Genomic DNA, 288,358 nt, shown 5'->3' with positions numbered 1-288,358 from the left:
GAGATTTTACAATATCATTCCCCTGGAGTGGAGAGGGAATGGAGATTTTACAGTATCCTTCCCCTGGAGTGGAGAGGGAATGGAGATTTTACAGTATCCTTCCCTTGGAGTGGGGAGGGAATGGAGATTTTACAGTATCCTTCCCCTGGAGTGGGGAGGGAATGGAGATTTTACAGCATCCTTCCCCTGGAGTGGGGTGGGAATGGAGATTTTACAGTATCCTTCCCAAGCCACACCCACCAAGCCATGCCCACAAGTCAAGCCACGCCCACCAAGCCATGCTCACAGAAACAGTGGTAAAATATTTTGAATCACACCACTGATACATACATATATACACACACAACACAGTTAATCCATTCAATCTCACCAGCTTCATTGCCACAGAAAGGTCTAATTCCATGTTAATAATAGCTAATTTTGAACTGAAATCGATTGGGAGATAATGTATTTAATATCTATAATATTCATTCCTGTTGTAAGACCTTCCTCCCGTAGCAATTTCATCATTTCTCTTCCTTACTTTCTTGTGAAATAGCACCTCATTTTGCTAAGAGTTCGACGCTAGCAGAATCAGCTGCAGCTTACCTATCTAGCAAAACAGCCCAAAGATATTTTTTGGAAGAAATAGAAATTACAACAGGTGAAGAAGAGGAACACAACGTATTGCAGGTATATTTCAAACAGTTGTTAATGTCCTGATTTAACAGTGACTTTATGTTTTTTGTAACAGTATGTCAATGGGAATTAGGCATGCTGCTGATTTTTTTTTTTTATTGAAGCCAGTTACTGAATGAGGAATATTATCTCATATTAGTGTCAGTAATTTATTTTAGTTCATTTGGTAACCACAGTAATCCTCAACTTACAAATACTGTAGTTGCTTATTGGTTATTCAGAGTTGTTCACTGTTGCAACAGACTCAAAAAAAGTTATTTACATCCTGTCTTCAAACCCATCCCCAGAGTGACACAATTGTATTCCGGACATTCGGCAATTGGTTTGCATTTATGATTGATTGCAGCATCTCTCAGTCACATGATCATATTTTGCAATTTATTTTACCATTTTCTGGCAAAAACTAGCAAACAACACCCATTGGTTAAGCTAGACTCAGATTTATGATTATGCAATGTGCTTACTGAATTGCTTGATGACTATTTTAAGAACTGTTGTAAAATTGAGTCTAGTAACATGGTGATTCAACTTACAAACGTGATGTCTTATCCGGGGCTCAGTTGTAAGTTGAGGTCTACCAATAGTTAATATGCAACGTATCTGTCATCTGTCCCAAAGGTGCTTTTTCAAGAAGCAACTGGACTTTCTGGTTTTTCTTTGAAGATGTTTCTCTTCTCATCTAAGAAGCTTCTTCAGCTTTGACTGGATAGTGGGGAATGAAAAGATGTATGTTCCTTGCAGACAGGTAGCTGGTCATTTGCATTCTCCACCATCCAGTCAGAGTTGAAGAAGTTTCTTGGATGAGAAGTGAAACGTCTTCAAAGAAAAACCAGAAAGTCCAGTTACCTCTTTAAAAAGCATCTTTGGGACAATCATGATCTTGATGACTGAGAATCTGTAGACGTATCTGTTATCCATTCTTTTTCTTAAACATAGCTTCTTCAAAAGTTATTTAATTGTAACGATCAATTGTCACACTCCTCTGAATTCCAGAACAGTTTCTCAGGAGTTACCACAAAGAAAATGAAAATGCAGCCATGAGCACTAAAAAGCATGAAAACCACTCCATCTCATGTAGGGTCCTAAATTACACAAGACCAATTATATCTTCACATGTTTCTCTCTTGTACATGTGCTGTTGTTTCAGAAAAATGAGGTGGAAATAAAAGCAATTACTTCAATGTTGGGCAAGATAATGTTCAGATAATGTAACAGTATTTTCATTATCCATGTACATCCCTTTGTAGTTGTCTAAATCATAAAACTAATCCAGTTGTCTACAAGTGCAGCAGTTAGAACTGCCCAGGTTGGAAACTTTTGTCAAAGAGCAAATATTATGTTGACCAGTTGTCTGAAACAGCAGGAAAGGGGCTGCCCCCTCAATCTTTTGACAGTAGAAAGACAGTCACTGATTTTTACTAGACAGATTCTGGTTACATGCAAAAGCCCTTAGCTGAATCTGCATATGAGCTTCGATCTGGATATAATTTATCATTCAGCTAGGGATCTGTATAGTGAAATTTGCTTTTTCACACACTGGATTAGGATAATTAGTCATGCTTGCTAAGTAAACACATTCTTAGAAAAGAAATCCTTTTTGAAAAGATGAAAATTACTTTGCAGTAGGATTTTTCTAGTATTGTCATAAGAAAAGGGAGATAAGAATTTTGCAAGTTCGCTAATAATCATTTTCCTCTAAGAAGAGATTATTTATTTCAATTTTTGATAAGAAATTCTGTTTTCCCTTCTTTGTCTAAGTAATTAATGTACAGTATTCAGTTAAGATCATTTAGTTGTCATTTTTATTCTTGTAATTGATAACAACTATAGAAATAGCTTAGAAGCCATTTGACCATTGTTATGAAACATTTTCTGTCATAGAAATAATGATAATGATGATCATTTCTTCTGTCTTAGATCAACTGCAGGCTTTTTTTATTTAATAAAGCCCTGTTATGCTGGACTGAAAGGGGGAGTGGTTGTTTGAGACTCAATGATACCTCCAGCAATCAGCATGAAATGCTTCAGTCAAGACTGGGTAAAAATTAATTTTGCAGTTCTGTATATAAATGTAAGGTCTATCGCTTCTCAGCCTTTTGGCTAAAATCAAGTGTAATGTAAGGTCTTCTTGATTCCTAGGAATCATAGGGACACAACTATATAATTCTTTCTTTAGGATTTGCTTTGATGTCTCAGTCTAGCTTATACTTTGGTATTCCCTGGTGGTCTCTCATGTACAGATAAACTCATTTATTAAAAGGATATGCACATACAATCCACTTGCAATCCATTTGCAAAAACGTATCACCAAAAGATTAAATATTTTAATCTTTATTTAAACATTTTAGCAGGGCTTTCACATGAAAAAGATTTGACAATTAATCACACGAGTTTTAATTACTCCATTTGTATAGGATTAAAACCATAGTTCTGAAGAAGAGTACAAAGACTAAAAAGTCAAGATTGTCCACATCAAACAGTAGCCTTTTGGAAGTCCTAAGCTGAGGATTAGAGAACCCTTCCTAGAGAGGTTTTTAACAAGAAATTGGACAACCATTTGTCGAAAATGGTATATAGGGTTTCCTGCTTAAGCAGAGGGTTGGACTAGAAGACTTCCAAAGTCCCTTCCAATTCTGTTATTCTGTTCTGTTGTTCTATTATTATTAGTTTTTCATCTCTTAATCCTTCTCCCCATAGTTAAACCCATTTGGCTTGGATCTGGATTGTTATATTTTGCAGGTTTATTCTATAATTAAAATGGTTTGCCAAGTTTGTAGAGCATCACTGGCCAAATCAAGAAAAAGGAGGGGAAATGAGCCAATCAATAGGTTCATTTGCCCTCCTTTCAACTTGACAAATAACTGTAAAGCACTTAGACTTAGAGAGTGTTGTAAAGCATTATGAAGCAGCACATAAGTGCAATTGCTATTGCTATGCTGCTGTGACTGGTCAATGCAGTTATGTACATATACTCTGTACATAAGAAAGAGTAGTTTCTGCAACTACTTTGGAGGCTGCTAAATCCAGATTCATACAAAAAATCCTATTTTTCTCTCTTTGGAAAAAACGGAAGCCCTTCAATGTCATGAGAATAAGTAATGGAAATTCCCAAAATTGCTAGGAAAATCTGGTGTATTTCAATTTCCTTGCCTACTTTTTAAAAATTGTTTCTTGTGCTTGCAGTCATGCGAAATCAAGGAAGCATGAGGCTTATTCTTAACACCAGGTTGTGGAGTCAGATGGTGATAGAAAGAGCAAACCGGAAGAGTGTGTGCATCACAGCAACAGATCTAGAGGATGGATCCGTCAAAGTTTTCCTAATACAAGTAAGAATAAGAATCGTGTGATTCCTAGACTCTGGGATAAAACCTGAATGTGTTGGAAAATACCCAGTTCAAAAAGATCTGAGATATTCATTGGATAGGTGATGGTGATGATAATGCTACATTGTGTGATCCTAGAAAAGGATAAGAAATTTAAGTTTTCCATTTTAATTGATTTACACTTTGATTTTCAAGGAATTTTTTTAAAAAACTATTAATTGAACCAGAAGATATTTCCTGGTATTTATCAATATTCTGTAGCATTCCTTTGCACACTATTCCAAGAAGTTTCAGTTTCAGTTTCAGTTCAGTTTATTAAATTTATATGCTGCCCTTTTCCCCCGAAGGGGACTCAGGGCGGCTCACAACTCGAACCGGGGAGGGGGATACAGACAAAAGATTTAAAAACAACAACATAACAATATATAATTTAAAACTCACAACAGTCATACCATTCGAGACGGGGGCAACAACTCTTTAGCCCCAGGCCTGTCGGAACAACCAGGTTTTGAAGGCTTTGCGGAAGGCCTGGAGGGTGGTGAGGGTGCGAATCTCCATGGGGAGTTCGTTCCAGAGGGTCAGAGCAGCCACAGAGAAGGCTCTCCTCCGGGTAGTCGCCAGTCGACACTGGCCGGCGGATGGGATTTGGAGGAGGCCTAATCTGTGGGATCTAATCGGTCTAGTGGAGGTAATTGGCAGCAGGCGGTCTCTCAAGTACCCAGGTCCAATACCATGAAGGTTCCTAACCTTCCTTTTTGGGGGGGGCAGTGAAGTACTTGCAAGGAGTTACTAATGCCTTCACTTAAGAAGCACTAGGACACATAAATAAGAATACATATAAAACTTCAATGACATTTTTATTTTGTTTTTTATTTTTTATTTTTCTACAAACATATTGTTGTGTTAACAGTGTGGACTGAAATATCTTATATTGTAGTACAAATATAACAATATTCTTCATATTTAATACCGTTGATAATCTTATAAAACATTAGTAATAATACACATATTTTGTTGAATTATAATCTTTCATTCTTTGATTGTTCGATATTTCAGTATATTATTTTATGCCAATCTCCATATTCTAAATATCACTCCTTTTACTACAAATAAAATATTAATAATCACATTTGTTGCGTTTAACAGACTTATATAGTTCTGATAACAATACACAGATTTATATTAAATTATAATCTTCCAGTGTTTATCCCCTTTCTAATTTTTAATTGTGCCACTATTATATTTTTTTTAAAAAAATCACCTTTCTAATCACATTTTAACACAAATAAAATATTCATCATACCTATATTTGACAAGTTATATATACGTGTTTTTATTAAAGTCTAATCTTCCATTATTATTTTGTTCAACATTCCTATATTTTTATGCCAATCAAATTCTACATATTCGTACATACCCAGTGATATTTTTAGATGTTTTACTTGTTGCTCAATTTCTATATCATAAAACCGGTTTGTGGAAAACCTGAATAGTGGTAATTAGTATACAAAATACATAAATAAATAACAGACCCTTTTCTTTAAAATAATTGGTTGGGCTAAGAACTGGTTAACATACCTAAGGATGTTCTACTGTGTTGCTCTAAGTCAGTTTTTCTCAAAAAGTATTCCCTCCAAGGGCCTGCAAAATCAAATTTGTTTGCCAGCCTCTGTTGAAAAGGAGCACAATATTAGAATCCCATCAAACAGTTGTGAGGAAGAGTAGTAGCAGGAAATGCATCAATTTTAATTTTTAATAGTCATCCATACAAACTAAAGGTCTTTTGGGGGAGGTCTCCTCTATAATTTTTAAAGTGGGAAGGAATCTTGAGAGAAAAAGGTTTTAAGAAACACTGCTCTAAGTCATCCCGAAAAAGCTGGTTTTTGAGTACAGGTGTTAAAAATAAAGTAAAATGGAGCAAATAGCATAAAATAGATACTTTGTTTGACAGGTCAAAGTCAAGGACAGCTGATGGACATGTGTATGTCTCAATTTTATGGCATATTTCTCTGTGAAAATTATGGTATTGAACATACATTTCCCTTTGAACTTGTAAAGCATTACACATTTTCTGCTTAAAAATCTCTGAATCACTGTCACTTTCTCTTCTTGTTAGATGGTTCTTAACTTTTTTTTTATTTTCTTGTTGCTTGTTCTGACAGTGGTGGGATTCAAATAATTTAACGACCGGTTCTTTGTCCTAATGACCAGTTAGGTAGGCATGGCTCGGTGGTCATGTGACTGGGTGGGTGTGGCCAACTCAATGTCATTCACATCAATGGGCGCTTCGCATCAACTGTTACAATGTAATAAGGGTTAACTGGAGGCAGTGCAATAAAGCAGGGCAATAAAGATTAGGCTAGAAACAACACCAGAATGTTTCCTTCCTGCCTTCCTTTACAGGGATCAGCCCTGTAAAGTGGAAAAAAAACAAAAGGAGATTTCTTCCAACAACCGGTTCTCCAAATGGCTTAGAAAGTTAACAACCGGTTCTCCCGAATAGGTGCGAACTGGCTGAATCCCACCACTGCTTGTTCACCTTTTCATTGCTGCTCTGGAATACAACACCTCATGGATCCATGCTTTCTGTCTATCTATCACATAGGCCAGCACAAAGGACATTGAATCCCTCTATGCAGCTATCCATCACCGTCTTGTTGCTCAAAGAAACTTTACAAAGCAGGAATGTGGTGTAAATCAAGTGGAATACAAGCTAGATGTTCAGCCAATATCTTGTGACAGCGATGATGAAGAGAATGAAAAAAAAAATTCCAGGGAGCAACAATAGATCAGGTAAAAAAAAAAAAAAAGCTTTCATGACGTTGACATAAACTCTGGTTCATGCAAATTATAATTCAATATTTACTTTCCCATAATAGAGCGGGCCAAGTTCAATGCAGGAAGAATTGGGGAAAATATTTCTGCTGCTGCAAAGTTTGCAAATCTGGTTGGATAATATAACGTTTAAGGAGGAGAAAGTGCATGTTTCAAAGGTTAAAAACTCACACATCTAAAACATGAGGCAGAGTAAAATTGGAAAAGGGATTGTTTTGTGATTGTCTGCATATATACATACCTATAGAGAGACAGATAAACATACACACACACATACATACAGGTTTACCACAAGAAAAAGACAGGTGGGAAGGGAATTAATGTTCCAGATTTAGTAACTGGACAGAATAGGAACTTCTTAACATTGAGCAAACCAGTTGGACAGGTTTGCTCTGGTATCTCCAAGCTGATAGGCAAACACTTGTGTTATTTTGATATGAACATTCAGCACGGTAATTTGCAAATAATCTCACTATAGTTTTGAGAGAGGTTCTTCTGACTCTTTCTCCACCTCCAGAAACAGTTAAGGGTTTACCCTTCCAAACTCCAGGGTTTTCCACAGGGGTCAGCACTTCATCTCTCGTACCTTCTGCAGCACTTGTCCACAACTATATGAGCATTCTCGCTGCTCCCCCACTACCCTGTAATCTGTTCCCTCCAGCTAGATCATAGGGAATGTAAGGGAGCAAAGCAATAGTAGCTAGCTAGGTCGTTGCAACCATTTTGGAGTCTTATGCATAAGAAGAAAAACGGGAAAGTACTCTTCCTCCAACCAGTTGCTGAGCAAGGCAAGGGGATGGCAACCACGTTGTGTAAGAAAGTGGGTAACTAGGGCAACTTTACGACCTGTGGACTCCAACTCCCAGAATTCTTGAGTCAGCCATGCTAGGACAGTTAGGAACATAGTGGGAACATACCAACATAAAGGGATGTGGTGGCTCAGTGACTAAGACTCTGAGCTTGTCGATCAGAAAGGTCGGCAATTCGGCGGTTCGAATCCCTAGTGCCGTGTAACGGAGTGAGCTCCCATTTCTTGTCCCAGCTTCTGCCAACCTAGCAGTTCGAAAATGCAAGTACAAAAATAGGGACCACCTTTGGTGGGAAGGTAACAGCGTTCTGTGCACCCTCGGTGTTTAGTCATGCCAGCCACATGACCACGGAGACATCTTTGGATAGTGCTGGCTCTTCAGCTTTGAAACAGAGATGAACACTGCCCCCTACAGTTGGGAACAACTTACCAACATAGAACATTGTGTAATAGGGCTAGAAGAGACCTTAGGAGTTTCTTAGGAGGAACTCTAAAGAAACAGAAGATAGGATGAAGGGGAAGTTTCCTTTCAGAGAAAAGAACTTTAAACTTTTTTCACAATATTTTTCTGGAGCCATAGCTCACACAAGAATTCCACTTTTGAAAACCTAGGCTAGCCCCTCAGTATTGCTTAGACATGAGCATGTACCCATGCAAATGAAAAAGTCTCATTAAGCCTTAAAGTATCTGTTGGTGTTCTCCTATCTCTAGAAATTGGATTCATGAGGACCTATGATAGTCACTTGCTTTAATACCTGGCTTTTGGCCCCCACTATGCACAGCTGCTGTACCTGTAAACAGATATAAATATTACAAAATGGCATAGCATCTCCAAGGATCCCTTTGTAAAAGAAACCTGACTTGGATATGTGCTAAATCCTGGAATTTCTTGTCATTCAATAATTAAGTTGTGTATAACAACATTACTTTAAATTTTTTAAATGCTTTTGGCAAAATAATTTAGATTACATTACCAGTAATATTTAGATTATTAATCCCTGTTAAATCAGGACTTTTATGAGAGATTCCATAACTTCAGTATCTGCTTTTTGCTTTCATGCACCATACTCCAAAATTTGCTTTTTTTAAAATCTGGTTAATAACTTTTTAATTATCCTGAATTAAAGGTCATTTCTATTAGAATCCATTATGCACTTGTGGTTATATCGATCTGTTCTAGGCATTGAGTATTGCCTGCTATAAATAGTTTCTTATGGATAGCAAAATTGCTGAGATATAAGCAATTGGCTGCTCACTTGATACTATTCAACAAAAATGGAGGAGAAAAGATTATGATAGGAAATTGCATGGCTGCAAAAGACAGAGGGAAGCCCAGACTATTGTACCAAGTCATCCATCATGTAGACAGAAATGAAAACAAAACATAAGAAGGGTGAATATTATTTTATTTTTATTATTTTATTATGTAGGCTGCTGAGGGTTTGCAGAAATGTTCGGGCGATCTCTAGCTAGGAGTTCGGGCGATCTCTAGCTAGGATTCCGCCCAGTTTCGCAAACCCCCTAATGCCACCCCTGGCTGGCCCCTCCTACCCCACCACGCCCCTCCCAGGAGTCTCCACGTGGCCTGTTTATCATGCCAGATAAGTGCATGGCCTGCGCGGAGGCTCGGGGAGGGGGGAAAACAGGCCTACTGGAAGTCCAGAAATGGGCCTGTTTCCAGCCTCCAGAAGGCCTCCAGAGCCCGAGGAAACAGTTTTCACCCTCCTGGAGACTTGAGGGAAGCCTCCTGAGCCTGGGGAGGGCAAAAAATGGGCCTACCGGAAGTTCCCAAAGTCCAGAAACGGACCTGTTTCCGGCCTCCGGAGGGCCACTCCGAGCCCAGGGGAAGCAATTTTCTCCCTCCCAGAGGCTCAAAGAAAGCCTCCAGAGCCTGGGGAGGGTGAAAAACACCCCCCCCCGCCGCCATGGTGCAGGAGGCTGGGTAGGCCACACCCACCATGGCCACACCCACCCAGCAACAGGGCAATGAACCCATTGCTGCAATTTTTGAAGCCCAGCCCTGGATATATTATTGAATCATTGTAGTTGGTGGAATTGGGCTGTGGCTTCCTGTTATCGTCAATAAATCCTTTCTAGTTATAGTTCCTTAACTTCTTATGAACCTTCCCAAATGGGGTGAAGCCTAACATTCAGAACACTTATAAGGGGAATTTATACTGTGGTTTCAATTAAACTTTGCTCCAAAATCCAGCTCTCTGTGGTGTAATATCTTATTACAAGTGCTTACAGCGAAGGTGTCTTATAGACAATGTGACCATCAATCAACCTGCCACACTAAATCTATTGTGCAATTTCATGGCTTAAATCATGATTGTGCAATGTCTTTTTTAAGTGTATAAAGAATAGGGAAACACAGAGGAAATACTTAGGTTGTGGTGCTTGAAGGAAATACTTGAAAAAACTCATATGTTAAAATATTTCCCTGTAATATTGACCCCAGTTTTTCTAGCAGAATGAGCAATTCCAGAGAGTAATGCAATTAAACCTCCTCCTTCTTTGCCACAAGATACATTAGTACTGTGTCTTCCCTGATCTGATACTCTGGGTTTAGTGGACCCAAACAGAAAGCTTAAACAATTAGAAGAGCATCAAAAGAGCACTGCCAAAGGATATGCATAGAATAATAGTATTATTAGTAGCATTAATTAATAATAACAATTACATGAGCTGCAGTGGTGCAGTGGTTAGAGTACCGTACTGCTGGCTATTTCAGCTGCCTGCTGGCTTCCTGCAATTTGGCAGTTCAAATCTCATCAGGCTCAAGGTTATCTCAGCCTTCCATCCTTCCAAGGTGAATAAAATGAAGACCCAGATTTTGGGGGCAATAGGCTGACTCTGTAAACCACTTAGAGAGGACTGTAAAGCACTGTAAAGCGGTATATAAGTCTAAGTGCTATTGGTATTGGCATTGATGAAATCACCAGCAGTCAATTGAAAATGGTAGCTTTACTTGGAAAGAGCTGACATCCTCTAACAATACGTTTAATGCCATCAAACAACAGCCTATCCCAAGTCCTTGGAAAGAACTTGATAAGTGTTTAAGAAACCCAAATCCCATCTAAACACCTGGCAGACTATGTGACTAATAACCACAACAAGAGTAAAATCAATATAACTATGATCCAGATGGGAAGATGATGATGATCTATCATTTCCTAATTCTCTGACTCTCAAATGGACATGTAGAACGATGTCATTTGATTGTCACTCTCCCTTCAGTTTCCTCAAATTTCCTGCCCTCTCTGTGTCCTTCTCTGAAACTGTTCCAGACGTTTGAATCTTTAAGGTATGTTGCAGTGGTGAAATTTAATTTTTTTACTACCGGTTCTATGGGTGTGGCTTGGTGGGCATGGCAGGGGAAGGATACTGCAAAATCTCTATTCCCACCCCACTCTGGGGCCAGCCAGAGGTGGCATTTGCCGGTTTTCTGAACTACTCAAAATTTCCATTACTAGTTCTCCAGAACCTGTCAGAACCTGCTGGATTTCACCCCTGGTATGTTGGCACCCAGAACTTGAGGTAGGATTTGACCAAAGCAGAATAGAATGTATCAAGTACTGCATTATGGTGATATAATCTAACTACATTTGCCTTGTTTGCAGCTACAATGCTGCTGACAAAATTCACCTTATAATCAACTACAATTCCAGGATATTTTTTTTAACAAGTACTGTTGCCAATCCACATACCCCTCCTTCTACATGTGCATTTGATTTCTGTCTGTCAAATTTCTTTCTATTGTTCACGACCCATTTTGCAAACCTACCACAAATTTTCAATTTCATTTCTGTCTTCTGGAGTATTAGCTATCCCACCAATTTTATGACATCTGCACGTTTGATATCCATTCTCATCCTCATCCAAATAATGACTACAAATCTTACCTCATTTGTATTTAATTTGCACCTTCGTTTTACAACTGTTATAAAAGCTGAAGTCACTGCAAATGTCCTCCCATATAAGTGTGCATTGTGTTACAACCTTCACTATCTTGGCATGTTGTAATTTTTTCCTCCCTTTGTGCCGAGTGTAATGCAACTGAACTTTGTGTCCGTTTGTTTTAGTTTGTGAAATGCTGCACAAATGAGATAAAAGGAATTGTGTTCCAATGCTAAAGTTTAACTTCCTTTTCATTCTCTGTGCATGCACTTCTGATTCATTTGGGCCTGATCGGGTTGGAGACAATCTTCTAGAATGTTCTTTGGCATCAGTCTCATTGAAAGATCTGGGAGCTGCTCAAGAACAGGAATTAAAAAGCTTTCATTTAATAAAGACCTTTGTCCTCTCTTTTTGAATTTTCTAACAGCATTCTAGAAATATATATAGATGTATGTATGTATGTATGTATGTATGTATGTATGTATGTATGTATGTATGTATGTATGTATGTATTTATTTAGAGTCACAACCCCTGGTATGCCCAAATATGGGAGGAAGTTTACTGCTTCCATTCTCTGTCTATCGGCTTGTCACAAGAGACCATCCAGACAGAAACCCAATATTTTTACTGTTGCCTTTGTTACATTTGTGTTGTATTTGTGCTGATAAATAAATAAAGGGAGACTAGTATAGATCTATTTCAAGCTATTTAGCTCTCATCAGCTAGCCATACCCACAGGTATGGCTTCAGTCACAGGTTCTAATCAGCACAGGTTCTAATCCCAGTAAGGGTATGGCTAGCTGAAATCATAATCCTTTCATATTGGGGAGGAGAACATCTTGCAAATAACCAATTGTTTTAAACAATATTTATTAAACTACTAAATAAATGAGAGTTTATTTATTAAACTGTCTTATTCATTGTAATGGTCTTAGGCTTCAGTCCTAATAGACTGGAATAGGCACCCACTCATTCATTTGAAAAGAAGTCCAATCATGCTGGTGGAAAGCTGGTTGGCTGGCTGGAATGTGTCCCACTTGTATATATCTAAATATAAATTTCTGCTCCTTCTCTCCCCCCCTCCCGAAAAATAGTGTGTTGAGATATTCTGAACCAATATTCTTGAATTTAAATCTGAGAGGTTTTACGAAATCAAATAGAACAAGGTGGCTACTTTTTGGAGTTGGCATTACACTTAGCAGCATTGAAAAAGAAGGCCATTCTGAGATTATTTGGGGCAGAAACTAGGGTTCTGGTCTACGTTGTTTAACTATCTAATTTCAAGCATTTAAGTCCACATGCAGTTCCACCTGCTATTAGTGTCATTTTCAAAGGAAAACAAGAGGCAATTTGCAGATTTTGGAACACTTCTAAATATTTATGTCCAGGGGTGGGCTTCAAAAAATGCAGCAACGGGTTTGCATCCCCGTTGTTGGGTGGGCATGGTTATGGTGGGCATGGCCTAGTTGACCTCCTATACCATGGGGGGGCAATGTTCACTCTCCCCAGCCTCCAGAGACTTCATTGGAGCCTCTGGTAGGGCAAAAACTGCTTCCCCTAGGCTCCGGAGGTCCTCCAGAGGCTGGAAACAGGCCCGTTTCCGGACTTCCGGAAGCTCCAATAGGCCTGTTTTCCAAGCCTTCCCAAGCCTCCGTGCAGGCTCTGCAGGTACCCCGCATCATGAATGGGCCGCGTGGAGACTCATAGGAGGGGTGAGGTGGGAGGGGCCAGCCAGGGGTGGAATTTGCGGGTTTGCCGAACGGGGCAGAATCCTAGCTAGAAGATCGCCCAAACCGGTGCGAACCCCCAGAGCCCACCCCTGTTTATGTCCTATGGACTTATTTTTAGGAGTAAGTTGTATTCACCGTGACATAATTTATTTCAACCTAAACATGAAGATAATTGTTCAGGCACTGTTGTGTCAGTAAGCACGGAGAATTGGGCTTTAGATTTTCAAACTGTAGAGACATATTGATCTTTCCCAGATTCATGCCCTTCAGAAACATTGGACTAAAGCCTGCATTATTCCCAGACGATTGTAGAAAAATATCAGAGCTATAATGCAACTATGATTCTGTGGGGATATCCGATTGGGGAATTTACTCTTTTCTTTAATCAATGTCTACTTCAATCAGTGTTCATACCGAACCATTCCTCTGAAACTTCTGTGTGACTTTGCAAAGGAACATTATAAAAAGGCTCAAATCTGTTTATCGAGTTGAATGCAATATCCAATCTGTGCGCTGATTTGCAAGTTAAACAATCCACTGACAAGCAAAAGGCCCTTGACCTAGATTTGGGAAAAAGAGATAAGGGTTACTAGGCAATGATTGCTAAGCTTACAGCCCTTGGGAATCTTCCACGCTGTGGTGCAACTTCTTTTCAGTTGATGGGCTTCATAAGTATGTGTGCATGGGTATTCATGCACACATAAGCACCCACATTTGCAATTGGTGATCAAGATAAAAAAATGGAATAGTAGAAAATCTGTGGATTACTTGAAGGCTATTGGCTAAACTCTTCTTTCATTTGTCTCCAGGATATTGCTGATATTATGTTAGCCCCATCTCTTATGAAGGAGCCTTGGCAGAACCGCTGATAGCTTCTGCTTCATTTTATTTATTTTGACTTGGTTCACTTCATTCCAGGGGTGAAATCTAGCAGGTTCTGACAGGTACTGTAGAACTGGTAGTGGAAATTTTGGGTAGTTCGGAGAACTGGTAGCGGAAATTTTGAATAGTTCGGAGAACTGACAAATGCCACCTCTGTCTGGCCCCAGAGTGGGGTGGGAATGGAGATTTTGCAGTATCCTTCCCCTGCCATGTCCACCCAGCCACCAGGCCCACCAAGCCATGACCACAGAACCGGAAGTAAAAACAATTGAATTTCACCAATGCTTCATTCTATTTATTTCACAGAACATAAAATAACAGGGTTGTAAGTAACTTGCATTAAAAAGCAAAGGTTTCATTGAAACAAAGTAAACTATGCTTGACTATATGGAGATGTCCATCTTGACAGCAATGTGGAAAATAGTTCATATGTTTTTCTTTCATTGCTAGAAGTTCCCACAGAAAAATCAGACAGGCATTTAGTTGCAAAACACTTTTCCTAAAAATGTATAAACAATCATCCTTCACTTCATTTAATGCTAGTGGTATTCAGAAGTCACACTTTCCTCAAGATAAATATTCAATTGTGCCATGAACTTGAAAAGGATTGTGGTTGTTTCTCTGTAATTATTATTTATAGCATTATGAGAACAAGCATAGTTTCACCCTTGGCTGGCATGGTCTCTCCTCTTGCGACTCAAAATTAGAAAGCTCTATTTCCCTGTTGGATTAAACACATTTTTAGTATGTGGTCTGAAGCTTAAACTGAGATCTTACCTATTGTTAGTACAAAACGATTCCAAAAAATGTAGCATGGTGTTGCCTTGTTTCATAGTTATAATTAACTATTATTTGCCTAGGTTGGTACCTTTAACCAGGACATGATGAATTGATTAAAGCATTCTTAGGTGGATTTTGATAATATACTGCACGGAAAACAAATTACAAATGCGATGCCTTTAGATCATGGGTGTCAAACTCGTGGTGTCACATTGCCGTCACATGACGTTTCACATTTTCCCCCTTCATGGAGTGGGCATGGTCTGGGGTGGGCATGGCCTGCCTGTGACACATCCGGCCTGCGGGCTGCCAGTTTGACACCCTTGCTTTAGATAAATAGCATTAGACAGATGATAGGAAGGTAGGCAGATAGGCAGATAGACAGACAGACAGAATGACAGACAGACAGATAGATACAGTAGCAGGGTTTCAAATTTTTTTAGAACCTCTTCTATAGGTGTGGCCTGCTTTGTGAGAGTGGCTTGACAGCCATGTGACCAAGTGGGAGTGGCTTGGAAGTCATGTGACTGGGTGGGCGTGGCCAACTTGTAAAATGTGGTGAAACTCACTTAACAACACTCTTGCTTAGCAACCAAAATGTTGGCTCAGAAACTCTAGCATTTGAAGTACGCAAGTCTTAAAGCTGTCAAGTTGTAAGACCCTTGCCCCCCTAACTCTTTAGAAAAAACCCCAGGGGTGTTCAAACTTGACAGCTTTAAGACTTGTGGACTTCAACTTCCAGAATTCCTCCTTTCACTCTTCATCTTGTGTAGATGGGCGGGGGGGAGGGAGCTGGAACTGGTTCTAAACAGCACTGTAGATTTGTGGAACCTCTTCTATAGAAGAGGTTAGAACTGGCAGGAACCCACCCCTGTACAGTAGATAGATTAGATAGATAGATAGATAGATAGATAGATAGATAGATAGATAGATAGATAGATAGATAGATAGATAGATAGATAGATAGATATTGATTCCCATCAATAAAGAACAGAAATGGAATCTCCCAAACTTTTCACAGCTGACCCAGAGATACATTTGACCTCCTTTTGCAATGCTTCTGGGTGCCTCAGGAATTATTTCATTTCATTTTTATTTTTTTAATCACCAGAATTGAAGCAGAGGTTCTATTTCTCATGTGCCAGGTTTAAGTGGCTAGCCACCAAGTAAGATACCTCTGGAAGATGGATGGTGCAGCACAGCGGTGGGTTTCTGCCGGCATTACTGCTGGTTTGGCATGCAAAAAATTTTCAGTTCAAGTCCTATCTTAGCCATGAAAGCCATCTAAGTGGCTTTGAGCCAATTACTGTCCTCAGTCCAACTCACCTGATAAGGTTGTTGTTGTGGGGAAAATAGATAGGTGTACTGAATATGTTTGCCAAATTGAGTTATTTGTAAAACTAATGAAAGTGGAATACAAATAAATAAATGTTGATGTGCTTAACACAATTAAGTAACACTTTACAAACACTCTTCCAGAGCATTCTCCATGGATTCGCAGAAAACCTGTGGTCTGTTCCTGACAACTCACTACATCCCATTAAAGGAACATTAGGGACAACACACCATGTTGGAATGAAGACACTGGAATGAAGTCACCACACAGGATATATGATAAAGGAACAAAGCAGAGAATATGGAAAGGAAGCACTTTAAAGGTTCCAGACATCAGTACCTGTACGGTAACAGGAATCCAACATTGGCCTCAGTTCTTTTCGAATTATTCAGAAGTAGTAGTTTTCACATTTGGGGATGAACAGCTTTAAGGACGCTTTTAAAGAAAACAATAATTCTGATCCATGATGGTATTCATCCTTAACTAATGATTGCTCCATCTACTTAGAGCAGTAATTATTTACAAAGCATGTGTATATGTATGTGTGTGTACAAAAGAAGAGACAGACATTGCAATCTCCGGAACTTAAAATATATTATCCACTTGGCTTTTGTCAGCCTTTGTAACATTGTCAGAGTGAAAAAAAACTACAATTGAAGAGATATTTGCCTTTATACATCCTTGAGCAATTTGGCCATCCACCCTCCTCCCACCTGTTATTAGCTCTGTCGTTTTTTTACTTCAGACATGTTAATCGATGGAGGCTTAGCTCCTGTTGCTTCCTTCCCTATTGAGCACAGCTTGAGCTACTCGATAGAGGAGGAAGGAGCTAAGCCTCCATCGATTAACATGTCTGATGTAAAAACGACACCCAGAACTCATATTTTTAGGTTAGTTCGCAATGTGTGTGTTCAGTATAAAATGTTAATCTATTTTAGGTCTAGATTAGGTCTAAATCTTTGAAGATTTGAATTAATCTTCAAAGCTTAATATTGTAAGCTGATATTTGCATCTCCCCAGTTCTATACAATATATGGCAGTCTTGAACATAAACAACAATTTTCCAGGCAGATAGGTAATTCAAGCTTTCCCAGACCTGCTGTTCACATGCGAGTTTGATTCATAAATGCAAACAATTCCCCCCCCCTCCAAAAAAGCAGATTTTTATGTCATCCCAGGAAAATTACACCAAGGGTCATCACTTCATTGCTATTCTTTCCGCTAGAACTTTGCACTGATCTGGGATTAGCACATTTCTTTCAATCGTCACCGCATTGTCTGGCTGCAAAGTTGGCATTTCTTCTGGAATGATGGTTAGACAGTTTCTCATTGGCAGTGGCTGATTTTTTATGTCTGGGAGATTAGTTGGCTGGAGGGAATGCTGGATAGTTGGGGAAGAGCTCTCAGGAAGGAAAAGCATGAGACAGTTTCAAGGGGATTTGGGGACTAAAGCCAGCAGCTGCATAGAAGTAGGGATATACGCAAAGACTGGATTGGTGGGGGTTTTATATATATATATATTTTTTGGTACCTTCAAATCATTGTCGACACCTGACAACTGTCTGGATTAATCCCTGTAGTTTTCTTGGCAAGAATTCAGAACTGGTTTGTCTCCTTCTAAAAGTCTATGGAGATTCTTAGTCATCCAGATCATGGTTGTCCCAAGGGTGCTTTTTCAAGAGGCAACTGGACTTTCTGTTTTTTCTTTGAAGACATTTTGCTTCTCATACAAGATGCTTCTTCAGTTCTGACTGGATGGTGGGGAATGTAAGGATTTATATTCCTTGCAAACAGCTGGTCATTTGCATTCCTCACCATCCAGTCAGAGCTGAAGAAGCTTCTTGGCTGAGAAGCGAAACGTCTTCAAAGAAAAAACAGAAAGTCCATTTGCCATTCGAAAAAACACCTTTGGGTCTCCTGAATTTGAAAATGACTGGCCCAAGGTCATCCACCTGACTTCGTGCCTAAGGCAGAAGTAGAACTCATAGTCCAGTAGGCCTCAGAAAATTATACTTGATCATTATATATGGGCCACAGTTCCTAGGTTTGTTTGAAAACCATGGTTAAAAGATCATGGCACCATGTTATCACAAAGCTCATAAAAGAGTGAGGCAGAATTTATGTTTGCAGATGCTCTGCTGATTCAGAATGCCCTGTTTATTTTTGGAATGGGTGTCTGTTTTGTGTCTTTCAAGATTAAGCCAAATAATTCATTTTCTTTGTAATCACATCTTTAACTTCCTTGTTATCCAATAGTCTGTCTGCCTCCTTTTCTGATAATATTTTTAAAGAATGGAGTTCTTCATCTTAATTATTATGGTACTGTAATGATCCTCGAATGTTAGTACATTTTCCCTCTTTTAGTTTGCCAAGTTCCAGGCTTTTAATCCTTTCATTTGGACAATCATCCATTAATTTAGGATTGTGCCTCCAGTAGATGCTAGGTTTACTGTATATTGAAGATTAATTTATCTTGTATGCCTTAAAAGATGTGACAAAAATGTTTCTGAGATCTTGCTAACAATTTTGTGACATATCTTACTGCCAAAGATGATAGTTTTATTATTAACTAGTAAACGCTAGTACGTTTGCTAAGGGTGTATCTCTCAAAACAGTACAATTAGCAGTCCAAAGAGTATTCCCAAAGTTAACAATGAATTCATCATCTATGGTTGGAAAAGAAATCATTGTAAAGGAGAAAAACATGCTGTTATTTCCCATATAAATAAGTATGATTGAATATTATTGGTTTCTGTGGGCTGTATGATATAATTCTTTGAATATTTATTTGGAACTAAATCCTACTATATTCAGCAGTTCTTAGCCAACTAAGTGGATATAGGATTAAGCCTAATAATATTCTATTAAGCCTATTAATATAGAGCTTCAAATCTATCCTACATCATTTTTTTCCTTTTCTTTCATAGACCGTTTCTACACCTCTTTTATCACTCTTAGTCCCAGAAGGGGGCAATGGCAATACTTCCGTATTACTTACAAGAAAAATAGATCTTCTCCTGCTGAGCTTGTCTTGAGGCTTTACCTTGAGAAAAATCCTATTAAAATTGTGTCTTTTCTTGAAAGGAACATGCTTATGCTATTTAGCTTCCAGCTTTGGTTCTTTTGTCCAAGATGTAATGTCTGAATACTAGATATGTCTTACCTCTCCTTCCTCTTCCTGCTAAGAAATATACGTGCTAGGCCAGGGGTGTCAAGCTCAAGGCCGGGGGGCCAGATCTGGCCTGCGGGGTGCTCAGATCAGGCCAGCAAGACCGCCCTGGAAACAGCAAAGGACTGGCCCCCTGTGCCTCTCCCAGAAGAAACAGAGCTCGGGAGGGCTGTGGGCAGCCCTTCTGAGCTCTGTTTTTGCTGGCAGAGGGTTGCAGGAGGCCGTCGCAGCCGAAACGGAGCTTGGGAGCCCATTTTCACTGGCAGAGCACTCGGACCACCACAGGTGCCCCCAACATGAGTGATGTTGAGCTAACCACACCCACCCTGCCCCCCCCAATGTCAAACACAACCCCGATGTGCCCCTCAATGAAATTGAGTTTGACATCCCTGTGCTAGGCAAATGAGGACTATAGTGAATTCTATGAGGCCAATATTTCTCCAGATCTAAAGAATGCTGCCACAAAATTGTACAAACCTGCTCAAAGATCCATCCATAATGGCATCCTAATGACACCCTAATGACATAATGACACAGAATTTGGCTCCTGGTGAATGCATCCATGCAGCTTTCTTAGCAATGTTATGGGAGTGATTTGCTATTGACCCCTTCTGGGATATTTTTTTTCCAATTTCCCAGTCTAGCCAACAGCCCAAGAATCTTCTGTTGGTACCCCATCCAAATATGAACCAGGGCTGATCTGGCAGAAAGGGCTGCCATCTGCTTTAGTTAAATTAGCCCAGAAAATTCATAAATTTGCATTGCCAAGAGCAGCATTTTGGATTCATTCAGAAGAGATACTTCAGGATACCTAGGACAACTTCTCAGTGAAGTAGCTTCTTCATCGTATCTGAAGGTCCCTCCTGTTAAGGTAACAAGAAGTTATAGCAGATTACAGAAAAGAAGGGCTTAAAAAGTGGGATCTCATAACTAGATATAATTCCACCCAAACTATTGAAGCTCTGTTACTCAGTGGCCTCTGTGGGATTTTGATGCTTTTCACTGGAATGTTAAAAGGCAGCATTATAGCATCATGCTATAATGCATGCATGCCCAACGTCACAGTGCAGGCAGAAAAAGGACAGAGCTTGTATCACAATTTCATAATGATGCTTTGGTCAGTCTGACTCACTTGGACCCCATGACACTGTTGTTCCCATTTACATTTAAAGATATTATATATGTAAATCAGGGGTGGGCTTCAAAAGTTTTAGCAAGGGGCTCTCTGCTCGGTTATTGGGGGGCATAGCCATGGTGGGCATGGCTTAGTTGGCCTCCTGCACCATAGGGGAGTTGCCCTCCCTGTGCTCTGGAGGCTTTCCTAGAGCCTCCAGGAGGGCAAAAATGACCTCCCTAGAAACAGACCCATTTCCAGCCTTCCCAAACTTCCGGTAGGCACATTTTTCGCCCTCTCCAAGCCTCCACGTGTGCCCTGCACCTACCTGCATCCAAAACAGGCCACGTGGGGACTCCTGGGAGGGGTTGGATGGGCGGGACCAGCTAGGAGTAGGATTTGGGAGTAGGATTTGAACTGCACAGGATCTTAGCTAGAGGTTCCCCCGAACGCCTGCAAATCCCCAGCAGCTGATGTAAATTAATGAAATATTTGACAGGCAACTCTGTGACAGTGATCATGATGTTTGGCAACAATGAAATAACCTAAGTTTCTGAAAGGACTCAACTCTGTTGATAATCTCCAACTAATAAAGAATAGCACCATCAGATTGTAAAAATGAATTCAAAGCCTATCGATGGAATTTGTCAGATTTTGCAACTATGCCCTTTCTACCAAGAGAATGGAGGTATTTTCTACTTCTAAGATAAAAACTTTTCTGTTTTTTTAAATATAAAATAGGTGCATTGAGTTGGAGCCACCTTCTTTACCAACTCACCCAACATAAAAGAAAGTTTAAAAAGGGCTCCTTCCAGGGAAGTCACTGTTATACCTCTTGCTATTCTTGGAAACTTTGAACAAGTTTTTGTCTTGTTTTTTTTTTTTTAAGTTCCTGGATAAAAAAGACCTATGTACTATATCTTAAATCAACTTTTTCCAACCTACCCTCTTCTAAATCCATTTTTTCAAACTTGGTACATGTGTGGAATTTAACTCCCAGAATTTTTCCAAAAGCTTGAAAAGAGTGCTCTAATTTTGCTAGTTACAAATACACCCATAATAATCAAGTAAGTTCCAGATCAAAGTTTGAACACATTACCAAATGAGTAAGTTATTAAATACTGCTTATCTGTTTGTAAATTGCAACAGTCAATTATTTAGCAACTGGTCCGACTGAGAATGAGTCCCACAGATTCTTTTTCTTTGATCTATTGCTCCACTCTAATCTAGTCCAATTCAAGGTCTTTTAGCCAAGCGAAATGTCTTAAAATAAATTTTCTAAAAACCTAGTGAAGTTACAAATTTCAGCTGTTTCGGTTATAATGATGCACTGTCACAGGTATAAGTCTCATTATATATGCTAACTATAATTCCTAATAAGGTGATGAGTCCTCTTTTTTTTTTAACATTCACATAATAGCATTTATTCCCATGGGAGGAAATGTATTGATTACATACACAATCAATATCCTGTGTAATCTTACTTTGAATCACAGATTGCAGGATCCAAAATATTACAGATAATGGTCCATATGATGATCCTGTATTGTTTTTAAAATGAAAGCATTTTTGTCTAAATTTGGCTCACAATTCCAAGAGAGAAAAATTTAAAAATCCCACATTTTGCACTTTAAGATGAGTAGTGTTGTTATTAAAAGGTTGGACCTGGGGGACCCGGATCTAAATTATGGTATTTACTCAGTAACATTGGGCCAATAAATCTAAGTCATGTCATCCCATCCTGCAGTGTTACTGTGGAAATAAAATTAAGAGAGATCCTTTGCAAGTCCCTTGAGTTCTCTGAGAAAAAGCAGGATATATAATGATGATGTAAATATTTAACACAAAATATGCACAGTAATCTAAATTGGCCTTAATAGATTTCAAAATATTTTCAGATACATATTAAAATTATTAAAAAATAATTATAGCTATTGAAGGATGTACAAATAAGCTATTTATGTTGCCTGTAAATACAGATATTTTATTATTCCTATTTTATTAAATGGGGAAAACACTATGAAGAGGGCATATTAACTTTGCTAGGATCAATGACATTTATCTTTTACATTCTTGTGTTTTGTATAGTATTAATATTATTACTGCAATATCATATAAATTCAAAAAAGTGTATTTTTCTCATATAACTGCTTACATATGTATTTCATATATAGGGCTTTAGATATTATTGTGTACTAAATAGAGAAAGAAATAAAATTTCATGTGTTTTTTGGCTTTTAATCAGTGAATTATCTGCCTTTTCTTCCTCAATGCATATTTACAAATTTATTTAATCAAATGAATCTAAAATGAAGCTGGACTTTACACCAATAAATATCTTTTAACTTTAACCTATGCACATTTTATGAGTTAACATCAACCTATGTATGTTTCCTTTCCTCTGCATAATTGTATTTAATCTTCATGTATGACAGTATTTCAATAATGCCTCAAAATCTGTAAGATGTAAACATGTGTACATATGTAAAAACTAGAAAATATTTATTTTATATCATAAACTTTACATTAAATAGGTTCTCACATGAGGCCCTGGTTCAGTTATTACGCATTAATTAGGAGCAACTCAATATTTACTTGCCAGCAATTTTATATTTTAGTTTTTTGAAGTTCAGTAATGGACACTTTGAATTTGCTTTAATGAGTACAAAGGGTTGCCAATCAGAACCATCTCTTAAACAGCCTCCTGGGACCATTGAGTTAATGTTTAGTGCATAGCACTTATTTTCTATAAAATTTCTGGATAAACATGCACCAACAATCTTTCTGCAGTAAGTAGAAAGCATATACATGTAAAGAAAATATTGCTCATAAGTAAGAGAGTTTGGCTTATTTGTATTATATTGTAATACAGGTTATCGGATTGTCCAGTTAGCATACCTTTGCCATGGCCCTGTAGGAGGAGAGTGAACTGTGGTAGCCAAAAATCAAAAAAGATTTGTTGCCAAAAATTTTCAAAGCAATTCAGTCTTCAAGAAAATTATATTGCAGATTCCAAAGGGACCATTTTGGGGAAATAGAAAAGCAGCATGGTTGAAAGATTGTCGAATCATCAAAGGGATTTTGGGCTATCTCAAAAAACACAATGGATTTTTAACCCATTTCAGGTACTTGCAGCCCATCTCATTTGTAATCAACATAACCAATAAGTCTTCCCCTCCTTTTCTCCTCCCACTAATTGAAATCCTAGATCATTCTATGCATCCTAGATTGCTCTGTGAGTCTGTTGATGCACAAACCCTTATGCCTTTTAAGAAAATTTGCTAGGCTGAAAAGGAAAATCAGTCTCTGAAAAGAGGAAAGGGGTGATTTTAGTGATGAGTGGATAGGGTGGCAATTCAGTGGGAAAACAAATGCACTGCACATACTAATACTAGTTAACTGCATTTCTTACTCCAAGTACACCAGCAGAAAATTCTCTAAAATCCTAAAGGGCCACTGGTCAATCAGCATAAACTAAGATTGCTGGATTAGATGCACCCATGGCCAGGTTCAATATAATCCAGTTTCCTTAATTTCTACAGAATTGAAAATTGGCATGTGTGTCCTGTGTGACTTGGGAATTTAAAAGATCAGGATTTATATGCTTAAAACAATACTAATAAAAATATAGCAAATCTAAAAAACATGCCTGAGGTTTTTTTTATGGCTTCTTGAAGAGCCAAATGTTTTTGGCTTCCAGTATCTTCCAGGACAGGTTCCAATTCAATGCCTCTATGGGAATCATTTAAAAAGCCTTCCCACACAGAGCTAATTTGTGATCAAAAAAGAACTTCTTGTGCTTGAATGGAACCTCCCACAAGGAGCTTCTTGGCTCCATATAGGAGTGCAAATATTAAATGAGGGTTGAAAATGTATTTTAATTGACTCCCGCCAAAAGCAAACAAGTCTTTCATCTTAGAGATGGTGTAGCAGTTTTTTGGATAAGTTTGCAATCAACTATCTTGGGAAGAATATATTGAGTCTATTCATTTCATTAGTGCACAAAAATCGAACTGCAAATAAAACTAGGAAAGTCAGGGCAACATACACAGACTCAAAAGTTCGGACTTGAGGAATTTTATTTATTTATTTATTTATTTGTCAATTTTTTACAAGACAAAAGGTATAAGAATAAATATGAGTATGAATGAAATGGGTACGAATAAAAGGGGGCAGCAGGAAATCACACTCCACGCAGCCCCCTCCCAAAACCGTTGGGAGTGCAGTTTCCCCACGATTAAACGTCTGAAGGTACGGAAAGCCGAACGGCGCGTTAAAAGAGCGCTGAGACACTCCCGCTGACGCACAAGCCCAGGAGGTAAAAGCGTCGCTCTTTTTGGGAAAGCCGCCGCCTTTAGCCTCACGGCGTTCTCCTTCCGAAACTAGTTAGAGACAGCTCTTTCCTTCCCGATTGGTCAAAACGCCCGCACAGGCGCAGAAGGCAAAGTGATGTTCCCGACAGGCTGCGGACGAGTAGGGTACGGGACGTTCGAATGGGAGGAGGAAGGGAAGGGAAAGGAAGAGTCGGTGAGGTAGGGGGAGGGACTTGAAGCCGCGCGTGCGCGGAGCGTGCATTGCTGTTTCCCCGCGTCTCCTTCCCCGCCCCGCCCCCTCGCGGGTTCGGGGCGCTCTTAGTCGAGCGCGCACGCAGCCACCTGCGTGCGCGGGTGTCAAGTGGCACGCACGAGCGAAGGGTGTGTGCGTGTAGGGACTCCGCCTCGGGAGCACGAGCTGCGCCGTTGAGGCGCAAAAAAACCCCCACCAAACCAACCTGAGGGAAGGTCGCCGCTCCGTTCTTCTTTTCGCCTTCCCTGCTTATAAGGCAGCCTTCGGCAGCGGCGGTGGCTCCCGGAGGACTCTCCCGACCCCGGGCTATGACCTGCCTCCCAAGCTACCTGAGTGGCGGCAATCCCGGTGCCACCCTCCGCGCCTTGCTCAAATCTTTACGGCGGCAACCGCCGCCAAGGAGGCACCTGGCCGTCCCGCGCGTCCGTTTGGCTGAGCCCGCGGCTTCTTCCTTCGCCGCCGCCACAGCTGGACTCCCCCTGCGTTGCCCCTCGCTGGCGGGAGAAGGGTCGCCGCCGTCGTTTTCTTCTTCGTCGCCGCCCTCCTTTCCCCTTCCTTCTCCTTCCCCTTCGCGGCGGTGCCTCGGCTCCGGCGGCCGCTCGAGCTTGTCCTCCAAGGCCGGCGGCGCCTTTCGCCCATCCCGGGTAGTGGTGGTGGCCAAGACGACCCGTTACGAGTTCGAGCAGCAGCGGTACCGCTATGCGGGGCTCTCCGAGGAGGATCTCAAGCAACTGGTGAGCGGCGGCGGCGCCTCGGGTGGGCTAGTCCCCCGCGGGGAAAGGAGGCGCAGGAGCCTAGAGGCGGTGTGGGTGTGGGGCAGGTGGGAGTGTTGGGCAGGTGGGGGGGCATTTTTGGTGGTGCTCACCCCCCTTCCAGGTGTCCCAGGTTGCGGGACCGAGGGAGAAGTCCTCCAGCATACCTGGCCAGCCTCAGGTGAGGAAGGCTGCCTTAGGGACATTTAAAGGCTTCACAGACCTGGTCCTCACACCATTTGAAAACTTAACGAGAAACTTAGTGGACAATCTGTGGTTGGTCTGTGCCTCTCTTTTTTTATGGCCGGGGTCTTGGAGCAGGGGGAAAAGGGGCTTTATAATGTGTGGATATGTAGGCGGTGCAGCTATTTTAATAAAGATTTGATTTGAATTTGGAAGTTTTTATTCAGGTTGGCTTGAGTTCCAGGGGGAAGAAAACTGGAGGAAGAGTTCAAACAAAGTATCGTTGTTTAACATCCTAGACTCCAGAGCAGTGGTTCCCAACCTTTTTTCGGCCATGCCCCATCTAAGCTTCTTTAAAATCCTGATACCCTACCCCCAACATATAATTCTGACTTTATTCAAAAAGTGAACTCTACTCATGCAGAGGAAGCCTAAAAGACCATTAACTTAGTTTAAACAAGGTTCAAATTCCCCGCATTAAAAATCAAATTGCCCCCCTGTGGGGTGTGGGCCCCACATTGGGAACCACTGCTCTAGAGCCAGATTCTGTTATTGTGGAATAAACAGTCCCTGGTCATGGGTGGTTGTTGAAGAAATTTACAAAAGTTACACCAAAACAAATCTCAACATTGGTATAAGATTTGTTCTCTTTGAGGTAGTACATCCAGATCTTGCTTTTCCATAGGCCTTGATATACACATAAGTATGATTAGAAAGCATAGAGATAAAACCAATAAATCTGTTTCATATCATACTGCCTGGTGATTGAATATGGAGGCTGATCCAGTAGATCTTGGGCTACAAGAAAGAAAATTGGGCTACATATGTTCTTCTCGCATACTCACTTTCTTTACTTTCTGTTTTAATCAATATATTTAATCAATATATTGTAGCCAGTATTTAAATCAAATGACTTTACAATGTAATTACTTAATTCAGGGAAGAGACAACTATAATTTATCTGCTCTCAGTTACACAGAGCAGCAACAGTTGACAAAGAAGAACCAGTCCTCTTTTTACTGTAAGGTTTGGTTGCTAAACTTTTTTTATTGTCCAAGAAATATCAATTAGAAATAGCACCTACCCACTTTCAAGCAGCTTGTTGGTCTTGCTATAAATGTTACAGTACTGTCTTCTGATGTTCTGGAATGCCAGGTTTCAGAATTCAGTTATAATGATTGATTGATTGATTGATACAGTAATTCTGAGATTACTGTATGATGGGTCATTTAGGGAAGACTGTTGAAGCACATGGGTTTGGCTCATCCTTCTATTCAGAGTTGTACAGTATGCTGTAACTATTTCAGCAATATTTAGAACAATTTCAAAGGAACAAATTAAAGTTCTATCTAGTTGGTCATTATGTTCCTGTTAACAGAACAAGTAAATAGCATTTACTTATTCCAGAGCGACTGGCCTTTAGAAGCATACAAGCCTTGATATTAGAAATAGCTTTTATGACTGATACTAATTAGCATACTTGTTCTCCATTAAGTTGATGAATTCCACTCAACCATCAATGTATCTTCTAAGGAATTATATTCTTTCATAGTATTAGAATTATGTAAACGAACAGCTAAAGATAAGCAGTTGAGTGATAACATGGAGCATTACATTCTTCAGATATTCAATTTTTAATCATGTTTTTGGCTGTTCAGTCTTCAATAATCTAGAAGCTAAGTGTGTTTGATTTCAACTTCTATCACTTCCAGGCAGTACTCCAGACTGGAGAATCTTGGCTTGATACTTCAGTTATCTATTTTAGTTGTTAATTCTTCATTCTTAAGCATACTGAAATTACGGTACCTTTTTTTAAATGCTTATGTGAAATGCAATGTTAACCATTCTGATTATGCTTTACAGTATGCATATATTTAAAATTAAAGTAAATAAATAAATATCAATGAAATAAAATGAGAGCCAGTTTGATCTAGAGGTTAAGGCACCAGACTAGAAACCAGGAGACGGAGTTCTTGTTCTATCTTAAGCTTGAACACTGGCTGGGTGACCTTGAGCCAGTCACTCTCTCAGCCCACAATGACTGGCTCAGGTGACAATTCCTGGCTTGTTGGCCAATCCTTGATCAACCAATAGATCATCATTTGTTTGATCCAGAAAAAGCAGATCCTGTACTTGGGGGTGGAGATCTAAGAAGAAAAATATGAATGAGATAAAATAAGAACTTAACAGCAATTCAATATCAGTTCTTTTGGGTCTCCCAGATCTGTCCTGGGCATCCTGTAATATTTTGAAGTGGACTAGATGATTGCAGACAGAAATAATATATTCCACCAAAAACATTTGTTTTGCTCCTGGGTAAACTTTTTTTTTTAGTTCCGTTCCCATTCAATCCAGCTTACTTTTTCTTGGCAGCAATTTTTTTTGGAGCCATGTGGATGTATTGTTTACAGTTGCTAGACTACTGTCCGTCCCCCCCAAACTTCAAAACAGTTTCTCCAGAATAAGTAGCTTACTGTAGAGCAGTACTTTCACACAATCATCAGTGATTTGTTGTTGGGGAATAGAGTAGAGCCAGATTTTGTCCATGGAACATAGTACTGTTAAGCTCTTACTTATCATTCAAGTCTTGCTCTGTTTTTCATATGGCAGCAGTGGTGGTTCCTTAAAGTGGTATCACTGTGCTGATTCTGATATTATATGCAGAGGGTGCTTTGATTGTGGAAGCAACACTTCCTGATCACTTGTATTTATTCTATTAATTAGCAAAACATTTCAGTCTTTTCCCAAGGATTTAGAAATGTTGGTACTCATTTGAAACACTTTTGTCTATTCAGTAGTGATAAAATAGTTACTAAATAACTTCTTTAAACACTGTTATAGTTTTTGCTTCTTTCTATTGTATTTATCCTAAACGAAAATGACCCTGAATTTGAAAGAAAAGGGAGATTAGACAGAAAAATATTAGAAACACAGGCAGAAATTATTTACAAAACTCACATTTCCCCACTTTGTCAGTCAGTTTAATCAACTCGTCTGTCTTTGTGTGTTTGTGTGTGGGCGCGCATCTGCATACACACACAAGTTATTGACAAGTAAATAAACTTAACAGCTAGTAAAATAAAACAAGATAACTTGTGTTTTTTAGTTGCTCCAGTTTTGTTGAAATGTTCATTTTGAGTGTCTAAATTAAGAAATTGGAACTAGATAAAGTTGGTAATTTACCATAGATGAAGAATTGTTTCTGACACTCATAGAAATAATTTCCCTCTCTTTCTTGCAGTTCTTTAGGCACCCTTAATATTTCTTCAGGACAGTAGGCTAATAGTAAATTTTAATTTAGAATAATTAATATTTAAGGGATTTTTGTAACCCTTCCAGTCATTACACTTCAGTATCACTAAGAAAATAAATTGTAGACTAGAATATAAAGACTGAAACATATATATTATCTTTTTCAGTCTTTTTTTCCTGGAATGTAATTTTGGTAGGACATTCTTAACCTGATGAGATTGGCTTTGTTGACTTTTTCAGAGTCTCTGGAAAAGACTCTGATAGTGAGTATTTACGACATATTCTGATAGCATTATCCAAAGGTCAGACATTTGGACACATTAGCTTTAGTTAAAGAAACATTTTCAGTGAACTAAGTTGGTTTCATTGTATGACTGGATTGAAACATTGTGTTTTGATATATGTAGTTAATAGGTGTTAATGGGATGGAAAGAAAAGTAAAGAGTAAAAGTATAAAAAGAAAAAAAATGAAATAAAAAGAAAAGAAACATAAAGAAATTAGTTCCACTCTTCATCACAAGTATAAACAAAATTGATAGCTCTTCACTGTAAAATTGAACATATCTCTTCTTTCTATAACCATTCCTTACTTATAAGCAAATCCATAAAAACATCAACTTTTCAGTAGATTATTTTTTTGGAAGGATGTCACACATCAGCCTCTAGAATCAGAACAGGTAAAATGCCTCATATTAAACTATGTTGTCATTAAATAGAGCAGAGTGGAACATTTCAGTTAGCTTGGATAAGGAGTTCATGTGCAATGTGACTTATGTACATATGAGTTTATTGTGAAACTAAGATATAACAGCAGTTGTGCCATTCTAATTATGACCTGGTGTGAAGGTCTTTTACTTTAGACTTCTGATATACATATTTTGAAAGGTTTTGAAAGTCTTGATTTTTTTTTTAAAATAGCATGGTATTTCAAAATTCCTGGAGGTAAATAACACACACAGCATTCACAATGTAATATGTGGGTTACATTCATTGAGAAGTGATCTGAGCAGGGATTACTATAGAAATATTATGTATCTTTTTTGTTATTTCTGACCAACTGTAGTCAGGTATATTGAGTAATTTTGTAAAGAGTTGATGTTTTAATTCCTTTTTTGGTGCATTATTGTATTAACTTGACTGCTTAATTAAAATGAAATATAGCATTGTTCCTCTAGCTTTTTGCTGGCCATATACTCACTTCGTTGTGAATTTATAATGTACACAAGTTGTATATTAAGAATCTACCATAGTTTTTCTCTATACATGCAGCATTGACTATATTCAGACAATACTCTTTCAGTTTAGTCAGTCAAATACTTGTAGTTCTGTGTATCTTTCAAAATATGTCCAATCAGCTAAATAGTCTGACAATGAATACAGAATAAGCCAAAATTTTGAGCGCTGTAGAGAATTGTAATGAATTGGTTGTTGAAAATAGTGCCTACTAAAATATGGCTGATTCTGTTTTCCCACTTGTTCTATATTTTCATTGATTTACTAGGTTTATTTTAAATTCTATTTTCTGTTTGGTTACCGTGATTGAAATAACTCAAATGTGTGATTACACAACAGCTTTGGAGCTCTTCCAATTTGTTGACAGCCATATTCATGTAATTGGGTCACATGTGATTTTGTGTATTACTTACTAGATAGTAGGAAATGCAAAAGTTATTGCAACTATTCCTTTGTAATGATAAAACTATGAAGTGGTTTTATGCGAGGTAGACATAATCCACTACTCCTCTCTACAGGATGGGAAGTCTATAAGAATGATATGTCCAGGAGATTAATAGACTGTTCTCAGAGACTTATTTCATACTAGTATTAAAACCCTGGTCATTAGGAATATAGAGATGATCCAAGTAACTGACATCATTGTTCTAGGTTGTATTTTTCAATGTAATGCTTATTTAAGTAGTGTCATATTAACTGAAACTGAGGAAAAATGGAAGTCAGAAAATAAAATTCAGACAGATGAAAAACATCATCTTTAACTGGGAAACTGTAGATGATAGCTTCCTAATAAGCAGAATATAAAGCTCACTTGAAATCATGGCTTCATGTCCTATTTTGCTTTAAAGTTATTAACCATTGTTTCTTGGTTTGAGATAGGTTAAGATGAGAAACTTATGTGGGAGTCAGATGTGAGGCAGTTATTTGTAGATGGCATAGTGATCAGTTCATTAAGATAATATTTGATTAACACAGTTAATGCTTATATATAAAGTCTGTAGGCTTATAGCTTAAAATGGTAATGTGTTGCAAATTCTTACGCTATTTTTTAAATTTTAAAATATTTTTAACTGATATACTTGTTTCAATTGGTGGAAAAATAATTTTTAAATTTCTAATTCTTTGCATTCTATCTTTTTAAATGCCTGCGTTATTTCAATTTGTTTTTCCAATTTTCTCTTTCACAGCTTGCATTAAAAGGATCTAATTATAGTGGTCTATTAGAGCGGCATCGGATTCATACCAAAAATGTGGAACATATTGTAAATAGTCTAAGGTAAGGGTACATATCAAGAATTTTGATTTTAATTGAAATAATGTCAGTGAGCAGAGGCTCTGAACATTTAAACGTTATTCTTATATTCCCTGTTTTTAAAATATTACATAATGACTCTGATCCAATAGTATAGTCCTCTAGAGTAGAGGAGTCCTCTACTTACAACTATAATTGAGCTGGGATTACAGTCATAAGTCATGCCAATTGTTAAGCAGGTCACCCCATGGCCACTCTCGATTTTACAACTTTTTTGCAGTAATTGTTAAGCAAATCCATTGTTCACAAGGAGTGTTTTTTTGCCAGAAACCAGAAGTAAACACTGATTTTCAGCAAAAAAAAGCTCATATATTGTGGTCACAAGAACATGGGATATTGCAAACAGCCATAAATACGGGCTGGTTCCTGAGCACCTAAAATGTGATCACCTGTGATCACATTAAAGCTATAATGTGGGAGTTGGGAAGGTTACCTTCAAGTCAGTCTTGATTCCTAATGGCTGCTTGCACAAGTTCCTGCAGCTTTCTTGGCAAGCGGTTTGCCATGGCCTTTTTTCTAGGCTTTAGAAACTGGCCCAAAGTCATGTAGCTGGCTTTGCATATAAATTAGGACTCATGGTGTCTTGGTTTCTAGGCTGGAACCTTAGCCACTACACCAAACTGACTCTCTTAATCAGCAACACTTAATTTGAACTGCCAACATGACTGTGGGATACTGCAAACAGCCATAAATGCAGGCTGATTGTTGAGCACCCAAAATACAATCCCATAGCTGCAGGGATGTGTGTGTGGCCATTAGAACTCCAAACTCGGATTATAAGCAATGCTGGGGAGGTCAGTCGTAACTTCAAACAGTCGCTAAACAACTTGTCCTAAATCAAGGACTACTTTTATATGAACACTGAAGCAAATTGGATTTAGCTTCAAAAGATACTTCTGAGTGGATGGGAATACAAATGTAACAGATGCAATATCTTAAAGCAGAAATGTCTTTGCTGAGATCCTGCATGCTTTGAAACACTTCTGCAGATAAAATCTGAAGTCCTAATAGATAATTTTGCTCTTTGTTTCTTGTTATGTATAGCAATATATATGTTTTTATTGTTGTTATTTGATCCCTTTGAGTCAGTGTTGACTCCTGGTGCTTTCTTGGCAAGTTTTTTCTGAAGTGGGTTGCTATTGCCTCTTCCTAGGGATGAGAGCTAAAGCAAGGCTAGAATTCATGGCATCCTTATTTCCAGCCTGGTGCCTTAACCACTATACCAAACTGGTTCCTAAATTTTTCTGATTCCAATTGGATTCACCTTAATAAAGCATCAACAAAATTCTGATACTGTTGTTTAATCCTTGCAGACGCATAGATTACATGGATTTAACATGTGAGAGAGTTGAATGCAATAAGTGGATATTTTCACGCAACCGATAATTCGGCCTGATGTAAATTATTGATCTGTTTCATAAGTAGTTCATTCCGTGTTTTCCCCAAAATAAGACAGGGTCTTATTTTCTTTTTAGACACAAAATATGGCTTGGGCCTTATTATGAGGCGAGGGTTTATTGTTTGGGGTTGCTGGGCAGCTGCTCTCTTGCGTGCAGGCTCCCAAAGAGCCGGGCACAGCCTCATGAGCAAATCGCTGTGTTGCACTGTCGCAGCAGCACAACACAGCAGCCTTGAAGCAACCACACTCATAAGCAGCCACCTGACAAACCCCCTTTCCAACCAGGCAGAGCACCATTCACTAACCTAGGGGTATCACCAAGTCGCGTGAGCGCCTGTTCGCCACCGCCCGGTATTGTGGGCCAGCTGCCGGGAGAGCGTACAACCATAGAGCGTACGCCCAGAGTGGCCACTGCCAGAAGACTCAGTTTGGAAGCTGCAGAAAAAGCCATGCGGTGGAAGCGGAAGTCTCCTGGCTCTGTGGAGAGAGCTGGGCCAGGGCATTGTGAGGCTGGGAGGCGCGTAAGCAACAGCGGAACAGCTGCTCTTGCAACCCCCCTCTCCAGACATGCAGAGTGCCATTCAGTGCCATTTTTGAAGGTGCCAAGCCGTGGGAGCCAGGCAGCAGCGAACAGGCGCTCACATGGCTTGGCGATACTCCTAGGTCAGTGAATGGTGCTCTGCCTGGCTGGAAAGGGGGTTTGTTGGGTAACTGCTCATGAGTGTGGTCGCTTCATGGCTGCTGTGTCAGCGACAGCGCAACACAGCCATTCGCCCATGAGGCTCTGCCCGGCTGTTTGGGAGCCCACTCACAAGAGAGCAGCCGCTCAGCAACCCCCCTGTTCAGCTGGGCACAGAGCCACTCACCAACCTAGCAGTATCCCAAAGGCGCTAAGCAATGCGATCACCTTTGCCTCTTCCCCTCCGTCACCCCCCCCCCCCCGTTCCTGCAGCTTGGCACCTTCGGGATACCGCTAGGTTGGTGAGCAGCGCTCTGCCTGGCCGGAGATGGGGGTTTGTCCGGGGGAGGGCTTATCTTTTTGCCCATCAAAAAATGTGGCATGGCCTTATTATCAGGACATGTCATAATTTTGGGGAAATACGGTATGAATTTTGTCAGTCTATAGGCTTTACTTTTCACTTTGTTTTTTTCCTAGGAGGCATTGACTGACCTCACTTTTTACGTTTCTTAACTATGAAAACCAGAACAATCACTTGCTTTTCAATATCTCTCTGTAGAAATGAGAAGATTGAGGTTCGGCTTGTGAAACGGAGAGACTATGGTGAAGAGACTGTCCGGTGGGCAGATGCTGTTATAGCAGCAGGAGGTATTAACTTGTGAGTGGGGAAATGTATTTTGAGTCATTGAAAACTTGAATAAATACTTTTGCAGCAATATTAAAGTCAAAATTGCCAATCTACAAGTAAGTCTAAGCTAAAATGTTGGTGAATTGCCAGGCCCTGATGAGACTGTAAGATCCAATCAAGTCCAATCCTTTATTTTCTTACAACTAATTGACAGAATATTGCCAAACTAAAGCTATTACTTTCTTACCTACTGATATATCCTGAGAAATTATAGTGTGTGATTAAACTGAACCTCTTGCTCTTCCCTCTGGGATAAGTTTTCCCATCTTCCCATCTTCTCTTAGCCCTCCCAGCTTGCACCAGTCACTTGCACACTCTCTTTGACATGTGCCTCCCATATACCCTCGTACACATTTCTCAATCCATGCCACACCTTCATGTACTCTCCCGGACATTATCATGCTTCTCACATATATTTTCTGACTCATACCATACTTTCCCTGACCCTTGTTGCACCACTTGCACACCTGGCTTGCATTGTTTCAGTTTTGTGTATTCTTATGTACCCTCTCCAATCTAGCAGCAACCTGCCTGCCATCCTGGGACTTGCAACTTCCCATTGACTCTTCCACTTACTTTGGTTGTGGGAAGTCCGCAGGAAGTTACTTTGCTTAATGACTGGAGGATTCAGTTAATTATGGCAATTGGACTGCAGGGATTGCTGCTGCTAAGTGATGCAGCTGTGCTTTACAGCCATAATGCTTAGCGATGGAAAATGGTACAGTTGCCAGGGTGCTGGTTGTCACTTTTAAGATTATGTGTAATTCAGAACCAGGTTATCTGAGTGTCCACTTTTATCTGCCCTTGTGAACAAGTCAAATAAGGTAAACTTCCTTTTAAGTCCCATCTATACAAATATGCCATCTGATGAGGTTTTGAAAGTAGACATTTTCAGTTACCTCTCCAATATTCCAAAACTCCTTCTCAACAGATATTTGACTTAATCTTTGTCTTTTGGGTTACAGAAAATATCTAGTTATTCCATTAAGTATAGGAAGAGAGGTTATAATTCCTATACAATTTGCTAGATAATGTATTTGTACTTTATTGTATAATGGTGTATTTCAGTGACGTGCGGTGAAGCTTATGGCTGGTGAGGCAAAAAGAAAGAAAGCAGCTTCCCCCCCCCCCTGCAGCAGCTATGTCTGAAATAGAGGCGCCCTGCGCCCTGTAGCTATGTCCAACCCAGCTGCGGGGCGCCTCTATGTCAAACAGAAGCGGTGGGGTGATTTCTTTCGGCTTTTACCCGCCCCGCAGGGCAAACACTTCCACCTTGCAGGCGCTGGAGCCGCAGGCCACCAGGAGTACGTCCCGCCCGCAGCAGAGGAGCACCGATTCCTGCCCAGGCTGGAGCGAGAGCCGCGGAGGCAAAAGGTGAAGAGGGGTGGGGGTGGGGGTGGGGGTGTTCCAAGAGCCCCCCTCCCCTTTTTGAACTCCGCAAGCCAGGCCCGCAGCGGCAAGAGGCTCAGCTCCGCTTCTATCGCCCCCCCTGCTCCAGAGAAGCCGGCCGTGGGCGAGTCTCCGCAGCCCCAGTTCCATCTCCAAGCAGCCCCGGGAGGAAATGGGCCAGTCCCGCTTCCCCAGACTTTCCGGGAGCAGAGGACCCGCATTCCGCTCCCCCTTCCAAGCACCAAGTGGCCAGCCTAGGCTCCCGTTGCTTTCTCCCAGAGCTCTGGAGGGCCCGCCGAGGAGGAGCCCAGACGAGGCTGGAGCGAGAGCCGCAGAGGCGAACGGCTGGCCACTTGGGGCTTGGAAGGGGGAGCAGAATGCGGTCCTCCGCTCCCGGAAAGTCCGGGGAGAGAAGCGGGGCTGGCCCGTTTCTTCCTGGGGCTGCTTGGAGACGGAACAGATGCTGTGGAGACTCGCCCGAGACCGGCTTCTCTGGAGCAGAGGGGAGGGCGATAGAAGTGGAGCTGAGCCTCTTGCCGCTGCGGGCCTGGCTTGCGGAGTGCCAAAAGGGGAGGGGGCCTCTTGGAACACCCCCACCCCTCTTTGCCTTTCGCCTCCGCGGCTCTCGCTCCAGCCTCGTCCGGGCGCCTCATTTGAAGAAGTCAGCTTCTTTTTACCACTTTAAATATTCTTCAGGGAACTATTTCTGTTTCAACTGGTGAACCAAATAATACATACATGTTGCAGTGAATTTTGGGAAGTGTTCAAGAATAACTATAATTTTCTATAGGAAACTGACCATTTCAAAATGATGTCCCATATTTCTACACTTATATACTCGGTCAAACATCAAATGTCACTTTATAGCTGCATATTATAGTGGATGGATGATTGGAATTTTGAATTCCTGCCCCCTCCCTTGGACCCACCTTTTCCAGCTGTGTCAGAGGATCATTTCAACTCTCCTCTTGTCCGCCCGCCATGATGAAAATGTAAAAAATTAAATAAAAAAGCAACTTAGGCACAATTTGCTGCTCCCAGATCAGGAGGCAGAGAACTACGGGCCTCCTTTGCATAAGGAATTTTTTGCCTTTTAACCCTTGCTTAACTCTGAGCAAGGGTTAAAAGGCGAAAAATTCCTTATGCAAAGGAGGCCCATAGTTCTCTGGCCTCCCCCTGCAGTTAGCACTAAGCAGAGTCATTCTGGCAGCAACTACCTTAGCCTTTTTCCTTTTAATGTAATTTTCTTTTTTTCCTCTCATGACACTGGTGAGGCCTCGCCTCCCCTGACTGCACATCCCTGGTGTATTTGGATTGTTTTATGGGTGAATTTATTATTTGGCGAGAATACCTTAACCCAATAGCCACTGATACAAAAAATTACTATATTAAAGAAAATCATAATGGATGATTGTTCTTACTATAATTTCTTACTGTCTTTGATTGTTATACTATGTTATACTATGATTTTAACAACAATTAGTATACAACCTAATACATCAAATAAAAATATGGCAAAAGGACTATTGAATTCTCCATTTTGGAGTAGCCACAGGTTTGATGACGTTCCCTCATAATTATTGACTCGAGTTGCCTGTTCAAATGTACCTTTGCAAAATAATACCTCTGACTTTCAAACCTTGTAGGTTGTCAGAAAAATACTATGCTGTGGAATTTTGCTGAGACATTGCTGAGACTTGATGTATGTATCTCTGATACGACCATGAGATGCATAATTCCCCATCATGGGGAATCTCAATCATCCAACGCAATATTTTATTACATGAAAAATAATTATCAGTTTAACTGAGTCTGAATCCTGACTCAAGAATTATCCTCTTCAGGAGAGCATGTACCTGTACTCTTTCAGCTGACTGCCTTCAAAGATGCATTAACAGCCCCCAGATGCATTGAGGCACATAACAATACATATAGTCCCTTTTCCCCCTTAAGATGTTTGTCCAATACTTCATTTTGGAATGTTAAAAAATTCTTATATAAACATGCTCTGATACCCTATCTTTTTCCTAGGTGATGGAACAATGCTTCTGGCGGCCAGTAAGGTGCTGGATCGATTAAAACCAGTTATTGGAATAAATACAGATCCAGACAGGTGAGCCTAAGATTTGCTGGCATCTTATGATGAGTTTGGGTAGCCAAATAAATAATTGCCACATTATAGAAATTTGAACCCCATAGATACTTCTGATGTATTATCTTATATTCAACCTTTTCCCCACATTTTGTTTTACCTTTTATTTGTGTGAAAATGTCCTCAGAAGCATAAATGGTCAAAGCTTAATTCAGTAGCAGTATTATGCTAATCAGAAAAAAAACAGAATGGTTCTGCAAGTGTACAAAGTATTACTATAAGTTCATAAATGTAATTTTTAAAATTTTGATGTTAAATATTTATTTATTTGTATCGCACCTTTATTATTGTTACAAATAATTCAAGGTGGTGAACAAAATCAATACTCCTTGTTCCTATTTTCCCCACCACAACAATCCTGTAAAGGCAAGTTGGACTAAAAGATAGTGATTGACCCAAGGTCACTTAACTGGCTTTCATGGCTAAGGCAGGACTTGAACTCATAGTCTCCCACTTTCTAGTTTGGTGCCTTAGATACTAGACCACTAACCCTAACCTAACCTAATCCTGATGCCTTAACAGTTAGACCAAACTGGGTCTATCTATATGCCTAAATAAATCAAATGTTCTAAATTGAGTTCTACAAATTTCAGTATCAGTGTATTTATTTACTTACTAACTTTGCATCCTGCTTTTCTCATTTTTCCCCACAATTAGTCTGTAAGATAGGTTGAGGTGAGAGATAATAACAAGCCCCAAAATTGTTAATGAACTCCATGGTTAGGTATGAGCTAGAATATTGGTTTTCCTGATCCAAATCCAACACTAACTCTAATACTACACTAGTATTCATCAGCATCAAAATAATTTTCATCTGATAACTAATACAATTTCCACTAGAAGTGCATTCATTAGCATTTTAGCTCATGAATTATATACCCTGAGTCCATTATAATGTAAACACTGCATTGCTATTCTAAGTGTAAATTAGTGTTACTTGATAATAGCATTTGATTATCTTGAAGTAGTGGTACTTTCCACTTGGTTGTACACCTAATGTTATCCAATGTACTACCGTTCATTGATTATATATTAAAATGACATTTCATTTTAAGCATATTGCTACATTAGAATAAAAAGTCTTCGCTTTTAAATATTTATCATGTACTATGATCTCCTCCCTTTCTTTGTCTCTAAAGCTATAGTTTGTGGGATTGGGAGGGTGGCCTTCAAATCAGTTTTGATTCCTTTCTCAACAAATGGTTTTCCATGATCTTCTTTCTAGGGCTGAGAGAAAGAGACTGACCCAACATTGCATAGCTTACTTTATGTGTAAAGCAGGACTCATGCTCTCCCAGTTTTTAGCCTGGAGACTTAGCCACTGCACCAAACTGGCTCTCTTAATCAGCAACACCTAATATGAAAATAGTAACATTAACCTATTTTAAACACCTATGTATTTTTAATACCATGAGTTGATGGAAAGTAGGGAACCTGCAAAATAGCCTCTTATGTTAATGTGCATAAAACAATATGAGAATTTTGCAAGCAAAACTGAGTATTAGTCGCTTACAATATTCTGTCCAAAATGTGTCAACATTTACTAGTATTGTTACTATGAGCAGGGAATGCAGCATATGCCATAGATATAATTAAGATGATAGTTCAGTCTCAGTTTCTCTATATTATTAAAAATATTACATGACAGCCATGATAGATCAAAGCCATGATGGATAGTGGAGATCAATATCTTTGGACCGGTATGGTGATAACCATGACATATGCAGGAGAAGCAAATGACAGGAATCATATTTTTTTTTCTTTTTGGTCTGCTTGTAAAAAGTTCATTTAGTTGACTTTGGCTGCAATAAAAATGAACCTAAACGTGTTTTGCATGTCTATGAAACTAAAAGAAAAGGGGGTGATGTAATAGATCTAAGTGAAGATCATCTGGTTTTGTGGAATTGACAGATAACATGCAGAGGAACATGATGTAAGTGGTCTGTGCATAAGTTATTTCATTTGTAAACATGATAAAGACATCAGTTCACATGTAAAATTGTTAGCTGTTTTTCTGATAAAAATTAAAAGGATTGGTGAAGGATGCTTGGGTGATGAGGTGCTTTGATTCACTTTGGTAGTGTCAAGTGAATCTTGGGGGGAAATGGACATGGAGGAAGAGGAAAAGAAGTAAAAGAAATGAGAGGGGAAAAACCACTACTGCAGGAGGAGAAAATCCTATATGAATAAGTATTAGAAGATAAATTAATCTTCTAATTAAGATTAATTTAAAGATTACTTAAGATTAATTAATTTAAAGATATACATGTATTTCCCTGTATTGCGGATATTATAAAAATGTGGCTTTTTGTAAGGAATGAATATTTGTCAAGTACGCAAAACTGCTTCTGTATAAGAGCATGTTGCTACTGCCTTTGTTATATGGAACGGGGTTGAGTAGAGCAGGGATGTCAAACTCACGTCACGGCAGCGTCACATGACGTATCGGGACATTTTCCCCTTTGCTAAACCAGGTAAGAACATGGCCAGCATGTGATACATCCGGCCCATGGGCCGGGAGTTTGACAGCCCTGGTCTAGAGAAATATCAAAATAAGTTGAATGCAATCATAAAGGAATACTTAGGAAGTGGGGTAGAACAGCATAGGGAAGTGGCCTCGCAATTGCAGGAAAATAAGATGCTGACTCCAAAACAACATGTCACATTCTGTTGGTGCCTGAATTCAAACATGAATTGCTTTGCACCCTTGCATTCTATGTATTTCTTTTTTGTCACTCACTTTTGTATTCAGTGTGCATCTGTTCATTCTGGACTCTGCAGCATCATTAGTACTGCGAGGTAGAACTTTATGAAAAGAAATAGTGAATTAAATGGTATTGCTGTATTTTGCTGTTTCTTTTCCCTAGAAATGACTCATGCCTTTAATTTCTATCGCTTGCTATTTTTTATTACTATTCTGTGCTTGCTAACACTGCATACCTCAGTAGTGTGATGGGTATGTTGGTTTATTTTTGAGAGTTGTTGCTTTTGTCCACTGCTTACATTTAAATATTTAAATTTAAGTCAACAAGAATTATGAAATACAAGATGTTAGTGTATTGACGTTTCTGTGAGAAATAGTTGATAAATTGCTCAGTCCCTCATATTTGCCAATTAAAATGCATGAAAATTCAGTTAGAGTAATATAATCCATTATTATATGACACAATCCTCTTTTAGAATGGGTGAGAGAAAATAAATCTTTGCTTGAAAAATGTACTAAGTTTTCTAATACAATGTATTATTTTTCCATTGTTATTTTATATACAGATCTGAGGGCCATTTGTGTTTACCTGTACGATATACACACTCATTTCCAGATGCTTTGCAGAAATTTTATAGCGGTGAATTCAGGTAATATAAACTTAAATCTCTAGATAACTTTGTCTTTAAAAATATTGTTAGGTTTTAGACAAATATTATCTAAGTGTCACTGACATGTATTAGGGATAAAACCTAATGATTATTTTTTTCCCATCCTATGTTAATATAGAAGTATAGGAATCACTGAATGCGAAACAATGATTAATTTGCCCTTATGTACACATTTTGAAGTCAGTTTTAAATGTACTCAAAATATTGTCAAGAAATGGGCAGGAACTATGATGATGACTAATATAACTTGGGAGAAATCAGTGTAATCCAACAGTGTAATTATTTAATGATGAAACTCACTATTTTTAAAATAGAAAGTGGTAACAGTACTGGCGTTAAAAAAGAAGGCTACTGAGAAATAACAGGGTGCTAATCTGTCTGAGGAAGCTATGACAGAGTTGCAGAAATGCTGAATAAAATGGACAAAGAACTAATGGGCACACATACCTCTTCTTACAACAGCCAGAAGAAGCTGAATGTATTCAGTGGATACAACATGCCAAAAGTCTGTCAGAGCAATAAAAATGGTGGGAGGAATGGCCTTGGCTGGAATCTCCAGTAGGAACAATTCATGTAATTATGTTAAGACAGGTTTTAATTATGAATAAACTTGAAAATAATGGTGAATCATTTCTTCCCTTCCCTATTTCACATGGTAGTACCCATCATATTTTCCCACATGTAGTGCAAATCATGTAGGTTCTGAAATAGGGAATTGGTTAGAAAACACTTTTTTTTTCATTGAGTTCCTTATTTTGAAAAGTATGATGAGAGAAGGCTCTATAAATATTAGAAGAAAATAAAAAAATCAGAATAACATTTTTTAAAAAGATATGTATGTTTGTTTAGGCTCATCATATATTGTAGCTCAACCAGAAATTTAATTCTGTTAACATAATAATAATTTCCCAATCATTGTGTGCAATAATTATCAAATCTATCAGTTATTCTTCAGTAGCTGGTATACTGTCATTGTCCTTAACATTTGTTAGAGAGGCTAACTGATATTTTTTTAAAAATAATTGACGTAAGTAAGGGAATGCATGGAATTGGTTATTTTATATTTTGATAACATACCTACAGATTATCTTCTAAATATTGTATATGTATGTGACAATAGATCTGGCAAAAATAATGAATTCAGTATAATTTGAGTGTAATAGGAATATGATCATTAACTATATTTTGAGGCGTGTTAAAGCACTAATTGCATTTTTCTTTTCCTTAAATATATGGTATAATATTTAGATTGTTTGGTTTCACACTAAATCAACTTGTACTGTTTTGAAAATTCATCTCCTCCAACATCAGAAAATAAGAAAAAGAACAATTTGTCTTTGGGATGCTTAAAGTTAAATTGCCCTAGAACTTTCAGAAATTATTTAATAATTTAGACTGTGATAAGAATATGAATTTCATTCCCATCAACTAAATATCTTTGTAAGTTAAATAATGTTTATATGAAATAGTTGTTAATTTTCTGAATGCTGTATGTGTCAGTTGTAGTGGTGATTTATGGAAAAAATTGTCATCCGTTTCAGTTGCTTTACTTTTTGTGTTATCCTTCATCTTTAAAGATGGCAATGGAGGCAACGAATCCGGTTGTACCTTGAAGGAACTGGTATTAACCCAGTCCCTGTAGATTTACATGAACAGCAACTGAGTCAAGAACAGCATAGTAGGGCCCATGTTAATGGAAGATTTCAGGATCAAAGTGAGTACTGTTTTTCTCCAAAAATGTATTCAACTCTGATTGATGATTAATAGTGCCCAATCTTAAACCCCTCAGTTCTTAATTTGCCATCTCAACAGAGTAGGAAAACATGCTCAGAATAGAAATCAAATGCTTCTATTAAGTGCAGAGCTCCTATAAATAGATGCAGCCAGGTTTGTATAAAATGAACGTTTTCATACCAAGTCTGAAAATAAGGATCGTCTTAATTTTAGTTCAGAGACATTTTCATGTTTGAGTGTGTTTTTAGAGACATCTGCTTGGCCTATATTTCACCCATGTAATTTGCCCGTGATTGCAGGATCTCAGATTTCTGAACCACACCTCTTGCCTGTAAGATCATTAAATGAAGTCTTTATTGGAGAGTCTCTCTCATCCAGGTATGCTAAACATCTACTTGCAAGCATTACTGTTTGGCATAGCCTGTAAACATAATACTTTTATTTATATTAAAAATTTCCAAACTACTGATTCATAATATCTTCAATCAATCTTTATATTCTTTTGCTTTCTTACTGATTAATCTATGGAATTGCATTCATACTTGATTACTGAATCCAAATGATAATATTTTGCTTCTGAAGCCTGTGAGAAAGCAGTTAAGTGCTATATTTTTTAAGAAGTCTTACGTGTTCATTTTATTGTGAGTTCTTGAAAGAAAAATCATTAGCTGATCTTTAATGCATCTTAATTTGCACCTTGCATGTTATGTGTTGGTATTGAATTTTTGATTCCACTGACTGGGCTATATTAGCTGTGTAAAAATTGCCTTTTCCGGCATTGTCTAATGAACTTCATATTGAAATAAAAATAAGTTAGAATAATCTTGTTTTAAGGATTTTCAGAAACACTTTTTTTCTTACTGTAGTGGATTTTAGTACTATGCAAAACATTCAAAAGCTACACTTTTCAAACTTCACTAGAATTAGTGAAGCATATCTCAATTAAGTTCCAATTAACTACATGTTTTGGAAAGCTTGCATGGCTGTTTTGAAAGTACATAGGATTTTGTGTAAGATTCCTAGAAGTGTATTGTATACACATGGAGCAGCTGCACAAGCATTAGTGTAGGATGTAAGAAAAAGATGTTGTGAAAATGATTTAATTATAATAATGGAACAGAATCATGAATGAAGTGCTTGGTAGAATAGTAGATCAGAAGGTATGTCAGATCATGAATCAGAGAATCGGAACATATATAATAGTAGGAAACATGAAACCATAAACTAAATAGTTATAGTTGATAAAGCTGAGTATATTTAAGAAAATGGTTTTGACAAGTTCAGTTTGTTCTGTAGATGCATTGTTCTGCTAGCAATATGATCTGAAAGAGGACATGTTTTGTACAGATTGGAGGGACAAGGGGATTTCTCTCACTTGCGGCTTCAATTAAAATTTCATTTTGAATTTTAATGACAGGGACAATTATGTAGAAGGGAAACTAGTATGTATTTCTGTTGTGTTCAATACTAGTAGATTTCCTGCTAATTGCAAACAAAATTACTAGAAAATTCTAAAAGGCTTTCAAAATGGCTTGCTCTTGTACTAACAACATGCTGGAGTTTTGAAAACTGATCTAAAAAATCCTATCCATCAAAAATATATCTTGATTCTTTAAAATCTGCTTTTTAAAACTGCTGCATACAAATTCAGTAGTAAAATTTTCAGCCATGTTTGAAATTAGCCTTTTTAGACTGGTACATGCCTGATGTCGGGCTGTGTTCTGTCTTATTCAGGGTGAACTATAAGTCCTGCAAACCCAGTTTTAAATTCTCCCTTCATAGGGCTTCTTATTATGAAATATCAGTTGATGATGGTCCATGGGAGAAACAAAAAAGCTCAGGTCTCAATATATGCACTGGAACTGGATCAAAAGCTTGGTAAGTTTGGTGTGCTTCTGTCATATCACTTATCTGTGGAAATCTTCCAAAAGTAATAATATATAGTACATTTATTTTGATACAATATCCAATACTGCTGTTAAAAGAAGTAAGTTGTAGAGGGTTTATATTTACTGAGTTATTTTAAGCCTTGCCTATTTTATATGTTACTCTGTGTATGTATTTGAAAAAAAACACCATATTTGGGGGAAAAGCTCTGTTGAACTTATTTTAATGTTTGGGACTTTTAATCTTTGGATTATTTTAGTCTTTAAGTACATAATGATTTTTATTATAAATTTTCATGTACTAAGAACATATTTAATACTTGTAAAATATATACATTACTATCCTTATGGAATATTATGATTTTAGAACTCAAGTGAATGTTTTCTAGAACACATTCTGTAAGCACTCAAAAATAGACATAATTTCTCTTTAACCTGCTGGATTATTTGACAGAAATTTTACTACTCCCCTAATTTTTCTAGATAAAGAGTTAAGCATGTTTAATATTATCCCAAGAAATGCTTACAATTTGCTGAAAACAAACTGAAAGTAAATTCCTTTTGGTTTGATAATTTCCAGGATTTCCCAGTGTTTAGGTAGCCTTAAAATTAAAAAAAACTTTGTTGTATGGTTGAACAATGTTGTGGGTTCTGGGAATTTCTGTTTTATTCAAACTGCTGTTAAACCTTTGTTAGCCAACATTTTTATTATTCTTTTTTCTTCAGCTTCCAAGTCAAACATTTGTTTTTAGAAATAATAGTAATGAATATTAATTAATTAAAATAATGAAAATTCTAGAGACAGGGAGAAAGGCTTCCAAGCTACAGTTGATCTAGTTATTATTTTTTTAAATTCTCTTTTAGGTCTTTTAATATCAACAAAATAGCAAATCAGGCTGTGGAAGAAATTCTTAAGATTGGTGAGTTCCTAATGACATGCTCATTATTGAAAACAATGTAAAGAAACCTTTAGAGTATCGTCTAATTTAATCTGAACTTGACATAGTCTAGAAGTACATTGTCTTTCTTCAGAGACTAAATATTTATCATATGCATTGGTAACACAATTTTGAAATGCTACTAAAATGATATAAAACATCTCTGTTAAAACTGTGCTTATATTGTAGGAGTCTAATATCTGTAACAGAGAAAATAAGTTGAAGAACACTTGTAAAACTTGAAAAGCTTTTGAAGAACTGTACATGGCTTTAGAAAATAAAGTCTCTATTTTACTATATTTTTTGTTAAACCAAACCAGAGTTTTTTGCTCAACAAATCTTGAATCAGAACAAAGGATGCATTTTGGGAAACTGCTCTTAAATTTATCAGGGATGGGAAACCTATTGCTTCTCCATTTTTCTATATATAACCAACATGCATATTTACCTTTGATTTAGATGAGAGATTATCCTGTAGTATGTATTCTATGTATTTCCCTTATTGTTTGGTCAGATGCTGGTCAGAAATAGAAGTGTCTTTTAGAATTTTGTTTCTTATTTTTGTAAGAAGTATTTGTAAGAGTCACATTTGTCACATTGTCTAGCAAATGCAATATATAATTTTCTATAACAAACAATTTTCTTTTGGTTTAATAGCTAAAAGTTATGAGAATTTAAAGCTTCCGTTGAACAAGGAATTAATACAGAAAGGTGAGGCCTATCTTTAAAGCGTTTAATCGTGGTTTACCAATTTGTTTTGTACTTCAATTTTGCTCAGAATTTCAGAGTTACAGAAATAATCAACATTATTTTATACATTTAACTTACAAGCATTCATATTAATTTAAAGGTTGTTACATATGTAAGTAAAAATGGGGGTTGGTGCTGGGCTTTAAGATGGTGTCCAGCAGCCTAGATTCTAAACCTGAGTGCCACATGATGGGATGAGCTTCAGCTCCTGTTAATCTAGCAGTTTGAAAACATAGTAAGGTAACAGTGCTCCATGATCTGATGCTGGCCATATGATCACGGAAATGTTTTCGGATAGCGCTGGCTCAGTGGCCCTGAAATGAAGATGAGCACCACCTTCTATAGTCAGCAAGAACTAGCAGAATAAAATCTGCAGGAACTCCTTTTTACATCTGTAAATAGAAATCAAATAAATTGAATGTAGTTCAAGCGCTGCTTCCAATATGTCATATTTCCACAATCTCTGATGGGACAGGCTAACATAACACTTAGTAACTTAAAAAATAACAGATTTAAGCAAGTTAATTTCCACAACATTTGAAGAATAATCTTCATAAGCTTTTCACAGCTTTTCTGTGTTACATAAAATCAGAAAATTTAACTATATTAAAAAAATGATTTGGGCACTAACTCGTAGTGTGCTACTTAAAGGACCTGATTGATTGTCTTCTGCTTTTTCAGTAACAAATGGATATAATGAATCACTGCTCTATAGTCCAGAAGAACCCAGATTGTTTTTTAGTATACGAGAACCCATTTCAAACCGTGTTTTTTCAAGTAGTCGGCAACGGGGTTTTGCTTCAAAGTAAGTATTAAAAGTAATTGTTTATCTAACCATAATTTGAACAGCAGCTATTTTAGATTCAGATCTGGAAGATAATTGCTTTCAGTTGATCTCTTGGTCACTGAATACAATGTTGGAATCTGAATTTTAATTTGGAAATCCAAAGCTAATTGTCTTTATTAACTATCAGTTAAAATCAGTAAGGTAAGGTAGTAGCTCTGACCAATACAAAAACAATTGAATTTTCATGAGTGTAAGTATAGCACTTGTTTACAACTTTTAAAAATAAAGCACATGGATCTTTTATTGGATCATGTGGAGCTGCAGGAGGTAGCTACACAAACCATGGAAAAATAATTAGCTGCTTTAAAAAGCTTACAGACAGGTGCTATCTTTGTTCTCTTGTGCCCATTTTGGGACTGAATACAAACTGCATTCAGTAAATTCTTATCACTTTATAGTATAAGGTATGTAGGAAATTTGCAGGCATTGTAGCCCTTCACAAAGGACCCTTTTTAATCAAAAAGCAAAATATAGTTGACTTAAATGAGAGCAAACAAATAAGAAATGCATCGAAGATTATTTCTTCCAGTGGAAGCAAAAATAATAGCAGTTATAGTTTTTGAAAAGTACCGTATTTTTCGGAGTATAAGACGCTCCCTTTTTCCTCAAAAAAGAGGCTGAAAATCTGGGTGTGTCTTATACATCGAATACAGCATTTTTTTGCCTCACAAAGCCATGCCCCTTCACCAAAATGCCGTGCATACCCTTATGGAGGCTTTCAGAGAGCTGCTAGCTGTTTTTTGCCCCTCCAGCCCCCAGCAGCATTCTATAAGCCTCCATAAGGCTTTGCATGCAATTTGTTTCACATAAAACGGGCCCGTTTTTGTGAAAAATGGGCTGTTTTTTGCTCATTTTGGGGGGGGCCACCCCCCCAGGAGCACTCTGCAATCCCCCACAAGTCTATTCATGTCTTTTATTTGAAAAAAGGGCCCATTTTCACAAAATATAGGCCGTTTTGGGGAGGTTTGCAGAGTGCACAAAAAATTTTTTTCCCTTTTTGGAAAGTTCTTTAGTTAGAGTGATTGATGAGAATTACATTGAGTCTTAGGTGCTGCAGGTTGTCAGTGATTTCCTTTTCCAGGACATGGATAAATACACCTGGAAACATCTACCTACCTACCCTTTCTCTCTCCATACCTTCCTACTGTATTTCTCTCTCTCTTTCTCTCTCTCTCTCTATCCCTCTACCTACCTAGCTACCTACCTACCTACTCTTTCTCCCTACCTACCTACTGTATTTCTCTCTCTCTATCCACCTACCTACCTACCTACCTACCTACTCTCTCTCTCTACCTACCTACCTACTGTTTTTTTTCCTCTCTCTCTATCCCTCTATCTATCTTTCCAGCACATGGATAAATACACCTGGAAACATCTACCTACCGACCCTCTCTCCCTCCCTCCCTACTCTATTTCTCTCTCTCCCTCTCTCTCCCTCTGTCTGCCTATCTACTTTTTTTTTTTTTAAGCCTCTTCAAAACCTTGGAGCGTCTTATACTCCGATGCATCTTATACTCCAAAAAATATGATATGTCCTTTAAAATGATGATGCATTTTGTAAAAAGAGTATTATAATTTTGGTCAATTAAGTATTTCTTTACAATTTACAGGAAAAAGTACGTTTCATGCTTCTTTCCCAAAAGCTACCTTTGCAATGATATACGGTTCCATTTGTAATTAATGTTTCATGAAGATATTCACTGAAAATGTTGTATACATTATTTTCTCCTACCATAGTTTGGAAAAAAAATAATGAAATGTGTTATTTCAACAGAATAGGTGAAAGGGCTCTCTGAACAAATTTTGTTTTATAATTGAGTAAGGTCCTTGTTCTGCTTGAGGCTTGTTTCTTTTTGTGATACTATAGAATTCTAAAATCGTTCCTCCTCAAGAATGTCTCTCAACCTGAATATTTTCTTAGGCATTCCTATCTGTAACAAGACCAGAACTTTGCTAGAAGACTTTCCATTACATCAACTTAAGACCACAATTGAGCCAAAAATTTCTGTTGCTAAGCAAGACATTGTAAAGTGACCTTTGACCCATTTCTTGCCGCAGTTGTTAAGTGAATCACTGCAGGTGTTAAATTAGTAACAGGTCAATCTGGCTTCCCTGACTTTGCTTGTCAAAACCTTGCCAAAGGGGATCACATAATCCTGAGACACTGCAACCATCATAAATATGTTAGTTGTCAAGTCTCTGAATTTTGATCATGTGACCATGGGGATGTTGCAATCATTATAAGTATGAAAAATGGTCATGTCACTTTTTGAGTGATGTTGTAACTTCAAATGGTTATTAAATTAACTGTTATAAGTCGAGGACTATCTGTAGTTTAGCAACATCATTCCATTCCCCATATTAAATGACCACATTATTCCATCTTAATGCCTTATCAAATATGTGTTGCTTCTAATTTTTGTTATATGTATTTAAAATTATTCACTTGATCATTTGTCATAAGTATTTTTCTGTAATGTATTTTCAGAGTTTGCATTCGCTCTCGTTGTTGGGATGCCTGTATGGTGGTAGATGGAGGAACTTCATTTGAATTTAATGATGGAGCAATAGCATCAATATTAATCAATACAGAAGATGCCCTGCGTACTGTTTTGTTAGAAGACTGAAGATGTCATTGAGAGTATTCAAAATTCTTCATAAAGAAATGAGCTGCATCAATTCTAGTGTGAAAATAGCTCTTTACAGATATTTGGGAAACCAAGATTGAAATGACTTCTTTTTTTGTTTCTGAATGAGAAACTCCTGGAAAAATCATTGTTTTGCCATTTATTACATCTTGTAATATGAAATATAATTGGTTTGTATCTCAGACCAACAAATTATTAGCCCTTAAAAGCTTGATTCCACAGAATGCTTTTTAAATGAAGGTGGAGTCAAATGCAATTGGTATTAATATTAAAGTATAAACTTCAATAGAAGTAGTATACAACTGATTCAACAAAATATCTTGGAACTCTTTCAGTTTTTAAAGCAAATAATATAAAGGTTAATCTAAAGATGTTTGGTCATACTCCAGTGTCATATCCAAAAAAATTTAATAACATACTTGTATTCAGAAAGAACTTTAATTTTTTTAAATTCTGCATGTTTGAAGTAGGATTTATTACTGTTCTTCTATTACACTCTAATATTCATACTTCTACCATGTTTCTATTTACCATTGCATTTCTCGTATCATACCAAACTGGCTATTGAGTTCCCAGTATTCCCCCATCCCATTCGAGCACCAAGCATGTAGACTTAAATATAATTAACTGCCTGCTTGTGCTTTGGATAGGCCTACCACAAGCAGAAATAATGATGCAGTTGAGGGTTGGCTAGCTTAATTGTTTTTTTACTCCCAAGGACAGGTGCTCCATTGAGTAGGTCCTAAGATAGCAAAATATCACAAGATCATTCCTTTAAAAATTTAACTGTGTATTTGTGTTAGGAGTATAATAATCTTTACATCTCAAGTGCAGAAATATTCATGCATTATGAAAATTTACTCGTTTTTGCAGTCTCTAAAGCATATGCATGAATAGTTTCAAGATAATGGGAACATTTTGTTCACAATAGTGTATAAACACAATATTATACAAACAAGTCCATGTGTTTTTCCACTCAGGGATAGAATCTTCTCCTTTGCTTTCCTCCCAAATCATTTCTAGAAGTTTCCCCTAGTCCTCAAGAACTTTGTGCCTGGGAGGTGTGGAATGGAGAGATTTATTTGACCCTTTCCTAGTTCTATCCATAGAAGCTGTTTTTCTTAACAGAATTGAATTCCCCTCCTCACATTTTACTTGACAGAAGTGTGTGACGACTGCCAGCCTTTTTTCCTTTGTTTATTTCAGGTAGCTGTTGTATGCAAAAGTCTTTGCAAAGATAGTATTCAGCAGTATATTAGTTTACATTACTTGCACCAGGATATTTTGCAGATTGGCTGCCACTAAAAAGAAATCATCTTTGATGATTTCAAAAGAAATTATTCTTCTTGGTTTTAATGACATTTTGAAAATGTTACAGAATGCGTTAGCTGCTTATATTTGAAATAATGATAACCTGCAATGTGAGAGAACTAAATGATGAATTCTTTTTCTAATTGCAAAGCAAAGTATTGTAAATTATATCTTTAGGGCTTAACATGAAGAGTTAAGAAAATTGAAAATCAGTTTTACAAAGGTTGTGTTCAATTTGCAATACCAGAATGATCATAAACCTTTTAGAAGACCCAGTGGGGGTGGGGATTGAAATATACATGTCCGGCTTCTATCATGGAAAGCTTCTAGATCTTTCAGTGAAAGTGTGAGATTATCTGTTTACATGTTATTTTAGCTATTGGAAAGCTGAAATGGATTTTGTTTCAAGTAAATATTTTTAAAACACAAGTGAAATAAAGCCAGGATGGATATGCTCTGTAATTGTTAGTTTGAAATTAAGGAAATTGTAAAATGGGTTCAATGTACTCAGTGTTTGTTTTGTGATCTTCAAGTTCTAAAGTTGACACTTAATTTGGGAGTATGGGCAACTTTGACTTGAATATGTTTTTCTTAGCCAGCATGCTGAACTATCCGTGTCTAAGTCTTGGTTCTCTCTGGTGGGTTTCCAACTTTTCTAGATCAGCAGAAGCATGAGGAATGTTGAGGCCATGCCAACATCTGCCTTCGGATTGTGACTGTTCACAAAATGCCTGCCTTGACAACCTTAGCCAGTCATTTACAAGAAGGCAAACTGACCAAGATGCTTTCTTGTGGAGATGTGTACATTTCTAAGGAAACACTTGGCTGCAATTGTACTTTCCAGATTGCTTCTGTGACTATGTGACGCTAAGAGTAAAGGTGATACTCGAGGTTGACACTTCGCTTTGCAACTTTCCTTGGTGTCTCTTTTATTAAAAACAAAAAATTAAACCAGATTGAGTTCTAAGGGAGATGTCCACAGCAGTCTCTTGCTAGGACTTACTAAATGTCTGAATGGCACTGTGTTCTCATGGCAAATGGATCATCATGTTGAAAATTTATGTCCCATTTTCTTAAATTGTGCCAGTAATGAAGGGTTAAGAATACCATAGTATTGTTGTCCATTAGATAAAAAGATAATAATAAGATGCAAGGAGAAGCTGTCCTTTGAAATGATGTGATCTAAAATTTGGGTTTTACTTGCTATTTTGTATAGCAGTGTTCTTAGATGCCTGTCTAAAGAAAAAGCAGAGGAAGATATCATAGTGGGCTTTTTGAGTCCTGCCAAAGATTTTTAGAAACTTAGTGTTCTTTGGGAATAAGCAAACATCCTTCCTTATCATCGGGCTCATGCCGTCTAGGCTGAGAGCTGACATTTTGGGGAATACAAATTTCACACTAAATGCCAAATCTGTCTGATATCACATCAGTGTCTATACCACTGTGTGCTGTCAGGGCTTTATTTTATCTGTCCCTTCTACTGGCCAGTCAGGCAGCAGTGGGAAGGGCTTGTGAATTATAAGCAATTAACATTTAGACACTATTTAGTAGATTTTGAAAGGGTCACTTTTTGTTTTCAGTCACATTTTGAGAGGATAAAAATGTTTGTGTTTTTGCTGTATGCCTTACCAAGCAAAACTCTCTCTTAATCCTCAACTTACTGATATTCTCGACCTTCCTAATGATGCAATTAAACATGCCAGATGTGCTTTTTAAAAAAATGGGCATCAAAGAAACAATTGAGAAACAATTGAGTGACAAACTATATATTTTCTGGCCATGATAGTTAATGGTAATAAAAATAGGGTGGAAACAAGACAGTCTCGAAAAAGATTTATCTTAAGAACATGCCTTTAAGCCAAAATTTCTTAAAGCAAATATTGCTGTGTCAAAAATAGTTGAATGTGCACAAATTAAACTCAATACAACTATGCCTTTTTTCAAAATTGTTTTATTTAAAATAATGTATGCTGTGGTTAATAAATTAATAAATGTATTTTTCTTGCTTTTTTAACTGCTTTGTATGTCAACTAACATTTACCATAACAGGAAATATATTTTAGAATGTTAAATTGTGCACTTAGAATGTTAAATAATCCATGCACATCTTTATAAAATCTTGTAGATAACAGGACTTAATTTTCTTCCTAAATATTGTACTATTAGGGCCACAAGAGAATTAGGAAAAATTATATTTCGTAGTAATTTCTCATATATTATAGTGCATTTAGAACTAATGCAACTATATTTCCTGTGGCGTTGTCGCCACACTAGTGGGCTGCTCATGTGTCCTTGCCTAATCAAAAGGAAAATTCCTCGGGATGAGCAAAAGCTTTGAATGATCATCGAAGGGCTCTTTTATTAGAAAAAAGTTAGTTACAGCGTCATCAAAAAGGAACATATCAAAAGGCATATATAATCACACATGGTACAAGTAAACTAATGAAAAGTTCACAGCATTCTACAAATAAACCAATAGAAAATCACATCATGGCAAAGGGTGGGCAAAGGGGGAACAGAAGGTTACAAGCTGCATGGCATTGGGAGGGGGAGAGGGGGAATAGAAAGTTACAGCACAGCATAGGGGGGAGAAAGGGCATGTGTGGGAGTAGCTGGCTCACATAGTTCTTGTTACATGAGGCTGCATAGTGAGTCCTGACCGTTAGGCCAGAAAGATGTTTCTGGTGCGATGTTTTTGCATCCCTGTGTATGTGCGTTTCAGACAGCAGAAACTGCCCTGCACACAAACACCCAGAATGAATTCCAACAATTTCCCTTTTGAGTCTTTCATGTAGCAAAATTAATATCCTATTTCATGAAAAAAACCAGGTTGCAATTACACTTTGCTCCTTGTATTTCCCTTACTGATTTTCCCTTTTAAGGACAATTTAATTATATTTTAAACTAGACACTTTCATCTTGCTACTAAGCAGAACAGAATCAGGTGGGCAGGAAATATGCAAACTTTGAAAAACATATTTTTATGGTTTTGTTATGAGTTATTTTAAATGTTTTGAGAAGGTAGTGTCAGGGTTCCAAGTAATAGCCCAGATGAAATCAAAACTCCCAAGGCCAGAGGCTTCCTCAAAATATAGATGTATGTCATATTGGCATAGCTGGTCAAAACCCGATTCTGACTCTCCCCAGGTTTTCCCTACCCAATTCAAAATCCAAAGTTCTTCCCCGCATTGCACACAAGCATCACAGGCCCCGATCAGGCCACCCTCCCAAAACTGAACGGCTCTCATCCATGCCTCTTCAGGTGCTGGTGAGAGTATCCCTGGTTCCCAGAAGAATGTTATTTTGGCTACATATCAGTGGTGGGTTCCAGATCCCGTTGCAACTGGTATAGTTGCAACGGGGCCGGGTGTCCTCTACTTGAACGTGTGCAGTGCGCATGCGCACACGCACATTCATCTTATCATCCAGCGATGTCTCCGCAACGTTCCAGCTGCTCAGTGGTGTCGTGCAGGTGCTGTGCGCACCATGCATGTATGTGGAAGCACCAAAGGGTTTAAAAACAGGTAAGGAAGGCGGGTGGACTCTTCAGAGCACCCTACCGGAACGGTACCCGGTGCTCCGGGCAGGCTCTGGTTCTGCCCGTACTGGGGCATATGGCCTGCAACCCACCACTGCTACATATCCTCCCCCCCCCATTATCTCTACACTCCCCTCCCTTTCCCACAGTTCTATCCAGTATCGCTGTGGCAGCCATGAAGACGTTCCAAGATGGCTCCAGCCTTGACAGATGGTCAATAACAGCAGGATTTCAAATTATTTTAAAACAAATTTCTTCAGATTATACAAATGTTGCAGTGCAACCAGGAAAAAGGGAAAGCTTTATTAGGATGTATTTATTTGTATTATCTTTATTTTTTAATTTGCATTCCTATATGCATGGATGAAATTTTACCGGTTCAGGTGAACCGGTAGCTCTGACTAGCAGCTGGGAGTGAACTGGTTTGCTCCGAATTTGAAGTTGGCCTGCCTGCCCGCCCCTGCATTATACTCGCCTATATTTCCTTTTTCCGAAGCCCAGCTGATTGGCGCAACACACTGGATTGCTGTGCCTCAGTGGTTTTCCTTGCCATGTGGAAGGAGAGCTTTCTCTAAACTGCACATGTGAAGCGCGTGCTCAGAGGACCGGTTGTTAAACCAGTAGGATCTCACCCCTGCCTATATGTAGTACGGGTCTTTTATTAATGACCTGTTCATTGTCTGAACTTAAAATGGTGTTGGAGAAATGGTGGTTATGGTCAGCCATCCTACTAGCCCAGCTGTCAGGTGATCGTGATGTAGGTACTTGGCAACCGACTTGCGGTGCAATAACATGATTGCAATTTTCACTTTCCCTGCTGGCTTCCCACAAGTAAATTTAGTGGGAAAGATACCCATCTGTCCACTTTTCCCCAGCCCCTCTGCACTCGAACCAAGCTTTTCTGACTAACTGTGCTCGTGCTGTGCCGCCCCAGCCACCTACATATTACACCACTCCCTGTCTCACTCAGCCGCCAATTATCCCACTGACTTTGCTTGTGGGAAGCCGGCAGGAAGTTGCAAGAGGTGCTCACTTAATGAATCACAAACCTCGCTTAACATTGACCATAGAGTCTGCAGGGGTCGCCATTGCTAAGCAATGACATTATGCTGTACAATAACATCACTTAGTGACGGAAATTCCAATCCAAGTGCCATTGTAAGGAATATCTGTGTAACAATTAGCAACAAGTTGTTTTTTTGTACTCGGTGAGTATTGAGATACAAGACAAGAAATTCCAGGGCTGGGATCTAAATAGAATAAAATTCCAATGTTGATTCTAGGAGTTGTGAGATAAAGGCCAGAATCTTAAGTATATCAGCATAAATGCACCGTACTCCCTGAAACAATAACAACTGGCGTGGATAAAACAGAGAACATGAACATTTGGACAAGTTTTATTAACTAGAGCTACTTTTTTAAAAAAAAAATCCACAAGGAGAGCATGCATATTGCATGGCAACTATTTGTGCATGATTAGCGTTCCTTGGATAGGCCTCAGCGTACATTGTGGAACCTAAAACATTTTTTTTAAATACAACTTGTAAAATACTTGATAGCATTTGGTCATAAACTGATAAAACCAGGTCAGTAACTGCAAGTTGTGAGGTTAAAACGTAATGCCAAGAACTCCTCAGTCAAGACTTGAGGAACTCATGTTGCTGTTGGTAGAAGTCAAAGAGTCTTTTGAGATGTATTAAACCCCAGCCAGATTTCTCAAGTTCAGTCTGCACTGGATTCCCCAAATCTCTTGGTTCTTTTTGCAGCCAATGGTGGGCCTTGCGATAGGTGAAAAATAGGAGGTATTGATCTTTATATGAGGAAGCGTCCCTTTTAAGAGCTGTAGGGAATTGGCAGTCACTATTCCAAAAACTTGCAGTGTTTTGAGTGTAGCAATTTCACCAAGTTCACTAAAAGAAAAAATACAACAAAATAATTCCTTTAATTTAGCTAGTGCGATTTTTCATGTGTTCAGTACTGAATGATTGTCAGCACATCTCATAGAATAACAGCTGTGACTTAATTATTCTCTAAATTCAAGGGCATGTTGAAAACCATGTAATAAACTAATACTTATGTACATTCTATAAGGACTAAGTTGTTCGCAAGGGTGTCCATTCCAACATCCATTTTGATGTTGGACTAAGTGCAGTTTACAGCATTTAAAAATTTAAAGGACCCATCGTACAATTAAAACTGTAAAAATTATATTAGCAGCTCCATTTCTATTTGTGGTCCCCAACATACAAACAGCATTGCAGATTATCTTTTTATTACATATATACAGGTGTCCTTGACTTACAATCACAATCAGAACCAGAATTTCTGCTGATAAAGCAGTTGTTAAGTGAGTTGCATCCAATTTTACAACCTTTCTCTTGTCATGGTTATTAAGCAAATCACTGCAGTTCTTAAGGGAATCACATGGTCGTTAAGGCAATCCAGATCCCCCCATTGACTGCCTCTTGCATTGATGGTGAACATTTTTGGCACTGAGTGCTCATCGGGTCCACAAACCGGAAGAAGTTACCCAGGGGGCATGCACACCCCTGGAAATGAACTTCCGGTTTCTGGCACACACGTCCAATTTCCAGCTCCCACATGTCCGATTTTTGGCAGGTGCACTTCTGGTTTCCGGCATGCATGCCCGTGCAATGATCATCTAGCCAGCACATGTGCACTTGCCAGAAAATGGAAGACCAGCTCTTCAGTTTCCAGCACTGCCGCACACACAAAAGCCAGCTGATCATTGCGCGTGCATGCGTGCCAGAAACCCAGAAGAACGGGCAAGGCTGCGCATGCCAGGCGACATGGTTCTGTGTGCCACTTTGGGCACACGTGCCATAGGTTTGCCATCATGGGCCTATTGGAAGCTGGCTGGGAAAATTACAAATGGTTATCATGTGACCCCAGAAATTTGCAAGTATTACACATACATGCCAAGCAGTCAAAATTGTGATCACATGACTTGGGGGGGGTGCTATGACAGACATAGATGTGAGGACTGTTAGATGTAAGTCACTTTTCAAAGCTGTTGTAACTATGAACTGTTGCTAAATGAATGGTTGTAGCTGAGAATGACCTTTATATATATGCAGTATTATAAAAATACCCCAGTAACCATTGTTCCCCATTCTCCAGTTTGGTTATGCAGTTTAAAGATGTGCTGCACCTCACCTTTGAGGAATTTACCCTAATAAGTGATAATTTTAAAAGTTATCTACAATGATATTTAAAAGGTGGTCCTCCAGTGGTGGGTTCTGGATCCCATCGCAACTGGTACGCTGCGACAAGGTCGGGGGGCCACCACAGCACGTGTGCTGCGTGTGCACCCATGCTGCATGTGCACCCACCGCGCTGCTCTCGCTGCTCGGGGGAGCGTTGCACAGGTGCCGTACGCTGCACATGCATGCACAAATAGCCCAGTCAGCTTAAATACGGGTAAGGAACAAGGGAGGGTGGGCAGGTGAGCCCTCCAGTACAGCATCCACCGGTACATCTGTACCAGGGCGTACCGGCCAGAACCCACCACTGCGGCCCTCTAACAATGTATCTGCTTTATAAATAGTCTCTTAGCTTCTGTCAGCAATCTGATGAGTGGAAGAACAATAAATGTCTATGGAGAGTCTCAGTCATCCAGGTCATGGTTGTCCCAAAGGTGCTTTTTCCAGAGGCAACTGGACTTTCTGGTTTTTATTTTTCTTTGAAGACATTTTGTTTCTCATCCAAGAAGCTTCTTCAGCTCTAAAGTAGCTTCTTGGATGAGAAACGAAATGTCTTCAAAGAAAAAAAAAACGGAAAGTCCAGTTGCCTCTGGAAAAAGCACCTTTGGGACAAGAACAACAAATATACTCTTGAGTAGGGCTAAATGATTCCAACTATAAGTGTTGGATCTTATGTGTGCTCAGTCCTAATTACATATTTCAAATCTTTTTCAAAGTGTGCACAGCCCCACCCTTGAGTTTCTCACTCAAAAAAGTGAAAATGCAAAATATCCTGCCCCTTTTTTATACTGTAACCCATCCAGCTTTTCCAGTTCAGAAATTGTCAGTTGTATATTTCTAGAATGCACAAAGGGAGGAACTTAGGCATTCCAGTTGATTTACACACACACACACACACACACACACACACAAACACACACACACACCTTTTTGCCAAAAATCTCAAGCCAATGTATCCTTCCAATTAAGGCATAAAGAATTACAGCTATCATAAAAATATGCTGGGACATAACTGATCTGTGCAGCATCAATTTACACATTCTGTGTTTAACAGGGAAACATCCTTCAGTTATACTTTCTGGCATCCAGGAAACCTCTGGTGGAAACTGAGTCAATAACAATGGCAGAAGAAATTAAAGTCCTCTTTTTGAAAGGAGGATCAATATATAGCAATTAAATGTTTTAAAATGCAATAAGCGAGCAAAGGATGAAAGCAGACAAAGGCATACATTGAAAAATCAGTTTGTAGCATTTATAAAGAGCAGTCTGAATCTGATCTCAAAGTCTTAAACTTTGAAAAAAAACCTTTGTTGATACTAAGAACAGGATTTGGTCTCTTTAAACAACTCACAAAGCATAAAAAAGGCCACGGATAAAGCTAAAAGAGCTTGTAACAATCAGAATTTTTTAAAAACTACAATAAATTATTGTTTATGTTCACAAGGAAACACTCTGCAGAACAACATTTCACCTGTAATAACTTGCAAAAACTTAGCATTTGCAGGATTAGCTCTCACTTTTAGCACAAACAAACTGATATAAAAAATGACTTACAGTAAAGCAGCGGGAGGTATTTGATAGCATCGACTAAGACTTAAGTGCTCAAGGTGTCTGAGTTGGTGGAAGTAGGCAAAGCATTCAGGCTTCAACATAACACTGTCACTGTCAACGCAAGTATTTAAGAAAATTTTATTTTGCATTTATTTAAGATTGCATGTCTTTATAAAAATAAAACTTATATTTTATTTAATTCTGGATGTGCATATTCAAGTCTTTCACATGACCAAGTACTTGTGATGGAATGTAGTAGGCTAGATTCCCAGAAGGGAGGGAGTGCAATTCCAGAGGCAGCTCAGTCCAGATATTTTGTGTGAGAGAAAGAGGGTGAAGACAGCCCCTCCCTAATAGTCCTTCAGAGTATATGCTTGATGTAGATAATAGGATGCTTCAGTTTGGCAAGATTTATTTACAGCTGGGCTAAAGATGCCAAACAAAAAGTGAGTAATTTAGTTAGAAGGATCAACTCAGAACAGTATAATTTTAATACAGATTTAGGCACTTAAATGTACTTGTCAATACTGAAGCTAGCCTGATTGAGGTCATTTTGAGGCTTCAGTGTTGCCCGATGGAGATGAGGGCTAGGGAGGGGGGAATAGAGATAGCTGGAGTTTGTAGCCAAAACAAAATACTTTCCCCTGGGAACCAAGGACATTCCAACAGGTGGCTGAAGAAAGGAGGACTGAGTTATCAAGCGACTGAGCAGCACCCTGATTGGACCATATGACTGTTTGTTTGGGAAAAGGGGAAAGCTGTGGGAACGGTTTACTTAGGTGAAAACCGTGGGAACATTTAGAGTTGGTTTTCATCAGTCTGTGTCAATATGATATCTCCAAATAAACTGTTCTTTGAGGAATCTACCTGCCTCAGAGTTCTGTTTGCTATGGGGGTATTACTTGGAACCCTGAGATTATTCCAATATTAATCTATCACTTATATATGGCATAAGATGCATTCAATCTATCATATTGTTTTTTATTAAAAGCACAAGGCTTTCAAAGATGCAAACTAGTATTCAACTGCAGTACTTACCTTAAATCTAAATGTACTAGACCAGAGCATCTCTCTAGTAACGTTTTAACATCTGAAAATGAAAAGTGAAATATAATCTGTCATTCATACTTACTCAATGGCATTATCCAGTATATGATCTTAAAACAATGCCACAAATTACTTGGTCAGAAGTACATTTTCTACTAGGATTTAAAAAGGCTACTTTAGTTTTAACACATTTTTCATACTAGAAAACACAACATCTACAGATAAAACCTCGCCTTAACAATAGTTCATTTAGTGACCCAAGTTACAATGGCTCTAAAAAAAATGATTTGATTGTTTTTCACTTATGACTGTTGCAGCATCCCCCTAGTCACATGATCAAAATTTAGACACTTGGCAACTGACTCATATTTATGACGACTGCAGTGTTGTGGGGTCGTGTGCTCCCTTTCTGCGACCTTCTGGCAAGCGAAGTCAACAGACAGTCAGATTCATTAACAAGCATGTTACTAAAGAACTGCAATGATTCAGTTAACAGCAGCAAGAAAGGTCATAAAATGAGCCAAAGCTCAGCTAACAAATGTTTCACTTAGCAACAGAAATATTGAGCTCAATTATGTTAGTAGGCTGAGGATTACCTGTATACAGTCTCAGCAATTTTTATTGCAATGGAAGCACCAATACCATATTATCCTGCAAAGCTTTAGGGTGATGCCTGAACTATCCAGAAATGCACAAGTGATTCAAAATTTCACAAGCTTGCCAGCTGTTATGAAAGTTCACTATTTTTTGCCAGAATTCTTACGTCAGCATGCAACACCATGCAATGATGTCTAGCCCCTGAAAACACTAATTCCTACTATATGAATTTATAGATGCTACACATTTGCCATTCGTACAATCGTTCAGAAAAGGCTAGTTCAGTTGGGAAGTAAACTGTATAAGGTCAGAGGGCTTAGGGGTCCCCTAACTTAGTCTGTAATCCAGACTGCTTTCGGGAAATGACCCAGCCTGAGCCAGGCACCTGTGTATACATTGATGAGGTGATAAGGCTAATCAAGTATCTACCACTTCTTCCATACTGAACAATCCCATGAAGACAATCAAATGGGCCATTCAATTTGGTGTAGCTACAGTTCAAATAATCATTTATGGGAAGCCATTCTAACTGTAGCTCAGTGACAAAGCTTATTCTTTGCATATACAAGTCTGCTTACTTGGACTCTCTAGAACAGTGTTAGCTAACCTTTTCCGGACTGAGTGCCCAAAGCACGCCCGAACCCCCCAAAATGCAATGCATGCACGCCTCCCATGCATGTGCATGCCCCCCGCATGTATGAGCATCCCCCCTGCATGTGCCCCACTCCCGTGCATGCACGGCAGAGACCCAAAGACCAGCTGGCTGGCGGGAGGCGCATGCGTGGCAGAGCTGAGCTGGGGTGACAGCTCGCATGCCCACACAGATACTTAAGACTGAGTTTTGCATTTTCGTCTCCTTATCAAGTCCTTCCCAAGGGGGAAGCCAAATGTTGTTTAATGCTGTTAAAAGGTACTGTAAAAGGCTGTAAAATATTCCAAGTAAAACTGCCTTTTGCAATTGACTGATGGTGATTTTGTCAATATGATTGAGTTCAAGTGAACTTATTATATACATAAAAATTGGAAATCACAGTTGCTATTAGCTGTTGCTGGCCTTTATATGCATCACATTTTTCCCAAGAACATGGGAGGTTGTATTGTTATCGGCACGGTATGTGTGGGAATCCAAAAGTAAACCACAGTATTTATTCTGAATGTGGTAGAAGCTGCATTAAAGCAGTATCCAGTCTCGGCACAATTTTCAGATTCTGAAAATTTTGTTGGCTCGAGCGCTATACCAGGCTTTGAGAGGAATGTCAAGAAATCACAGTACAAAAAGCATATTAAGATTTCTTTACTAGGTGGCTTTAACATTTTAAGGAGAAAATTGGGTATGTAACCGAACTACTGTTCAATTACAATGGAAAACAACCTCCCCCTCCAATTATCACTTGAGGAATGGTAGGTTACCTGGAAAAACTGTTTCAAAACAAAACTCACCTGGGATCAGGAGATTCTGCCTGTATCCACTAAGGTTCAATTGCAATAGTTTGGGAGGAACATGACTGACTACTATCTTCAATTGGTCAGCTGTGAAGTCACACCAGCCTAAATTCAATTCTTCTAACCTATGTATAAATTGAGAAGGAATATATTATCTACCAATTATTGTATGCCACCCAAAATCACTTCTCATGAGATGGACAGTTATATAAATTTGATACATATCAACTGAGAGTTTTGAAAGGATCAAAATATCTCAAAATTGTATAAAAATAAAATAAAATAGTATAAAAAATAAAACACCCAACTTTCAGTCTTCTAATTTGAAATTCAAACATGTTTCACCTTCATTTAATTTTTTATACAACAAAACATACCATGGCACTGAAGGCCAGTAGAATCAAAACCGAAAAAGAAAAGTCAATCACACGACACAATAGGCTCACTCACTGTGCTAAGCCGTAGTTTAATGTTTAATGCTAAGACATAATTTAATGTAGGTTTGTTAAACCAGAATGCTAGCTTCACTAACTGAATTGTGGCTGCATCCTACAACAACTAGGGTCAAATTACCGTATTTTTCAGAGTATAAGGCATACCGGAGTATAAGATGCAGCAAGGTTTTGAAGAGGAAATATTTTTTTAAAAGTTTTTGCACTCTGAAAACCTCCCCCAAACAGCCGGTTTTTCACGAAAATGGCTCTGTTCTTTTCAAAAAAAGGCCAGGCATTGCCTTTGGGAGTGTTCCTTGAGGGTGGGGGGGAAAAGAAGCAAAAAAGCCCCATTTTTTGCAAAAATGGGCCATTTTTTTTTTGGACAAAAAGGGGCATGGATAACCTTTAGGAAGCTTATAGAGTGCTGCTGGGGGATGGGTGGGGGTAGGGGCAAAAAATGGGCTGTTTCTGCCCTCTCCAGCCCCCAGGAACTCTCTGAAAGCCTCCTAAAAGCTATGCACGGCCATTTTGGTGAAGGGGGCATAGTTTCGGGAGGCATAAAATGCTGTATTCAGTGTATAAGACGCACCCAGATTTTCAGCTTCTTTTTTGAGGGAAAAAGGTGTGTCTTATACTCTGAAAAATACAGTACATGCTGAACTAAATTCAAATAAAAACTACAGATTAGCAAGATATGTGAACCCAGTTCTTATGTACACCATCTGATGTTCTCCATAACAGCATTTGTACTAGCAGAACTGACCTATGGTGGATTTTTAAATATTTTAGTTCTTCTACTGTCCCTGAAATCTATTATGAGGTTTTGGGAATCCTTTGGCCAAGAGGGAAAACAGCACCAGGTCTGCAGAAAACGTACAAATTCACAAATATCATAGAGGAAATTCCACAGCCATCCCAATTGGGACCATGGTGTAAAAATGATACAACTCGATCTATGACCTCCCTTACACATCACCCACACCTAACTATTTGTGCCTTTCTTTTTATTCCAAGATAGTTTTTGTTGTGCATCATATTTATGAGTTTCTTGCATCTGTGCACAACTCAACGTGTGAATGCCTAGATGACCACTCAAACCCACAGCAACTTGTCCCTCTAATCTGAACTCTGGATTGTTATTAGAGTTTTTATCAACAAATCCCGTTTAGAATGTTTAACACTAGTGCTAAATTCAATGTAATATCTCATGTAAGTAATGTTACCTCAGACAGCTTTTCAACAACACTTCCACGGTATCTGCAGAGAATCCAGAACATCCAGATAAGTTGAGCCGGACCAAGTTGGGGTTTTGTGCTATACTTCTAAAAGAGAAAGAATAGAGTGTTTAAATACTGCTAAATTGATCTGTTCTATCATCAGGAGCCAAAGCTGCAAGAGAGCCTGAAGATACCAAACTATTTCTAACGTGTCAAACTGGTTGTGAATTTGCTGAATAAGGTTCTACATTTAGGCAAGAAACACAAAATGCACAGGTACCGTATAGGTCCGGGATGGCGAACCTATGGCACGTATGCCACAGGTGGCACGCGGAGCCATTCGTCAGGGCAACACCTCAGCTGGCCAGTGCACATGCGCGCACTGGCCAGCTGAGTTCAGCCTTTTTTAAAGACATTTTTCGCTCTCCCCAGGCTCCAGAGGCTTTACAGGAGCCTGGGGAGGGCAAAAAGAGCCTCTCCCCGGAGGCCCTCCGGAGGCTTCAGGAACTTCCCTGAAGCCTCCGAAGCGCAAAACACAGTACCTACGGCAAACTGGAAGTTCGGGAACGGACTTCCGGTTTGCTCATAGGGTCAGTTTAAGCCCTCTAGAGGCTTCAGGGATCTTCAGGCTTCCCTGAAGCCTCCAGAGGGCATAAACCGGCCATACGAGCAAACCGGAAGTCATCTGGGGGGCGGGGGAGGCTTTTTTCGCCCTCCCCAGGATCCTATAAAGCGCACGGGAGGGCGTGGGCATGTGTTGCATTATGGTTGTAGCACACCCATGCACGACCCCCCTGCGCTCCCCCCCTTATGGCCAAAAAAGGTTCGCCATCACTGGTATAAGTGGTACCTTGCTCAATAATAGTAACTGTGAAGGGGATCTTTGAGTCCTAGTGGACAACAATTTAAATAGGAGCCAGCCGTGTGCAGCAGCTGCCAAAAAAGCCAATATGGTTCTAGGCTGCATAAACAGAGGGATAGAATCAAGATCACGTGAAGTGCTGATACCACTTTATAATGCCTTGGTAAGGCCACACTTGGAATACTGCATCCAGTTTTGGTCGCCACGAGGTAGAAAAGATGTGGAGACTCTAGAAAGAGTGCAGAGAAGAGCAACAAAGATGACTAGGGGACTGGAGATTAAAACATATGAAGAACGGTTGCAGGAACTGGATATGTCTAGTTTAATAGAAAGAAGGACTAGGGGAGACATGATGGCAGTGTTCCAATATCTCCGGGGTTGCCACAAAGAAGAGGGAGTCAAACTATTCTCCAAGGCACCTGAGGGTAGAACAAAAAGCAATGGGTGGAAACTAATCTAGGAGGGAATTGAAGAACTTAGAACTGAGGAGAAATTTCCTGACAGTAGAACAATTAATCAGTGGAACAGCTTGCCTCCAGAAGTTGTGAATGCCCCAACACTGGAAGTCTTTAAGAAGATGTTGGATAGCCATTTGTCTGAAACAGTATAGGGTTTCCTGCCTAGGCAGGAGGTTGGACTAGAAGACCTCCAAGGTCCCTTCCAACTCTGTTATTGTACTGTATAGTATTTATTTAATGTACATACTGCTCTTTGCAAAATAAAGCAGTTAGTAGAATTAATAAAATAGAATAACTGTTGGGAAGAAGAATGAGATTTTATCCATGTCCTTTACATCAATGGTCCCCACCTTCACGGACCATTAGCCGTAGCAGCACTGTCGCTGGTAGTGGGAAAAGGAGGGGATGGTTTTACACACGCAACCTAGCTCTCACACATATGCAAATGAAGCTTTGCCCCCACTTGCCAATGGGCCATGGACCAATTCAGGGGTTGAGGGACCCCTGCTTTACATGGAAGCGACAGAGAAGGAAAGTTCTAGAGAGCTAAAATAAAACACAAATCACAAAAATAATTCTAAAAATCCTACAGCTTCAAAATCAACACCAATGTTATGAAGCAAAAAAACTGAGCAAAGGCTTAAACCTTAAGCAAGAAACGAGGGAGAAAGAAGTTATATATTACAAAGGAACACCAAACCAGATTTAGTCTGAATTTTTAAACATGATGCAATTATGAAGGATTCCTAAGATCAGTTTCACTAGAAGTTCAGTTACTCAACTGACTGACCCTACATACCTCTTCACGTCAATAAAAGTAATATAATTCATGCAGGCAGACATTATCTTAAAAGAGGCATTCCCTTGCTGAATGAAAAAGCAGAAAGTCCGGTATAAGATTGTCTTTCATTCCCCACCTCTTATGTTCTTACTTTTAAAATAAACAGAAAATTTTAAAACGTTGCTTCTTGATAAATGAGTTATTATTGATCTACTACTAAGAAGTTTGTTAAGTTGATGAATGGACAGATCAATTCTACAGAGAAGGAAAAGGAAGTAATGGAGGTAGAAGAAAGGACTCCATAAAGCTCTTTGGGCACAGGCTACAGGACAAAAAAGGAGGCACAGGCTACAGGACAGAAAAGGAGTACAGACAGTCCTTGCTTAAGGACCTCCCTGTTTAGTGACTGTTTGAAGTAACTGAAAAAAGTAATTTTATGACTTGATCTTGCACATATGAGTGTCACAACATTCTTGCAGTCATGTGATTAAGATTTGGGAGTAACTGGTAGGCATTTACAATTGCAACATCCCGCAGCTGTGCAATTGCCATTTGCACACTACATAACCAGTTTCCAGCAAGAGTCAATGGAGAAACTGGCAGTAAACTCAGAAGGCGTGGTCACATGATGTCTGAGTTAACAACCACGTCACTTGGTCATAAGAGTTGCCAGTCCCAACTGAGGTCATTAAGCAAGGACTACCTGTATGCAAAATTGTTTAGCATTTGATTCTACAACTGAGTTGCAGACTATTTTATTTCTTACATTTTTTTATCACTGATAAAAGGGGAAGGAAATCAACCAATGGGAAGGTAAACACAATATTTCCTGTGATCTACAGCTGAGGGGCACAGGATCTTCAATAGTTCGGTGAATCTGCAATACTTTTGAGCCTGCTCTTGCATTCCTACACCTTATGTTGTTATTATTATTACCGTACTTTTTGGAGTATAAGATGCACTTCACCCCCAAAAGAGGGTGAAAATTTGGGTGCATCTTATACACCGAATGTAGCCCCACCAACCTGCCGGCCCCCACCCTTTGGCCTCTGCCCCCCAGCAATTTGCCTCCTTGCAGCAAACAGCAAACAGCCTGTTTCAGCTTCAGCACAGCCAGATTAGCACAAGCAGCGTTTGGATTGGCCTCCTGACCATCAGCTGTTTCAGGCTGCAGGATTTCTATTGCCTCCTCCGTGTGCCCCATTTTCTGCCTCCGCATCCCATTTTTGGCCTCTGCAGGCCCCATTTTCGGCTCCACGTGCCCCATTTTCCACCCATTCTGATCCCCGCCACCCACAATGGGCAGAAAATGGGGCACGCGGAGGCGGCAATAGCCTATGGCAATCCCTGCAGCCTGATTGTCAGGAAGCCGATCCAACAATCAGCTGCTTGTGCTAATCAGGCTGTACTGGAACTGAAAAGGGCTGCTTGCTGCAAGGAGGCAAATTGCTGGGCGGCAGAGGCAGATTTTTTTCTTCTTGTTTTCCTCCCCAACAGCCAGGTGTGTCTTATACTTTGGAGTGTCTTATACCCCAAAAAATATGGTACTTTAATTGTGGGATAAATACGGTATTTATAATAACCAGCCCACTTCCAAAAACTCTGGAAAACTTACAACATCCTGAATACAATTTAAAAGAAAAATACAGCAAAGCACAATAAAGCAGGGGGTCCCTAACCTGTTGGCCACAGCCCATTAGTGGACCATGAGGGGTTTTCAGCCAGGCCATGGAAACGCCCAGTGAGTACGCATCCTCGGCATGCCCTCCCCACCCCACCTCCGCCAGTCTGCAAAGTTAGAAACATTGGGAACGAAGTTATAAAGGATAATAGCCCATAGAAATACAATCGTAGCAATCAAAACAATGAGGATCCACCAACACATGAACTCCAGGTGTGTGAACCGGGTAAGGACTTTGTCAAGGATTTGTTACGACTTTCTCTTCCTGAAGGTAGCATCAAAAATTAACACATTTTTAATTGCTCACCTAACTATACCAGAAGAAAGTAGAAGACCTTCTAAGCTGAGGTTCTGCAGACTCTGGCATCTGTCAAGGATAGCTACGAGATCTATAACATTTATTGTACAATTCGATAAATCCAGATGTTGCACACAAAGAGCCCTAAAAAGAAGAAACAAGCAAGAGTGTGAGGAAAGCAGTGGAATACAATTCTTAAAAAAAAAAAAACAGTATTAGCAAAATCATAGAATTGTTGAATTATATAGTTTAAGGAAACCACAACAATAATGGACAGGTGGTCCTCAAGGTACCAGTGCAATTCAGCCCAAAATTTCCATTGCTAAGCAAAGCAACAGTTAAGTGAGTTGTGACCTTGCAACCTTTTTGCCATGGTTGTTAAGAGAATCACTGCAGTTGTTAAGTGAATCATTTGCACATCAAGTGACTCTGGCTTCCCAGATTAAGTTTGCTTGTCAGAAACTCCTTAGAGCAGGGGTCTCCAACTTTGGCAATTTTAAGACTTGTGGGGCTAGAGTTGCAGACAACTTTACCAGAGGGAACATTTTTTGCTCTCAGCCAAAAAAGATTGTCTATTCACACGTGGCACTACACCGATGTCTGGTGCCAAAGTCTAGGTCAGCTGACCAAATTTCCCAGTTCCCTTGAAAAGTGTTTCTTTCTTTTTGCAAAACATACAGCATATTAGCAGACAGGCAGGAACAAAACTGCAAAATTAAAGGATATCATCTCATTTTACTGCAGCATTTACCTGCTTGTTTTAAACAAAGGCGTCGCGATGCAGGACCTTGGACAGCGGAAAGCGATCACTCCCAACGGCAACAATTGGCCAATCACTCCTGGCAAAAGATTTTTACCTGCAAGATCAAGACTTTGCCAAAGCGACTCATCAAGCCTTAAAAAAAGAAGAAAAAAAAGGGGTGGGAAGGAGGGGAGGAAATTAATTTAACAGTCACTGAAGCAAAAATGTCAGCATAACTGAGGTTGTCATGAGCAGATTATTATGCAATAATCATAAAAAAAAATCAGCCACGATTCACTTAATCACCTTGCTTACCAATGCAAGTTCTCGTCGCAGTTGTGGTTGTAAATTGACATACTGTACATATATATGTTTATACATACTGTATATGGGAAACAATGGTGCCAAGAAGTATTGATACTATGAAAAATGAATAAATATTACGTGCGTTGGGCAAAATCTGCCCAGAACTTCATTTAATTTTCATCTATTCCAAAGTGGTGGCGCATTTAGACGCTGCAGCTTTGAACTCCCGGTGTCACAGTGGAGTTCGTTTCCACTACAATTTTGCACCAGTGAAGTTAAAACCAATGTTGTTGTATTTATTTTGTACAATGACAATAAAGATGATACTATTAAAAACAAAGAGCCAAAGTGATAAATCTGTTCAGATCTTAGATGGAAAATATTACAACAATTCTGCAGCATGCAGTTAAAATTGCATCCCAATATCGGGCTATTATTTTGGAATGTTTGTTGCCTCACATATGACAAGTGAAACTCCTAAATCACTTAATTCCTACTGAAATTCCTACAAGAGCCAAGGTGGCGCAGTGGTTAAATGCAGCACTGCAGGCTGCTGCTAGATCAGCAGTTCAGCGGTTCAAATCTCACCGGCTCAGGGTTGACTCAGCCTTCCATCCTTCCGAGGTGGGTAAAATGAGGACCCAGATTGTTGGGGGCAATATGCTGACTCTCTGTAAACCGCTTAGAGAGGCCTGAAAGGCCTATGAAGCGGTATATAAGTCTACTGCTATTGCTATAAAAAAAATTAATAAATCATATAAATGCTATAGGGACGCGATAGCTCAGTGACGAAGACGCTGAGCCTGTTGATCAGAAAAGTCGGCAGTTTGGTGGTTCGAATCCCTAGCGTCACGTAATGGAGTGAGCTTCCATTACTTGTCCCAGCTTCTGCCAACCTAGCGGTTTGAAAGCATGTAAAAATGCAAGTAGAAAAAATAGGAACCACCTTTGGTGGGAAGGTTAACAGCGTTCCGTGTGCCTTTGGTGTTTAGTCATGCCGGCCACATGACCAAGGAGGCATCTTCGGACAGCGCTGGCTCTCCAGCTTTGAAACGAAGTTGAGCACTGCCCCCTAGAGTCGGGAATGACTAGCACATATGTGTGAGGGAAACCTTTATGTTCATCAATGCTCAGTGAAAACCAATTCAGCAAAGAGTACAAGGAAAATGCTTTTATATATTTATATATACACACTTTTATTTAGAAATCGACAGCCACTTACGAAAGGCGATGCCATCTCCGGCAAACCTGGGAAACTTTCAGTAAATCAGTCAAGTTTAGACAGGAAAAGATTCCCAACAGCAATTCATCTGGCAAAGTATCCCAAGAAATACCTTTTGGGGAGGAAAGGAAAGAATTATTATGAAGGTTTAACTGAGTGTTTTTCACGCTTGATGCTTCAAGATGTGCGGACTTCCACATTCTGGAGTGGAATTCTGAAAAATGACATCCACATATGTTAAAAGTGCCAAGGCTAAGAATGCTTTAACTGGTTCATTGGCTGGTAACCAAATTTTTCCAGCATCTTTTGCACTGGAAATGCAGCTGGACTTTTCCAACTCATGGAGAACACTGTATTTCCTCCTTTCAGCAAAGTATGTACTTGGCACATAATTGTCTGAGGTTGTGTGAGTCATTCTACTATTAAAAACGATGGATAAAAAATTTGAACCACCATTAATGATGCTCATTTCCATCTTAACAGATTCCACAAAACAATAATAAGAAGCCCACGAGATTGGTGGTGTCCTGACTGGAGGAAATATAGGAGTGGAAAAGGAATAATTTATTCACAACTAGGGAGATATACCTGGTGGGACACAGAAGAAGGGGTCTTCTCTGTGGTGGCTCCCTCTCTCTGGAACATCATTTCCACAGAGATTAGAATGCCCCCCACTCTTAACACTCTTCCCAAAGGCGCTGAAGACCTGGTTCTGCCAGTTGTGCCTGGGGATCCCAGAGTGGGATGGAGCCCATCATATGACGTGTTGTCACCGAGGCGGGGGGCTATTTTATTTTATTATATATGATTTTTCTCTTTTATTAGTTTTACTGTTTTTATATGATGTTTTTATATTCTTGTAAGCCACCTTGAGTCGCCATGTGTGAATAGGAGGCAATATAAATCTCGTAAATAAATAAACTACAGGTGGGATGAATGTCTGGTGCCTAACATGTTTTACTTTAGCACTGGGAAAAATGTTTCAATTTTCTTGGGCTGCTTAATCTTGTTTGCTCTTATTTTGCATCTTGTGATACTGCAGCAATTTATCCCTAAGTAGTATATGTTTTAACATTTTATGAATGTTGTACACTTAATGGTCAGGTTTTCTAAAATCTATTTTAGAGTGTCTATAAACATTGTTCATAAAACAAATTGAAGCACTGACCTCAAATCATTGATTTTGGATCTTACATCAACAACAAAAATCCAAGACGACACACACACACACAACAGAATCAAAAATATTTTTTTACAGAGTTCCATGTAACTCACTTCAAGGTAAATACAGTGGGACTGCAATCTACGGTAGTGTAAAAGAATGAAACATGGTTTTCAGAAAATGGGATAGTTAAATGTTAGCTAGGGTATTAAGTTATTTACTTGCCTTTTCAAATATTCCCAACTTAAAAATGTATTCGTATGCAAATGGTGACTAATATAAATCTAATTTTGAAGAAGTGTAGTGAGCCAGTTTAAGAAATACCCACCTCATACCCTGCATTCAGTTAGTGTGCTGAATGAATTCAGCCACTCTGATTTGCAAATTATGGTTTATAGCAAGTCTGTTGTGTTACTTTAGGGCAACTGTTTCTTGACAACAAACCAAGATTAAGGAAAACTAATTATAATAGCCGAATCCAACAAATCAGCCTGCTTTTATAATTTAAAAAACTGCTATCAATTTAAACTTTATCATCACCCTAACGCAGAATTTTAAATACCGTATAAGAATATAAGATGCACCTTTTTTCCTCAAAAAAGAGGGTGAAAATCTGGGTGAGTTTTATACACCGAATATGGCATTTTTGGCCTCTCGAAACCTCACCCCCTTTGCAAAAATGATCATCCGTAGCCTTTAAGAGGCTTCCAGAGTGCTCCTGGGGCTGGGGAAGGCAACAATGAGAAGAAAATGGGCCATTCCCCCCACCCGAGCACTCTATAAGCCTCCAAAAGGCTATGTATGCCCTTTTTTTTGACAAAAAGGGGCCTATTTTCGTGAAAAACGGTCTGTTTTGGGGAGATCTTCAGAGTGCAAAACCTTAAAAAAAAAATTTTAATTTGCCTCTTCAAAATTTTGGTGCGTCTTATACTCCGGTGCGTCTTATACTCCGAAAAATACGGTAGCTTTTGGGGGCGGGGAGATCTTACCTGCAACTGTCTCTTGAAGCAGTCTAGGCTGGCGGATAATCACAAATTTGGTTTCCCTCACTTTCTGCCGTTTCGTGGGTGGACTCACACACATCAAGAGATCCTGGGGGGTGTTCTCACTGTCCAGTTTAAGAGCAGACACTCCCATGCCTGAGAGGAGATCTGAAGTCTTGTTGGGATGCCAGCTCCATGGGACACCTGTAGTGATGTTGCTCTCCAAATCTGGAATTTCCTGAAGATGTCTCCTGAAAGGATGCAAAGGCCCACAGCTACCATTTTACATGCAATCCATAATAGCTCTTCAGCCAACACAGGAACAGAGACTTAATAGCAATAGCCCTTACATACTGCTTCAGTGCTTTACCGCTCTCTTTAAGCAGTTTAGAGTCAGCATATTGCCCCCAACAATCTGGGTTCTTATTTTATCAAGGATGGAAGGCTGAGTCAACCTTGAGCCACTCAGAATCAAACTCCTTGAGCCGGTGAGACCCGAACTGCCAAACCGCTGGCAGCCGGTGATCAGCAGAAGTAGCCTGCAGTACTGCACTCTAACCACTGCGCCACTGTGGCTCTTAATTGAAGTAGTTCATATCTCAAGACCTAAAATGGACACCTAACATCAAAAACGTCATTAAAAAAGCACAATAAAGAACGTTGCCAACTCAAGAAACTCAAACTGCCCAAGGAGCTGCTGATACAGTTCTACAGAGGAATTATTCTCATCTGCTCCTGGGGGCTGGGGAAGGCAAAAATGAGCAGAAAATGGGCCATTCCCCCCCGCCTCATCTGCACCTCTATAACTGTCTGGTTTGGTTCTGCAACCCAACAAGATGGACACAGACTTCAGAGGATAATCAGAACTGCAGAGAAAACAATGACTACCAACCTGCCTTCCATTAAGGACCTGTACACTGCACGAGTCAAAAAGAGGGCTGTGAAAATATTTACAGACCCCTCACATCCTGGACATAAATTGTTTCAACTTCTAACCTCAAAATGACGCTATAAGGTACTGCACACCAAGACAGCTAGACACAAGAACAGTTTTTTTCTGAACACCATCACTGCTAAACAAATAATTCCCTCACCACTGTCAAACTATTCACTAAGGCTGCATTACTATTACTATTAGTTTTCTCTTTGTTCCTATCACCCATCTCCTCCCACCTATGACTCCATGACTGTAACTTTGTTGCTTGTATCCTTACAATTTATATTGATATTGTTTCCTGATTGCTTATTTGTACCCTATGACTATCCTTAAATGTTGTACCTTATGATTCTTGATGAATGTATCTTCTCTTTTTATGTACACTGAGAGCATATGCACCAAAGACAAATTCCTTGTGTGGCCAATCACACTTGGACAATAAAGAATTCTATTCTATTCTATTCAAGACAGAAACGTTATTATGCTTATTAGAAGAGAGCTAAAAATTCCAGATATGTTTATTTTAGACCTTACTTGACTGGGATGCCTTCATACATTACTACATACATTACTACTAGTTCTTGATGTGTTTGAAGCTGGAATTAGAGTTAAACGTTGTTCTGGTTGTTAAGATCAGCTTATGAACATTTTTTTTTGTAGCTGTCATTAAGCAAACACCATGGTCCCAACGCAAACAGCATCATCATTAAGCAAACAGCGAGGTCATCAAGTAAAGTCACTGTTTGCAAAAGGTGATTATTGCCAGAAAGAGAAAGTAAATGCCGGTTTTGGACCCCCCCAAAAAAGCTATAAATTGTAGTCACAACCGTAGACTGTTGGAAACGTCCGTAAATGTGGGCCAGTTGCTGAGCTCTCAAAATGTGATCACTTGTGGGGGCAGCTGTTGGGACTTTGAATCTGATCACATGTACCTCTTTTGGCATATGCTGTGATTTCAAATTAATTTTTTTACTCAACATGTTGTGTGGAGCCAAACACTGTAACTTATAAAACAGATGTATTATTGAACAATATGAATAAATCAAAATAATTATGGCTTTTGAATAAACTGGGGCTTGATGTGTGTGATGAAAGAAAGAGTCCTTAGTGGCGCAGTGGTTAGAATGCAGTATTGCAGTCTACTTCTACTGGCTGCCGGCAGTTTGGCAGTTCGAATTTCATCGGGCTCAAGGTTGACTCAGCCTTCCATCCTTCCGAGGTGGGTAAAATGAAGACCCAGATTGTTGGGACAATATGCTGACTCTGTAAACTGTTTAGAGAGGGCTGTAAAGCACTATGAAGCGGTATATAAATCTATTGCTAGTGCTACTGCTATTAGGCCAAGGAGATTTTCTGCAACCAAAAAAAATACCATTAAAATACATACTGAGTAAAGTAGATAGATAGATAGATAGATAGATAGATAGATAGATAGATAGATAGATAGATAGATAGATAGATAGATAGATAGATGATAGATAGATAGATACAGAGATAGATACAGAGATAGATAGATAGATAGATACAGAGATAGATACAGAGATAGATACATAGATAGATAGACAGACAGACAGACAATAAAAGATATACTGGATTGGGAGACTGACAACTTGCTATAATTATCTGAATGAAAGTTGTGTTTTATTATTTTTTCTTTGTGCACATATTGTTTTGTTTTTGACCTTGCACCCCCCTCCCCTGTGGTTGTAAGCCGCCCTGAGTCCCCTCAGGGAAAAGGGCGGCATATAAATCCCAATAAACCTAAACCTAAACCTAAACCTAAACCATTATCATCAAAAATTGTTTGGATGGATGGAAGTCCTGCATGGAAGAATAAAACACCCTGTCTCAACAGAGGACTAGAGATCATCTTTGATCATCTATTCATTTAGTGATCATTCGAAGCTATAAGGGCACTTGTAGAAAAAAGACTTATGACCGTTTTTCACACTTACAACCATCTCAGTATCTCCATGTTCATGTCACCAAAATTCAGACGCTTGGCAACCCATTCATATTTATGACAGTTGCAGTGTCCTGAGGTCATGTTTTTGCAACCTTCTGCAAAAGCAAAGTCAATGGGAAAGCCAGATTCACTTAACAACCATATCACTAACTTAACAACTGCAGTGATTCACTTAACGGTGGCAGGAAAAGTCACAAAATGGGGTGAAATTCCCTTAACAACTGTCTTGCTTAGCGACAGAAAGTCGTGGTTGTAAGTCGAAGACTACCTATGTAGAGGGCAGATCAGAGGATGGCAACTACAAATCCTCCTATCCTGTTTACAAGAAAATCAATGGACAGGTTGATGTAGTTGCACTCAATGGAACTCTTGAAAATATCTAAATGACATGTTGCATCATTGTACATTGTACACAAACTTTGGAATAAGCTAATTTTGCATTCAAATACAGCATTTCCAAATACAATTTAGCAACATGTTGCAACACTATGAGACGATTTCCCATCAGTATGTATATTTTCCACTGGATTCAAAGACAAAAAAGAGACCCACATTCAGTCCATTTGCACACCTGCACAGGTTTGTTCTGGCATTGTTTAATTCCATGTGCTAGCACACCTATCCACCTGTGCCAACTTTGCATATGGAGAATGCGCCAGTACCAGTACCCTAACTTTCCTAACTTCTTTGCACTTATCGTGCAAATATTTATTATGCCTATTCCTTGGGGATTCCTAAACAGTAATTAGACGTGCAGTTATAATCTGAAAAATGCATGTCCGATTTGTGAATTGCAGCATTTTTAGCTGAAACACCAAACGACCCGCAACAAAGCGCGCAAGCCAATCCCGCCGCTCCTAATCTTGGCTTCTCTTCTGCCTTCCCAGCTGCATCCATTTATCTTTACCTATGCATGATGCTCAAAGGGGTGATGCATGAAGAACGGGGATCTCCGATCCTTCGGGCTTTTGCTTTCCCGCGCCTTGCCTCGCTCAGCTTTGTTGATCTAGTTAAATTTGCCGCAGCTCCGGAAACCCAGGGGAAAAAAAAGAACCTCGCGCGCTCGATCCGCCCGGGCTAACGTTCTCCTAGACCTCGCGGTGGTTCTCGGGAGTTGTAGTTCTTTGTAATAGAAACCGTTCTCATCTACAGTCCAGTACTCTATGGCAGTGTTTCTCAACCTTGGCTACTTGAAGATGTCTGGACTTCAACTCCCAGAATTCCCCAGCCAGCGAATGCTGGCTGGGGAATTCTGGGAGTTGAAGTCCAGACATCTTCAAGTTGCCAAGGTTGAGAAACACTGCTCTATGGCGACACTTTCTTTAGATTATTGGAAGACATGTCATATTAATAATAAACTATTATTAACAGCAATTGTTTCCTTCTGTTCGTTTCCAGTTCCAGGAAAGTGCGATTTGGGAGAAATGTATTTGTAATAAATGTGTAACTTCCATAAAATGCAGCGTCTATAAAACATCTATGAATTGCAAATAAAAGTCCTGTGTTTTATGTAAAGCACTTAAGGGCAATTTAAACTTTTAAGATATTACCAAGGTAGAAAAATAACTGTTTCAATGAAACCTCAACAGTGCAATGTTACACTTGTCAACGGAATCATACATTCATTTTATATTAATTTCATATTATAATTTTAATTTATTATTATTTTATTTTATTATTATTTTATTTATAATCTATTTTCCAAAGCACCTGAAGGCCAGACAAGGAATAATGGATGGAAACTGACTAAAGAGAGATTCAACCTAGAAATAAAGAGGAACTTTCTGACAGTGAGAAAAAAACAACCAATGGAACAGAAGTTTCCTTCGGAAGTTGTGGGGGCTTCATCATTTGAGACTTTCAAGAAAAGACTGGACTGCCATCTGTCAAAAATGGTGTAGGGTCTCCTGCTTGTGGGGGGGGCGGGGTAACCTACAAAGTCCCTTCCAACTCTGTTAATCTGTAATAAACCAGGCCAATCCCAGGTGGGTCTAGGATTGCATAGCAATAGCAGTTAGATTTATATACCGCTTTACAGTGCATAGATCGGAGATTAGTAATTACTTACTTACTCAAAAAGAGTTGATTAGTGATGGAATCACAATGAACGTTCTCTGATGGGTTAATCAGTATCGAGACCCTTCGCCACCCCATTGTTAGATTTCTCCCACTGCAACCCATCCCTAACTTATTTAACTATCTTCCATCGGCTAGCCCAGGGTTCTCCAAAGTTGACCACTTTAAAACTTGTGGCTATGCTGGCTGGGGAATTCTGGGAGTTGAAGTCTACAAGTGACCAACTTTGGAGAACCCTGGGCTAGGTAAACAAAGGCAGCTTGGCTTTCGCAATGCCTCTTGGGTACTGTAGTCCACCGGTAAAGTGACGGGTGGGGGGAAGCGACAAACCCTGCTCCTACGCAAGCGCTTGGCAGAACGCGATGTCTCCTGGGTACGGTAGTTCATCACAGCCCCTCTGTGAAGGAAGTGACATCGGAAGTTGTGGTAGGTTTCGGCAACGTGGATATGTTTTCCCAGGCTTCCTCGCGCGCCTGAGGAGAGAGAACGGAGCCGGAAATGTCAGAGGCGTCTGCGGTTCAGCTGGTGGCCGGCTCGGTTCCTTCCTGCGGAGAGCCGGACTTCCTCCGCCTGAGGAGTAGGCAGCCGGGAGTCTCCGGGAGCAGCCTCGGGAAGGAGTCTCTCTGAAAGGGGAAGCCCGAAGTCCTTGGCTCGGCGCCCAGCAGTGACCCGGAGAGGAGCGGGGACGCCAGAGGATGCGACCGGGGAGTGGCCAGCCCCGTCGCTGCCGGGTAAGTCCACACGGAGCCCCGTCCTCCTGTCATGGGTTAGCTTTCTTCCCTTCGGCCCTCTCAGGCTGGCCTTCCCCGACTCGGACCCCTATTGTATATTGGACTACAGTTCCCATTACCCGCAGCCCACATTGGACTACAATTCCCATCATCCTCATCCTCCTGCTCTGTTAGCTTTCGGCCCTCTCAGGCCGGCCTTCCCCGACTCGGCCCCCTATTGTGTACTGGATTACAGTTCCCATCACCCGCAGCCCACATTGGACTACAGTTCCCATCCTCCTCATCCTCCTGCCCTGTTAGTTTTCTTCCCTTTGGCCTCTCAGGCCACCCTTCCCCGACTCTGCTCTCTTTTGTGTGTTGGACTACAGTTCCCATCACCCGCATCCCACATTGGACTACAGTTCCCATCATTCTTATCCTCCTGTCCAGTTAGCTTTCTTCCCTTCTGCCATCTCAGGCCGGACTTCCCCGGCTTGGCCTATTATGTACTGGACTATAGTTCCCATCACCCGCAGCCCACATTGGACTACAGTTCCCATCATCCCCATCCTCCTGCCCTGTTAGCTTTCTTCCCTTCTGCCATCTCAGGCTGGACTTCCCCGGCTTGGCGTATTATGTACTGGACTACAGTTCCCATCACCCGCAGCCCACATTGGACTACAGTTCCCATCCTCCTCATCCTCCTGCCCTGTTAGCTTTCTTCCCTTCGGCCCTCTCAGGCCGGACTTCCCCAGCTTGGCCCCCTATTGTGTACTGGACTACAGTTCCCATCACCCGCAGCCCACATTGGACTACAGTTCCCATCCTCCTCATCCTCCTGCCCTGTTAGCTTTCTTCCCTTTGGCACTCTCAGGCTGGCCTTTCCAGACTCGGCCCCTTATGGTGTATTGGACTACAGTTCCCTTCACTCCTCAATGCGGGAGATTTGGGAAGAACCAAGTGGGGGAAGGGCATTTTCTTTAAAGTAAGTAGAGTAACCAGCACGACTATGGTAGAATTGGAGTGAAAGCTTCCCAATTCTAAGGGATTTTTGTTTAATATTTACTCTAACAGGATAAGTGCTTTAAAGTCTTTAAAACCAGGCAGCCAGCTCTGGGTCTATAGGATTCTCTGCTCCAATTTATTTATTTATTTTTGCATGCTTACACTGGATATAGAAGTGTGCTAAATAAAAGTAGGACATGAATGAATAATTATCATTGGATATGTATATATTCTGGTATTACCTGTTGCGAGCACTACCCACACATGTTGATAGAAACTTTTACTTCTGCCCTTCAGTGTTAGATGAATAGAAGTGCTAGTCGTCATTACTACAGCACTTTGTATTTTAGGTGAGGTGGTGGGAATCATGTATGTATGTATGTGTATGTACATGTATTCATACATGAAGAATATATCGAATAAAGGACAAAATGTAGTGGTACCTTAATACTCATTATTAATTGGTTCCAGGAGGAGTGATGAGTACCAAACAATTTTTTCCCACAAGGAATAATATAGCGAGTCACAAGGTAGCCGACACTGACAAATTTTAACTTGTGTGTTGAGTAACAAACAGATGAGTACTGGGACAAAATTTTCACATCAAAATGTGTTGAGTACCAAATCCAATGATTTCCAAGCAGTTGAGTACCAAGGTAACACTGTAAGGATAAGTGTGCCTGAATTAGAACGGTGATTGATTCCTGTACAAAATTAGGAGTGCTGCTTTTAAAAAGTTCATTCCAAAGCAGGGAAACTTCAGATCAATTTCTGAAAGGCAAGCTTGCAAGTGCAAAGGGAATTGAACACGAAATGCATACTCTCTTGAAACTGCCAACTTGAATTCACTGAAATTTACAGCCTAATTTTGACATGTTAATCTTGTTTTTCACAGAAATTGTAGGGCAGGCAAGTATACAGATGTGGTGTGAAGTGTTTGCTTAAGGTTTTATCTTTTGAAGGTTTTATCTATCTACTGCTTTTGAAAAGTTACTGTGCTTTTTAGCCCAGTGGTCGTTTAACCTTTTCCCCCTGGTTACTTTAACTGATTTAACAACCGTTTAAAAACATTAAGATATTCTGGTGGAAGCTTTTGATAGTTAGCTTTTTCTCAATACCTGTATAGTAAAAATTAGTTTTTTACTATAAAGTTTGGAGTAAAGGTTTGCTGTCAGGTTTTAATCTTTCTTCTCATCTCTGTTTACGACAGCAATATGTTATAACAGCAATATGTACTACTTATGCGTGGTTTGAAGTTCATTTCCAATGACTTAATAAGAGTTGACAAATGAAATAATGAAGGTAAAATTAACAGTTAGTCATTCCAGATCTTATTTATTCTTTAAAATATATTCTATCTTTCTGCCATAGTATGACTCAAAAGGGCTGACATAATATCCAAAAAGGTCATACCACAAATCAATTAAACAGTAGCTTAAAAAAAACAAGAAAGAAAAGCAATCGATCTAAACTGGCTCGGAGGAGCAGGGAGACAAAATGGACAGAAACTCAATCATTTAAAAGGTCTGTGATGTTAACATTCTTCTCTTAGATTCTCTAAAGCAGCCACAAGTTTCCCCAATTCTTACTACACTGTTACTGTACTCCCACCAACCTCAGGCAGCAGGACCAATACCCATTTGTAGAAGAGGGACAGAGGTTAATCAGGAACTGACGTAGCATTTCAATCAGTGCTTTTGTTCTCTAGATATTAAGATACACTGACGTCCGATGGCATGGAGTAGAGTCCAATGTGGTAGACAAGTTAAATGGATTTTTAAAAAACCTTTTCAGCCAAATATTAATGAATTAAATGTTTATTGCAAGCCATATTCTATTCTATTTAAATCACTGTTTTTTGCTGTTTATTACAGATATAATCCTCTTACGAACCAATACATGCTGGTTGGAATCAGTGAACAATAATGAGTGGTGCAGCTTTGGGCATTGAGATAGTTGTCGTCTTCTTTTTGGCGTTAATCATACTACATCGATATGGTGACTTTAAAAAGCAGCACAAACTTGTGATTGTTGCAACACTATTAGCTTGGTACCTTTGTTTTCTCATAGTCTTTATACTGCCCTTAGATGTCACTACGGTAAGAATTTTCATATTTATTTTCTCCATTTTAATAAAATTTGATTATAGGGTTTCCATAGAATTAGCAGATAAGGATTTTCTGTTATTTTATTGTAATAATTTATTTTCAAGAATTACATCAGATATCTAATGTAAAATGCGCTTATTCAAAAATTTGTGCCTATTTGCTTTATTATACATTTTCTTGAAATCAACAAACATACAGTAAAGATATATTCTCTCATTGCGTACATTTCTCAATGAGCTGCTGAAAAGGAAAGGATGATTGGCACACATCAACATTGCAAAATTGGGGCTTTCTAGTTTGGGAAGCTGATTTATTTGAGGAATATAGTATGCCAATGCCTTTATAACTCTTATTTTACTTTTGTCCAATTGCTGACTTTTTGTTTTCTAGACTATATACAATCGGTGTAAACTTGATATAAATGAGTCATCCACCAACAGTGGATCAGCAGTGCAAAATCAAGACACTAATCCTACTCAGAGGTACCAAGGCATCTAAAAAATAATTTCTTTTTTGATCTAAAAATCTTGACAACCTTGTAACATTGGCAGGGCAACATTGGCAGGGCTTTTAACCAAAATGAGAAAAATGTCATGCGAATGTGAAATCCTCAGTGAGATATCAAGAAAACTATAATTAAAGATGGTGTAATTTGGCATAAAGATATTGAAATGTGGTTTTTTATTATTACATAACATAGTACAGGTAGTCCTTGACTTGCAACATTTCATTTAGTGACCGTTCAAAGTTACGACACTAAAAAAATAACATGACCAGTTTTCACAATTATGACCTTTGCAGCATCTTCCCATGTGATCAAAATTCAGATGCTTAGCAACTGGTTCATATTTATGACTGTTGCTGTGTCCCAAGGTCATGTGATCTCCTTCTGTGACCTTCTGAGAAGCAAAGTTAGTGGAGAAGCCAGGTTCACTTAATAACCGGGTTACTAATTTTATCAACTGCAGTGATTCACTAACAACCAAGGAAGAAAGATCGTAAAATGGGGCAAAACTCACTTAACAAATGTCTCACTTAGCCACAGAAACATCAGCAGTCTCATTCACAATTAATGAGACGGGTGGGTGTATAAAGAGAAGCAGTCATAATTCTAAGCCAAAGGGCACAACATTCAAGCCAGTTTGTATTGCACCACTTCATTGGTGATGCTTTTTATGAGTCATGTTGTTACTATTATTTTGGCTGAATAATCCAATTTATACTGTAATTAGTAGCTCGAATGGTAAACATTTCAATTTGGATCTGAGGATTGAATGACTTCGTATTCTGAGCCTTTTTATTTGAGTAATCAATTTAATTTGCATGTATGATCCTATGATGCTGAATAACTTAATGAGCTCTATTTTATTACTCTATAATTCATGTAGTCCCATAACATATTATGCATATGTTAAAAATGCTAACTCTGATTGTCTTTATAGTAAACACAAATGTATCAAACCATGGAGTTATATCCCTGATAGAATTATGCCCATTTTTTGGCGTGTTGTATACTGGACATCACAGTTTTTAACATGGTAAGTATTGTGGAAATTTCTGGAATGCTTCAAACAGCCTAAAGTAAAAAGGAACAACAGTTTATCCATATCATTTGAATGTTTATCATTAACGTGAAAACTTTAGGACATTTTAATTGAAAGACAGGTTTGCCCACCAGAAAGTATCAAACTTCTTTACATTAGATGATGTAGGTTTTAAGATAGTTCTTCTCTCTGTTCTAGCCAAGTAAAATAATCTTATTTAAGCCATCAGAGAAGCTAAATTGAGGAAGTTCTTGGCTTTGCTATAAAGTAGCTGCTATGTTCACTGAGTTAGTTCCATATACATTTTTGTCGCAGATTTTGGTACCTGCTGCCAATGATAGATTTACTTGCACCGTTTCCCCCAAAATAAGACCTCCCTGGATAATATGCCAAATCGGGCTTTTGAGCGCATGTGCTAAAATAAGCCCTCCCCCGAAAATAAGCCCTCCCCTAGAATATTTATACACATGCGCAGCCGGTCCCCGCTATTTCCTGGGGGTGAAGGAGGGAATACCTGCCATCCATTGAGAAAGGCCTCAGAGAGGCCACTCCCGTAAATCCTAGCTACTGCATCCTTTCTCTTAGTGGCAGCTGCAAAAAGAGTGGCAAGAGTGCTAGGGCTGGCAAGAGTGTGCCAGAAACAGAGACAGAACTTCTGGCCCTCTCTGGATTAGTTGATCCACGGGCCGTGGGCCAAGATTAAGGGGCCTCCTTCACCTCAAAAATAATAAGATCTCTCCAAAAATAAGGCCAAGCACTTATTTCTGGGATGAAAAGAAAATAATACCCTGTCTTATTTTCAGGGAAGCATAGTAACATGCCTGTGCTATGGTTCTGAAATCAGTACTGTGAAAAAACCATTTCCTTCCTTTTGATTTATTTTTTGCCTCTTAGAATAAGATGTTTCAGAAATATTATAGCTGCCAGTTTTTCTAAAATGTAGGACTACTTGTATGTGTATAAGTGCCAAGTACTTACTTCTGACTAAGGAAAAAAGATGAAACTCTTGCTATATTCATTTTGCTCTTCATTCCTAGGATTCTGTTACCCTTTATGCAGTCCTATGCTAGATCAGGAGGTTTTTCCATTACCGGGAAGATTAAAACAGCGTTAATTGAAAATGCTATATATTATGGAACGTACCTTTTGATTTTTGGAGCGTTCTTGATATATGTAGCTATAAATCCAAATATCAGCTTGCAATGGTAAGTAATATTTCTAAGCCTTTAGTATATTAGTACCTTGCATATTTAGATTGTTATTTAGTGATTGGAGGAGATAAAGCTTAGAATTATGTTGAACTTGATTTTAAGATTTGATTTTTAATTTCATAGATAGTTGCAGGTAATTTTTACTTCCCTTAGGTTGTTTTTTTGTGTGTGTGTGTGGATGAAAGTATATCGAGATTTACTGATCCAATATGGCTTTTGCCTGATACTAGTTAAGGGATACAGTGGCTTAGTGGTTAGGACTCTGAGTCTTAGATCGTTAAAGGTCCAGAACTTTCAAGATCTGAGTGCCACAAGATAGAGTGAGCGCCTGTCACTTGTTCCAGCTCCTGCCAACCTAGCAGTTATAAAGCATGCAAATGTAAGTGCAGTAGATGAATAGCAATAGCATTTAGATACGGTTTCACAGTGCTTTACAGTCCCCTTTAAGCAGTTTACAGGGTCAGCCTATTGCCCCCAACAACCAGCAATCTAAAACTCAGAGGGTTTTAGTGGGTTATCAGTGCATGTAACATAGATGTTTGTGCGGGTAAGATTATCATTCCTGCTGTCAAGCAAAGCCAAGCATTTCATAGTGAGTGCCATACCATATGCATGAATCATACAAGTGGCAAGAAAATAGGAGCAGTCAGGCATAACACAGGTTATGTAGACAGTAAACACAGGGTCAATCAAAATGGACTCAAATGTCTATACACCAATGCACAGAGTATGAGGAATAAACAGGATGAACTAGAAATACAAGTAAATGAGGGCAGATACAATATTGTTGCCATCACAGAAACTTGGTGGGATGAAACCCACAAATGGAACATAGAGCTAGAAGGATTTAAATTATTTAAAAGAAATAGACCAAATAAAAGAGGAGGTGGAGTTGCACTATATATAAGAAATAACTACATCTCTACAGAAATAGAGCACAACAATGATGAGAACTATCTTGAATGCATTTGGGTTAATATTAAAGGTTGGGGGAGAAATGACATTGCCATAGGTCTATACTACAGGCCACCCAACCAAGCAGAGGAAATAGATGAACTTTTTGCTAGTCAGCTAACTAAGGTACGTAGGAAGCACACCACAATAGTAATGGGGGATTTTAACTACCCTGACATCAACTGAGAAACAAACTCTGCACCAAGTGGAAGATCCAACAGATTCCTAACGAACCTAGCAGACAACTTTGTTTCCCAAAAAGTAGAAAAGGGAACAAGGGGATCAGCCATATTGGACTTAATTCTCACTAACGGAGAGGAAATGATAGAAGGTGTTGAAGCCATAGGAACCCTGGGGGCAAGTGACCATGCAATATTGGAATTCAACATTATGCAAACACAAGGAGTAGAACAAAGTCAAACTAGAGTCTAGGACTTTAAGAGAGCTAATTTCAATAAACTTAGAGAGAACTTGGGAAGAATTCCATGGATAAGAATCCTCAAGAGGAAAACAACTCAAGAAGCTTGGGAAATTTTGAAAAATGAGATTACAAAAGCCCAGTCTAGCACAATACCAATGAAGAAGAAAAATAACAGTTCCCCCCAAAACCAGTATGGCTACATAAAGAATTCTCTGACAAATTGAAAGACAAAAAAGTTAAGTATAAAAATTGGAAAGGGGGGGACATAACTGAGGCAGAATATCAGGAAATAGCCCGAGCCTGTAAAGATGACATAAGGAAAGCTAAGGCTTACAATGAAGAAAGGCTTGCCACAAAAGTAAAAAATAACAAAAAAGCTTCTTCCAACATGTTAAAAACAAGAAAAAGGTTAAGGAAACAATTGGTCCATTGCTGGGAGAAAGTGGCAAGAAGGTGACAAGCAACAGGGAGAAAGCAGAACTATTTAACTCATTTTTTGCATCTGTCTTTACACAAAGGGATAAAACAATCCAACCTATCAAAAACAGCACCACAAAAATCAGATTGAAATAGGGAAGAAAATGGTAAGAGCACTTGTCTACCCTAGACAAGTTCAAATCACCAGGACCAGATGGATTATATCCCAGGGTGCTGAAGGAACTGGCAGATGAGATCTCAGAACTTCTGAACTATATCTTTCAGAGATCCTGGAACTGCCAGAGGACTGGAAAAGAGCTGATGTGGTTCCCATCTTCAAAAAAGGAAAAAAAATAGATCCAGGAAACTATAGACCTATCAGCCTGACCTCAATACCAGGAAAGATTCTGGAAAAGATAATCAAGCAACGAATTAGCGAACACCTAGAAGTAAACAAAGTAATAGCCAAAGCCAACATGGGTTTGTCAAAAACAGATCATGCCAGACTAATCTTATTGCACTATTTGACAAAATGACAAAATTAGTGGACCAGAGGAATGACGTTGATATAGTTTACTTGGACTTCAGTAAGGCATTTGATAAGGTAGACCATAATCTATTACTAGATAAAGTAGAAGAATGTGGGCTAGACAGTATCACTACCAGATGGATTTGTAACTGGCTGATCAACCACACTCAACATGTAGTCCTCAATGGAACTGCATCTACATGGAGGGAAGTATGCAGTGGAGTATCCCAAGGCTCTGTTTTAGGCCCAGTACTCTTCAACATCTTCATCAATGATTTGGATGAGAGAATACATGGGGAACTCATCAAATTTGCAGATGACACCAAGCTGGCAGGAATAGCCAACACTCCAGAAGACAGGCTTAAGGTACAGAAGGATCTTGACAAACTTGAACATTGGGTACTATCTAATAAATTGAAATTCAGTGGTGAAAAGAGTAAGGTTCTACATTTAGGCAAGAAACAACAAAATGCACAGGTACAGTATAGATGGTACCTTGCTCAATAGTAGTAACTGTGAGAGGGATCTTGGAGTCCTAGTGGACAACCATTTAAAGATGAGCCAGCAGTGTGCAGCAGCTGCCAAAAAAGCCAACACAATTGAGGCTGCATAAACAGAGGGATAGAATCAAGATCATGTGAAGTGTTAATACCACTTTATAATGCCTTGGTAAGGCCACACTTGGAATATTGGATTCAGTTTTGGTCACCACGATGTAGAAAATATGTAGAGACTCTAGAAAGAGTGCAGAGAAGAGCAACAAAGATGATTAGGGGACTGGAGACTAAAACATATGAAGAACGGTTGCAGGAATTGGGTATGTCTTGTTTAATGAAAAGAAGGACTAGGAGATATGATAGCAGTATTCCAATATCTCAGGGGTTGCCACAAAAAAGAGGGAGTCAAACTATTCTCCAGGGTACCTGAGGCTAGAACAAGAAGCAATGGGTGGAAACTAATGAAGGAGAGGAGCAACTTAGAACTGAGGAGAAATTTCCTGACAGTTAGAACAATTAACCAGTGGAACAGCTTGCCTCCAGAAGTTGTGAATGCCCCAACACTGGAAGTCTTTAAGAAGATGTTGGATAGCCATTTGTCTGAAATGGTATAGAGTTTCCTCCCTAGGCAGGAGGTTGGACTAGAAGACCTCCAAGGTCCCTTCCAACCCTGCTATTGTATTGTATCTGGGTCCTCATTTTACCAACCTTGGAAGGATGGAAGACTGAGTCAACCTTGAGCCTGGTGAGATTCAAATTGCCAAATTGCAGGCAACCGGCAGTCAGCAGTCAGCAGAAGTAGCCTACAGTACTGCACTCTAACCACTACGCCACCATGGCTCATAGATATCGCATATAAGCATACAGGAGGATAACAGCGTTCCGTATATTTCTGTATGCTCTGTGTTGTGGCTTGATGTCATGCTGGCTGCATAATCACGGAAACATCTCCAGACAATGCTGCCTCTTGGCTTAAGAAACAGAGATGAGCACCAACCTCTAAAGTCGGTCACAATTAGAATAAAACCCACAGTGACACCTTTACCTCACACTAGTTAAGCATATAGGATTGAGTTCAAAGCTTGCTCTGCTAAACATTCAAAGGGAAAGCTTTTTTAGAAGTTGTCCCAATTGATGAGTAAGTTTACTAGGCTGGTCTTACTTAGTTGCTTCCATTCTCAGTGGGGCTATTTCTAACAGGGACTAAAATAATGTATCAGTGTATTCTTTATTGGTAGAAACAACTTGCTTCCTTCACATTAATTATTAATTTAATGGATTTGTAATTTATTGGAAATTGACTATTATTGGTCATGACTAGATGCTGCAAAAGTTCAACATTTAGTTTCAACCTTGGCTGAGTAGCTTAATAAATTTGAGAATGTAAGCTAACAAGACTAGTTGCTTCACTGACTGAGTAAGGAATGCTTTCTTCTGGCAAAAACAGGTGTGCCTGTCGTATTTGAAATGTTTCAAAGCACACTCCATTTTAAATTTGAAATGGCAATTTGCTCTTACCAAGAGTTTTCAAAGGTTGTTCCTACTATAAAAGTTCACTCCAATTCAGAACACTTCTGGTTTTGGTGTAACAGCATTAGAAGACTTCAGTAAAATCAAAACACCCATTTCATACTCAGAATGTTTTATGTATCATCAACATTCATATGAACCTCGTGGATCTAGCAAATCAAGCTACACTCTGGAAAAGGAAGCGTCAATAATAAGTACAACAGAAAAAAAGAATTTAATAGTTTTCTGATAAAAAATATTTAATTGATTGATTGATTGTAGGCCATTAACATGGTATTGACCCTTAGCAACCATATAAGTAGATTTTCTCCAGGATTTTATATAACAGTAGTTTAAAATCTTTAGTACTTACTACAGGGGTGTCAAACTCAAGGCCTGAGGGCCAGATCTGGCATGTGAGTTGCGTAGATGCCGGATCTGGCCGGAGCTGCCCTTGAAACAGTGATGGACCAGTCTGCAATGCCTCTGCCAGTGAAAATGGAACTCGAGAGGACCGCAGGTGGCCTTCCTGAGCTCTGTTTTTGCTGGCAGAGGGTTGCAGGAGGCCGTTGCAGGTGAAAATGGAGCTGGTAGAATGCTTAAGTCATCACAGGTGCCCTCGACATACTGTAAGTGACATTGAGCTGGCCATGCCCACCCTGGCCACAACCATCCCAACCCTCTGAGGTCACACAACCTTGATGCGGCCCTCGATAAAATCGAGTTTGACACGCCTTGACACTGCATATGAAACCCCAGGGCACTTTTTCTGTTTCAGGAATCAACTTCAGACGATTGGAATAGCTGCTGCCAATACCTGGGGCCTCTTTCTGCTTGTGTTGCTGTTAGGATATGGCTTAGTAGAAATCCCACGCTCTCACTGGAATGGAGCTAAAAAGGGCTACCTTCTCATGAAGACCTACTTCAAGGCTGCTAAACTGATGACCGAAAAGGCAGACGCAGAAGAAAACCTGGAGGATATTATGGAGGTAAGTACATTCTGCAGTGCAGGGATATAAAAGGAAGTAGATAAGAATTTTGAGAAACAAAATGCCAAAGGTGCATACAATTTCTTGATATCCAGGGTAGCAAGAAAATTAACAAGCACTTTATATTATGTCAGCTGCAGTGCTATTTTCAATACTGTAAAGGGAATTTCCTGCTCCCTTATTTCATAATTTCAGCTCTTAATTTTTAAAGATAAAACCTCCAGGCCCCAGAGCCAAAGATCATAAAAGGTGCAAAGTAAAAAAAGGACTCCATTACCAATTATGTCACCTGCTTTTCCAACTTTTTCCTAAAACTGGTTTCAAAATAAATTCCTCAGTGAGTCTGTCACGGCTTGTAAAAATCCAACTCCTTTATAAAATATTGTACATTTAACTGAATGTCATAGTAAAAATTTCTCTGCATAGAAATTACATTTCTGATAGGTTGTTTTTTTTCTCTTCACATAAACAGGAGGTCCGTAAAGTAAATGAAAGCATCAAATACAACCATCCTTTGAGGAAATGTGTGGATACAATATTAAAAAAGGTAGCTTAATCAAGCAGTATTAAACATTGCCACGGGGGTTTGAAATCATCAGTGGAGCATAAGAAGGCTAATTCAAGCCTGGGTAAAGGATATTTTCCTTACTTTTTCAGTAGAGACAGTAGGATGTCTTGTCTTAGTCTCAGTGCTCCATTGTGCCAGTCATGCCCACAATTACTATACTCAACCACTTAGCAATCAGGAGAAAAATTACTAAAATAGCTCTGGGAAGTAGCATAGGAAAAAGACCTTCATTAATTTCGATATTTTCACTTGTACACTGCCACTGGCAGAAGAAAAGGAATGCCGCACAAAAAGATCAGGTCTGTCAGACAAAAATCCTAAAGGTGCTTTTTCACGAGGCAACTGGACTTCCTGGTTTTTTCTTTTGAGGACGTTTCACTTCTCATCCAAGAAACTTCTTCAGCTCTTCAGAAAGTCCAGTTGCTTTGTGAAAAAGCACCTTTGTGACAACCATGACCTGGATGACTGAGAATCTCCATAGACATTCAGATAAAAATATTTGTGCAAGACTGCAGGTCGTTCTCAACTTACAACATTCATTTAGCAACTGTTTGAAGTTAAAACAGCACTGAAAAAAGACCTACGGCCGTTTATCATACTTACAACGATTACAGGAGACCCATGGTTACATGATCAAAATTTGGACACTTGGCAACGAACATGTGTTTATGATGATTACAGTGTCCTGGGGTCATGGTTACATTTTGCGACCTTCAGACACTTGGTGACTGATTCATATTAATGACAGTTGCAGGTCTATTACCTTTTGTGACCTTCTGATAAGCAAAGGCAATGGGGAAGCCAGATTCACTTAGTAACCATGTTACCAACTTAACAACTGCAATGATTCACTTAACAATTACGGCAAGAAAGGATGCAAGACTCTCTTTACAACTGTCTCGCTTTGCAATGGAAATGTTGGACTCATAAGTTGAGGATTACCTATAATCAGAAATTTGTCTGAAGTGATACGATGGTTTTTCTGTAGTAGGAACTATTTCCTAGTTTTAATGGATCAAGGAAACAGGATAGCCCACTGTTTTCTTCTTTGCTAGGGAAACTTTGAATAAAAAGAATGAAAATAAGATCTCATGTATAATAAGAGAAGAGCAGATCGTTATTTTTTTCTGGTAGGCTTTGATATAGAGACTTTGATATAGACTGCAGTATATTCTCTTTTAATTTCAGTGTCCCACGGAATATCAGGATAGGATGGGTCGAAACATGGATGATTATGAAGACTTTGAAGAAAGATCCAATACTTATCCAACAGAGAAAAGCCTAGTGAAGCTTCATAAGCAGGTAGTTAGATAATGTCAATGGCTTATGTTCAGTGCGTGTGAAATTGTAGCAGATGCATAACCAGAACACGCAAGTAGGATAACATGTACGTATATGTGAGAGAGTACTATAACTGCATTCCTGAATCCAAATAATCCAAAAGTTCCCTTTGTCAACTCCTAAAGCATTCCTGGCCTACTCTCAAGTTGCCATAGGGAGGAAGGGGGGAACAACTGACAGAGCAACTCAGCTCATTGGAGAATGTGATTTATGACACACCCTGGGAAGAGGGGAGAAACAGGGTCATAGTTGAGCCGTAAATTACGTGGGGCAGAGGTGTCTTCATTCACTTACGTGTTGACATGTTGCTCCTAATAAATAACTGGATTTCTTTTGAAACTTGGCTCGAGGTTCATGAGTTCATTAGGGCATCGTGGGAATCCTGACAGCCTTCCTTGAGAGACCTCCTCAAAGACACCTCTGGGTATTTGTATCCACCACTGTGTTTGTTTTCTCTTGAATATATCTGAATTTAAAGTTATAGTTCAAGAGATCAAGACACCAGTAAACAAACTACTTTTGTCTTGGGCTTCCTATAATCACACCATAGAGCAGATGACTGTTCAAATGCAGTCTAATACTCCTGGGGTGGCACTCTATTCTTTTCCAGCTCCAGACCACAGATTCATGGGAATTCTACCTCCAGTTTTCAAAGATGCACAGTCTTTCCAGTAGGGAAAAAGGGCTGATCATCTGACAGAGAACATATCTTCCTCATGGATGTGAATTCAGTGTCTGAGCTGCAGTATGCAAATCGGGCATGTAATCTACATACTGTTTTCCTAGTTATTCATTATAAGAATTACCAGATAATGAAGTTAATTTCTGCTGTCTTTCCAACTCTGTTTATTTTGCTAGTACCTGAACTCAGTTGTCTAGTCACAATGTTACAAAATGCATAATTATTTCCAGTCTTTTTTTTTTATGCACTGTATTGTAAGCAGGTGTGATTGTGCTTAGTGCATGAAAATATATCCACATATATCCATAATTACCTATGCTAATCAAGGTGTTGGTGTTCCTATGTATTTAATATATTGTGTATGCAGGAAGATGGTAACCCAAGCCATATTCCTCATAAAAAAATTATTCCTATCTTTGTTTTGGCATCTGCGTGCATATATACACATACATTCATTCTGTGGAATGGATGTGTATTCTGTTTATTAAGGAAGCACTTGTTGGAGTTTTGAAAAAATCATCTCTATCTTATTCTGCCCTTATTGCCATAAATAACTAGAATGCTGTTTTTATTTTGTTAGGTAAATTATTCAGTTCAAAGGCATCATCGTACACAAGTCCAGTGGCAAATTCTTTTAGAGCAAGCCTTTTACCTGGAAGATGTGGCAAAAAATGAATCCAGTGCCACTCGTCAATTTGTTCATACTTTTCAGTCTCAAGAAGCTGAAAACAAAATTATCCAATATCTCTATACACCAACTCTTGGTATGTTTTGTTATACCATAATAGAATACATGTTTTAAACAAAACCTCTAAAATAATGAAAAGGATTCCATTGTGATCCATCCTAAGTCTATGGCATTATCTTTTTAAAAAAATCATTCAAACCTTGCTCCTTATCACCATTTTCTACTTAGGTTTAATTTTGTATGTGGGGTTCATCCTTTGTCCTCTTACTGTCTGTCCTAGGTACTTCAGCTCAAGTGCTGCTACTAGAAAAGTTATAGGTAGCTGACTTATGACCACAATTGGGACCAGAAAATGTATTATTTAATTTAATTTAATAAATTAAATTTATTATTAAACGGTGTGGTCATTAAGTGTGACATCATGTGACTAACTCTGATTTTTACAACCTGATTTTGCTTAACCTGCATCGTTAAGTAAAATGTCACTTGATTGCAATTTGTGGCCTTCCTTGCCAGCTTCTCCATTGACTCTGATTATCGGATGGTATTTGGTATTTGGTATTTTATTATTTGTATGCCGCCCTTTTCCGGGAGGACTTAGGGCGGCGAACAATTCAAAGGGGAAAAAAGGGGGAACATAAAAGACAAAATACAAATAATAAAAGTAGACAACAGTCGCACAACCATACATGTTGAGAGGGGAGGGAACTTTGCCTGCCGGCAAAGCCAGGTTTTGACGGCTTTTCGGAAGGCCTGAAGAGAGGTGAGGGTCCGAATCCCTGCGGGGAGTTCATTCCAGAGGGCTGGAGCTGCCACAGAGAAGGCCCTCTCCCGGGTAGTAGCCAGGTGGCATTGGCTGGTAGATGGCACCCGGAGGAGGCCAACCCTGTGAGATCTAATGGGTCTGTGGGAGGTAATTGGCAGCAGGCGGTCTCTCAAGTACCCAGATCCAATACCATGAAGGGCTTTATAAGTTACGACTAGCACCTTGAAGCGTATCCGGAGACTGATCGGTAACCAGTGCAGCTCGCGGAGGATAGGTGTAACCTGGGTGTACCGAGGTGCACCCACAATCACTCGCACGGCTGTGTTCTCATCGTGCGGATGACAGCTGGGAAGGTTACAAATGGTAGTGATATGACTCTGGGACACTGCAACTATCATAAATGTGAACCTGCAATAGTCATAAGCATAAGTTACTTTTTTTGGTGAGGTTGTAACTTCAAAGAATTGCTGAACAAACAGTCATAAATCGAGGACTATCGGAAAGCAACTTTGAAATGATTTTCTTAATTTTTTCCCCCTTTGTCGTATGTTTTGTTTCGTTTTGCTTTAGAATGGTATTGGGAATGCCTTCTACGACCATGGTTCCACAGGATTCTCGCCATTATCCTGGCCATCTTTTCCATCGTCGTCGTGTGGTCAGAATGTACGTTTTTCAGCCCAAAGCCAGTTCTGTCCCTCTTTGCAGTCTTCATACGACTAGCGGAAAAGAATTACAACTATTTTTACATAGAGGTCAGTTCATGTGATGGTTTGGCAATTTCTGTCATAACTATTGTTAAGTTCCGCATTCATTGACTTTGTGGAAACTGCTTAGATTTGATCTTATTTGTTAGAGCTATTCAAATTTGGGATTAGAATGAAATTCACTACTTTAGTTAGGTCATCCACATGGCACCTGTCTGCAACTGTTAATTGAGCCTAATAGTAATTCTAGTTTCTTGTTTTGCAGATGGCTTGTTTTTTTACAATCTTTTTCCTGAGTATCTGCGTTTATTCTACGGTCTTCAGGATCCGTGTATTCAACTATTATTACTTAGCTTCACACCATCAAACAGATGCATATAGTTTGCTTTTCAGTGGCATGTAAGTATTTATTTTGCTATTTGTGCTGTTTGGCCAGTTATAACCAATATAAAGAAGGAATGCACTGAAATATAAATAGATCTTGGTCAAAATCTAGACTCCACAATAGCTCTCAGTTTAATTTTTAATCAGATTATATCAATTATTATATATGATAATTATGTATGTCAGCATTCCAAGTAACGCACCCATTGAAAGCAGAACTCCAAGGCAGGCTGATTCCCCAAAGAATAATTTATTGGATACATCATAACAATTTAGTGGCACAACTGGCGAAAACTGACTCTGAAAGTTCTCGCGGTTTTCAATTAATTAAAAAGTAAAAGTTCCCCCTCCCCTGACATCAGTCACGTTGTCCAATAAAAGTGCCGTCCAGTTAAGTGGTTACTCTATTCCTCCTCTTCCCTGCCACCTGTTGAGATGTCCTTGGCTCCCACAGGAAAAGGTTTTGTTTTGACTCCCAAGACCCTAGCTAACAATTTTCTCCCCCCTCCCTCTCTTGTAGCAACCCTGAAGTCATAAAGATGGCCTCGGTCAGGTTCGCTTCAGGGTTGACAATGTAATTAGCAGAAGTAGAATCCCAGAAACTGTTCCCTGCTGTGCAGAAGAGTCTCATTCATAGGAGACTAAGGGAAAGAAGCACTGAGAAACTGGGCGAAAGCATCTTCTGTACAATATCTCCCTTCTTCCACACCATTCCACTCCATTCAGAAATCATCTCCCTTCTTCCTGCTCATTCTACTCTATTCAGTAGAGACTCAACTTCCATCTTTCAGAAGAGTGTTTACCAATAAAAGAGAATATTTGTAACTCAGGTTTGAAATGAGGGGACCTTGGTGCTCTCTGACATTGGTTGTTTTCTTGCAAATAATGAATTCTGCAGGAAAACATCCAGTGCCAGTAGTAGCACTGATGATGTTATCTAGTTTGAGTAATGAAACATCTACAAGAAAGCAACCAAGCTCAGAGAGTGCAGAGTGTTTGCAGAAGGTTGCTGGGAACAGAAAGAGGAAATCTGTTTTGATTCATCTCCACATACCTAGATCCAGTCCAAATACTGTTTACAGTTCTACGTGGAGCAGTGGACAGGCAATCATCAATTTATGATCCATTGCTTAGCAACCATTCAAAGTTATGAAGAACTCCAATAAAGCTACTTACAAACAAGATTTGAAGTTTCAATGGCCACACACCCCATAACATAGTCACATGTTCTGGGCCCCCTCCGTCCGGTAATGAACGCAGACACAGACTTAGCTGTTTGCCACTCTTTATTCACAGCAATTATAATCCTGTTGGCTGAAAGCCCAAACACGACTCACTGGCAAGAAGTTGGCAGCAACCCAGACTCCAACAAACATGGGAACACAAGGCAGGCCAGACAAGGAGTTCTCCAGATTACTACGAACAATTGTGTCCTGCAGAAGGGCTCCTCCCAAAGTCTCTTCTTATATACTCTCTTGAAAGGGGCCAAGCCACAATCACCTGGGCTTGATTATCTCTTATGAGTCTGTCTCCATAACTGCAGCCTCCGTTTCTCCACCCTATGTTGCCTGGCGACAGGGACAAACTCCCTTTGATCTTCCCCACTGCTCCATGCCTCAGGCGCCTCCTGGTGGCCAACCAGCCTCTCTGGTCCCTGCTCTGAGTCTGAACCCTGCCCAGGGTCTTCCACATCTTCCATAGCTGACTCATAGGGGTCCTCGCTATCGGAGTCCATCGGCAGCTCCAACGGCTCCTGCTGGGCCACAACAGTCACAGGACCACATTTTGGGGGGCATCCAATAGTGAGCCTACATTTATGGTCATCCTACTGTCACAAGAGCACAATTTACAACATTTTTTTGAATGGAACCTGACATTTACTTCCATTTTCTGTCCCAAAAAATACTGCCTAGCGAACCGTGGGTTCATTTAATTACCATTTAATAGCCACCATAAAAAGATTGTAAAATTGGGTGCAATCACATGATGACCTACTTAACAGCCATGATTTACAATTATAATTGCGATCTCAATTATAGTCATAAGCTGAGGACTACCTGAATTATGTAAATGTTACCTAACTTCCTCTGCATGAAAAGAATCAAAAAAAGTACAATACAGTAACATGAACACATTCACCCTTATTAATAATGGAAGGAAGAGTTTGCAATTACTTTACAACTGCTGCTACTTTTCACCCAGGTTATTCTGTCGTTTGACTCCTCCACTGTGTCTGAATTTTTTGGGCTTGACTCATATGGATGCAGCAATTTCCCAGAGAACCACGGATCAGCCAACTGCATATACCTCTGTAAGTCAACACTGTTTGTTTTTTCTGCGCTGTATTTATACATTTGATACTAAGAGATTTCCCCAAAGCGGTTGAAAGTAGAATTTCAAATCTGTTTGGCCTGGCTTGATTCTTTCTTTGGCTATTTCGGCTCAGTAGAAATTGTTTCATTTGCATACAAGTCCCGGTTTCCTATATACAATTTGGTTCTACTGACAGAAGCTTAAAAGCAATCCCTACAAAGGGAAAATTCCTGAATGTTATTAATCTTAGCCTGTACTTCTTATGTCTATCACTGGGTCGATGAGATTTAGTGTTTTATCCGTATTTATTACATCTAATTAGATAGTAAACTTATGTTTCTTGCACTCAATGAAGCTAATAGAATACATTTAGTGTATAATAAGAATGACAGATTTCTGAAACAAACCATTATCAGCTTAAGTCCAAATTTAAGGCTATCTAATTTTGGTTCAATATCCATGTAGTGTGGAAATAGGAATTTACACCTGATTCCTAGAAAATGTATTCCATGACCTATAATGATAAAGCACCAAATGCTTCCTAGACCAAGGATGGGCTAGGATAAGATGACATGGCTTTGATAAGCACATCTGTTTTCCTTACTGTTTCTGGGGCCTGAATTATTAAGGAACAAGGTAAATGTATGGAGGAATGCATATTAACAAGTAAAGTTTGTGACCTAGATCATTTATGATGATGGCCACATGAATCCAGCTTTTTTGTAGTGCTTGAATCAGCCTTAGATCAGACATTAATGCTTTAACAATCTTCTTTTCCAAAAAAACCAGAACATTTCAAGGGCTCAATTTAAGGCAATCTGGTGTTCTTGCTGTATTTAAATCTATTTTCTTGTAAGTGAATTATCATTTTTTAAAAAAGGCCTAGATTAGTCAGAACTCCTTCCTGAAGCTTATGATGGGGCATACTGATTTTATCCTGATATGATCTCATTAAACAAAATTTAGTTTACATTTTAGAAAGAAAAACTGGGAATTAAGATTCCTCCCAAATGCTCTGGTTTGTAAATTGGAAGGCTCTTGTTATAAATTTCATTCATCATGTATCAAAAGATGACAAAAATAAAGATGATTGAATTCAGTCAGTTTTCCAGCATTGCATATGAATCATTTTGTCCCAGGATGTCTGAGCTCTGGGTTTGCCTGCAGAAGTTGGAGGGCAGTCTGTCCGTACTTACCATATTTTTTGGAGTATAAGACGCACCTTTTCCCCTCAAAAAAAGAGGGTGAAAATCTGGGTGCGACTTACAGCATTTTGAATACAGCATTTTTGGCTTCCCGAAACCCCACCCCTTTGCAAAAATGGTCGTGCATAGCCTTTAGGAGGCTTTCAGAGTGCTCCTAGGGGCAGGTGAGGGAAGAAATGAGCGAAAAACGGGCCATTTTTTGCTCATATTGCCCCCCGCCCAGCCCCCTGGAGCACTCTATAAGCCTCCTAATGGCTATGCATGTCGGGGGTTTTGACAAAAAACAGTCAGTTTTCACGAAAAACAGGCTGTTTTGGGGAGGTCTGCAGAGTGCAAAAACTTTTAATTTACTTCTTCAAAATCTTGGTGCGTCTTATACTCCGAAAAATATGGTAGTTGCAGTTTCCACAGTTATAGATTCTCTTCTTTCTTATACATTATCTTCTTATTTATACAAATTATTCTACTTGGGTAATAGAGTGGTGAAGTGGCCTGGAGGTGGAGCTCTTGCCTCACGATCCGGAGGCTGTAAATTCGATCCTAGATAGCGCCAAATATTTCTTTCTCTGGACACAATGAGTAATTATCTGCTGCGAATTCTACATTGGCGACAGGAAGGGCATCTGACCAGTAAACGCTCAGCTGCATTCAGTTGCCCTGACTCTACCCCAATGTAAGGGATTACGGGGTGATTAAAAGACAAAAAAATTACATTTGGATAATAAAATAGCAGTGGGGCTTACCTTATACTATGCCATTTTCTATTGGCAGAGAGCAGCAACCAGAGAGTTAACTTATAGCTGAAATTTTGACTGTGTGCAGTTGTTTTTACTTCTTTAATATACAGTTTTTGAAGATGAATATCAAACATAAAATGTTCTTCCTTTCTTAATTATATTGATAGATTTATTATTTAAAAAAATTAAATACGCTATTCATTCTCTGCAGGATCAAATTATAATCCTATTTTGTAGGGTATAATGAGGTGTTCACGGAACACAAATCATGGATTTTAAAGCCAGACTTTACTTAATATCAGTATATAAAATATTTTGAGCAAAACAACAAAACAAAACTTGGCTTTGCTAACATCCATTGCTCTTTGCTTCCCAGATTATGGGATCGATGAAAGTATTGTCCTTCATAGCAGATGGCTTTTATATTTATTATCCCATGCTGGTTGTCATTCTCTGCATTGCTACTTACTTCAGGTAGGAAATGGGCTTTTTCAAAGTTGCATTGTTTGGATATTGAGTGTTCTGAAATTGTTCTTCCTTTCTCAAGTGAATTGGCCTTTCTCAGCCGGTTCAGAAAACGTTGAAAAAAGTAGAGCAAGCTTTAACATCAACTTGAGTTTTCCCCCTTCCTTTTCCTGACATGGAAATTTTAGAGTTGCAAGCACAATAACCAGTGAGCCTCCTCAGATTGTTTGTCTGGTGATAAGTGAAAATAAATTTGTACCATCAAAAATACATAGCTCTCCTGCTTGACATATCATTAGAATGTTACTTCATTCCAGGGCTGTCTTAACGCATGGCCCTGATTGGCACTTGCCCATGAGCCCCACAAGCAAAGGGACCCTTTACTAATCTGTTTATGTTAACCCTTCAATGCACCTTGTATCATATAAATACAGAAACATATTTATTACATTTTACTGCATTTTTAATTAATACTAATATGCAAATATATGTTTAATTTTATCGACCATTTGCATTTTTATTCCTGTGAGTAGTTGTAGGGGCTTCATGAAATGCCACATAAAGCTCTCTCTAGTACAGATTATTCTAGATTTAGCAAACTTTCATTGTTGAGAAGCTTTATTCAGGGCAATCAACAGGCAGCCTTAGTTACACAAAATCAACATTTTCCCCTCCACTGTGATTATTTTGCATATGTCAAGGTCCAAGTAATGCATCCCTTCCATATAACTTTTATCGGATTATGATCCACCCAGTTATTTATTTCTATATTTATTTCCTGCATGTTAGATTCTAACTCTGCTGAGATCCTTACCATGTCTATCGTGGGCTTAGGTCTATTTGAGTAAAATGAATATTGATTTTTATTAGGATGAATCTCTCACCATACATCTTGGATACCTACCTCTTCCACCATTTTGAAAAAAGCTTTTGGAAGCATTTTTCTAGCTTTTTTGTTTACTCTTCTGGTTTTGTGTAATCTTGTTCCGCATCTACAATTGCAATGAACTCTTAGGCATGCCTTTTCTCAAAGTACAAATTTATTGTACTTTGACACTATATTGGCATTAACTGGTGAAAAGCCAGTACTAAAGTTCCTGGGCTTTTCACTCCAATATAAGTTTCAATTTTCTCAAGTTTCCAAAACAAGTGTCACATTGTCCAACCAAGATGGGAGTTGGTTGCTAGGCAACATCTATCCTCCTCCTCCGGGCCGCCAGACACTGGAATGTGGCTGACTCATCAATTAGGAATGGGGTTTTAACTGAAGGCTCCATCTCCCCTCAGCCCAACCTGTGTCAAATTGAATTCATGTCAGAATGCCCAAGGATACAAACACTCCTACACTCCAATTGAATTCAGGTTTGACAGCATATTTATTGGATCACTAGGGAGCCGAGGTGGCGCGGTGGTTAAATGCAGCACTGCAGGCTACTTCAGCTGACTGCTAGATCAGCAGTTCAGCGGTTCAAATCTCACCGGCTCAGGGTTGACTCAGCCTTCCATCCTTCCGAGGTGGGTAAAATGAGGACCCGGATTGTTGTTGGGGGCAATATGCTGACTCTCTGTAAACCGCTTAGAGAGGGCTTAAAGCCCTATGAAGCGGTATATAAGTCTACTGCTATTGCTATTGCTATCACAAGTCCATTCCAGTTGTTGCAGGACGTACCCTTATTCTGTTCTGTTTGTTTTTATGGTTTGGCAATGATTTTTTTTCCTCCAGTTTAGGAACTCGGTGTTTGAATCTTCTGGGATTCCAGCAGTTCATGGGAGACAATGAGATGACATCAGACCTCATAGATGAAGGGAAAGAGTTAATCAGAAGAGGTACAAGAGAGGCTTTGGGGCATCATTCTAATAAAAAAATTTGGAATTTTAAACATTACTCCTTTATTCCCATTTTTTAAAGAATTCTCTTCCTGGGGTATATCAAATATACTGATAAAGGAGCTTATTTGTAGTTTAGGATTGAAATTACGGATCTTTGGTGCCTTCTGAGTTGGCTGTTTTTTTTTTGCAGATTTTCTTTACTCAAACTAGGTGGCATCATCACTGAATTATATTACCTAGTTTGGGTAATAAAACGTCTGCAAGAAAACAACAAATCTCACCAAGCACCATGGACCCCAGTATCAAATATGTATCTGGACTGTACTCTGTCTTCGAAAAAGGTCAACTGAATGCTCTCACAGAGCAGGATGTGATGAATAGATTCTTTTAGCCCTGTCAGTGTCACTTAATGATTTTTAATGACACTCAGCTTCCTTGATAGTTAATATCTTCAATAATTAACTCCACAACTAAGAAGCAGGCCTATTGTGTTTTGCACATAAATAGGGAGGGCCCACCTCTTCTGAAAATTCTGTTTATAGATTCACCTTCCACGCGGCTCAATATTGACATTTGTGGCCAATGATACATAAAGATACATTACATACATATTGTTTGGTACATTTTTCAGTTTCTATGTAGTTTTCAGGCAAAAATAGTTATCTCCATCCTTACATTGTTAAGAAATGCAGGCTCCTAATTCTGCTTTGTGCATCTTCAACTTAAATAAATAATTCTTCTAATGTACATGTGCAAAAATTGCAGTAGAAAAATAGAGGCGAATAGTGGCTTAGCCTTAGCCTTAATTCTACTTGCATCGTGACTTTTTATCCAGTTTTAGATGGGATTTTGCCTTTGCAATCATTTGTTTCCCATGTTGAGAATTTTTCACTGAGCAAAAATCAAGGAATTTGGGCCCAATTCCCCTTGCTCCATGTTCTACATCAGGGGTGTCAAACTGGATTTCTTTGAGGGCCGGCTCAGCATTGTAGTTCTCTGCGGGCCAGCGGGGAGTGGGGAAGAGACTGGATGGACACCTCCTGCAGCACCTTACCAGCCAAAATGGAGCGGGGTGGGGGTGGGATGGTCAGATCTAACCATTGCGAGCCTTGACTTTGACACCCCTGTTCTACATTACTGTTTACGTACAGAAGTAAAGGGAAAGAAAGACAGAAAATAGACAATTCTTTGGATTAGATTAGACAGTGTTTTGAATGTTCACAGTGGAAAATATTACCGGTGTTTTGAATCTGTTCACTTCCAAAGCATGTCCAATTTATACTGTCTTGGCCCCGCTACCAGTTCCTTGCATTTTTTGCTGATCAGGAAACTTGAACATAGTCTTCCAAAGTGAAGCTACCACTTGGCTCCTCCAACCATCATGCCGTTACAACAGAAAGGGGAAGTACTAAACAATCATACATTTCTTCTGACCCCAAAGTTTATAATTCTTAATGGAAGAAAACTGATTTCACTGAAAGTGTATATTAAGTTGTTGGGTTGTTTTTTTTTTACAAAAAATCGCTGTACATCCAAATGAAAACATTTTTCTCCCTAGAAAAGAGAAAACGGCAAAGGCAGGAAGATGGTGATAACAGGAGACGGGTATGTTCAACAGTTTAATATATTCCCTCTAAAATATATTAAAAGTTTAGTAATATTAACTTTGGAGAATATGGTCATTTCTGCAGCAGGCAATCCAATCCTAAATCGGCAAAAATAGGTGGCATATTACATTTTGCATAAAATATTGGTTTCTTTTTCTGAGCAGCATTATATTATAATCATTTGGTTATAATGGTTAGATTTCCTTGGTATTTTGTAACTAATCCTTTTTGGTACTAGATGCTGGTATTTTGAACATGGTTGCCTTTTTTTTTTATAAATTCCCCAAATACTGAAGCATCTTCAGTTTTCACAAGATTTCAGCTGTTTCCTGTGAGAAGACCAAACTCTTATACAATTCAGGCATTCTTAGCATGTGAGATCGTACAAGATTTCAGTCATTTAAAATTATTGTTTTTTATTAATTAGTAGGTGGAGCATGGTCCCCATCTTGGCAGTAGACTTAATGGGCGGTGTGGTGTTGAACCCTTCTTTGAGTGCTACATTCTTCCACTTTCTCATTCTTCATTTGCAAATGATGCGAAGTCAGACATTAAAATCACTATGCTATACAATGTGCCTTTGTGTGTGTCTGTATTCACTCTGTGTATTTTTGGACAGGAGTGGAAAGAACGGTATGGAAACAATCGTGAACCTTCAACAAGAAACAGAAATATTCAAGCAGACCAAAAAGAGTCTAGTTTCACAGAGATCAATACAAACAGATGTAAGTATACCATTAACAATTTAATTTTGCTTTTTGTTTGGACTTAAGAAGTTTTTTTTAAAAAAAAAAAATCAGAAATGTAATACTTGCTCTGGGGCAACTTGTATATTTCTGTAGATCATGGGTAATATTTGACTACACTATTTCATTCATTTCCAAGGGGGTTGGTACAATTTCTAGTGAAATTGGTGACGTGAAACTAGAAGTAAATTGGAGTCATTGGGAAATAATTGATCAAATTTTGATTTAGTAAAACTTGCTTCCTTATTCCCCTCTCTCTCGCGCGCACGCACACACACACACACACACACACACACACACACCTACCTGCAATAACTCTGTAAGGTGTGATGGTTTGAGAGACAATGACTGCCACAAAGTCATCCAGCCTGCTTTCATGACTAAAGGCAGGACTAGAACTCACAGTCTTCTGGTTTCTAGCCTTCTGCCTTAACCATAGACCAAACTGGCTTGGTCATGTATGGCTGAATGGCCAGTATGCTGTCCATTCCCACAGGCATTGTGAAGATTACAACACAAATAAATAAAACAATCAAGAAACCCCAGGTAAAGGTAAGCAAAACAAACAAACATCAGATATAAAAAAAACCATCTTTCAGTCAAAACATACTTTCCTGCTTTGGAACAGGGAAGTCTCCAAAGTTCTCCTGAAGCCTAGAAAGATGAGATTCATTGTGTTTTCCTGGGAGTCGCAAAGAGCAGAGACGGACACAGAACGCCTGCCTCCAAAGCCCCATCGATAGGATCTCCATTCTTTGTACTGCTGTCCATCTATCCAGAAACTCTGAGGAGTGGACTAACACAGAATTATTTAGGCAAAAACCTACTAAAACTGCATTGAGGCTTAATAAAAATACAAGCCATTGGACACCTGCACCCAATGCTAGAGCTCCCAAACTAGCACCCTGCCCTCCCAGTGCCTAGGGGAAGAGCCAGTTTATTGTGAAAGGACTGATGAGTGCCTTCGTCGGAGGCAGAGATGGGGCCTGGGCAATCCAACAGTTATCAGCTTCAGAGTTGGAGATCAGTGGGGCAGAAGAACAGCTGGCGCCTGTTCCTGATGTGTGCATGCGCAGAGCTGCCAGAAGGGAACAGTTAAGGAACAAGGGCCGACTTGGGAGTAAAGGCACAGGTGGATGGTGAATGGCCCCTCCCATAGGGAATAAAAAGGAGCGAAAGGGGAGTGGAGTTTGCAGGAGACAATTAGTTCGCTTAATTAGTCTGAAGATTTGTTTGTGACTCTCAGAGACTTCTTGCCAAGTATTTTCTGATACAGCATAGCCTTTGGAAGATATCGGCTTGGCAGCTCTCCAAGCATGATAAGGTTGTGGTTGCAAATTCACCCTTGAAAGACTATTTGATAATTTAATAGTCTATAGACTATTTAATAGTCAAAGACTATTTGACTATTTGGATATATTGGATTATATCCAATATATCCAATCCGTCTCTATTCCTTTTGATTGTGATTTTAAATATATATATATATTTTATTCATACTTTATTATTTGTATAATCTATTATATTTATAATAAATACATATAGTAACAATTGCATTATTTTAGAAATGGTGTTTGCATTTTTGTATTATGTATATATTAATCTTAATAATTAATAATTCAGAAAGAGGCCTGTGAAAATATTTACACACCCCTCACATCCTGGACATAAATTGTTTCAACTCCTACCCTCAAAAAGACACTATAGAGCACTGCACACCAAGACAACTAGACACAAGGACAGTTTTTCCCCGAACACCATCACTCTGCTGAACAAATAATTTCCTCAACATTGTCAAACTATTTACTAAGTCTGCACTACTATTGCTACTAGTCTTCTCATCGTTCCTATCACCCATCTCCTCCCACTTATGATTGTAACTTTGTTGCTTGTATCCTTACGATTTATATTTATTGTTTCCTAGTATGATTTGATTGCTTATTTGTATCCCATGACTATCATTAAGTGTTGTACCTTATGATTCCTGACGAATGTATCTTTTCTTTTATGTACATTGAGAGCATATGCACCAAAGACAAATTCCTTGTGTTTCCAATCACACATGGCCAATAAAGTATTCTATTCTATTCTCCTTGAAAATATTAGGCCATCTATCTATTCAGATCAATTTTTCCCCCTGGCAAAGGCCTTTTCAAATATTTGCTAGAGTTCAACATGCCCTTTGACTATTTTGTAAAATGTCTTCCTACAGTGACTTCCAAGTACACCAGGTCAAATGGAAGGAGCGAACGGGATACAGTGGAACTTCTACAGGACGCAGAACCTCTGGACTTCAATGCAGATTCAGTCAATGAAGATCCTCTTGATTCTGAATCAGGAAGGTAAGGAGCAGTGGTGGGTTTCAAAAATTGTTCGAACATACACTGTGGGTGTGGCCTCCTTTGTGGAGTGGCTTGCCACCCATGTGACTGGATGGGAGTGACTTGCCGCCCATGTGACCGGATATGAAGATGCCGACGACACTTGTCAGAACCACCTTATATTACCTCACACACAGCACTGTGTGTGACACTGTGTGATAGTGTTATGGTAACAGAGATCCAACCTAGAAGGACAAATTTCCTGAGAGTGAGAACAATTAATGAAGTTGTGGATGCTCCATCAATGGAGGTTATCAAGAAGAGTCTGGACCAGTGGTGGGTTTCAAAAATTGTTCGAACCTACTCTGTGGGTGTGGCCTCCTTTGTGGGAGTGGCTTACCACCCATGTGACCGGATATGAAGATGCCGGCGACACTTGTCAGAACCACCTTAAATTACATCACACACAGCACTGGCATGCATAAGAATATGATGTAAACTTGTTTTTTAAAAGGCATCTTTGGTTTGCGTTAAAACAACTTCAACACACGCAATGTTCTGATTGCACCACAAACGCAGTAGTCATCCTTACCTTTCACAGGGGCACTGAGTTTTATGAATATGAGCATGATAGTGTAGAATAATCATATCCAAGGAGCATCTGGATTAGACTGACATTGTCTGTAAATACTCGTCACCATCATTTCCTTGATGCCAGGAAATTCCTGTTCAGATTTCTCATTAAGTTCTGCTAAAAAAACACACACACAAATGAAAGCAGGAAACAGGTTTCCAACATCTGCTCTGGGGAAGAGATAATTATAGAAGGTTGATCCCAAAAAGATGTTAATGTTTTCCGACTTTCCTGTACTGGAGTGCTATCAAGAAAATGTAATGTAATATACATACCTCTGCACTAAATTTTAGGTGCTTGAATATTCATGGCATTGAAAGACAGTTGTTTCCATTATGAATATCTGATTTCTTGTCATTGAGTTCTTACACTGAATGTAACCCTAGATATTCCATATTTTATATAGAAAAAATTAGAATACAGGTAGTCCTTGACTTACAAAAGTTAATTTAGTGACTGTTTGAAGTTACAATGGCACTAAAAAAGTGATATGCCCATTTTTTATGCTTATGACTATTGCAGCATCTCCGTGGTCACATGATCAAAATTCAGATGCTTGGCAACCAAGTCATATTTTTGACGGTTACAGTGTCCCGGGGTCATGTGATCACCTTTTGTGTCTTTCTGACAAACAAAGTCCATGAGGAAGGCAGTTTCACTTAACAACCATGTTACTAACTTAACAACTGCAATGATTCACTTAACCACTGTGGCAAAAAAGGTCTCAAGATGGGGCAAAATTCATTTTAACAAATTTGTCGCTTAGCAACAAAAGGTTTGGGCTCAATTGTGGTCATAAGTCAAGGACTACCAGTATAAAGTTGAATATTGCAGAGGTGTTGTTATAACCTGATCTTTTGTAAGATTTACACAATTCACAGTGCTATTCCATGCATTTCCACGTAGGGGATAAATGAGGTGTAGTTCACAAGTTTCCTGCTTTTTATTTATTTATTTGTTTATTAGTTCTATTACTTTATAAGTAAGGAATGAACAAACATGTAGAATAACAGAGTTGGAAGGGACCTTGGAGGTCTTCTAGTCCAATCCCCTGCTTAGGCAGGAAACCTACACCACTTCAGACAAACAGTTATCCAACATTTTCTTAAAAACTTCCAGTGTTGGGGCATTCACAACTTCTGGAGGCAAACTGTTCCACTGATTAATTGTCCTAACTGTCAGGACATTTCTCTTCAGTTCTATGTTGCTTCTCTCCTTAATTAGTTTCCACCCATTGCTTCTTGTCTTACCCTCAGGTGGTTTGGAGAATAGCTCTTGTTTGTGGCAGCCCCTAAGATATTGGAAGACTGCTATCATTTCTCCCCTAGTCCTTCTTTTCGTTAAACTAGGCATACCCAGTTCCTGCAACCGTTATTTATATGTTTTAGCCTCCATATTTTGCCCTCTTTCTCCTATTTTCTCCCTGACAACAACCCTGTGTAATAACATGATTAATTTGAAAAGGTGCTACCAGACTCCTGATTTTGGACTTGCATAGCTACTGTGCCTCTCCTCACTCAATGTCATTAGCTCAAAAACAGGGCCATGTAAGTTCCATATTTAAAGCCTCTCTGTATTCTACAGGTACCAACCTGGCGGAAGATATTTGTCAATGTCTCGAAGTAGAATATTTGATGATGTCTAAAGCCTCCAAATACTTGGATCTCACTCTGGAAAAACACCCTTTCCGTTTCTCATTCTGCAGCCGAATCAGCTTCAGTTCACAAGAAAAGAATGTGAGGAATAAGGAACTTTTTTTCCTCCAAAAAAATGCACTTTGTAGAATTAGTTGCCCACTTCAAGATGGGCTTAGAGCATTGGTTTCTAACCCCCGCAGCAGTGCCTTTTCTACCTTCCCCCTCACTCCTTCAAACTTTGAATAAGATGTGAATAAGAAGAGAAGGGGCGCAAAGGAGAAAGGGGTGCCAGATGGCCCAGAGACAGAAAGGCCTTGATATTTGGGGTTATTCTTATCTCTTAATGAAGAAGCCTGTTCAGTCTCAAAAGCCTCTCCTAGATTTTAGAAGCTGACCATACATACAGGGAGTATGGTTTTGACTTATTGAGTTGAATTAAGGTAAAGGTAATGCAGATGCAATCTTAAAATAACAAATGTTGGGCCCAAAATAAAATTGTAAATGTGCACCTGTGGGAAGTTTTCTTTTTGGGTGGTGGTGTTGGGAAGACTTTAGGTTTGAAAGAGATTTGTAAGGATAACACAGTTAGGTTTTCCTAATGGCAGTTCATTAGATTGTCCCTATTTGGTGCAAATATTTTTGGTTAACTTTTATTCCAGCTTTGGGATGATTCGTGAAAGGCCATCCAGATAGGTTTGGGTTCTCCATTCAAGTTCTCGAAGACCTAGAGTGATTTTACAAATCTACAGAAAATAGCTTTTCCTCAATGCCTGCCTAATAGTCACTGAACAGGAAACAATTTATGTTTTCTTTATCTATTTAGCAAATGACATTTGCACGCATAAGAATATTGATAAAATCTTAATCATATCTTAACAGTTTGAAAACACGATATTTATAACTACGTATACTGACATAAAGCTATAAGGGAAAAACATCATAAAATATCTTTTTAAGATTCATTGATAAAAGCTGCTGGTAAAAATAATTCAGCTAAATTATATTTTTGTCATTCTGAATTGCAAAGCTACAGTTTAAAGTCCATTGCTTTAAATATAATTTAATAGTTCTTGCAGTTTGGATCTTGCCTTTTGAAAAAAATGAATTCTTCTAGTATGAAAATGAAAAAAAAAAGATGACATCCAGCTATTGCCTTACAAAGGAAATCTGTTTTAATCAAGACTGTATTTTTACTGCTAGAGCAATTTTTTCACTAGAGAGGAAAAAAAACCCCATACCTTTTCAAATAAAGAGATGAGATTTTTCAAAATAATTTTCATAGGTATTCATTAATGCTATAGAGAAATGTGTACAGTATTATTGAGACCAGACAATATTGGAAGATGTTGAGAAAAAAATAAGCATTTGCCATTGTTTGTTTTCTTGAAGCCAAATCCGGTGATTAGATATTGATTATCATGAGGATTTAAACATCTATCACTATCCTGTGTTTCATACTGGAAGGGGATTTGTGTTTTTATTTTATTTATTTTACTTGTTTGCTGCCCATCTCTCCACGATATTTTTTGTCATTTTATAAAAGCAAGGGATGTAAATATTTTGATTAGTGAATAGTAATGCTGTTCAACTGATTTTTGTTGTTGTTGTTGGATAGATTTTAAACATCCCAAAACAATGCAACCTAAAGGCACAGTGTTTGGCAGATTTTTATGAGTACAAAGAGATGTTTTTGTAACAACTGTATAAATAATGTGGGATAATTTATTGGGCATTTCCTTATAGTGTCCAAATTCAGATGTAGCATGAGAAAGTAACAAGGAAGAGATCGAAGAAAATAGAGTAATGGTTGATCCGTGTATTTTATAATACGTAAACCAAAAATTCATTTTAGAGGGAGAAAGGCAGAGGTGGGTTCCTACTGGTTCGGACCAGTTCGGCTGAGTAGGTAGTAACTCAGCTGGACAGGCCCCCGAATTGGTTCTATCAGTGGTGCCATAGGCGCCGCCATCTTGGTTTTTTTACTATTGCGCATGCACGCATAGGGTGCATTCGGCAGTAACAAAAGCCGGAACCCATCCCTGGAGAAAGGTATTGTGATTCCCAGTAGCTTCAGTGAAGCATCATTTTAGGCAATGTGCTTTTGCAAAGCGAATAGCTTACATCTGTCATGTATGACTTGGGATGCTATTTTCATGAATGCTGAAAGTACATTCAGTGCTCAACCTACCAAATATATGACTGATAGAAATTGGAATGTACTGGCAAATGAATTTGCAAATTGTCACATTAATCCCAGTTTAACAATAAATGTAGAAGTTAGAAATTATCTCAATGCCATAAATTGTTCCAAACATCTCATGTCTATTAAGAAAAGTTACTTTAGAGTTACCAAATTTCTTCCAAACATTTTTTGATCCCCAGAAAAAGGATTGATATTTTTAATACCTTGTTTTGATAAACAGGAACTTGGTTAACTGGTAAATTGAGAACTTAACAATGAGGCTTCTGAAAAGTTGTTAAAATTTGCTTCAAAAGTTATTGGCTCAAATGCACAGTTGTAGACTAGATGGTCTCTTTTGGGAGGTGAGCTGGAATTTCACATGTAATTTCCTTTAAAGTTTGGAAATGGACTAGACCAGTGGTCTCCAACCTTGGCAACTTTAAGACCTGTGGACTTCAACTCCCAGAGTTCCTCAGCCAGCTTTGCTTTGAAGTCCACAAGTCTTAAAGTTGCCAAGGTTGGAGACCACTGGACTAGACTATGGGATATTCTCAGGTGACTGACAGATCAAGTGAGGAAGATTTGGTTTGAAATAGTACTTTTTTCTTCTTGAAATTCTTTTGGGGAGATAAACATGTTTTTTTTTTTAATCTGGGATCACCTTCAAATTGAAGTCAGGCAGCTTGCATAAAAGCATATAAAACATTCCAGCCACCAATTCAAACTGCTTGATACATTAAGTATTAAAACTTCAGTGTCTTGCTTTATGAATGCTGCTTTGGAACTTTATGCCACAACAAAAAAATTTAAAAGATTTCTATATATTTGTGAAGCTGACTCATTTTTTCACTTGTAAGAGTGGCCTGATCATTGTGCTTGTTGTGTGAAAAACTTTGATTTCTTCTTTTAAAACAAATTGGAAAGTGTGGCTTTTTAGCAGATACATTCATGCAAAAATTTATATTTGCCATTGAATTCTTTCTTTATACCTAATGGTAAAGTTGGAACTGAAATAATTGCTTTGTAAATAATATTGGGGTTTGGAGTCATGATCAGTGAGATATATATTTAATGCCAGTAAGTAATTGTTATTTATATCTAATTAGGGATGTGTGCATTACTGTAGAATAAATTAAAGTAAAAATGCAATGCTGTATATGAATGGAATTAAAATGAACTTTACAATATGTTTCTCTAATTGTCAGTGTTTCATGTGTATCTGAAATGCCGAAGGAGATGCCTGAACTGAGTGCAGAGAATTAAAAAATAATAATAAGGGACATTTGTATATTAAATAAATTGTTTTTTAGTTGTGGGAAACATTACAAAATGTGCATTACTGCTGAAGAAGTCTTTTGGAAGTGGAATTTTCACAATTTTTCTTTGCACAAATTTATGCTGCTAATGGTATTGTCAAAGAATGGTTGGAACATTTTTTTTTCATTTTCCACAGGGCTCAAAAATAGTGAAGATCAGCTAATTGAATGTTATTTTGCAATCTTGGTATATAATACTGTATACAATATATTACAAGATGCCAATGATTTTCATGTTTGTCATCATTAATACTTGGAGATATAATAAAGTTCATTTAACATTAAAATAAGCATCATTTGCAGAATAAAACGGAGAATCGTGCTGAAAAATCTGTGTTTTGAATTTAGCAATTCCAGTGCTAGTTTTTCTTCTGTGATTATTTCTAAAAATGTAGAAAATAGAAAAAGGAAAAAATCTTGAGAGATCTGAATATGTCCACCCAAACTTTCTTTAAAGAGCTTTCCCCACCTTTGTTACTTTTCCATTACTTCTTTCTGCACTTTCTGTCTACGCTTCCTAAATCAGAAAACATTTCAACTACATCATGATTCCTTCTCTCTAAGTAACATGAAGTTTGAGTGTGAGTTTCTTATTTTACCAATAAGTGCTCCTTTTGCTGTAGTGTATCTACCGATATTGGCCAAACTACAAGTGTTCAGCGTGAAGGAAATTTGCCAGAATTTTACCCCTTGTAAATATAGAAGCTATGCTAGATTTTTATTTGTGTTAGTGAATGGATGACATGATTATAGACCAAAAGAAATCAAGAGGATGATTTACACTACCAATGGGACAAATACCACTCTATCTCACTAATAATGAAGTGAGATTGTGTTCCTTGAACAACACAATAGGTAATCAAAAATACTGAAGCCTGAGCATTGTGTTTCTGTCTCAATAATCTTAAATTGTGTATTTACAAACTGATGTGCCCACTATGGTTTTTACTTCATTTGTTTTTGTTTATATAATTTATTTCTCTGGAAAATAAGGGATGCTTGAATGAATTCATAAAATGCCTTGCAAGTGCATGTTACACATGGGCTTTGAGAGCATGACTAAGTGAATTCTTTGGATATCCAGAATTTCAGACCTGTAAATTATTTATGTACTGATCTTTTTTAATGTACATTTAAATCTAATTAAATAAAGTTTGCCTGAATGGATTTTTCTGCAATATTTTCTTTATATATGTATAACACAATGTTTTAGATTAATAACACAATGTTTTAGATTAATATTAGAGGGGGTGTACATTATGTGAATATTCACATTACTGTACAATTCTTTTGTATGTAGCAAACACCCCTACATAGAATATGCTGGCTCTGTGCATAGTTAGTTTTTTTTTTTAAATACCACTAAAAAACTACAACCTATACTGGATGAATCAATTATGAAGCCTTTGGTATAATGATGGTATTGTCTCCTGTCCCATGTCCAGTTGTTTTATCTAGATCAGGGATGTCAAACTGGCCTCCCGTGACCCATTTTGGCTGCCAGAGGCACCACAGGCCAGTCCTTCAATATTTAGGAGCCGGCATGGTGGGCCAGATTTAAGGACCCCACAGGCCAGATCTGGCCCTTGGGCCTTGAGTTTGATACCCCTGACCTAGATTAACTTTCTCCAACCTGTTGCCTTTGGGTATAATTCAGTATAATTCTCATACTGAAACAATTATGTGCATAGTTACTTTAAAATATGTGTGGGATATTCCAGAAAAGCATCCTACTTTTACTACTGCTATTACTACCTTCTATTTTAAATTCTGGCCTCAGCTTGATGTAAGCATATTGAAGAACATGTTAATTAGAACTATGATCTTATTCATGCACCCAATGTAATTGGGCTAATTCATGAATATATTAATCTTAATTGAAGTGTTAATTGAATGATCTGGATGTTCTTTGCAGAGGATCTTTATAATTTCTATAATTAAATGAAATTATAATTTAAATGTAATTATAATTAAATATTTTTATTGTAACGCTGTCCACTGCCTAGAGAAACTTATGGAGATGGGTGAGAATATAAATTGGGTAAATAAAAGTGACAGAGGAACAAAGAACCTAAATAAAATTACATCACTTATGTAACTATTTAATTTGGAAAATTGATACCCTTCCTTTTCATCAGTTCAATCTCAGATTGTTTTGAATAGCCACTAAATGGCCACTGAACTCCAACACTGTTGGAAAGAGTCCTCTGACATTTCTGGTGTGTATTTCCATTCCTACCAGGAAATATTCTGGAACCAACATGGCATTGTCTATATGGGGAGCATACAGCAAGAAAGCTAATATCTTTAATTCCATTTAAATTGTTTTAAAGTAGTTTTTATGCCACAAAAACCTAAACAGTATATAGAAAGAGAAGATGAAAATTAAAAAGATCCCTACACACATACACGCACAAACAAAATGTTGGTCTTAACCTTCCCCTCAAGTTTCAGTGTTTGTATCTTGGGAGCTTCCAGTGTTTCTTCCTTTATCATTTAGCTCTTTTGCCCCCCACTCCCCAAATAATTATCAAAAGAACATGTGGACCAGAGGTGGGTTGCTGCCGGTTTGGCCCGGTTCAACCGAACCAGTAGTGGCGGTAGCGGTGGGAGGCTCCGCCCACCCGCCCAAATATTTCTGTGCATGCACGAGCAAACCGGTAATAAACCGGTTAGCAACCCACCACTGATGTGGACATGGTCAAGACTCCAGGATAAAATCATCTGGTTGCAAAATTGCCAGGCAGCTACCATTTCATGTACACAACTCACAAACATTTTCAAATACAACACAGGAAATGGCAAGAAGGCAGCAGAGAAACTTTGAAAGATTTCTGCAATTTGATTTACGCTTTTATAATCAAGCTTGCCATAACTTCCACAGACCAGTCCAATATTTTGGAAACCACTGGAGGAGTGCACACAAATACATGTACAGAAAAACATCCGTGGGGTGAGTAGCTGCTAATATTTTCATTTGGAGCAAAAATTGGAGAGGAGAGTCTCTGAATCCATCCAGAGGGTGGATACTGATTTGATGGTATTCTTTGCATCTTCCGATTAGTCTTGTCTGCATTTTTTAAACAAATAAATTTCAGGATGAATTCTGACTGCTTCGTGAAGGACTGTACCAGGGGTATCCATAGCACATGTTCAAAATAAATCAAGGTGACAGCTGTGATGGTGTGATCAAAATTCTGCTTTCTTTTTATGTGCATCGCATGTATGTCATGTATATAAAACAAGTGTGGCTTCTATCACATTTCAAGTTGACCTAACTACAACATGGAAACACCTCTGGATCGCAGGTTGGAAACACAGATGATGTGGCAGTTTCCTTTTATTGTGGAAATTTTTGACTTTTGCATTCTTTTTGCAGGAGGGCACTAAACTTGCAAACCTACTGGGGAAACCGCGAGCGGAAAAAAGAACTTTATTTTATTGGGCCTCTCCATTCGTTATTTCAGAAAGAAAAAAGAGAAAATATTATATTACAGCAAAACATCAATCATATTCCCAGAAACATAATTTTAAAATAAAAAAGCATTTGTGCTCTTGTCACTGGTAAATTAAATCTTGATCTAGCTTCCCCTTCAAGGTATATATGGTCTCTGACCGAAAACAATCTAAAACCCTATTTTGTACAAATATACTCTTCATCTAAATAGTTTTGAAGCAGGTTGTGTTCAATATTTCAAAGAAATAATTCTTTGCCTAGAACTTACCTTTCCTTCCATAACGGTGACTGGAGAACTCCAGCAGACCATATACACAGAAAACCTAGCATTTCAGGGGCAAATGTACTATAAGGTCAAATCTTTTCCCTTGAATTGTAACCTTCCACATCATTTTCTCTCTTCCCATTTCTTTATTTAACGAAAAAGCAGATCCAGGTGAATTCCCTTTTCCTCCTCTATACTGAAAGACAGAGAGCTTTCCCTTGCAGTAAAAATAATAATGATAATAAAGTATTTCCTGAGACATTTCCTGGGATCTGCACTTATCCCGAAAGCCAGATGCAAAAGAGAGGAACATAGCACGAAAGAGCATCTCTAGCCAAAGAGATTCAACTATTCAGACCCAGCCAGGTTGCATGAGGCCCATCTGGGCAACCCACGTCACCTTAGAAACAAGGTAGTAAACTTCAAGCAGGGGAGTGATATGTAAATAAGTAACCTGAGATGGATGGACAGCTGATGCCTTCCAGTCAGACTTCGCTACCTGTTGGTTTCTGCGTTCATCCTCCCCCCACAGCCCAATCAGGAGAGGAGGGTGTAGGCAAGAGGAAGGGAGGAAGCACAAGGAAGAGATAGGCCTTTTTCCCCCAACCCTACAAGGAAGCGTCCATAGTTGCAGGTGGAAGCAACAGGTGACAGATTCAAGGTAACCGAATATCTTATTCTTATTCCCCTTCATCAGTGGTTTCCAGAGGTTACTCTGTCATTTACATCCCTGCCTTTCCCCCTCTTTGCTATTAATGACATTTCCTATTTAGAAAGTTAAAAAGTTAACTTTCAATTTTAAAAAGGACATCTGGGATAATAAATACTGTACTGTGGGTTATGGAGAGTCAAAAAAAAATACGTAGCAAAGTCAGAATGAATTGCAACTTTGATGTGTCACTTCGAGATTCAGGGGAAGGTGGAGTTGGGGGATCTGAGAGCCTTCATTGTACGTAGCAGATACACGATCATCGTCATATTATGATTAAGGAGGTTGACCGAAATGGCAAAACTGACTACTTTGAGTAAAAAAAAGAACATAAGTACTTTTGTCTTCTCATGGAAACAGCTTCTGAATTTCGTGCTTGATGTGGGAAAGAATGTAACTTCGACTTTGGGTTTTATCGATTAGATTGGTAGATCTTTATAGAAATGACTTTTTCATATTATTATGGAAAAGCAAAAAACTGTGATTTGATGCTAATGCCTTATTCTCCTACAACAGAGAGAGTTGGGAGTCAATGCTCCTTTTCCTTTTCTTTTCCCCACCTTCCCTCACTTCTCTTTCCCTTCTCTCCTCCCTCCTTACTGCTCTTTTATTTACTTTTGTATTTTGTATTTTATAATATTTTTTTAAAATGAGGGTTAAAGTGCTTTTCAGCCAAGAAGTTGAACAACCGATTAAAATACAGGACAGATAAATTAAGGTACAGAAACCAAAAAGAGTAGTTAGTCTTTGTGGTATAAAATTTAAAGAAAGATCATGCTATTTTGTTTAAAGGGCAGAAGAGAATTAAATACTATGTTAAAAATCTTTACTTCCCTGACTTTGCCAGATCATCTGAGCAATCTTGTACCTTAAGGAGGAAACCAAGTGCTTTGCACAGCGATCTTTCAGATTGATGCTATCAGATGCTTGTAAAGCCTTTGTGAAGACATTATGAAATTACTGCTCCATATTTGATTGTTGCTGTGGTTTTACATGCACGCATACACAGTCCATGAATTGTAATAAGCAAACCTGCTGGAACATCCTTTTTCTGGTTTTACTTCAGCAAAGTTAAGTTCGCATTTGTATAAATAGATAGACGGGGATCTTCTAGAGAGAGAGGGAACGAAAGGCTGCTCTCCAAACGCTCCCCAGACAGTAGCAAAGCCAGGGATCACCTGGATCTGAGAATTTGACATCTTTGGTGCGGCATGAAACTGCACTTTGCCAGACCAACCAGGTGTGCAATCTGGGGACACACAACTCCTACTGAAAGACAAGGTGACAGTCATAGCTACAAGGGCTTTTATGTCATGTGCCATTTGCACCAATTCCTGAACAAGGAGAGGTTCTACTCACCTCCCATATGGATTACTGTGGTGTACTCTGCATGGGAAAAGAAAGAACTGACACCAAAACATGCATATGTAAAGGTAACAGTTCCCCTCGCACATAGTGCTAGTCGTTCCCGACTCTACGGGGCGGTGCTCATCTCCGTTTCAAATCCAAAGAGCCAGTGTTGTCCAAAGACGTCTCTATGGTCATGTGGCCGGCATGACACAACACCAAAGGCACACAGGATGCTATTACCTTCCCAACAAAGGTGGTTCCTATTTTTCTACTTGCATTTTTACATGCTTTTGAACTGCTAGATTGGCAGAAGCTGGGACTAGGAACAGGAGCTCACTCTGTTACATGGCGCTAGGGGTTCGAACCGCTGAACTTTCTGATCGACAAGGTCAGCGTCTTAGCCACTGAGCCACCATGTCCCCAGAAACATGTATACATACATATATTTGAAGGATCCCCCATGACATCTACCCATCCCATCAGACCAAGCAGAAAAGGGTGGTTGTGGGACCCAAGAGGGTCTTTTCTGCTGTTGTCCCCACCCTATGGTCATCATTCCTCCTGAGATCATGCTGGGCCTAACCTTGACGACCTTCCAGAAGGGCCTGAAGATGGCTTTGCCATCTGGCCTGGGAATCAGAGATGGGTGTGGGGCAGAGTTGGGTTCCCACCAGTTTCGACTGGTTCGGCTGAGCAACCCAGCTGGCCACGCACCTGAACCAGTTCTATCGGCAGCGCCATAGGCACCACCATTTTGTTTTTTGCTTCTGTGCTTCAGAGCCACATATTTATATTCTAGAAAAAGTTCTTCATTTATCTGGCAAAGTAGCCATTTTCTACAGTGCTAGAATTACCAGCACTTTCGCTCAAGTGCCTTTAACAATGTATGAATTCATGCAAGCCCTGAACGCTAGCATTCGTAGGTACAATTCCTAAAGATGCTTGGAAGGCAAGAGATGCAGTTAAGGCCATTTTAAAGATACCAGAATCTGTCTCTCTCCCCCCCCTCCCTCTGATATAGAATCTTTGCCTTTAAATTTTTTTAAAGATTTTGAGGCCCTAGGAAGAGTGCAGAGAAAAACAACAAAGATGATAGGTCTGAAGGCCAAACCAGGGTGGGCTTCAAAAAATTCAGCAACAGGTTCTCTGCCTGGTTGCTGGGTGGGCGTGGCCATGGTGGGTGTGGCCTAGTTGGCCTCCTGCACCACGACAGTGTGTGTGTGTGTGTGTGTGTGTGTGTGTGTGTGTGTGTGTGTGTGTGTGTGTGTGTGTTCACCTTCCCCAAGCTCCGGAGGCTTTCCTCGAGCCTCTGGGAGGCCATAAACTTCCTGCCCTGGGCTCCGGAGACCTCTGGAGGATGGAAACAAAACTTCCGGGTGGACCATTTCCCCCCACCTTCCCAAGCCTCCACGGGGGCCGTGCACTTATCTTGCATCCAAAACGGGCTGCATGGAAACTCCTGGGAGGGGTGTGGTGTGGTGGGCGGTGGATTTAGAGGTTCTCCGAACCAGCCGTAACATTAGCTATGGGTTCTCCCGAACCCGGGCAAACCCATAGCAGCCCCCCGCCCCCCCGGCTAAACCTTATGATGAGCGATTGAGGTATGTCTAGTATTATAAAGAGATGGACTAGGCTTGATATGGCTGCATTTGAGGGGTTATCACAGGGAAGAGAGGGTTTGACCCAAGCACTTGAGGGCAGGACAAGAACTTATGGGTGGAAGATAATGTTATGTTAATGTTAATAATGTTAATGAAGATAAGATAGTGTTATGGTAACAGAGATCCAACCTAGAAGGACAAATTTCCTGAGAGTGAGAACAATTAATGAAGTTGTGGATGCTCCATCAATGGAGGTTATCAAGAAGAGTCTGGACCAGTGGTGGGTTTCAAAAATTGTTCGAACCTACTCTGTGGGTGTGGCCTCCTTTGTGGGAGTGGCTTACCACCCATGTGACCGGAGATGAAGATGCCGACGACACTTGTCAGAACCACCTTAAATTACCTCACACGCAGCACTGGCATGCATAAGAATAGGATGTAAACTTGTTTTTCAAAAGGCATCTTTGGTTTGCGTTAAAACAACTTCAACACACGCAATGTTCTGATTGCACCACAAACGCAGTAGTCATCCTTAACTTTCACAGAGGCACTGAGGTTTATAAATATGAGCATGATAGTGTAGAATAATCATATCCAAGGACCAGTGGTGGGTTTCATAAAATTTTGGAACCTCTTCTGTAGGTGTGGCCTGCTTTCCGAGTCCACTGGTGGAAACTCTTCTAACCGGTTCGGTAGATTTGATGAACCAGTTCTACCGAATAGGTGCGAACTGGTAGGAACCCACCTCTGGTCTGGACAGACATTTGCCATGGGCAAGAGGTTGGGTAGAAAACCTCCAAGGTTCCTTCCAACCCTTTTATTCTTCTTCTAAGGTGAGTGACTTCCCTTTTTTTTAGATGCCGGGCACTGCACGACATGACAAGGAAATGGCCATCCAAGCCAAGAAAAACCTTGCCCACACTACCGATCCAATCGAGAAGCTACGCCTTCAGTGCCTGGCGAGGGGCTCAGCAGGCATCAAAGGCCTGGGCAGGTAAATGGATCCATGAAACAGATGACGAAGCCACGTCTGGTGGCAACCAGACACATATACGGTGGTGGAGCCCACATCCTTTAACTACGGTAGCTAATTCAGCCTCTTTTCAGCTGTATTTCAAATGTCCCAGAGAACTTAAGACCATGAACCAGCCACTCTGTCTGGGGATGAGTGAGAATCTGCACTTTAGCTGGACTTTCCCCCCACGCTCTTACGTTCTGTTTGCATTCATATTTTCTTTCACATTTTTAACACATTAAAGAAACATGATTAAGAAAAAGGTAAGAAGACCTGAATGGGAAGGGAGGGGGGAAGGAAGGAAGGAGGGAGGGAAGGAAGGAAGGAAAAAAAGGGAAAAAGGAAGGAAGGATTCTAGTGCTACTACTCATTATATCTGGATGGAAAATTCCAGATGATGACAAGATAATAGTTGTTCTGATCTAGGCTTCCCCAGCAGCACAAAGCCGAGTCCCCATCCCGATAATCCCTTTTATTTAATTTGCAGTAAATTCCTCTCCAGCAATGTCCCAGCCCATAGTCTCTCAAGATAATTCACAATTACCGATCTTTATCAGGCTTGGAGAGTGGCCAGGCCGATATCTTTCAGACGCCACAATGCTTGGCAAGAATGCAGGAATGAACTAAATTGTCTCCTGCAAAGACCCCTCCCTTTTCGCTCCTCTTTCATTCCCTACGGGAGGGGCCATTCACCATCCACCTGTGGCCTTACTCCCAAGTCGACACTTGTTCCTCAGCTGTTCCTTTCTCCTGGAAGCTCTGCACATGCGAACACTCGGAACAGGCTCCAGTGGTTCGTCTGCCTCACTGATGTCTGACTCCCAAGGCAGCTGATAACTGTCAAAAGCCCTGGCCCCCTCTCTGCCTCTGACACAGAGCCCTTATCAGAGCCTTCCCCAGACTCCAGGACTGGCCTATGTTCCTCCCCAACCTCCTTACTGTCCGAATCTGCTGCTAAGTTTGCTGGCTGCTAGCGGGCCACAACAATAGCAAAGAGATCTAGAAACAAGTTATTCTTGCGGCATGCCATCTAACGGGGAAAAAAAATTCTGTGGTCAAAGGAGATTAATTGCATGATACTTTTTTTTATCTGAAAACCCTAAAAAAGTTTCAGAATGACGGAACTCTGTGTTCTGTGAATAATTTGTGCTTGTTGTGTATTGAACTGTATTTAACCCAAAGGTGTTTTTTTCAAGAGGCAACTGGACTTTCTTGGTTTCACTTCTTGGATGAAAAAGGCATCATTGGGATCTGGATCTTAATCTGGATGATTAAGAATCTCCATAGACATTGAACTGTATTTAACTTTTCTAGATAAATGTATTAGTCATTCTATCATCTTGGTTTCTAGAATAGAAAGAGATAGATAAATACAGCAGGTTCAAACACAATAGTCACTAGAAATCCAGTGAAAGGGAAAATAGGCTAACAAAGAAAAAGTTGTTCTTTGTGTGGCAAAAAAATAAATAAAAATTAATTAATTAAGAAAACATTTTAATAGGGTAAATTCCATAAAAAGGGTATTAAAATGGAAAATGTCCACATTTACACATCTTCTAATTTATAGCATATCACTTCTCAAGCAGGATATAAGGCCAATCCCAATGGATGGGTAGGTTTATGTAGGAGAACAGAAAATGATGATCCTTGAGATATTCCAGCCAAAGGCATTTTTACCATTACACATTCAATTCTGAAATGTCAATTATGCCTAGAAACAAACCTTTGGTTATTATAACGACTCCAAAATTGGCACAGCCTGTTCCATATGACCCACCTCGGTTAGCAATTGTTGTATTTTTCGCCAACCGCCGTGCTTGAGCTATTTTCTAAAGAGAGACTCATACTCCGAGATGTGGTGCTGGCAACCAGCTTAGCTGGCTTCAAATAAATATTGGAGCAATTCATGGAAGTCATCATGGGACTCCTTGCTGGCAAGATGACGGCTTCTGAGGACCATCTGGTGGAACACCTGTGGACTTCCTTGGGCCATTGGTTGGCCATTGTGATGGAATGTATACCTGGAGAAGCAATGGAGGAGACTCTTGGTAGCACAGAGATTTCCTAGCGGGGAGATGGTACATTCCAGAGAGGAGTCTGAATTAAGAGACTACGTAGTCCCAAACTATCTATGGGGTGTAGGGAGAGGAGAGGTTCAGGGTAGCAGCAGCTTAGAATCTCTAAGGCAGTGTTTTTCAACCTTGGCTACTTGAAGATGTCTGGACTTCAACTCCCAGAATTCCCTAGCCAGCGAATGCTGGCTGGGGAATTCTGGGAGTTGAAGTCCAGACATCTTCAAGTGGCCAAGGTTGAGAAACACTGCTCTAAGGATACATCTATCAGGTGGAGGATTATAGTTTTAGTTTGGCAATATTCTGTCCATTAGGAGTAAACAAATGTACTCAGTTGGAATTCAATGCATCTTCCCTGGGCTTGGACCAGAGATGATATTCAGTCAGTTTTGCTTTGCTGGCTAAGGAATTCTAGGAGTTGAAGTCCACAAGTCTTAAAGTTGCCAAGGTTGGAGACTCCTGTTCTATTCTGTGCCATTAGCCTAACTTCTGCCTATCTCACGTTTGATATATGGTTACACCAGATTCAAGATGTTTACACATCAGTTATGACTCCAGGTTTCATTGTAACAATGCAAAATCTTATATTTGTCCCCCATCTGACATTGCTCACCCATAATCCAACAAATCCAAGCAAGAAAGATTGGAAGTATATCAGTGATGGTATTCAGCAGGTTCTGACCAGTTCTGGAGAACCGGTAGTGAAAACTTTGAGTAGTTCAGAGAACTGGTAAATACCACCTCTGACTGGCCCCGCCCCTATCTATTCTCTGCCTCCTGAGTCCCAGCTGATCAGGAGGAAATGGGGATTTTGCAGTATCCTTCTCCTGCCATGCCCACCAAGCCACACCCATCAAGCCATGCCACAGAACCGGTAGTAAAAAAAATTGAATCTCACCACTGGCTTGGACCTCACAGTCACCATGACAACAGATTGCTACACTAGAGAAAAGAAGGAGTAAGGCAGACATGCTAGCCAGGGGTGGGTTCCTGCTGCCATTACTACCAGCTCGGAGCCCAAAAAAGTTTGCATGCGCATGTGCATTTGCACTTAAAATGGTCTGCACATGTGCACAACATTAAAAAGGGCAGAACAGAAAACCAAGATGGCACCGCTGAGGATAGAACCAATACGGTCACTTGTCTGCTGGAGTTACTACTTATCCGGCCGAACCAGACCGTACTGGTAGGAACTCACCTCTGATGATAGCAGTATTCCAGTATTTGAGATGCTGCCACAAAGAGGAGGGGGTCAATTTGTTTTCCAAAGCACCAAAAGGCAGGACAAGAAACAATGGATGGAAACTAATCATGGAGGGAAGCAACCTGGAATTAAGGAGAAACTTCCTAACAGTGTGGACAATTAGCCAGTGAAACAGCTTGCCTTTGGAAGCTGTAACAGGTGCCTCATCAGTGGAGGTTTTTAAGAAGAGACTGGACAGTCACTTGTCTGAAATGGTATAGGACCGGGATGGCGAACCTATGGCACGCATGCCACAGGTGGCACGCGGAGCCATTTTTCAGGACATGCGAGGCATTATCCTGTCAGCTGGCCAGCGCACATGCGACTTCCAAGTAACTTCTGGCTTGCTTGTAGGGTCATTTTTTGTCTTCCAGAGTCTTCATGGAAGCCTCCTAAGGGCTCCTGAATGCTCCAGAGGGCTAAAATCAGCCTCACAAGCAACCCGGAAATGACTTCCGGTTTGCTCGTAGGGTCATTTTTTGCCCTCTGGAGGCTTCAGGGAAGCTCCTGAAGCCGCTGGAGGGGCCTCCAGGGGGGGGGGGAGGCTGTTTTTGCCCTCCTCAGGCTCCTATAAAGCCTCTGGAGCCTGGGGAGGGTGAAAAAAGCATGCAAAAATTGGGGGGTCACGCCTGTCATGTGCGCATGCGGGCTGGGGGGGGGAGTCGTGCATTGCATTATAGGTGTGGCACGCCCATGCACGGCCCCCCTGCACTCCCCTCGCTTATGGCATGCGAGCCAAAAAAGGTTCGCCATCGCTGGTATAGGATCTCCTGCTTGAGCAGGGAGCAGGACTAAAAGACCTCCAAGGTCCCTTCCAGCTCTATTCTGATTCTGATGGGCTGGAATTCTAATCTAGCAGGGCACTGCTTATGTTCTAGTAGACCCATCTAGTAGTCAGCTAAATCAGATGTCACCAGTTCAAAGACAATTTGCCCAAGCAGTCTTTGTCCAGGAAGATTGCAATTAGGTCCTCAGTAAGAGTAGCGAAAAGTAGTTCAAGCCAAGAGGGTGTAAAAATTAGAAATAACAGTAGCTTTAATATATACACTCATATTCAGAATTGCTGATCTGAGCAGCTCTCACCTCGCAATCAAGAAGGCTGAGTTTGATCCTAGGTAGTGGCAGATATTTCTCTCTCTCTGAGCACCAAGAAAAAATATCTGCTGTGAGCTTCATGTAGGTGTCTGGAAGGGCATCCCACCAGTAAATGCTCAGCTCCATTTAGTTGCCCTGACTTCACCCCAATGCAAGGGATTACAGAGTCATTAAAAGAAAAGAAAAAAAAATCCAGGATTGCTGATCTAACTTTTCAAGGGAAAAGCCATTATAGCCACATGTACCTGAATACTCCAAATGGATCATTTGTTTGTGCCACATCTTATTTCAACTGATTTTTCAATTTGTTGATTGCTAGTTAGGCTTTTCATACATGTGCATGTAACTGTCCAAATGCCATTCGAGTCCAATTCAAGGATGTGTAGGTTGACCCAAGTTTACTATATCTGCACATACCTCCTCTTTGATTAAGATTAGAAATACCATTCTATACCAGGAAAAGACTGGGCTTGGTTATGTACGAGCTGCTCAAATTAGTTGCTATAGAAGTAACATAAACATTCAAGCTGTATAATATTTAGCACCCGAAGCTGGGAACACCCGTTCTGTACGCAGCCGAACATCTTGATAGACTGTATCTCAGAAGCAACACTCTTGTTGTTTTCCTTAAAGGCTTCTTTCCTAGATTTGTACATCATTGTCCTATTTCTCTTCCTCTTTGATCTTTGTAACTCTTTTCTTTACAGTCAACCTTCTTTTCTTCAGGGCTTTCCGCATCATGGATGACGACAAAAGCAGGACCCTGGATTTCAAAGAGTTCACGAAAGGGCTCCATGATTACGCTGTGCTGATCGACAAAGCCGAAGCCGAAAAGATTTTCCAAATCTTCGATAAAGATGGGAACGGAACAATTGACTTTGATGAATTTCTCCTAACATTAAGAGTGAGTGTGAAGCAGCAACAACAAAATTAGTGTCCCACATTGTTGCATTGATCACAGGCTATGTCATATCCAGCTCCACCCTGGTGTGTGTGGGAAAGGCCTTGGGAGACCAGGTGAAGAGATGTTGCCCAGGGGACGGTCAGATAAGAGACAGCATAGCCCACACTGGATAGTGGGCAGAGCAAAAAGCTCAGAAGGGACCCTCCCTAGTTCTGCCTGCAAAGGAGACAGCACAGGGATCCCCAACCCCCAGGCCACAGCCCACTACCAGGCCTTGTCCTATTCAGAATTGGGCCACATGAGTGGCTGGCTAGTGCGCACACATGCATGCAGCTCAACTTGCAGGAATAGTGGGCTGATGGGCACTCGCGCACATGTGTGTTAGCCTGCTGCTCACGCTAGCCCAGTGATGGGTAACCTTTTTGTCATCATGTGCCGAAAGCACTCATGCGTGTGCCCATACCCATAATGCAATGTGCATGCGCGTGTAAAAACCCCTGTGCTTCCTGTGCCCGTACACTGCGTGTGTGACCCCCCCCCATGCCCCGTTTTGGACCTGAAGCCTCCTGGGACCAAAAACGGGGCATGGGGGCATGTCGCACCCGCCACGCTCCCCATGCCCCCTGCATGCATGCACGATCCCCCTGCTGCCACTGCACATGCATGCACATTTCGAACATGCACCCCTCTCCCTGCGCATGCACAGCAGAGACCCAAAAATCAGCTGCCTGGTGGGAGGCACGCTTGCATGTGCGGTGAAGCTGAGGTGGGGCAATAGCTTGTATGCCGGCAGAGAGGGAACCAAGTGCCACCTGTGGCATGTGTGCCATAGGTTCACCATCACGGCGCTAGCCCATAGGGGCTGCATGCGCACTCATGTGGCCCAGTTCTCCTCCTCCCCAGTCAGAAAGGTTGGGACTGCTGAGATAGTAGAAAAAATGTACTTTCAGACTTGCAAGATGCTTTAAATTACAGTAGCTTTACAATGAAGTAGAATTAACTCATCTGGTTGTGTTTCCTGTCTCATCTACCTGATAAAGCTAACAAAATCAGTGCATTTACTGGCCAAACGTGTTTGTTGGTATGGGGAAATAACTTGGGGAAATCCCTGATAGGTGCTGCTAGGAATGCCCTAACCGGAGCATTTCAACGTCAGTGTTAATTGCTGACACTCTTTCTGGGTACAGAAGTCTTAGTGCTTCACACACGCTGAAGTCTACCAGGAAGTGAGCTCTCCACATTTGAGTCAAGGTCATGCAGAACGATGTTGGGGCAGATCTGATCCAGGCATTTTGGTCTGTGCAATGCTAATTGACTGGAGATCAGTGCTGTTGTGAATCTGTTTCCACCCACATTTCCTAACAGTTAATAAAAGATGTTTGTTCTAAGAAAAGGAAAGACAAATATACACTCAGCGGAATTAACGTACATACAGTGGCTTAGAAGAAATCTTTTTTTTTTTCAAAATAAAAAAGTATGGATAGGAAGTAGTGATTAAATAAGGTTTTAATTCACTGGTTGATATGCCTCTCAAATGGGTGGCAGTTGTGTAGGGAAACTTAGATAGCAGGCTTCTATCAGGTACAGTATGTGGTTACATGAAAATTACAGACAAGAATTTTAGAGTCTTTAACATCAAGCAGTACACTAGCTTTCAACTCCATGAGACACCGTAGATTGAGGCACTGGGTAAGATGTTATCTATTATTGCTGCACTATACGCTGTACTTATATTTTCTGAAATCCCAGTTTGCTGCCTGGAGTTGCATCTGGGAGATGAAAAGCCAACTGATATAAATCGGTTTCAATTAAAAAAAGAAATAAATCCTGTTGTAGCCCCTTTGAACTCCTGCACATGCTGTTTCTATATCTCCCTACATCTCTAGCCATTCTGTTTTTCATCTACTTTGAGCCTTCAGTCTTAAAGCGAGTGGCACAAAAATATAACTCAGATGCCAGCAGTGCTTCCTCCTCACCACCAACTCAAAACCATTGTACTCCGTTACAAAGGAATTGAGCCTGAGTAGCCAAATCACAAAGAACAACCAGTGGATTTTTGTTGTTGTTAGTTGCGAAGTCATATCCGACCCATCACGACTCCATGGACAACATTCCTCCAGGCCTTCCTGTCCTCTACCATCCTCTGGAGTCCATTTAATCTCTCACCTACTGCTTCAGTGACTCCATACAGCCACCTCATTCTCTGTCATCCCCTTCTTCTTTTGCCCTCCATCGTTCCCAGCATTAGGCTCTTCTCCTGTGAGTACTTCCTTCTCATTAGGTGGCCAAAGTATTTGAATTTCATCTTAAGGATCTGGCCTTCTAAAAAGCAGTCAGGGTTGATCTCCTCTAGGACTGACCGGTTTCATCGCCTTACAGTCCAAGGGACTCGCAGGAGTCTTCTCCAGCACCAGAGTTCAAAGGCCTCAATTCTTTGGCACTCAGCCTTCCTTATGGTCCAACTTTCACAAATATACATTGCAACTGGGAAAACCGTAGCCTTGACTATAAGTACTTTTGTTGGCAGGGTGATGTCTCTGCTTTTTAGTATGCTGTCTAGATTTTCCATAGCTTTCCTCCCCAGGATAGAATAGAATAGAATAGAATTTTATTATTTGTATGCCGCCCTTCTCCGGGAGGACTCAGGGCGGCGAACAATTCAAGGGGGAAAAAGGGGAACATAAAAAACAAAATACAAATAATAAAAGTAAACAACAGTCACACAACCATACATGTCGAGAGGGGAGGGAACTCATCACCCCCAGGCCTGCCGGCAAAGCCAGGTTTTGACAGCTTTTCGGAAGGCCTGGAGAGAGGTGAGGGTCCGAATCCCTGCGGGGAGTTCATTCCAGAGGGCCGGAGCTGCCACAGAGAAGGCCCTCCCCTGGGTAATAGCCAGGTGGCATTGGCTGGTAGATGGCACCCGGAGGAGGCCAACCCTGTGAGATCTAATGGATCAAGCGTCTTTCAATTTCTTGGCTGCAGTTCCCATCTGTGGTGATCTTGGAGCCCAGGAAAATAAAATCTGTCACTACCTTCATTTCTTCCCCATCTATTTGCCAGGAATTGAGAGTGCCGGATGCCAGGATCTTACTTTTCTTAATGTTGAATTTCAAACCAGTGGATCGCAGTGGAATATAAGGCAGGAGACCATTGCTCTTTTCAAATACAAATAAAATTATAGCAAACCTCTGGAGAAGGTTTGGTAGCCAAAATGCATCAGATTATGCAATATAGCACTAGTTCCCAGAAGATCAGTAACCTGTGCATAGCTCCATAGATCAGCATTTCCTCCATTTTGGCTTACAAATAATATGGTGCACACACTAGTAAACAACTGGAGTTATCCAGCTGTCCCAAAGCACCATATTGGAAGGTATGACATTAACTCAAAGGCAAATACTGTAATGGTTTGCACATAGCTAAATGTTTTTGGAGATTCTCAGTCATCCAGGTCATGGTTGTCTCAAAGGTGCTTTTTTCAAGAGGCAACTGGATTTTCTGATTTTTCTTTGAAGACCTTTCACTTCTCATCCAAGAAGCTTCTTCAACTCTGACAGGATACTGGGGAATGAAAAGATTTATATTCCTTGCTGAAGAAGCTTCTTGGATGAGAAGTGAAACGTCTTCAAAGAAAAAACAGAAAGTCCAGTTGTCTCTTGAAAAAAACACCTTTGAGATTTGCACGTACTGTATTTTTCAGAGTATAAGATGCACCTTTTTCCTTGAAAAAAGGAGGCTGAAAATCTGGCTGTGTCTTATACACTGAATACAGCATTTTTGGCCTCCTGAAACCCCGCCCCCTTTGCAAAAATGGCCATGCATAGCTTTTAGGAGGCTTCCATAGCTTCTTGGGCTGGGAAGGGCAAAAATGATCGAAAACAGGCTGTTTTTTGCCCCCTCACCCCCCTGTTTTTTGCTCATTTTTGGGTCCCCCCAGCCCCCAGGAGCACTCTATAAGCCTCCTAAAGGCTATGCATGCCATTTTTTAAACAAAAAACGGGCCCATTTTCATGAGAAACGGGCCGTTTTTGGGAGATCTGCAGAGTGCAAAACCTTTTTTTTAAAAATTTGCCTCTTCAAAATCTTGGTGCGCCTTATATTCTGGTGCATCTTATACTTCAAAAAATACGGTAGGTTTCCCTGCTTTAATTTAGTTATGTCATATTTTTCTACATTGCATCCACTATTCTTCGGCACTGTTCTTTTTTTTTTTTTCCTTTTGACCATCTATGTTCACATCTGTCATTTAATGTTCTGAAAATGGTAGAGGAAACATAACTCTCCAAACCCACTTTAGATATTATGAAACGGAAAGTAACAAGATAAGGCTGGGAAGAAAGTGGCCTTAAAATAATGCTGCTTTATGCTTTTTTCTTAGCCTCCTATGTCCAATTCAAGGAAAGAAGTCATCATGCAAGCTTTTCGAAAGCTAGATAAGACCGGGGACGGAGTCATCACCATTGAAGATTTGCAAGGGGTCTACAATGTAAAACATCATCCCAAGTACCAAAATGGAGAATGGAGTGAAGAGCAGGTTTTTAGGACTTTCCTGGACAACTTTGATTCACCCTATGATAAAGATGGACAGGTAAGTGAGAAGGAGATTAAAAGCAAAGCCAAAGTTAAGTCAATCATGTCACACATTCCATAGGCTCTGTTGTTGTTTTTTTAAGAGGAATTTGTTGAAATTGTCAATAGAAATCTTTCCTCTTTGTCCTCCTCCTGGGCAGCCACTCAACATAGAAAGGAGGCATCATGCACTGTATATTGATATTCAATAGTTCTGCCTCTTTCCATTCCCCCAGAGCCCTAGAATGCAACTTACTCCTTAGCAGGGGTCGGCAACCTTGAACACAAGAGCCACAAAGGTCCTAATAGAAAGCCCCCCTTTCAATTCTGGAGCCGACCGGAATTCTGGTTCCCCCATGATTGAGTCTCCTCTTAGTGTGGCCTCCTTTTTCCTCTGCCAACCAGAAGTCTGGTTCCCCCACCATAGTTTCCTCCTAGTGCAGCGTCTTCTTTCCTCTACCTGTCCTAACCAAAAGCACTAACCCTAACCTTAACCCTATCAATTGTGGAGCCAACCGGCGACAGGGAGTCGCAGCAGAGATATGAAAGAGCCATATGCGGCTCCAAAGCCACAGTTTGTTGACCCCTGTCCCATAGGAAAATAGAATATATCTTACCTTTTAAAGGAAATTCACTGAGATTATGCAAACTATGTTTCTATATCTCTTACGATGCTTAATTTTGTTCTAGAATTGTGAAATTAAAGCCAGACTCTTGGTGGTTTTCATAAGAAAAAAGTGAGGGGAAGGGTAGGGTTGGCTCGTATATTATGTGGTCAATGTGGCAGGTTCTATAGATCTTGTATTCCAGTAAAACACGTTTCACTTCTTTCTTTCAATGGGATTGTTCTTCATGCTTCTTGTAAGAGCAGTGCAATTGAATTGTACCTTGACAAACCTAGGCAGATTTTAAGATCAAGGTCCTATGAGACTTCCAGATCCAGACAGACAGGCAGGTACTAGCCAATCAGCCAGACATTGTGATAGTATATATGTCAGTGATGCTAGTAACAGACCCAACGCAACCAAAACTCTAAGGCCTGAGTGTTCCTCAAAGTACAGATTTATTAGGCATGTCATATTGGCACATCTGGTGAAAACCCGAATCTGAAAGTCCTGTGGTTTTCCCCACCCAAATTAAAAGTAAAAGTTCTCTCTCCCCCATCCACATGTCCATCACATGGTCCAATCAGGTCACCATCCAAACTCCAGTTGGTTTTAGTCCACGCCTCCCCAGCACCTGGTGGAAACATCCTTGGTTCCAAGGAGAAAGAATTTTATTTTGGCTACAAAAGTCCCCAGCTATCTCTATTCCCCTCTCCCGTTCCCACAGCTCCAGCCAGTCTTGTTGTGGCAGCCCTGAAGATGCTCCAAAATGACTTTGGGGTTGACCATACAAGGACCAGGGGAATATGGTGGTGACAGATGTAGCATGCCAAGCAACAGCGACATCAGGAAGGTTTGGGGAATGGAGAAGTACCAGGGCCTGAAGGAGACAATGTGGAAAAGAAGGCCAAAGTACTCCCAATTTTAGCACTGCGCTCTCCTGGACAGAGAGACCTGATGTTGTTCCTGGGTTCTGTTGGAGCCACTTTCCCAACTTAGGAGTCACAACACCAAATGATGATTTAACAGCTGACTAACTGTAAGGCTACTGTAAACCTGTAAACTGAGATGATGCAATGAGAATGAGTCAGCAGGGTTACTGCCACTTTAAGAAACTGTCTATATAAGGGAGGCCATGTGAAGGTGTCTCTCTGTGTGTGTGTGCTTCCATGTTATAGTTGAAGATTGATCGATTGCCTGGTTTTGTCTAGGATGTGTGTTTGTGTGTGTGTTGTATGTATGTATGCATGTATGTATGTATGTATGTATGTATGTATGTTTGCATGTCTCAAAAAAGTAGTCACACTATGCACACTCTGACACATTTCTTTAAGCTGGAAAACTGACTCCAACAGATCCCAGGAACAACATTGGGGCTCTCTGTCCAGAAGAGTGTAGTAGTTCTAAGAGCAGCTAAGATACTGTGCAGAACTCTCAAACTCCCAGGTCTCTGATAGAGGCCTGAGATGGAGGGACATACTACTCATAGAGGCGAAAAGGGAATCTCCCCATAGAACATAATGTATCTTTTAATTCTTGCACATCATAGTTTACACATTTATTTAAATTAAAAAAACTTTCTTTTTTTCTTTTTTAAACTTTTCTATCGTAGGTCACAACAGAGGAATTCATGAACTATTACGCTGGTGTCAGTGCTTCGATAGATACCGATGTCTATTTCATTGTGATGATGAAAAATGCTTGGAAAATCTGATCTCCTAAAATGACTCTGTTATTCTTGTGCTTTTGCTCTCAACATCTCCTTCATCCAACGTGCAGGACAGTGGTAATACTAGCTATACGGAATGGCGTTGGCAGCCTTTACCAAAATAAATTAAAATGCCTTATTCTATACTGTGATCATTGTGTCCATTGTTTTAGCTCCACCAATGTCAGGGGAAAATGGATTTTTCAGCAAGCAAGATTTCTCAGTGCAAATAACATGGCAAATCGGTTAGTAACATCCCCAAGAACAAATGGTGGTAGGATCAGAGGTTGTTTAAAAAAAAAAAAACTTTTCTCCAGCTACAAGCCTAGCATTGAAAAGGCTACTTAAGCTATCAAGTCCGTCTTGCTCTTCTGGGCTGGAACTCAAAACATCTCCATCAGAGGACCTTCCAACCTCAACTTGAATGTATCTCGTGAAATACTTAGATAATTGCCACCTGTTAGGAAGTTTTTTGATAACATTCCATATAATCTTTGTTTCTGTATTAGCAGACTTCTAGCCTACCTGTTCCGGCTATATTTGTCTTATTTTCCTTCCCCCAAAAATACTTGGTACAAGTTGAGGGAACATCGTGTAGAATAGAGGTGTCAAACTCAATTTCTTTGAGAGCCGCATCAGGTTGTGTTTGACCTCGGGGGGGAGGGAGCGTGGCCAGGGGGGCCATGGCCAGTTCAACATCACTCCCAAAGCATCCCTGGCCTGCTCTCGAGTTGCCATAGACAAAGGGGGTGTGGAACTGACGACACAGTATGGCAACCACAAACAGAAGCACATTCCATGTTTATCTTTCTCACGGCTGTTGCCCAGGTTACCCGCAGAAGCCAGAGGGGCGTGATCTCTACAGCTCGTGAAAGTGCTCCGTTGGAGAATGTGATTTATGACATACCCTGGTGCAAAGGGGGAAAAAGGGTCATAATTGGGTCATAAATTAGGTGGGTTCAGAGTTGGCTTCACTTGGATAGGTGCTCACATGTTGCTCCTAATAAATAACTCAATTTCTTTTGAAGCTTGGATCAAGACTCATGGTTTAATTAGGGCATCCGTTGGACCCCTGGCAACTCGTGTTGGGGGTGCTTGTGGCGGCCCAAATGCTCTGCCTGCAACGGCCTCCTGCAACCACTGCCAGCAAAAAACAGAGCTCGGGAGGACTGCTTGCAGCCCCCGCGAGCTCCCTTTTCATTGGCAAAAGCACCACGGGCTAGTCCTTTGCTATGCCCAGGGTGACCCTGTGGGCCAGATCAAAATGCCCCGTGGGCCGGATCCAGGACTTGACAGCCCTGATGTAGAAGATGTTGCAGGTAGAAAAGAGGATTTATTTGTTTGTTTATTTATTGAAAAAAGTTCAGAAAACACAGAACCAGGAACTGTGAATTGTATCTAGTAGCCTCGTTGCTGTGCCATATTTCTGAAAGTCATTCAACAAATTTTTGCTAGTCCTTTGACTCCATTTAAATCTGAAAAATTCTTTGGGTGGCAGAGTGCATAGCATAGCCCAGAGGGGAATAGTTAAATCAATTCAACACCTTCCCCTTCTGCAAAGACAAATGTATCAATGGATACAATCCACTATTCATTTGCAAGTTGTTCTAAGTAAGTGAACAACATAATGCAATGGAGATATCCCTCTTTGAGAGCTTAAGTGAAAGTGGACTTCATGCACAATGTTAATTGATTCCAGATACCTTTTCTGTAAAAACCCCAGCCTTGAAGAGCTTCTAAAGTTAATGTATTGTTTATGATCCTCTATAGTGTAAGGTTCATGAGTTCAATTCCCAGTAGAGGGTTTGGATTCCATGGAGTGGCTATATAGCTGGTCCTTGACAAAGGGCCATAATTGGGACCAGAATTTCTATTGCTAAGCAAGGCAGTTAATTAAGTGAGTCGTGCCCAATTTTACAACCTTCTTGCCATGGCTGTTAAGTGAATTGCTGCAGTTGTTAAGTGAGCCATGCAGTTTTTAGTGAATTTGGCTTCCCCTCGTTGACTTTGTGTGTCAGAAGCTGGCTGGTAAGATCATAAATGGTGGTCACATGACCCCAGATGCTGCACCCATCTTAAGTACACGCTAGTTGTCCAGAACCCAAATTTTGATCAGGTGACCATGCGGATGCTGCAGTGTTCATAAGTATGAGAACCAGTCATAAGTCATTTGTTTTCGAGTCATTCAGGGATGAAATGCTACCGGTTCGGACCAGTCTACCCGAACCAGTAGTAAAAAAAAGCTACCAGTTCGGGCAAACCGTTTTTTTCCGACGATCAGCTGTGACACATGATTTATATTAGCTAGAAAGCAGGATTTCCTGCTTTCTAGCTAATCTAAATTGCGTGGCACAGCGGATTCCTCCCCCATCGCTATTTGATTATCTTTTCAGGCGCGCTTGGTAGCAGGCTCCGCCCGGACATCATCACATCCGTTTTTGACCCTCTGTGCATGTGTGGAAGGTCCTGTGCATGCGCAGAGGTGGTACGTGTGAGTAAAGCTAGCACGTGCATGCTCACATTGCTACCGAACTGGTAGCAGAGGTAAGTGGATTTCACCCCTGGAGTCATTGCAACTTCATATGGCCACTGAACAAATGATTGCAAGTTGAAGATTACGAGTGTGCAAAATATGAGTAAGGGGATCCTTATTCTACATTTTTTCTTTATTCAAAGTTTTGTAACTAGTTAGGACAAGAAGGGAAGGGTAGATTTTAATTATTGGTTACACCTTAGTCCACAATTTTGTTATCAATAAATATTTGGCTGCAATGATTTACTGCCTTCTGCTTAGGCAAGACCGATGGAAGAAAGCTGTAGGTATTATTCATAAATAATGCTCATGGGCTAAAATTAAATCCATTGGCTAATGTTGACCGTTTATTAATGACTTTATTTATTTAAATAAAGCATCCAAATTCAAAGACATTTGTTATATTTATACAAACATTATTATTCCATCAACATAAAAAAAAATTAATCATATGAAACCCCTCCTTATAAAAATGAAACATAGCAGCGAATAACATGGTAAGTTAAAGGCAAGATTATACATCTATTGAAAGAATATAGAACACATAATGATACAATTTTTAAAATTGCTTTAGCATCCCTTGAATATTTCTCAGAGAAAGCTAAATCAAAAGCAGCAGTGATATATAGTAGAATTCAAGTCTTATCTGGTATTACAGTTATAGATATTAATGCGAGGGTACCCAACCCCCCCCCCGATCTGTGGACCGGGCCTGGGCTGGGCTTGCCAGAAACCAGGCTGCGCAAACAAGCAAAGCTCCATCCGCGGGATGCAAGCAGCACATGAAACCATGCCCCCCTCAGTCCGTGGGAAAACCTCTCACCACAGAACCAGTCCCTGGTCCCTAAAAGGTTGGTAGGGGGGGCACTGTATTAATGAACTGATCACTATAGCTAGTGATATAGACATATTGGTGGAATATTTTTGATGACATTATTAGTAAAGATAAAAAATAAGATAAAACTACACATAACATACAATTTATATTATTCATATCCACAAGGCACTGTGTGGACCAAGACATGGAGTGGCCTTAAGGAGGAAAGTTCTCCAATTAAGACAGGAGAAATCTACCAATCCTAATCACAACATAGAACTTCTTGGAAAATATTGGGGAGCAGCAAAGAGGATGGACTACACTATTGTCCCTTTTCTGAGTGTGCAGAGCTTCTTCCTAGTTACTCTGGAAAAAAGGATGCTGAATTGCTGGACTTTGTTACAATGCAACAGGATTTGTTTTTCATTACATGGGCAGGAATTGTTGTGGCTTGCCAGCAGCCAGCAAAGCTGGCAGCAGATTCGGACAATGAGGAGTTTGGGGAGGAACATGGGCCAGTCCTGGAGTCTGGGAAGGCTCTGAGGAGGGCTCTGGGTCAGAGGCACAGAGACAGGGCCAGAGCCGTATGCCAGTTATCAGCTGCCTTCAGAATCAGACATCAATGAGGCAGACAACCAGCTGGAGCTTGTTCCCAGTGTGTGCATGCGCAGAGTTACCGGACGAAAGGAACAGCTAAAGAACAGGGGTCCTCTTGGGAGTAAGACCACAGGTGGACAATGAATGGCCCCTCCCAGAGGAAATAAAAGAGGAGCAAAAGGGGAGTGGAGTTTGCAGGAGACAATTAGTTTGCTTAATCGTTTCATGAGTCTCCAAGACTCCTTGCCAAGTTTTGCAGATATCGCCCTGTCAGCTCTCCAAGCCAGATAAGATCTGTGACTGTAAATCCTCCCTTGAAAGACTTTGCTGGATGTGAATGAGCAGAATTCACGGTAAATTAATAAAAGAGTTTTTTGTCAGGACAAGGAGTTTGCTTCATGCTCTTGGGAAGCTTCGGTCAGAATAAGAATCACAAGATAGATCCACAAGATCAAGTGCTCCAGCATTGCCTGATCACTACTGAATCATAATAAGGAAGATGTGGAGATTCTCCAATATCCATACCATCATAATTCCAAGCCAGTCATTCATTCCTGGGTTTTTAAACCCACATAAAAATGGCAGCAGATAAGAACATTAATTCCTAAGGATTTTATTCTGAATCTTAACTGACTTCATAAAATAATGTCTGCGGAGATATTCAGTCATTCAGAGTTGTCTCTTTTTCAAAAGCAACTGGACTTTGTTTTTGCTTGAAGATGTTTCATTTCCCATCAAGAAGCTTCTTCAACTGTGTTCTGAAGAAGCCTTTTAGATGAGAAATGAAACATCTTCAAGGAAAAACAAAGAAAGCCCAGTTGCCTTTTGAAAAAGCACCTTAATGCTAAAATTGTGATACACGATGTTAAGCATTTCCCTGGATTTCATGACATAGAGATAAATTTATATAACATGGGCATAATAATAGGCAGGTAGCTCTCATTTAGCAACTGCAGTTAGACTGGCAGTTCAGTCATTAAGCGAGGTGGTCGCTAAGAAAACATGCGACCGTGTTTAGGATCTTACTTCAACTTTACTTTCTTTACAGACCTGTGAAGGTCATATGTGTGAGGATTGATCATAAAGTTACATTCTCATCACTGTCGTAACTGCAAATAATCCCTAAACGAGGCAGTCGGTAAACAAAAACCACCTTTATGATTCAATGAATGTATTTTGGCTTTAGTCCAGAGTTTTTTATTTTCTCAATGTCATGGAAGCCTTTCTAAACAGAATTAAACTTGGAAATCAACAGTTTCTGCTCTTTGGGAATTTTCTAAGTTTAATTCTGTTTAGAAAGGGTTAAGGACTTCTGAGTGGCTTTTAAATGCTCTGAAGCCATTTTGAGTGAGGGAATAAATACAGCTGCAATGGAAAGCCATGTATGAAGAAAACTCTTGCTTTTTTTTTTTTGACTGCAAGAGAATTTCATTTTAAAGGAAAACTTTTTACAGTCTTTTTTTTAATCTGCAAATCGATGCTGAAAATCAGCATTGGAAGAAGGAAAAGTAACAGAAGTTATAACCCTGTGTTACACCTAGAAATGCCCCTTGGGAATGGTATGCTTTTAATGTATTAATTTCATAATTTCCCCTTGTTTTCAAAAAAGCTTGCCATTGTGATGTAGGTTTCTTCTTTATTTAATACCCTGGTCTTCCCATTGGAATAAGTGTGGTCACAAGAGCCTGCTTTTAATTCAGGGGGGAAAATGTGGTCCATTGGGAGAATGGAATATTTACACAGATCCTGGCTATTCCAGCCATGTTGGTCAGCCATTCTGCCCTCATTGTATAGATTGATGCTGAGGACCGAATGATCACCAGAGGTGTCCTCACTTCCACTGTAGAGCGTGGCCTTCTCCTCTGTTGACAACATTCCTTCATATGCCAGAGGGAGCTTCAACCATCCATGATGAATATGGTTCAAGTTACTTTTTGGTTCCACCAAATCCTCAGTCTCTGCCTCCGGGCTACACGATGGGGGCTGAAGGTGGGCAGCTTCTGATTTAGCCTGAATGCTCTCCACCTTATGGATGTCAGCATATCCCAAACTCTCAGCGTTAAAGAAACTGGTGTTGGAGGTCTATGCAGATAAGAGGAGATTTATCAGGGAATTAGATTCCCCTCGCATATATGTGCTAGTCATTCCTGACTCTAGGGGGCGGTGCTCATCTCCGTTTCAAAGCCGAAGAGTCAGCACTGTCCAAAGATGTCTCTGTGGTCATGTGGCCAGCATTACTAAATGCCAAAGCCACACAGAACGCTGTTACCGTCCCTCCAAGGGTGGCTCCTATTTTTTCTACTTGCATTTTTAACGTGCTTTCGAACTGCTAGGTTGGCAGAAGCTGGGACAAGTAATGGGAGCTCACTCTGTTATGCAGCGCTAGTGATTCTAACCACCGAACTGCCGACCTTTCCGACCGACAAGCTCAGAGTCTTAGCCACTCAGCCACTGAGCCAGCATCCCTATCAGGGAATCAGTTCAATGTATTTCCAAAGTTGTAAAGCAAAGACATTAATTCATTAAAAGAAATGTACAGGTAGACCTCGACTTAACAACCACAATGGACCCCATTATTTCCTGCTGATAAGTGAGACAAGCATCCAAATTTTGATCACGTGACCATGGGGATGCTTGGCCGCTGGTTCCTATTTATGACGGTTCTGGTGTCCTTGGATCATGTGATCCACTTTTGCAACCATCTGACAATGCAGATTCACTTAACCGACATTGAATTTTTTTTCAGTGATGTTGTAACTTCCAATGGTCATTAAATGAACTGTGATAAATATATCTCGCTTAGCAACAGACGCCTGGGACTCAGTGGTGTTCGTAAGTTGAGGACTACCTGTATTTCTTTTACGTTGAAGGCCTGCAGGGCTACTGTTTCCTGAAGTAAAAGTACTAACCTTTCTTAGTTTGTTGCAGAATTTATCCAGAGTTTTTTGATGGTTAGGGATGGTGGGCCAAACAATGGCTTTGATCCTGAAGAAGATTAAAAACAGTGTTAATTAGGAACAATCTTTCAGTAACCTTTGTGAATGAGTCTTATATGAATTAGAATTGTGAGGTTTTTTTTAAAAAAAATTACCTGTTTTTCCAAAATATTGGGACCAGAAGAATTACAATAAAAAGGACGAAGAAGCTTGCAATGGATACAGTTATCAGGACAACTTTGTCCAAGGAATGGAATCTTAGCTCTAAAAATAGATACAGTAACAGAGTTTTCATTGGGAATCAAAGCATGACATTACAGATAATATCCATTTTATATGAGACATCCATTTGACTAACCTCCAGGAACCTATGTCCTGCCAGGACATAGCCGAGGTGGCGCAGTGGTTAAATGCACCACTGCAGGCTACTTCAACTGACTGCAGTTCTGCAGTTCGGCTGTTCAAATCTCACCGGCTCAGGGTTGACTCAGCCTTCCATCCTTCCGAGGTGGGTAAAATGAGAACCCGGATTGTTGTTGGGGGCAATATGCTGACTCTGTAAACCGCTTAGAGAGGGCTGAAAGCCCTATGAAGCAGTATATAAGACTAACTGCTATTGCTATTGCTATTGCCAGAACAGCTCTCTGATGCTGGGTATCTTCTATCTTCTATTCCAGGGAGGTCTCCAACCTTGGCAATTTTAAGGCTTGTGGACTTCAACTTCCAGAATTCCTCAGCCAGTTTTGCTTTGCTGGCTAAGGAATTCTAGAAGTTGAAGTCCACAAGTCTTAAAGTTGCCAAGGTTGGAGACCCCTGTTCTATTCTGTGCCTTAGCCTAGCTTCTGCCTAGCTTGGGTTTGATATATGGTCACACCAGATTGAAGATATTTACACATTAGTTATGACTCCAGGTTTCATTGTAACAATGCAAAATCTTATATTTGTCCCCCATCTGACATTGCTCACCCATAATCCAACAAATCCAAGCAAGAAAGATTGGAAGTATATCAATGATGGTATTCAGCAGGTTCTGACCAGTTCTGGAGAACCGGTAGCGGAATCTTTGAGTAGTTCAGAGAACTGGTAAATACCACCTCTGACTGGCCCCACCTTCTATCTATTCTCTGCCTCCCAAGTCCCAGCTGATCGGGAGGGAATGGGGATTTTGCAGTAATCTTCCCCTGAAGTAGAATGGGAATGGAGATTTTACAGTATCCTTCCCCTGCCACGCCCACCAAGCCACGCCCACAGAACTGGTAGTAAGCAATTTTGAATTGCACCACTGAAGTATATGCTTAAGGAAAAAACCATCCAAAGACAATTCTTGCAGTCTTCTACAGTAAATACTTAAAAGACATTCTATAGAAGAGGAACAAAGTTTTGTCCTTCGCTATTATAGAAGGGAAGACCAAGTCAACCATACAGTAAATTTAAATTAAACACTGCATGAAAATTCTTGACTGAGTAATTCAGCAACAGAATGAGTTGAGTTGGTGACTTTGTTTCCACCAAAGTTCCTGCAGCAGAAGCTGGGAATGTCCAAGCTCCAATCCTTCTGATTATCAAGGACTCTTGGATTTCATGGTCTCATGATGTTCTTCTGGTTTTGTGGCGGTACCTCTGGCCCCTGATTCTTGTTTGCTTTTCTTCCAATTCGCCTAGAACAGTGGTTCCCAAACTTGGCAACTTTAAGACTTGTGGACTTCAACTCCCAGAATTCTCCAGAGCAGAGCTGGCTGGAGAATTCTGGGAGTTGAAGTCCACAAGTCTTAAAGTTGCCAAGTTTGGGAACCACTGGCCTAGAATTAAATGTCCTGCTTCTAACCAACCTCTCCTACTTCTTTATATGTACTGAAAACAGATGCTAAACTGTCAACATGCCGGTAGTACAATTACTCTATTACGGTACTCATTCCTCCATGCACTCTACTTTTACCAAACAGATACAGGGAGGAGGGATCTGGAAATGAGGCAAGGTGGTTTTCCTGCCAAAATATTTTTCCCACAGCTATTTGCATCTTTGAAACGTACTTGAAGAAAGAAATGTTAATCATTTAACATCATATCTGATAGGAAGGGCCTGGAGTTTGGTCATGATATATCAGCTATTGCCAATTATTAACTGGTATCGATAGTAATTATAACTATGGCATGCTATATTCAGAAAGCTTTGTTGATGTATAATTTTTTTGACCCTAATCAAAGTACAGGTAGTCCTCAACTTACGACCACAATTGAGCCAAAATTTATGTTGTTAAGTGAGAAATGTGTTAAGAGAGTTTTGCCCCATTTTTACAACTTCTCTTGCCACATTTGTTAAGTGAATCACTGCAGTTGTTAAGTTAGTCACACGGTTGTTACGTGAATCTGGCTTCCCCATTGACTTTGCTCATCAGAAGATCACAAAAGGCGATCCCATGACCTTGGGACATTGCAACCATCATAAACATAAGTCAGTTGCCCAGTGTCCGAATTTTGATCACATGACCATGGGGAGGCTGCAACGGTCATAAGTGGGGGAAATGATCATAAGTCACTTTTTTCAGTACCGTTGTAACTTCAAACAGTCACTAAGTGAACTGTTGTAAGTCGAGGTTTACCTGTATTTTTTTTTCTTCCACTCAATTGCATCTGATTCTCAGAGACTGTCTGGAGAAGTTCCTGGTATTTTTATGGCTAGCTGATGAAAGCTAAATAGCTTGAAATAGATCTATACTAGTCTCCCTTTATTTATTTATCAGCACAAATATAACACAAATATAACAAAGGCAACAGTAAAAATATTGGGTTTCTGTCGTGATGGACTCTTGTGAGGAGCCGATTGACAGATAATGGAAGCAGTTAGCTTCCTCCCATAATTGGGGCATACCAAGGGTTGTGACACTAAATACATACATACATACATACATACATACATACATACATACATACATACATACATACATACATACAGTTATGGGAGGAAGCATATTTGGGCATACCAGGTGCTTTGACATAACACTTAATCATTCCCTTGGCTCAGCTGATAAGGGAAGAGAGCTTGTGGCTTAGAGGTTAATATAACTGCCTAATATGTAAAAACAGTCCAGGTTCGAATCCCAGTAATGGTATGGCTAGCTGATTAGAGTTAAATAGCTTGAAATAGATCTATACTAGTCTCCCTTCATTTATCAGCAAAAATGCAACACAAATATACATATAAGATCTCTTCCCCTTTTAATCATAGGAGGTTGTTAGCAGGCCTATGTCCAAAGATGAAACAGTGAGATCAATCGAGTCTAGTTCTTTATTTGTTTACACAGAATCTAGGCTAAAACTAAACTTCTAACCTAATAGATATAGCCTGGGGGATTTGAGGATGTGGCTACCCTGAACCTTTTCCTCCGTTCCTCAGGACTGTTCAGGACTGTTCAGTCTCTTGTTTTGGGCCTCTCTCTTTCCCCTCTTTGGGAAGCAGTGATGCCCCCCACCCACCCACTATTCCTTCTCCAGCTGCACCTTCCATTGCAGATGTTGGGCTCAGAGGGACAAAGTCACCCCGTGAGTTGCACGAACAAATAGGAACTTAAGGCTGAGCTTCGTTGTCACGGTACAAAAATGTTCACCACTGTGCCAGGCTATAAACATTTCTGATATTCTTGATTTCCAATAAGAATTAAATTAAAAATCTGGACTCACTTATTCCGCTTGATGTTCTGGCTGAAGTGGTGAAATTTTGGGATGAACTCCAGTCACTCCAGTAGCCTCCGAAATAATCTCCATTGGGCCTTGACCGAACCTTCATCTCATACATTACATTTGGCTCAAATAACTGCCCCAGAAGTTTTAATCTAACAAAATCAGATTCGGTGGTCTAAGACAGGAATAAATTTGGGGAATTTTGTTTTTAGTAAAAACAAAAATACTCAGCTCCCTGTAACGACATTCATTCGTTTCTACGTAGTGAAATCCTTTTTCCCTGAACGTGTTCTTCAAATTCGGCTGGGAATATGACAACATCCCATTCTGACATCCGAAATACGGTGGATTATTTTGCATCAAGAAAATATACCAAATAGTTCATGGAAAATGATCTGATTGGTGCATGATCAGAAAATGATCAGAATGTTTGGCTGCATTCATATACCACAAATGAAGACGCATGGAAGTCACTTCTTCATTTTATTCCATTCATTAGTCTGCTCTCCAGCAAAATGTTGAAGCCCAGTGGCAGAATTCATTTAAAAGATGGTTCCATTCATTTAAAAGATGGTTCTGTCTCTGGCTCATTTGGACAATGCTGGGAAGAATATCTAACTGAAATTCTGAAGAGCCAAGAAAAGTCAATATAGTTTGCTTGTTTGTTTGTTTGTTTATTGAGAATTCATATGGCCGCCCACTCATTCTCAGTGACTCAGAGAGCTAATACATGTAGTCCTTGTGTTACAATTGTAATTGAGCCCAGAATTAGGGGCTTAATGATGGACATATTGGGGGCAATATGTAGTCCTTGTGTTACAATTGTAATTGAGCCCAGAATTAGGGGCTTAATGATGGACACTGCATTGATCAAAATTCGGGTGTTTGCCAACTGGTTCATATTGATGATGGATTGCAGTGTCCCGGGATTGTGTGATCACCTTTTGCAACCTTCTGACAAGCAGAGTCAATGGGAAATCCTGCTTCACTTAGCAACCTTGTTACTAAAAACTACAGTGATTCACTTAGCAACTATGGCAAGAAAGGTCTCAAAATGGGGCAAAAACTCACTTAATGAATGCCTTATTTAATTTTGGGCTCAATTATAGTCCTAAGTCAGGGAGTATCTGTACAAACTTTTGTGAAATGCATCTAGGACTGGGACATTCACACTCTGTAGTCATAATAGTCCAAGCCGAGAGAGAGCCGAGGTGGCGCAGTGGTTAAATGCAGCACTGCAGGCTACTTCAGCTGATTGCAGTTCTGCAGTTCAGCTGTTCAAATCTCACCGGCTCAGGGTTGACTCAGCCTTCCATCCTTCCGAGGTGGGTAAAATGAGGACCCGGATTGTTGTTGGGGGCAATATGCTGACTCTGTAAACCGCTTAGAGAGGGCTGAAAGCCCTATGAAGCGGTATATAAGTCTAACTGCTATTGCTACTATTGCTAACTAAAGTCTTGGATTCAAAGCAGAAGGAAACGTATTAGCAGAAATAAATCTGGATCTGCATTAGTTACCCTAATACCAAATCCTGCTAGAGGCAGAATTTAAACTAAGCAGATGCTAAATTGGAAAGTTTGGGTCAAATCAAAAGTGTTGACCAAACAACGTTGGTAAACCTGAATTACAAATCTGTTTTGTTGTAATTAAGCTTGGTTTGCATTAGAGACTAACAGAAACAATTTTTGAGGGCAAAACATTCCCTCAGAAAATAGAATGTTTCTTGTTAAGTTCTACATGTTCCCAACCAGTTAATTGTTTTCATCATGAACTACTAGGGGTGACGTTGGATAAAGCAGCAGGGGGTGATTTCTAACATTAACAAGGAATAATATCTTTGAAGATTGCTATTCGCAAGTGGTAACATTCAAATCAAATCAAATCAGGTTTATTACAATCTATGACAGGAGACCAGAACAAATAAAAAACACTCAAGGAATATCCAGTTAAAAATTCTAGAATAAAAGACAGATAAAATTTATATTAAAATCCCAATTTGGCACCCAATCTGTCAGTTATGCATGGCCTAATTATATTATAATATCAATCCTTAAACTGCGAGGCCCGTTGTCCTTAAATACTAAAATGCAAAAGAGTAGTTAAAGAAAAGGATTTGCTATATTACTGTAGTTATGTAAAATAAATATGGTGTTATAGATATAGATCACATGTTTCTGACAAATCCCCAGTGCTGCTACACAGAATCTAGCCACCTGCGTTGTAATCACAGTCTGTTCATCCTTAAGCAGCCACTGGAGATAAGCAGTGTCAGATAGACCAGGATTATTGGGAGGATGTTTTTTTTAAAACTATCTCGATTGAAAGAGCATCATTCAAACATTGATTTTCATTGCCTTTTGAATATAAAAACCTAGTCTAGCCTATACTCCACGTTAGAAGTTAAAAACAGCTATTGGCTTTTTATTCACTCTAAACTTTTTAAATTCAGGCACAGACTAAAGAAAAATTAACCCAGCCTCCGAGAACATAGTTTGCATGGCAATGTACAACGAACAACCCTTGCTTGCAGGCATGCAATTGAAATCAAGTAGAAAATGCAAAACTACTCATTCTTACTCACAGTCCAGTCTGTATTTTCTTGTCGGTAGGCTAACTGGTGTATTAATTTGTCTTTAAGGAATGAGTTTGCCATATGTGGCGTTGAGAATTGAACAAGATACTCATGTGCTTGTTCCTGGTAGGTGATATTCAGACCATAAGGTGCTTCAGGTTTAACTGCAAAGGACAAAGTAAAGATAAACAACATATACACACACAAAATCACATGCCACATGCACAATTCTTAAACTTCTGTTGTTTAAAGCAAATTGTGAACTCAAATTCAAATGAGTCCATGTAGTATTACCAGTAGTCTAGAAGATTACCAAGGCCTAGAAGACTAGATGACCTCCAAGGTCTCTTCTAGCTATATTCTCATCAATTGATAGTCCTTGACTAAGAGCCATTCATTTAATGACTATTTGAAGTTACGATACTGGGAAAAAGTGACTTATGACTGATCACTTATGCCCATTGCAACATCCTCACAGCCATGTGATCAAAATTCAGGCACTTGGCAACTGGTAGGTATTTACAATAGTGGTGCTATCCCGGGGTCATGTGACTGTTATTTGTTACCTTTTCAGGGGGCTTCTGACAAGCAAAGTAAATGCAGGAAACCAAAATTGCTTATAGACCATGTGATTCACTTAGCAATCACAGTGATTCACTCAACAACCATGGTAAGACAAGTGATAAATTCACGCATGACTCATTTCAAACAGCCTTGCTTAGGCATGGACATTCTTGTCTCAATTGGATCATAAATCGAGTACCTGTCCATAAATGTGGATGACTTATATGAGCATGGGTAGTTAATATTTTGACCTCTCCTCCTTTATTCAAACTTCATCATCTCTAGACTCAGAATCCAGCTAAAACCAACAATTATTAAAAGAAGTTATTTCTACCGCATACTAGAATGTCTGTTTTCATGCTTGTACGCTACAAAATATTAAAGGTAGTGATAGGAACATGACTCCGGAAAGTCTGATTAAACAAGGAAGCTTCCTTCTGAGTAGTTATGAATACAATAATGTGTTAAATTAATCACACTTATTTTTTGGCATGGAATCAACACTTAATGTTAATTCACTGGCTAATATACATATCTAAATAGCTAAGAAAATGATGCATTATACTTATTTTTCCTCTGTGACTCACAACCTCAGTAACTTTAAGATCTGAGAACTTCAATTCCCAGATTCTTCAGTCAGCATACAATTCTGGGAGATGAAGTCTACACAGTGTAAAGTTGCTCAGGTTGAACAAAATTAATCCAGAGGACAATTGCTTTGAGCTATGTACAATCTTCTACTTTCCACAGTTTCGATCAACACCATAACCTTCTTCTGGCAGTACAGATCCCATCTCCCCCCCCCCCCCACACTCCCAAATTTGGAAATGGAAGAACATAATTGGACTCTGCCTTGATATAACTAAACTTCATGTCACTCCAGTTTTGAGCAGGTTAAAAAATGAATGCAAACGGACCCCACACTATACATTTGCTTACCCCAATGAACAGCTTTCAATTTCTGGCAATTTTTGCAAGGATTGGTCAAAGTTATTGTCAAGCAAATGTCCAAAGAACCAATCAGATCAGTGCTGTATATAGAACAATTGGCGACAAGGGGATTTTTCATGAAGCAGGACCGGGGTTGAGTCCCATACCTGTGACAAAATATGGGGTAGCAATGAAATTTTGGAAAACCTGTCTATCTAAACTGGTTCTGGAACAAATCGAAAAATAGGATAACATAGACCTTCAGAGAGCTTAGTCATTTCATTAGAACTGTAGTTTGAAAGCTGCTATAGAGTCTCACGGTTAGGAAACTGTAGTCATTGCAAGCTTCAGAGGAAGCATTGTGATTGTTTTGGTCATGTAATTGTGATTGTTTTGGTCATGTAATTGTGATTGTTTTGGTCATGTAATTGTGATTGTTTTGGTCATGTAATTGTGATTGTTTTGGTCATGTAATTGACAGACCATGTGAGAACTTTGAACAGGAAATTACTTTTATAGTTCCGCAGACAAGTGCAAAAAAATGTTACTGAGTTAATTTATGTTTACAGAACAATACACAATCTTAAGCTACCCCAATACAACAGCTATCCTTCACTTTTCCTGATTCACTGTATTCCAAACCAGCTGGACATTAAGTACTCTTGATGGCAAAGATTATTTTAATGTTTTCTAATTTCCCCAGTTGTCTTGTGACCAAATATTATATCTGATGAAGCCTCGCTTTCCAAATTTCAGTATTGTCATGTGTTCTATAAATGAAGTTGTTAGATAGGGTGAATGGATGAGACAGGACTCAGGCTTCAGGGACAACAAACAGCCCTTTATTCGACAACTAGGTACAAATCCAGCGCTGGCTAGCCCTGTTATAGGGAGCTGTCAGACGGCTCAGCCAATTGGCTTTGAGTATTTTCCCACCGGAATGGAGGACCTTGGTGGAGCCTATTGCTCCAGTCTCAATATGGAACAGAAGTCATGTGATATATCTGTAGTTAAAATAGAAATGCTTGAGTTCTGTTGTTTATATATGCCCTACTCCAAAAGAACAATTGGTTAATAAGAGTATTGCTGGGCTAGGATTATTAGCATTAATACATCTCTTCTGTCTTATTTTTAACATTCATTCATTTTTATGCAAAGCCCCTTTTCCTTTACAAAACTTTATAGTCCTGGAATGCCAGGGAAAATCATGTGGTTAATCAGCTAATTAAGTTAAAAGCAAGGACCAAGTTAATAACCAGCGACATTACGCTATATAAAACTTGTACGTTTCTCAGTAACTTTAACATCTTTTGCTATAAAATCTCAAAATCTACCCTTTTTGTTTCTAGCACAAGGCGAAAAAAGTTGCAGATATAGTATGATCTGAGGATTTATGTTCTAAGACAGGAGTTCTTAAACTGCAACCAAAGACCCCTTAGGAATTTGTGGATAGATTTCAGGAGGGCCATGAATTTAGATGTAAAAAAATATTACAACTTTATTTTCACTAACCTCTAACTGAAATTTAGCTTTTTATTCAGTAATGAATTGCAGGCAACCGGTTAATTTATCAATTCTAGATTCCAAAAACATTCAGAAAAATTATTATACATTGAAAAATCAAAACCAGAATACATTGGTTTATGCGCACTGTTTTCCCCAAACACATGTAACTGATCATAGTCAACATAGCATAGCATTTCAAAAGTGCTTTTGTGTTTAAAAATTCATTCAAGGCATTCTAGAAGAGCTCTCAAATTCATTGTTTCACCTCCATGAAAAATTTTCTGTACCTATGTATTTTCTTTTATGCATTTAAATACAATTTTCTGAGAAGTAATCTGTAGGTTTTACTAGACTCTAAAGACAGATTAAGTTAAGATTAGTTAAGCATTCAACCACAGGCCAAATAAGTATCCCCAACCAATTTTTCTGAAGCTCCAGAACCTCCCAAAATTGCACCCCCCCAAATTCTGCAGCCATTTTTTTTCATTGTATTAATCCTCTACCACCCAAGTAATGATGTTTGAATACATTAGAAAAGTTCTTACACAGAAAAATGGGCGTTTGCCTCATTCAGGTTCATCTCTGTCCCAGTAGCCTCACAAATTAAGAAATTGGTTAGCAGTCCTAGCATTTGAAGGAAACACTTAAAGCTGTTTTCTTGCTCATCGTCTGCGCAAGTACCTAAGGAGAAAGAATCACAAAATAAATTCCTCAAATTTCAGATTTAAAGCACTTTATAAGGAGTCTTATCAAAAAAAAGTAGACCACACAGTTTCATTCCTGAAAACAAAACTGAATTCTTTCCTTCCATTTCTTCCTCTGTGGGAAGTTATCATCCAGCCCTCTCCCAGAAAAATGAAATATCCTAGGAAATATTGAAAAGGCAGAATATTTCTCTGGATGTGAAAAGAAAGAAACATGCTTTAAAAGACAGAATAGTTGCCTGTAGCTTCCTGCCCGTCCCCACTTTGTCAATAGGCCATTGAGAAGGCCAGGCTAGCCCACTTTACATAATAAAGACTTCTCCACTGCAGCTGCAGGGGGAAGGGATATTACTCAACTCTCCACATGGCATCTGAGAACTCATCTATACCTGGATTCAAAACACAGCCTAGAGAGTAGCCCCCTGCATGGCACCATGGGAGTCTGACAACCAATCAGAATACATTTCTTACACAGGAACAGGAAATAGAGAGGTGGGACTAAACAGGGTATAAAAAGCCTAGCAAGCCCCTCCTTCAGCCCTTCTCTCTTCTTCTCCACCAACATTGAAGCATGTGATCACCTTTTCTGTTCAGGGCTCAAGCCATGTGGCCCTGTCCAACAATAAACCATCTTTCCAAACAGCCTCCATGTCTCCAGTGTCTTTTTCTCCACTTGGAACCGAACCCAGAAGGACATTTCTTTCAACACCTCTATTTAATTATTATAATGTGGTGAGAACTGCCTGAGAGAAGGATCCAGGAACAGAAAATCTGTAGGTTTCGGCTGCATCCAGCTTTAAATGAAGCGTAATTCCCCGTCACAACAGTTGTTTCAGCTTCCAACCCAGTTCAAAATGTTCTTTTATCTTCTTTTGGACATTATGTGACTTACCACCAAGTTCCTAAGAATGTCTCCTCTGATATTGATGTGAGGAAGTAAAAAAAAAGTCCAAATGATAGATCTTTCTTGAAGGGATACAGAAAACAAGAGAGTGTGTGTGTATGTGTGTGTGTGTGTGTTTGCACATTGCATTTGAAATAGCTGGTTTTCAAGAAACCAGCTATTCCTTCTTTTTGTTGTTTTTTCAGTATCTTATTAAAAAAACTCCTTGCTTTTCTTGTAAGCTTTGTCTGTTGAACTGACTTTATGTTAAATAATTCACTAGCAAGTAAGTTTTCTTTTCTCACTGTATTGGATGCAGATTTAACAGATTAACAGAGTTGGAATGGACCTTATGGGTCAACTAGTCCAACCCCCCCACCCCCACCCCCCTGCTGAAGTAGGAGACCCTGCACCATTTCTGACATATGACAGTCCAATCTTTTCTTGAAAGTCTCAAGTAATGAAGCGCCCACAACTTCTAAAGGCAAGCTGTTCCATTGGTTGATTGTTCTAACTGTCAGAAAGTTCCTCCTTATTTCTAGGTTGAATCACTCTTTGTTCAGTTTCCATCCATTATTCCTTGTCTGGCCTTCAGGTGCTTTGGAAAATAGCTTAACCCGCTCCTCTCTGTAGCAGCCCCTCAAATATTGGAATACTGCTATCATGTCTCCCCTGGTCCTTCTCTTCATTAGACTAGCCATGCCCAGTCCCTATAACCGTTCTTCATATGTTTTAGTCTCCAGTCCCCTAATCATCCTGGTTGCTCTTCTCTGCACTTTTTCTAGACTCTCAACAGCAATTGCTCCCTGATTAATCAGGTATTTAAAGAAAACTGTCAACACATTTTTCTCTAGATCAAAGAACTTAAGACTACCAAGAAAACTTTTGAGCAATTCATCTTTTCTTATGACTCATGGTAATTGCCCTTCTTATGTCATCTGCATATTCCCTAGAATGCTTGCACAGCACTAACATAAAACTTTTCAGCTGTAGGTTATAGAGGTCATCATGCAATGTGAAAATGTAAAGGGTAATGTAGGAAATAGTTTGCATACACTATATGAAGTATAGTTTGCATACACTATATGTATGCAAATACACTTACAATATATGTATACAATATGCACACACTCACACACATATAAAATACACTGTAAGTATGCAAATACACTATATGAAGAATAGCTTGCATACACTATATGAAGCAGATTTTGTGGGAATTTCTCAACAACAAATGGGGATTTTCATCAAACTTTGTTCAATTAATTTTTCACTCACAACTTGATGTATATGCTAAAATAATTTTGGAAATCTACAAGGACTAAATTATAATAGCAATTTTTTTCCTTACAGTAAGTATATAAATCCATATTGAAAATAATGAGAGCAGAGAGTAACTTTAATCCTTTTCTGTGATGCCACTTGTGATGCCAACAGATTCTCATTTTAAAACCCAGTGCAAATTTGCAATATCACTTGGAAAATGGAAGAATTCTATTTCTCCTGTGAATGGTACTTTCTCAGTCTGCTCGGTCCACTATGAGCTTACCTTAACATAAATATCAGCAATGCCTGCTCTTTTGGTACATGTCTGATGTATTGTTTATCCCACAGATGATTGGGATAAACAGATGACATCATCTAACTAAAAGTGCCTCTTACTAGCAATAAAGAACCTGGTTTCTTTCTGGATATTTTGCTCCTGTAAACCCACAGAGCAACCCATGCCACCAAACTTTCCATGAGAAATGCATCCATATTCTATCCAAGACATTTGTGTGTATAAACCAGGTAGATGGATACATAAAACTCCCTGCCATGACTAAGAAATAGCCTATTTTAAAAGTGTTTCTAAGTCTGAGGTTCAGTGCATTAAGAAAACCAACCATTATAACAAGGGTTAAAGCAATCCATAACAACAGTAGAAAAATATAGCAATAGCAATAGCAATAGCAGTTAGACTTATATACTGCTTCATAGGGCTTTCAGCCCTCTCTAAGCGGTTTACAGAGTCAGCATATCGCCCCCAACAACAATCTGGGTCCTCATTTTACCCACCTCGGAAGGATGGAAGGCTGAGTCAACCCTGAACCGGTGAGATTTGAACAGCCGAACTGCAGAACTACAGTCAGCTGAAGTAGCCTGCAGTGCTGCATTTAACCACTGCGCCACTTCGGCTCTTCTTGCAGGATGGGGATGGAAGGGAAAAGGGCACCCAATGGTAACATTCTCTTAGAACAGGGATCATACTCTAGCTATCCCACACTTCTGAGACCCTGGAGTTCTGAAGATACATTCAGCTAAGCTACACAAGGCTTTAAAGATGACAACCAGTACCTTAAATCACACCTGGAAGTCCAATGGCAAGCAGCTCAATTCTCACCTATTTCGTCCTAGTGTTACATGGGCAAAAGAGAGGGTGGATAGCTTACTCAACTGCTGCATTGTGGAGCAGCTGTAGCATCCATGTAGATACATCCTAGTAAAGAGCCTGGGATGTGACCCAGACATAAATGATCATGTACAAGGCAGTCATAATTAGTACATGAGATGAACTTGTGTAACGGTCCTCTTGGCCACAGCTGTCAGATCCTGTTTAAACAGGAGCCATGAGTACAAACAAAACTCAGATTATCAGTTCCAGATGAGGGGGTGTAATGCCATCCAGCAGCCTATGTACCCAAAACTGCTTGAACTTGCTGTGATTAAGCCTTATTCCTCCCAATCCAAAACCTAGCAGGCTCCAGGCATGGTACTTGGACAGCACATGGCCTATTCAGCCTGGGGAAATGTCCAAATGTATATCATTAGTATTGTTGATGAAATCTGACCCATGTCAATGGATGAAGCCACCCCCCTTTCGTGTGGATATTAAATAGGAGAGTACAGAGAATTAAGTTGAAAGTTCACCCCACAACAGAGGCCTTAGAACTTAGAACTCCCATATCTCCACTAGCACCTGTCCCACATGGGGAGGGGAAAGCCACTATAAAATAGTGCTTCTTATTACCAATACCCAGAAACAATTGAGGATCAATTTCACAAATAACTTCAGCTTGGCTTCTGTTCTTATTACTTTGTTAACTGCCAAGGAGGTGAAGGAGGAAGCAGGAGAGGAGGAGAAAGAGGAAGGGTTTTAAAAACGTTTTTCATTTTTTGTTTTATGAATTCAGTTTACTGCTTTCAGCTTAAAGAACTGGGCATTCTGTCTAATTACTATGTAATTTGCTAAATATAACCCTGTATAGGGGATATTTTTTAGAAAAGGGAACACATTTCTCTAGATTTCAACTTGTCTTTATATAAAACCCAGTTGTCTGAAATTAATCAAGAATCCTGTATGCAAAAAGATTTCTTGTGCCCGCACATCTCATTAATTGAGTATGAAGTTATACAGTTATAAACATTTGGTGAGTCTCCCCAGTGCAGGGAGATACATAAGTTTTGCATTTTTCAAAGTAGGTTTCTCATCCTAGCCCAAGAAAAATAAACTTTATAAAGCACCCAGGTTAAATGCCCATCCCTATTTAAAAACAAAATGCTTGTGGCTTTCTCTATCCATTGTCCCTGACCATCTTAATAAGATTATTAAGGGTCTGAAAGAATATGTCACACAACTGAATACTGAAAATTTCTGGTTCTTGCTGTGTACTAGAATTTAGGTTTGATTTAGCAGCATTTTTCAACAGGTGACTTGAACCGGTTTAAGAATGCTCATTTATAAAATAACAATAATAAAATCTAAACTTACCTTACTTTTTGTTGGCAAAATCCAGGATAACAAGCACCGGTTTTATACTCTGAAAGAAAAACTAGCTCTGTGCTATAATATTTCTAATAAATGTTGGTTGAGGGTTAGAACACCAGTGCCTGTATCTGATAATTGTGCAGCTGTTTGTTTTATCTATACACACTCCTTGTAAACTAAACTAAAAAATAAAAGTATACAATAAATTAGTACATCAAGGTGGCAGGATATTTGTCTTTCAAAATACCTAATGACAACAAGATTCAAGATTCTTTGCATTACATATTTGGAAAGTTTCACTTTCCTTGTTTGGAATGTTTGTGAGATGGGAAAAGTTGGAGTGACTTACCATATCCTATAGGTGTTTCGGACCCAGATCCACTTTCTGAAGAAGTAAAAGGAAGGAAGATAAAAAAGTAGGTGTACGCAATCAGGTTTGGCGTTGCCATCTTCTCAAGTTCACATTCTTTCTACCTTGCAGGAAGAGGAGAGAAACTAAATCTGAGAAAGATCAGCTTGCATTGTGACTTTATAACTCCTTCTAGAGTGCACTCATCAATAAAGTAACCACAGGCAACGGGAAGTAAAAACATACAGGAAAGCAGGCAGGGGTGAAACAGGAAATCTCCCCCCAAAACTGCTTGTGGAGGAGTGAACTAAGATCAAAGGATACTACTATGGTCTGTATAGTCTTAAGTACTATGAAAAGTGCTTGTTCACCTAATTCAACTTCTCTTGATTGAAGTTTCCCATCTTGAACCTCTCATTGAGATAGAACTAAGGTTTACAACTATCACTTAGGCAAATCTATTAACTTTTTTCCCCATCCTCTCTCTTTCTCTCCCTCCCTCCCTCCCTCTCTCTTTCCTCCCCCTCCCTCTTATTTAATTTTGACGTTTTTCTATCTCATCCATGAAGAAAGTGGCAAAGTTTGGTTACAAACTCCCTCCTATGGTTGTTAAATATCAGCAATGTTTAGGGGGGAAAAGACCCATTTCATCCAAAGTCTATATCAAGTCTCCAACTAACAAACTCAAGCAAATCAGAACTTGAGACTTGGCTCCTTCTCAAAGATCTTCTTTAATGAGTACATCATATCAGCACAGCTTCAATGGAAAACCAAATCTAAATCTTTCCCGCGGTTTCAGTTTAATTAAACTAGGAAATAACCCCATCCCCAAGTATCACAAGTCACATTGGCCAATTGGGTTAGTTGGCGGGCTCTTCAGGCACTCCTTCCCCAACCTTATCTATTACCAATAGAGATGACCTTGGTTCTCAGGAGAAAGCTCTTTGTTGTGTCTAGCAATGCACTCCAACCTCCTCCCCATGCTTTCCCCTCTCTGTGGCAACTGAGGAACAGAAAAATGGCTGCAGCCAGGTTCAGTTCAAAGTCGACAGTCTAGTTAAGTAAGCAAACATTTGGACCCAGTAGATTCATACAAATCCCTCACTTTTGAAAGTTTTGGTCTTTTCCCCCCTAATGGTTTGTTTGTTTTTAAATCTCAGGTTCTTTCCATCAATCTTGAACATGCATTTGCAAATGTTTGCTATGTTTTTTTAGAGTTAAGGAAGGAGCAGCTTCTACCATATCAACTCACATATGGGACAGGCAGCCCAGAAGTAGAATGTATGTAGGGCTCAGGGGTGGGTTTCAACCGGTTCGCGGCGGTCCCTGCGAACCGGTTGGTCGGTGAACCCGGAAGTAAGTAACTTCCGGGAACAGCGAAGGGCCCACCCGTCCACCCGCACTCCTTACCCGGTTTTGACGAGTTCCACGCATGCGCAGGACACATACAGCGCCTGCGCGATCCTCCAGGAGCAGCTGGAGCATCGCACAGACGCTAGTACGCATGCGTGCACTGCACGCGTGCACGAGGACGCCGCCGGCCCCGTTCCAACTGAACCGGTTGGAACGGGGTGAGAAACTCACCCCTGGTAGGGCTCATGAAAAAAGGAGTGGCCCAATTCTCTTTCTCTCTGCATTGGTTTAGTTGGCAACTTGAAGGAAAGTTTGTTGTATTCAAGTCAAGTAATACAGCTGTTCTTATGTTCAAATCAATGGGAGATTATCTCTCCTTCCCTAAAAGTGGGAAGGTCAAAAATAATTTCAGATCTAGTGCCCACTGTATCTCTAATGTCCTTTAGTGCATTCGGCTCAGTGGTGCAGTTCAGCTGGTTCTACCCGGTTCGGGCGAATCGGTAGCAGTGGCAACGGAAGGCTCTGCCTGGATGCCATCACACCCTGTTTTTTACGCTCTGCGCATATGCAGAAGGTCCTGTGCATGTGTGGAGATGGCACATGTGGCAGAGGTGGGTTGTTTCCGGTTTGGCGCAGATCAGCCAAACCAGTAGTAGCGGTGGTGGAAGACTCCGCCCATCTGCCCGTACGCTTCTGTGCATGCACCCCCTCCCAAACCGGTAGTAAAAAATTGGCAACCCACCACTGACGCGCGCTCACATTTGCAAACCGGTAGCGAAGGTAAGTTGATTTCAACCCTGATTCAGCTGAACACTTGGACAACACATTCACGATCGTTTTTATTGGAAAGCATTAGGAAATCTCTATGGAGATTCTCAATCATCCAGGTCACGGTTGCACCAAAGATGCCTTTCCAAAAGGCAACAGGACTTTCTTGGCTTTTTCCTTGAAAACATTTCACTTCTCCTCCAAGAAGTGGAAGTGAAGAAGCTAAACATTGCTACCAGCTTAGCTTATCATCTGTATACTAGAACTTTGTAAGGAAAGCTTAAAACACCGAAATGATGGCTTTTTTTCTCCTTCTTCAGGCTGTTTTGTAATCTTTCCTGCCAGTCAAATCATGACAGGTCTTGAGGGCAATCAAATAAGGGGCAGGGTTTCAGAGAGAAAACAGTTTCTCACTGAAATTTTTAAAATCCTTTTTTATCTAGGTTTTTTGGGGTTAACTTTTAATGTTTTAAATTTGAAAGCTTACTGTTTTTAATATTTTAATTTTTTTTGCTGTTTTATATTGTTGTTTTACTATGCCATAAACCTCCCAGGGTCACTTGACAATAGAACGGGAGATTTAACAATAGATTTAATAAAGAAATAAATGATCACTTCTTTCCAACATTTTACAGGGAATCCTTGACCTATGACCATAATTGGGATAAGAATTTCTGTGGTTAAGTAAAGTGGTTGTTAAGTGAGTTGTGTCAATTTTACAGACTTTTTTTGCCATAGTTGTTAAGCAGATCGTTACCGTTGTTAAAGGACTCACATGGGCAGGGAGCAAATCCAGCTTTCCTCATTGACTTTGCTTGTTGGAAGCCGGCTAGAAGATTCCATATGGTAATCACATGATTCTGGGACACTGCCATCATCATAAAGACATGCCGAGATGGTGCAGTGGTTAGAGAGCCGAGGTGGCGCAGTGGTTAAATGCAGCACTGCAGGCTACTTCAGCTGACTGCAATTCTGCAGTTCGGCTGTTCAAATCTCACCGGCTCAGGGTTGACTCAGCCTTCCATCCTTCTGAGGTAGGTAAAATGAGGACCTGGATTGTTGGGGGCAATATGCTGACTCTGTAAACTGCTTAGAGAGGGCTGAAAGCCCTATGAAGCAGTATATAAGTCTAACTGCTATTGCTATGCCAGTTGTCAGGTGCCCAAATTATGATCACGTGATCCAGTGGTGGGATTCAGCCAGTGTAACAACCGGTTTGCTGAGCATGTGCGCAGTGTGTTTGAAAACTTACCTTCTACTGCAGTCCCGAAGAGTAAAACAGCTGAGGCCCGGCAATCCATTCTGCCACGCCTATCTGTTGAGCTTCAGAAAAGGGGATATAGATCAGTATAGTGCAGGGGTGGGCAGCCGGGCCCACTTGACCATCAGAGTGAACTGATTCGCTCTCAGCTGATGGTGAGAGCTACCGGTTTGCCTGAACCAATCCGAACCGGCTGAATCCTACCCCTGAAGTGATCATAGGAATGCTGCAATGGTTATAAGTGTAAGGGCCAGTTATAAGTAACCTTTTTTTCAGTGCTGTTGTAACTTTGAACAGCTGCTAATTGAACAGTGAGTTGAGGCTGAGGTAAAGTTGAGGCCTATCTATATTATTTCTGCTTGGCCAGAAATAAGTACATGGTGGTCTTTTTCCCAGGAGGAACGCGATCATAGATGGTCAGGGTAATAAAATATGTTCTTCTCACAGTCTTTCAGAGCTTTAGCTTCAAAGCGTAACAGTTGTTTTAGGAGCTTCACAAGCTTCATAAAGCTCAATGATAGCTTTAGAAACTTCATAATAAAGAAAGAAAAACTACGTGCAATATATAGCTTTATCCTCATATAAATACAGTAATATAACAATTTTAATAAGGGCAAAAAAAACCCTGCAGGATTTATTTACCCAATCTCTAATTCTCTTGCTACAGATTTGAGATTGCTTATGCAGCACATGTGGGCATGTGACACCCATTAACCTGTGGTTTGAAATACTGCTTACAATTACTTAATCCGAAGAACCACAGGGCTGGAAACGTTAGCTAAAACAAATCAGCGTATGGGGCCCACATTTTTCATCTGAACCAGATTTTTGTAGGTTTTTTTTTTCATGATCTGATCAGATGAAGTGCTAACTGCCAGTCCAAGTACGTCAATGTAGCTGATTATTTTAAATCACTGTCTCTGAATTTAGCTTATTTTTGTCTTTACGCTTCATTCTTTTCTCCTTTTCCCTTCAGCTATACATTCTCAATCCGTGCTCCTTTTCCATCACTCATTCAGAGAAGTCATGTCCACAGGAGTGTCTTCAAGGAAGAGGGTTGATCAACAAATTGAGAGAGCAGATGCAATCCAAACTCTAATCCAGGGGTTGGCAACCAGCGGCTCTGGAGCTGCATGTGGCTCTTTCATTCCTCTGCTGCAGCTCCCTGTCGTCAGTCAGCTCCACAATTGGTAGGGCTTCCGATTAGGACAGGTAGAGGAAAAAAGACACCACGCTAGGAGGAGACTCTATGGTGCGGGAACCAGACTTGGTCAGCAGAGGAAAAAGGACGCCGCGGTAGGAGGAGACTCTATGGTGGAGGAATGGATTTCCAGTCGGCTCCAGAATTGAACAGGGGGCTTCCGATTAGGACCTTTGTGGCTTTTTGAGTGTTTAAGGTTGCCGACTCCTGTCCTAATCCTTTCAATATGTGTATCATGCCACATATTTTAAAAAGATGCAGAAGTTTAATTGCGATGTCATAACAACTTTTTAAAACACATCCGCACTCCTCCCTGCTCCTGCCCATGGATGTTCAGGTTCATGAGGGTACTCGGAGCAAGGCAGGATAGATATACTTCCCTTCACCATACTCTTGTTTTAACTTCTCAAAATAGTGAGATTTATCCCATATGAGGCTCCTTAAAAGTTAGAGATCAAAAAAAGGATGGCATTAGCACCCACTTATTATAAAAAAAAAATGGAACTGATTGTTCTGCAAAGAGAAAGCAACTGTAACCTTGCCATTTTTACTACTCCATTGCTTTTGGGCCTGGCTGCAAACACTATGCTGCTGTCCAGATATTAATACAATCTAATTTGATATTCATTTTGGAGAGAAAGTTTGTAGCCTGGTAACCAGCACACCTTCTAGATTTAATTTTCAGATGCTAACAGTTGATGGGGAAGCACAAAGTCCATGTTGCTGTTCCTAACTCATGATCAACCTTTAAAGCAGGATTCAATCAGGAATATGACATCAGAAGTAAGTGGAAGCACAAGAAAACTCAGATTCGCTTCTAGTCTCTATGATGAACTGCTACTAATATGTAGGAACTACATATTTCTTTCTTAATTTTTTTCAGTCCTTAAGGATTTTATCTAGGTATATCCTAGGTCCCATTGACATAATGCATTGGCAGGAATTTTGCTTCGCCTTCCCACAAAAGTAGGTGTGTTAAGCCTCCCAAAGATTTAATGTATGTATTATAAGTCCAATGTTTTTTCTTATTACAAGAATTTTTTTTAAAAAAAAACCTACCCTCTCCAAAGACCATTTTCTGAGGATAAAATCTTGATGAAATTCAAAACGTGGCTGATACATGTCGGTAGGTCTTTGGCTGCAAAATGTCTGTTTTTGTGCAATGGCACCGTTCAGTTTATGCACACAATCATTAGATAATTGCACTGTAATAGTAGATTTAAACAAGGGCTAGAAAGGTGATCAGTAACACAGGGAGGAGCCTAAGGCATGGCACACTTGAGTAATTTTAACTCTGTACATAATGCCCTTATAAGAAAGGCATTTCACCTGGCATTGTGATATTGTGTGTTCCAAAATAAAACTTACTTGGTTGGGAAATGCCTTTATTGGAGTTGCTGCAGCAAGAAAATAAGCTTTGTAAAACCATACAGGTTGTGAAGAATGAAGATGGAAGGAAGCAGTATACAGTGGGACCTCGGGTTGCCAACAACTTAGACCACGAGCAATTTGGGTGCTGACCGAAAAACCTGCTAAATGTTGCATTCAGGTCACAAATACATCCTCGGGTGCTGAATAATCGCAGCCGCGGCGATTTTCCCTGCCATGGCGATTTTCCCTTCTGTGCCATTTTTTGTGTGCACACATGTGCAGTCAGTCTTGCTTCTGGTCACGAATAAATTGGGTGCTCCCTCAGAATAAAAGTGATCTGATTTTAAAGACCTGGGTGGTCTCACATGAAATTCTAATTGATTTGCCTTTAATAAGAGGAGAAAAGAGATGCATTTGTTAGATCGGCTCATACTTTTCACATCTTGATGGCGGTAAGATAGATGAAGAAGGATGTTGAGGTTTCAACGCTGATGAAGGGCTGTAATAGTTGTGGCTGTCTAGAAGTAGCTCTTAGTTGAAGGTGAAGTGGTTAGCCTGAAATATGTAAAATGAGCAGAAACTTAACATCATACATATGCTAACTGAAAATGATTATATAATATTTCACTGTACATACCACACATCACACATCAATATGCAAACAGGGGGAAATGTCCCTTCATCCTAAGTGATGAACTTTCAGTATCATTACCTAGAACAATGCTTGTTAGACTTAGCAGTCTTAAGACATGTAGTTGACAACTCCCAGAATTCCCGTGCCAGCATGTTGGTTTTGGAATTTTGGGAGTTGAGCAGGAGTAGATTCTACCAGTTTGGACTGGTTCACCAGTTTGAACCAGTAGCTCCAACAATCAGCTGGGAGCGAACCTGTTTGCTCCCTCGATCACACACTTTACCTACCTTTATCTTCTCAGCTGAGTTGCACAGCAGAGTGGATTGCCATGCCTCAGCTGTTTTCTTTCCCACACAGCAATCCGGAAGGTAAATGTTCTCTGAACTGTGCATGCGCGCTCACTGAACTGGTTGTTAAACTGGTAGGATCCCACTCCTGGAGTTGAGTCCATACATTTTAAATTGCTATGGTTGATAAACACCGTTCTAGACTTTTACGACTTGTAAGTTATATGACCCTATAGAGCAGGGCTGTCAAACTTGTGTCACGCTCTGGCCACGCCCATGCCCGGTTTAGTGAAGGGAGGGAAGTCATGATAGGTCATGTGACACCATGGGATGACGCGAGTTTGACATCCATGCTATAGGGAGTTTGGCTTTTCAGATGTTAATATGCAATTATGAGCATCACACTCCCTGCTTATGTTGGCTGGGATTTCTAGACATGCTCATTCAAAAACATTTGGAATCTGAAATCCCCTAACTCAAACCACAAACAAATCTGTAATGAACTTTTATTGTTCCAGGATATTGTTTGGTACCCCTTTTTTCATTCTCTTTTATTTTTCCATATCATTCATTCCATACAATTTGCTTTTGCAGGAAGATCAATGTATTATTTATTTTAAATTTTTGATTTTTAAAAAATCCTACCTTATTTATTTTTATAAATTACTCAAGGCAGCAAACATATTAATACATTTTCCTCCTCCTATTTTCCCCACAGCAACAATACTGAGAGGTAAATTGAGCTGAGAGAGTGGTTGGCCCAAAGTCACCCAGCCAGCTCTCACGCTTAAGGCAGCAGAAGAACGCACAATCTCCTTGTGTCCAGCTTGATGCATTAACTACTAGATCAAATTGGCTATGCATAGGAAGAAATTCATTTTGGCATAGAAATATCCATTTGCCCCATGGAATGGGTTTGACAATGAAGATATGGAATAATATAAAAGTTATGAAGTAAGAATCTGAATTAGAAAGTTGCAAAAAAAATGAAATAATTAAAAAAATAGAATTATTTATACGGAAACTCTATATCACCCCACTTACAAAGTGTTAGATATCTCCCCCCACTGACAGAGGTTTCCACCAAGGTCCTCTGTTCTGGCGGGAACAGAGGTTTAATCCCATTGGTCAAAAGGTCTGACAGATCCCTTTGAAAGGGGATGCTGCCAGACCCTTCGCCAGCCAGATGTTTACCTGACTTGCAATAAAGAGCTGTTGTTACTGGAGCCTTTGTGTGCCTTCCTTTACCTGATCAAACACTGGTGATGAAGGTGGGATCGGAAGGCAACTAGGCGAACAAAAAGAGCAAATGTGATCCTGCAAATACATCCAGCCCGGAGTATCCTGAGCGGCATCGCGCAAGCCATCGCTGAACGATGGAATTAGGATGACTATGCATGCCCCCCTCCAACTCCGTATGATCCAGCCACCGAGCACTGGGAATCGTACATGCTACGATTCAAGTGTTTCCTTGAAGCGAAGGATCTCACAGGCATTCCAGAAGCCCGTAAGAAGAATATGTTCCTCGGTTACTGTGTCCGGGAAGTGTTCGAAATGGCAAAAAACCTCTCGGAGCCAACCCTGCTCCAAGCGGGGTCTGGTATGCACTACAACAAACGCTGAAGACCCACTACATGCCCAAGCCGTCCAAATATGTTCGCCAACATAAATTTAACTTCCGAAACCGGATGGAGGGCGACTCTCTCAATGAGTATGTAGTGCCGCTCTGGAAAGCCGCAGCGTACTGTGAGTTCCGAGACCTGGACGAGCTGATTCTGGACCGCATAATTTGCGTCGTGCGAGACATTACTCTGCAGAGGAGGCTACTCGCTAAATCCAACCTCTCTCTGCAGATCGCACTAGACGAGGCTGGGGCATCCGAATCAGCCGCCAAATTGCGGAAACCCTACAGCGCAAGAGCGCACCTCAAGACGCACAGAAAAGTACCCGCGTACATCGCGAGACTACCGAGCCCAGGAGTTCTGAAAGCGAGGACGACAGCTACTGCATGCGCAGTAGCCACACCAAACTGGCACGAAAATTCAATTTGCAAGTTCCACCCTGTGCCAGCTGTGGAGGAGACCATGCCCGATCATCCTGCTGTTTTTGTGAAGCAACTTGCCAGCGATGCGAGCGGAAGGGGCACATCGCCAAGGTGCACTGCAGTGACTTCCCTACTGCCACCCGACAGTCCAAAAGTTCCCAAAGCCATCAAGAGTGGCCCAAACCAGGGGCTTTGCAGAAGTACCCATGGCAGTCAGAAGGTGACGATAGGATCACCAACCATACGTCTGTTACACAAATCCGCTCCAGGCGCCCAAAAAAGCTGAATGTCACTGTCCCAGTTAGACAAATCTGCTCCAGGCGCCCCCAAAAGATGAAAGCCACTGTCCTCATCGAGGACTCTCCATGCGAGATGGAGATCGACACCGGGTCGTCACTGACCATAATTCCATGGTCAGTCCTCAAGCAAGTGATCCCAAAGCTACAGAAGCAACATCTCCGAAACCCCGACGTCCACGTGCGCGATTACCAGGGGAACCAGGTCTTCATTGTGGGCCAAGGCACCTTCCTGGTGAACTACAAGCAATTCTATGAAAACCTCCCCGTGACGGTGGTCAGTGGAAACCTTCAGAGCCTCCTGGGGCTTGATTGGTTCCAAGCTTTGGGGATGGAAGTGACCAGAATCAACTCCGTGAGGGATGACGGCGCTGAAGCCATCTTTAAGGAGTTCAAGGACATTTTCGGCACCGGTCTAGGTAAGTACAAAGGAACCCCAATTTCCTTTAGCTTGGATCCCTCAATAACTCCAATTAGGTTAAAACCTAGAAGAGTACCTTTCGCTCTCCATCCTAAAATTGACAAAGAAATTGATAAGCTTGTGAGCCAGGGCATCTTAGAGCCCGTCAATCATGCACGCTGGGAGACGCCAATTGTGACACCTGTCAAGCCTGATGGGTCTGTCTGCATCTGCGCGGACTATAAGTGCACAATTAATAAAGCATTACAACAAAGGGCCTACCCTGTACCCATTGTACAGCACCTACTACATTCGCTCGGCCCAGGAAAAATCTTTGCAAAATTGGATATGGCGCAAGCATACCAACAATTGCCAGTAGATGTCGTTACTGCGGAGGCCCAAACCATTGTGATGCACAGGGGTGCATTCAAATGCCACCTCCTGCAATTTGGTGTTAGTATCGCCCCTGGACTGTTCCAAAGCATCATGGAACAACTTTTGCAGGGGATTCCAGGAGTTGTCCCCTATTTCGATGACATCTTGGTATCAGCTGCAAATGAGGCGCAACTTTTAAAATGCGTACAGACAGTTTTGGCCAGAATTAGAGACAAGGATCTCTGCCTCAAAAAAGAAAAATGTCAGATTAATGTACCAAAGGTCGAATTCCTAGGGTACCTGATCGATGAGTCTGGAATCCACCTGACCTCACAAAAAATTAAAGCTATTAAGGACACCCCCACATCTCGCAATCAGACCAAACTGCAGGCGTTTCTCGGGCTCCTTAATTTCTACAACATCTTTCTCAAACAGAAAGCCACCGTTGCTGAGCCACTACATCGCATCCTAACCAAGAATGCGAAATGGTCCTGGGGCAAAGCCGAGACCGCCGCATTTGTCGCAGTAAAACGACTTTTATCAGCGGATTCTTTCCTAGTATAATACAGCCAGACCCTGCCATTGGTGTTGACCTGTGACGCCTCCCCTTTTGGTGTCGGCGCTGTCCTCAGTTACCACATGCCCAACAGAACAGAAGCCCCCATTGCATTTTACTCCAGGACATTGTCCGCCGAGGAGCAGAACTACAGCCAATTGGACCATGAGGCTTTAGTTGCAGTGGCCGGAGTGAAAGGATTCCACGAATATCTCTATGGCCAGGATTTTGAACTGGTTACAGACCACAAGCCATTGTTGGGTTTACTGGCTGGCGATCGCCCCACCTTGGTATCATTATCCCCCCACATGACCAGGTGGACTATTTCCCTAGCTGCCTATTCCTACTATCTCATTCACCGACCTGGCTCCACTTTAGGTCACGCAGATGCCTTGAGCCACTACCCATTGCCTGAAATCCTTGCTGACCCCACCCCCGAGACGTTGGTCCTCATTGACTGCCTGGAAACCGGACCCATCTCATCTAGTGACATTGCACGCCACTCTGCAAAGGACCCCAAAATAAAGCAAATTTTGAACTGGGTGTGAAGGGGGTGACCCAAGGGGCCTGTTGGGGCTGATTTCAAAATGTATTTTGCCAAATGTGATGAACTGTTGGTTATTAATGGGTGTTTGCTGTCGGGGGACCTGGTAATTATTCCCAACCAACTGCACATTGCAGTACTAGAAGCATTACATGTAGAGCATGCGGGGATCGTCAGGATGAAGTCTCTGGCAAGGAGTTACGTTTGGTGGCCTAACATGGCCAGGGACATTGAAGAATGGGTGGCCACATGCACATCCTGTCAGTCCAGACTGGCTCCCCCAGAGGCGCCCACTAAGGAGTAGGAGCGACTACAAGGACCATGGTCCTGGGTGCACATTGACTTTGCTGGACCAGTTCATGGCCAAATGTTCTTCATAGTTGTGGACGTTTACTCAAAATGGTTAGAAGTAGTCCTGATGACTTCCACTACAGTGAAATCGGTCATGAAGGTACTAAGGAGACTCTTCTCCACGCACAGTCTGCCCAATGTCTTAGTCTCTGACAACGGGCCGCAATTTATGGCTATGCCATTCGAGACCTTCCTAGCATCTCAGGGAATCAGGCATAACCTGGTCGCGCCATTCCATCCAGCCTCCAATGGTCAGGTGGAGAGAATGGCAAGATCCGCAAAAGAGGCCCTTAGTAGGATGGGCCCAGGTGATTGGCAAACATTAATTGACCACTATTTACTGATTCAACACATCACACCCAGTGCTACCACTGGGAGAAGCCCCTCTGAGCTTCTCATGGGCTGCCGTCTAAGGTCTCACTTAGACCGGCTACATCAAAATTATTCCACCTCAACACCCGCTGACTCCACAAGCAAGGTTCAAGCTTTTGCCATAGGAGATTCGTTATACACCCACAACTACACCAGGGGAACGCTGTGGGATTCCTGCCACAGTAATTGGAATTACCGCTCCTCAATCATATACAGTAGATCTCGAGGACGGTAGAAATTGGAGAAGGCATATTGACCAACTCCGCAGCCGCATGTCCAACTCCACGCTTAGACAACCAACAGTAAAACCGCGCAAAACAAAATAGCAGTCCTTCTATGTCAACTCAAGCCCGAGAATATCGGAAGACTTATCTGATTTTGATGCAGGCCTGTAGCAAGCTGAGTGAGTTAACTCCAGAAGCTCCAGCCACGACTTGTGAAAAGTTCCAGGAGTTCCATCAGGCAGAACCGCAGAGCAAACAAGTCCATCCGACTTGTCCGAAGGAACCACCAACACTGAACTGCGCAGGTCAGGCAGAGCCACGCAAAAGCCCATCTACCTGCGTGACTATGTCACCAGTTGGATTGCTCTATCCTAGAGGGGAGGGGTATTAGATATAACCCGCCCCCCACTGATGGAGGTTTCCACCAAGGTCCTCTGTTCTGGTGGGAACAGAGGTTTAATCCCATTGGTCAAAAGGTATGACAGATCACTTTAAAAGGGGATGCTGCCAGACTCTTCACCAGCTGGATGTTTACCTGACTTGCAATAAAGAGCTGTTGTTACTGGAGCCTTTGTGTGCCTTCCTTTACCCAATCAAACACAAAGCAGTATAAAAAACGAAGTCATACCACCCATAAAAATGGCTTCATTAAGTCTATTCCAGGGGTGAAATTCTGGAGAACCGGTAGTGGAAATTTTGAGTAGTTCAGAGAACCGGCAAACACCACCTCTGGCTGTCCCAAGTGGGGTGGGAATTTTGCAGTATCCTTCCCCTGCCATGCCTACCAAACCATGCCCACAGAACTGGTAGTAAAAAAAATGAATTTCACTACTGGTCTATTCATATATCAATCACAGATGGTGTCTGTAAATAGGCTATGTTTCTAGACTGCAGGGGATTTTCTTCCGATTTAGCAAGCTTGATATTAGAAAAAATAATGGCATTCCTCATGTCAAATGTGTGCAACATTTGTCATTAAGTGTCCTCTCATAAAAGTGTACATCGTAAATGTGCTGAGCATTTATTTGCAAAAATATTTAGATCCTAATGTAAACACAGGAGGTTCCCCATTGAAAAATCCCATCTAGGTTTATTTAGTGCATGAAATGGGCCTTGTCCTTTTAGACAATTCAAGAATCAAAGGGAAGGAGAATCTGTAATGGAGGACCCAAAGGTGCTTTTTCTGGAGGCAACTGGATTTTCTTGTTTTTCCTTTGAAGACATTTCATTTCTCATCCAAGAAGCTTGTTCAGCTTTGGCTGGATGGTGGGGAACGGATGGATTTATATTCCATGTTGACTAGCTGTATGCAAGGAATATAAATCCTTCCATTCCACACCATCTGCAAGGAATATAAATCTTTCCATTCCCTGACCGGATGTCAGAGCTAAAGAAGCTTCTTGGATGAGAAGCAAAATATCTTCAAAGAAAAAACAAGAAAGTCCAGTTGCTGCCTGAAAAAGCACCTTTGTGATAACTGTGACTTGGATGACTGAGAATCTCTGCAGACTATAATGGAGGAACCATCAAATTGTACTGTTTTGAACCCATTCCATCAGGCTGGAGGAAGGACATTGTCAGAGAAAATATGCATGGCAGCTCTGGGACGGGAACCCTTCTCTTCACCATTCTGGGCAGCTACGCAGAAAAGAGCTGTTTTCCAAAGCTATCTTGGTCAGTCCTTGCACCCTGTTTTCCTGGTGTAGCCCTGGGGGACACCAGTAGAATAGCAAATTGAAGGAACTTTTTTTTGCCAGCCAATCAAAAGTACGAGATAAGAGGTCATACATTCTGTCTGCTATCTTCTTCTCTGTAACAGAGCACCATTTTAGTAGTAATGGTAATAATACCATTTCAGATCATGCTATAGTTAACAATTGTTTGAAAAACGTGTCTGAACCACCTATCGGCTTCAATTAAATCCATGTTTATTTAAAAGAGAACGCACACAAAACCATTTTTATTCTAATTAAAGGACACAGCTCTACAAGTGAGTAAGAATTAACCCAACATCCAGGCCATTTGGGAACTACTTCTGTGGTGCTCAAAAACATTTGCAGACTTCCTTCCCCTGCCCTCTAATTTTAACTTCTTTAGAATGTGATGTTATCTCCATTAACTGGTTGAATTTGGAGTGCCTGCTGCAGAATCATTTTAAAATCCTATGGAAATAAGAGAAAAATGAATCAGAAAGATGCAACTATATAGCTACCTGATTGCTTTGATCAACAAACCACTGATTTGGTTACCAAAGCAGTTTTTCTCATAGCATTAAAAAAAATATCATCCCACATAAATGTATTACTTCTTTAGAAACAATTGGCTAAACCTCTAATGGATGCATATTAATTTAAAATCTTTGCTTGTGGTAAAAAACTAATCCATCCAGGTACATCCAAATATCTAAAGAATGGACATTGTGTCATGACACCACATTTCATCCTTCTGATGAAAAATCATGGCTTCCTTTAGATTAGTGTTTTTCAACCTTGGCAACTTTTAGATATGTGGGCTTCACCTTCCAGAATTCCTCAGCCACTATGGACAAGCATGTTTGAAAACACTGGTCTAGATGCCTCTGAATACACTTAAGAGAAAATTAAACCATTTTCCATCCATATTGTTAGGGAGGTCCTTTTACTGACTGTAAAGATATGGTTTCATTTTCTCTTTATTTTTAAAGCCACAAATTATAATCTTATTATCAAACTTGCTATGCTCAGTTACATTGGCATTTATTTTATTATGAAGTTGCTTTACAAAAATATAGAAAAGTATTTCAGGAAAATAACTTGCATTGTTGCAAAAGACACATGACAGTTTAAATTAACTGAATTATAAATCACATTAAAACAGGGAAATATTTTTAAAATATGTTTAGATTCGGTTTTATCTATATTCTACGCCAACAAGGGTAAGGTTAGTTTTGGATAATGCAGGTAGAAATGGAATGTAGAAGATTGCTGCATTCAAGGTAACTTTCCTCTAAACAAACATAGCATTGAAAACAAACAAATCCAACTTAAGCCTGCAACAACCAACCAAGAACTCTACCTTTGTTGGTTCATATTTTAAAAGCTATTATTTGTGGGGGGAAATGTTATTTTGTATACCCTTTGAACATTAGCATCAATGCTTTCCATCTCCCATAACATGCCAGACCTTTGTCCCTGACCCAGGGTAATGTTCCATCTGTCCAGTAAATGGTCTGTAAAAAAAGCAAACAGGTAAACAAACAAATAAATGAAAACAAAAAACCTTCCTCTCAGTTTGGGTTACCCCAAGTACAAAATCAAACTCTCCATGGAAGAAAAAGGTAAGCATCTGCAGAGGAAAGATTGAGAGAGAGAGGAATAGAAAAGAGGAATTCTGAAGCAATACAGAAAGAAGAATACAGAATGTGTGTGTGTGTGTGTTTGTGTGAGTGTGTGTATCTTGGTGTACGCAATACAGAGAAAACAAAATATGCTAGAAACAATACAAAGGAATATAATCTCTCAGTAGGTTTTCAATAGGCTTGTGTTCCAGCAATCTTATCACCCAGATGATTTCACATTGCGTACCGATAATCTTATTAGAATTCAGTCCCACCTTCCTAACCATTTTTATATGTTTTACAAAGCAAAATAAAACGGGTCCTGTTCAGCACCGAGGGCTGTTTCAATGAACCTTCTACTACCCCCACGGGCTGGGGACAAAATACAATACGTGTCATGACATCACCATGGAAGGCATGTGACTTACATCATTGGAACAGATGCTGGTGCCAATGCATAACTGAATTATTTGAACAGCGACATCCTCATACCTGTCATCATCACTGTATGTGCTGCAGTGTATTGGCCCCATAGAAGACTGGTGAGCAGCTAGTGCTTATTCCCTTTTGTACATACAGGAAATACCTGCGCCGAAAGGATTAGCCAATGAAGGCCCTCTTGTGTATCTCAAATTCCTCCACAGGGCACTTAGAAGTTTTATTTAACAGAGCTTTGCGAATTGTACCCTGATGTTTTATTTGATTGCTTCTTATCTGTATTCCTACTTGCTGCTATTAAGTTAAAGCAGAGCACCAGCTTTCTAATTTAACACCTGCCAAGGGAAGGAGAATAATAGATACCTAAGAGCTATCTGCTGATAAACAGAGGGGCACTCCTAAGACATTGACAGGATGTTATCACAACATCCCCAGGTGCTCTCTGCCCACCAATTTTGCATCAAAATTGCATCAATCAAAAAAATTGAACATTGATTCATGGGTTGGGGTGAGAATTGTTTGTACCGGCTATAAGTAAGTTATTTTAGAAAAGTCCTTCCCACGCTGGGATCCCAATACAAATTTATTCCCATGAACAAATGGCATTTGTAATCACAAACAATTCTCCCCAACACACAAATAAAACCTTTTTGTTCAGTCAGCTACAATCTGGGTCCTTATTTTGCTGACTTTGGAAGGATGGAAGGCTGAATCAACCTTGAGCTGGTCAGGATTGAACTCCTGGCAGTGAGCAGAGTTAGCCTACAATACTGCATTTTAACCACTGTGCCACCACGGCTCTTATAATGGTATGTGGGAAAGACCTTGGGAGATAGGGTGAAGAGATGCTGGATAGTGGGCAGAGCTACAGGCTCAAAAGGGACCCTCCCCAATTTCTTAGGCTTTAAATGAAACAGAAGACCATAAAGTTGCAAGACTGTTAATGTAGCTTTACAATAAAGTAGAATTAGCTTATTTGGTCGTGTTTCCTGTCTGGTTTATCCGGTAATGCTGACATCAATTTTACAAGTCTCAAAGTACAATATCCTGCCATCTTCTTTATAGCCCAAGAAACTAGGAAGGGTCTGCGATTTTTGCCCTGCTCACTATCAAGTTGGGGACCATGCTGTCTCTTAGGCAGCATTTCCTTATTCCATACTCTCCCATAGCGGCTTTCCTACATACTGTTACAGATTCCAAGGACCTTCCATTTTTGATCCTGGATGGGTGCACTGCCCTACATAGACCTTGTGCAGTTTGGGGGATCCTCCTAGACATTTGGGAGGTAACTGAGGAGCAGCTGTGGCTAGGAAAGCCTTTGCTCAACTTTGGGTCCCAATAGACACACAAAAAAAGGAGAGAAAGAATACATATGCACACACACATCAATTTCACCCTGTTTGTTTCATTTGCTTTTTTGAAAGAGAAACTGCAAAATGTTTCAGTTAACATTTTCTTATAAGACCTGTCAGGAAAAGAGCTCAAGCAAGAATCCCCTCAAACAAAAACAAAAAGATGCACTCAAATTTTAACAGGCCCTAGCAGTGCAAAGCTTTAGTGATCCCTGTTAGATCACAACGTAGGCACAACTGTTTTGTAGACTAATTTTATTCATCACTAATAAGGTAAGCCAGTGAGAACCGGTTCATTAAATCCTGAACTCTGCTTTCTCCCCTTAAGTTAAACAGTGAAGTAGGCGCTTGGGGAAAGGGATGGTCCTTGAATTTCTCCCGAAAGAACAGCTGTTGTATGGAAGGCAAAGAAAAAATCAAAACGTACCCCAAATCCTAGCTTGAAAACTTCTAGGACAAAGATAGAAATCTAACAGTTTTACAAGTTAAAGGTTGGTAACCTATTCATAAGGCTTATACTTCTGCAGCCTTTAGGTTTAGTTTAAGGTACCCCCATATATTTCAAGTACTAGAAAGGGAAAGACATTTTTGTTATTTCCCCTTTTCTGCTGTAACTCGGATTGGGAATGGATGGGAAGGTAATGGCAGCAAATTGCCAGTTGAAGGCAAACATTACAATCTTAATTGTCCTGGTTGGGTGGGGAATGCTTGTATGGAACCCATACAATAAAAGAACTAACTTTGCAGAGGTTCAACCATATAGAAACTGAGCTGGAAATAATTAACTCATCTCCAACACCACTGATCTTGTATGAATATAGAGACCTGGTTTCAGAGTGGTGCACAATCTAGAATATGCTCCTGTTGGAGGTAAGGTCTGCCCCATTCTCCTAGTCTTCTGGAAAAGCCTGAAAACTTGACTTGCCACTTGACCTGGAGACCTGATAGGGCCTGCTACTTTGGGAGTGGCTAATGAGAAGGAGGGACTCACTGGAGAAGAACCTAATGCTGGGAAAGATTGAGGGCAAAAGAAGAAGGGGACGACAGAGAATGTGGTGGCTGGATGGAGTCACTGAAGCAGCAGGTGTGAGCTTAAATGGACTCCAGAGGATGGTAGAGGACAGGAAGGCCTGGAGGAATGTTGTCCATGGGGCCGCAATGGGTTGGACACGACTTCACAACTAACAACAACAAAAATGGGGTGGAGATGATCCCTACCCTAGGCCACCTATCATCTTCATTTTTAAGTTTTTCTAATTTTAATTGCTCTGTTTTCTTTTTTTACTTTTTAATTTATTGTAAGCCACCTAAAGGTGCTGCATTTGTGAGAGGGGTGGCCTAAAAATTAATTATTAATCCTCCTCTTCGTCAAAATAGTTCCTTGGACAATAGCAGGATGTTTGGATTACATGATTTTATAAAACAGAATCATCTGCTTCTTTACATTGCTTGGCTGGGGATATGAAAGCCAAAAAGCTTTGCTACTTATGTTCTAATTTGTATTATATTCTACTGGGGATGAGTCAGACCTCTTGATTTTAGTGCTCAAAGTGCTTATCTGTTTGGGTGCAGGTGAAAAGCAAGATGCATGCCACATCTGTACCCAGCAAACAAGCCACAATATTTATTGGTAGCAGCATGTTTTGACTCACAATGAATTGCAAGATGCGTAGGCTGTATTAGAAGCCACTATCCACCTTCATTCGAACAACATGCTATATTTCTCCTCTGGTTTTGTCAGCTTTGCAAGTAGCATAGCTTTCACCTTTCAAACCACACCTTCAGTTTGCTCAGCTTAATCTCATAAAAGATCTCAGAACAATACTGCTCTGTTGATTTTTTTTCTTTATTCTTAAAAGATAAGGTTTTTATTTGCAATGTCATTTGTTTTATGTGGTTTGGAGGAATTTTTTATGGGAAAGGGTGGACAACAGGGCTTTTCAATTCAAAGACAATTTTTACTCCTCCCCAGCTGAATGAGAAATGCAGGAGGGGGAACAGAAAGCAAACTCTTAGCTTTGGGTTCAAATCATAGGTGCACCAAATTTGGACATTAACATTTCCACTGCTACCTTGAAAGTATGTCTTATTTTATTTGCCACACAGACACAAAAAAGGATGTAGGTTTCTCCCACTGAGGTGTACATTCAGTTCCTCCAATTGATGGGTATGCTTTGGCATCAATAAGTCATGTCCTCACCCTTTCTCTAGTGCAATTTGCTCTATATGGAGCTTCCTTTGACGATAACTTGCACACTACAGCAAAATGCATCTGTCACAGATGGAAGCTGTTACAGCTGGATAATCCTTATAGTGGCGAAGCTCGCCTTGTTCACAAGTTTGCTTTCAGGTGCTCATTATTATCTTTATCTATATTTATAAACATGGCTGTGTGTGTGTATGTTCCAGCATAACTCTGGGACGCCTAGAACAATTTCAACCAAACTTGAAATGACAGATGACTTACTCTTTGGAAACAAATACTGTGGGGGTAAGATACCCCTAACACCCCTTGGGGATGGGGGTGTTCTGTTAAGATACAGCCTGTACTGCCGTAAAATGACTTCTAGTGTACTGTCGTAAAATGGCTTCTACTGTATAGCGCAGTGGAGTTGCCATGGTAATGGCTTCACAGTAGTCCACAAGGGGGCTCTTTCTGGTAAGGGGGAAAATCCAACATTAGAAATTACATTGATCCGGACATTTGTGAATGTCTAATACCCTGGCAATTCCGGGTTAACAGCTAGTTCCCTATAAAACCCTTTAATACCCAGATTTTGGTTACAGTGAGACCCTACAGAATAAAATCTGCCTGTCCAATATGAGCTAACCAAAGTACTATATCCCATATAAGGTGGGTGGAGGCCCAGGGACTTGTTATTTGCAACCCCCTCCTTTGGAAATAACTTACCTCTTCCTGAGATCGCAATGGCTCTTTCCTCACTGAGGGTCATTAAGGCACTTAAGAAGGCTCTTTTCTATAACTGAGGACAATGTTCTTGTGTGTCTGGTTTTAGTGGCAGAATTATTGCTGGCCACAGGCTGAGGTATATTCATTGACAGATAATGTGGATATGATTTTATGCCCTTTAGAGTATTCTTTTACTGGACTCTTTGGTTTAATGTTTTTTTTGGTTTGATGTTTCTTAAGTTGGGAATTGCCTTGCGTTGTTGATGGGGGTGACATCTAGAAGACTACCATAAATTTAAATATATACTTTCAGCTCTGACGGGAATAAAAAACAAGAATGAAAGTGTTCTTTTTCAATTTCTGCTTCTCTTCATACACAAAGAGGCTCTCTAATCTTCAGGAGAAGATCTACGGTTGACAAGCCTGGCTGGCTCTTATAATTTATCATCTGTTTTTGGCCTCATTCATCCTGTTTGTTATTTACAGATATTAGTCCACGAGTCTTCAGAGAAAAGAGAGATTGAACAAACTCAAGGCAGGAAACAATGATCTTCAAAGTGTTTATCTAACTGTTTATTCTCAGGAAACCGATATGAAGAGCCTATTCATAATATAATTAGTCCCAGGACGATTCAGATTTTAAAGATCATTATTCTGGAGGCAAACAACATTGGCTCAACTTCAGGCAGGAATTTGAAGACCAAACTGAACTCAACTTTACCATAGAAGAAAAGTATCACTAATATGATAGCTCTTTATTACACAAAGTACAGAAATTAAATATTAAAGTTTATTGATTGGCGACTGAAACAACTGTTTGGTGACAGCTGTGGGTACCAATGACACAACAAAAGTAATCCTGTTTCTGTTAATGGGCTAGATAGAAGAAAATGGGCTGGGTACATGGCCTCAGACAGCACAATCACCTAGGCTAAACATGCCTTCAGTGCTTCTACTACTACTACTACTTGCTACTAATCTTACCACTACTACTGCTACCATCAACAACTACTGCTGCTACTAGAAGCCTAGATACTGTCTATTTCAAAAGAACGATACTTACAGGAAGTTTGTACCCCTGATAGTTATTAATTAAGTCTTGAATGAAGGGGTGCTTCAAAAGGAGTTTAATTTTGATGGGCTTCAGATCTTCAGAGCCAAGATCCTGGTATACCTTAATAAAATGCTTTAAAAATAAATGAAGAGAATTAATTTTATTAGTAAATGAACCAACTGAAAAAAAAACAAGCAACGTATGCAAATACTGCTGTAGAAGGCTGATAAGGTCACTTTTTCAGTTTCATAACTTGATCATTCATACTGAAGTAGTAAAGGAGTGACTTTTCTTGCCAGCACTGATGTTGCTACAAGACCTAGTCGTTGCTTGGAAGATCTGGTAGGAGAGCACATTTCAAGACCCACAAATCCTTACTTGTAGCATAGAATACTACAGTACAATCTTTAAATTAATCCTGTGATTCTGTCTTCACTGTGAGTTGTATTGTGTTGGCGTGTGTGTGTGTGTCAGGGTACATAAGTTATTTACACTGACAAAAAAATAATTGTTATTATAATAATTATTAAATCAGATATCCATTTTTCTGGAAACATCCCACAACAAAGCAGGTATCATTCAATAAAAGCCATTATCAAATAAAGGCTTTACAATTGCAAATGTAATATATCATGATCAGGAGGAATTCTTAAGCTATCCTTGGAGAGGCAGGGCATGAAAATGCGAAACATAATTTAGTCAACAAAACTCTTACCATGCTTTGTTAAATTTTAGTTAGATTATTGTTGACCCAACAGAACAGTTTTACTAATGAGTTCCAACGGGGTAAAAATAAATAAAAAGACTGACAATCTCATCTACTACATGTACATCACTCTGCATAGCTCTAATACTAAATCACAGCCTCTCCATTTGTGCAAATACATATTTTTCTTCCCTTCAAGAGCTCTAGCCTGATCCTATTTCAGAAAAAGAACAATGCCACTCAAACTTACCCCATTTCCTTAAATGTCAATAATTGAGATATTGCTTGCAACAAACATTGGGATAAAAGAAGTATATAAATATACAATTAATGGAGCTATGAGCTAATTAACCAACCTCATAATTGTCCTCTTCTGTCAGTTGACTACTAAATCTGTGATTGTCATAAGCTTTGTTTGTTTCATACTGGAATACAAGGAGAAGTGTAGCCAGAGAGATGTATCCATCATTGCCAATAGACAGGTCATCCTCTTCTTTTTCCTTCTCTTCCTTCTCTTCCTCCTCTTCTTCTTCCCCTTCTTCACCAGCCTCCTCCTCTGCCTGTTCATCCTGAGCAGCAGTGGTTATGAGTTGCTCAGCAGATGTTACAAACTAAGAAAGACAAACCAAAGATAACATAAAGTGTTTTTTTTTGGGGGGGGGGTGTAGATAGTTTCCTAATGACCAATTGCAAGGTATGTGACTGTCAGAAAGAGCACCAGCTTTGAACACCTACAATAAAGCTAGCCAGGAGGTTGCAATTTTCTCTAACTAGATGTTCTCAGATTCTCACTGTTTGTATCTCATATTCAGTACATATTCTATACATATGTATAGAGGATTGTGTGTTTGTTAGTATGATTTACTGGGTTATGGATTTTCTTTCTGTCTGTCTGTCTTTTTTCACTGTGAGTTATTGAGACGTATTTGTACATGTTAAAATTAAATATGTATATTGAAAAGGAATTATAAATACCATCAACATAAAATGGAGCTTGCTCAGAAGCTGAAATACACCAAGTAAATGAGATGAAGAGTGGGAAGTAGAGGAGAGAGGTAAGGGAAGAAGAGAGGGATAGGAGAGGGGGCAAGGGGGGGAGAAGAGGAGGAGAGAAATGAGGAGTGGAAAGGGGAGAGGAGAGAGGAAGGGGAAGTAGAGAAGGGAAGGATGACAGGGAAGAAAGGAGGTAGGGAGGGGGAGGAGAGAGGGAGAAGAAAGGTACAAATATGGTATATGGAGAGCAGAAGAGCCAATAATTCACAGGTCTGCAAAAAAAAAATTTTCGAGAGCTGTTTTGGTTATTCCACGTAATCTTTATGTTTTTTGGTACACTGAATCTGAAAATGACCTCCATTTTGTCATAGGACATCACGTTTCCTGACAATTTAGGTAACTATGTTAAATAAGGCAATACTTCAAAATAAATGGAAATAGACTTATAAAATTAAAGTTTTATTACAATATTTTCATGAAAATCCTTTTTTGAACTGAAATGAGCTCACCTAGACACACTAAACTCGATTCTTTTTCCTTGTGGGGCTCCTCTTGGTGCATTTACGCTTGTGAGTAGTATCTGGAATGTCTCTCGGAAGCATCCAACAGTAGTCTGTCATCATTGTAATGCTCCATTTTCCCTGGTATCTCCTTTCCATCTCTTTAATGTCTTGGTGGAATCGTTCACCTTGTTCCTCACTCACAGCTCCCAAATTTTCAGGAAAGTAGTCAAGGTGAGACTGGAGGAAATGCACTTTCAAACTCATCAGGCAACTTAAAGCTTGAAATGCTTTCAGCATTCTTCCGACAATCTTTTTGTAGTGAGGATCTTTGTTATTGCCTAAAAATTTCGGTACAACTTCTTTAAATGCAATCCACCCTTCTTTTTGAGGATCCGTCATGGTATTGACAAACTCTTGATCAACTATAAGCCTTCTAATGTCTGGTCCGATGAACACACCTTCCTTCAATTTTTCCTCTGACAGGCATGGAAACTTGGTGGCTAAGTATTTGAAGCATTCTCCATCTCTTGAAAGTGATTTTACGAATTGCTTCATCAATCCCAATTTGATGTAGAGAGGTGGTAGAAGAACTGTAGGGAAGGTACCAAAGTTTCTGGGAGGACATTTTTTTCACCGACTGTTAGCACCCTTGGCTGCCAACTCTTCTTGGTCCAGTGATTTTGTCGGTCTCGACTGTCCCATAGACACAGAAAACAAGGGTATTTGGTATACCCAGCTTGTTGCCCGAGCAGTCCCCACACACTTGCCAACCATGGTCTTCATATTTAAGTTTACGAAGAACCAATTCCAAGTTCTCGTAGGTTTCCTTCAAGTGTACGGAATGACCTACAGGTATGGAAGCGTAAAAACTGTTGTGGAGTAAAACTGCTTTGAGACTTCTTTTTGAAAAATCTATAAAAAGACGCCATTGCTCTGAATCATATTGGATTTTAAATTGATCCATCAGACCTTCGACATCAATGCAATAAACCAACTTGTCTTCCTTTTCACGATGTCTGAACCATGAAGATGACACTCCTGGCAACAATAAATTCCTGCTTTTCAGCCTTGATCTGAGTAACTCAGTGGCATCTTTGGGAAGATTCAAGTCTCTTACCAAATCATTCATCTCCTCCTGAGAAAACAATTTTGGTCTTGTATCTGACTTTGGAGATGATACAAGACCAAAATTGTTTTCTCAGGAGGAGATGAATGATTTGGTTCTGGTATGACTTCACCTTCATCGGAGCTAGGTCTCTCTTCCAAGATAGCAGGGGGCTTGGATACTGGTATATCTGTGCCATGGGGGATGGGACGAATTGCTGAGTGAAGATTGGGGTATGAAATGGAATGCTTCCATTTGGACTTAAACCCTTTTACATTCCATGAACAAAAGTAACAGTCATCACTATGGTTCTTTTGCTCTCGCCATAACGGAAAGATTTTTTCTTACCCTTGAACCAGTATCGGAGGTCCTCAACACACCGTTTGCACACTTTATGAGGTGCCCAAACTTTATCTTGATCTCCAATTTTTAGTCCAAAGTATGCAAAGTATACTTTTTTCACAAAGTCTGTAACATTCTGCTGTTGCTTCAACACTGTATATTCACCACAGATGAAACAGAAACTGTCTGGCAGATTAATACTCTTTCGGGGTGCCATAACATAATGGTTGAAGAATGACAAGCTAACATGAATTGAATAGAACCAAGAACCTGATGATGATTCATGCACAAGTGTGGCATGCAGGAGAGAGCAGCTCTGTGTCTGTACACGAGATGTCACAGTGCTGGCCACGCTCCCTGCACTGACTGGATATGCTGCTATCTGCCCTGTGTCTCCCTCCCACTGGAGTCTTCAGAAAAGATTAACCCCTTCTATCATTAGAAGCACAGACTTAAAACTTGCTTAGCTTATGTATATATTGCTGACCATCAGATTTACAGTGCTATATTTTTTTTACATAACTTGGACAAACCCTTTAAGGTTTTTTTGGCATTTTATATCTTAAATGCACTTATGTGAATTAATTAATAGTAATTTGGACTTTAAATTTGGTTAAAAACCCATAAAATAAAATAAAAAAACTAAAAATTAAAAAAAAGATAAATTTGAAGACAACTTTGCAGGTTGTGGCAAATCATGACATCTAGGAGTTTTTTCAATATTGTATTTGTTTTCAGCACACCAAAATACATGGAAATTGGATGAAAATAATCAAACAGCTTTTTAGTCGCAGACCTGTGAATTGTTTTTGGGAGTTGTTGGTAAGATGAATTGATGTAAACATTTAATAATATAACATGATGTTGGCTATGAAACAGTATACATGTGATTTACATGTTATGAAAATGAAAAAAATAAAGAACTTTATAATAGAGATGTATTTGTCTTGGGGGGGGGATGTACTAAGGGAGGCTCAGGCAATCTCATTGTACATATGTTGTGCATTGACAGTAAAGTCAACAGTACATGAAACAGTATATAAAAAGGGAAACTGTCAGCTTCCACTGTTATCCATAAGGAGATGAAACCAACGTTCTGCCCCTAGAACCTTGAACAACTTCCAAACATTGTTTTTAGAAGGGTTAAAGTACTGGATGTTCCTCTGTGTGAATGAAACCTTTGCTAACTCTGTTAAGCTGCCGAAACCTTGCTGTATGTACTACTGTAAAAATGTCACTCTTTTTCAATCAGTTTAGCTGGTATTGTATTCTTGTCTGCAATTTTATAATATTGCCAAGATGTTTACTGAAACATATTTGTTGTGCTTAAACTAAGCTTTTCAGGTTTTCTTGAAGATGGCCTAGTGATTAAGACACCAGGCTAGAAACCAGGAGACTGTGAGTTCTAGCCCCATCTTAGGCATCAAGACTGGCTGCAACAGAGAACTGAACATAACTAATCAATATGAGCGATGGACAGAAAGCCTGACTACCAAGCACTGCATTCTTATTACTATCTGGTCCAATTGTATATTAACTGGACAGGTACTATTTATTCTGTATTCTGTGTATTCTGCATATGCATCCTGCCTTTTCTCCAGAAGATCTGGGCAGCAGATATAATGAGAGATCAGAAGAGGCTGGCTTTATGGAACATATATATGTTTGTTACCAACTAAATCAAGATTTGTATTATCAAGTATTCTTAATTTTTTACCATTTGAGGAAGAGAAAAGTGTTTATCGCTCTTCCTTTGAATATATATCCCTGTTGCGACACTAAGGGCTCGATAGACACCATCTACAGCATCAGGGTAAGAGGCGAAGTAGAGCAGCATGTTAGTGTAGTTCAGTTGAGGAGGGTCTTTTTCAGGATCAGCAAATAAAGTGAACAAAAACTGCAAAAAGAAACAGTTCTATTAATTGACGTACTGTATTGGATATTTTGTTTAATCACAACAAATCAGTATGTATGTAGCTAAGGTGGGGAACCTAGTCTAGGCCTTTACTGTGATACTAAACATCTTTACATGAAAGTTTTGATGGACAGCAGAAGATATCATCCATAGGCTCATCTAATGATGACCATAACACATTAAAGGTTGCAACGGCATGAAAAAAGAATAACTTATATAAGGATGAATTAATCAGGAAAGGCAAAGGAAGGGAAGTCAAATAAAATGAGTGAGTGAGTAAGGAAGGAAGGAAGATAGGTTGGTTCCCTGTTTGTAAAAGCAGGGAAAAGAGATCTGCAATAGTTCTGAAAAAAGGTGACATGATTTTGGAATGGAACTGTTAAATATATGCAAGGAAATGAAGTATAGATTTAATAATGAACGCAAAGTCTAAAATGCATGTCAAAAACAATGAACCTATGACATCTATATTTTAATACACATGTATGAAAGTAGGAATGCACAAATAAAGGATAGTTACAGGTACATCTTAACACTCTAGGTCTCAAGGTTATTCCAACAAAAATGAAAGATTTTTGAGTGAATATATAAAGGTGGGCTTCAGTTATTCATTTTGTTATTTTGTTATTCTGTTTTTATTTTCTGGTAGCTGTCGTGTTTTTGTTTTAGTTCCTTTCTTTTTAAACTTCTATTCAATGACAAGCCACACAGAATGACTCCTGGGAGACAGGAGGTCATTGAATTCAAATCAACAAATAATGAAAGAACCAAGGAAAACCATATAATACCCTGAATGAGTACAATTGGAAGAAACATGAATGAGCAGAAGAATGGAAACAAGAGGAGACAATACAGAAAATGTTATTGGGACATTCAGGGACCAAAGAATGAATGAGAATAGTGATTGTATAAAAACATACAATGCATTAACCTCTTAACAGAATGAATAGGAAATAGAACTAAGGAAAAAATATTGAATATACTTGGAGCAGCATGAAAAGAATTATACTGCAAGGTTCAGAATAAGTGTGGGAAGTATGAAAAGTGATGCTTGATGGAATTATGAAGTGAAAAAGGTGGTATTGAAGAAAAATGCGTATAGAAATTATTGCAGCAAAAAAATGATGAAAAAGTACACTCTTGACCAAGTTTGTGGATGTACTATTCAGGATGGTAAAAGGCAAAAGGGTTATTGCCAATCTTTTAACAGACTTATGCAAATCTATGGTAAGCTGATTGAATAGTGTGCAACTTCTGGTCACCATATTTGAGAAAATATGCAATACAGTTGGAAGATGTATAAGACAGCAGTCAAAATTACCTGTGGCTCAAGCAACTTCCATATGAGAAAAGGATAGAATATTGCTTAGAAAAAAGGTAACTAAGGGGACCTGTATGTACCATGGAGAAAGTGAACAGGAAGAATGGTTGCGGGAATTTAGTATGTCTAGTTTAATGAAAAGAAGGACTAGGGATGACATAATAGCAATGTTCCAATATCTAAGGGTCTGCCACAAAGAAGAAGCATTCAACCTATTCTCCAAAGCACCTGAAGGCTGAACAAGAAGTAATGGATGGAAACTAATCAAGGAGAGGTCCAGACTAGGACTTTCCTATCAGGACCTTCCTGACAGTTAGAACAATTAATCAGTGAAACGCCTCCAGAAGTTGTGGGTACTCCAACATTGGAGGTTTTTAAGAAGAGATTGGACAACCATTTGTCTGAAATGGTATAGGGTTTCCTGTGTGAGCAGGGGGTTGGACAAGAAGACCTCCAAAGTTCCTTTCCAACTCTGTTATTTTGTTATACATTTTTATTCCTCTCCTAAATACTAGAATGGACTGATTGGAAGGAGATACAGAATGGAACCTCATCCTTCTCTAATCTTCATCCAGCACAAAAAAAAAACCTTCTGAAATTCATTATGACAAAACATAACAACTGTCACTAATTTGGATGTTTTTAAAAGATGTACTATGTATATGAAGGATTAACAACAGGTTGGAGATAGCATGATCTAATCACAGGGAGTGAGAAAAGGTTATGCCTCTGTTCCTGCTTCCAGGTACCAGAAGCATTGGTTAGTCATTGTGAGGAACAAATATTGACTTGAAATGGGCCTTGGCCTTACCAGTAGACCATTTTTTTATGCTCTTAGAATTCTTTAAGCTTTTAAGAGTGGAGGAAGAGTGGATAACCAGGGAGACTCATAGCACAGAAAATACTTATAACAAGAAACATGATCAGCTCTGAAATACAATAGAAAGGAATTTCAAAGAAATAGTCACACAGCCTGAGAATAAGGAAGAAAAACAGAAATCTCTTTCTCTGTTTGACAAATTATTTCTCAATTTGAGAAATTATAAGACTGGCTGTGGGTCAGCATGAAAATGTATATGTATTATTGCATCTCACATGCATGGAAAAATCCCCATAAAATTGCTAATTCTAAAATATTGTCTTCTTCCCCATTCATTAAAATATTTAAGTCTCTCTCTCGTTCCAATCATCATTTTTTAAACTTTTTATTTTAAGCTCTGGAAATAACTCTATGGATATAGAATCAGCGCTGAAAAGCAGAAATGTCTGAATTTAACTGTTACAAATAATCAGAAATTGGCAATGTCTTGTGTTCAGATTTGAAAGTCAAGCAAATTATCAATTGTGCCTCAGAACAAAAATATTTTGTTAAAAAAAACTTAACTACAAGTAGCATTCACCCATTACTTGAGAATTGTTGGAATATAACGGACGGTGTTTGGAATCCACTGAAAATGGCGGCCTTACTCTTTTTCTCTTGGATTATGGCCTTTGAATATTTATACTTACTTCTATAAGATGCTTCTGACGGTTAAATGGCAAAGGCTCTATAGGACTTTCTGGAACGGGTAAATCTTCCCTGCCTTTAAACCACAGACCAACCTAAAGCAAACAAATGAAAACCTTATCCTCTGGACTACAACTGTTCACAACATTTAAGTTTTTGAACTTTTCCACACTTCAAAAATCCGTGGAAAATATGTCCAAATTAGAAAGCTCTAATGAGATATTACCTTTCAATAACATTATTGGGATTTCATTTTGAGAACTGATTTTTAAAAATTATGGGTGGATTTAGTATCTTGATTTGTTTCAAAAACACGTTTGTTTTTCTCTCTCCCACCCACATTTATCATTTTAAACATCGAAGGATGGGATATGAGATGCTGAACCCAAAAATTATTCTACCCAACTTCCTGTGCTGTTTCTGTTTTGGTTTGTTTTCTCTCTCTTTACCTATATGAAGCAAAATACCGCAATTCTGTGTAGGTGTGCATAAAACAGATCTACATTTCTTTGTGGGTTTATCATCCTGAATAGGGAATAAATCTTTTCCTGTCCCATGATTTGAAAAGGAGACTGTTGCTGCTTCCATTTCTGTCCTGAAAACATGACAATGTTGTTTTTTTAAAGGATACATAAAGAAGGATAATGAATATAGACTATGAGCTTACTGAATGATTAATGTGGGGACGTTTTACCACTTGATAAGCCTTTACCACATATTAAAATCTATGGTAAGAAACGACACCCACTCCATCCTTTATTGAAATGACATGACATTGCAAAACTGTTGGAGAAAGTCTTCCTATTTAGGACAGAATCTGTGGAAGGCAGCCATCTGAAATATTACATCACCATCATCATCATCATCATCATCATCATCATCATCATCATTATATAAACACTAGTACTTTAGCTGGTATTGACCTTTGTACTCATTGAATTCTTCTCAAGAAAGTAGGCTATCATAATCAGTATTCAATTCTACTGATTGCCTGAACATGTCCCTGCAGTTTCTCAGGCAAAATTTTGGAGGTGGATTGCCATTTCTTTCTTCCTAGATCTGAGCTTTGAGTCTAAGGCTGGATTTTGTGCCCAAGGCAGGAGTAGAATCCAGAGCTTCCTCGTTTCTAGCCTTGTGCCTTAACCACAACTCCAAACTGGTTTTCCAATTATATATTGAGAAATCCCTCCACTTCCACCCCAGCTTCATTGATTCCCTGTGTCCCTTTTTATCTTGTCCAATGCCAGTAGGATAGGATTTGACTGAGCATCCCCATTAAACACAATGCACAAGAATGGGATTTTTGAAACCAAGAACACAGGACTTTCTGTATAAATATACCAGCCCTTTATTCCCCCTGTCCTTTTTTCTTTTTTTAGTACAGAATCCTCCAAATTCTTATGCATTCTTTTATCCAAACAGCATATATTCTTTTCATAGACTTGAGCTAAGACAGGGGTGTCACACTCGATTTCATTGAGGGCCCCACCAGAATTGTTTTTGACTTTGGGGGGGGACATGGGGCATGGCCAGCTCTACATCACTTGTGTCGGGGGCGCCTGTCATGGCCTGAGTGCTCTGCCAGCAAAAACAGGCCCCCGGGCTTCATTTCTGGCTGCAATGGTCTCCTGCAACCCTCTGCCAGGGAAAAGAGAGCTTGTGAGGGCCGTATGTGTTCCTCCCAAGCTCCATTTTCGCTGACAGAGGCAACCAGTCCTTTGCTATTTTCAGGGTGGCCACGCAGGTCAGTTCTAAACACTCTGTGGGCAGGATTCGGCACACAGGCTTTGAGTTTAACACCCCTGAGCTAAGCAGTTAAACATGGACCATTGGGAGAGGAGAAAGCAAGAATTCTCTCTCCTTCTCTCTAATCCAAAATTCTCTCATGATATTTTAAGTGGAAAAAGAAGTAATTCCCATGTTAACTGAATGGATTTGGAAAGAGAATGCAAAGCAAAGCTGATTCATTAACTGACCATGGACAAATTTACCCAAATATTTAATCCTAACCATGGAACAATTTCCTCATATTCAATTCATACAACACATTTATAAATTATAATTCTGGAACTATTTTTCTCCAATATCCTATTTTTTTCTACCTGTTTCTATGGAGCAGGAGACTATGATAATGAATATTATAAAAATCAGTTTTTAACCTCTGTAACTTTATGATGGAACCTGCCTGAAGGCATAGAGTATGCTGCTAGCAACCAGAGTTGGAGAAGTAATAGCTATTTTGAGTTCCAAAAAGGAAACTGCTGAGAAGGAATAAAAACAAAAAACAAAACAAAACAAAACAAAAACAAAAGAAAACAAAATCAAAGTCTCTCGAGAAAAAAGATTACAGGGTAGGAAATGATTATTTTAAAAACCTTCAAATGAAGTTTCAATGTTTACTATAATAAAAATAGCATCATGTATCTTTCAAACTTCTTTCATGATACTAATGATTAATTCTCTTTTGAAGATCACTTGGCAAATGATGGCAGTTTAGGATCAATTTAAATTTTATTCGAAAGTCTATGAATTGTCCTGAATGAAGGGATTTTGTGTTTGTAAAAAGTTTTTTTTAAAATGAATTGCCATAAACTGTTCTAATTTAGATGTGCTTCCAAGTAGAGCTGCTACTTGTAAGATACATGCTGTAAACCTGAATAATTCTATTTTTTCAGTTGTTTTGACAAATTTTATTATTAAAGCTCCTAAAATTCAAATAATTATTAGGAAAAAAACTGCTGGTTTATTCCATAATCTTCATTTAACTTTTTAAGTCAGGATATTTTACAATCTTTTTCAGCTACTTTTGAGCTACTTTATTATTTGGAACTACCACATCTATAAGTAAAACTTGGTTTTTTTCAACTACTGTGATGCTTGGTGAATTGTGTTCTAAATCTCAATCTGTGTGAATGTTGGAGTTCCATACAATTTGTACATAAACTTTCACAGAATTTTTTCAATCTTGTGATTGTATGAATATTTGAAGACATCAGGGCCATACTTTTTTAAAAATTCTAATATGCTGTTTTTCTTCCACAGTCATGTTTTGCCTTATAACCTGTCTAGACAATTTTGTATTATAGGCTACTTTTGATTCAGTCACATTCAAAATATTTTCCTGTTAGACATTTTTAGGACTTTCCCTTTGCTTGCATTTATATAATCATTTAAGCCTCTGACTTTATTCTCCAGTGTCTGCTTCAGTTGCAACAAACCATGACTACCATTTTCCCTGTTAAATAAAACAGTTTTTGTATCCTTTTGTATGTAATGCATGATATTGTCTATCAATTCTAAGGCATTTCAGTCAAATATAGGTAGTCCTCATCTTATGACCACAACTGAGCCCAAAATTTATGTTGTTCTATGGGAAGTTTGTTAAGTGAGCTTTGCCCCATTTTACGACCTTTCTTGCCACATTTGTTAAGTGAATCACTACAGTTGTTAAGCTGGGGACATGGTTTTTAGGTGAATCTGGCTTCCCCATTGACTTTGCTTGTCAGAAGATTGCAAAAGGGGATCACCTGAACCTGGGACACTGCAAGCGTTATAAATGTGAGTCAGTTGTCAAGCATCTGAATGTAATGAGGATGCTGCAATGGTCATAAATGTGAAAAATGGCCATTAGTCACTTTTTTCAGTGCTCCTGTAACTTTGAATGGTTACTAAATGAACTGTTGTAAGTTGAAGACTACCTGTAGTGTTCAGTCCATAATATTTGCTTATTGTATTACAGGTCCAACCCAAATATTGAATGTTTTGATTGTATTATTGCAAATCACTACAAATTCTAAAAAAAATTCTGAGTCATGTTGAAAGATGAAAGATGGTTTGGGCATGCAAGTATTTGTTTGCTTTAAAACATCAAAATATTTGCAACTTTTCTCCATTGTCAATCCTTTGATTTTAATGCCACTCCATAGTTTCCTGTGTATTCAATTGATCCATTTTAGATTTCCCATGCTGTATATTTATCCAACTGAAGTTCCATTTTTTTATGTCATCACTAAAGATTTTTAAATGTAAATACAAGTTACTATACTTCTCTAGATGATTTTAGAAATAGTTCAATTGTAATTTATATAAACAATTGGGAAACTTACTTTTCCCTTTCTTAGTTAAATTGGAGCCCCCAGTGGCATTTTTAAATCCAAATTATCATGAATAGAATCAGAATATTTTAAAGAATGGAGACAAAGAATCTCCTTCAAAAAAATGTTTTCGAGAGGGGGAATATGCCATTGGGCTGTCTTACATGCTTAAGAGGACTGAGCATAGATTCTCTGATTGTATGCTACCGTTCTACTATGCACAAAGCATCCATTTGTTATGTATTACTATGCCTCAAGAACCACAGAGATTTCTTGAGAACCTCGGCTCTTTTGTCTTTCCAAAGAAACAGTGGGGAGATATTTACAAATCAGAATGAAACCTAAAGTGAAGGTAAATGAAGTTATTTAATGTATTAATTACATTGAGTGAAACTGACTTCTATTCAGTTGTTTTCATTTTTCACACGTATCAGCACATACTCTCAGACACACAGACACAGTGGCCCATGCTGAGCCACAAACCACATGTAAAGTACAATCCAATACATATTTACTCTGAAATACGTCTCACTGCATGCAATGAGGTTTACCTCCTAAGTTTATGTGCATAGCAGAGAAGTGTTGAAAAGCCACAATGTTTATAAAAAGGAGGTGGGGTTGAGCAATTATGCTTAGAGAGGGGTACTTTGACTAGGGTTGGCCAAAATAAAATTTTGCTTGCACTGATGGGCACTGATTGTGACATGATCTGACAATATAGGCTTGGCTACCTGCTTATCTCATTGCTTTCAGTAAGATTCAGTCACAAACGCTTAAAAAGGCAAATATAAAGGACTGGAACCTGATCATATTGTTCCTGGGTGACAAATCCAGATCCTTCAGTATCCACGTCTTGAAATCTCTGTAATGTTTCAAGCAGTTCCGTTACAGAGGGAATAGGCCAAGGTTGGGAAGCTGCATGTAAGAATCTCCGCCAGTCCACTGTGTCCAAATTCACAAGTAGGAATAACGACAGACTCTGCAACTGTAACATAGAATTGAATGCATGATCCCATAGAGTAAAAAGATTAGGAATGCACAATGTAGGACAGGATATTGTTGCTGGATTTCAACTTTTTGAATTCCCAGCAAGCCATGGAGTTTGGGAAGCATGGAAATCAAAGCCCAATACACACACACACACACACACACACACACACACACACACACACACACACACATTGAAGCCATTAGGTGGGAGTTAGTTAGATAGATAAATAATTGGACAGACATGTAGAGGACTTAAAGTGATTATGATAATTCAATTAGGTAAGTATATTTCATACTTGAGAGCCATTAGTATCAGGAGTCGAGGCTGAATTGAACACCCCTACCTCACCCCAATTGTTTTAATGTTATTTTGGGTTAATATACAGAGTCTTGAAAACTGTAAATAGTTTTTCAGACCCACTGAGTTTCACAGACATAATTAAAGTGAGCTCTCTTTTAAATGCTTTCCCCCCCATCTCTCAGCAACTGGACTGAGGTATCTTTTCTGAGATACCCTTCTGACTTGCCTGCAGCTTCCCATAATGTTTATCTGTCATCCACAATGCCCAATAAAAACAAATCATGTTTTTCCCTCTCAAAGCAACAGTCTACTTCATTCTTTTTAAATGTAAGATGACTGGGCTTTCTCTTGTCATGGAGAGTTTCTCCATAGTTATGGCAGAACTTCTTAACATGGCAACTGTAAGATGTATGGACTTCAACTCCAAGAGATCTCCAGTCTGTAGGTGTGGACTTCTGGTCCCAGAATTCCCCAGTGAGGAAGTCCATACTTTTAAAGTTGCCAAATTGAGAAGTGGTAATTTAGGGTTAGCTGGCACTCAGGGGACCTATAAACTCCACGGTCATTCCCAATCATGGAAGCTCACTTGACAATTTTGGGCTGGTCATTTTTCTGCAGTCCAATCAACATTACAGGATACAGTAGGTTTGAAGGTTTTATTCGACTTCTATGTCGCCCTATTCCCGAGGGACTCAGGGCGGCTAACAATACCAAGGGGGGGGGGGGGAGGACAATACAAAAAGGAAAGCCACAAAAAAACAAACAACAGTACAAAACAGTCTAAAAGGTCTCAACACGCATACCCATTCGAGTAGGGGATGGGACTCAGCAGCCCCAGGCCTGCTGAAACAGCCAGGTCTTGACGGCTTTACGGAAAGCCTGAAGGGTGGTGAGGGTCCGAATCTCCACGGGGAGATCGTTCCAAAGTAATTGTGAGGAACAGTAGTAGAACAACAAAAAGCAGGATATAAATCTACCAAATCAATAAATAACACACATAAATATGAAAGCAACCTTCATGTTAGATTTCACTTGGTCTTGAAGGCAGGCTGTCCACAATATGAAACAAATCGAATAAGTTGACTTCCAGAAATACTGAAAATGATTTAATTGATTAGTGCCTTTCATACACATCAGTAAACAAGCTCCCTTTATAAATTGCTAACATCATCTCCATTCAAGCAATATGTCAGATCCTTCTAAAACTATTTACCCCTAAGTTTTATAATTCAACCACCTAGCAATATATTCAAGTCAAAACTAAAGCAACATCACATACACCAGAGGTCCATAGGAATGGTCAAGCTGGCAGTCACAACTGTATAATTATGGTCTCCATTTTGACTTTTTAGATTTTTCCCTCACAAGTGCCCTGATGGATACTTACATCATACATAGAGAGATGTAGCCAGGCATCAGGAAGCATATTGGACCCAAGATTCAGAGTGATCAAATCAAACAAAATATCTATGAATGTTTTACTTGGTATTAAACCTAGGCAAATAAGAAAAAAGAGGAGGAATGGGTCAAAATGGAATATACGTTTTTAAAAAAAAATCAATTAAATTTCACTGCCTAATAGGTATATTGCCTATTTTCCTGTCTTTCTTTCCTAATTATACTCTATACACAAAGACTGTAATTTACTTTATATGTAATTGTACAATGATGTACATTCCAATTTCTTTAAACTATGTAAACAAAGCTGTGGGTTACTATCAATCAGGTATGATCCAAGAGGAAACAAAAGGAGTATCCTGCTCCTTCTTTATTCAGAACAATGGCTGATTCCCATAATAAATAACTGGTTTCCAAATTGGAGCTGAAAAAACAACATCTAGCACACCATGAGTGCTAAATGTGGGGTTTGCACTGCCATCACTAGCACCAATGTTGTACCTAGTTAAATAATGAAATGTCTGAAGGTAAGCAACCCAAGCTCAGAAAGCAGCAAGGACTATACAGTTCAATCCTGGGCTAAACATATTCTCTTCTATTGAAGGATTACTACATGCAAAAAAACCCTTCTACTACATGGCAGCACAGGTTATCAATTGGTTGCAGTGCAATTCAAGGTGCTGGTTATCATTTATAAAGACCTACATTGCATAGAGCAGTGTTTTTCAACCACTGTGCCGCGGCACACTAGTGTGCCGTGACATAGTGTAAGGTGTGCCGTGGGAAAAACACTTTATATATAGTCAATATAGGCACAGAGTTAAATTTTTTAAACATTTTCTAATGGTGGTGTGCCTCGTGATTTTTTTCATGAAAAAAGTGTGCCTTTGCACAAAAAAGGTTGAAAAACACTGGCATAGGGACTAGGTAATTGATAGATCATCTTCTCTCCTGTAGTGCCTCTCTCTTATATGGCTTGCTTTGGTTTCCATTAAATCATCAATATCACCCAGTGCAAGGCATGAAGAAAGCCTTTTCTGTCACTGCCATCCCTAGAGATCACCACCTTCCCTGCCTCCAAGTGAGTCTCCCCGCCTCCCCAAGGCTTTGAGATAGAATGTTTTTTGGCAAGATCTTTTTAACTTTATGAAGGTACTCAGACTCATTCTTGAGTTGAGTGGCCTTGAAATCTGACAAATAAATACATTTTAAGTTGTTGCCTTCACACAGGGAGTCTTTGGGTTACAGCCATTTGTTCAACAACCATTCAATGGTGACGAACAAGTGGTATTTAAGACAGGTTCTATACTAACATCAATTCTGGCATTATTTTAGCCCCTTCTTAAGAGCATCTTGAGAACAAGAGGACTTTGAATGGACCCCACTCTGTCTTGATCCACCCTCTATCAACAGCAAAGTCCTGATGACAGAAACCAGTGGCAGCTTTCACTAGGTCTGAGTGGTGGATCCTTAGTTGACTTGCCCAAGGAGATTATTCCCTAAGTCTCCATTAGGATGGACACATTTACCACAAGTCAGTTTGAATGGGAAGAGCACAAGTGGTATGGAACAATGCAGGACATCAGCAAAGAAAAAGTAATATATAGGTAGGTACAAAATCGAGATGAAACTGTGGGTTTCATATGTTAGTTCTCTCAACTAATCTAATTCTCAGGTGTGTTATGAGGATAAAAAGAGGGACCAGGAAAGAGAGCAACCATGTACAGTGTCAAGAGCTCTTTAAGGAAAAGTGTGGAGCAGAAAACAGAATTTAGCATATCCAATCAAAAGTATGCATGGTATTGTTTCAAGAATGTACAGACTCTTCACAAAGACTGAGACGATTGGTTATAAACCTTTGATTAGATAATGCATAAATACTAAAGCAAAATATGTATTTGAATCTAATTTGTATTCCAAATAGAATCCCTTGGCGGAAGAGAATAGGAAACAAAGATTCAAGGCGATCCATGCAAGTGATGCGAATTTATATTCATTTTACTTTTACTTTACATTTGTATACTTTACATTTGCCTTTTCACTAGCAAATGACTCTGATTCTTATCCCAACCAGGGAAAGAATTTCTCCTTCTGCGGATGCTATTTTAAGCGCAATGAACTTTCGTGCCATGCCTAATTTCTACCAAGCTCTCTTTCCATGAGCCAATTAATTAACTGCATGCACTTGATGGTTGCAAGGTTCTATTTCTACAGTTGCAACTGCAAAATTTGAAAGCATTAAGAAAGTTGAAGTTATGCAAATGCAGTGGTACCTTCTGTGGTCACGTGGATTTAGCTTTTATCCAGGGAGCACAAGACATATCCAAGGTTTGTAGGGGAGAGAGACAGAGAGATAGCTTCCTCAAGTTTTTATTACAAACATAATTCCTTCCGCATTGGACTTTTTGAGTTTTCTTAATTATCCACTGTATTACATTTCTTTTTCCCCTTTATTATTTTGTATTGATTTTAAAGAAACATTTACAATTACCCATTACCCAACACCCATTCCAACAGTTCAAATCCACGTAGAGCATTCAAATAAATGAACCAACTGGCTAAGAAAAAACAATTCTTTCATTTTGGGAGATCAAGTTATCAAGGTATGATACAAAGTATAAAAGACATTAATATGCTCCGGGTGGAACTTACATTGCAAGACATTTCATTTCCAGATGAAGAAAAAGTAGTAAGAACATTAATAATTATTTCTCATTTCAGCCATGACACAAATATATAGTTGGAATGCAGAACACACATTTCAAAGAATTTTATTTCCATTCTTCAGTATCTTGTTAGAGGCAAAATGTTTGGAAATCCCTACAGTGCATTTTTGTATTTTACACCATATTTGAAAATAGTATTTCTAACAATATTGGATTTTATCTCCTATCATCCTTGATAAGTTGCAGCATATTTTTAGCCCTGCTCTACAGAAAGACCTTGGCTATATCTAGCTTTTCAATATGAAAACTACTCAACTTTTCTAAAGACATCTGTTCCAAAATCATATTTATTTCATTTCTCAAAAATCTGTATGCGTGTTTTAATTTCCTAAAAGAAATTATACTCAAGTGCTGAGATATCTTATACTAAATGGTTAAAAAGTGTTGGTAGTCAATAGAATAAAAGTATTAACAGAGATGTCCATAGTCCCAGTTTTACTCTAATATTTCTGCAGGCTATTTTATTTCTAGTTGTTTAACAAAGGCTTAAAACTTCATTTGAGTAAACAATTATTTTCAAAAAAAATCTTCAGTTATGGAGTAAAAATATTTTATAAAGTCTTTAACTGTTACATGTACTTTTCCCTGGAAGGTCCTTATCTTAACAAACCCACATTTCTTTTCCTATTCAAATCTCTTTAAATTGTTATGCAATGAGATATCTTCTTTATACTGTAGCTATATATTTCTCTCCCTCTAGGTGTGAATGGATGGATGGATGGTTTGTTTTTACAATTAATTAAAAGTTGTGATTTTATATGATGAAAAACATGTAATTTGTAGGTGGAAGCTTCAAACATTCCATTCCCACAGCTGAAACTACTGGGTCTTGGTTTGGTTTGGTTTGGTTTATTGGATTTATATGCTGCCCTTCTCCCAAGGACTCAGGGCAGCGTACAACATTAAAAAAATACATATTACAAAAGTTAAAAAAAATTACATAGAATATCCAAAAAATGAACCCAATTAAGATTCACAATAACATTTTTAAAAAATTGGATTAAAATTAACAATAATCAATAATTTATTTTGTTTTGTTCAGGCCAGGCTGGCTTGCTGGAAAATCCAACTTTTTAGGGCGTGTTGGAAGGGCCGGAGGTCGGGGATTATACGACGCTCTGGGGGCAGTTCATTCTTTTTTTTAAATTAAATTTTTTTAATTTTTAATTTAAAACAAATACAACATCCTTCTTTACATGCTATAGAAAGTGTATCAGTTGGTTACAAATAGACTTTTGTGCATCTCTTCCACAGTCAACAAACAATTCATGTTAACTCGAGCGTTTTAACTCAAATATTCATACATGTCACCATCATCATATATCCATTTTCATTTGACTATAATTGTTAATAATAATAATAATAATAATAATAATAATAATAATAATAATAATAATTTTTGTTACTTAAACAACACATGCCCACACCAGTGGGAAAAGAAAAAATAAATTAAAAAAAACCAAAGAAGACAAAAAGAACAAAAAACAAGGCAGGGAAAAAAAAACAAAAGAAAAACAAAACAAAAAAAACAAAAAACAAAACACAGGTATATATTATAAAAAAGTATATCAGCTGGTTACAACATGTTTTGGTGCATCTCTTCCATTAATTCATATTAATTCAAATATCTTAACTCAAATGTTTACCATATTGACATCATTATACCTCCACTTTTAGTTGACTACAGTTATTTAAACATCCTTCATCCTTAACTATGCCAAAGATTTAATCCATAACCACATGCTGACATTTCATTTACTTGTTTGTAAAATCCTCTATTAACATCAAATCCTCATATCCTGTTTTAGCTGAACATCCATAATATTTAATACCAAAAATTCCATCTTCCATGCAGTATAGTTTATTATCATTCTCCCTTCTTTATGTAATTGTATATTGTAACATTTTCCCCATATTAGTTAACATTTAACTGTATATATTTTATTTTATTTTTTAATAGTGATAATTATTGTGATTAATAACCTTTGTATATGGTCCAAAAATATTTCCAACCTTCCCTTCTCATATCCAATTATTATTTATCATATCAACTCCACATTATATACATTACTATCAATATCAATTATTATTCAGCTATATCTATTACAAATAAGAGTAATTAGATTTAGCTAATTTTGAATTGTATTCTTCCATCTATCAGCCTATGTCTCTCCAATAACAAAACCTCCTTAGTCCTATTGCCATTCGTGGAACAAGTTCACCAAACGTTTTTATAAGCAAGTCCAAACAGGAATATCTTCACACCTTTTGCTTAGGATGCCTCTGATGTAATAACGTTGTCCTAGGCTTGTTGCACTTTTCAGCTTGTCTTTAATTTTCAAGGGTGGTATCGAAAATTCTGCAAATGATGTTTCATAAAGTATATATTCTTTAATGCTTCTCATTCCTCCTGCACTCTGTCTTTTGAAATAAATCTTCTGTATGGCTGCCCCCCTTTCAAGCGTTGCATCTCTTTCTCCCTCCGAAGTAAACCAGACGCTCGGCGTGTCAGCAAGTTGAGAAACTTCATTTCTGACATTCTTCATTTGTATTTCAGGAACATTCAAACATTCAGCGTTCTCACTTTTTTCTTCATATTTTAATGTTAAAAACAACAAATAGTCCAGCTTTTTTTCAAATCTTTCATATGTGTCAAACAACTTTTGAAATGCGGAGAAAATCATTTGAAATGAATCATTTGAAGCATGTATAGACGCCATGTTGTGACGCAGCTAGAAGCTTTAAGATATTTGCAAGTAAGAACACGCTGGGAGCTGTGCAATCTTATCTGATCTTAGACCAATACAGCCAAGCAGTAAAAGTGTCAAATTGTAAGAAGCCAAATTATAGTAAATTGGTTTACAGCCCACTTAAGGAGAGTCAGAGGGAATGTTGAAGTAAAGTAATCTTTCCTTTATCCATGTAAATAGCATTCAAAACATTTAAGAAATAGGATAACCACCGGCCATAAACCCATAAAAAAACAACAATTCGCCGCTAGATTCTTCTGTTCTTTGGTTTCAATTAGCTTAAATTTTAATGCGGACCGTATCTCTTTGAGTAATAAAATCAGCTTACCAGTTGAAAACACTTCCATCATTCTTAGGGGCAACCTGCAGTTTCAGTTAGCTTACAGCTAATCCAGAAGGAACTGGCAAAGGAGGTTAAATTCCAAGCCCCCCAGAGACTTTGCGAACGTCTCTGAGGTCACTGGATCTCCTCCAACCTTTCACTGTCTCTCCGGGACAGCTTGGGTCCGAAACGACCCGTTCAATTTCCTTCGGAATAGGGGAATTTCAGGAATAGCCTGAAACTCCGTCTTCTCACTGCTAAGCCCCGCCTTCTTCCTGGGGCAGTTCATTCTTAAGAATCATGAAAAAAACAATAAGGTTGTGATGGAGGCAGACTCAAAATTGAGTTGGAAAAAGTTAGAGAGGCAGGATTTCTCTTATATTGCCAGTAAAAATATCAACAATATATGTAGTAATCAACAATTTGATGCAAATGTATGATTCCCCAAATTTAATCAACCACAAAGTCCCCTACATTAATCTAAAAGTAGAGACGTTCTTATAGTTGTCCCCCATAGTTTTGATTGCAACCTTATAACTATTTTTTTGAAAAAATAACTAAATGAAGAAAATCTGAAATGGTCCATTGAACCTGGGAAGGATGGGTTCTTGCCAGCCTCCCTAGGTAAACTAGACAAGAAATGCAACTAGTTGAGCTAATTCTACTTTTAAGGCTACATTGACAAAATCTTGTAAGTCTGAAGGCATAAGGTCCCACTGCCATTTTTAATCACTTGATCAATCAGGGCAGACTCCTTCTAAGTTTCTTCCCCTGGACTGTCCTTTCCTGTCTTATCATTTCTTAGGTATCTCTTCCCCTCTCCCTTCAACGTCATTCTCACATATATTTGTATTAGCAACTTTAGAAAGTGGTGTGTCTCATGAGGCGGAAAAGTCAAAACTGCTACTAAAGCACTCAACAAACATATTTTGTGTCTGAAATGCAAAAGTTAGCAAATGCATTAAACCCTACACAATGTCCGTTGCAGCTCCTTTAAGTACACAACTGCACACTTTGCTTTTAATTGGAGTGTTTTTTTTGGAGGGGGAAGGAGATAATGATTACTAAACAGTTATTTGTTGAAACAATGCCTTTGCATGAAATTGAGACAGAAATAATGTTGCACAACTAGTTGCTTCCAAATGAACTTTCCCTTTCCCATTCGGAATCAGATGAAGAATCAGAATTCTCACAAGGAGATAATCCAACCGGGATCCCCCTAGGATCCCCCCGATTAGCTTGTAACTTTCTGTTCCTTTGCCAAGAAATATTCCACAACTGAACAGCTTTCTGGGGATCAAAATTTTTGATCTCAGGAGAATTCAGCTGAATGACCATGAGATCCGTCATGCTTTCAAACATGAGTTTTGAACGCAGCCTCATCATTGTCAGCTTCATTTGACCAAAGCCTCGTGCTGCTTCACTGGAACTTGCTGGCAGTGTCAAGAGAAGATCAATAAGGGCCAAAATGTTTGGATATTTATGGAAAAAATCTCTGTTTACCAAATCCCACGTTAAGCTCCGGACGTTTTCATATCTAGAAAAGATAACATTTATTACTAAACATGTTCCTTTTGCTAGTGTAGCAGTAAAACAAACTTGGATTTAAGACAACAGGCTTATTACCTATTATATAGCTCTGCTTTTAGCATATTCCATTCCGTTTCAATTTCATCCACTTTCACTTTGGCCCATTCTAGGACAGGCTCATAATGCTGAATCAGTAGAGATACTCCCGTCTCACCAAATTCTATAAGAACAATCGTATTAATTAAAGCAGTCCATATCGTTCACAAATGAGTCATTTATTAGCCACTGCAGGGTGCTTTGTGTACCTTGTTTGAATTTGTCTGGCCATAGCTTAAAGCTTCCAATGGCGCTTGCGATCAAAACATCTTCACTAGCATCACAAAAACAATCTCGCAGCTGATTCAAGAGACTGCTTAATAATTCTAATCGGGTTGCTGAAATATTTCCATCACCCACAAGAGGGTAACCATGAAAACATGTGATTGTCTCTACCAGACGTTCTCGTGGCCCTGATCTGAGGGGAAAAACATGATACTTAAGCAATTAAACTCTCTCTTTTCAGTTCAGACACGCATATATGCAGTAATTGTTAATATCCAACCTTTTTTGATACACTTGGAGTATCTCCAATGTTGACTGAATCGTAGCAAACACGTCTGCAATGGAAGTGTTTTGATTGTGGGCAACACGAGACAGAATGTTGATGACATTAATGACATCTAATAAGAAGTGAGAAAATTTAACTATGTCTGTTTTTAGAAGAAACTTCAAGAGATCTTTGACTTTTCGTTGATTTGAGGAGTCTGATTCTTGTCCCATCTGGAACTCAACATAAAAAACAAGGTGTTAAAACACTGACAGAAAACTTCTAGTTTTTCAGTTGTTATTCAAATCCTATAGTTTCAAAAAGTATTTACCTTACTCAGGTGTAGGACAATTGCTGGGTAACCTTTCAGAAGGATCTGAAGAGCTGTCTGTAAGCGAAGAAACCATTGAGAACCACCAATTCGAGAAGGAACCACTGGTGTAACTTTATAGGCTTCACAAATTAGCTTAAGGTTGTTCTTATTCATTGGAGAGTCATGATAAAAACAGTACAAGTTTTTTAATAGATCCGTAAGTACATTGAATAGTGGAGTGTTCCTCAATGCCATCTTGTAGGCCATTTCAAGATGGTGAACAAGACAATGAATGCTCTGAATACATGGCTGGATGTCCTTCAATAGTCTAGCTACTCCATTTTCTCCTACCATAACATCTCTACCATCACTGCCAAAGCCAACCAGTTTTCTTGCCCAGTCGTGGGTTGGCAAATTGACTTTCAGATTGGTTTGTAAGGTTTTTAAAATGGCATTTTTCACTGTCAAGGCATCATACATGTCTATGGACTGAATTCCAACAATCTGGCAGTGGATTTTCCCTTGATGTGCAAACTGTATATATACAAGGGCTGCTTCTGTTGTTCCACTGTCCGTAATGCCATCGCTAATGAGAGAGAAGAACTTGCATTTTTCTAATTTTTCTTTCAAGGCTCTTCTTTCCACTTCAGCAATAAAATGAATAAAGATTCTTGCTGCTTTGTCATTTCTGAAAATGGAACCAATGTTCACCCTCTTCGTATCATCCAGTTCACTTATCCAGTCCAGGTCTGTGAAGGGGCGTCCAGTTTTGGCAATGGCATGGCATGTTCTAAAGAGGTTTTCAATTTTTCCCAATGTTGTTTTACTCATGTTCTTTAACACATGCTGAGTGGTATCTGAGTCTGGGGTAGAACTACTAGCTGTTTCCATACAGGAAGCCCATGCATGAGCTTCACTATTATGGTGGTCATCAACTAATTCAAGAATAAAATCATCAGTCCCAGAGCAAAAATTGTGCGTCTTCTCCCCTAGGTCTACATTATGTTTCCGACACAGAGCACAGTACATGATGCCTTTGTCACTGTCATATTTTAACCACGTGTACTTCAACATCCAGATGTTTGGAAACTGGCGACTCTTTGAATAGTTTTGTCTGCCTGGAGTTACATTCTTGCTTTTAAGTTGCTTCAGTGCTGCTATGGCTATAAATATTTCATAATGTTTATGATAACAACATTATAGTGTTTTAACACAATTGCAATATAACTATTATTTTAAGCTACAATTATTAATTATTCCAAACTATAGAAGTTCAACTACTGTATTTGTTACAAAACAATAAATGTGAGGCATCTGAAAATTTCATTTTTTCTTCCATAACCCAAATTTAGTGCAAAGATATATACTGAATTATGTATTAACTAGATTATCTATGTGAAGCTGAAATCTTGTCTTCCCAAAAAATTATGCAAAATATAAAATGTTCATATTTAATCTTTTTAGAAGTTAATACAATCTGAAACTATATTCAGCAGTATTGTTGACTGATTTCAGCAACTTTGGCTGACATGTTTTTATTCCTTATTTTACAATCATAACAGCTCAAAATTATTTCTTTCTTTTATTTTAAGAAGAAGCTATTGGAGACAAATCCAAAATAATATGCCACACTGTGGTTGTCTGAAGCTTCCATTAAATCTTAGGAGTGTTTTCTACAGTAGGAATAAACTCATAGGAATGCTTAATTAAATCCATGCATATTATGCCAAGATTTTTAAATACTGTATAGTGAATTAGGTTTAATGTTATGAAGTTCATAATAGTCATATGAACAGCCTGTTATTATTTCTATTAACAGGGAAGAAATATATACAACAAAGACATATATACTTCTGAAACACATTGTCAGCAAATACATAGAATACTTCAAGTAAGAAATGTTAATAGAAATCTTGTTTTTAATTCAGATATTATAGGGGAACAGCCCTACAACATGTACTGCCATCTGCATTTAAACATAGGATATCTGCAGAAACATCCTCCTTTCATCTAAATTAAAAAAGCACTATTGTGTCATTGCAATGCAAGCCTGTAAAAATGGGGTGTGGATTCTATTATAATGTAGAAAGCTGCTTTCATCATCCTGCTCCCTCCCTGGATACTGTTATCCAAACAATATCTAACAACATATAATATTTTTCATCACAAGAGATGTGTCAAATTTGATTTAACTTGCTATGTTATTTTTGTAACCTTAATTTTGTCTTTTCTTATTTTTATATTGATTCTTTAAAAGTCCATGTGAAAATGCAACCATTTTCTATATACTGTTTCATAATCACACATTATTGTATTTGTTTGCAGAGCAGGCATTATAACCTATTTCATACTATTCGGGAAAGTTCAGAAAATTGTATTACTGTTCAAGTATCTGTTTAGGAATTTGAACCAGGTAGGCTTATCTAAAATAACATTAAAAAACAGCATACCAATAAATTTCATCTCCATCCCTGGAAAGGATACTTTTATAAAGAAGAATAATCAGGTTTATAGGTAGTCCTCGCTTAGCAACAATTGGGACTGGCAACTCTGTCTCAATGTGCCATGGTCACTAAATGGAAATATCACATCCTTGTTTTGGGCTTATGACATCACTTCCATTTGGTTGTTATGCAAATCACTTTGATTGTTAAACAAAACATCCTATGACAACTTACTACCTGTGTTTCCCTGAAAATAAGACCCTGTCTTATATATTTTTGCGACCAAAAAAGGCACCAGATTTTATTTTCAGGGGGGGGGATGTCATCTACTGACTCACCTTACTTGTGTGTGTTTCCCTGGCTTCTTTTTCGCTATCAGAGGCCTCCAGGAATTTCTTCATCCAGCAAGGCTTTCCTGAAGGCCTCTGCAACCAGTAACAGAGCTCTGGAGCTGTGTTATCAACTACAGAGGCTTTCTGGAAAGCCGACTGCAGCAGAAGAAATGAGCCAAGGTCTGCGAGGCCTGGCTGCAACTATCTGAAGGTAAGTAGTATATCAGCTCCACCCCCCCCCCACATCCCCACCCTAGCTTTTTACCTGTGGACCTTGGAGTGGGTAGGGTATTAATTAGGCCTTATTTTGGGGATAGGCCTTATTTTGGGGGGTAGGGCTTATATTGGGTGCATGTGTAAAAATCAAGCTAGGACTTACTTCCTGAGTAGGTCGTATTTTCGGGGAAACACGGTATTTTATTTCTACATTCTCCATTAACTCTGCTTGCCACAAGCCAACTGAGAAGCATGCAAGTGGTGATCATGTGATTGTAGGAGGCTGTGATAGCTGTAAATGCACCTTGTTGCAAAGTGCCTGAATAGCAATTACAGGACCATGAGATATGGTCATAAACAGGAGGGAAACGATCGTAAATGTAAGGGTTGGCCACAAAACTATTTTTCTTAACATTATTGTAACATCTAATGGTTTCTAAATGAGCAAGGGCCTCCTAGATAAGCTTTCACATTTTGTATGAATGAATATTAGAAATTAACTATGGTCACATGAACTTCTTTCCTTTTTTATTATTTAGTATACATTTGTACATTTTTATTATCATTTTAGGAAAAAATGCCTGCTATTTAAAATAATTTAGCAAACATATTATAACTTTTATAAGCAATTCTTTGGAATCTTTTCAGAATCTTGAATTAAACACGTCCTTCATTTTAAAGAAAATGTATGGATTGTCAGGGCACAATGACATTACTATGATATGATATCGTTAAATATTAAGACAATGGAAATATTAAGAGAGTAGAAGATAGTATATTTGAAGAGTCTAAACGGAGATACAAAACATTATTTGACAGAGTTACCTAGCGTCTACATATTTTTAGTTAAAAAAATACAAAGACACACCCTTTGGGTGTACGTGGAAAAGGATGCAAGCATCTATAATAATTGGAATATAAAAAGGACAGCTAAGTCAATTTTATTGAGGGACCTATATGTTAAAAATGTATTGAGGAACAACAGCAGGAAAGTGCAGTGAAGAAAAGTAGGTTTGCACTGTTAATGTATAAAGCAATCTAAAGGTTTTATTTAAAACAACAAATCCACATTTTGTCCTGTTTTTAACCTTTGTAGAAACACCCTTATATACTATGGACACAAATATAATATTTCAATCACTTTAAATCTCAAACAGTCATTAATATGCTATGATAAATATATGAAAAAAGTATTTTCTTACCTTTAGGTGCCACTTGCAGAAACTGCTTATGAAGAGTACTAAGCTGTGAAATAGTGAGTGTACTGTTTGAAGCAGTCTCCACAGATGGGGGACGAGGTGGAAGAGAAGGATCCTCAAATACTTTTATATCACCATTTACGTAGAAATCTATTCCTTCCAGGAGTAACTCAAACTGAATTCTGGAGGAAGTTTCAATACGATGCCGGGCAACCCCAATTAATTTATCCACACTGTAACAATACATATGCTTGAAAATGAAAAACGTGGCAAAATCTAAAATTAATAGTTTTACTGACAATTGATATTTTTCTACTGCCTTTGTCCCTAGAAAAACCAGTGTGATTCTTCAACTCCAGGCATGCTATTAAAATCTATAATTGTATGCTCTCTAGAACATGTGAAACTAACAGCTATTGAAATGCCTTTATTGGAAAAACCAAACAAGTCTCTTGCTGAATCAAATCTCACAATTTGATTGGCATTTGTGCAATTTCCCTCCAGAAGTTGTGTATGCTCCAACCCTGGAAGTTTTTAAGAAGAGATTGGACAACCATTTTTCTGAAATGGTATAAGATTTTCTGCCTAAGCAGGGGGTTGGACTAGAAGACCTCCAAGGTCCCTTCCAACTCTGTTATTCTATTCTATTCTATTCTATTCTATTCTATTCTATTCTATTCTATTCTATTCTTCCTATGAAATTGGAGTGAATTTTTAACTATGTTTGAAAAAACCTTTGTAGCAATATATTCATTTTACTGGGAAAGATCCTATGGGAATGACACAAAGTCATGATATCTTCACATTTCCAAGTACATTATGGATAGAAAATGTTTGGGATTTCCCACCTTAATAATTCTCTCCAGATTGCATTTCAGCCTATGGATTAGCACACACGAAACTAGTTTTTCAGATATGCCAAAATACAAGAGAAGCATAGAGATCAAAAGCTTGTCTTCATTTTGTTTTGTTGGGGTTTCACACAGAAAGAATAAATAAAAAGTGATATTTCCTGCCGTTAATAGAAAGCTTAATGAATAAAAGAGTGGTAAACAATTGCATGGCTCATTCAAAAAACTATTCACATCTGTTCAGTAAGAAAAAACATATATTTTTCATTTCTTTCAATAAATGCTACTTTTTAAACTATAATTCATGCAACCAGTACTTAACTACATATACACACCCAAGATGTAAACTATTACTCACAATTTGCTGTTACCAGAATTATAGAAACACAACTGTAGCTTGTCTATTAAAGATAATGCAGAATTTCTGCATCTTATGTATTCAAGCTTTTACTTGAACTTAAATGATTTTTACCTCATTTCCTCTATTGGAACATAATATTATTTCATTCTTAACAATTTATTACCTAGACATTTCAGCAAGATATCTCTCGCCAAGCCATTTTTCCATATTCCTGTATGTTTCTTCTGCCTTTGATTGTAGATCCTCCAGGAAAGCTAATCCTTTAACTTTTAACAGCTCAAGACGAGATTTTGCAGCCTCCGCTATTTTAAAAATGGCTTGTAGTTAGCATAAATCCAAACACATTCATCATTTTTGAAGGTCTAACATTCATTAGATTAAGCATTATGTAGGAAACAGAGCAATTAATTCTGTATACAGGTAGTCCTTGACTTACAACAGTTTGTTTAGTGATTGTTTGAAGTTACAACAGCATGGAAAAAGTAACTTATGACTGTTATAACCATTGCAGCATCCCCTGCTTATGTGATCAAAACTCAGATAATTGGCAACTGACTCATATTTATGATGATACCAGTGTCCTGGGATCATGTGATCACCTTTTGTGACCTTCTGATAAGTGAAGTCAATGGGGAAGCCAGATTCACAATTATGTTACTAACTTAAGAATTGCAGTGATTCACCTAGCAACCATGGTAAGAAAGTCTTAAAATGGGAGGAGAATTACTTCTGTTACCTTAGCAACAGAAATGTGGGGCTCATTTGAGGACTACCTGTATCAACACCAGTGACGTGCGGTGAAGCTTATGGCTGGTGAGGCAAAAAGAAAGAAAGTGGCTTTTGCCCCCCCCCCCAGCAGCTATGTCCGAAATAGAGGCGTCCCACACCCTGCAACTATGTCCGACGCAGCTGCAGGGTGCAGGGCGCCTCTATGTCAGACAGAAGCAATGGGGCACTTTCTTTCGGCTTTTGCCTGCCCCGCAGGGCAAACACTTCTACCTTGCAGGCGCCAGAGCCGCAAGCCACCAGGGGTACGTCCCGCCCGCAGCAGAAGAGCGCCGGTTCCTGCCCAGGCTGGAGCGAGAGCCATGGAGGTGAAAGGTGAAGAGAGGTGGGAGGGTGTTCCAAGAGGCCCCCTCCCCTTTTTGCACTCCACAAGTCAGGCCCACAGCGGCAAGAGGCTCAGCTCTGCTTCTATTGTCTCCCCCCCTCCGCTCCAGAGAAGCCGGCTGTGGGCAAGTCTCCACCACTGTTCCCTCTAAGGTGCGCGCCTGTGCGGCCGCGCACGTGACTAGAAACCCCCGCGCAGAGATTTCTAACTGCCGCGCAGAGCTTTCTACCAAAGCAAACGTGGGGAAGTCCTTTGCAGGCGGCTAGAACTGGCCGCCTGCAAAGGACCTCCCCAGACTTGTTTTGATGAGCCGCCCGTGGCAGTGGTGCCTCTCTCTCCACGCGGAGCACCTGAGCTGGCTCCCGCGTTATCCCTCCCCCTTCCTCCTCTGCCGTGCTTTTGAGGCCGCGGGAGCTAGTAGGAAAGCGGCGGAGGTGGAGGCGATGGCAGGGATAACCCAGAGCCCAGCTGAGGTGCTCTGAGCGGAGGGGGAGGCACCACCGCCGCTGCTTTGCCAGTGAAGGAGAAGGAGCAAGAGGACTGGCGGCTTTGAAATGGTCCCGCCGGCTGCAGATTTGATTCGGCGTAAGCAGGGGCCGAACACATGCTGAGCCGACTTTGTGCAGTGAGGCGGAGTAATTCAACCCCCCCCCAAAGAACACGTGTGTGTGTGTGTGTGTGTGTGTGTGTGTGTGTGAGAGAGAGAGAGAGAGAGAGAGAGAGAGAGAGAGAATTGGGTCAAAATTGGTGGCCAAAGGAGTGGAAGGAAGGAAGGAAGGAAGGAAGGAAGGAAGGAAGGAAGGAAGGAAGGAAGGAAGGAAGGAAGGAAGGAAGGAAGGAAGCCCTGCCCCCTGTGAAAAAAACTGAAGATGGAGCAGTGAATGAATAAGCCATAAAAGCAACAAACAGTCTTCATTTAATTACTTGTATTGTAGTCTGATGTAACATGTTTTTAAAGTTAACGTTAGTTAGAAAAGATAGGGTACAAAACTTAAATAATAAAAAAAATTCTACATTCATTTTGAAAAATAAATGCAATACTTGATTAATTTCATATCTTTATTTAAAATAGTTTTGGCATGGCATATCATTTTATTGACTCAGTTGGAAATGATGTGGATGTTGTATCTGATTCTGAGGCATATATATTCTTAAGTAACATAACATATGGCATATTGTCCAAACTTGCTAGACTATTTAATTGATCTTATTACTTTAAAGGGGGAGAGTTTCATGAATTATTTTATTACATTTATGTTGCATTTATATATTATATTTATTACATTTATATTCCACATTATATATTTGTATTGTTATTTTAGTGTTTATTGTCAATTTTGATAGATATATTGATATATCAATACTGATTTTAATCATACTAAATAACAATTACTGCTATTATTTATCAGCATTAAATATTTACATTTTTAATATCGAGTTAGTCATATTTTAGAATAATAGGATTATCTTTTAATAGGATAATTGGCAAAATCTAATTCAAATGTGATGGGTTGCATTCCAAAGGAATGTGAGAGGACAGGTTGCCTGCAAAATGCCAGGACCCAGGACCTGTTGGTGCCATGTCTCTCTCTAGCCAATCTAATGATCTAAAAGCTGAGCAGAAGTCTTTTTTTTTCCAGGGTGAGCGGAAAAGTATAGTGTTTGAGTAGCACATTTTCATGTCTGGCATTCATCAGGCTGAAACCTTGCTCACAATTGGTGCTTGGCGCTTGGAATGTTGCGCAAATGTCCAGCAGACGAGACAGAAGTTCAAACTGTTGCTCTCTTAGGTGCTCAGGCATGAAACTGTGCCGCTCAAACACTATACTTTTCCGCTCACCCTGAAAAAAAATTAGAGGGAACATTGGTCTCCACAGCCCCGGTTCCGTCTCCAAGCAGCCCCCAGAGGAAAGGGGCCAGCCACGCTTCCCCCCTGGACTTTCTGGGAGTGGAGGATCCGCATTCCGCTCCCCCTTCCAAGCCCCGAGTGGCCAGCCTTTCGCCTCCGCGGCTCTCGCTCCAGCCTTGTCCGGGCTCCTCCTCGGCGAGCCTGCCGGAGCTCTGGGACAAAGCGGCAAAAAATTCCTTATGCAAAGGAGGCCCGTAGTTCTCTCGCCTCCCCCTGCAGTTAGCACTAAGCACTAAGCAGAGTCATTCTGGCAGCAACTACCTTAGCCTTTTTCCTTTTAATTTAATTTTCTTTTCTTTTCCTCATGACACTGGTGAGGCCCCGCCTCCCCTGCCTACCCTGACTGCACGTCCCTGATCAACACTGTTGGATTTCTGCAAAAAAAAAGGCTCTTGTAACGACATGTATACTTAAAACATGGTTTTGTAATGGATTACGTTAATAAATATAGTTTCACAATATAAAACTATGTTTTGAACTAACCATGGTTTATGAATACATCACAGATAAATTTTATCTGCTACACCAGTCTTTTGGCTGCAAAGTAATGTTCTTTGTTGTTTTTGGTGCACGATTCAATCTAGCAAAGAACAATTTGGCCTTATTTTGTTTCTGTTCTTAGAAAATTAAAGTAATAAATGAAAGCGATTTTCACAAATATGGTAAGCCTAATACATGGATAATTGGGGTTATTCAACAAACTATGGATAAACCAAACCACATTAACCAACACCTGAACCTAAAAAAAAGGTTAAGCAGAACATCTACAAGAAGTTCAAGCGAACATAGTTAATATCCAAGGCAAATGTCTACGGAGATTCTCAATCATCCAGGTTATGGTTGTTCCAAAAGTGCTGGACTTTCTTGTTTTTTTCCCTTGAAAATATTTTGCTTCTCATCCAAGAACTGAAGAAACTTCTTAGAGAAGCAAAATGTTTTCAAGGAAAAAAAACCCAAGAAAGCCCAGTTGTCTTTCAGACAGCATCTTTTGACATCCAAAACAAATGTTGGGGTTTTATTTAATTTTCTCAGCCCTAAACGGGTAGATATTTAACCATTGTGTTTGCAGAAATTATACCTTCATGCTCCAGTGCAGCAAAATATTCCTGTTTCAATTTAAGCTTCAATTCTTGCTTCTTTAATTCCTCTGGGGATAAAGGAGTAGCTACTAGTTCAGTGGCAGATGGAGTATGTGTTCCTGGAGGAAAAAAGTAATATTGTAAAAAAATCTGAAGGTAAAAATGTTTGAATAGCTTTTATCTTTGTATTAACAGACAGCTAATAAAGTAATATAGGATTTCTCAAACTGTGTGATGCTTTGTTTCCCCCATAAATACAGGTAGTCCTCAATTTACGACAATTGAGCCCAACATTTGCGTTGTTAAGTGAGACAGTAGTTACGTCAATTTTGCCCCATTTTACAAGCTTTCTAGCCACAGTTGTTAAGTGAATCACTGCAGTTGCTAAGTTAGTAAGGGATGTGAAGTGAATCTGGCTTCCCCATTGATTTTGCTTACCTGAAGGTCACAAAAGATGATCACGTGACCCCTCTCCCAGGACACTGCAACCGTCATAAATATGAATCAGTTGCCAAGCATCTGAATTTTGATCACATGACCATGGGAACATGCAATGGTGTGAAAAATAGTGTGGAAAAGTCACCCTTTTCAGCTCCATTGTAACTTAAAATGGTCACTAAATGAACTGCTGTAAGTCGAGGATTACCTGTAAATGGTTGGACCATGCTCAAGAGTGTATGGATAAGATAGTGCTTAAATTGTCAAGGCAAAATGAGAGTGCTGTGTAGTGATTGTCCAGTTTGGTGTACTTAAAACTTTCTGGCATTTTCCTGGGGCCACTTATTATGTTGGGTTCTGGCACTGAGTCTATGGATCATCTCTAGATAGCTCAAGCACTGCATTTGTGCTCAACCACAAAATATTAGGAGGTTTGCAAGTGAACGGCGCCTCAAGACTGGAAGTGGGAAACAAGATTAGGCAAGAAGGCCCTGAACCTGGCCAGGTCATCTTGGATAGCATTTAGCCAGGCTGTGCACAAGTTTCAAAAGGCCAGGCCCACCTTCTGAAACTTGTGCACAGCCCAGCTCAGCATCAACAGCTCTGTGAAGTTCATTCCCATCTGAGCAGAGCAGGAATAAGCGCAGTCCTTCTCAAATCTGCTTGTTACCCTTTGAGAACCTCTGACAGTTCTAAAAAAGGAGTTTCATTCAAATATTTATAAAACACAAAGTCTGAACTTTGCTCATTTATCAAGAGTTGTTTGCCTAGTGTTGCTGCAGGAGAAATTTCCTGACTTGCCTTCAAAAGTTGAAGGTGCTCCATCACTGGAGGATTTGAAGAAGAGACTGGACAACCATTTGTCTGAAATGGTCTCCTGCTTGAGCAGGCGGTTAGACTAGAAGACCTCCAAGGTTCCTTTCAGCTCTGTTGTTCTATGTTCTATGAGTTAGATCTGCAGCAATGAACCCAAATAAAGCAATCATCCTCCCTGAAAAAATTCTGAGCATATATTTGCAACCAGATGTTTTTAGTCTGTGTGTGCTTCTTCCCTAGAGTAAATATTCTCCTGGATCCTAGCAAGTTTCAGGACAAAAAAAAACCTAACCCAAACTCTTTCTGAGTTTTGGGGAAAAGGAGGAAACTCTTTCCCAAGTTCCATAAAAATGTCTTTTGGTGTTGTCTTAACTAGACCATTCCTCCTCAACCTGGCTCTTTTGAATGTTCCCTGGAAGTACAACCTAAGAATGCTGGAGTTTTGTTTCCATTACATCTGGAAGATGCGGAGAAGTTTTAGGATGGTGTGGACAAGGTGTTTTTCTTACTCTTCTAAGTATCTGTTTGCTGGTCCTGCTCTGAATAGGACCACAATATGTCACTAAACTTTGTTTACCTTTCTTTTTTCCTTTCTTATCGTCTTTGCTGTCCTTGGCTTTGACCGCTTTCCCATCTTTTCCACCTTTTCCTTCCTTTTCGCCTTTTCCTCCTTTCCCTTTTCCTTCCTTGCCACCTTTGCCAGCAATTGCTATTGAAGATCTGAGGCGCTCTTTTTCCTTCATTTCCTCCAGAAGCCGCTCTTTCTCCTCTTCCGCTTCTTTTGACTGAATTTCAGAACTCACCTAAAATTTTATATACCAACGTTTATTAATAGAAATTTTAGAAGCATTAAAGTAGAACAGTGGTGAAGATGCTTTTTGAGCAAGAATATTGTTAGGTAAAGGTTAAGGTTCCCTGCACATGTGTCCTAGTCATTTCTGGCTCTAGGGGAGGTGCTCATCTCTGTTTCTAAGCCGAAGAGCCAGTGCTGTCCAAATACGTGTCCATGGTCATGTGGCCACATTGAACACGCACAGAGCGCTGTTACCTTCCCATCAAGGTGGTTCTTATTTTTCTACTTACATTTTTCATGTGCTTTTGAACTGCTAGGTTGGCAAAAGCTGGGACAAGAAACGGGAACTCACCCCGTTACATGGCACTAGGGATTTGAACCGCTGAACTTCTGATTGACAAGCATTTAGCATATCAAGTTAGAAGCATGCTTATGCTGTTGCTGCCGTTTTCACTTCTCAGCTTGCCATTGAACCGGAGGTTGTGGGGAAGACCAGGTTTGGAATGCCAGTTCCAGGTGACAAGAAGGAATTGTCCCATGGGAACCAAGATCATCTAACCAGATTGTCGACAAAGACTTCAACAGTTTCCTAGACATCTAATTGGACAACATGACCTGTACTAATGAGGGTAGGAAGAAACTATTATCTAACTATGCAAAAACCACAGGAATTAAGTAGAGCTGGTTTTGCTTTCAGTCTGTGCTGAAATGATGTACTCAATAAATCTTTGCAAAAAAGAGATTGGATCGTCTCAGCAGTGCTTGCTTATTTGGGTTCGTCAGTTGGAATCCTGACATAGGAACTATATGAAGTTATGGTGGATCCCCTAAAAAGAATTGGGGACCTGGTTCCAGAGTTCCAACATCATGCACACATTTTGTTTCTCTCTTTTATCCCCAGACATCTATGACCCGTCTCTTTAAATAAAGGCTTTACCTACCATGGAAGATATAGCTGTTGTAATATAATGCCATGTCTCTGTGAGCAGTTTCTCATCTGGGCTGAAATTAAATATTACACTTTCTGAAAACAGATCCTCCTTGATCTTAACTGGAATCAATTTGATCCTTTCTCTGTTAACTTCTGGTGAAGGAGATCTGTGAGCAATCATAGGAATTCTTAAAGAAAGGGGAGGAAAGAGATAAGTAAGTCCTGCTTCCCCAGATGCTCTATTTTTAATGTATTGACTATATTTCTACAGGTTTACAGATTTTAACAGAAAATGTAGCACAAGCTTCAAAAGTATGGCTGACATTTGGGTTGGTTACACTTGCAATGGTGCCCAAGAGTGAATCACAAGTTGCAAGTTCTCCCATCATGCTTAGGACATTTAGTGCATAAATTGATTTTTGAGTTTTCTAGTTTCTTGTATCACTTTGCTTGATGAAGCGTTCTTGAAAACTCATTTTCATATTGTTTTATGCTGTTTTAATTCAGTTTAATACCTACTTAAGTGTATTGCTTTTATTTTGTATTTCCCTTCCCTCTTCTGCCCGCCCCTGAAATGCCAGGTGTGGCAAATTCCCAGTTATAGGGGATATATGTTTACTAATTAGAGAAACATAAAATACATATCTTTATCTAATTTACATCTCTCACACTTTGCTACCACAATACTTTCTTCCCACACATATTTAACAGTGTACATGTGACATATGTAATTAAGGAGTATGATTTGGATCATGAGGTTGTGGCTCTTATTTTTTGATGCTCGTTCCTTTGAGTGCTTTTGGAGTGGCTGCAGTCCAAAATGTAATGGGTGGAATCAGAAGCAAAATAAATTTTATTGCATATCATTTTGCTTTAATAATCTAATTTAATGGAAAGTTAGTTAATAAGTTAATGTTAATGATTTTTTTTGTATTCATGTCAAAAGCTCTGAGGTGTTTCCGGGTGGAAGTGACATCACTGTTGCCTTGGGGATGTCCAGTTGGGGGCTCCTTCCATGTTCCTAGCAGGAGCTAGAGTTAAGGATAACAGCTCAATCCCGCCCCACGGCAGCTGTCACATCTCGAATGCGAACTTGCCAACCTCCTGCCCAGAGTTCCAGCCACTTGAGACACCATGCTCTTATGTTAATAATTAATAAATAATAATTAGTTAATTACAATTAACTTAATTATTAACCATAAATGTAAGAGCCATGGTGGTGCAATGGTTAGAATTCAGTATTGCAGGATAATTCTGCCAACTGCCAGGAGTTCAATTCTGACCGTTCAAGATTGACTCAGTCTTCCGAGAGTAGGGCGGCATACAAGCTAAATAAATTCAATTCAATTCAATTCCATCCTTCCAAGGTTGGTAAAATGAGAACCCAGATTGTTGGGGGCAATAGACTGACATTGTAAATTGCCCAGAGAGGGCTGTAAAGCACTGTGAAATGGTATATACATTTAAGTGCTATTGCTATTAATTATTTAATACTTATTAATATATCTCCAATCACATATTTCACCATTTTCCTGTCTCACTGAAAATTACAATTTACTAACAATTGTTGGATAGTCCCTGTGGCCACTCTTCAAGGAGGCTGCTTTGGGTTTCAGACCATTCCATTCTCATTTAGCTATTTTTGTGTTATTTGACTGGCCCTGGTTTTCTAGGGCCTCACATAGAGATGTTTTGTATCAAACACATATACACCTTTTTAAAGCTCATGTTTCATACCAGTTATGAATATATAACGGTAGTACATTCATACAAGTATTCTTTCTCCTATTTATATGTACTCCAACACAAATATATTTATTTAGTAATTGCTGCAGTTCTCCCATTTTTATCATACATTTTCATCTTGGACTCTTCCATAGATAGCTTTCTTTCCATCACATCTATTAAGGGTATTCTGGAAAAGTCAGAGCTGGTGTCTGTTGGAATTTTGCCTTCCATTGCTCTATAATAATCACTTAGAAGTTTTTTGGTATCTTGGAAACGGTCCATTTCATCCTTTATGATGTCCAAAGAAAACAAAAAAATTAATCCTCTTATCCCTCTGAAAATGCACGACAATTTTACAACATCTATACTGTTGTTAGAAAACTATTCTTAAAAGAATCCCTTCTCATCTTTACAATTGGGGTTCCAATGTTTTGGAACAAAGGAGCTAGTGCCCAATTTTGTACATTTGAGCTAGGAATTAATAATGTTAAAGGACTATGAGTTTTAACTATATGTTAATTAAGCATCCATTAATAATACTATTATTCCTGTTGGAGATTTATAATACTGTAGCTAAGCCAACAGACCTGACACAAGCTGAACATATTTTAAAAATCACAATTAAGAGAACAGTCATAAGATTGTATGCATCATTAATTATCTGTATGTGTTGTTTCTCTCTCTTTATCTTAAAATATGATTGTACTCCAACATTAACCATGAAGGTTTGATCAAATGTTTTAACAAATGTGTACTATATATTTGGAAATAGCAGATATGATTATTAATTAATTTAGCATTGCTGAAGATGCAGTGAATGTAACACTAAACCATGGTATGTTGAACAAGTAATAATAGTCTTGTCTGTCTATAGATTCTACAGAATAGAGCAAAAATATGAGTAATTGTCCAAAACCATCTAGTTTGGGCCTAAATGATAATTTTCACTCAATAATTCTTCAATTAGCATTTTAGTTTCATTCTACAATTATGCTTAAATCCAACAAGAAAAATAATGTCAAGTACAATTTGCTAGGTTCAGAGAATCTGTACATCTGAAACAAAACTTTATGCACCTGTCATCCTTTTGATTTATTATTAGACTAAAAGCCGCTAAATATATAACTGAAAAGTAAAAACAGTGCCATGTATTCATGGGAAAATTCACAAAGCCACAATCTCAAAAGGGGGAAACAGAGACAGAAAGAGAGAGGAACCACAACAATAAACAATCCAGTTGAGTAGGACAATGATCAGGTCAAAGGTTTCAGCTTAAACTTCTTAAATCTGTACCAGATCTCCTCTAGCTTCTGCCAGTTCAGGGGTCTTGGGATTGAACAAGATACAGAATAAAAATATTATCTATCCTAATGCTACCCATGGTAACCTCTTTTTTGGTAATTTGTTGCATTTCTATCTGATATTCCTCCTATGTACCTCATTCAGGATCCCTTATGAGCCTACAAATAATGATGTCAACCCTAAGCTCAGTCTCCAAGAAGGATTCCTGTTACTGTTTGTATGAATCAGGGCCATGAAGAACCTTGAATCTGATTCTTTTGAGATACACTTAATGAATATTGGGTTTATCTTGTTTGGATGACTTCAAACAAAAGCTGGACAGATATTTGTTGGGAGATAGGCAGCGGGTTAAATTTAATAGTCTATGTGGCTCTTTGCAATTATGATGTTATGTTTTTCCACTTCACTGTATCTGTCCAGTGGCCTAGAGAGAAGACTTTCACCTTTAAGGATTCATATGTTTGGAAAAATGGAACAGGAGATTAAGAGTAGACTGGTGGTGGTGGTGTGCTTGTGTGTGTGTGTGTGTGTGTGTGTTGGTGTCTTAACATAGTTCTCCACCATACTGGTCATTGGTTTGGAGCTGTTACCAATGGCCAGACTTGCACTGTGGATTCCTGTTTGGACAGGCAAAGCTACCCCAGTCACACAAAGCTAAGACTCTATCAACAATTTAAAAGTTTACAAACACCAGGGTTTCATGTGACTTTTTGAAGACCCAATAAATATTGTAGTGAGAAATGTGAATTGGTACCCAGTGGACTGTGCTATACAACGTGAATGTGACATCCATGCTGTAATGTAGTTTTGAACATTCATGTTCTATTTCTGCAGCCATAGGGTTCCATTGCAACTGGATTATAGAACTGTTATTTAATAACACTCCAAGCAATAAATAGCACAAAATGTTGAACCCTATACATTTGAATAGCAGAGAATTATTAATTATATTGGCTATTTTTCTAATAATCTAGTTATTCCTCGTTTCAGCCAAAAATTCATAACACATGAAAATGCAAAGCTCCTTTTATCATATTCCAGACCTGCATAAGAGAAAAAATGTGGTTCATCAGAAGCCCAATTCGGTCGGGCAACCAGCCATCGTTCATAATATCACAACGTTCCTGCTCAGCTTCTTCTCTCCTGTTCTCACAGATATCCCACAAGCGATCTCTTAAATCCTAAAAAAGATTTTTTTAAAACCAATAATGTTCTGAAACGTTCAAAATGTTCCATCCCAATCCTCCCCCCCCCGCCCCGCTCCCCATAAACTAGCTAAATACAGTTCCACTTCAGATATCAGCTGCTAGAGTTCCCACTTTCACACATACTGGGACTAAGGATCACTTCAGTTATAATCAAAGTGCAATTTTAAAGGTGACTTAAGGAGTGAAAATTTGCAGACAATAGACACAAACTATATTCAATCCATCAAATTAAACGTTTATGTTTACATTCAATTTAGTGATCAAATATGGTTCTGAGCCTAAAATATCATTTATCCCTGCCTTATATGTACCAAACCATACAAAAACTGATAATATTTTCATGGTTTCAATACAACCAGAGGTGGGTTCCATCCGGTAATTCGGCCTGCCACACCCCTGAACTGGTTCTTTCAATGGCACTATAGGCGGTGCCATCTTGTTTTTTGCTTCTGTGCATGTGCAGAAGTAATTTTTTACTATTGCGCATGCACATGTAGTGCATATCAAGCACGCACAAACATGCAGTGCGTCTCTGAGCGAACCGGCAGTAGCATCAGCCAGAACCCACCCCTGAATACCCAAAATCTTATTGTTACAAAATCTAAAGCAGATTTTCTTCATGTAGAATGGCACAGAGAAGACACACTATTCATAGAGTTTGCACTATCTACAATCTCTTTTTGCCAGAATGGTTGCTGTCTGAAAAAATAAAGGATTAGATGGGACATTTTTTGGCCGGGGAGGGGGGGGGGCACTGGTGGGAGACAAAAGCTACCAATACTATCAGGTGGATCTGGTATCCTTTACAGAAGCATGGAACATTCATCAGATACAAAGGTTAATTGTGAATGTGAATTGGATTCTTTCTAGGGAAGTTTTCATCATTGAAAGCCTCCCTAATGGGCAAGAAATCAGATTATATATGGTTGTTATTGGTTTTTTATACCAGTTTTATGGCAAACACCTCGGGCCATACATCACACAGGGCAAAGAAACATGTTGATTTCCAGCTCTTCAAGCAGCCAATAGAGCCAATAGTAAGGGATTGTGGAAATGAAAATGCAGAACATCTGGAAAAAGAACTACTATTCTTAACTTACACAGTCCAAGGCTATAGAATATGTTGGTGGCTAATGTTTTTTCTCATTGTAAGGTGCTGCTTCTCTGTGCCATTTGTTTTATAAAATGCTTAGTAGAAATCTCCGTTGCTTGCAATTTAAAACATTTCTCTCTTTTTAAAGAAGTAAAATAGATCAAATTGGAGGAAATCACACTTTGATTAATTTTCAACAACAATTCTAGTTATTAGGCAAAACAACAAGAACAACCCTCTCCCAGAACTAAACTATAGATGTTTTCTGTTCTAGAAAAATGCTTGAATAGCTTTTCTTTCATGAGTTATATTTGTACAATTTAATATTAAAATCATGAAGAAAATAAAGGTAACATTGAAGCAAACATTTCCATAAACTGACATTATGTTAATTTATTCTATTATACCAAAACATACTTTACTTTAAAAAAAAAACTTTCAGGGTACACTGAAAGTATTATATTGCTAATCTGTTTACATGTTTGCATGCATCATTTGAGGACATGTTTTTACTGTTTAGTTTTTTCAATGAAATAGGAAAGGATGTGACTTCACTGCTTATATCTCAGTAATTTATGATGGATTAAAAAAGAGACTGTTTTTTAAAAAAAACTCCCACTTTCTACCGCAGTGTGGAAAATTATTGCCTCAATGAGGCTTTAAGCACTGCTTTTTTAAAGACAAAGTTTCTGTTCCTTTCCCTCTTTTATCTGACTCGCAAAGCTGCTTGGATAGGTGAGACCATAAACTTGTCATTCCCAGTAACCTAAGCAGGTGTTGTGGTCAGTGGCCACGTTTACCATGTGTTTTTAGAGATAAGCCAGTTTTTAGTCCTTTCATCTTTAGATTCTCGCTAGATACCATGAACTGAGAACCTAGTAGAGTTTTCTGTCTTACATTGAGGAAACCAAGCTCACTGGCACATTTAAGAGTACATTGGTGGCAAACAAATAATCCTATGTTCAATGAACCATAGAATTCATTGATCGGTTAACTAATCTCATCACCAAAATATATTTATTCTGTGGAATAAATGGGGGACAGTCACTAGGTAAAGTCAGAAAGCTGTGTTTTAAAACATAATGCTTAAGCCTTGATATCTATCTGTAGTGAAATTAATCCTTAATTTACAACAGTTCATTTAGTGAAACGTTTGCAGTTACAACAGCATTGAAAAAAGTAACTTATGACCATTTTTCACACTTAAAACTGTTGCAGCATCCTCAGAGTCATGTGATCAAAATTTAGATGCTTGGCAACTGAGTCAGATTAATGACGGCTGCACTGATCCAGTATCGTGTGATCATCTTTTGTAACCTTTTGATAAGCAAAGTCAATGGGGAAACCAGATTCCCTTAGCAACTGTGTTACTAACAACTGCAGTGGTTCACGTAACAACTGTGGCAAGAAAGGTAATAAAATGTCTCACTTAGCACAAAAAAATTGGTGGCTCAATGGTAGTCTTAAATCAAGGACTACCTGTATGTTCACGTCTACTTCAACACAACCTTATAATTTAAAGATGCTCCATATTTTTTCAAACCCTTTCCCAAGTTTTTTTTTCTTTTACAAGAATGTCTTTGGGGAAAAAAAGATAAACCAATTGTCTTTCATGGAGTGAGAATTGGTAAAAACAATGCAAAGTATTTTCTGGCACTAGTTTATTTCAGTGGAAGCTGTTTAGAAATGAAGCCTCGAGGTATATTTCCCTACAATGCCACATTCATCTTGATAAGAAACAAAACCAACTTGCTATGAATTAGTAAACCATCTCCTACTTTTAGTTAATTCTTACGGTAACTCTTTGATGTAGTTCTTCTTTTGTTTCGTCATCATCCCATAAATCATCAGACACTGAATTATAATCCATTTGCCACTGAGTCACAAATTCCTGCTTGTGGTCTGGACGCTTCAAATAGTCCTTGAAATGGTTTCTGTGGACAGTGAAATGAAAGATCCATCCAGGAGGTTGGAAGACAGCAGAAAAAGAGACATGAGGAAGTTGAACCCAGCAGTCCCAACACTCACCTTATGTCTGACAGGTAATGAATGATAACATGTTGCTCATGTCTGAGGCATCGAAGGGTTGCTTTGGTGCTATTGATATATGATCTCTCTATTGTTTCCCAATAAGGAACTAGGAATTCTGCTATTTCCTGTTAAGTTGTAAAAATACAGGATTCACATGTATTTATCTATACATTGCCTATCTTAAATGTTAAGGAAAAGAAGAGCATGTCATATGTAGCCTCAGGTTATGTATCAGCCAAGTCCTATTGGTCTATATGGAAAACTTTCTGATAAGAAAGTTTCTTCTTACTCATTCTCACATGCTAGATAAATCCAGGCAATAATTGCCCTGCTATCAAGTTTATTTATTTTACTGCACTGATTTTTATTTTTCTTGACTAGAGTGCTGGGTCAAGTTTGCTGTATAGGTAGCTACAGTATACCAAACAGGAAGTGTGTAAAAATAGAATATAGATTGTGTCTCACACTAAACAGCCTAAAATTCTCTAGTCTTGGAAACCTTTCCACACCAAAATCAGAGAAAATGAAATGGTGGCAGTTCTGTCTAAGTTATATGAACAAAGCAGTTGCGGTTTTAAAGTTTACAGTGGTGTGTGAATCTAGCTATTTGAGTTAATTACTATTACTGAGCATAAACTATGTCTTAATGCTGTCATTAGACAGTGCTGACAGAATCAGATTTCCTTGGAACAGCAGAAGACAAATATTGAAAAATAAATATTAAAAACTCACTTTTCTCAAGTTTTTTTAATGTAACATTTCACCCCTCATGTCTTCACGTTGAACTAGCAAGATAGATGGTAAGAGCCATTCTTAGCTAGTTGCTGAATGTAAGGGTGAGGATCTGAAGAATCACATATCAACCTAGTATTGTATAAATATGGCAGAGATTTCTTTCAAAATAATAAAAAAAGACAAAATGAAGCTAATTTCTCCAGTTTGATCCAATTGTCCTCTAGATGTATGGTAACTACATAGAATCCTTAGACACGTTGCCTAATCTGGATGTGGATTTGGATCACAAAACATATTTCTGATCACTGAACTTTGCAAGAGAAGGAAGGAAAGAAGGAAGGAAAGGAAAGGAAAGGAAAAGAAAGGAAATGATAATCATAAACTGCTGTTTCTGGACAGCTTACTTGGGGTACTGGATCATCACAGTAAACCCATTCACTTGACCCAGGTTTGATTGTAGGTGGTTCAACAGTACTAGAAGGCAACATATCTTCAGGGGAAGATGACGTCTGCCCTTTTCCTCGTGGAGTTCCTTAAATACAAATAAAAGTAAAATGCCTCTTTTTCCAGGGAGAAGATAAGAAGGAATGACTTAAGAACAATAGAGAACAGTATCTTTAGACTGTCTTATGCCATAGAAATATTGATGTTTTGCTCTCATGGCAATCAACTTATCACCCTTATAAATGTGCTTTTTTGGACCAATATTTGGGGACTTTGATTTTGATCATAGTGTCATATGTATATTTGTTTATGTAAGTATGTATGTGTTTATATTTGTGTCTGTACATGAAAAGATGCTGTAAAGTTTCTTAGGAAGGAAAGAAAATGAGATTAGGCCACCCTCTACTATCTATATACCAGCTTGCATTAAACTTTCTCCAAGGGGTTCTTCTTGCCCTATCCTAGACCCAGACTTAATTTTTTTCAGCACTCGCCTTCTTCTGAACAGTGATTCTTTAAACAGTTGCAACAAATGAAAAGAGGTTTTAGACATTAGCCACCCCGTGAATGAACGACAATATATGATTAATATGTAGTAGAGTGGGAACTAGTTTTTTATGTTCCTATCTGGATTTCTTATTCTTTCCATCACATGTTGGTAACCAATTTTACTACTCTTCCATTAGTTCTTGCACTGGAAGATATTTTCTGGAGATTCTTTGTACTCCTTGTAAACGTCTTTGCTCTGGCTTACTAAGTTATCACATCATCTGTTCCCAAGAAGAATTTTTTCAATCTTGGATCTGAACTTCTGGTCATTTCCTTTGTGAACAATTACAGTTGAGATTCTGATGGAAAAGAATCTGATTATTGAGCTATTGGACCTACTCCCTCAAGGATGCCAATGCCAAAGTATGATAGTTATTCAGTTCACATCAAAAATAATCCATCATTTATTCCTTCACTTAATATGTTCCTAAATCCAAATGTTTGTATTTATATGACATAGCGTGACAGATAACAACTTTTAAATAAACGTGATACACTTTATGTTTATAGTTCTGGGGCATCATCATAAATATGAGAAGGAGGAACTGATTTAACCACAAGTAAGCTGCCAACTTAATTTTATTCAGTATTGATTTCTCATCTGATTTGTTACCCATGGTAATATACTTTGTAAATACCAGAGATCTCTACTATAAAATATTAATTCTCACTTCCAGATTTAAAATGTCTACTAGGAAATTCAGCCAGCAAATAGAATGTAGTCTGTTACAAATATGTCTGCCAAAGCTACAATACCTGCTAACCATAAATACAGTACAGGTCAACTTTTGTGCATTTTGGCTAGGATAAATTAAGTGCATCCAAAGCACAGTTTTATTTTATTCTATATAAACCGGGATCTCTAATTGAGAAACTATTTTCCAAACCAACATACAATACTTTTACCCACATCCTCAATTGAAGACTCACTAAGTACAGCAATTCTTATACAGAATTAAGAACCTTTTATAAAAAGTATTGTCTTGTCTTTGTCCAATTTATTTTGATCAATCAATCAACCAAAATATGATCAAAATATGCCACAACTGTTTGAAAATGAAAGTCGTGAATATATTTTTAATCAGCAAGTACTAAATTTAACAACAAAATTATCTCACCTGGTTTAGCTGCTGATTCTTTTCCTTTGACTGTTTCATCTTTCTTTACCTTTTTACCTTTAGCAGGTAACTCTGATGAAGTGATCTCTGTAGGACATTTAATATATATTTGAAATATTTTGAGATATATTACCTTGCTCTTGTTAAGTTGGATGTTTCTCCTGTCTAGGATTAAACTCAAATAAGGGGGAACATGGAAATAACTTCAAAAATAAAGAAATATTTTGGCTCATAGTAGTTGGGTTGATTACCAAATCAGTTAAAGATCTAGCAACTGCGTTTTCACAACAAACCCAGTTTGTCTAGTTTATTATTCACTGTATTTTGTGAACTCCAATATGGTTTAATTCAATAACCAAAGTAAACTGAATCTGAATCTAAGCAGTAATTAGTAATCATGGTCACTGTTAATTTTCGCTTTCTCTATCAATTTCATAAACTTGTCAAATCATAAGACAGTGGAAAGGAGAAAACAACAGTTGAGACTAAAGGTGAACAGATGCGGAAATTATTTATAGGAATAACGAAAATCTTCGGTCCATACTTCAAGTGTGTCATGGAAATAATGTAGTTAAAAGGCTTTTGTCAACCAATTATTTTCTCTTCATTTCTTCTAGTTATTTGATATGGTAGATAAGGTAAGATAGGGAAAGGAAACTTACTAGTGATTGGGTTTTCATGTAATGCCAAGCTATGCCTAATTACAATTTATTAAATAAATCACTCTTAAATTATGCTATACACTAAACCAGTGATGGGCAACCTTTTTGGCGTGGTGTGTCAAAAATCGGCAAAAAATCGAGCATAACTCGCGTTGTGTGTCACTTCGACAAAAACATAATTTTGCGCAATTTATAGTTTAAACTACAAAAATGTATAATGGCGCTCACAGTTCCCGTTGGCACTCCGCTGTTCCCTGCTGTGGTGCGGTCGTAACCGACAGTCCCAGGAGTAGACTCTTTGTGCCCGTCTGACTGGAGAGAGGCGCGCACTGTTCCCGCGCTCCTCTCCTGCGGGTCCTCCCTCGCCGCGCTGATGACGTGTGTGCGCACGGCACGCACGCCTTACCAGCAGCCCCTGCGCTCAGAAAGGGGCGGCGGCGATACAGTAAGTGAGTGTGGGCGGGGGAGATCACACGTCCCGCCCCCCCCCCCCCGTTCCTCCAGCACAGATTCTTTCATCCTCGGCGGCCGTGCAGGAGCCGAGGATGAATCGCATGAAATCCTGTGCGTGTCACCCCAAATGGCTACGCGTGTCAGCACTGACACGCGTGTCATAGGTTCGCCATCACTGCACTAAACCAATATTTTAACACTTTTACTGTGTTTTGGGAATTACAGTTATTTAAATACCTCCCAAACTGGACATGGAAAATGTATAAGCAATTAAATTGATTTTTAAGTCTTGTGGAGTTAAACGAACCCATTAACTCAATTCCCAACTCTGTCAATTTTTCCAGGATTGTTTAATACAAAGGTCAAAATTATTGTCTCCCAATACTTGGCTTGCCATAACTGAGCTGCAGACATCCATACAACTATTAGATGGTAGCAAAGGGGTAGAGCTTTATCTATGCCATCTAGAGGTATTATCCATTTTTTTCAGCCCAAATACAGAAGGTCCATAAAAAAAGTAAAACACATGTTCAGTGTTGTGACCTTAGAGTTTTTGCCCTCTGGGAGGTCAACATCTTTTAAGTGCATTCCCCAGCACTAAGGTAGTTTCCTATCTAGTACAAATTCATAAATCATAATTTATAAACCATATTGATAGAGTTCACATTTAATTTTTAAAAAGTGTATCGCATGGGATAATAAATGAGCCCCGAGAGAAAAATTTGTGAGGAGGTCTCTTCTCATTGAAATGACCATTCTTCCCAAGCTACCACCTTGATCATATCTATAGATTGCCACTTTTTAAATCTTTACTCCAGGTTATGGTAACTAACGATCATAGCCCTACCTGGAAAGCAAAAGGATTTGGTTTGCACTGTACTTGTTTATTTCTTACTGCAAAACTCTCAATGCATGAAGTGACAATGTTTCTAACTTGTTTCTCAGCTGGCTCATCACAGAGCCTGACACTGATTAGGGCTGGGTGAATGACACAAGAGCACCCAATTATTTTCCATGCCTAAGGAAGGACTAGAACACGAGTATCCCTTCTCCTCGTCTTGCACCTTAACTTCCACACCACACTGGATTCCAGACTATATACATTACATAAAACTACATATTTAATTATAGGGAAAGTATTGTCACAAAAGTGTCCACTTGCCTTTATTTTTTGCCACTAGCTATATATTAACTACATTTATATCCCACTTTCCATCAATCAGCTGAAGACTGCAGATTCATAATAAAATTACAAAATATCTCCATTGCTAAAGCTGTATATCAGGGGTGTCAAACTCAATTTCATTGAGGGCCGCATCAGATTTGTGTTTGACCTCATTGAGGGCTGGGGTGGGTGTGCCCAGGGTGGGCCTTTTGTGTTGGGGGGCACCTGTGGTGGCCCAAGTGCTCTGCCAGTGAAAACAGGCTCCCGAGCTGTTTTTGGCTGTGACGGCCTCTTACATCCCTCTGCCACTGAAAACAGAGCTGGGGGGTACACATGGCCTGCATGCGTTCTGGTTTTGGCTGGGATGGCCTCTTATGACCCTCTGCCAATGAAAACAGAGCTGGGGGGGTACACATGGCCCTCATGCAGTCTGGTTTTGGCTGGGACGGCCTCTTATGACCCTCTGCCAGCAAAAACAGAGCTTGGGAGGGCTGCGCGTGGCTCTCCCAAGCTCCATTTTCGTTGGCAGAGGCACTGCGGGCTGGTCCTTCACTATTTCCAGGGGGGCCCGCTGGCCAGATCTAAGCATCCCGCAGGCTGGATCCGGCCCCCGAGCTTTGAGTTTGACACCCGTGCTCTATATGGTTGAATGAATGTGCACCCACATAAATATATATGCGCATTACTGTCCCTTTTCATTTGGCATCAGGACAATACCATTCTATGGACAGAGCTACAATACAATACAATAACAGAGTTGGAAGGGACCTTGGAGATCTTCTAGTCCAACCCCCTGCCTAGGCAGGAAACCTTATACCATTTCAGACAAATGGTTATCCAACATCTTTAAGTCTTCCAGTGTTGGGGCATTCACAACTTCTGGAGGCAAGCTGTTCCACTGATTAATTGTTCTGTCAGGAAATTTCTCCTCAGTTCTAAGTTGCTTCTCTCCTTGATTAGTTTCCACTTATTGCTTCTTGTTCTGCCCTCAGGTGCTTTGGAGAATGGTTTAACTCCCTCTTCTTTGTGGCAGTCCCTGAGATATTGGAACACTGCTATCATGTCTCCCCTAGTCCTTCTCTTCATTAAACTAGACATACCCAGTTCCTGCAATCGTTCCTGATATGTTTTAGCCTCCAGTCCCCTAAAACTGGCACATTTGTTTCACGCTGCTCCTACTTATAATTCTGTCCCACTGCATGAAATTTCTCGGGGAGTCTTTTTGCATATTTTCTAAGCCTAGCTTTGGTATTTACTGATGAAATTAAAGCCAAAAGGGGCTTTCTTCTTATCTCCATATATTGAAAAGAGCTCCGTAAAGCCATCAACCTACTTGTAGGTATACATGGGCAAGAAGAACAGCATACACTATTTAAAAGTGACCATAAAGAAATGGCTTCCAAAAATGGCTTGTCCTGGAGTATCAGTTTCTAAATGGAGGGCATGTATGAAGTTCCACCAACCTTTAGTTGCAGGGGGTGGAGGTGGAGGTGGTGGCTCCTGTGATTCTTGCAATAGGGCTGATTCCACCTTTTGTATGAATGATTCTTCTGCCAAAAGGTGGATGACCTCCTTCTGTTTTTCAGCTTCTAACTTCTCTTTTTCTTTTCCTTCAATACAGGAATAGCAGCAAAACATACAAACACAAACAACAGTAATAATGTACTATAAATGCAATGCAATGCAATACAATATAATATTTCCTATTAGTTTTTAGCAAATATTCAAATTTCTTGAATATTATTTCCCACGAAATAAGCTGCAATAAAGAAAAAAGAAAAATGAATAAAGAAATAAGATGAAAATGAATATAAAGAAATAAAAATTGCTATGCTTTTATGAGCCACAGTGGCGCAGTAATTAGAGTGTTTCTCAAACTGGCTCGTTTTTTGTGACAACGGGCTCATTTTTTGTCAAAAAAAGGGCATGCATAGCATTTAGGAGGCTTATAGAGTGCTCCTGGGGGCTGGGGGGGAAAACGAGCAAAAAAAGCTTTTTTTTTTAATTAAAATTTTTGCTCATTTTAGCCCTCCCCAGCCCCCAGGAGCACTCTATAAGCCTCCTAAAGGCTATGCACAGCCATTTTTGCAAAGGGGGTGGGGTTTCAGGAGGCCAAAAATGCTGTATTCAGTGTATAAGATCCACCCAGATTTTCACACTCTTTTTTGAGGGAAAAGGGTGCGTCTTATACTCCAAAAATATGGTAGGCAACAAGAAATTAGAACTCTCCCCAGCTCACATTGTTGCTTCACAGTATTTAAAAATCTTCCAGGTTACTTTGAAAGTTACATCATGATATACAGAATAATTCCAAGAGACATTTGGGAGAAATGTAGTCTGAATTCCTAGGAGGGAGGGGCTGTTTTCTAGAGGACCAAGAGGTAGTGAAGTGTGTGTATCCAATCTCATTTGGTCAATAAAGAATACTCTAATTCTAAATTTCAGATTGCACTGTGTATTATTAACTTTTACGTAGAGAAAATGTAACAGGAATTCATTATAGAAAAAAATTGCAGTCAGAACAGTTTGCAAGTAAAAAGATTAATGAATTTTTGAAGATACACAACTCTAGCATGTACTAATTTTGAACGAAAAAATTCACAGGGATAGAATGCTGTGCTAGAAAGAAAATGGAGAAAATAAGTTTTGTCATTATGTAAACAGCTATTTAATGGGGTTAATAAAATATTATAGCAAGAAGTATGTAATATAAGGATAGAAAAAAAAGAATACCGAAAAAAATTGCTATCAGTGGTTTTCACTGAAAAGATTTTAAACAAAAACCTCATAAGGGTTAAACTAAAAACAGAACGATTTATTTTTACAGATTTGCCAGGAAGATTTAACAGTAAATCTGTTATAGTTAATTAATTCCTCAAGACAAATAACTTCACCACCCCACTTTTGGAGTAGCTACGAAATTTGGTCGCTGAAATGACTACAGTAATTAAAAATGCTATTATCGTATTTCAATAGGACAGAATAATTCAATTTAGAACCACTTCATTGTTTGTGATTGTTGTATTTAAATGTTGATCGACATTGAGGTTCCTAGTTACCAATGAGTAGAGAACTGATTTTCATTGTATAGGGGAGGATGCATTTTCCATATGATTCATCCTCCACACCTGAACAAAAATTTGTTTCACAAGGCTGCATTCATTGTTTCAAGACAATGTGTTATTTGTTCACATTTTTGGCTCAATGTGATTGACATCAGATACAATCTGATACGATCTCAACCAATACCATTGATTAAGCATCAAACCAGTTTATCATCTTTACTGTAACATATAGTCACAGCACTTCAGCTAAAGAGGCACTCTGAACTTACATATCTCTGTTGCATAAACATGGGAGATTTGATGAGTTTCTAAAAACACTTCCCTCTGTTTTTGAGCAGACAGTACAAGTAAGAGGGTTTTTTCATTCTTCCATTATTGTAGAGAATACAGTGAAATGAACAACCAAGAATAAAAATGGTGTTTTTAATTTGTATATAATGATTAAAATGAAAACTTAAAAGAAAGAAAAAATAGCATTGATATTAATACTGAGCTCCATTCTTTACATTAGACCTGCGTAAAATCATCATCCTATTTATCTTTTATTTTACAATATAAAGACATTTCACAAATCCACAAAGAACAAGAAAGCAAGACCTCTGTTTTGATATGCCTAAAATTAAAATATGATCTAAACATTATGGGGAAATAAAGAAAAGGCTAAGGGAAAAGAAACTGTATTTGGCAGTAATTAATGCTTACTTTATCTAACGTAAGGGGTGATGTGGTGGCTCAAGATTTAAGATGCTGGGCTTGTTGGCTGGAAAATTGGCAGCCCAGGTTTGAGATCTAACCTAACCTAACAGTTCGGAAGCATGCAAATGGGAGTACATAAATAGGTAACATTTCAGTGGGAAGGTAACAGTGCTCCCTGGCATCATGTTGGCCACATGATTGCAGAAATGTCTTTGGATAGTGCTGGTTCAATGGCCTTGAAACAGAGATGAGCACCACCTCCTATAGTTGGCAATGACCAGCAGAGTAAAATCCGCAAGGATTCCTTTTCCTTTTTTAAAAATCTAATGTAAAGTAATATTTCATACCTCTATTTTGGATCTTAATGATTTCTCCTGTTAAAATTTCTTTTATCCTTTGACACATAAGACTTTCCTCAATATCAGCATTGACTTTTGTAAGTATATTTTGCTGTTCAGAATACCAAGCTTCCAATTGGGGCCAAGCGTCCAAGAAACCTATAATTCTACACAATAAAATACCAAAATCAAGATCACAAATACTGAAATGATGCTCATAATCCAAATAAGAACAAATGACTATAATCAACATCTAAAGATGCCTACCTGTTATTTTGAGAATTGGGTATACTGCAATTGGATAAGTCTAGTTTAATGAAAAGAAAGACTAGGGGTGACATGATAGCAGTGTTCCAATATCTCAGGGTCTGCCACAAAGTAGAGGGAGACAACAGGGGTGGGTTGCTGCCAGTTCGCAACACGCATAACAATTTACAGTGAACTTTGCACGCACAGTCACAAAAACCAAAATGGCGGGAGCCCAGCGGCAGTGAGGGAACCTGTTTGGGGGCATGGCAGGCCCGGGTTGCTACAGTTCTGCGACCCAGGCCTGAATTCTACTACCGGTTTGGCCGAACTGGGCAGAACCGGGAGCCACCCACCTCTGGGAGTCTAGCTATTCAAAGCACCTGAAAGCAGAATGAGAAGCAATGGATGGAAACTAATCAAGCAGAAAAATCAACCTAGAACTGAGGAGAAATTTCCTGACAATTACAGCAATTAACCAGTGCAGCAGATTGCCTGCAGAAGGTATGGGTGCTCCAACACCAGAGTTTTCTAAGAAGAGATTGGACAGTCATTTGTCTAAAATGTCATAGGGTCTCCTACTTGAGCAGGGGGTCGGACTAGAAGACTTCCAAGATCCCTTCTGACTCTTGTTATTTTGTTATTATGATACTGATGTAGCATTTTGATATTATCTATTTACATTTATCCGCTGGCTCAAAAAAAATGTCAGTGTTCAGCCATATTATTTCTTCTATGGGCATACAGTGAAAACCCCACATTTTGTTGTCTTCTAGGCAAAGTTTTCGGTATTTTTTAGTTCTTGTTGACTCTCCCAACCCAAAATGCAACTAACCTGTGATGCATCTGGCCCCACACTGATTTTAATTCCTCTCTTTGCTGGATTTTTGTTTCTGAAATATTGGTTTTGTGTTCTCTTTCATAGGAGTCAGCTGTTGGATTAAAAAAAGAATAATCTTATGAAACATATTTCGAAGGCTATATCATTTAAAGATATCCTTTAAATGGTGTCTGATATTCATAATATCCATAGTGATGGGCATGCCAGTACTGGATTGTTCAGGGGGTTTAGGCAAAGACATACAGAAACACTACATAAAGGTAGTGGTCACGTTTACTAGAAAATCACATGAAAATCAACTAGGGGCTGGAGAGTATTTCTATACTGTGCAGAATTGTTTAAACTGCATAAAAATTGTAAATTAGATATGATTTTTTTTCCATTCTGTGTAGATTAACACTGTAACTTGTATCTTCCAAATGCCTTATAGGAGGCAAATTTATTTTTGGGAGCAAATATAACAATACACTGCTGTACTAAGTGTGTAGGTTCCTTCTTTGATTGACTATACAAATCATGGACCTCTCTAACAAGTCCCATCCTAGTTTTAGTTTCTTGATGAGCACTCTACAGCATGTCTGGATACCAAGAGATACATCATTCTTTCCTAAAGTCCTCTAGTGGAAAGAACCACCAGGACCTGAGGTGGAAGAGTCACTGAGGATCAAGAGTAAACGATCAGTAGGTTTGTAGAAGGAAAAAGGAAGGAAAAAGAAAAGAGACAAATTGATCTTCTTCCCAGCTTCACCAAAATGCTTATGCATCAACAGACTACTGTGCAATACAAATGCTTCTCTGTACCACTCGTACAGCAACAGCTCAGCACTTCGGTGATCACATGATCATGATCTGGGTGGTTGCAAAGTCCCACAGTCACATTTCCAACGGTTTGCAAAGTCCCACAGTCACATAATTGCAATTTGCAATCTTCCCTGCCAACTTCCCACGAAAAAAAAAAAATGAGGAAGCAGCAGGAAGTTGCAGCCAACATGAGGTCCTTGCTTAGCAACCCACACAGTTCTTGCTTAAAAATGGTAGCCAGAGATTTCCAGAACTGCTATTGCTAAGCAGATTGGTTACATGATGTTGTCCTTTAAAACCATATTGCTTAGTGATGGAAATTCAGGTCCTAATTACCCATCATTAATTAAAGACTATAGGTACTGATGTGAATCTCTCAAAAAGCTTTGCATTGCTGCATTTAAATACTGAACTTACCCTTCTCTGTTGCTACCCGCTTCATCACAGTGAGGTCTGTAGCATCTAACAAAATAGCAAAGTCAAGACCAGGTGGTTGCACGGGGGGCTCTTTTGGAGCTGCAGGATCTGTAACCAGTGTGGGCTTTTTCAACTTTATTATATTAATTTCTGTCTGGTCTGGATCTTGTCCGGTCAATGCTTTTTCAAGCAGTTTGGCCTGATTGAGTGTCATTGGGAATCCATCTATGATCCAACCCCTTTCTGGCTGTAGCCGACTAAATCAAAACAGGGAGGCAGGGAGAGAAGGGTTGACAAGAGAGATCAAGACCAAAAATGAAATGTAGTTGGAAGAAATTATTAAACGCTAAGTAAAACAAATTCCTTTGAAATTTGCTCCTTCTTCCACTGCTACATTTACAACGTTATTCCAAAATTTCTAATTTGGAATTCTGATACATCAAAAGGATAGATTCTGAGTAAACTCACTTCAGTCAATCTTCCACGGTTGGTGCTCTTCAAATGAGTTAAAATTAAGAGCTTTCTTTCACTTTTATAAAGCTGTGACGAAAGGTTCCCCCACGCACATGTGTGTTAGTCGTACCTGGCTCAGGGGGGCAGTGCTCATCTCAGTTTCAAAGCTGAAGAGCCAGTGCTGTCCAAAGACATCTTCGTGGTCATGTGGCCGGCATGACTAAACGCCGAAGGCGCATAGAGCGCTGTTACCTTCCCACCAAAGGTGGTTCCTATTTTTCTACTTGCATTTTTTTTACGTGTTTTCGAACTACTAGGTTGGCTGAAGCTGGGACAAGTAACGGGAGCTCACTCCATTACACGACACTAGGGATTCGAACCAACGACACCCGAGGCAGTGTTGTCTTTGCTTACACTGGCATTACATTAATATTTTCTTTGTTCTCCTGGGAAGCTTTGTTATGTCTCAACCTTGTGCTCTTCACTTTAAACAGTGATATAATGAGGTCACCAGTAGAAGACAAGTGGACCTCTCTTCTCCCCTCCATTACCTGGGCACTGGCTTCAAGAGACTTTACTATTTTTCAAATCTAATTATTTCAAAATGGGCTATCCATCAGTATAGAAATGGGGTGAACAGCAGCTAATTGGTATTGATGGGATGGGGTGTACTTCACAGTGAACAGGGAGAGAAAGGGTGGGAAGTGATTGTTCAATTGAATAAAATATCTTCATTCATAAATACCACTAAACTTGGTGGAATGCAAAAAGAAGAAGGCAGATGGGTATCTCTGGGACAAATACAGGTATATCAATATTGAAATACTGTATATTATATCCTATTGTGATTCGCCCCCTGGTGGAAACATATATTGAGTTGCTTTAAAATGAAATTCTTACAGGAATTGATCGTGTGAAAACAACACTGCATTCTACAAGTAAGAAGGAAACTAATAACATAAGAAGAAAAACCCGAGGATTATTCATAATTGCAGTGTTCTAAAATTCTTGGTGCTTGCAGAGACTGCCTCAATAAATAAAGAACAGGGCCAAGTATTTAGGGAAACTAAATTTGGCTGAAAAGCTACATTTGACTTTGGGAGTCAAACCCCAGGCAAATTAAGATTAGAAACACTTCATTAAATAATCTTTTTAGACTTCATAATCATAATAATTTAACTTGTCTAGATAATTATCTTCTAACAAGCTCATAAAAATCATTTATCTTGTATAAACATTAAAAGAGAGGCAGTTTGATGAAGTAGTCATGAGGCACCAGCCTAGAAACCAGGAGACTATGAATTCTAGTCCTACCATAGTGTAAACCAGCTGGGTGATTTAAGACTAGTCTCTCTCTAATTGGACTAGAAGTCCTCCAAGGTCCCTTCCAGTCCTATGATTCTATGTTCTCCCTTCCAGCTTTAGAAGGCAGGCATAGGAAAGCTACTTCTGAAAATATTGCCAAGAAAACTGCAAGGATTCTTCCAGGAATAAGCCAAGAGTTAAGACTAATTCAAAGGCCCCCAAAATAAAAGAATATTAATGATTGTGATTCCATATTTAACAAACATATATTAGACCCTCACTTACAAACTTTGCTCAGGCTAAATAAAACAAACTAAAATGAAAATGTAGGAAAAATAACATTACAGGTAGTCCTCACTTAATGATTGGTTACTTAGCAATCATTTGAAGAATCAATGGACCTCACCAGAGCTATTTATCATCTGGTTCCAGAGCCTACACACACACACACACACACACACACACACACAGACGTGTCGAATGATGCTTTTGGATGCTTGACAACCAGCTCACATTTTTGGTTGTTTGCCGGTTTTTGGTGTTTACTTTCGTTTTCCAGCAAAAAATACCCATTGAAGAAAAATGGGTTTGCTTAAAAACTGCAGCATTCACTTAGCGACAGCCATAAAAAAGGTCATAACACTGAGCACAGTCACATGGTAACCTGCTTAGTAACCAACACGACTTATGAGAGTACTTCTGGGCTCAATTACATTGTAAGTTGAGGACTACCTGTGCACCATTTGTTATTCGCACCAAATACTGTTTTGTTTGTTTCATCTTGCAGAAATTCCTTCTGTGTCATTTCAGAGCCACAAAGCTCTGAAAGCTAGACAGTGAACATAAACTTCATGTTATGATTAATATTTCCTGTCTGTGTAAACAAGCTCTTATTCTTATTCTCTTTAATGGGAGACAATTTCTAGACTAATTTAGGGATCGTTACAATAACAAAATCTGACTCTACTATTACATTAAAAGTTAATCAGACATTTATGTCATACCTAATAGCTTCCACCATGATGCCAACTAATAATTCATCTGGAATGTTTTTTCCTTTCTTTAACCATGTCTCTGCTCCTGCACCAAGCTGAGCACGAATAGAAAGCTGTGGAATTTATGACAGACATTTAAAAAGGCATTCAAATTTAGTAAAAATATACACTTTGCCCACATGTGTGCATTTCTTTATTAAACTTAAACCCCACCCTTCTATTCAAAACAGTGAAAATGATTTTTTCTTAAAAAATGAAATAGTACACTATGGGATGCAGAATTCTAATTAAAACCTAAAAATAAATCATTCAGAAAAGATATCACTACCTAGAATTCTTATTTTAATATGGGAAGAAAATAATTGACTTATTTTGAATACTTTAATATTGCTACAGCTTTTTAAACATTATTGCAATTTTATAGTCATCTTTTTAAAAACTGCCAAAAAATTAATTATATAAATACATTAACATAAAATATTTTAAAGAGTAAAAACTATAAAACCAATAGTTTGAAAACAGTTAAGCAGAAATTAGAGGATTTTGCCAAACTAAGGAAAGACCTAGCAGTATAAAGAAAATTCAAATTTTTGGTGAAATCCATCCACAGCAAGGATCTACTTTATTTCTGTCAGAGATTTATTCAGTGCAAAAAACATTCAATTATTGAATGTCAGCAAATTGTGCTGTAATCAGTACAGCATCTTATGTTTAAGATAAAGACTCATAGGCCTGTGCGGAAATAAGTGGTTTCTTAGATAATTCATCTTTACTACGTGGTCAATTATTAAATGATACCTTGATTTTAAAACATGTTTTTCAGTAGCTGGTTTTTCTTTAATAGCTCAAATAGGAAGTCAGGACTGAATCAAATTCTAGGATGTTGAAGAAAGGGGGGGGGGTTGACCTTTTGCTGTGGTCACAATGTCAGTCTGATGCTGACTCAGTAAGCACTTTCTATTTGCAGTAGGAATTAAAACTCCTACAGTATTCTACAGAAAGATTATTAGGAAATTATTTTGCATGGCCACACAAATTGGAATCAAAATAAAGAGTATGAACTGCAATCACACAGTATCTGTTTAAGTATAAAGAAAAAAATCTTGAGAGTAAGAACTATATAGTATCAGAAAGGTCTACTACAGGGAATGGAATGGAATAGAATAGAACAGAATAGAATAACAGAGTTGGAAGAGACTTTGTAGGTCACTTAGTCAAACCCCAACCATCCCATGCAGGAGACCATACAGGAGACAAGAACCGTGGGCTCTACCTCTCTAAAGGTTTCTAAGAAGATACTGGACAATCACTTCTCAAGAATAGTTTTAATTGGTTTCTGGCACATTAGAGGGTTGACTAGATGACTCTTCTATTCTCTTCCCACCCCATTTCCCTGAAAATAAGACCTCCCCAGATAATAAGCCCAATCAGGCTTTTGAGTGCATGCGCTAAAATAAGCCCTCCCCTGAAAATAAGCTCTCCCTGAAAATATTGCAACACAGCAGCAGGCATGAGGTGACCACGCTTGCTGCCTCCTACATCTCAAAAGTAATAAGACCTCCCTGAAAATAAGGCCAAGCGCTTATTTCGGGGGTCAAAAGAAAATAAGCCCCTGTCTTATTTTCGGGAAAACAAGGTAATCCACCGTTCTATGATTCTACGCACTGAACAGATTCATTGGAAAAGACCCTGATGTTGGGAAAGACTGATGGCAAAAGGAGAAGGGGATAGCAGATACTGACATGGTTCGATAGTATCATCGACGCTGTGGGAATGAATTTGGGCAAACTAAAGGAGATAGTGGAGAATGGGGGAGGGTGGCTGGCATGCTATGGTCCATGGGCACAGGAAGAGTCAGACATGACTGAACAACAACACATATGGAACAAAATGGTGCAACAATAACCCTCACAGATCCAGAAGCAGTGGTGGATTCCAGGTGGTACGCCCCATACCAGTGCCTGCTGGAAGCAGCAGTCACCATACTGAAACGGGTCCGCCCTCCCTCTCTCGTTCCTTATCTGTATTTGAAGAAAACGGGCCATTTGCACACACACACGCAGCATATGGCGCCTGCGTGACACTCCGCCGAGCAGCTGGAGTGTCACAGGTGGTAGGTGCACATGCGAGCACAGTGAACATCCCTGTGGTGGATGTCCAGCCCTGTTGCAGCGTACTGGTTGCAATGGGAGCCGAAACCCACCACTGTCCAGAAGACCCTAAAACTCAAGGGCACTTAGTCTTGCCAAGGTTCAGTTGAAATCGATTGTTCCCCATGCAGACATCGGCAGACTTCAGATTCTAAGGTAGGACATCAACACCATTGCGTAGTTGTGAGGGGCAGAGATATATAATTGAGTTCCACCAGCATATTGATGATGCCTCACTCCATGGCAACAGGGTATCTCTTCCATGGGCTTCATGTAGATGTTAAATAGGAGTGGAGAAAATACCAAACCCTCTTCAAGGAAAGGATACAAAGGCATCCAGTCTAGCATTGGCTTTGCCTTGGCCATTATAGTCTTTATTGATTCACAATTGCTCTCCAACTTTTTCCCCTTAGATTGACTCCAAGCTCTCCCCATAAGGATTACTTACAGCTCAGTTCAGACTCTCTTCAAAAACATACATGGATCATGTTCAACCATAAATTATAGTCAAAAGAGTTATTTAGGTTCAAAGAAAGAACTTGCACTAAACAATTAATGTTCTTCTGATAGCTTTGAGCAACTACTTTCTAAAAATTAGCTATATGACAGTAATGGAGAACCTTTTTGGCACTGAGTGCTGGAAAAGGAGTGCCGCATGTTTGGGACGCAACCCGGAAGAGGAGCTGCCAAGGGTGCATGCACGCTCTGGAAAATGCACTTCTGGTTTCTAGCAGATGCAGGTGTGCCAGCCAGCTAGACTCCAGTTACTGGAGCGCATGCACACACAACAATCAGCTGACCGGCTGCATGCTCATGCCGGAGAATGGAAGACCAGCTCTTCGAGTTTCCATTACTGCCACACATACAAAGGCCAACTGATTGTTGTGCACGCATGTGCACCAGAAACCCGGAAGAGAAATGGACGTCACGCATGCCAGCCAACGTGGCTCCGTGTGCCACTTCGGGCACATCATATGTTCACCATCACGGCTATATGATATTGGGTGCTGCTGTTCGGGGACAGCATATAAGAAGTTTCAAATTATTTTGGATGCTGAAGGAATAAAATGTTTTTTTAAAAACCTCATGAAACCAAACAATTAATGAACTGTACAACTTTTCCCAGTGCCATGCTAGCACTTTCTATCCCAAAGAAGCAGGGAGAAAACCAGACTGGGGAAAACTGACCTGAAGAAAAGAAATATACATTTTTCAAAATACAGAAGGATCCCAGGGACCCAGCCATGCTGAGTTTAGCTTCTGAAGCTGAATTGAAAAACCCCAATGATAGCTTAAAAGGCTGGAATAATTGCATAGGTATAAAATATGTTTGCGTCAGCTTGGTCGACAAATCCAATCAAACCAGCATATTTGTATATAATGACCACACACATATAAAATTGTCTGTGTCTTATATCATCAAAATGTTCTTTCCAAATCTAAACTTTCTAAGTTGGAAATTATTGTTTCTATTCTATTTTCTGGAACAAGAACAATAAATTGTATATTGATTGATGTCTATTTTGTACCTTCAATTTTCAGACTTTTGTCAGAAACAACCTTAATAGCTAAATACAATAGAAGTTAAAATCCAGTTCATACTTTGGTTATTTCATTCTCATCCTCACTTATCTCCATTTGGTCAATCATCACAGCAGAGCTTGGTTTCTCAATACTTTCTAGGAACAGTAAAATACCCAAAAGCAAAATAATTAGGATCTGGATATTAACATTAATTCCTTGTGCATATTCTACTATTTTCAGTGCCAAACAAATCTTGAAAATTGATTTATCATCAGTACAATGGCATTTTTAAAGATACATAATAAAAATTAATACTAAGGTGTACAAAAATGCTTACCTATGTATATAACATGAACTAAAATAAATGGATACTGATGAATTTCTCAATTCTGTCTGTTCACTATTCCTTTTACCATCTATGTATTCAGCGCCCAAGAATTATGGTATAGCCAACATTTCTCAGTTTGAGTCCTGAATTTTATAATGGTTATAGCTTTCGAATTAGCTGAAACTCTTCTCATTCCATCACATTAATAACATAACCAAGTCTGCATTATTTAGCATCTTATCAAACTGATAGCCAGTTTGGTGTAGAGCAGAGCAATGTTCCCTCTAATTTTTTTTCAATGTGTGCAGAAAAGTATAGTGTTTGAGAAGCACATTTTCATGCCTGAGCACCTGATTTTTTTTTAGCCATAATTGCCATTAGAGCAGATGTTGGGGAGGGGGGCAAGGAGGAAACGGGTCTCCTCCTTCTCCCTCAGACCCCCAGGAAAGGGAGGGAAGGAAGGGGGAGGGAAAGGAAATGGGAAATAAGAAAAGGAAAGGAAAAGAGAAGAAAGGAGAAAGGAAAGGAAAAAGGAAAGGAAATGGAAAAGAAGGAAAGGAAAAAGGAAAGGAAATGGGAAAGGAGAAAGGAAAGGAAAAGAGAAAGGAAAGGAAAAAGTGAAATTAGTTAATTACATAGTGAAATTAACGGCAACAGTAACATCTCTGTCTAGTTGTATTTATCTTTAAGAAACAAAAAAAATCAAGCAGGGTTGATTGACAGATTGCAGAATGGCTTTCAGAAGGGAGTGTCTTATCTGAACAATATGAAGACGTGTTCTTGAGCTTTACTTCAGGAAATCAGAAGAAAGAATAATCACAATGTAGTGAGCAGACTAGTTTAGTTCACTTCCAAAAACTACAGGAAAAACATGACATTATAGAAAAACACAAAAAAGTTCTGGTTTTTTGGCAGTAATCTGCTGTGCAAGTCACTCAGTAATGATTCATTAGCACTTCCTCAGTTATCCTGCATTTAAAAAAAAAAAAGCTAGCAGAAAGCCCTAACATTAGCTGACTTAGGCTAGCAACATCAAAAGGGCTCTGGAAAAAAAAATCCAGAGAGATGAGGATTCTGCTTCCATCATTAAAGAGAACTGTCAATTTGCAATTATCAAAAACAAAATACCATTTATTTGGCCTCTGCACCAATTCATCCTTAAACTTTTGCCCCATATTCATGAGAAGTAGAAATCACAGGAAGAAAGGTATGGGACTTGAGTTTATTTATCAGATTGTTATCCCACCTTTATTACTTCATAGATAACTCAAGAAAGTGAACATACATAATTTGAGTATTTGAGTATTTATTAATACTTATAGGCCGCCCTTTTCCCTGAGGGGACTCAGGGCGGCTTACATAAAATGAGGGGGGGTATACAGACAATAGACACAAACAGTACATAGAAGTAAAATAGTAAGCAACATTCATTCATCATTCGGGTGGGGACAGTTATCTTTGTCCCCAGGCCTGACAGGCTAGCCAGGTCTTAAGGGCTGTGCGGAAGGTCTGGACGGTGGTGAGGGTACGAATCTCCACGGGGAGATCGTTCCAAAGGGTCGGAGCTACTACTGAAAAGGCTCTCCTCAGTGTAGTTGCCAGTCGGCACTGACTGGCAGATGGAACTCGGAGGAGGCCTAATGTATGTGATCTAATTGGTCGCAGGGAGGTAATTGGTAGGAGGCGGTCTCTCAAGTACGCAGACCCACTACCATGAAGGGCTTTATGAGTGACAAGTAGCACCTTGAAGCGCACCCGGAGATCAACAGGTAGCCAGCGCAGCTCGCGGAGGATAGGTGTTATGTGGGTGAACCGAGGTGCACCCACAATCACTCGCGCGGCTGCATTCTGGACTAGCTGAAGCAGCCCCATGTAGAACACATTGCATTGGGTATGGAGAAAGGAAAGGAAATGGAAAAGAAAGAAAGGAAAAAGGAAATGAAAGGAGAAAGGAAAGCAAAAGAGAAAGAAAAGGAAAAGAGAAAGGAAAGGAAAAGGAAAAGCAAAGGAAGATAGAAGGACAGAAAGGGAAAAGGAAAGAGTGGAATGGATTGGTACTGCTCAAAAACTAAGCCTCAAGATCCCGTGGACCCCTTTAGTTCAGGCAGTCCAATTCCACGCTGCTTCCCTCTCTCTACAAAGCGAAGGGATCGCAGAAAAGCTGCCGAGCCCAGAACAGGGCTTCAGATGACGCAATGCCTGAGAAACCCCGGATATGCAGCGAAACGCAGGCTACAACCAGTGAATCGCATTTTCCCAGGAACCAATGAAGCCCCAGAGGACCAATGGGAATTCTCCCTTCTGCAGCATCATCAGTCTCCGGGCAGAGTCTTTCTTGATTTCACCAATTAACAGATGGAAGAGAGAGTTCGGTGCAGAGAGAGAAGGGAGGAAAGGTGGATATTTTCAGTCATATTTTAAGACATTAAAAAACACTGAGCGCAGTTTAAAACTTCTGTGTGGTGTTTTCTTGTTATGTGCGCGGTCGCGCACGTGCGCAGCTTAGAGGGAACATTGCAGCAGGGGTGCCAAACTGGCAGCCCGTGGGCCAGATGCGTCATGTGCAGACTACGCCCACCCCAGCTCTGTGAAGGAAAAAAGTTGCAAAACATCATGTGACAGCAACGTGATACCACGAGTTTGTCACCTGTAGTGAAGAGGTTAAGGCATCAGGCTAGAAACCAGAAAACGTTTAAGTTCTAGTCCTGCCTTAGGCATGAAAGCTGGTTGGCCGATTTTTGGCCAATCACCAGGAGACTGAGAATTCTAGCCCCGTCTTCAGCATGAAAGCCCGTTAGGTGACTAGGCCAGTCACTCTTTTTCAGCCCAACTTAATTAATTTCCTGTCACAACCAATGGATAAACATTTTATTGATTTGAAAAGATGGATCCTGCACTTGCAGGAAAAAAACATTAAAGAGAAAAACAAATAACATTTTATCACTGCATGTGAACTAAATCAATAAACCAAAACCATATCAATGTCTTTTAATACCAATGTGCATGTTTACATTAGTAATACGGAAACAGAAAAAAGCATATGAGCTAAAATAAAATATGTGCCAAAATGGAAAAACAAATCAATAATTTTAAACTTAAAAAACTGTTTCTTCCAACGGAGAGAGAATGTGAATAAGTAACTTGGAAGCACACAACTTTCATACCATGAGACATTGGCCATGCTTAATTATACCATCTCCACACACATCATGTGCAAAATTCTGGTACAGAAACTTATAATCTGTAGTTCTGTAAAGGACTTTGATGGTAAGAATCATTGGCCCAGCATTTTGCCAAACTTGTTGAAATTGTCTGAGATAAGACTTTGTATTAATGTCAAAGTTTTACAAAGTAATATATGTGGCAGATTTACAGTAACAGAACTGTTGCAAAAACTTACAAATCTATATAAATTGTTCTCCAATTCTGTTGTAAGGAGAAGGATCAAATAGATACAATGAATGAAAAAATAAATTACTGCTGCAAACTTGGGTTACTGCTGTATCTGCAACCATATGTGGTGGCAACAAATTGCAATGTTCTGGAGCTCTATGCTGCCCTCCAGAGGTGACCTGGATTTATGCAATCCTTATGTGGCAGTTTTGGCAAAGCAAGAGCTTTGTGTTTTGGCCATCTCATTTTACGCCTGGTGTGGATGAACATTGAACTCCAACATCAGATATTATTTATGGATTTACCTTTGGGCTCCACAATTTCTATGTTCTGTTCTGCTGACTCATAAGTTTTCGCTACTATCAATGAAGCCTTAGAAGCCTCTTTTAGAACCTTTTCAAATAAACAAGCAAAGAAATCATTAGCCATTTCTTTTTCTCTCTGTAAAACACTGGTAAATTTTGGAAGACAGTTTTGTAAAAAAAATCAACACTGAATAAATATATAATACTTTAAGAACTCAACAAGAATCCAGTGAAAGAACATTATTAACACTTTTTTGATATGATGTAGTATTGAGACAATGGCTGGGTTCCTACTTTGGATTGAGCAAAAGTTGTTTAAGCCAATTTTCTTGGGTGAGTACAATTTATTTATTAGTGTATTGGATTTATCCCCTCCCTTTCTGTCAATTTGATAAACAATTGTTCATTTATAAATCCTAATGACTGGTTTCACACATAATGTGTTCTCATAGGTTCTAATGAATCTAGCAGCTGTGACTGATAAGTCAGGGTTTATTGCTTTAAAAAAAACCCAATGCCTTAGGATGTTTCATAAAGCCACTCCTGTTCCTCCTGCTAGATAATGAAACTTGCATCATTTTCCAGTTTCAAAGAGAGTTCACGACATTGCTTTTTCTCCCAATGAAAGCCAACCGTATGCAACCAATTGACCAAATGCCTTCAGTTCTCTTGATTCAGAAAAGGACAAGGACTCACAAGTTTAGGGGGGGGGATGTAAAAGATAAGCACAAAGTGGGAATGGATGACATGTACATATATTCTTCTGAGACACATGTTTGTTTATTAAATTTATAAGACCATTTGATTCCTTCATGACTCCGAATGGCATATATTATGCAAACTATTTAAAACATTTATGCCCTTTCCTAGACAGGGAAGTTCTTCACCTGATCACTCATGCTTTGGTCATCTCCCATCTGGACTATTGCAATGTGCTCTACATGAAGCTACCCTTGAAAAGTATCTGGAAACCTCAACTAGTACAAAATGCAGCCTTTTTGGCAATCTTGGGAGCCCAAAGAATGCTGCACTTAGCACCTCTGCTGTGTGAGCTGCATTGGGTGCTGGACTGCTTCTGGATCCAATTCAAGGTGCTGTTTGTGATATTAAATCCCTACATGGAATGGGGATTTAAATCTACAGAACCATCTTCATCCCATTACGTCATCTCGTCACCAGTCAAACAGGGAAAATATATTGTAGATCCTGTCAGCCAAAGAATTCCAACTGGCAAGAGTCTAGGAAGAAAGCCTTCTCTGATGTTGCCTCCAGCCCCCTATCCATCCTGTGAGGCAGGCCTCTATTTCTGGACTTCCATAAAGGCATAAAGATATGCTCTATGCCCTTGCATGGGGTGGACAGATGAGCCTGCAGCCATGGAACTGGTTGACAACAAAAAGTCCTCCTCACCCACCGTTTAATCCATTTTAAATATTTCTTGCCTCTTACATTTTTACACACTTTTTAATGCTTTTGGTATTTTATTGTATGCCACTCCTCTGTGTGAGGGATGGGTTGCTCTTAAATATGACAAATAAATAAAAACAAAATAGTACAAAACAGAAAATGTCCAAAGAAAAATCACACAAGGTATAACTGACCATTCATCACACAAGGAGTCGCCCTACCCACTCTAGCACAAGGCCTAGGGCCATGATGGCAAAACTATGGCACGCTTATCAGAGGTGGCACGCAGAGCCTTCTCTGTGGGCACTCGTGCAATCGCTAGTAAAGCAGTGTTTTTCAACCACTGTGCCGCGGCACACTAGTGTGCCGTGACATAGTGTAAGGTGTGCCGTGGGAAAATTACTTTATATATAGTCAATATAGGCACAGAGTTAAAAAATTTTAACATTTTCTAATGGTGGTGTGCCTCGTGATTTTTTTCATGAAAAAAGTGTGCCTTTGCACAAAAAGGTTGAAAAACACTGCGCTAGTTGGTCTTTGTGGATGCCGGAGCACCGGAAAATGCCCCCCAAAATGGCAAAAAACGCCCTAAAACCAGGTCATTTTCTAGGCTGTTTTGGGCCAAAAAAAACCAGCCAGAAAATGGCCTGGAAATAGTTGAAAAAACCGACCAAAAAACAGGTGTGCTGGAAACCCAAAGACTAGCTTGCCGGCACACATGTGCGCCAACCAGTTGGTCTTTGGGTTTCCAGCGCTCTGGCATGAGCACATGCACACACATGCAAGCACCTTGTGGTTTGGGCACTCGGTGCCAAAAAGATTCTCCATCACTGGCCTAGGGGAAGAACCAGGCTTTGTCATTTAAATAAGGGAAGAGTGGAGCACATATGGATATCTGAGGGAAGGCAGTTTCAATGGTCAGGAGCTACATGTAACAGACAAAACATAGTTCCTGGGTCCCACCAGGAAACACAGTTTAACTGATGAGACCCAGAGCATGCTGACTCTGTCTGATCATACAGGATAGATAGAAACCACAGAAGATAAATAATCTCTCAGCGAATCAGGCTTTGACTAGAGAATGACTTGATGGTATATAATTAATGTTAGAAAGACTTTTATTTATTGGTTTATTTATTTATTTTATTTGTATCACCTCTTTATTATTTTTGCAAATAACCCAAAGGAACATATTTAACACACTTTTATCCTCCTATTTTCTATATTACAACAACCCTGTGAGGTAAGTTAGGCTGAGAGAGACAGTAATTGGCTCAAGGTAATCCAGCTGGCTTTATGGTTAAGACAGGAGTTGAATTCACAATCTCCTTTTTTCCAGCCTGGTGATTTAACCACTACACCAAACCAGGTGATTAACAGCATCTTGAATTGTACAGAAGCAGCCCTATGTATAGGACTTGGCAATAGTCTAGGTACAAGATGACCAAAGCATGAGTGATTATCCTATCAACCAGGTAATGGATCATTTGTGAATTTGTGTGAATTTCTTTCTGGCCACAATTGCCATCCTTCAGCAAGAGCTGTGAGTCCAAGAAGAATTCCAGTTACATGGAAGAACTGTGGTGGCACAGAATACAGTACTGCAGGCTATTTGCATTGACTGCGGCTGCCAGCAGTTCAAGTCTCACCAGCTCAAGGTTGACTCATTCTTCCATCCTTCTGAGGTGGGTAAAATGAGGACCCAGATTGTTGGGGGCAATAGGCTGGCTCTGTAAACCACTTAGAGAGGACTGTAAAGCACCATGAAGCAGTATATGTCTAAATGCCATTGCTATTGCTACACCCCAATCCTGAAGTGGGACTTAAGAGTAACATCCCTAAACGTGGATAATTCAAATAACCACAGACATTCATCTTGTCACTGAATGATTAGAAAAAAGTCCTATTTTCAATATATGAATACCAACTAAAACAAAAAAAGCTGCTTTATACAGCAGAATTCAAACAGAGTTATTCTTACAAGGCACAACAGAAAACAGAGATTTAATCTGTGAAGTTCTCCTCTGCAAACTTTAATGAAACTTATGGCAGCACAAATAGAGGCTTTTGCCTCCAATCAATAGTTTATGGAAGTATTTGGAAGAGGAAGGACATAATTGGATTTTTTTAAATTTTAGGACAACCTTAGTAACAATTGTTAAAATCTATTTGGTCTGGTCAAACATAGCTCACAGTCCTTGGAAGCACAATTTCAGTTTACCATTCCATGCCAGGTTTACTTACATGCATTTGATTCAAGGAAGAGTCTTTCATTCTGATTGGTAGTAGATTTTCAATCGACATTTCTCTTTCATGGAAGGATTTAATTGCCTCTGAAATCAATGCATCCAGAGATAGGACCTGGATATTAAAAACTGACAGAGACAACCAGGTTTATAATGGGTTTATATTTTATGCCATTATAAAAAGAGATCGTAGGGAAATGGGGTCAAAGGCATGTTTTTCTATGTATCTTTATGAAAATGACAGAAATCTGTTTTTAGAGAATTTTCACTCCTACTCTTTGTAGAACCAAGTCCTCCTTTCTGGAGGATTGATGAACTATATCACTCATGCCCCGGGATCCATACTTCCTGACTTTGCCACAAAGAGACATGAAACAGATAAGGGGGAAAAACAACCTTTGTGGATTTGGGAAAACTCCAGATCAGTTAGAATGCTTATGGCACATGATATAAGGAGCTTAATAGGATTAATAATTACTCCTTTCCTCCTAAGATTTAGGGATTTGAAGACATGTCCTTAGGCATTTAAAGTTAGTTGCTGGGCAAGGTAGTACATCTCCTTTCAGAGTGATTTCACTGATTCGTCCAATTGTTTGCTAATGCCATTTTAAATTACTCCCAAGCATATGGAACTTCATTGGAGTGTGTATAAATAAATACCAATATTGTTTGTTCTGCTAACTTTTGTTCTGTTTAATTGGCAGTACTGTTTTCTAAACAGGATAGTACCTAAGTCATTGGCATAATTTATTATGATTGTAGTCTTGAAGGGTCATTTAGGTCATCAAGTCTAATCCCCCTGTCCAGAGTAGGGTTGAAATATTCTCAGCACATAATTAATTTCTGGTTGTCTGCCCTACTGATTCCATTGTTAAGATATTTCTTGCTTTTTTATATATAATAATTAAATCAGAATTCATCTTCTTTAGCTTAAATCTAGTGCTCTATATCCTATACTATAAAGAGCAGGTCTTAGATTAACAAGCTCCAATAAAGTAGAACAATTACTTCCTGTCTATTCAATAACATCCAAGATGGGTGTCAAAACCCCAAAATGATAGTTAATACATAGCAATGAAGGTCCTGTCCCTTTTCAATATGCATTGCTGGTTTTAACCCTCCTCTGAACCATTTATAAATTCTTCTGGTGCAGCCTAAAATGGGATTTTTGTAGCGATATTACATTGCTGATTCTGCTAACAGCTTCTATATCTAGACATTTTGAGCAAATACGAACAATTCTCTCTGTGTGTCTGTGTGTACAAGTATACAGTATGCATATACATTACCCACTCTCTTATATGCAAGCCTGTAAGATATTGCTGATTTCTTAACACTATACCTGTTTCTTTTAAACTACGTTGTATTCCTCAGCCATTTGTCTAATCTAATAATATTGTTTGAATATTGTTTCTTTTGGAGAATAAGCTCTTTGATAAAGACTCCTTCCATATCTTCATCTAGGTTATTAGACAGAGGTGAGGAATGTATTGCCCAGGATTGAACCTTGTAGACTATTTGAGACTTCCTCCAACTTGATGGGGAACTCTTGATGAACACTCTTCATATATAATTTTTGAGCTAGCTAGTCCCCACTTAAGTCTTGTGACTCTCATCTTCCAGAAAGTCTTTGGGGTTGATGCCTTTTAATTGATTGATTCATTGAATTTATATGCCATTCCTCTCACCAATAAGGTGATATCCCTTCCCTGCATTATGTAATTGTTGTTAAAGGTTATTTTGCTTGGCGAGTTAATAACTAGGATGTTGATTGTTATTGAATGTTTGGGTTTGATTGTTTAGAATTCTATTTTGCTTCTATTGTGCTACCCAGAGCCTTTTCAAAATTGAGTGTGACACAAGTCACAGAAACATACAACTGTTTTTCTTGGTGCATAAAAATCAATATGATCTGCTTTAGATTCTTTCCTGATATCTAGGTAAATGTGATTGGTCTCTAATTATCTTTATCTACTTTTTCCTCTTTCTGAAGAAAGGACATTTGCCCTCCTCTTGTCAAGTGGCATTTTGTCAATTTTCCAAATATTTCCTAAAGAAACAATACAGTTCAACCACTCCACCAGTTCCCTAGAATGTGGAGACTTAAACTCATCCAAAGTCAAGGCATATTTCCTGATTGTGTTTCTATGAACCTCAAATTTCAATCCTGCTCTTTTATTTTACTGATCACAACCACTTGCCTGAAATGGTTTAGGGTTTCCTGCTTGGGCAAGGATTGGATTAGCAGACTTCCAAGGTCCCTTCCAACTGTTGTTTTGTTAAAACTGAGCCAAAGTTAAGAGTTAAACAGCTGTCTTTCCCTTATTGCTTTGAGAATTTTGCCATCTTCATTCAGTAGCTGGCATACTGTTTATTTTTTCTTTACTTTTCCTCAAATGGACTCTACTTATCATAGCCATTTATTAAAATTTAAGGTTTAAATCTAAGGCAGTTCTCCAATTTTTATTTATTTATTTATTAGATGCATATGTCCACCCATCTCTCACAAAATGACTCTGGGTAGCATACAATAAAAAGTACTATTAAGCACATTACAAATATAATTTAAAACAATCAATCACTACTAGCTTCCCTTGAAATCATTACATGGAGCATTGCATGGCTGCATTCCCCAGTGTTGCAGCGAACTGTTGTTTTTTCAACTACAGGTAGTCTTCAAGTTACAACCACAATTGAGCCCAAAAATTATGTCGCTATAAGTGAAATATTGTTAAATGAGTTGGCTCCATTTTATGACTTTTCTTGCCACAGTTAAGTGAATCATTGCATTTGTTAATAACATGGTTGTTAAGTGAATCTGGATTCCCTGTTGACTTTGTTTCCTGGAAGGATCATATTTAGCAGACTTTGTCTGTACATGTGTTAAGATATTGGACAATGCTCCATCAACATTAGCATTTCACAATTCTTGGAAATATCTATAGTCTGTTTTTGAAAAGCATCACCTGCTTTATTCAGGCAAGTCCTGTAGCTTTTTATTCAAGTCGCAAAAGCTAATCACGTAACCCTGGGACACTGCAACCATCATAAATATGACTTGGTTGCCAAGTGTCTGAATTTTGATCATGTGACCAAGGGGATGTTTATGCTGCAAAGTTTATGTGGAAAACAGTCATAAGTCACTTTTTTTGGTACCATTGTGACTAAAGACTACCTGTACTCTTCTCTAACTTGATTGTACCAAGTTGAGAGCAAAAGGTCACCTTGTGCTTCCTTCTTTGAAGGAGAAAATAATGAATATCGTACATCTTGAATTTCCTGGAAGGATCATATTTAGCAGACTTTGTCTGTACATGTGTTAAGATATTGGACAATGCTCCATCAACATTAGCATTTCACAATTCTTGGAAATATCTATAGTCTGTTTTTGAAAAGCATCACCTGCTTTATTCAGGCAAGTCCTGTAGTTTTTTATTCATTTCACCACTTACTTTAACCCAAATACTCTCAACAGCACTTTCAAATTCAATTGGCAACCTATTGCTTCAATGAATGTTGTTTTCTTTTTCTTTTTAAGTTCTCTCTTTTGATTACTACAGTCGAACCATCAACCCATTCCCCTTTATCCCTAGTACATTTCAAATGCTGCCTGCAATGTGATGAGCCTGCAGAGATAGGAAAAGATGATACTGGAAAAGAAAAAGGGGGAATGTGTCTGAAAAAGTGGATGCCAAGTGTGAGAATGGAGTCCTCCCATTTTCAGTTTTGATCTACTCAAATGGATATGCAGTCCCCCATAAACTGTCTTGAAGAAACACATTACTCAGTGTGTGTGTGGGGGGGGGGACTCTGTGAAGACATCAAGGAGGAAATAAATTCTAGGGAAAATAGAAATCCACCCTACCTTTTTCCAAGAAGTTTAAGCAGGTGGTTTTCCCACTATAGAGCTTTCCCAAAATGCAACCTTTCAGAGGGAATGGAGAAAATATAGACGGTGGTGGTTCCGGTTCTGGGGGATAGACAAGTCCCATCAATCTGTGAATCACATGACCCAATATTACATTATCAGGAGGTGGTTTATTTATTCTGATCTCTTCAGGAGGGTACCACTCCTCAACCATCGCCTGTAGTAAGAGAAATCACAACATAAAATGGAACATTTTGCATCCATCCAGACTGCTGGAAAAAGGAACCACATTGAAACACAATCCTATAGGTGCTTACTTAGCAGTAAATGCCATTGAGCTGTATAAGGGATTATCTGAGCAAAGGAAAAGGCTGCAGCAAGTTATTTCATGCAAGATTCACAAGGCTTACAGCCATTAACAAAAATGGACCTTCTCCAACCTGGCATTGTCCAGATATCCAGTTATCCAAATTATGTCCAAACAACCCCTGTTGGGTTTCAATTATAAGAAACTCTAAGGAAGAACATGAGCCACTGTAATATGTACATTATGTGCAAAATGAGTGTCCCTGGCTTAATTTTTTTAAATCACTAACAAGAGAGTTAACAGGCTTTGCTCATGTAATAAATTTTACCTGCTCAATTAAACCTTAGGTCTCACTAGGAATTTTCTTAATGACATAAATTAAATTGCTTGACTTTCTTCCTGCTGTTATCATTAGCAAACTTGCTTTTGACTTCAGTGGTACTATAGGTGTATTATAATGTAATCAACACTTCCCAAACTCATGTTTTCCAGTTGTGTTGGCCATTCTGACTGACAATTAAAGAAGCTGCAGTTCACCACATATGGAAGTTTTGAGATTAAGAAAGGCTGCCATAAATAAGCCACTTGAAAACAAAACACATTGAAGCAAGTTGTTTCTACTACTATTAATAATCAAGATCCATGTGATTTGTTGTTAGTATCACCTGGAGACATGAACACCTTTTCCTTCTTCCCAATAGAAAGCTTGATTTTTCTTTTGTTTAAACTTTAACTTATTTTTGCTTCTGAATTTCAAAGATAACAATTTGTTCTTCTCTTAGCTATTAACTTGGATCTCAATTTACTAGGATTAGTTTACCTTGTTAAAATGAACATTTTGTGAATAGAATTGAAATGAATTGATGCAATTTCCCGGATTCTCATTCTTGTTTTGCAATAGAAATTCACTTTTTTTTTCTTTGCTTTATGAATGGCAGTATCCAACAAGCAGAAATCTGTTCAATGGCTCTGGAACTGGATATATGCCCAGGCATTTTCATTCAAAATCTCAAAGCATGAAATATTTGTACTTAGTTGCATTAAACAATGAGAATGAATTATCTTTTCCTCAAACAAAATAAAACACCCATTAATGTTTCAATTTCACTAGCAAAGGAAAATAGCTTTCTGAGCCAAATATTGTTTTTTGAGAAATATTACAAAATAAAATCCCCAAACACTCCCAGTATTTTGCAACCTGAACTGTCAAATTTTCCCTGAGCATTGATATTGAGAAAAATAATGATTTGCAGATTATATTTACTCTGCCAGCACAATTTAAACTTTTTGACAAAATAATTTTATTTTGCTCCAAGATACCCTGTGCTTTTTAAAAATCTCTCTCCAGGTGACTTGCCAGACCTAATTTCTGAAGATATGTAGGAAGTGAAGAAACAGAAGATGGAAAGACTTGTAGAGAGTAAAGAAGGCAGCGTTGGTGGAGATATGTAACCTAGCCTTTTATCTAGGCAACAGCGCCTGTATATCTCTGTCCAAGTTATCTTCCTTGTTTTCTGTAAAACTCCAGTGCATGAATACAAATCCAAGCACTAAACATGGTGTAACCAGATGTAAATGAGCCAAAAGTGGAACACACCAAACATTCTTGCCAAAGCAGGACAAATAATTAATCTGATATTGAGCAGTAATCAATAAAAGCTTATACCTTGATCAATTTGTCTTTTGAGATACCTCAAGTCTCTTTGTTGTTTGTACTTTGACAAACCTCCTCTGGAAATTTTTAAAAAGGAGGGAGAAGAGTTTTCTATTATTAAGTTCTATTAACCTTTAAGAATACAGAATATTTGTAATTCCTTCTGCTATTGTTTCGACATGTCAGAGGCAATGATCTTAAAATGTGGAGAGAAAGAAAAGAGTGAAAACTGGCCTCAGCTTTAGTAAAGACCAGAAAACAAAAAGGACACATATAGGGGGTTAAAAAAACTCTTTAAGAAAGAGTGCATACAGGTAACTCAGAATTATAGAAATGTTACTTATTACTGGTAGTTCTTGTTAAACTGCCACAATTGGGACCTGCTACTTGGTTGTAAAGTAAATCAGTTGCTAAGCGAAACATTACAATTTTACTATAGCTTTCCTTTGTTTTATGACCTTTGAAAAAATCATAAATCCAAGGAGAGGTTGCCAAGTTATTTTTTCATCACTATTGTACTTGAACAGTTCCTAAACAAAGACTACAGGTAGACCTCGACTTATGACCAAAATTGAACCCAACAGTTCCGCAGCTAATCAAGACAGTTGATTTATGAGTTGTGCACCGTTTTACGATCTTCTTGCCATGATTCTTGAACAAATCACTAAAGTTAGTAAGTGAATAATATGTTCATTAAGCAAATCTGGCTTCATTCATTGACTTTGCTTGTCAGACTTGGCTAGGAAGGTCACAAATGGTGATCACATGACCTCAGGATGCTACAGATGTGATAAATACATGTCAGTTGCCAAGCACCCAAATTATGATCACGTGACCATGGGAATGCTGTAGTCATAAATGTGACAACATGTCATAAGTCATTTTTCTCAATACCATTTTGATTGGTCACTAAAGAAATGCATGTAAGTCAAGGATTAACTATACTTGTAATTCAACTTTATGGCTACCCAGAGTTTCTTTGGAGGAATGAAGGGATTGATGGATAAATAGTGTCAGATAATAATTTTAAGCCTAAAGAACTTAAGTTCTTGAAGGATACTAAGAATAATCACCACAGAAGTTCCTTTACATTTATTTAAAATGAAACAAAGTTGTACAGTAGCTCTCCAGTGAAGATAACAATATGCTAATAGAAAAAAAGACAAAGTTATTCAACTCCTAGTTTGGCTCAGCCTTCTCCAAGAAAAAAAAACGTATTCAAAGAAGGTCAGGTCCAAAATAACAATAATAAAACCATGCTTGGGAAATACATTTTTACTTTCAATTAGTTAAATCTCCAAGGCCACCACCAGATACTAAGGGGTCTGGCAAAAATCTTTCAAAACTTGTAAAACACTGGTGCGGTACCTAATGATTGGAAGACAGCAAATGTTTTTCCCCTCTTCAAACAACAGAAAAGGAAAGATCAAATGCAAACAACAGAAAAGGAAAGATCAAATGCATACCTAAAGGTTGAGGATACTTGACTTGGTATTAGTACTTGTGAAAAAGATTTGGTCAAGTAATTACAAACTAAATGGTTGCAATTACAAAAAAAGCAGATGCAGTTTCAGGAAGCATCAACAAAAGTAATTTCCCAAATCACAGGAAGTAGTAACTACAGATTACTCTGCATTGCTGTCATCCCACATCAAGTAGTCTGTTGAATTTTGGGCAGCACATAACTGCTTGCTGCATTGAACAAATTAAATCCAGTTGCAAAATAAATTGTGTTGACTGATGTCATCATACCACAGAATACATATCTGACTTTTTGTTTAGTAACAGAACCAGTTAATTGAAAAACAAAACAAAAATATGTCTGGATTTTTCTTGTACATTTCCAAATAATTATTGAAGGAATAGATTTAAGTAGATGTGAGTCTGCTTAGCTCTAGGTCCAATTCTGATTCAAGAAAAACATAGTTGGCTGTTACATTCAAAATGGACATATACATTTTTCATTTTCTCACCAATCTAACAGTAGAAATCAGTTGTAATTTTTTCTCACTATAAAATAATAAATTCAAACCATATTACCCAGTTTGAATTGATGCAGAAATGATGGAGTACTCTAACCAAGTTATGAAGTGTACATAATGGAAAAGAAATCATGGATAAAGGGGCACAACTTATTATTTCTTACAACTTTTAGCTTACATAATAAGAAACATGAGTAATAGCTGAGGTCAAATAAACAATCCTGGATTTCATAAATTAGAAATAAGTGCATCTCCTTATCAGCTGCTCCAAACCAGCACATAATTAGCTTGACTGAAAATATACTAGGTTCTATTAAGACACAATTTTCTACTTTATTCAGATCATGTAGCTTTTTTCAGCCTTGGAAACTTTAAGATGTTTGGACTTTAACTCCCAGAATTAGTCAGGTAATGAATTCTAGGAGTTGAATTCCACACATCTTATAGTTTCCAAGGTTGAAAAAAACTGAGATAATGAATGCCAAATAACAAACCAAGAGAAGGCATGAAGAGACAGGAAAAAGGGGAGGAGCATTCAGTGACATGGTTTAAGGTTTCATATATATAACACTCATCAATATTACAAAACTGTTCAAAACAAACTGTGATCATGTGATAGATTCGCAAACTCACTAAGTTTCCTCTTGGTTAGGATTGGGAAAACAGTCAGACTGATAAAAAATTGGAACAATTTCTCTTGAATCAATTTAAGCATTACAGAAGACACATCCATACTTGTTCTTAGTTCAAGAATGAATATACAACTGAACATATAGCAAGCAGCACTTTGGGGCTATAAATATATACAATAATATGGCAAAAATTCCCTCCTGTGTTGTGGATGCTCTGTTTAAGAACAGATTGGACAACCATTTGTCTAAAATGCCTGAGAAGAGAGGTTGAACTAGAAGAACTCCAAGGTCCCTTCCAACTCTGTTATTCTGTTAAAATCAGCTTTTTTAAATGAATACCTATCACATGAACAGCCTATGCTTACATTTGCCAATGAGGGGCAGAAAAGCAGAATGGGTTGTGTACAATTTGCATATTTTAAGTGTACTAAGTGAATTTCATTAAAGATTATCCCAACGTTTTCTGAATATATTTCTACCCAGTGTTATATTTACCTGGGGAGTCAACAGCCTATGTCTGTTAGCCCTTTGATTTCAACTCTTACCAGTCTTAACAGGATACCAATAGCAGGGAACTGTGGGAATGTACTCCCACTGTCTGGAAGATATTAGATTAGCTACTATGAATTTATAGTAAAACACTGTTGCAGTCTGTAACTAGAGATGACCAAAAATTGCATGTAAGTTATTACAAGTACTGGTAATTCCATGCAAGCAGCTGGAAAATAAGCAAGAAGTCTGCTGGACAAAGAAACAGTAGCCCATTAATGTTTGGAACTATATTTTTTGTTTTCTGTAGAATTTACTACAGAAAAACTATAAGAGATCCTTCAGGATCACTTCTACAGGTGATGAATCCATAGACTGGATTGAAATTAAGACAAAATTTAATTTAATCCATGCACTTAATTGCTATGAAAATCAATGACTACATTTTCCCAAGAATATCAATAGAAGCCCCCTTAGCTGGATCACCCAACTGATCATTATTTATTATTAACTCATTATTTATTATTGACGAATTGCTTTTTAAAAGCAACTGCCAGTACTTTGAAAAGAGATCTCTTCAGATAACCTAATAAACTGAAAAGAGCAACCAAAAAAAGCAAAAACATCTCAAGGGAAAAACCACTTTGAAAACAGGTCACATCATTCCAGTCATTGTGAAGGCCCAGATGCTCTACTGAGACTGAATGTTTGCTTGCATATATTTCATTAGCCAACTAGGTAACATTATCATTGCTAGTGAGTATGTGGTTTCCTCCCTGTTTTAAACAGTAGTACTTGTCTAACAATGTTGAAGGGGACATTGTTTTTTCTTGGTAATTCCTTGATTAGGGTGTTTTTTGCTTGATTTTGTGTATGGTATTAATTCCTGCTTATCTGGGTGTTGCTGTAGAGAATGTATTCGGGACTTCTTCAAAGCGAAACACCTTCAAAGAAAAAAAAGTCCAGTTGCCACCTGCAAAAGCACGTGCTTCAAGAATGTGCAAGAGCACAAACAAAGCTTGTCACTTTGACCCACTAAAGCAGTTGCAAGGCTTGGGCTGCCCTTTTGCAAAGTATGTAAAGACATCAGGAACATCTTGTGAAACTGCCACATCAGCCTTGCAAAATATATAACTGATTATCAATGCAAAGACTGCTTGCTTTGCACTTTTACACAGCCACATCTCTCTTCCGTTTTTGCCATTACTTTGGCTCTAGAAGTAAGGAAGTTCTGACTCTTCCAAATTTCACATCCAAGCAAGTAATCTATGGCATCAAGATTACAAATTGCACAAAACCACATTTTTATTTCAGTTCTATTTTTGTTCTTAAATGAATTCTCTACAATCCTACAGAGAAACAAAATACTGAATATGAAGTTGTCTTATATCAATGCAGACCATTAGTTCAGCCAGCTGAATAATGTCTCTACATAAAAATGATATTGACAATGATTCTATGGGGGGTTGAGATAGGAAATTTCTGATACCAGAAATTTAATTTGGATCTTCCTGCACAAAACCCCCATATACATTTTTCTCTCCAAAGTTTTCCCTTCCTTAACCATGGTAATAGTTAACATTTGCACTACCAAGTTTTAAGATTATGTGGTCAAATTACAGCCAATTTTGTAAATTGGAGTGGGCCTTTTTTATGTTTTTGTCCTCTTTCTTCCCCAAGTGCACTTTAATAAATTTGCAAATAAATAAGCACAGTGCCCTTACATTTGCAACTACATTAATTCCCCCCTTTCTTTTATGGAATACTATGGATTGATAAAATGCTAAATAAACAGGAAGAATCTTACAGACCTGAAGAAACACAAAAACTTCGAGGCGAGAATGTTTTAAAAAATGGTTAATATAAGAAATAACTGTTGACCATGATATAATCATTTCTATACATAGTAATCACAATTATTTTTTGTCTAATCAAAACATTAATACATTATTTATAATACATTGGAAGAAGCTGCTCCACATTGACTGTCCAGAATACGTACAAGCCTACTTTCTGTTGAAAACAAATCTACTTGTCTATAATTATTTAATTAGGTACTTATATCATTATCAATAAAATGGATTACACGTAGTTATCTGGACCAATAGAAGCGAATTCAGGTTTTTCAATAATTCTGTGCAGTCATCTAGTGGTCACCTGGGTTCTTGCAGCCAGATAAGATAGCCCTACTACAGAGCTACATTGAGAAAAATAATTCAAGCACTTTGAAATAAAGAATGTTTTGAAATTTAGAAGCTATCTCCATGGACACCCGTTTCTCTTTCTGTATAAATACGCTACACATAAAGACTTGATGTATATGTTACCATAGGTAGTCCTTGACTTACAACTGTTCATTTAGTGACTGTTCAAAGTTACAACAGCCCTGAAAAAAGTGACTTATGACCATTTTGCACATTTATGGCCGTTGCAGCATCCCCGTGGTCACATGATCAAAATTTAGATGCTTCATTCATGTGTCCTGGGGGTCATGTGATCAGCCTTTGTGACCTTCTGACAAACAAAGTCAATGGGGAAGCCAGATTCACTTAACAACGGTGTTACTAACCTAACAATTGCTATGATTCACTTAACAAGAGTAGCAAGAAAAGTTGTAAATGTGGCAAAACTCACTTAACAAATGTTTCACTTAGCAACATAAACTTTGGGATTAATTGTAATTAAGTCAAGGACTACCTGCAGTTGGTGCAGCTGCAACTTTCACAAGGCATGGTTGCGTGCCTTCTGCACCCATGTTAGCATGAACTCATTTTTTTGCTGCATCTTTCTGATAAAGGCAATATTAAGGTGGTTCCTGTTTAGATGATCGGTATGCTGATGATAATTTCAGTTTTTGTCATCTTACTAGAAGGAATAATATATGAATCACACTGAAGAGAAAAGGTATAATATACCTATTCATTTCACTTGAGCAATGTAATCCTAATAGATTAACGCAAAAGCATCTTGGAAATTTATCCTTGTAACTCCAGTGTTTGCATTAAATGAACAAAATAGGGCATCTTTTAAAAATATATATAATCTATAGTATTAACAAAGAAATAAACTTCACTTTCAGAAATAAGATATATTGTTTTATGTTAACTCAAAAAGACCGCACAGACTATATGGCTTTACAACTTGATGAAAATAAAATGTACCAATTGTGTTCAGGATGTGGGTACAAAAAGAACATATAAATGTGGTTTCCCAAACAAGATAAAAAATAAACATGCAGGCTATTTATGAAGATAGTTCAAACAAGCTGATAGAGAAAAAAATCCAAACCCAACCTAAATAAAATATACATTTTTCTCCATGCAGTTGAGCTGAAAATAAAGCAAAAAGAATGGAAATAAAAAAGGCAAATATTCAGAATTCAATTATTTAATCATGTCTGCTTTTGAAAATGGAATGGGGGAGAGGGGATTTATATTTAGATACATACTTACCTCTTCAAAGATTCCTAAAATAAGATAATGATAACTAATTCTGGGAACTGCCTATAGTAAAACTAAAGATACTGAAATGAACTTATCTTAAAATAACAAGAATTGTACTAGAAAATACCAATGAAAGAAGACTACTCATTCAGTGACAGACAATGTTTATTTCACATCAGGCTTTGTGTATTGCTTTGCATTAACATTTTCTAGCACACTGTAATGTACTACAACTTAATTTCTACTTAAGTTAAAATATCACAACCTTGGAGCTCTTGCATGTTACTGTTATTGCTTATGAGGGGAAATGGAAGGGACCGTGATAAACACCCAGAATGGCAGTGAATCAATGCATTGCCAAATCCTAGAAAAATGGAGCATAAAGTACATTTAATTCTGCCAAAATGCTTATTATGCTAATATGAAACCTATGCATCAATCACAAAACAAATGTGATGTTCATGAACAATGATTTTGTGAGCTATTTATATTCTTCCATTAGGCCGTATCAGTTGGGAGTACCTTATATTCATCATAATCTTTCTCATCTAGCAAATTAATTTTGTCCAGTTCTACTAATTGTTCTGGAGTTGGCTCATCTGACAAATCGCTGACGTCAGCTTGCTCATAAATTGGCTTTCCTTTTAAGAAGAGCTCCTTCCAGTCACGCATTATCTTTGCAGGAATTAAACTGTGGAAATAAAGAAAAATAAAACTGTATTTAGTACGAAGGGAACAGGCTTTTAATCAACGAAAGTGATCAGTGGAACATAAGAAATAATAAAAGAGGAAGAAATAATGAATTTTGTCAGATAAATTCTATTTAGACAAAATGGCTCAATTACACATTAGGAAGATCAGTTTTTACCCTAACTGACTTGGAATTTGTTATATACCTGGGTGTTGGAATATTATTTTATATTCAAATTGTTGAAAATAAACGGGCAGGAAATTGAAGTGATTGCAAATAATCATTGCTAAAACATATGATATCTTTTATGAATAGTAGCTTGAGAAAGACTGGTTGCCTAGTGAATTGTAATGCTTTATATATAGTGCATCAACAAGATTTCTTTCTCTTTCCTTTCCTCTCTTCCTCACCTGAATCTCAATTCAGTTTTTTTCTTTTTCTTTCATACCCCCTTTTTATTCTTTCTTGCTACTGCTGAAAAGAATAAAGTATGTATCTGTATTTCTGTAAATTGGTCTGTATCTGTGCCTGTTGTTAGTAATAGTTAATAGCTCTAGTGATTAGTTAATAGCCTAGTAGTGCAGTGGTTAAAAGGCAGTATTGTAGGCAAACTGTGCCCCTCAGTCTGGAGTTTGATCTTGACAGTTGACTTTGACTCAGTCTTCAATCCTTCCAAGGTCAGTAAAATGAGGACTCAGATTGTTGGGTGCGATGTGTTGATATTATAAACTACCCAGAGAGTGCTGTAAAGCACTATAAATCTAAGTATAAGCTATTGCTACTGTGTATGTGAAAATGGTTGCTAAATGAAAACGATACGATTTATAAATGTGATTCCTTCTTTTATTGGTAATTAATGTTAATCAATTATTAATTGTTATTTTTTATTCTGTTCCTGTTTAGCAACAGCAATAGCATTTTGATTTATATACCACTTCACAGTGCTTTACAGCCCTCTCTAAGTGGTTTACAGGGTCAGCATATTGCCCCCAACAATCTGGGTTCTTATTTTATTGATCTCAGACAGATGAAAGGCTGAGTCAACCTTGAGCTGGTCAAGATCAAATTGCTGGCGGTGGGCAGAGTGAGGCTGCAATACTGCACTCAAACTGCTGTGCTACCACGGTTCTGTTTAGGAACATGACTTGACAGATATAATATTCCTACCTACACAGGTACATATATAGAGAAAAAAACCTTGCATATATTTGGCTGGGGGGGGGGGGGTAGGGAATCTCTAAATCTGATTTCAGCTGAGTTGATAAGTCAGGAATCTGGATATTGCACAAGATATTTACCTCTAAAGAGACAAGGTGTATCAGTCTATCTATGTGGAGGGAGAAATTCAGGACATCATTATTCCAGATAAATATGCTAAGCAAAATGAAGAGGCAAGAGATACCTCACAACTATGTGTGTTCATCCATGCTCTCATTTTTTTTCTCCTCTGGCTAGGAATAGTTCCACTTTTGTTGTGTCGAAAAGAAGCAACTGCTAAATTTGGATCAATCCAAGTTAAGTTCAATTAGTCAAAATGATCTGAGATTTCATTTTAGAATGGACATGGGTACTGTTTGTCAAGGTTTAATCTTAATATTTTTCACTTAAGAAAATTATTTTTTATATATAAGGGACACTATTCTGAATATGTGTATGGGGGAGAATTTCACCAGAAATATTTGATCAGTAAAATGATTAAAAAAAACAGAAACTATTTTTATTTTACTAAGAATATATTTGTGATTACTTGAAATAATGCATTAATCTACTGAGTATATCTCAGCATAACATCTCTAACAGTAGATAGGTATACGTATATAGCCTTATCACAAAAAAACTATACAACGAAATGCTCTTTAGCTGGTACTGTTTATATTTTACTAATGTTATTCTGAGCATTAATTGCATAACTTAAGAAATAGGTTCCACTCCCAACTTTTCAAACTGATAGGTAGCACAAAAATATTTTGAACAGATCTGTAGGGTAGATATTTTTAAGGCAGTGTTTCTGTTTTGGCCACTTGAAGATGTCCCAGAATTCCCCACCCAACATGCTTCTTCAAGCAGCCAAAGTTCCACACATCTGCAAGTGATCAAGGCTGAGAAGCATTGCTTTAAGTTATGTAACTTATATGGAGCTGCAGGTTATGTAAACACACAATACCCATTTTGGTGGCAGGAAACGCTGAGAGATGGAGTTCACCACTCTAATGGGTACCAACCAAAGGAAACTCAAGTTAGAATTCACTCTTTAACTTTCCTACAGCTTATTTAATTAAATGTTTATAACTCCGTTGACAGCATTCCATTAGAGTGGATTTTAACAGAAACAACCTAAAGAAAACTATGAGGCACAACTGCTTTCCCTCGCTCAAAGTGTAGATCAATCACTAGATTTTTATAAGGCAATGAAATAAAATTAAACCAAGGAGGATGCCTCCTTGATGCCAAGACAAAAAGACACTTTATAACTAGTGGATTCATCTGAAATTGGTTTTTCTTAAATCTCCATATGGTGAGCTCACACTGGTTGGACTGTAGATGACACCTCAACAGATCTCAGCAATTGTTCCTATATATTGAGTTCTCAAGCCCAAATTTTACTCGGGCTTCATTGCTGTTTTCTCATCTAGATGCCTGAGAATCAATTTCTGTATATTTCTATGTTGCTCACTTTCCCCAACATAGCCAAAAGGGAATGCAAAACCAAAGCAAACAAAAAACAAAGCTGTATATATTAGGGACTTACTTATTTGTTAGTGTTCTATATTCTCCTATTTTAGTTGCTAAATCAATGATTTGTTCAACCACCTCCCAGCAAATGTCATAATGCTTCTTATAACGAGCCTCAGCTCTTTCAGCAGCAAGTTTTGTATGCAGTTGTTTTTCTCTAAGGGCCTGTTCTGCGAGTTCAATTTTTTCTTGTTTTGCAAGAGCCTAAAAGGAGATGGGGGGGAAAAACTGGTCAATTTCCTCAAATTGATAAGACAAGAAGTGAAATGTAGCACGAAAGCTCATTATCTAAACTTTGCGGTCATTATTAATAGTCCAGATAAATACATTCTTATATAAATCTTATATAAATCCTTGGGAAGGAAAGTCAGCTTGAGAAGTCAACGATTTAGAGACCAGCAATAGCTTTTCTTGGAATCATGAAAGAGCTGAAAAAAGCAGCCTTAGGATTCTGGGAAAACATATCTGTTGGGTATTAAGGCTTCACTCCGGTCAGCTGTTCAAGCGGGAAGAGACATTCATCCTGATTGGCTGTCCGTCTGACAGCTGACTATGAAAGGAGCTGTTAGACGGGAATCAGCTGTTGTTGTTAGCTGAGCTGTCACTGTTAGCCGAGTTGTTAGAACTAATAGAGTTAGCCAATGTTATTCTGTCTCACTTTCGTTCTTCCATCCTCTGTTCTTGGAACAGAATAATATCAATGTTTTAAAGAAGGCAACCACATATTATGTTTGGCAACCACTATCTTTTTGGAATTAGAATTAAAGCACTGCATAGCTCTAGCAAAAAATATTGGTTCAGAAATAGATTATATCAGCTCCAGATTAAATACTGATATTGATTTAATATCCACCTGAACACCTGTAGCATTTGAATAAGCACTGGAACATCTTCAGAATCTGATGATATCAATGTCAAAACAAGGGTTGCAACATAAGCATTGCTCCTTATACCCTGTTTCCCTGAAAATAAGACCTCCCTGGATAATAAGCCCAATCGGGTTTTTGAGTGCATGCGCTAAAATAAGCCCTCCCCCGAAAATATTGCAACACAGCAGCAGTCATGAGATGACCACACTTGCAGCCTCCTGCACCCCAAAAATAATAAGACCTCCTTGAAAATAAGGCCAAGCGCTTATTTCAGGGGTCAAAATAAAATAAAATCCTGTCTTATTTTTTGGGGAAACACGGTACACATGTGTGGAGCACCATGGTGCGCATAAAAAGGGCATTGAGAATACATTTTATATCCCTTTTTTTCATTTGCTGCTCGACCCACACCTGCCAAGGATACCCAATATAAGCATTTATTTTGCTTACTTAATAGCTAAGTATGATGCAAGTCAGATCTCTTTTCCTTAAAGAGATCTGCTTAAAGAGTTGATCTCTTTAAGGAACCTGCCAGGCACTACTGGTTCTGTTTTGTAACAGCAAGGAAAGCAATCAATGCAGTCCATCAGATCTGCATGAACATATAAGAAGAATCTGGAGTAGAGGGACATACCATCAAATTTGTATCTTGTAAACTGATGTGTCTGACCAAAACAAGGTGTGAACTATTTTCATCCTCTGAAAGGACTGGACCAAGCAAGCCTCAAAATGTTCTTTGACTGGACTTTTGTCCACTAATCATCTCCTTTTCATAAAAGACATTCTTCAACCAGTGTGTTAACCCATTTATTCCACTGTTACTAAAGTTAGAATTCTGCTAACTATATTAGAAGGCAGAAGAACATGACTGTCGACTGTTATTCTGTTAATTCTTTCATTTGAGCTCCTCAAATATGCTATAAACGTAAGAACCTAAATGAGGACACATCTTTCTGATTCTATAGCTTCCTATACGTCTCTCTGGCACACAAGAGAATTGTGGCCTCTAGTGGATGTTCCTATCATTTCAAAATAAAGTTCTGGTGGCTTCAAAAGGACCATTTGTACAGGACTGCACTGTATTATAACTACCCACAGGTAATCCTCAACTTACAACAGTTCTTTGAGTGATTATTCATAATTATAACGGCACTGAAAAAAGTGACTTATGATTTTTCACAGTTACGACCTTTGTAGCAGCCCCATGAACATGTGATCAAAATTTAGATGCTTGGCATACTTATGACTCTTGCACATGCCCAAAGTTCATGTGATTGTTTGCAACCTTTTCACAAGCAAAATCAATTAAATGAAGCCAGATTCACTTAACAATTGTGTTAAGTGAACCATGTTAATATGGACAACTTAGTTCATATTTATGACGATTGCCATGTCCTCGGGCCACGTGATCAGCTTTTTCAACCTTCTGACAAGCAAAGTCAATGGAGAAGCCAAATTCACTTAACAACCATGTTACTAACTTATCGACTGCAGTGATTCACTTAACAACTGTGGCAAGAAAGGTCATCGGGCAAAATTCACTTAATAAATGTCTCACACAACAACAGAAATGTTGGGCTCAATTGTAGTCATAAGCTGAGGACTATCTGTACGTGGAAGTGAATCTTTGGTGAACACTATCGATCAAATCTTTCAACCTCTTTTGAAGGATGAAAAAGATAACTTTTTCCAGAAGAATGGAAGAATAGCACATGCTTCATAGACACTATCCAGTAATCTCCTACTATGCAATATGGTTACATGTATAATCATTTGCACTGTCCCATGGTAAGATAATCACATTCTCTGGTGGTTTTGTCACTTAGGGAGGGAAATGTTCCAAAGGGGCTTTTTCAAAAGGCAACTGGACTTTCTAGTTTTTCTTTGAAGGCATTTCGCTTCTCATCCAAGAAGCTTCTTCAGCTTCTTTCTTCTTCAAAGAAAAATCAGAAAGTCCAGTTGCCTCTTGAAAAAGCACCTTTGGGACAACCATGACCTGGATGACTGAGAATCTCCATAGACATTTAGGGAGGGACATGCAAAAGAGAAAAATACAGTAACAAAGATGAAAATAATGTATATCTACCTCTTCCCTATCAAGAGCTTCTTGAAATTCTTTGAGGCGTCTTTCCTCAAACTGCTTTTCTCTGTGAATTCTGTTTTGCCACAGGACTTCTTTCTCATGCCTCACATGCATAAGTTGAACAGCTATTCTCCGCTCTTGCTGGGACTGTCTCATAAGTCGGTTGACAAGCTGCTCTTCTCTATAGGCCTCCTAAAATAATAAAGAAACCAACAACAGTGATGCAATATACAGCTTTTGCTAGAAACTGGGAGACCATTAGTGTAGTCCTACTTCAAGCACAAAGCCTGCTGGGAGACCTTGGTTGATCATTTTCTCTCAGCCCTGTCAGTTCAAGTGATCTTTGAGGAATAATCTCAATTCAACTGAAAGGGGTTTACTTTCAGGAAAACAGGAAACAAGTTGCATAGTATCATCAACTGACCTCTTGTGGGGTTAATTAGCTTCAGTTTATTTCAAGGGCTTGTGGATAAAGAAATTAAAGATATTGCTAAAGGTACTAGTAAAAACGGATGATTTGCCATCAGCAATTCTTAGTCCCCCAGTCCTGATGCACTCATAAAACCAGGGTTTCACCTATCAAGATGCTATATTTTTAAATTTGAAGAACTTGCCCTGTCTTTCATTTTTAGTTTTTTTTTTTACAGTTCCAAATTTTATACTTTTAATAACATGCTAGCTTTTAAAAAAATATATATATCACTATGCTTAACATTAAAGTCTGATCCAGAAGTCAAAAATGTGCTTATTATTTTTACCAGTAAAGGTAAATTGTTCTCCAAACAGGTTTCATAATAGCTTTTACTTTTCATGTCTTTTCAAACAGGTTAATTCGCAACAGTATAATCTAAAAAAATCAGAAGGCAACGTATCTAACTCACTTCTTGCGCTTCGTGAGCTATGAGTTGCTCCCTTAACATCTTTCTCCTTCTCTTCTCCCGTTGTTCTCGAGCAAAGGTATCCTCCTCAAGACGTTTCTGAATTTTCCTAATATATTCATCATCCGAGTAGGTGTTCAATAGGTCAGTAATAACTGGTTTTGCCGTAGCTAGTTCTTGGGCCTGCTTTAATGCATTTAGCATGCTAAGAAAATAATACAGGGCATTTGGTGTTACAGGCTTTACACAAAGAATTAAAAAATGGCTTCTTATCTGTTGCTTTATATTGCATTATATTAGTGTTATTGGTATATATTTTTCTTTTATATTTTATATTATACTAGAATGTTCACAACACCATCAATACACATACAAATAGGCCTCCAGTTACATCTGTAACTGACTCTGGCAATTACAGTCACTAAATTGTAACAATCATAAAGCAGGTAACCACATGACCCATTTTTATGAACTTTTCCATGGCAGTTGTTAAGCAAACCCATTATTCACTATGATTTTTGCGGGAAACCAGAAGTAAAGACCAATTTCTGGCAAAAAAATATAAATTGTGGTCATTTGACTGCCAAATGTTGCAAACAGCCATCGTTTTGGCCATGTGCCCAAAATGCGGTCAAATGATCTTGGGGGGAGGGCAGCCTCAGAACTTTAGAAAGTGGTTGTACATATTTTTTGGGGCAGACAGGTTTTTTATAACTTCAACCAATTGCTATGTGACTGGTCATAAGTCAAGGACTACCTATATACACTTCAAAGTATCACAAGACTAGGATGGCTTTGGAATCCTTTTTCCATTTATTTTTTATTTTTTGTAGATAACCTGACCGCTTCTTGAACAGGAAATAATCCTATGCATTCTTCACTGTCCTGATTTATATCCTACCTACAGCTATCACTTGCTCTCTCACACACAAAAACCCATCCTTGCCTTTAACTCTAAAACTAGTTTCCATGGCAACGATCAAGCAACGAAGCCTCCATCTGGATTAAGACTTGATGATTTAATTCCTTTAACCCCATAATCTCATGGTCCTAATTTGGATTATCCCCTTATCTATAGCAGTGCTGGGGAAAAGATCTGATGGATAGGAAACAAAAGAAAAACAGTAAAAGAGAAATAACTTGTGTGTACTAAAGTAGTCTTTTGAGCTCTACTTTTCAGAGCTTTGTCAGCTCCTTCTTTTCAATAGTCTTCTCTTTTCTGTGCCAAACTGGGGTTAACAAGTTAAGTATCACCAGACTGCTCTTCTATTAAGACTGAATATTTTGGCAGAGATCTCATGAACTCTACTTTGGGAGAAACATTTGTAAAAACAAAACTGTCAGGCCATATTACATATAAGTAGAGTCAGGGGAGAAGAATGAAACTACTAACAATGTCCACAACATCATTTCTCCCCGGTGCACTTTGTAGTATTAAGTGATCCAGAGTGATTTAAGATTTTCCATAATCTAGTTATCGAAGTCAGTTCTCTCCAAAATGTTAACTGAAATGTTATGCCCTACTCCTCACCCCTATGAAACAATCAGCATTTCTCCAGTAGAAATTTATAGCTTCTTCTACAGTTGTGCAACTTTTGTTGTGCCAAAAGAATACTAATCAGGACAGGATTTATATTGCATAAGAGATGGCTGGGCGATGCCAAGCTATTGGTAGTAAAATAGCTGATGAATGAAGTATATGCTGACATTTCAACTGCGTGGAAAAATATGAAGTATTCCCAGTGAAAAATGAAATTACGGATGGTAGCATATCTATCCAGCAGCTTTATGTCAGTACAGTAGTATAAATACAGCATATTTAACCACCTGCATGACTGAAACAAAAGCTTATTAATAAGGTATTTGGCAAATAGAAGGGTGTTTCTATTTTCACACTGCCCAGCAGAAAAACAAGAGCAAAATTTATTGGAAATAACGTCACCTCTCTGTGAGTTTGGCAGGTACAACAGCCTCTTTCTTCATTTGTTTTTCAAAGTTCCTAATTTCAGTATATGTGATCTAGAAAAAAGTAAGCATATTTCAATTCATTTCCTTCTGTTTAATTCCTTATTGCATCCCATTACAAATTAACAAGATGTTCAAAGCACAAATGCACTGTGCCATGGGATTTCTACTGTTCAAGATGTTTGCTAAACAAAAATATGGTGTCGTGCCAGTAAGGTTAGTAAAGTGCATTGGAGTTTCATTAAGTTATGTCATCCATGCAGCACATGTGTCTGACAGTATTGCAAACTTTAAGTGATTAGATGAGAACCAAGGAAAATATTTCTGTAAATGCATTGGTTTAATTTGTATTGCGCAAATTAACTACTGTTCATGTTTATTTCACTTTAAAAAGTGAAATAAGCAAATAGAACAAAAGCCACATAAACAAATGGAACAATGAACAATGGTTAACTGAAATATGTTTATTAAGAGTTTACAATATCCCCCCACCTCTTGTTCCTGAACAGATTCAAGAACTTGAGATCTTTACCACTTTTCCCCATTTTTATATGCTCACTCTTATACTTCATACACTAACATTTTTGATTCCAAGAGCAGCTTTTCTCTCTAATAAATGCAGTGCCAGCAGGGCAAGCAGAAATGTAACATATCCATACATTATCTCAACGAGAGCCTACTAAAACAAGTGAATACAATAAAAGGTGGTATGTTCACCCAAATAATATGAGTTCTGCCCTATGTGTGTAGCACGGTGGTGCAGTGGTTAGAGTGCAAGTACTGCAGGCTACTTCTGCTGACTGCCTGCAATTTGGCAGTTCAAGTCTCACCAGGCTCAAGGTTGACTCATCCTTCCATCCTTCCAAGGTGGGTAAAATGAGGACCCAGATTGTTGGGCAATATGCTGACTCTGTAAACTGCTTAGAGAGGGCAGTAAAGCACTGTAAAGCGGTATATAAGTCTAAGTGCTATTGCTATTAAATAATCAGGGGAATATGCCTGTTCTGCTGTCTTAGGAACAGTGTACTTTATCCTCAAAACATTTCTGAAGGAAAGAGAAAGGGAGGATAACAGGTTTGCATTGGATTTTAACATGGCAGTACGGTAAATTTTAACAAACCTTTTCAGTCTTTTGGAAGTATATGTTTGTTGTTTGGGAGTAAGTGTATTAAGCAACAAAACAGGTGCCTCTGCAAGGTTTAAGGTATATTTTGCCTCCAAATCTATCCAATTCCCCAAAAAAGTCTGAAAAATTAAACCCTGATGATTCTTAGGACCATAAATAGATTGGTGAGGGGTTGGCCTGCTGATTACTTAGCCATAATATATACGGATCTAAATTATGAAAAAAACACCTTTATCTAGATTTATATGTATTCCTATCTAATTGAAGGGATATGTGTAGGTTATGAATGTTCCTTCTTCTGGATATTTATTATGAAGAAAAAGAAAAAGGGGTGAATTTCCAACTCTGAGTCTAATGATCTGAATTTCAGTTATATATAGTTACTACAGCATTCCCCCCCCCCCCCCCAATTTGCACCTAACTGCAGTACAAAATCCTTATGATGATACTTTATCTCATTCCCATCTATACGTGAGCCATTGTAAAGTGTCCTTATGTACTCACTGTTAAAATATTATTTTCCCATTAAATACTGAACAAACTCTAGCAGTTTTATGTGGATGTAGTCTAAGAGACTTCACAGATCACTTTGCGGGGTTGCAATGAGGTGACCTGCAGAGTGTGAGATTAATGCAACTCCTCTTGTTATTTTTTTAAATTTATTTTTAAACAAACAAAAACATAAAACACATACAACCTTCTTCCACTTCATATAGCGTGTCGTTTGGTTACAAGATTTTGTGCGTCCTTTCCATGGTCATCACTTACAATTATATATTGAACCACAAATTGTTCATTAGATAAACATAAGTACATTATTGTTATATGTCAATTTTTCAACTGTAATTATTATTCCTTAATTTTAAACAACATAATCTAAATATAGAATCCATACATACAGCATCATTTTGTATCACTAGTTCAACTTCAATTATTTTTCCTACATTTTAAACAAAAATATTCTATGTATTTAAATCATACATACAAGATCATTCTATTACATCGTTCTAATCTGTTTAACAGTACTAAACCCTTCATTCTATTATTCTTAAAATATAAAAAGTTCTCCCATTTTTTCCATTACCATGATGTTTTACCTAACCATTGATAAAACAAATATCAAGCCTTGTAAAATTGTTCATCTTCTTGTTCTCTAATTTCAAATGTCAATTTACTCATTACCGCACATTCCATAATTTTTTGAATAATTTCCTCCTGCGTTGGTATTTTCTCATTTTTCCAATTTTTTGCAAATACAATTCTAGCTGCTATTAAAACATTTACAACCAAATATTTCAAGTCTCTATTATATATTTCGGGTATAATTCCCAATAAAAAGTCTCTGGTTTAAAGTCTATATGTTTTTGTGTCATTTTCTCCAACCACGTATGGATCTTAGTCCAATATCTTTTAGCTTCTGCTCAAGTTTACCACATATGGTAATATGAACCCAGTGTCTGATGACATTTCAAACACTTTTCTGATTTATTCTTGAACATTCTTGCTATTCTCGTCGGGGGGTAGATGCTACTTGTAAAACATCTTTTACAAATTTTCTTTATATGCTGTTGACATTGTCATTTTGTAATTTTGAGACCACAATTTCTGCCACTTCTCTAATTTGATCCCATGCCCAAAAATTTTTCCCCAAGCTATCATAGTTCCTTTAACTTGTTCCTTTTCTAACTTAACCTCTAGTAAGTGTCCATAAAGTTTTTTAATTACTTTTTCATTACCATGTTTCCCCGAAAATACGACAGGGTCTTATATTTTTTTGACCCACAAAATATGGCATTGGGCTTATTAAAGGGGAGGGCTTATTGTTTTTGGGTTGCTGGGCGCCTGCTCCCTTGCGACCAGGCTCCCGAAGAGCCGGGCACAGCCTCAGGGTCGAATGGCTGTGTTGTGCTGTCGCAGCAGCAACACAGCAGCCATGAGGTGACCACACTCGTGAGCAGCCGCCCGGCAACCCCCCTTTCTAGCCGGGCACAGCGCCGCTGACCATTCTAGCACTACCTGGAAGGCACCAAGCAACACGAGCGCCTGTTCGCCGTCCTCCACCTCCCGTGGCTCATTGCCTTCAGAATGCCCCTAGGTGAGTGAATGGGGCTCTGCATGGCTGGAGAGGGGATTGCGTGAGCAACTTTTCCGCTCCCCGCTTGTGCAACTTGCAGGCTCACGATGCCCTTGGCTAACTCTACAGTACCTGCAGAGCCAGGGCATTTCCGCTGCTGGCGCCACCCACCGCTTGTTTTTCTTTTTCGGCTTTCAAAGCACGGAGGATGGATGCCGCTCTGGAGTATGCTCTATGGTAGTGTACAACCATAGAGCATACAACCATAGAGCGTACTCCCAGAGTGGTATCATACCTCCGTGCTTTGAAAGCTGCAACGGAGGACGGATGTAGCTCTGGGAGTATGCTCTATGGTTGTACGCTCTGAAGCCCACAATCATAGAACCTCGAAAGCACCAAGCAACGCGTGAGCGCCTTTGCCCCCACCTCGTCCCTGCGGCTTGATACCTTCGGGATACTGCTAGGTTGGCGAGTGGTGTTCTGCCTGGCCAGAGGGGGGCATTGTCCAGGGGGCTTATTTTCGGGGGTGGGCTTATATTTTTGCCCATGTAAAAAATGTGGCAAGGCTTTAGTTTCAGGACAGGTTGTACTTTTGGGGAAACACGGTAGTACCCATCAAAATTTTATCTAACTCAGTCATTTTATCATAAAAACCTTCCTATTTATAATCCTTGTCATATCTAGATTGTATTTGCACATATGAAAACCAGTTCATTTTTATACCTTCCTTTTCCAATTCTTGCATATATTTAAGTTGGTTCCACCACAAAACCGCGTTCGACTAAACCGCGCTCGTCGAAACCACGTAGCTGACATCAAGAGGGCGACAACAGCACGGAGACAGAAGCACGCTGTAAACGCTAAACCTAAAATTAACCCCTAAACCTAACCCTAACCCTAACCCTAACCTTTAACCTAACCCTAAACCTAACCCTTAACCTAACCCTAAACCTAATCCTAACTCTTAATTTAACCCTAAACCTAACCCTAACCCTAACCCTTAACCTAATCCTAAACCTAAGCCTAAGCCTAACCCTTAACCTAACCCTAAACCTAACCCTAAAGCTAACCCTTACCTTAAGTTGAATCGGCTTGCTTTCAAAGCGCTATTTAAAGCACCCTTCTTTCTCTGCGCTGGCTGTTGTCGCCCCGTTGGTGACGTCAGCGACGCGGTTTAATCGGGCGCGGCTTAGTCGAGCGCGGTTTTGACAGGTCACGATTTAAGTTCACCCTCTGCATTCAATATTTCTCCATATCTAACTGTTCCTTTTTGTATATTATTGCGTATGAAAAGGCTTCAATAATTGATAGACAGATGTGAATTTTTAAATAATATTATCTTTTAATCTTCTCTTAATTTAGTAGCAAAGCCTCCCGTAGGTAATGTCTTCTAAAATACCCGTGTTATAGTTCTCTTATACCATAAAAAGGCATGCCATCCCAACAATAGATCATGTCCTTCAAGGGTCAATAATCTGGTATTCCTTAGTGTTATCCATTCTTTAACACACATCAAACTTGCTGCCTGATGATATAGTTCCCAATTGGGCAGGTCCAATCCTCCTCTTGTTCTTGCATCTTGTAACAATTTTAGTTTTATTCTTGCTTTTTCCCCTGCCATATGTACTTCATCACTATTTTTAAGTCATCAAAATATTCCTTCCCTAGTCTAATTGGAATTGTCTGGAACAGATATAAAATTCTAAGTAGAATGTTCATTTTAATTGTAGATATTCTCCCTATCATCGAAAGTTGTAGATTTTCCCATTTTCCATCGTGATCTGTTGTTTGAGTTTATAGTAGTTGTTGTCCTTAAGAGCACTGCATCTTGCTGTTAAATATATTCCCAAATATTTAATCTTGGTCGTAACTTGCATCTCCAAGATTTCGGTCAAGTCTTCTTTTTGTCTTGTGGGCATATTCTTTGTCAAGATCTTCGTTTTGTCTTTATTTATTTTTAATCTTGCTACTTTTCCATATTCTTTCTATCAATTTAGGTGCTGTTTCTAATGGATCCTCTAGAATGAAGACCAAGTCATCTGCAAATGCTTGTAGCTTGTATTTTTCCTTTTTGATTTTCATTCCTTTTATTTCTTTTCCTTCTCTGACATTTCTATTTAAAACTTCTAACGTTAAGACAAAAAGTAATGGCGATAATGGGCAGCCTTGTCTCGTCCCTTTCTTTATTTCAATAGACTCTGTCAAATCTCCATTTATCATTATCTTAGCTGTTTGTTTATAATATATAGTTTGTATGGCTTGAGTAAATTTCTTACTAAAGCCCATCTGTTGTAACAGCATAAAATTCCAATTTACATTGTCAAATGCCTTCTGAGCATCCAAAAACATCAATGTCAATTGTTTTTCAGGATGTGCCTCATAATATTCCAAAGTATCTAAGATTAGCCTCATATTATCTTTAATTTGTCTCTTTGGCAGAAACCCATTTTGATCAGAATGAATGAAACTACTTAAGTATTTTTTAAGTCGTTCTACCAATATTGAACCAAACAATTTATAATCTGAATTTAACCATGATTTGGGTATTCTCCTCTCTGCCATCACCTCATTCATAACTTCTAATAATGGAAGAGACAGCTATTCCTGCAGCGTCTTATAAAAGTCCGCTGGTAGCCCATCGCGGCCTGGGGCCTTCCTGTTTTTTTGTTTTTTAAGTGCTTTGGTTAGCTCCATCATAAGTTGTTTTGCCTTCTAGCATTGTTACAGTTTCTTTGGATATCTGGGGTAAGTTGGCTTCCTGTAAGTACTGTTTCACTCCTGCCTCTTCTGTATTCTCGTGATCATATAGTTTACAGTAGTAATCTTGTATAATTTTTTTTCTTCTCTTCATTCCCCTAACATATTTGCCCTTAATCATCCATTAACTGCAGTATCTTCTTTGAGTCTCTCTCTTTTCTCAGTTTTTATGCCAACCATCTGCCTGGTTTATTAGCACTTTCAAAGTAATTCTGTTTAGCACCCCTAATTTTTTGGGCTAATTCCTTTTTTTCTTTTTTTCCATTAACCCAATTTTGTGTTTAATCGTATCCATTCTTACTTTAATGTTCTTCTTTTGTGGGGAATTCTGTAGTTCTTTTCCAAGACCTTTATATTCATTGTCAAAACCTTTAAGTGTTTGTCTTTTATTTGTATTTCTCTTCCTTGTATAGTTAATTATCAGGCCTCTGGTATGGCCTTCATTGTGTCCCAGAGGTTCTGCATTGATGTCTCCTCTTTTCTATTTTCTTTAAAGAAAAAGGCCAATTCTTTTTCAATTTTCTGTACAAAGTCTTTCTCTTTTAATATAATGTTGTTTAATGATCTTTTTCTTTGTCCTTTCCATTTAATTATCATTGGGTTGTGGTCTCATCGATCATTTTAAAAAAGGGTTTAGGGAGTATCTTTCTATTTGACTTTGTTGTTTTTTTTTTGAGTAATAATCCATATTCATATCTACAATTCCATTAAAATCTCCCATCATATAAATATTTAAGTAATCCAAATCCATTATTTTCCTGTGTAGTTTTCTGTAAAATTCATCTTGCTTATCATTAGGTGCATAGATTGCTATTAGAGCATTTTCTTATTATTGTCCATAATTTCCACTATCAAAATTCTTCCATTGTCATCTGTGTAAATTTGTTCCACTAGGATTGTATCTTTGATGTAAAGGATCACTCCTCTTTTCTTACAGTTGCCAATGAAGCAAACATTTTCCCCAGCTTTGGTTGCCTTAATAAGTATTCCTGTTGCTTTTGAATATTCTTGTAGACAAATTATATCCAATTTTAGTTTTCCTAGTTTGTGAAATATTTTCTTTCTTTTATTTGCTGAATTAAGTCCATTTATGTTAATTGAGATCATTTTCTTCTCTTCCATATTTGTTTTATACATAGAATTTATTGCTCTGGTGGCTCTAGGTTCTCGTAGTTCTCTAATATCCACGCCACCTACAGCACCTTCTTCTATCTCGATCCCGCCTACTGTTCCTTCTTCTTTTTCAGTAGAGGCTGAAGTCACTGCTCATGATTCTCACCGATTTTTTATGTCGTCTCCTCAGCCTTCCCTCTGAGATGTTCTTCGAAAAATGCTCCTGCATTTTTCAATTCAATTGAATCTATTCTGTATCTTTGTCCTTGCCATACAAACATTAAACCTTCTGGTATCAACCATCTGTAATTAACACCTTTTTTGAATAGGATTTTAGTCAAAAATTGATATTCTCGATTCTCTCACTTTTCTTAGTATTTGCTTCAAAACTACAATCTCCTTGCCTTTGTACTCCAGTTTTCTATCTCTTGCTTTTTGAAGTATTTGCATCCTAATTGCTTTCTTGGTAAATCTTACATGAACTTCCCTTGGCAGGTCATTTCTCGCTGCATATCTTGTATAAACTCAAAATGCTTCATTATAGCATCGGCCATCCTTTCTTGGGTTAACTCGAGGACATTTGTCAAAATTTCTATCATTATTTGTAACAGGTTTTCACCTTTTTCTTCTTCTATGTTTTGGAATCTTAGAAAAAATTCTGACCTTTCCATCTCCCAATTCAGTATTCCAATATTATCTTTTTTGACCACACACAGTCTATTATCAATCTCCCCAATTTTCTTCTCTCTTTGGTCACCTTTTTCTTCAATTTTTTGTAGTCTATCTTCATATTTCATCACCATTTGTTGAATACTATCAATTTTTTCATCAGTTTTAACTGCTTTTTGTTCCATCTTCTCTGTTCATTGTTCAATGTTTCGTTGTTCTATTGTCTCAATTCTTTTTTCCATGTTTTCTGTTCCCTTTCTGATGGTATCTGTTTTTACTTGCAAATTCTGAATTCCTTGCATAATCATCTCTAAGGTAACTGCCTTCTCTCCCTTTTCTTTTTCCTGTTGCAACATTATCTGTATTGCTCTTTGTCCTCCTGCTGGTGAGGAGGAGGGTATTGTTGTAGAGCCAGTGGTTATTATTCTTTTACTCATCTCCAATTTCTTCTGTATTATAATCCACTTGATATAAAAATCAATAGTAATCCAGAGTGACCATGAGATGATCAAAGGTTAAAAAAAAAGAAAAAAGGAAGGAAAAAAGTCAATTATAATGCAAAGTGACCATGGGGTGGTCCAAGGTAAAAAAAAGTAAAAAGGTAAAAGAAAACAAAAAGGCCGAAAAAAAGGGAAGAAGATTCTGTGGAAAAAAAGCCAAGAGTAAAACAAGAAGGCAAGACGGAGACAGTGGGTAGATCTACTATCAAAAATGTGAGAGGGAAAAAGAAAAAAATATAAAAGAGAACAAAAATCTTCAATCTTTTCTATGCCATAATCCAATTAAAAAAAACCCAAAATTGAAAACAACCAGATAGGGGACCCAACTTCACAGCAAAAAGAAGTAAACACTGCCACCAGCAAAAAAAAAGAAAGAAAAAGCAAGTTTCAAGGTTTCTTGTAAAGTTAAAGCTCTCTAAGCAAAATAAAAATAAATTCAAAACTTTTATAAAATTAGAGCCTTTCAAGATCACTCCAGGCTTACTCTTACAGTTGTTATCTATTCTCTCCAACTCCTCTTGTTATTATAGCAGGCAGAGGCACTCTCTTTTCCCTTGAACTCCTGAACACTGTAATCTGAGGCCAATCTTCTTTGGCAGTGGGAAAATCAGGTTCTTACAGGTCAGCTGATCCCCTGTAGCTGTCAGATCTCTGAGCCTAACCCTAGTAAAAGATTATCTTGACTCTTCCCTGGTTCCATTGCGTTCTCACATCAAGGAGAGATTGGTGGATGAATTCCTGCTGGCAGGTGGTATTTAGGGGAGCAGAACAAATGATATACAAGTATATTCTTCCATTGGCTTAAGAACTAATGAAAGGCATTTTAATTTGATTCTCAGAAAGAATCTCTGATTATCTATCTCCCTGTTAATAGCATTCTTTCTGTTAATAGCATGATTTGAAGATTCTTTTCCATGTACTGTATATGGTGGTATCTGAAGGTAGGAGGCCTTCAAAACAGGAAAAACAGCATTTGTGGCAGCACAATGGAAGCCCTGCCCTTTTATACATATGTACAATGTCAGCACATACAAAACTGCCATCATTCCTGTTTTAACTCCCTCTGCAATTGCTACTTCATGCAGGAGTTTATCAGATACCATTATGATTAATAAAGTATAATACTGCACAATGAAATATGTGTGTTTAAAAATGAACGCATTTACATCAAGATACAAGATAATCAAAATACGTAGTATATTCCGCTGCCTGTGCATTCTTTAAATGACTATAAAACCTCATAACTTACTTCTGCTTCCTTCTTCTTCTTCTGCAGTTTTTGGTCTTCAATCACTTTGTCTGTCTGCTGTGGAAGTGGTTTTGGAATCTGGATAACTGCTGCTTGAATCTTGGCCATGATTTCATTCTGCCTGCGTTTTTCTGCAATTTTCTAAATATTCAAAGACAGTAAATTGTATTAAATTGGTTACTGAATAAAAATTAATCACATAGAAGTGTTTTTAAAAATCCTTTCTCAATCCTATGGTGATATGCATCTTCCTCAGTTTTGGGTCTTCTCCCAAAGGACTGGGAATTTGAAAGTTCTGTGCAGTCCTAATTATTCCTAGCACTGCAATCTTCTGGATAGAAACATTGATCCTGGGATCTGTTGGAGCCACTCTCCCAGCTTAGGAGTCACGATCCTGAATGCTCCTATCACCACTGGGACCACTTTGGCCTTTACTTCCCACCTTCTAATTTTTCCTTTAGGCCCTGGTATTTCTCCAGCTTCTCCTACTCCTTCCCGATATTGCTGTCAATTGGCACTGCTACTTCTATCACCACTATTGTCTTCTGGTTCATATCTACTACCATTATGTCTAGTTGATTGGACAGTACCTGCTGTCTATTAAATCTGGAAATCCCACAGGATCTCAGCCCTCCTGTTCTCCAGTACCTTCTGTGTGCTCTCCCATCTGGACTTGCGGGGTCTAGCCCATATACTATGCCAACGTTCCTGTACACAATGCCACTTACTTGATTTTGCCATTCAGTGAATGCTGTTCCTGTCAATACACTGCCACTATGTATTGGACTGTTCTTGAGGCATTTCTGCATAGATCCTAGGGTGATAGACCTCTACGGACATGGTGCTTAATGCCTGTTTTTGTGTTGTTGCGATCAGTGCCACAATGCTGCCTTTTAGTCCAGCTCTTTATAGTAACTGGTAGGATTTTCTAATGTCTACTACCTTAGCTATCTGTCAGTGTACATCTTCTTTAGTCTTATCCTGCCATGGTGCTTCCTCTGCTTGATCTTCCTTCTATATCTGCTGCTGCCTCAGACATTCTCTTAGCAGCTCCTTTGGGTTCCATCTTACTGATGCACTCCTGGATGTTCTGAGTTTTGTCCAGGAAAGTGGTTTTAACTAGTCTCACTACGATGAATAAGTGTCTGTCATTCATTCATTCATTCATTCATTCATTCATTCATTCATTCATTCATTCATTCATAATAATCTAATAAGGCTAGGGAGAGGATTATTATTGTTATCTGTATTATTATATGAAGATGAAGCTATGGATAAGATAAAGGTAAAGGTTCCCCTTGCACATATGTGCTAGTTGTTCCCGACCCTAGGGGGCGGTGCTCATCTCAAAGTTTCAAAGCTGAAGAGCCAGTGCTGTCCAAAGATGTCTCTGTGGTCCTGTGGCAGGCATGATTAAACGTCAAAGGTGCACGGAACGCTATTACCTTCCCACCAAAGTGGTCCCTATTTTTCTACTTGCATTTTTACATGCTTTAGAACTGCTAGGTTGGCAGAAGCTGGGACAAGTAACAGGAGCTCATTTAGTTACATGGCACTAGGGATTTGAACCGCCAAACTGCCGACATTTCAGATCGACAAATTTAGCCTCTTAGCCACTGAACCACCGCATCCCCAAAGCTATGGATATGTGGGTGCAAAAATAAAACTGTACAATAGGGCTATATAATTTTAAGGCCAACTTTAATATGACTCTTTCACATGTTTAATAATTTAAAATATTATCCTCTTATCACATACAAACTCTATGGGATTCCACCAGGTTCAGTGCTCTTTCCCCCTCCTATTCAACATCAACATGAAACTGCTGGATAAGATTGTCCATTCCTATGGGGTGTATTGATAATACCCAATTATGCCTTTCTACCTCTGACAACTTAAATGATACTGATGATATCCTATCCCAGTGCCTGGAATCTAAGGGACCCAGACGGGCTCTGGGTTTTAGAGACTATGTTATCTTTGGTGTTGCAAGATTATACTGCCCTAAATAGATCCAGTGCATAATTTGGGAGTCTTCCCAGACACCCAACTCCTGCTCAAAAAGCAAGCAACAGTCATGTCTGGGATGCCTTTGGACAGATTTGTACTGTGCATACATATTGGTACATATTGTGTCTCTTCCTGGAGAGGGAGGCTCCGATCACAGTCACTCATGTGCTGTTATATGTGAAGACATACAGTTCTTCCCATAAACAGTGATAGTTTAAAGTGTGTCTGGGGTATCTCTTGATGCATAAATCTAAGTGCATGCTAAATAATCAAGTGCTTTATGTAACTATTTCTGATTGCAATTTGTGTAACATTGTCCCATATCCTCTGGTAGATAATACAATTTCCCCTGCTCTTAATGGCATAGGATACAATCTTAACCAAAAGGTACTCTTTCAAAAGGCAATTGGACTTTCTTTGTTTTTGTTTTGCCTGAAGATGTTTTGCTTTTCATCAGAAGCTTTTTAAGTTCAGAAGATTCTTGGCTGAGAAGCAAAAGTCTTCAAGCAAAAACAAAGAAAGTCCAGTTGCTTTTTGATACAGCACCTTTGGGACAACCGTGATTGGATGACTGACAATAGACAATACAATCTTAAGTACCTCTTTTCTGAAGTCTCTCTATACACCATTCTTTCCCATCCTGGCCCCTTCAGATGCATAAAAGCTGCAAGACCTAGAAAGTCCAATCACCCAGGGAATTTTTTAAAAGAATTCTGGGACATGTTGTTCTGCCATGTCTGGAGGGGAGAGTGATGGAAGTAAAGCTATAAAGACCAATTTACTAATACACCTGGCCTCTGATTAACTACAAAGCAGGGAATAAAGATATTGTGTAGCTGAGTCAGAGAAAGAAATCAGTACTCACCTTTTCAAGTTCTTCAACCTTTTTTTCCTCTTGGATCTGTTTGGCCTGCTGTTGCTTCACCAATTGCATCTCAACTATCTTACTTTCTAGGAGCTTTGCTTTGCTTTGAAAGCTGTCTGAAATTTGTTGGAGTGAGAGGTCAGCCTGGCGGGGTACTAGTGTTTTGAGTCTCTGAAATGAAATGAGACAGATATATATATATATATATATATATATATATATATATATATATATATATATATATATATATATATATATATATATATATATATATATATATATATATATATATATATATATATATATATATATATATATATATATATATATATATATATACACACACACACACATACATACACATACACACACACACACACACACACACACACACATCACAGGAAGAAACACAAGAATCTTATTTCTCCTAGATTGGTAGATTTAATCCATTATAGAGGAGCTTATTTTTCCAAAGATAAATTTTACTGGATAAGACCAGGGGTTGAGACATGCACAGGGAAGTTCATTTTTTCACAAGGCCCCATTGCTTGTGAAACACCTCTTCATATTGCTCTTTAGTGAAGCAAAGTGACCCTACATGCACTACCATGAGCTGTTTCCTAAGCAGTGAGGCTTAGAAAATGTTGTGATTGATTTCATAAGGAGGGCTTCCAAACAGCTTTTCTGTGCTGCAAAGTGCCTCATCTAAAGGATTATCACAACCACATTAATTGTATGAGCCTTCTTTCATCTGGTAGCTTCTAGACGTGTTGGAGTATGATTCCTATTATTCTGACCAGTATCATGCCGATGGTGAATTCAGGGACTTGTAACCAATACATCAGGAAGGTATTTGGAGTTGTAGTGAATATGGAGTATTGGATTGAAAAATATTACACTGACCATCAATAATCAAGGATTATTGTAAACTAGAGTTCTTTTATCTCTGTTTGGAGATGTTGGACAGTATTTAATGTTCTATTTTTATTTTCTTCTTTTCATATATATATGTATGCCAAGACAATCTCAATCTTACGGGAAAATATATATAAACTGCTTGTTTAAGAGCTTGTTTAATTAGCTCAAGCAAAATATAATATAGCGAGAGAGAGAAAAGGGGGCTTACATGTGAAAAACGTAAAAACCTGAAAGATGCAGTAAAGGCAGTCCTAGAGTTATAACCATTTGTTTAATGACCATGTGGTCGTAAGTTGAGGACTACCTATAAACTTAATAGATTTTTGCATTGATGGTGACAGTACAACCTGCTTAGAGGGAGCAATTGTGTATGTGAAGTGAGGGAACATATGTTCTGAAAAATGTATAGCACTGATCTCTTTATTTGGTTTTCTGAGCTGAAGATCTAGCTTCAACTTTACAAGATAAGAAATACAAGCCTTCACACAACAGCTCATTGTTTCAAGACTGGAAGTGTAAAGAGCTATATAAATATCCATTGGGAGAAGATAAATCCAAGAATTAGATTGTAATTAAAGTATCAGTTTTCTCCAGTGAACCAGTATGATGGGAAACAACTTTGAGAAATTCCCAGAGGTTTAAGCCAGTGGTATTATGAATCCCCATATGAATTAACACTGTGAACTTGTTGGTCCGGTGGAAAGCCTTGTGTGTGCTCCCATTCTTCATATGTGCAATATAATGGAATTAGGGTATTGTTGCAAATTATTAAATAGAGGTGTTTACCTTCTTCAACTTGATAGTAATTAATCCAAGTTTTTTTTTAAGTAATCACTTACGTTTCTTTAAGGGGTTGGATTTCTTTTTACTTTATAGTTTTTAAGAAGGGGAAAATATTTAAAACATCTTAAAACGACCATGCCAACCACTAAAAAATACTGCAGCAAAGTTTAACAAAATCTCTTTGTGAAAGGCAATCTCAATAAACTTTTGAAAAGGGTTAGAGTCTAACTTACTGAGAGGACACTCCTAATGAGAACACCCTGATCTCTATGGCAACTTGTTTATGAAAATAATATGAGAACTGGAAATATGTCTTTTCATTTTTTATTCAAAATCTAAAGTATAGATGAACAGACCAGACCAGATATTCCTTCCAAGTATGTAAAGCCAATTGGGTGATGTTGGGCCAGTCACTCAGCCTAATCTGCTTAATATAGTTGTTGTGGAGATAAAAATAGGAGGCAGGTACAATGTGTTACAACAGCCCCCAACCTTTTGGGCACCAGAGACCAGTTCCATGGACAGAGATTTTTCCATGGACCAGAGGGACATGTTTTTGTGTGGCTTTGCTTGTTTGTACACCGATTTCTGGCATGCTGCTGCCCAATGCTGGCCACGGACCAGGGGATAGGGACATCTGCTGTATTAGGCCTATTAGCCACCTTCATCTTAGGTGTAATTCTAACTGAAGCATCACTTGAATACCACTGGCATTGACATTAGTTATTATCAGTCAATTGCAAAAGGCAGATTTACTTGGAACAGCTTACGTCCTGTGACAATAACAGTATTGAACAAAAGTATCTGCCTATGCCAGGTCCCTGGTAAGTCTTGATAGGTAAATGAAAATGCCAAATCTAATACAAACATCTGATTGACTGCATGTTGAACTATAATAATAATATAATATGTATCAGAGGCTTTCAAGAGTGGAATACAATATAAGCACTATTAAATAATAATTAAAACAGTGAACTCTAGACATATGGATGAAGTGGCCTAAACAGGATTTTTTATCCTTGTACTGTATATTCATTTGATCCTCACTCATTCCCAAAAGGAGTAAATAAGAAAGTAATGCTTTGTTGACAGAAATTCACCAATAAGAAAGGTGTCCTAACAGAAACAAGCTCACCTCACGATATATTTCGGTTCCTACACTTTTAAGCTTTGCATTAGCCGAAGGTCGCATTGCATCCATGGCAACTCCAGTGAGCCCTGCTTTTTTCTTTTTTTCTAGGACCACATACAATTGGTACACAAGTTTGATAGCAGCTCCATGCTGCTCTGTCATGATGTTTCGGGCTACATTTTGGTCAAACTGTACACCCAGAAGTTGAAGTGTGGGCTCCATGCGAGAAAAGTTGTTAAGTTTTGCATTGGCAAGCCTGTTGAGACAATATAAAAATTATAAATATGTACAATATTAAAACTTTCTTGTGAGTTCATCTGCAAGCCTAATATACTTCAGTAAGCCTCATGTGTGATATGGCAGTAATCGAACAAAGCAAAGTCAGAACTCATAAACATGCCTCGTTTTCAGCTTTAATCCCACTAAAATCTATGGTCATTAATTTAATTTTAATTGCTTATATAATCAATTGCTTATACAATCCATTGGAATTTAATGGACTTAAGTGGCAGCTTCTAGCCAAACTTACTTAAAAAACTAGGTAGGATTAGACTGTGTCACTAAGCTTCGAGCCCTGCCACACTATCCAAAATTGTCAATATAGTGTGATGCCTTGCATCACTCACCAAAAGTAGCTTGTAAACTCAGTCTTTCCAATGCAAAGGCAAAGGCCTAGAGAAAGTTCAAGAAATGTTTTCTTTCACAGCAGAAGCAACTATATGGGGGGAAATGCACATTTCTGCATTGCTGGTTCCTTACAGATCATAGCCATCTCTGTGATAATTCTGGGGAATAACTTTTAACAACTATTGGGCATTCTGGCTATGAGTACTGATTATTGTAGTTCAGAAAAGCTGGGAAGAAGATTATCAAGGATCACAATTCTTTTGTGTTTCAGTGGGAAACTGGCTGGGCAATGGCAAACATAGGAATGAAGGAAAGATATATAAAAGTGGGAAGGGAATTGCACAAATTCCCACCCTGTTCTCCAATGCAAGGAAGTGTTAATTGAACCTACTTTAGTTTAGTTATGATATAGTATAGAGTAAATCGGAACATTGTGAAAAGAGTATTAATACTACCTACCTGCTTTGTGAAAACTGATCAAAATCTTCCTGAAGTTCATACTTGTTTAGAAGTTCTCCAATGAGATAACCAGAAGAAAATTCTCTGGCGAAAGATTCTGTATCTGATTTAATTTTCAAAGGAAAAAGAAAGTATTTTTGTTTATAAGCTATGACTCTTTTCATTTGATGCATAATCATCCATTATTATCATGATGTACATTATAACAACCCAACTTATATTTAATGGGCTTGATTGATTTTTTTTAAAATTTCTGTCGCTGCCCATAATTCCCAGGGATATGGGCAACATCAAACAAACAAACAGTTCATCAATAAACAGTGGTTCGCCTGTTACCATGTTAACATGGAAGCAGTCTTCTTTGAATCTTTCAATAGATTTATGGAAATAGCTAAGTGAAGAAGTTAATTGTGCACTCTCTAGCATGAGATAAATCACATAATTTACTCACCAACAGACTTTCTCAACATCTAAAATTCTAAATGAAGAGTTTTAATAATTTAGCAACCTATGAACAGTAGGATCCCAGATATTTTCAACAATGACAGAATTTTTAATGTGCTACTTTCATTGGAAAAGTTGAGATACATTAAGAGATATATCAGCCTTGAAATAGCCCATGCTAAAATGTACAGCATAGTCAAACATCAGACCAGGAAATGTTTTATGATATTTTGTATTAAAATTTTAAATAAGTATTAATTTTTCAAATAATATTAAGATAATACAAACAAATAATTAAAAAATTAATATATTATAAAGTAAAAATGTGTAGTGTTTTGAATGTGGGGATGTTAGCCTTCCCCTGTCAGACAGGAAACATGACCAAAGGAGTTACTAATTCTACTTCATTGTAAAGCTGTAGTATCAGAATCTTGTAAATCTGAAAACTACTTTGTGGTTTGGCTACTTTGGTCACAGTTTGATCAGCAAAAGTTACAGCTGGATCTCTAAGCGCCTATGGATAGAATAGCAGGTAGCATTCAAAATAATAAATGATGCTAGGAAGAATCACCAAGTAAACCATTTCCATCTCACTCCCTTATCCACATGACTTGGCACTATTTTTTTTAAATCTATTTATTTATTAAATTTCTACATCACACCTAAATGACTATGGGCAGTTTACTAACAACAAATGTAATCTGTTGTCCCGGGGCCAGACTTAACTTCTAATCCTAATTTTTCAGCCTAGGAGCAAAATCTGATTTTAAATAACCACAAATACTAAAAATCAGTGGTACATCTTCTTGAAGGTCTGAACAAAGAAATAAAAGCAAAATTGTAACATAAGCCTGAAGTGAGCCTAACACCAGTAACAAAACATAAAATCCCAAAACAAACATAAAATCACTGCCCTATGAACTAAAGTGAGTAGAACATTGGATCTTCTGCTTCTCCTCAGGAGGATTTTATCTCCAGTGTGGGTGAAACTCTGATCTGGAGGGAAAGCACTTGTAGCTAAAACATTAAGTACTATGGAATAAACAGATACCTACAAGGACTGCTTGCCCTCTGGAGTCCCTTTTAATTGAGGGAACCTAGCCACAAGTGCATCCCTTGAATCTGCAAAAGCATCCTGAGTGATGAAAATCCTTCCCTTGTTTTCCTTATGGGAATTTCAGATATGTAAATGGATTTGCTCAGTAGGAACATCTTCCAAAAGGATTTTCATGGGGGAAAAAAACTCAGTCAGAAGTGTGAAAATCCTGGTTTCTCAGCAATTCTTCTGTGGTATCCAGATAGTTCCTCATCCCTCAAAGGGCAATTTACAGCATTTTATGTTGCTACTATCGCTAAGTGTTGTCTCTTATGATTCTTGATGAATGCATTCTATTTTATTTTTCTTTATGTACGCTGAGAGTATATCCACCAAAGACAAATTCCTTGTGTGTCCAATCACATTTGGCCAATAAAAGAATTCTATTCTATTCTATTCTATTCTCACTTTTTCCTGAGGGAGCTCTCAATCCACTCACTTTTAATATACAGCTCTCAAATACCACAAAAAGCCCTTGAAGCTACAGTAATGGAATGTGGCACTGCTTTCTCCTCAAAGGCCCCTCATATTATTTTCTAATTATTTTTTTATTTTCTATTATTTTTTAAATCTTCTCTTGCAGCAGATAAAAAGGCAGGCACAAGGGTCCACTCAAGCACCCGTTTTCCAAGGCTGTGGCAAAAGCAAAACCACCACCACCACCACCACCAAAAAATCCAGCACGATGGATACCGCGGTGCCTCTGAGCATATCTAAAATGCCATGCATTTTAGTGGTTTTCCTTCCCGACCCGAAGGAAGGAAGCGGGGCTCGGTTTCAAGGGAAAACACAGGAGCTTGGGGAGGGGGGGGAATTATACGAATGTTCTCTCCTGTTGAAGGAGCCTACTGCGGGGAACCAGGAGGTCCCCCCCTCGCCCGGCGCCTCAAAGCAGTGGCACCCCGCTTCCTCGGACTCACCCACTGTCCGCGAGAGCTTCACTTCCCGATTCAGCCAATCGCACAGAATGCCAGTCATGGCTGCGAATGGCCGCAATTCCGCGCCCTTTCCCCGCTCGGCTCGAGACCGGCTCGAGCCACACTCCGCGTCCCGTCACCACGGCAACCGGTCCTTTCGCGCTGGCATGGCTTAAAAAACAGACGCGGCCCGCCAAGTGGCTCCTGGGGAGAATTCATGTGAGCTTGCGCAGACAAGCCAAATGGGCTCCGCTGAGCCGAGAGGTAATAATGAAGGTCCCGCCGAGAAGCCAAAGGGACGCGGTTGGTGGGTGAGAGCATGCGCAGTTGACAAACTTTTTATTGTAGCACCACCACTCCATCCCACCTTCAGGGTGGTTTTCAAATCGCTTTGGGAAGGAGGCTGGCGGTTTTAAACTCTGGAGCAAGAAACAACTTTTAAACTTTCGGCTAACCCTGCAGTTGCTGCATCCCCTTTCTTCCCTCCCTCGCCTCCTTTGCTTGGAAAAGTGGCGGGGCAGATGGAAATTTAAGCGGTATAATACAACTAGCTGGATCTCTTAAATGTCTGCTTCTGATACGATCTGATCAGAAGAACAAGTGTTGGAGGGGACCTTGGAGGTCTTCTAGTCCAACCCCCTGCATTTAACCCTCCTCTAATTTGCCCAGACAATCTTGAGAGAGGTAAGAGATCGGTCCGAAGTCAGCTAATAAAGTTTCAGTTCAGCCAAATGCAGTTCAGCCTGGGAATTCTGAGTAGTAGTTCAGCTCCTGATCCATACCATTACTTGTTTTTACAAATGTTTACTTGGTGTTAACATGAGCCTCTTCAGAGTTGTCTACGTGTGAACGAACAGTGAAGGAAGGATCTTCATCTAGAATAGACGAATAGATTTGAAACAGCTGAATCCTTCAACCTAGAATCCAGAGTTCTAGTGCTGTCTTTTTTAATCCATTTCTGAGTTTTATCCCTTTCTAAGTCTTTGGATTTTAAAATTTAATGTTTAAATCTGAGTCATTGTGCTGTTGTTACCTGATTTCTTCCTAAAGTATCTGGATTTAGTTAAAAGTAAGTGTTAGGAAACCTCACTGGCCATCTTGATAGAAATTGGACATTGCCCCATAAAGCCAGAGAAACTCAAAGTCTGGAAGCAAGCAACCATATGTAGGAACATTTTCTCTCTGTGGGGGTGAGTTTTGGAAAGAGTTCTGTTTGCCTTTGTTCTCCTGCCTTAATAGATCTTCACCTGCAGATAGTGAAGGTGTGACCAATGTGAAGAAATTGGTTTGAATTGCTGTAAGCAATAATACTGTTTGTTTTGGCTTACCGTGAGGTATAAACCCAGCCAGTGACTTCTGTATCTTTTTCATGTATTTCAATGAAGTTCTTTGTGCATTTTGTCCTCTGCAGCTTGTTATGGGTAGAAAAAATATTGATTTTGATCTACAGCAATCTAGAGGAAAGAGGGTGAGCAGGAAAGGATTTGGAAATCTTGATTGTGAAAATAATGGTGCATTGTCTATATCTTATTTCAGTCCCAATGAATTCATTTAGAGAACATTCTGCAGAATGAAGTTTAGTGGGTCTCCCAACCGATCTAATGGAATGGGTAGATTGATGGGGAGAAGCATATCTTCCATGACTTCTTTGCTTCCATGATAGAAACAATACATCAGAAGAGGTCCTGTAAAAATTGGGTCTCTTTAGGAACTCCCATATCACATTCCTCAGTAGCATTTGCCAATCCTGTGAATATATTGGGATCAAGTGAGACCTTTTAGGCTGCTTAATGATTTAGAATCAAGGATAAATAATACATTTATGAACAGTAATCTAAGCTTCAGTCTTAATATGTTGAGCTGGATTGTGCATCTGAAGGACGGGGACACAAGTATTGCTTGGCAGTATATTTTTTGAATAGGAGTCTATTTACTCTGGTCTTGCCTTGATTATGTAAAAGATGGAAAGTGTTAGCATCCTATTTACTGGGTTTTCTCGGAAATAAGACTCGGTCTTATATTTGGGAAGGCTCCAAAATAAGCATTAGGGCTTATTTTTGGGGAAACACAATAACAGGGTGATCAGTCCGGCTGAGACCACAGAGTGTGCACAAGAGATGGCGAGCATGCAGGGGTTAACAATATCCAGTAGCACCTGCAGCCTGCCGGCCCCTTGGTCAGCATACTCTGGAGTTGATTACCTGTCCAAGCAGCAGACGAAGGCAGAGGTGCTGGGGGAAAGTGAGGTGATCCAGATGCGCTGCATGGGCTGCGGGAAAACCAAGAGTTGGTGGGCCAGAGTGGGCAGGTGGCTGTGGGAGGCTGGTTTTCATGCGGCAGCATTGGCAGCAGGTGGAGGCAAAGGTGCAGTGGGGGCAGGCAACCTGGACATGCCACGCAGGTCGCAGGCAAGCCAAGAGACATGAAGATGAGTCTCCTGTGGCCGCCTGCCCATTCCTGTTTCTCGGCTTACCTGTGGCTCACCTCATGTGTACGGATCACCTGTTTCTCCCCCTGCACCTCTGACTCCGCCTGCTGCTTGGACAGGTAATCAACTCACCTGTGCTGCACGAACTGTGGTTGCTGCCAGACAGTTGGCCTCCACCACCTACGGTGCTGGCACACCCTGACTGATGATGACCTTAGCTAAGGCTTATTTTGGGGGTGGGGTTTATATTAGCACACTAAAAAACAGGTTAGGGTTTATTTTCTAGTTGGGTCTTATTTTCAGGAAAACACGTTATTTAACTAAAATTCCTAAAGCCTGCACATTAGTACCAATGAGATTTCAGTAACTCTTGCTCATTTTGCATATTACTGAGAGATGAGTCAAAATGTCAGTCAGTTTAACTTCTGTTTAAGCCCCATTATGAATTCAGGTAGTCCTCAACTTACGACCACAATTGGGATCAGAATTTAGGTTACTAAGCAAAGTAGTTTTTAAGTGAGTATAACCTGATTTTATGACCTTTATTGCCATTGTTGTTAAGCAAATCACTCCAGTGAAAGAATCAGGGGATTGTTAAGCAAATCTTACTTCCCTCATTGACGCTGCTTGTTGAAAGCCAGCTGGGAAAGTTGCAAATGGTGATGACATAATTCTGGGTTGCTGCAACTGTCATAAATACATGCCAGTTCCAAGCAGTTAAATTTTAATCATGTAATATTGGTGATACCGCACAAGTTGTAATTGATAGGACTGGTTTGCAAATTACTTATGTATGTATTACGTATGGGGTGCCGCAGGGTTCGGTCCTGTCCCCCCTCCTCTTTAATATCTACATGAAACCGCTGGGTGAGATCATTCGACGGCACGGGATAAAATACCACCAGTATGCGGACGATACACAGTTGTATCTGTCCGTCCCGTGCCAACTCAATGAAGCAATGGACGTGATGAGCCAGGGACTGGAGGCTGTTAGGGACTGG

General features: G+C 39.0%; 8 protein-coding genes and 2 long non-coding RNA genes across 16 annotated transcripts in view; 4 read left to right on the top strand and 6 right to left on the bottom strand.

Annotated features, from left to right (window-relative positions):
• Positions 1-17,993, top strand: part of RANBP3L (RAN binding protein 3 like) — a 59,785-nt gene extending 41,792 nt beyond the window's left edge. The window contains 6 exon segments of the mRNA XM_087715418.1: positions 539-672; positions 2,596-2,716; positions 3,862-4,004; positions 6,607-6,771; positions 6,773-6,794; positions 16,417-17,993. Of these exon segments, the coding sequence (XP_087571544.1) occupies positions 539-672; positions 2,596-2,716; positions 3,862-4,004; positions 6,607-6,771; positions 6,773-6,794; positions 16,417-16,460 (629 nt within the window). The 3' untranslated portion in view covers positions 16,461-17,993.
• Positions 17,994-25,120: 7,127 nt separating this feature from the next.
• On the top strand, positions 25,121-53,664 carry NADK2 (NAD kinase 2, mitochondrial). 2 transcript variants are annotated; one of them, XM_014076324.2, is made up of 12 exons: positions 25,121-25,856; positions 31,730-31,818; positions 34,492-34,580; positions 38,041-38,122; positions 41,432-41,515; positions 43,114-43,250; positions 43,570-43,648; positions 45,005-45,148; positions 46,021-46,076; positions 46,752-46,805; positions 47,526-47,649; positions 50,180-53,664. In XM_014076324.2, exons 1-12 carry the CDS (start codon positions 25,431-25,433, stop codon positions 50,316-50,318), a joined length of 1,503 nt encoding a protein of 500 aa, XP_013931799.2. In that variant the 5' UTR covers positions 25,121-25,430; the 3' UTR covers positions 50,319-53,664. The 2 variants fall into 2 exon arrangements, with proteins under 2 accessions (XP_013931799.2, XP_013931800.2); XM_014076325.2 differs by having other exon boundaries at positions 25,124-25,856; positions 45,053-45,148.
• Positions 53,665-56,569: 2,905 nt separating this feature from the next.
• On the bottom strand, positions 56,570-78,338 carry SKP2 (S-phase kinase associated protein 2). Of its 4 annotated transcripts, none has more exons than XM_087715414.1 (10): positions 78,168-78,338; positions 73,203-73,447; positions 71,052-71,163; positions 69,533-69,676; positions 68,791-68,925; positions 64,708-64,806; positions 63,048-63,175; positions 61,002-61,053; positions 59,967-60,074; positions 56,570-57,098 (listed from the first exon to the last, which is right to left on the bottom strand). In XM_087715414.1, exons 1-10 carry the CDS (start codon positions 78,278-78,280, stop codon positions 56,885-56,887), a joined length of 1,350 nt encoding a protein of 449 aa, XP_087571540.1. In that variant the 5' UTR covers positions 78,281-78,338; the 3' UTR covers positions 56,570-56,884. The 4 variants fall into 4 exon arrangements, with proteins under 4 accessions (XP_087571540.1, XP_087571543.1, XP_087571542.1 ...); XM_087715417.1 differs by having other exon boundaries at positions 78,172-78,335; XM_087715416.1 differs by lacking the exon at positions 78,168-78,338 and adding an exon at positions 77,007-77,235.
• Positions 78,339-78,635: 297 nt separating this feature from the next.
• On the top strand, positions 78,636-110,475 carry LMBRD2 (LMBR1 domain containing 2). The gene is made up of 18 exons (XM_087715412.1): positions 78,636-78,906; positions 81,765-81,989; positions 82,389-82,480; positions 83,441-83,536; positions 84,580-84,747; positions 89,859-90,069; positions 90,542-90,616; positions 91,826-91,939; positions 93,241-93,424; positions 94,685-94,866; positions 95,084-95,217; positions 97,405-97,513; positions 99,834-99,931; positions 101,646-101,749; positions 103,311-103,357; positions 103,979-104,084; positions 106,318-106,447; positions 108,645-110,475. Exons 2-18 carry the CDS (start codon positions 81,816-81,818, stop codon positions 108,703-108,705), a joined length of 2,085 nt encoding a protein of 694 aa, XP_087571538.1. The 5' UTR covers positions 78,636-78,906; positions 81,765-81,815; the 3' UTR covers positions 108,706-110,475.
• Positions 103,365-107,633, bottom strand: LOC148045299 (uncharacterized). The gene is made up of 3 exons (XR_015696648.1): positions 107,019-107,633; positions 104,716-104,901; positions 103,365-104,012 (listed from the first exon to the last, which is right to left on the bottom strand). It is a non-coding gene; the product is annotated as an uncharacterized LOC148045299 (long non-coding RNA).
• On the bottom strand, positions 109,332-116,273 carry LOC148045298 (uncharacterized). Its single transcript, XR_015696649.1, has 2 exons — positions 115,921-116,273; positions 109,332-109,421 (listed from the first exon to the last, which is right to left on the bottom strand). It is a non-coding gene; the product is annotated as an uncharacterized LOC148045298 (long non-coding RNA).
• Positions 116,274-116,433: 160 nt separating this feature from the next.
• CAPSL (calcyphosine like) lies at positions 116,434-132,935 on the top strand. Its single transcript, XM_087715411.1, has 5 exons — positions 116,434-116,578; positions 120,435-120,571; positions 125,729-125,906; positions 130,288-130,497; positions 132,696-132,935. Exons 2-5 carry the CDS (start codon positions 120,435-120,437, stop codon positions 132,795-132,797), a joined length of 627 nt encoding a protein of 208 aa, XP_087571537.1. The 5' UTR covers positions 116,434-116,578; the 3' UTR covers positions 132,798-132,935.
• A 3,755-nt stretch (positions 132,936-136,690) lies between these two features.
• On the bottom strand, positions 136,691-160,639 carry IL7R (interleukin 7 receptor). The gene is made up of 9 exons (XM_087715410.1): positions 160,560-160,639; positions 154,609-154,733; positions 149,470-149,605; positions 147,428-147,585; positions 145,934-146,088; positions 143,353-143,527; positions 139,830-139,938; positions 139,648-139,723; positions 136,691-138,820 (listed from the first exon to the last, which is right to left on the bottom strand). Exons 2-9 carry the CDS (start codon positions 154,706-154,708, stop codon positions 138,320-138,322), a joined length of 1,410 nt encoding a protein of 469 aa, XP_087571536.1. The 5' UTR covers positions 154,709-154,733; positions 160,560-160,639; the 3' UTR covers positions 136,691-138,319.
• On the bottom strand, positions 160,556-285,156 carry SPEF2 (sperm flagellar and cilia associated 2). 3 transcript variants are annotated; one of them, XM_087715402.1, is made up of 38 exons: positions 284,933-285,156; positions 282,473-282,575; positions 281,390-281,642; positions 278,554-278,724; positions 275,679-275,819; positions 266,168-266,244; positions 264,229-264,430; positions 263,351-263,539; positions 260,412-260,599; positions 257,494-257,662; positions 248,462-248,681; positions 244,595-244,725; positions 240,944-241,031; positions 236,996-237,072; positions 233,253-233,356; positions 230,491-230,747; positions 229,267-229,363; positions 228,195-228,352; positions 225,550-225,696; positions 221,807-221,893; positions 220,100-220,227; positions 218,958-219,085; positions 218,725-218,863; positions 215,672-215,809; positions 213,454-213,614; positions 211,609-211,786; positions 210,452-210,677; positions 208,620-208,739; positions 204,685-204,823; positions 203,313-203,542; positions 190,881-190,987; positions 189,005-189,187; positions 184,111-184,203; positions 181,083-181,262; positions 176,779-177,033; positions 175,726-175,848; positions 169,759-169,853; positions 168,557-168,807 (listed from the first exon to the last, which is right to left on the bottom strand). In XM_087715402.1, exons 1-38 carry the CDS (start codon positions 284,988-284,990, stop codon positions 168,795-168,797), a joined length of 5,553 nt encoding a protein of 1,850 aa, XP_087571528.1. In that variant the 5' UTR covers positions 284,991-285,156; the 3' UTR covers positions 168,557-168,794. The 3 variants fall into 3 exon arrangements, with proteins under 3 accessions (XP_087571530.1, XP_087571528.1, XP_087571529.1); XM_087715403.1 differs by having other exon boundaries at positions 169,808-169,853; positions 284,933-285,155; XM_087715404.1 differs by lacking the exons at positions 168,557-168,807; positions 169,759-169,853 and adding an exon at positions 160,556-161,117 and having other exon boundaries at positions 284,933-285,155.
• LOC148045297 (zinc finger protein 862-like) lies at positions 196,975-200,192 on the bottom strand. Its single transcript, XM_087715174.1, has 5 exons — positions 199,137-200,192; positions 198,835-199,038; positions 198,525-198,753; positions 198,316-198,439; positions 196,975-198,226 (listed from the first exon to the last, which is right to left on the bottom strand). Exons 1-5 carry the CDS (start codon positions 200,190-200,192, stop codon positions 197,818-197,820), a joined length of 2,022 nt encoding a protein of 673 aa, XP_087571300.1. The 3' UTR covers positions 196,975-197,817.
• Positions 285,157-288,358: the final 3,202 nt, after the last annotated feature.

The sequence above is a fragment of the Thamnophis sirtalis genome, unplaced genomic scaffold (assembly GCF_051295495.1).
Source record: "Thamnophis sirtalis isolate CommonGarterSnake01/CBP01778 unplaced genomic scaffold, rThaSir2_p1.2 scaffold_5, whole genome shotgun sequence".
In the NCBI taxonomy this organism is placed as follows: Eukaryota; Metazoa; Chordata; class Lepidosauria; order Squamata; family Natricidae; genus Thamnophis; species Thamnophis sirtalis.
Note: the sequence above shows the minus strand (reverse complement) of the source record. Positions and strands in the feature narration are given on the sequence as shown.

Excerpts from the sequence above, each read along its gene's own strand:
- SPEF2 (XM_087715402.1), bottom strand. The coding sequence starts at position 284,990 with ATGACTGGCATTCTGTGCGATTGGCTGAATCGGGAAGTGAAGCTCTCG. Across the intron at positions 260,600-263,350 it reads AAGCTCTTGATAGGGAAGAG|GCTCTTGCAAAACAAGAAAA; the intron begins GTAGATATACAT and ends ATCTCCTTTTAG. Across the intron at positions 225,697-228,194 it reads CATTAAGATCCAAAATAGAG|GAAAAGAAAAAGAGAAGTTA; the intron begins GTATGAAATATT and ends CCTGTATTGAAG.
- CAPSL (XM_087715411.1), top strand. The coding sequence starts at position 120,435 with ATGCCGGGCACTGCACGACATGACAAGGAAATGGCCATCCAAGCCAAG. Across the intron at positions 120,572-125,728 it reads GGCATCAAAGGCCTGGGCAG|GGCTTTCCGCATCATGGATG; the intron begins GTAAATGGATCC and ends TCTTTTCTTCAG. Across the intron at positions 130,498-132,695 it reads CCTATGATAAAGATGGACAG|GTCACAACAGAGGAATTCAT; the intron begins GTAAGTGAGAAG and ends TTTCTATCGTAG.
- SKP2 (XM_087715414.1), bottom strand. The coding sequence starts at position 78,280 with ATGGGTTGCAGTGGGAGAAATCTAACAATGGGGTGGCGAAGGGTCTCG. Across the intron at positions 69,677-71,051 it reads CGGAGATGGCATCGCCTTTC|GCTTGATGAGTCGCTTTGGC; the intron begins GTAAGTGGCTGT and ends TCTTTTTTTAAG. Across the intron at positions 60,075-61,001 it reads CTAGTACATTTAGATTTAAG|TGACAGTGTTATGTTGAAGC; the intron begins GTAAGTACTGCA and ends TTGCGTTGACAG.
- LMBRD2 (XM_087715412.1), top strand. The coding sequence starts at position 81,816 with ATGAGTGGTGCAGCTTTGGGCATTGAGATAGTTGTCGTCTTCTTTTTG. Across the intron at positions 83,537-84,579 it reads ACATCACAGTTTTTAACATG|GATTCTGTTACCCTTTATGC; the intron begins GTAAGTATTGTG and ends CTTCATTCCTAG. Across the intron at positions 90,070-90,541 it reads ACCTGGAGGATATTATGGAG|GAGGTCCGTAAAGTAAATGA; the intron begins GTAAGTACATTC and ends TCACATAAACAG.
- IL7R (XM_087715410.1), bottom strand. The coding sequence starts at position 154,708 with ATGGCAACGCCAAACCTGATTGCGTACACCTACTTTTTTATCTTCCTT. Across the intron at positions 149,606-154,608 it reads CGAAACACCTATAGGATATG|GTACTTGCGCAGACGATGAG; the intron begins GTAAGTCACTCC and ends CTTTCTCCTTAG. Across the intron at positions 146,089-147,427 it reads ATTGAAAGCTGTTCATTGGG|TTAAACCTGAAGCACCTTAT; the intron begins GTAAGCAAATGT and ends TGTCCTTTGCAG.
- NADK2 (XM_014076324.2), top strand. The coding sequence starts at position 25,431 with ATGACCTGCCTCCCAAGCTACCTGAGTGGCGGCAATCCCGGTGCCACC. Across the intron at positions 25,857-31,729 it reads AGGAGGATCTCAAGCAACTG|CTTGCATTAAAAGGATCTAA; the intron begins GTGAGCGGCGGC and ends TCTCTTTCACAG. Across the intron at positions 31,819-34,491 it reads CATATTGTAAATAGTCTAAG|AAATGAGAAGATTGAGGTTC; the intron begins GTAAGGGTACAT and ends ATCTCTCTGTAG.
- LOC148045297 (XM_087715174.1), bottom strand. The coding sequence starts at position 200,192 with ATGTTGAAGTACACGTGGTTAAAATATGACAGTGACAAAGGCATCATG. Across the intron at positions 199,039-199,136 it reads TTGTCCTACACCTGAGTAAG|ATGGGACAAGAATCAGACTC; the intron begins GTAAATACTTTT and ends GTTGAGTTCCAG. Across the intron at positions 198,227-198,315 it reads AAAGCAGAGCTATATAATAG|ATATGAAAACGTCCGGAGCT; the intron begins GTAATAAGCCTG and ends TATCTTTTCTAG.